General features: G+C 43.7%; 3 protein-coding genes across 3 annotated transcripts; 1 reads left to right on the forward strand and 2 right to left on the reverse strand.

Moving 5' to 3' along the window:
• Positions 1 to 41,708: 41,708 nt before the first annotated feature.
• On the forward strand, positions 41,709 to 147,294 carry RAB6B (RAB6B, member RAS oncogene family). The gene is made up of 8 exons (XM_077488657.1): positions 41,709 to 42,060; positions 84,778 to 84,836; positions 86,060 to 86,113; positions 103,061 to 103,166; positions 125,703 to 125,814; positions 138,157 to 138,250; positions 144,215 to 144,281; positions 146,498 to 147,294. Exons 1-8 carry the CDS (start codon positions 41,991 to 41,993, stop codon positions 146,560 to 146,562), a joined length of 627 nt encoding a protein of 208 aa, XP_077344783.1. The 5' UTR covers positions 41,709 to 41,990; the 3' UTR covers positions 146,563 to 147,294.
• A 9,708-nt stretch (positions 147,295 to 157,002) lies between these two features.
• On the reverse strand, positions 157,003 to 173,997 carry SRPRB (SRP receptor subunit beta). The gene is made up of 7 exons (XM_077488658.1): positions 173,831 to 173,997; positions 170,153 to 170,247; positions 166,372 to 166,449; positions 160,694 to 160,776; positions 158,792 to 158,928; positions 158,494 to 158,548; positions 157,003 to 157,664 (listed from the first exon to the last, which is right to left on the reverse strand). The coding sequence occupies exons 1-7, from the start codon at positions 173,961 to 173,963 to the stop codon at positions 157,448 to 157,450; spliced, it is 798 nt and encodes a 265-aa protein (XP_077344784.1). The 5' UTR covers positions 173,964 to 173,997; the 3' UTR covers positions 157,003 to 157,447.
• A 19,870-nt stretch (positions 173,998 to 193,867) lies between these two features.
• TF (transferrin) lies at positions 193,868 to 272,221 on the reverse strand. The gene is made up of 17 exons (XM_077488660.1): positions 272,066 to 272,221; positions 259,951 to 260,114; positions 248,703 to 248,811; positions 242,027 to 242,203; positions 238,060 to 238,198; positions 236,686 to 236,741; positions 223,340 to 223,503; positions 223,116 to 223,263; positions 222,872 to 223,020; positions 218,008 to 218,104; positions 215,562 to 215,603; positions 214,326 to 214,484; positions 212,521 to 212,671; positions 212,332 to 212,396; positions 208,718 to 208,902; positions 207,436 to 207,628; positions 193,868 to 194,000 (listed from the first exon to the last, which is right to left on the reverse strand). The coding sequence occupies exons 1-17, from the start codon at positions 272,106 to 272,108 to the stop codon at positions 193,966 to 193,968; spliced, it is 2,076 nt and encodes a 691-aa protein (XP_077344786.1). The 5' UTR covers positions 272,109 to 272,221; the 3' UTR covers positions 193,868 to 193,965.
• Positions 272,222 to 288,358: the final 16,137 nt, after the last annotated feature.

Here is a 288,358-nt window from a genome sequence, read left to right on the forward strand (position 1 = left end):
GTGACTGATTCTTAGGCATGGGTCATCTTAGTCTTTTAGTTTAACCACTTGCTTACTGGGCACTTAAACCTCCCTCCTGTCCAGAGAAATTTTCAGCTTTCAGCGCTGTCACACTTTGAATGACAATTGCGCGGTCATACAACACTGTACAATTTATATATTTTTTTCCCCACAAATAGAGCTTTCTTTTGGTGGTATCTGATCACCTCTGCAGTTTTTATTTTTTGTTAAAAAAAGTAAAAAGACCAAATTTAAAACATTTTTTTTTATATATATATATATTTTATATATTATAAAATTTTGTAAACAGGTCATTTTTCTCCTTCATTGATGTACGCTGATCAGGCGGCACTGATGGGCATTGATGGGTGGCAGTGATGGGCAATGATGGGTGGCAATAATGGGCACTGCTAGGTGGCACTGATTGGCACCACTGGTGGGCATTGATAGGTGGCACTGTGGACACTGGCAGGTAGCAATGGCAGGTGGCACTGGCAGGGTGTACTGGTAGCACAGATGAGGCAGAATTGCTCTTCCTCTTTGGGACCGATTTCCCTTGCACATAAGCCGGTGATTGTCTTTTTTTTTCTCCTCACGCTGTCAGCGTGAGGAGAAAAAAAAATTACCAAGCTTTTGTTTACAACATGTAATCAGCTGTCATTGGCTGACAGCTGATCACGTGGTAAGGGGCCAGGACTGGCCCCTTACTCAGATCTGTGATCACCCAAGTCTCAGTGATCACAACGAGCGCCATGAATGCCCTGCAGGGGGCGTGCGGGGCGCACGCTAAGGGGAGGCCGTCATATGACAGCCCCTCGGAAATTCAGGTCCACGCTGTGGCCATCATTCGGCTATAGCGTGGGCGCCAAGAGGTTAAAGCTTAGGTACAGCCAGCCAAACAGTGGCTTTGGCTCAGCAGTCAGGCTTTGCATTTCAGCACAGACTATTGACTTACTTCATTAAATTTACATACATATATATATATATATATATATATATATATATATATATATATATATACAGCTTTAATCACATTACCTACCAGTAATTAAAGTGTTACTGAACAAAGGACCCTGTATTCACTATATCTAGTCTCCCACAGTACATAGAACATGGAAATGCAATTATTTAAGTTAATATAAACTGCTACAGTAAATACCTTTTCTCATCAGCTGTACAGTATATAGCAGTCTTGTGACTTCGATCAGTGCCTGGTTAAAGCTTGTAGGAGTTTTGATACTGCATTCCGTCTGGACAGTGCTGATTGGCCCTGTGCTGATCACATGCACCCACCCAAGAAAAAAAAACTCTCTAGCAATACACACCAAACTGAGCATGTGCAGCCTGACTCCAGTAACTCTGCCTGATCTGGACATGTCATGGGGACAGTGGGAGGAGGGGAGGATCAAAGAAGACAAGATCAAACTTTTTTTTTTACACAGTGCAAATGATTAATCCCTTGGGTTCCACAGTGAGTATAACAAGCATGCTTTACTGCAAATACGGACTGATTTTACTGTTGTGGGTTTAGTAACACTGTAAGAATGCCCCATGTTGTGCAGACAGTTGGATCCTGGAGAAATCTTCACTGCAGGGGTGCCTGTCCTCTTCCTGTCTCTGAACTTTCAGCGCTGCAATGGGCAATAGCTTTGGTTCTTCAGGCAGAACAGCATTAAGAATGATCCGACGGGGACACCCCCCTTCAGTACATTTCCTGTAACACGATGTGTGAACGGGGAAAGAATCCTGTGACTGATCAGAAAATACAGTATGTTTGGTACCCCACTACAAACCAAGGATTGAGCCCTGAGAGGTGAATGCACTTGGGGATTTAAAGATAAACTTGGTCCACAAAAGACTTTCATTTAATAAATTCCACTACAGACACAAAGAACATAAACCCACTTTGTGTATCAAATGCATTTGCAAACCCATATATTATCTTATTAGTGTAGCAGTTACATCACCACTGTGTTGTCCATAGTCTGGGCAGAGAAAAGAGCTGCAGGAGGTCTCCAGCAGGCTCCACTAACTATAGGCTGCCTGTAGAAAACTACAGGAGGACCACAGTCACCCTGCAGAAGAAGAGAGAGCAGCAGTGACTGGTCTCTATAACAGGAAGCTATGCACATGCCTCTTGGATGTAGACAATATGTGCCTTTCAGGGGCGTAACTATAGGGGATGCAGCAGTCGCGACCGCAACCGGGCCCTGTGATGCAGGGGGCCCATGCAGCCCCCTCTATATATGGCCGGCAGCAGCATAGGCAGCTAGAAGTACCAGTGCACCATGCACACGGGTGGCTGGAGGTGGAGGGTGACTAGCAGAGCTCCATGCTCGACTATTGCACTGGCTGCTCTTCAGTTGTGCATTCCCCGCATGACCTGTGTCCTCAGCCGGTTCCTCAGAGTACCCCTCTCCTGCTCCATGCATTGCCGCTCAGTGCAATGTCTGTTCTCCCCAGCCAGAGTCCCGCGCCCCCCGAGTCCGGCCTGCACTGCATACTTCTCCCGGGTAAACAAACTTTAAGCACACCGATGCAGTTCAGCCCTATGAGAGCCGGCTCCCCGGAGGACACCATAGGCTTGTCTGCCAGCCCCCCTCCTCCCCCGTCATACACAGATGATGAAAGGTCTTTCTGGGAGATATGCTGAACGCCCGTCCAGCACACTGGATGGAGCCCAGGCCAACATGGATGAGTGCGCGGCCTACAGCTTGGTCATGGTGAGTGAGAGGACCCCATCCCCCACACACCATTACATACCCCCTCCATCTCCCCCTGAGGACAGGGACCCCTTCTCACGTGGGGACAGGGACCCCCTCCTCCCCTGGGGACAGGGACCCCTTCTCACCTGGGGGCAGTAACTTCATCTGCCCTGGAGAAAAGGACCTCATCTCTTCTGGGGACAGGGACCCCATCCTGCCTAGGGACAGTCCCCCAATGGGGCACCTAAAAAAAAATAAAAAAAAATAAACTACTGATACCAGTGGTGGAACTACAGGGCCCACAAAGGTCATACCTGTGACCACGCCCTGGCTCGGGTTCAGGGGGGCCCTTCATGGTTTCACGCATCGGGGCCCTGAAGGTTCTAGTTACACCACTGGTGCCTTTCCTTGAGTTCAGCTAAAGGAAAGAGCTTAAAGCAGAATTCTGGACAATTTTTTTTTCAATGTCCTTGTTGCTGATCTCCTACCTTCATCAACTTTGCCATCCATGTTTTTCTGAGCTCTGTAGTTCCTCTGTAATAGGCTGCTGAACTTGCTGAAAACCCGTTATTGCCTGCTGACATCCTATTTGTAAGACCGCTGGCTTCTATCCCTCTCCTCAGCTCAGCCCCCTTGTAGTCCTCTGAAAGCCGAGCAGGGAGGAAGCAGACATGTTGTTGTGGGCAGAAGGGGTCTGTGCCACCCATAGAGGAGGTGTCCTCTTCCTCTTCTCTCTTCCCTCCTCCCTCCTCCTCCTCTGCTCCTGCCAGCAATCCGCACCTCCATTCCCCCCGCCTGCTATCTCTGTGCAGAGTGGGGATTATCATCATTAACCACTAGAGATGCGCGCTATAGCCGAATGACGGCTACAGCGTGGACCTGGATTGCCGGGACTACGTCCCGACCCCTTATCACGTGATCAGCTGTCAGCCAATGACAGCTGATCATGTAATGTCAACACAGCCGGTAATCGGCTATTTTTTCTCCGCGCTTTGACAGCGCGAGGAGAAAAAAAAAAGCCGATCAACGGCGGCAGTGAGAAGGACATCAGTCCCAATCACTGCAAGCTGCCGCCAGCTCTCAGTGCCCACCTGTGCCCCCTACAATTGGCACCTACCAGTGCCCACAGTGCCGCCTACCAGTGCCCACAGTGCCGCCTGTCAGTGCCCACAATCAGTGCCTGAAGAACAGCTCTGCATATCAGTGCTGCCCATCGGTGTCACATATTAGTGCCACCTATCAGTGCCCATCAGTGCCATCTATCAGTGGTACCTATCAGTGCCCATCAGTGCCACCCATCAGTGCCATCTTATCTGTGCCCATCAGTACCGACTTATCTGTCCCCATCAGTGCCACCTTATCTGTGCCTATCAGTGCCCACCAGTGCCGCCTCATCAGCGCATATCAATGAAGCAGAAAAATTAGCTGTTTGCAAAATTTTATAACAAACTATTAAACATACTTTTTTTTTTCAAAAATTTTCCAATTATATTTTTAAAAAATGTGGTCTTTTTTCTTTTTTTAACAAAAAATAAAAACCGCAGAGGTGATCAAATACCACAAAAGAAAGCTCTATTTGTGGGGAAAAAAAATGATAAAAATTGTACAGTGTTGTATGACCGCGCAATTGCCATTGAAATTGTGCCAGCGCTGAAAGCTGAAAATTGGTCTGGGCAGGAGGGGGGTTTAAGTGCCCAGTAAGCAAGTGGTTAATTACTTGTATGACACAGCGGGGATCTCCTACTGTGTCAGGTATTGTTATATGAGAACACCGATCGCTGATCTCCTGCCCCCCCCCGCCATTATAGGAACAGTGCGCTGTCAATCATAATAATGGCTGGGGGGCATCAGCGATCTATGTTCTCACATACAATACCTGACACCGCAGGAGATCCCCACTGTGTCATACAAGTGATTTCTAAAAATAATTCCCGCTCTGCACAGGTGGTCTCTGACATGATGTCCCTGACAAGCGGCACTGGTGCCCTCTGACATGATGGTCCCTGACAAGCGGCACTGGTGGTCTCTGACATGGTGGTCCCTGACAAGCAGCACTGGTGGTCCCTGACATGGTGGTCCCTGACAGGCGGCACTGGTGGTCCCTGACAAGAGGCACTGGTGGACCCTGACATGGTGGTTCCTGACAAACAGCACTGGTGGTCCCTGTTATGGTAGTCCCTGGCATAGTGGTCCCTGACAAGCGGCACTGGTGGTCCCTGACATGGTGGTCCCTGACAAACGCCACTGGTGGTCCCTGATATGGTGGCTCCTGACATGGTGGTTCCTGACAAGTGGCACTGGTGGTCCCTGACATGGTTGTCCCTGACAAGCGGCACTGGTGGTCCCTGACAAGCGGCACTGGTGGTCCCTGACATTCGGCACTGGTGGTCCCTGACATTCGGCACTGGTGGTCCCTGACATGGTGGTCCCTAGCATGGTGGTCCCTGACAAGCGGCACTGGTGGTCCCTGACATGGTGGTCCCTGACATGGTGGTCCCTGACAAGTTGCTATGGTGGTCCCTGACATGGTGGTCCCTGACAAGCAGCACTGGTGATCCCTGACATGGTGGCCCCTGCCAAGCGGCACTGGTGATCCCTGACATGGTGGTCCCTGCCAAGTGGCACTGGTGGTCCCTGATAAGCGACACTGGTGGTCCCTGACATGGTGGTCCCTGACAAGCCGCACTGGTGGTCCCTGGCATGGTGGTCCCTGACATTTGGCACTGGTTATCCCTGACATTCGGAAATGGTGGTCCCTGACATGGTGGTCCCTGACAAGCGGCACTGGTGGTCCCTGACATGGTGGTCCCTGACAAGCGGCACTGGTGGTCCCTGACAAGCGGCACTGGTGGTCCCTGACATGGTGGTTCCTGACAAACAGCACTGTGGTCCCTGGCATGGTGGTCCCTGGCAAGTGGCACTGGTGGTCCCTGGCAAGTGGCACTGGTGGTCCCTGGCAAGTGGCACTGGTGGTCCCTGACATGGTTGTCCCTGATTGGTGGTCCCTGACAAGCTGCACTGGTGGCCCCTGACATTTGGCACTAGTGGTCCCTGAGATGGTGATCCCTGGCAATCAGCACTGGGGGTCCTTGACATGGTGGTCCCTGACAAGCGCCACTGGTGGTCCCTGACATGGTGGCTCCTGACATGGTGGTTCCTGACAAGTGGCACTGGTGGTCCCTGACATGGTGGTCCCTGACAAGCGGCACTGGTGGTCCCTGATATGGTGGTCGCTGACAAGCAGAACTGGTGGTCCCTGACAAGCGGCTCTGGTGATCCCTGACATGGTGGTCCTTGACTAGCAGGACTGGTGATCCCTGACATGGTGGTCCCTGACAAGCAGCACTGGGAGTCCCTGACATGGTGGTCCCTCACAAGCAGCACTGGGGGTCCCTGACATTCGGCAATGGTGGTCCCTGACTGGTGGTCCCTGACAAGCTGCACTGGTGGTTCCTGAGATGGTGGTCCCTGACAAGCAGCACTGGTGTTCCCTGACTTGTGTTCCCTGACTGGTGGTCTCTGACATGGTGGTCCCTGACATGATGGTCACACATTTGGGCACTGATAGGCTGAACTGGTTTGCATTTAAATTAAAAGCATTAAATGTATTAAATGCATTCAATTTATATTATTCTAATATGCAGTTATATGTATAGCGATACCCTCACTTAAGAGGGCCGCAAGTTTGGTTTGGGCCCTGAGCACAGCTCCGCCAACCCCCCCGGCAATCTGCTCTACCCACTCTGGCACAGTTAGTATCTAGCAATACACATTAAATCACTTATACTCGAAATATGTGTGTGCGTGGGTAACTCAAGCTCATAGACAATCTTTGAAAGTATATAACTGACTTTACTTGTTGTTTTATAAAAGGAATAACATGAATTGAACATTTGGTTTGCAACACATAAGCAGGTCCCTGCAGTAACCAGTAATAAAGATAAACAGAGTAATCAGCATAATAAAGTATTGCTATGCAACTCTAACGCTGCCCTTTTTCAGCTACTTCCCCACATGGGTAAACTAACACCCAGCACTGTCTACCTATGCAGTCAGGCCTGACTGATCTAGATGGAAGTCCAGTGAAACAATATTCGCTAGCAATCTTTCGGTGGTGCACTTGAAGAACAACTTTGTAATCCAAACGAATAATAAAGATAAAGCATCTGTCTTTAAACAGCTCTCACCACCCGGACAAGTCGAAGTCCGTTTTCTCTGCCTTTTCGTCTAGGAACAGGAATCCACCGACCTCCGAGTCTTCAATCCTTCTGGTGTACTGCAGCAAGAGAAAATGTCTCTCAGGTGCAACTAGGCTGGCAGAGAGCTCTTTGGAAAATGGCATAAGGCCCAGGCTTCAGGCCTTGTCCCTCCAGCAGCTCAGCACAGACCTCCTCTTGCTAGGAGAGAGGGGGGTGTCCAAAGAGAAAGAACTAGGCCTCTCCCCCTCCTTATATGCCCTCCCCCATAAGTCTCTGGGGCATAACTCAAAACATCCTGGGAACCAGCGGGGTTCTGGGAACAGTAGTTTTATAGTCCTTAAAGAGACCCCGCTACACACTCCCCCCACTTTTAACACATATCCTGTACCAATTTTGAAAGTGCTGGGTATGATGTTGGTACAGGGAATTTCCACCAGAACTCAGAGGTGGGATTCCCTGTCCCACAGGTCACACTGGCATGAGTGGCCTGCCTAACTGTGCCAGAGAGTGAGCTGGGGTTGCCCTCCACCAAATGGTCAGTGGAGGGATTAGAGCGTTCAGCACTTCTTCTAGCAGTCACAACAGAGTCCTCAGAGCTCTCCCCCATTTGAGAGTAGGTTAGCTTCTTGGGGGGTCTCACAACTCGGCGAGCTCTCTGTTCTCTTGGGACTTCAGGCTCTGGTGCCACAGGCTCTACTTCAGGAACACATTCTGACAGCATCACTGGTTCTGGAACATCGGTCCTTTCCTCTTCTGAGTAAATGCTAGGGATATCTTCCCAGCCTTCAGGCACACCACTAGATGGAATGAACTCTGTAGCTTCTGGGTTCAGTGTCCCATCCTGTGTATCCTCAGTAGGTGGGAGATCTATGGCAGAATTTCCTGGAGTTGATGAAGGCCACAGCCACTCAAGCTCTCCTCTTCCACCTTCACCTCGTTGGGAATCTTGTCCATCTCTAACCCGGGAGGTCTGAGACCGAGTGCTGGGTCCCGGGGTATCCAGAATGGAAACAGATTCAGGTGGATTTCTCACTGGAGGTATTCTGACTGCTTTAGTAAGCGGGAGCAAGTGATTTCTGTGCCAAGTCTTCAAGGGCCCCACTTTCCCCTCTGGTTTTAGCTTATACACAGGCAATCCAGGTAGCTTTCTGCAAATGACATAGGGCTCCGATCTCCATCTATCAGCAAGCTTGTGCTTCCCAGGGATCCCCAGATTGCGTAGCAGTACACGGTCCCCAGGCTGCAGGTCTTGCACTCGAACCTTCAGATCGAAGTTCCTCTTGTTGCAGGCTCCCCTTTGGTCCGAGGCCGCCTGAGCTCGTTCATGGGCCACTTTCAAATTGTGTCTAAGTCGGTCCACATATCCCTTGTGGGAGGTAGCAGAGGCATGGTCTAGGGAAATGCCAAAGGCCAGATCCACCGGCAATCTTGCTTCTCTCCCAAACATGAGCCAGTAGGGGGAGTAACCCGTCACATCACTTGTGGTGCAGTTGTAAGCGTGCACCAAAGCTGATATGTGTTGGCTCCAGTGTTGCTTCTTCTCTGTCTCTAGAGTTCCAAGCATGTTTAGTAAGGTCCGATTAAACCTCTCAGGTTGGGCATCTCCTTGTGGATGATAAGGTGTAGTCCTGGTCTTCTCTATTCCCAATGAGTCCAGTAGGTTCCGGATCAGATGACTCTCAAAGTCCCTTCCTTGGTCTGAGTGGATTCTCTGTGGTAATCCATAGTGGACAAAGTATTTTTCCATGAGCACCTTGGCCACAGTGGAGGCCTTTTGGTCTTTGGTGGGGAAAGCCTGGGCATAACGGGTGAAATGATCGGTTACCACCAGAACATTTCCCAATCCACTCAAATCGGGTTCGAGGCAGAGAAAGTCAATGCACACCAGATCCATTGGACCCTGACTCTGTAGGTGGCCCATTGGGGAAGCTTGATGGGGTAGAGTCTTCCTCTGGATGCATCGTGCACAAGAACGGCAATATTCCTCCACTTCTGCCCTCATACAGGGCCAATAGAACCGGCTTCTGACAAGCTGGAAAGTTCTCTCCGCCCCTAGATGGCCATGCTGGTCATGTAAGGCAATTAGTACCGTCTCTCGGTGCTTCTCTGGGAGAAACAACTGCCACTTATCTTCTGAGTTATCAGAGGGGCCCCTTCGGTAGACCACTCCCTGATGTACTTGTAGCTTATCCAACTCTTTCCTCAGCAGGCGAGCCTCCTTGGAAGGGTGATGTCGAAGTCCCTCTGGATTCTCGTTCTCCAAAGCTTCAAGGATCAATCTCCCCATGGGGTCTTCCAATTGGTCATAGCTCAGCTCCTTTCTGGACAGCTTTGGCAGGAGTTCCTCTGCTAGTTGAGTTACCCCACAGTAGGGTTGAGGGACTCCCACTGCGGTGACTCCTATCTCCTCTGCTCTGGGGCCCCCTCTTGCTTGAAACTCAGCACCCTGACAGAGTGCTCGCACTCCTTCCGGTGGTACCTGGGTCCAGTCTTCCCAGTCATTGACCATGACATGAGATCTTCGGGACAGGGCATCTGCATCCCTATTTCCAGCCCCTGGTCTGTACTTTAGACTGAAGTTGAATCCGGATAATGCAGCCAACCATCTGTGTCCGGTTGCATCTAACTTTGCAGTAGTGAAGAGGTTGGTTAGAGGATTGTTATCTGTCTTTACGGTAAACTCCGCCCCATAGAGATAGTCCTTCAGTTTGTCTACTACTGCCCATTTGAGGGCCAAGAACTCCAATTTATGAGTGGGGTAGTTCTTCTCCGAGGGAGTCAGGCTCCGGCTCACATAGGCCACTGGTCGTAGCTGCTCTTCATACTCTTGATAGAGCACTCCGCCTAGGCCCTCATGACTGGCATCGACATGTAGCTCATATGGTCTGGTGGGGTCGGCATAGGCCAGGACTGGGGCCGTGGTAAGGCTCCTCTTCAAGGTTCGGAAAGCCTCTTCACGCCTTGGGTTCCACTGATCTTGAACCGACTCACCGGCCCTCCTAGGTCCCAAGCCATCCTCTTCTCCTTCAGTCTTGAGCAATTCGTTTAGTGGCTTGGCAATCCGGGCAAACCCATCCACAAATCTTCTATAATAGGAGCAGAACCCCAAGAAAGATCTGAGCTCTGTGACTGTTGTCGGTCTTGGCCAAGAGGTAACTGCCTCCAACTTCTCAGGGTCTGTAGCCACTCCCTTTTCAGACACTATGTGTCCCAGATAGTTCACAGAGGATTGGTAAAACCGGCACTTCTCGGGAGAAAGCTTGAGTCCCTCTTCGCTGAGTCTTCTCAACACCTTCTCCAACCTGGCCTCATGTTCTTCCAAAGTCTTCCCGAAGACAATGACATCGTCCAAGTACACAAGGACTTCTATGAGGTTCATGTCTCCAACGGTCTTCTCCATGAGGCGTTGAAAGGTAGCAGGGGCTCCAGACAGGCCCTGAGGCATTCTGTTGAATTCAAAGAATCCCACTGGGGTTATGAAAGCTGTCTTCTCTCGGTCTTCCTGGTGCATGGGGATTTGGTAGTACCCACTCTTGAGGTCCATTACACTGAACCACTTGGCACCAGCCAAACTCTGTAGGGCATCCTCTATTCTCGGTGTGGTATACTGATCAGGAATGGTCCTCCTGTTGAGAGTCCTGTAGTCAATACAAAGCCTCAACGACCCATTCTTTTTCCTGACCACCACTATGCGGGAGGCATAGGGACTTCTAGACTCCCGAATCACACCAGTCTTCTTCAACTCCGCAAGCTGCTCCCTCAGATCCTCCAGGTCAGCTAGAGGGACCCGCCTAACCCTTTCCCTGAAGGGTTTGTCTTCTTGGAGGCGGATTCGGTGGGTGGCACTCCTGGCACATCCCACATCAAACTCATCCTTTGAGAAAATCCTCTCCCATCTAGTCAGCTGGGCCTTGGCTCTCTCCTTCCAGGCTCCAGGTAAGTCCGGGTTCTCCATGGAAAGTTTTTCCCAAACATCTCCTCCTTCACCCGTTCCTTTTACTTCTGACCAGCTGACTGGGGCCACAGGACTCATCTGCCCCAACAGCATCCTGGCAGGGATCTCTATGGGTCTCTCCGTAGGGTTTCTCACACTCACTGGGACTCTTCCTCGAGACTTCTTCAGGGCCTTGATTGAAATCACTTCCGGTATCACTTCCAGGCCTGAGTGGTCCTCCCTTGGATCGGATTCCAGCATGACAAAGGGGCCAGGCTGCTCCCAGGTAAGCTTCACCATGGCCCTGAGGCAGGCTACCTCTCCGGGCTGCAGCACCACTCCCTCTCTCCCAAGTCTCCACACCTTCCCTATCCCCTCTCCTGGGGTCTTCTGCTCTAGGACCAACCGTTGGTAGGCTGTCTTCAGCATGGGATGGATATTGGGATCTTGATGGTTACTCGTCTCCACTAGAGGGGTCAGAAGTCTTCGCACCAGATCCGTATTGGTCCCTATGATGAGGGACATCTTGCTGGCCCCGGGCGGTCTAGGACACACAACTGCCAGGGTGTCAAACACCTCTGTTTTCCCCGCCACAGAGGGATCGAAGGTCAGCTTTATGGGCAGGTAACCATCGTAGGGGAAACTCTGAGCTCCCAGGCCCCATATCTCCAGCTCTTCTATCTTCTGTATAGGCAAATGGCTCAAGTGCCTATCATAGAAGTCTCTGTACAACAAAGTCACTTGAGCTCCAGTGTCCAGGAGGGCCTTCGTGTAGACTCCTTCCACCTGGATGGAGACAGTGGGGGACGGGCCGACCAATTCTTCTGGGTAGGGCCGGGTTGAGGCCACCCTCTTCTGGGGACCCGTCTTCATCCAGTTGGTTTTTGACTTTACTCTTTTCCTTCTATTCAGTTTGGAGTTCACTGAAAGGCATGGGCACCCAGTTGACTCCCTCACCGGTGCCCTCTGAAGTTTCCCGCCGGCTGGCGGTTATCTATCTTCTTCTTCTTGGGACTGGAACATCTACTGGCGAAGTGGCCACTGCCCCCGCAGTTGTAGCATAGCATCTCTCCTCGGTCTCGAGTGGGGCTTGGTGTTGGTGTATCTGGAAACAACTCCCTCCTAGGACTTGGTTTCTCGGCTCCCCCTTGACCTTTTTGCCATCATAGCAGTCAACATCTCCATCACCTGGGACATCTGTAACTTCAAAGTGTCCACCTCCTTATCTCTAGCGGGAGTCATGGCCGGTGTAACTATTGCTACCGGTTGTTTAACGGGCTCGGTGAGATGTTCTTCCCTTTTTTCTTCCAGTAGGGCCTCTTCCTCTCTGATCATTCGGATGAGGTCAGTGTACTCCAGATTCTTCCCATCCAGTCGGGCACGCAGTGTCCATGCAATAGGATCCATGGGTTGAGCTCCCCTCAGTACCTGTTGAGCACTGGCCTCATCTACTTTTCCTGGGCTCTTTAGGATCATCCTATGCAGGATTTTATCTAAACGTCCCATGTAGTCTGATAGTTTTTCACCTTTCTTCTGGTAGCAATGCTCTAACTGATAAGCAAGCTCAGAGATTTTCTCTGTCCCACCAAACACATTCTGTAATACATCTAGGTACTCCTGCGCATTACAGTCTGTCCTGCTCATCTTCAGGTTGCGTACGGCCTCTAGAGCAGGCCCCTTTAGACTTTCCACAATCCTCTGCTTCTTTCTGCACTCTGGAACTTCCCATTCCTCTAGTGCCTGTGTTGCGCTATCTAACCACTCTTCAAATCCCTCTACCCTCTAATCCCTCTAGGTACAGGTTTCCTCCCTGAAAACATCCAGAGTTTTCTGTACCCCGACATCGGGTAATCTGTGGGATCCTTCTTGCACTGGGCCACAATCTCCCCCAGGACAGCACACAGTTCTGCGCTAAAGGTGGCCGGTGCTGGTCTGAGACTCTCGGGTGAGGTACGGGCCGCAGCCTGCGGTGATCCCGTTGGCGATGGCTCCTCCTTTATTGCGTGCGCCAACCTAAAGGATCTGTTGTCTTGTGTCCGTACACGGTTGCGCTTGCAAGCCTCCGGCATCCCATCCCAGTATTCCACTAGCGCGTACTGATATGAGATGTCTGGGTCTGATTTTATCTCCATCACCCATGGTTCATGGTCTGGGGACACTGACTTCATTAACTCCTCTACGGTCTCAGTCGACCATTTCTCCCCTGGGAGGCTAATGACCACTGACTGACTTGGGTCGGCCTTAGCCGCTTCACACCACGCTCTACCATGCCGGTACCTCTGGCGTGTTCACCGCTGTCTCAGAAATCCCGGATTTACGAGCCCCCACGTATAGCGATACCCTCACTTAAGAGGGCCGTAAGTTTGGTTTGGGCCCTGAGCACAGCTCCGCCAACCCCCCCGGCAATCTGCTCTACCCACTCTGGCACAGTTAGTATCTAGCAATACACATTAAATCACTTATACTCTAAATATGTGTGTGCGTGGGTAACTCAAGCTCATAGACAATCTTTGAAAGTATATAACTGACTTTACTTGTTGTTTTATAAAAGGAATAACATGAATTGAACATTTGGTTTGCAACACATAAGCAGGTCCCTGCAGTAACCAGTAATAAAGATAAACAGAGTAATCAGCATAATAAAGTATTGCTATGCAACTCTAACGCTGCCCTTTTTCAGCTACTTCCCCACATGGGTAAACTAACACCCAGCACTGTCTACCTATGCAGTCAGGCCTGACTGATCTAGATGGAAGTCCAGTGAAACAATATTCGCTAGCAATCTTTCGGTGGTGCACTTGAAGAACAACTTTGTAATCCAAACGAATAATAAAGATAAAGCATCTGTCTTTAAACAGCTCTCACCACCCGGACAAGTCCAAGTCCGTTTTCTCTGCCTTTTCGTCTAGGAACAGGAATCCACCGACCTCCGAGTCTTCAATCCTTCTGGTGTACTGCAGCAAGAGAAAATGTCTCTCAGGTGCAACTAGGCTGGCAGAGAGCTCTTTGGAAAATAGCATAAGGCCCAGGCTTCAGGCCTTGTCCCTCCAGCAGCTCAGCACAGACCTCCTCTTGCTAGGAGAGAGGGGGGTGTCCAAAGAGAAAGAACTAGGCCTCTCCCCCTCCTTATATGCCCTCCCCCATAAGTCTCTGGGGCATAACTCAAAACATCCTGGGAACCAGCGGGGTTCTGGGAACAGTAGTTTTATAGTCCTTAAAGAGACCCCGCTACATATGAAAATGCTTTGCATTTCTAAAGCTGTAACCTATCATACCGGGTGTTATGGCTTGCTGGCTGCAGAATGAGGGGTGTGATTTATGTTGAAGTGGGAGAGTTCACATTTACATGTACAAGCCTAGTGTACCTCCCACGTTCACCCCCATCCCAAGGATTCATGGGAAATGTAGTCTGACTACAGTTAGAGAGAGAAGAGGCTATGATGCCAGCGCTATTCTAAGAAATCCTCCCTGCCAGAAAAGATTAAGCATTTTTTGAATCACAAAACTGATTTCCTGAAAATTTAAACTGTCATCTCTCTTAAATGGTAAGAAATGTAATAAGTGTAGTGTGTGTGTGTGCGTGTGTGTGTGTTTTGGGGGGTGTACTAATGGAGGATTTTTTTGAAAATCCCGGAGTTCTGTTTTAATTGAATAATCTCCTTTTATGTTGTGAGTTCTGCCTGTCTACTAGCAGTCTCTTTCCACAACTTCCTGGATCCCTGCATGCTTTGCAGCTTCTCCTCTGCTGTTTACTTTCAATTTATAAGGACTACATATCCCATGGTACCTTGTTGCCTGCAAGCTGTGATTCTTACTGGTTCTGTCTCCTGAAACTCCTCCTCTCAGCAAGTCTGTAGATCAGAAGGCAGGCTCTGTGAAATGTGTGACACAGCGGTGCCTGTGTTTCGTCACATATGGCGACCCATCACATTTGGCTACCCACTGGAGTGTGTATGCGCCACGAGGAATTCCCAGACCCGTCAGAATGTGTAACCGTGACGTTCAGTCACCGCCATCATCTTGCTACACCCTGCACTTCTCTACAGTAAGCATACATTGAGAAGGGGAAAGCGGACATCTTGTTACACCCACCGGAGTTGTGCATTTTATACTTATGTTTAACAGTAAAGTGAGTTTATGTAGTGAAATACAGTACTTAGAACTCCGTCTGACTGGTTATATGTTGGATTTTAAAATCAGCGGTAAGCCTGCTCATCTCATAGGTTTGCTGATCTGACACAAGTTCGCTGCTTTTAAAATGTAACATCTAACCAGTCAGAGTTCTAAGTACTGTATTTCACTATATAAACGAACTTTACTGTTAAAAATACCGTATTTATCTGCGTATAACACGCACCCCAAGTTTAGGAGGGAATTTTAAGGAAAAAAACTTTTAGGAAGGAAGTTTAAGGAAAAAACTTACATTCCCATCAATGCAGCCTTATCAGTGTCTATCTGTAGCCTTGTCTATCATTGCAGCCTTATCAGTGTCCATCTGCAGCTTTGTGTCATTGCAGCATTGCCCAGTGTCCATCTGCAGCCTGGTGTCATTGCAGCCTTGCCCGGTGTCCATCTGCAGCCTTGTGTCATTGCAGCATTGTGCAGTGTCCATCAGCAGCTTTGTGTCATTGCAGCATTGCCCAGTGTCCATCTGCAGCTTTGTGTTATTGCAGCATTACCCAGTGTCCATCTGCAGCTTTGTGTCATTGCAGCCTTGCCCAGTGTCCATCTGCAGCCTTGCCAAGTGTCCATCTGCAGCCTTGCCCATTGCCTTTGCAGCCTTGCCCAGCTGCTGATTATTTAAAATTGGCGCCGATCTCTGCTAACTGTGAGCAAAGAGGAGTGAGCGCCGCCAACATACAGAAAGCTGAGTTAGACTTGGCTCCTCTCGCAGTCCCGCCCATCTCCACTGATTGCGAGAGGAGAGGAGCGAGCGGCACCGACATACAGAAAGCTGAGTTAGACTTGGCTCCTCTCGCAGTCCCGCCCATCTCCACTGATTGCGAGAGGAGAGGAGCGAGCGGCACCGACATACAGAAAGCTGAGTTAGACTTGGCTCCTCTCGCAGTCCCGCCCATCTCCACTGATTGCGAGAGGAGAGGAGCGAGCGGCGCCGACATACAGAAAGCTGTGTACTCGGCTAGACTCAGCTCTGTTCACAGTCAGGGGCGGGACTGCGAGAGGAGCCGAGTCTAGCCGAGTACACTTGGCTTTCTGTATGTCGCGGGCGCTCGCTCCTCTCCTCACATTCAGCGGCGTATAACATGCACCCGCAATTTTCCCCTGATTTTAAGGGGAAAAAAGTGTCTGTTATACACCGATAAATATGGTAAGTGTAAAATGGAAAACTCTAGTGGGTGTAACAAGATGTCCGCTTTCCCTTTTTTCAGTATATCCTTACTGTAGAGCAGTGCAGGGTTTAGCAAGATGGTGGCGACTAAAGGTCACTTCTGTTACATTCTGACGGGTCGGTTAATCTGATGAATCATATGGGCAAGTTACGCATGCACAGTGCGAAATTTCTCAGTGGAACGTCACTTCCGTAGCAAAATGTGATGGGTCGCCGAATGTGATGAAACACCTACTCACAGGGCATATTTACTATATTTTACAGAATTTAAGGAAGTAAATATGTGGGAATCTTCACAAAGTAAGTTTACAAACTTTAAGGTTACTCAGATTAATAGGAGTAGGCTAGAAATAATTGAAATACAATGTGGAAAAGAATATATAATTTTATAGTTTGACCATGGATATACTTTAAAGTAATTGGAATGTGGCATTCAACGTGTATATCTACCAGCAGGGCCATGGCTAGAATTTGTAAAAAAATCTGGGACCCCCTTGAGGGGCTTAAAGGAGCATGGTTAAACTATAGCTGAGCCTACTCGGCATATACACAGTACACAAATATCATAGTCCTTGTACCCACGTCTGGCCCCTTGTAGGGGCCAGAAGTGCATAACGCAGGGATGAAATCTTCCCCCAGTATACAAGTCTGTCCTTTCCAGTACACACCAACCCCTCCCCCCCCCTTCCAGGACACGTATCTCTCTCTACCATCCCCCGAGTACACATCTCTCCCCCCCTCCAACCCTGCAATACACATCTCTTTCCCCTCCATCCTCCCTGGTACACTTCTCTTCGACCCCCCCCCCCCCGGACAAATTTCTTTCTCCCTTCTCCTACCAATGCACACCCCACTCCGTCCTCAGTACACATCTCTTTCCTCTCCATCCCCCCTGGTACACATCTCTCACACCCTCCCCCAGGACATATTTCTTTCTCCCTTCTCCCACCATTGTACATCCCCCTCCCCCTCAGTACACATCTCCTTCCTGGTGAACCCCTCAGTACACATCTCTCCATCCTTCAACCCCCCTCATGCAAATCTCAGCCCCCAGTATACATCTTTCTCCAATCCCACTTCTCCAGTACATAACCATGCCCTCTCCAACCCCACCAATACAAATCTCAAACCCCCACACCTCTTACCAGTACACATCGTTCCACAATAAATTAGTGCATACCTGCATTACCCTATGCTCTCTGTTTTACAAACCAGATACTGCTGCAGTTCAGAGTGAGGAAATGTCCTTCCCTTGAATGTGTCATGTGACATATCAGAACCAAGGAAGAGTTTCCTTCAGTTCTGATCTGAAAGCCTGCTGCAGTATCTAAGGTCTGTCATCGGCTGCAGTGCTATTGGATCTGCACTACTGGAGGTGAAAAACTAAAAAAACATTACTGGTGCACATCTCTTCCTTCTTCCCCCAGTACACATCTCTCCCCCTTCCAACCCCCCAGTACACATCTCTCACCCCCTCCAACCCCACAGTACACACCATTCCCCCTCCAATTCCCCCAGTACACATCCCTCCTCCTCCCCTTCCACCCCACTAGTACACATCTCTGTCTACTCCAATTCCCCAGTATATATCCCCCTTCCAACCACCCTAGTACACATCTCTCTCCCCTCCAACCTCCCAGTACACATCTCCCCTCCTCCCCTTCCACACCACTAGTACACATCTCTGTCTACTCCAACCCCCCAGTACATATCCCCCCCTCCAACCACCCTAGTACACGTCTCTCTCCCCCTCCAACCTCCCAGTACACATTTTCCCTCCTCCCCTCCCACCTTACTAGTACACATCTCTGTCTACTCCAACCCCTCAGTACATATCAACCTCCAACCACTCTAGTACACATCTCTATTTCCCCCCAACCACCCTAGTACACACCTCTCTCCCCTCGAACCTCCCAGTACACATCTTCCCTCTTCCCCACCACCCCACTAGTATACATCTGTCTACTCCAACCCCCCAGTACATATCCTGTGCGAGGTCTACCGCAAGAAGAGTCATCTGGCGCAGATGCGCGATAGACGGTGCACAAATGCACGCACATTGTGACAATTCTTGGCGCCAGATGTGCTATTTAAAGGAGACTGATCCCCAGGCCTGTTGCTGTCCAATCTACAGCATTTTCTGGAAACCCCTGCTACCTGCTTGTTCCTGCATACCTGTTCTTGTTTGACTCGGCTTGTTCCTGATGATTCCTGCCTGCTGCCTGCCTTTGATCCCAGCTTGTCCTGACTACGCTTCTGCCTCTCCCTTGGTCTGCCTGCTTCCTGCCTGTTACTGACCCGGCCTGTACCATGACTCTGCTTCTGCCTCTGAACTTGTACCTGATCCGCCTGCCTGCTACCATCCCGGCCTGTTTTCACCTGCTAGTGCTCTGATCTACAGGACACCTCCCTCTCTGACTGCTGTGTCCGGCTTCCAGTTGTTCCTGTCTTCAGCCAGCAGCTCCAGCCATCTTCAGCTTCGCCAGTGTCTTCACATTGTCTTCGGAAACACAGCTCGGCTCCAGCACCTGGGTTCCTGCCAGGCACTTGTGCCACTCTGTACTCCTGAGCCTCCTGTCTGCCCTATCAGGGGTTCTCGAGTCAGAGTTGTAAGAGAGGCCTCTCCCTGCATATGGGACTCCACCACCAGGTACGTGACAGGAACCATGGCTAGGCACCCAAGACTGCAAGGTGGCCTGGAGAGCTATTGATTAGGAGCCCTCTGTAGGAGAAAGCTAGTAGTAGTTGTGTCTCTTCCTCAACAGGGATGAAGAAAATAACATTACTTAAATCAATAACTGAAAAACACACTGCCGAGGCAGGTATGAAGGCAATGAGAGATGGCACATCAGGTACAATAGGGGTGATTGAAATCACAAGGTTATTTATGGCTCAGAGATCCTGCACAAACCTGTATGATCCATCATTCTTTTTGACGGGGTTTATGGGGGTGTTATAAGATGATTTGGATGGGTCTTAAATTCCTTGTTTCGGGAATTGGTCAATAATGGGTCTGATACCTTCCCCCTTCTCTTTGGAAAGATGGTACTGCTTGTGGTAAATGGGGGATACTCCTTGTTTTAGTCTGGCCTTGTAAGGGCCGGTTCACACTGCGGGCGATGCGAGGCGACACGACTCGCCTCGCCGCTATCTTACAAGTCGCCCCCGTTCTGTACAATGGAACCGTTCTGAGAGGAGCGACTCGAGTTGCTCCGACTCAGAAAAAAGGTTCCTGTACTACTTTCGGGCGACCTCGGGGCGACTTGCATTGACTTCTATACAGAAGTCATCTGCAAGTTGCCGCTGAGGTCGCGGCAGGTCGCGGCGAGGCAAGTCGGTGTCGCCTCGCATCGCCTGCAGTGTGAACCGGCCCTAAGGGGTACATGAAATGTATCCTACATCAAGGCTTTTTTTAGCCTAGAAGAGGTGGCCAGATCGTCTATGAAAGGATTTATCAAAAAATAATCAGTTATACATACTCTGGCCACATAGTCTTTACATGTCTATCCGGGATTAGATGGGTGGTATTCTTTACTTCCTCCCTTACTCATTCTTAGTTTGGTTACAAACAACTTATACAAACTTACTGAGGATCATTGTCTCACCTTATAAGACCCTCTTGGAATGTAAAACAATAATATAAGCTCTAAACAATATTCTTATACACTATACAGTGATAGAAAGAGAAGCAAAAGGTTAGTAAAGTTCCCCTGATCGTCTGTCCGGCTCCTCCCTTTGGAGCCTCTACTTTTACTATCTTTAAATCAGTCTCCCAAAGACGATTAATTAATGTGCTTCCCAAAAGCACTGCAGTTTACAATTAACCTATCTACAATGTTACACTATACAAGGATTGTCAGAGCCAAGGCAAGAAGAACAGCATCTACAAAATAGACACGATTCACTTACCTCAGATGATCATCGCATTCCACCTGCTGCCACCAGCACTGTAAGGGTCAATTCAGCTTAGATGTCTGGATGATCAGTGGAACTTCTCAAGGCCCCTGGGAGCATTCAAATCAACACAAGAAAGTAGTTTCAAAGAATGCACAGTGGCAGTGTGAGCTGAGTTTTTATACAAGCTGGAACAAAAGGAATCATGTAACACACATGGGGTGGGGGGGTGTGTTAAGACATACAGCGTGACATCTTGTGTAGCCTCCCTGGCGGTATGATTATGTCAGATTTTTGCGTTTCAAAGCGGTACATTGTTTTGCATAGAAATTTGGCGTTTTATATTGTAGGCCTGTAATTCTTAGCAATAACACACTTAAATCTGTCCAAACAAGAGTCTAGTAGACATCCTGGGTATTATAAAGTTTGAAACACAAAATCATTAATTATAATAAATAACTATAAATATAAAAAATAATAATATAATAATAATAAAATAAATTTCCCCATGATTCACTATTGCACAATTCTGCAAGTGTTCTAATTTATTTATCTAATTTACTATTGCTGCTTTCTAGTTGGTCTAAAACCACTTTTGACGTAATGGGACACCTTTTGGTTGCTATGGACAATCTCAAGTTTCCAGGCAGAAAGAACAGTATTTGTAATATAAAACTGCATGCAGGGCATTGGACAAACCACTAGGGACAAAGTGGATGTGACATAATTTTATACAGTAATTTAATCTGTAAGATTACACTGTGCTATATGTGTTATGAATTTTTGAATTTGTGCCGGGCTCCGCTCCCGTGCGTCGCAACGCTCGCAGGGAACGGAGCCCGGCAAACACAGAAGCATTGGGCAGGGGACAGAGCCCGTGAACACAGCGGGGGGACATCGCAGGATCCTGGGGACAAGGTAAGTATACTGCACCAGGATCCTGCAATGCAATCACGAGTGTGGCTCAGGGTTACCGCTAGTGATACTGAAATTTAACCCCGGTCTTGTTAACCCCTTCTCACCCTTCAAAAATGCATGTGCAAAAACGCAAAATGCACCTCAAAAAGCACTGCAGAAACGGATCAAAAGCAAACTGCATAGGTGTGAACCAGGCCTAACATTTTGACAACCCATCTAACATTGTGTAGGTTCTCCTTTTGCCGCCAAAACAGCCCTCACCCATTGAGGCATGGATGCTGCTAGACCACTGAAGGTATGCTGTGGTATCTGGCACCAAGCCATTAGTAGCAGACCCTTTAAATCCTGTAAGTTGCAAGGTGAGGCCTCCATACATTGGACTTGTTTTTCTATCACAATCCACAGATGCTCCATTGGATTGAAATCTGCAGAATTTGGAGTGTAATACAACTCCTCAAACTCATAGTTGTGTCCCTCAAACCATTTTTGAACTATTTTTGCAGTGTGACAGGATACATTATCCTGATGAAAGAGGCCACTGCCATCAGGGTATACTGTTTCCATGAAGGGGCGTACTTGGGTGTTGTGGGGCCCAAAGCAGCTGCCTCATACTTGCCAACTATCCCAGTTTAAATTTCATTGTCCCTTGAAGTTTTAGCCCTGTGCTGTGTCCTGATATCTCAGTGTGAAATGCTGGTACTAATACTGCCCAGCTCTGTCCTATTGTTGTGTACAGATGACTCACCTGCAGACCCTGTGTTTACATGTAAATAACTGGCATTCATATGTAAATAGCAGCGGCATTACTAAGCAAATAGCTGTGGCCAGCGGCATTGATATGTAAATAAAGGTGGCATTCATATGTATATCATGCTTCCCTGCAGTGAGAAGATGATGTGCTGTAACCTCTAGCAATCAGTGAGAAGTCTTACTGTACAGTAATCTCTAACAACTAATTAACAAGCAGAAATCATTTTCTGTAACCTCTAGCAACTAATCAGTGAGCCATAATGTGTGCTGTAACTTCTAGCAACCAGTCAGTAAGCAGTAATGATGTGCTGTAACCTCTGACAACCAATCACAATTGCTGCCTGATCTGATACAGTAAACTGATTTTAAGTCCAGGTTCTATTTATTGTATGTCAGAGAGGGGGAAGAGTGAAATTGCATGGGAGGGGGCCCCCAAGAAATTTTTTGCCCGGGGTCCAACCAATATTAAAGATGGCTCTGGTGGTATGTGTTACGTAACATACACATGAATGGCAGGACCCAAGGCTTCCAAGCAGAATATTGCCCAACGCATCATACTATCTCCGCCGGTTTGCCTTATAACCATTTTGCATCTTGATACCATCTCTTCCCCAGGTAAGCTACACACACATACCAGGTCATCCACATGATGTAAAACAAAACATGACTTTTCAGACCAGGTCACCTCCTTCCTTTGCTCCCTGGTCCAGTTCTGATGCTCTTGTAGGCACCCTTACCAGTCTGTGGCTACACAGCCCCATACACAACAAACTTTGTTTCTGCTTTCAACACACCAACTTCAGGGACAACATGATTACTTGCTGCCTAATATATCTCACAGTTGCCCTTGAAACAAGATAATTATTGTGACCTATAAGTGGTCATAAAGTATGGCTAATTGGTGTAATGCAAAGTTCTTACATTACTATATGGTTATGATGTCATTTCTAAGATAAGAAATAAGGGCTCAGACATTATCTTGACTGACAGGGCCCCAAACATATTGGGTGTTTAGCCCTGGTGAATGAGACCATGGTGTTTAGATGCAGATGGAGGACAAAGGTGTACCATCCAGCCTCACTGGCAGCTTGTCAAACTCTATGAGAGGCTGGACAAGACTGGACATGCTTCTAGCGATGCAATACTAACTAGTGATGGCCGAACGGTTCGCCCGGCGGTCGTTTCGCGGCGAATTTCCGACTTTCGCCGTCCGCGGGTTCGAACGCCTTTTTCCGTCGTTCGCCCCGGCGGACTTACGTGTTTAATGTATACAAGAACTTTAACCTTTCGTGACACGTTTATCATGTGTTACAGGACAACCAATTGAGACATGACAGCTCATGGACACTTGGACATTCCCCCTAACCTATAAATACACCCGATCCGGTGGCCATTTTACATTCTTTCTTCTGTCACTGTAGGGAAAGGATCCTGTGTGGAGTAGGGACAGAGAAAACGCTAGCTATTTGGTACACAAAAGTTCTTTTCAGGACTGGTATAGGTGTTAGGTCAGCAGCCTGAGTTTCTTTTGTCAGTTTAGATAAAGGGACAGAGCGCTGTATGCTGCTATTTTAGGGACAGCTCAGCCAGATTAGTCTTTCTTCATCATCATCATCATCATCATCATTAGCTGTTACTATCAGGTCCACAAAAGAGCTGTTCCAGCTAATCGTTCCAGCCTACTCTTTTTTGCCAATTTGTATAGGGACAGGCAGGAAGCAGTGTGTCAGGCAGTGAGGATAATTTTAAAGACTTGCTGTTACTATTAGTTCCACAAAGGTTCTTTTCAGGACTGGTATCAGTGGTACGGTAATAGGCTTGTACACGTATAATATTCTTTCTTCCAAATATAGAAAGAATATTATACTTGACTGCTGCCCTTCTGCTGCAGTCTGCTAATCATTCACAACTCACTTGTTCCACAAAGCTCTTTATCAGGACTGGTAACTTGGTCTGTCTAGGGTGCTACGGTACATAGGCTTGGGTGCGGTACAGTCTGCTGTTCTGTAAGGACCGCTATCGGTCCACAATACATAGGGTTGCCGTGCACTACTGCTGACCGCTGCCCTATACTGCAGCAGTCCTTCATTGGTATAGGGACTGACGTACAGTCTGCTAATCACTAACACACAACCTGCTTGGTCCACAAAAGTTCTTATAAGGACTGGTAACTTGGTATAGGGTGCTACGGTACATAGGCCTGAGTGCGTTACAGTCTGCTGTTCTGTAAGGACCGCTATCGGTCCACAATACATAGGGTTGCCGTGCACTACTGCTGACCGCTGCCCTATACTGCAGCAGTCCTTCAGCGGTATAGGGACTGACGCACAGTCTGCTAAACACTAACACACAACCTGCTTGGTCCACAAAAGTTTTTATAAGGACTGGTAACTTGGTATAGGGTGCTACGGTACATAGGCCTGAGTGCAGTACAGTCTGCTGTTCTGTAAGGACCGCTATCGGTCCACAATACATAGGGTTGCCGTGCACTACTGCTGACCGCTGCCCTATACTGCAGCAGTCCTTCATTGGTATAGGGACTGACGTACAGTCTGCTAATCACTAACACACAACCTGCTTGGTCCACAAAAGTTCTTATAAGGACTGGTAACTTGGTATAGGGTGCTACGGTACATAGGCCTGAGTGCGTTACAGTCTGCTGTTCTGTAAGGACCGCTATCGGTCCACAATACATAGGGTTGACGTGCACCACTGCTGACCGCTGCCCTATACTGCAGCAGTCCTTCAGCGGTATAGGGACTGACGTACAGTCTGCTAAACACTAATACACAACCTGCTTGGTCCACAAAAGTTCTTATAAGGACTGGTAACTTGGTATAGGGTGCTACGGTACATAGGCTTGAGTGCGGTACAGTCTGCTGTTCTGTAAGGACCGCTATCGGTCCACAATAGATAGGGTTGACGTGCACCACTGCTGACCGCTGCCCTATACTGCAGCAGTCCTTCAGCGGTATAGGGACTGACGCACAGTCTGCTAAACACTAACACACAACCTGCTTGGTCCACAAAAGTTTTTATAAGGACTGGTAACTTGGTATAGGGTGCTACGGTACATAGGCCTGAGTGCGTTACAGTCTGCTGTTCTGTAAGGACCGCTATCGGTCCACAATACATAGGGTTGCCGTGCACTACTGCTGACCGCTGCCCTATACTGCAGCAGTCCTTCATTGGTATAGGGACTGACGTACAGTCTGCTAATCACTAACACACAACCTGCTTGGTCCACAAAAGTTCTTATAAGGACTGGTAACTTGGTATAGGGTGCTACGGTACATAGGCCTGAGTGCGTTACAGTCTGCTGTTCTGTAAGGACCGCTATCGGTCCACAATACATAGGGTTGACGTGCACCACTGCTGACCGCTGCCCTATACTGCAGCAGTCCTTCAGCGGTATAGGGACTGACGTACAGTCTGCTAAACACTAATACACAACCTGCTTGGTCCACAAAAGTTCTTATAAGGACTGGTAACTTGGTATAGGGTGCTACGGTACATAGGCTTGAGTGCGGTACAGTCTGCTGTTCTGTAAGGACCGCTATCGGTCCACAATACATAGGGTTGCCGTGCACTACTGCTGACCGCTGCCCTATACTGCAGCAGTCCTTCATTGGTATAGGGACTGACGTACAGTCTGCTAATCACTAACACACAACCTGCTTGTTCCACAAAAGTTCTTATAAGGACTGGTAACTTGGTATAGGGTGCTACGGTACATAGGCTTGAGTGCGGTACAGTCTGCTGTTCTGTAAGGACCGCTATCGGTCCACAATAGATAGGGTTGACGTGCACCACTGCTGACCGCTGCCCTATACTGCAGCAGTCCTTCAGCGGTATAGGGACTGACGTACAGTCTGCTAAACACTAATACACAACCTGCTTGGTCCACAAAAGTTCTTATAAGGACTGGTAACTTGGTATAGGGTGCTACGGTACATAGGCTTGAGTGCGGTACAGTCTGCTGTTCTGTAAGGACCGCTATCGGTCCACAATAGATAGGGTTGACGTGCACCACTGCTGACCGCTGCCCTATACTGCAGCAGTCCTTCAGCGGTATAGGGACTGACGTACAGTCTGCTAAACACTAATACACAACCTGCTTGGTCCACAAAAGTTCTTATAAGGACTGGTAACTTGGTATAGGGTGCTACGGTACATAGGCTTGAGTGCGGTACAGTCTGCTGTTCTGTAAGGACCGCTATCGGTCCACAATACATAGGGTTGCCGTGCACTACTGCTGACCGCTGCCCTATACTGCAGCAGTCCTTCATTGGTATAGGGACTGACGTACAGTCTGCTAATCACTAACACACAACCTGCTTGTTCCACAAAAGTTCTTATAAGGACTGGTAACTTGGTATAGGGTGCTACGGTACATAGGCTTGAGTGCGGTACAGTCTGCTGTTCTGTAAGGACCGCTATCGGTCCACAATAGATAGGGTTGACGTGCACCACTGCTGACCGCTGCCCTATACTGCAGCAGTCCTTCAGCGGTATAGGGACTGACGTACAGTCTGCTAAACACTAATACACAACCTGCTTGGTCCACAAAAGTTCTTATAAGGACTGGTAACTTGGTATAGGGTGCTACGGTACATAGGCTTGAGTGCGGTACAGTCTGCTGTTCTGTAAGGACCGCTATCGGTCCACAATAGATAGGGTTGACGTGCACCACTGCTGACCGCTGCCCTATACTGCAGCAGTCCTTCAGCGGTATAGGGACTGACGTACAGTCTGCTAAACACTAATACACAACCTGCTTGGTCCACAAAAGTTCTTATAAGGACTGGTAACTTGGTATAGGGTGCTACGGTACATAGGCTTGAGTGCGGTACAGTCTGCTGTTCTGTAAGGACCGCTATAGGTCCACAATAGATAGGGTTGACGTGCACCACTGCTGACCGCTCACCTATACTGCAGCAGTCCTTCAGCGGTATAGGGACTAAGAGTTTTGTCACAGGGTCATTTAAAAAATGACATGCAGAGGAAGAGGCAGGCCCTTCCGCAGGGGTGGTAGGGGTAGGGCAGGAGCAACAGGCTTGAGCCAAAGTGGGAAGTTGCAGAAGGTGCGTTCAATTACTTTAAAGGATGCACCAGACTTGGTTGAGTGGCTCGCTCAGCCTTACTCTTCTGCACCCTCCTCATCCTCTCGATCTGCACCCTCTTCTTCACTCTCTGCTATGTGCACCCCCAAAGACACTACCACCAACAACACGACCACCACCACCACCACCACATACCTTCCGCTTGAGTCACTGGAATTATTTTCCGATCCATATCAAGAGGACATTTCTGATGCGCAGCCACTCTTGGTATTGGATCAGGAAGAGGAGGTAGCAACAAGCGCTACTCAGCAGTCTGACGCCAGTACCCAGATCAGCCCAAGGAGGAGGTTGGTCCCCGGTGTTGCTGCCTACTCTACTTATAGCGGTGGGGAAGGTGACGTTGATGATGACGTGTCTAGTGATGTCACGTGGGTGCCCACAAGAGAGGAAGAGGAGGGGAGTTCAGAGGGAGATATGGACCAGCAGATAGGGAGGAGAAGCAGCAATGACTTACATTGCACAGCAGGGACAAAGCAGACTGCAAATGTATCAGGAGCGAGTCATCGACCATGTACGGTCACATCTGGCGCTCCCAGGACACCGGCACATGGCTCCGCAGTGTGGGCTTTTTTTAACGTGTCCGCTGCTGACAATAGCGTTGCCATCTGCAATCTTTGCAGTCAACGCGTTAGTCGCGGTAAGCCCAATACTCACCTAGGGACGACCGCCTTAAGAAGGCACATGAGCAGCCATCACCGAGCCCAGTGGGAGCAACGGAACACACAAAGCCACACTGCAGGCTCTCACCGTCCAGCCTCGTCTTCTACTTCTCCTTCTCCTCTCTCCTCACAATTGTCCTCCACTCCACCTTCCATCACGCCAAGCTCACATTTTTCTGCAAAAAGGCAGGCTTCCGTGGGCCTAATGTTTGAGCGTAAAAAAATGATGACGCCGGATAACCCTCTTGCCCAACGGTTGGCGGCTGGCTTGTCAGAACTCATAGCCCGCCAACTACTGCCATATAAACTGGTGGACTCGGAGGCCTTTCGCAAATTTGTGGCCATTGGAACACCACAATGGAAGGTCCCAGGAAGGAAGTATTTCTCAGAGAAGGGCATCCCAGAGCTATATGGCCATGTTCAGCGGCAAGTGAATGTATCTCTGGCACACAGTGTCGGTGCCAAGATACATCTGACCACAGACACGTGGTCTAGCAAACACGGGCAGGGAAGGTATATCAGTTTTACTGCCCACTGGGTGAACCTTCTGACGGCCGTCAAGCATGTAACCCGTGGCACCCGTGTAGATTTGGTTTTACCGCCACGGATTGCATGCAGGCCTGACTCTTCTTCTCCTCCTCCTACTCCATCCTCCTCCCTCTCCTCCTCAGCTGCCTCCTCCTTTTCCGCTGCTAGCGTCTCTTCCACTGCACCGCCCAAGCTCCCCAGAACCTATTCCACATGCCAGGTGAGACGTTGCCATGCCGTGCTGCGTCTGTTGTGCCTGGAAGCAAAGAGCCACACTGGCCCGGCACTCCTTTCAGCTTTGCGTTCACAGGCAGATGAGTGGCTAACACCGCTCAATTTGACAGTTGGTAAAGTGGTGTGTGACAACGGTGCCAATCTGCTTAGCGCATTGAAACAGGGCAAAATCACGCACGTGCCGTGCATGGCACACGTCTTAAACTTGGTCGTGCAGCGATTCCTTGTCAAATACCCTGGGGTCCAGGACATCTTGCGGCAGGCAAGGAAAATCTCGGCCCATTTCAGAAGATCTTACACGGCCATGGCTCGCCTTGCTGACATTCAGCGGCGACACCATCTGCCGGTCAGACGTCTTATTTGCGATTGCCCGACGCGATGGAACTCAACCTTCTATATGCTTGATAGGCTGCTCCAGCAGAAACGTGCAGTTAACGTCTACCTGTATGAACTCTGCGAAAGAAACGGTTCTGGGGAGCTGGGTTTTTTTTCACCGCGCCAGTGGCTGCTCATGCGCGACACATGCAGACTTCTGCGGCCATTTGAGGAGATCACCAAACTGGTCAGTCGCAGCCATGGCGCCATCAGTGACATGGTACCTTATGCCTTCTTTCTGGAGCGTGCATTGCGTCGTGTCATTGATCAGGCTGTGGAGGAGCAGGAGCGGGAAGATGAGGAAGTCGCAATGCTGGATGAATTCCCAGGGGGGGCTACTCTATCTGAGACAAGTCAACAACAGGAGTCTGATGAGGAGTCAGAGGAGGATGGTGCCGGGGCGGATGAGCAGGAGCAAGAAGAGCATGCTTTAAACCTTTCTGGGATCCCTGTTGTGCGAGGATGGGGAGAGGAGAATGAAGAGGACGACATTATCCTGGATGATGAGCAGGAGCCAGGCCACCACACCGCTTCCACTTTAGTGCAAATGGGGGCCTTCATGCTCCAGTGTTTTAATAGGGACCCCCGTATAAAAAGCATGAGGGTCAAGGACCAGTACTGGGTGGCAACGTACTTAGACCCCCGGTACAAACACAAAATGGCGGAAATGTTACCGCCGTCGCAGAGGGCTGTCAGAATGCAGCACTTCCAGGCCTTGCTTCGAGAAATGCTGCATTCTGCTTTTGCGTGCGCTGGCAGAGGAGCAATTCCCACTCCCAGAGAAGGATTTGCGGGTACCAATCCAACAGCGCCTGCAAGAAGAGGCCGGTTTGAAGATGTGTTGGTGACTTCGGATATGAGGTCATTCTTTCAGCCGACCCATCGACAGGTGTCATCCGGATCCAGCATCAGGGAACGCCTAGACCGTCAGGTGTCCGACTACATTGGGTTAACGGCCGATGTGGACGCTCTGAGGAGTGATGAACCCCTAGACTACTGGGTGGGCAGGCTTGACCTCTGGCCAGAGCTTGCCCAATTTGCAATCGAACTGTTGGCTTGCCCCTCATCCAGTGTCCTGTCCGAAAGGACGTTCAGCGCAGCAGGGGGGATTGTGACCGATAAGCGTACTCGCCTAGCTCACCACAGTGTTAACTACCTCACATTTCTAAAAATGAATGAGGCATGGATCTCGGAGGAATTCAACACATGTGATCAGTAGACCATGTATATGTCTATAAACAATTTTTGGAATCAAGCACACAGACCTTCTTAATTCATTTGGCTCACTTCCCTGACCCAAAAAAGCACACCGTACTATATGCCCCTACCCTCCTCTTTGAAGAGGTTGAGCGGTGTCATATTTCTACTGGGGCTGCTTATTATGAGGGGTTCCCACCATCCCTGTGCTGTGCTGACTTCCTCCTGGGTGTTCTTATTATGAGGGGCTCCCACCATCCCTGTGCTGTGCTGACTTCCTCCTGGGGGTTCTTATTATGAGGGGATCACACCATCCCTGTGCTGTGCTGACTTCCTCCTGGGGCTGCTTACGGTGCTGCTGTCAGCGCTGTATGTCACGGAGCTGCTGTCAGCGCTGTATGTCACGGAGCTGCTGTCAGCGCTGTATGTCACGGAGCTGCTGTCAGCGCTGTATGTCACGGAGCTGCTGTCAGCGCTGTATGTCACGGAGCTGCTGTCAGCGCTGTATGTCACGGAGCTGCTGTCAGCGCTGTATGTCACGGAGCTGCTGTCAGCGCTGTATGTCACGGAGCTGCTGTCAGCGCTGTATGTCACGGAGCTGCTGTCAGCGCTGTATGTCACGGAGCTGCTGTCAGCGCTGTATGTCACGGAGCTGCTGTCAGCGCTGTATGTCACGGAGCTGCTGTCAGCGCTGTATGTCACGGTGCTGCTGTCAGCGCTGTATGTCACGGAGCTGCTGTCAGCGCTGTATGTCACGGAGCTGCTGTCAGTGCTGTATGTCACGGAGCTGCTGTCAGCGCTGTATGTCACGGAGCTGCTGTCAGCGCTGTATGTCACGGAGCTGCTGTCAGCGCTGTATGTCACGGTGCTGCTGTCAGCGCTGTATGTCACGGAGCTGCTGTCAGCGCTGTATGTCACGGAGCTGCTGTCAGCGCTGTATGTCACGGAGCTGCTGTCAGCGCTGTATGTCACGGAGCTGCTGTCAGCGCTGTATGTCACGGAGCTGCTGTCAGCGCTGTATGTCACGGTGCTGCTGTCAGCGCTGTATGTCACGGAGCTGCTGTCAGCGCTGTATGTCACGGAGCTGCTGTCAGTGCTGTATGTCACGGAGCTGCTGTCAGCGCTGTATGTCACGGAGCTGCTGTCAGCGCTGTATGTCACGGAGCTGCTGTCAGCGCTGTATGTCACGGTGCTGCTGTCAGCGCTGTATGTCACGGAGCTGCTGTCAGCGCTGTATGTCACGGAGCTGCTGTCAGCGCTGTATGTCACGGAGCTGCTGTCAGCGCTGTATGTCACGGAGCTGCTGTCAGCGCTGTATGTCACGGAGCTGCTGTCAGCGCTGTATGTCACGGTGCTGATGTCAGTGCTCTGTATTACGGTGCTGCTGTCAGTGCTCTGTATCTCCTGCACCCTCTTGTTTGCCTACCCTGGTCCCTGACCTTCCCTCTCCTCCATTGCCTTCATTAGCTCCATAGTCCTGAATTGTCAGAACAATTTCCCAAATAAAAAAAAAATGCTTGTAGTTATCGATCCCAAATTCACCTCATACATGTATTATGCTATTGTCCAGGTGGTGGGACTACGTGCTACCCCCTAATAATTACCCCGTGGCCGCAAATTCGACCTAAAGGTTTGCGAAATTCGCCTCCCATTGAAGTCAATGGAGCCCGCGGCGAACGGTCGTTTTCGCGAACGTTTGTGTCCGTTCGCGTTTCGCGTTCGCGAAACGTCCCGTCGGAAGTTCGTCCATCACTAATACTAACATTTAGGGTAGTATGTGCCCAGGGATAAATACCCAGAAAGTAAGTCTTTCTGGGCATTTGCTCCTGGGAACATACTGTCCTAAATGTTAGAACCACTCAGAGCACCTTCCAACCATGTCCAGGCACAGCAGCTGTCAGAGTTTGAAGAGGCTGTTGGCAGCAGGGCTGGACAGTATACTTGTAGCTTCCACCAACACCTAAACATTGGGGCCTCCTGCCCCAGGGATAAACGCTCAGTGTGCATGGGGCCTAAGAGTCCTATCTGCAGCAGCTTTCCATCACGTTGTGTATTGAATGGTAATATTGTAAGGCCTATTTCTAATGGCACTGCCGAGCCTGCATTTACTTGCATTTAGATCCCTTTCACACTGCCAGCGTTTTTTCAGGCGCTACAGCTCTAAAAATAGCACCTGTATAGCGCCTGAAAATAGCGGCTCCATTCACTCCAGTGTGAAAGCTTGAGGGCTTTCACGCTGGAGCGGTGCACTGGAAGGGTGTCACAAAAAGTCCTGCCAGCAGCTTCTTTGGAGCGCTAAAAAGAGCGGTGAACTCACCGCTCCTCCCCATTGAAATCAATGGACGGATTAAGCCCCTTTTTGGCCGCTAGCGTGTGAGGGGGTTTAAAACCGCCCTGCTGTCGGTCGAATAGTGCTGCTAAAACAACAGTTAAGCGGGGATAAAAATTGCGCCACTTTACCGCCAACGCTTCCCCGCGGCTCGGTGTGAAAGCCTAGAGCACGGGGGAAGAACTCAGGCACCTTAAACTGCAGGTTAGCAAAGTCTCTATTTCCACCCAGAGAGTAGCCACTCGCAGTTGGGTACTTCAAGGCTGAACAGATCTCTAGCCAGAGATCATGGCAGTCAGCACGTTGACTCAAAACTTGAACTGAGGGTATACAGGAACCTTTTTCCGACCGTACCTGGAATGTTTCCCACTTCCTTTTATAGTACTGGAAAATTGTGAATTTGCCAATGTCCTACCCAACTCAGTAACCAGGCACTTCTCAGGATGCCACTTGCTGGCCCTCCTCCGAAGAGTCCTCCCCCGGTCACTTCCACGAGCTGTGGTGTCCCTCCAAGCCGAGAGCACACCCGGACACTTTGAATCCTCCCTCAGTTACTGTGCCTCAGACCATCCGGCTCCAAGACTCGGGAACAGACGGATCCCTACCCCAGACCAGGCAGGTCTATCAGGGGCCACTGACAGGAACATGTTGCGGGGTGTCGAACACCCCATGTCCGGGACCCCTCACGGGGCTACCCCGGTCCTGGAACCAGACCAGACCACACGGGTCTCACGAACAACTCCGGAACCTTGAACACATTACCCACACCCGTTTAAGTACCCCCTCCCAAACTCCTCAGCGGGCCTCTGCACTCCCGCTGATTGGCTCCGAGAGGGCCGTTACCAAAACATCCAACCAGACTTGGTTCTGGGCTGTCATGTGCACCTCATCGTTCACATGACTAGGCAGAACTTTTAAACACAGCCTGGCCAGACTAGTGTTAGGCTTACCTACAATAATTAACCCTCAGGACCTTTATTGTCCTGAGGCCAAAAACTACATTTACAATGCGTGTGACATTTGATCCCAAATGTCACTTACTACAGTAACATTCACACTTTACTTTTACCTGCCTTTAGGTGCAGTTAGTTTAACTACGGTTAAAAGAAAAAAGAATTCTGGTTATCCAGGATCTGAATAGAAACTCTAAATGCAGCGAAACACATGTAAAACACGCAAAATGCCTTTAAACCTGTTTTAAAGTAGGGATGTCATCAAAATAGTTTTCTATGTGCCCCAGAAGTCTGATCTGGGGAGGTTAATGCAGGTCACTGTACATGGTGTGAACAAGCCCTTAGGCCCCTTTCACATGTCAATTTTACAGGCGGATCTAAATGGGAGCTCCATGTTAGGGAAGGAGAAAGTGAGGCCCGAAACGGAAAAGACAGAAAAGAAAAAGTAGTGCAGGGCCGGGCATGGCCGGGCGTGTTTTTAGGGGAGACAATGCATGGGTTAATATGTAGAGATAAGAGGGGAGGGGACAGTGAGTAAAGTCCAAGGGGGAGTGGTAATATATAAGGAGGAGGTGGGACTGGGCTGGGGAACAGAAAGTTGTGGAGAAAGAAAGGAGGAGGCAGTTTTTTGCTCTGCTCCTCCAACAAGGCTGAGATGTCACTCGGATGAGGGTCTTTATGGATGACCAGGTGAGCTGATCGAGGCTGGGAGGTGAGGGTTGCTGGGCATGCAGAGTTTGTGGCCTCTGGCACTCTGTTTTCACCTGGGCCCTCATCTGAGGCCATGCGCCAGGTGAGGAGCCCCCTGGGGGGAATAATCTGGTCCCCCAGCAAAGAATAGCCAGCCGCCTGCCTGAACAGGGTCTGGGCGGACCCCACGCCGCCAACCCAGCTCGGTGGGTGGGGCCACGGGCCGTTATGGTGCCGCTTCCCCGCCTGTGAATCGCAGGACTACTACCTCCTCTGCCTTTAAAAAAAAAAAAAGGTGGAGCTCTGTGGGTGGGTGTGGCCTATATGGGCGGCGTGAGATGGCACAAGATGGCGGTGGAAGGACGAGGTTGACCTTCCAGGTCACAGTATGTGAGGGCATATGTGGAACAGTGGCAGTAGGCGGAGCTTCGGGGGTGAGACAGGCACTACAACGGAGGGACTCCATGGCCCCCCAGGACCTCTTTGCCTGGGGGGCTGATGACACCACCGGTTCTGGTCTGGGACGACAGGTATTTTTTCCACAGTTTTTATATTGGCTATTATAGTCCAACGTAACGCGTAGGAAACCCGAGCGACACGCTCGTTGGTCTGTTTTGCTGTGCGCTCTGTCCTTCTCTACCTTTGTGAGTAGTTTGATATTTGTTTAATAAAATCTATATTATTTTAATCTACTACACTATGGTGGACTCTATCTATTCCTTGAGTGTATATGCTGATAGTATCCACGGAGGAATTTGATGGATGACGGTGACGCTAGAGAAGTGTGAAGTCCCCCCCCCTGTCCATCTCCCGAATTCAAGTGTTCTTTATTAAAGGCTATTTCGCTGTATACCTTACAACAGTAAGGTAATTACCTGGTGTGGCCAGCACTAACACGTGAAAATCACCTGAACGGAGAGAGTTGGCTTGGCACTGTGAACACACAACTGCACTATTTTATTTGGTTGTGATATTTTACCTTATTATTCACGATTGGACTATCTATGGGTCACTCTGATTAAACCCAATCGGTTTTTGATGTTTTTTTGCTGTATGCACTTTACTACTTTATATTATATGTTTTATCACAGCACCACTGCTGCTGATATTTGAATTACTTGCATATTACCTTGAAGTCTTACTTTAATATTTTGATATGCTATGCACAGATGCACTTTGTTCTATTTTTTTTCTTGATATTATTATTTGTTAAGCACGTTTGCACTTTGTTTTTTAGTTTTTTACACTATTATTTACACTATTATATCTTTGACACCTTTTTAAGATATAGATTGAGTATTTAGTAGCTGCCGAGTTTTATTTAGGAGCGCAACACCATTTTTTATTCTATTCATATCTAAATGAGAGCCAACTCATAAAGTGTTTGCTGCACCTATTGGAATAGAACTGTGCCTTTCATCTTCTATATATAGCGCAGGAGCCCTCATATATACATTTAAGAGGAGGTACTGATTGATTTTGCGGAAGGCGGTCGCCATTATGCAATTGTCATGGGGGGGAAGAACTCGAACATGGTTCAGCGTTGTTCTGTTATATGTAGGCCATTGGTGGGTGCACATGTTAAAAAGGGGATCTGATTGGCTACGGGATGATGCGCAGGTTGGTATGGCCGTCTCTTAATGGGGATCAAAGGATGGCGGCTTCTGGATGTGGTTTCTGTAGTAGTAGAGGCCCCCGAAGCAGTTCCTTCGGGGGGGGTATACCCCCCTCTGGATGGTCGGCCAAAAAGAAAGGGGGGTGGGTTGGCAGTGCAATGTGAGCTCCTGTCAGTTCAGTGGTTTTTGATGGTAAACACGAGTGTTAAAAGGGTGGGGGGACCCATCCATTGTATTGTGGCTTCATGTGAGGACAATGTACCGGCGAGCCTAGTCACACAAGGGATGACTTTTGGAAGGGGATGAAAAGGTTGCAGCCTTTCATAAGTAGATAAGGAAATGGTGAGGCTGCTTGCCTCCGGGGTTTTTAATGGTGTCTACAGCGGGGGTGGTGCCTGAGAAGGAACCAAACAAGTTCCGCCTCATATCTGTCAAAAAATAAAAATAAAAAAAGATTTCTGTCATAATCCGATGCGGTGAACTGTGTCCGATACTTTCACGTACACAGCTATAAGGTGGGTTAGGTGTGACGGAAAAGGGGTGCCTATGGCAAACTAGGAATCCGTGTTCCACTTGCTTACAGTTTATTCAGCTTTGGCTGCTGGATAGATGCTGGCAAGAGGAGTTTTTTACTTGGAACGATACCTGCCCATGGGTTGTTAAATTTAGTGGGCCATGGTTAGATGTTTAGGTCTTTACCGGAGTGGGGGGGGGGGGGGGGTAGAGACGTGTCGGTTCCTGATTCAGTCATACATGGCTTGGACGTTTTTGTGTGTTGGGCCGCCTTCCTCTGATGTGTGTGCGATTATACATTGCAGGTAGGTTCATTGGCTGCAAAACACAGGGGGCCGACGAGGGATATTGTACTATTTTGTTCTGGCATTGTGATTGTTTCAGGGGTTATGGAGGGTTGTCTGCCAGTGACCAAGTTGGAGGTACTATAGAAGGGGGTTTGGGAGGCCCAGGGACGGCGTGAGGTACAGTTGAGGACTTTGCCTTCGTTGCTGGGTAAGTTCAATTTCACCTGCCGGTTTTATTCCAAAGAGTGGGTTTTGGCCGACGGCTGCCGTCTACTACAGTGGGGGTTTCAGCCCTGGCTAATTTAAACAGTTAAATGCGGAACATAGGGAGGGTTAGAAGGTTTGGTACGAGTTCTTGGCCACATATAACGGACGATAGGTGGATGCCAGGTCGATGGGAAAAGAGGTCACGGACACGGAGGGGTAAACAGATTTGGGGCAAATTTTTCTTTCAGGGGCAATAGAGTGAGGAAATTTGGCCCCAATTTTTTTGGGTGGAAGTGGGGTGTTCATTCGTAAACGTGTGCTATTGGAATTTTTCCAGTGGTTCTGGCTATGGAGCTGGAGTAAGGGTAATGCAGAAACCTGACACGGAGTTGAATTGTGATTATGTGGGTGTGGTTTACGGGGTCAACCACATGTCCAGGTTGTCACAACTGGTCATACGGTCGGCTACGCCATTTTGTGTTGCGTTAGGTGCAGTTGAACATTTTCTATATGCTATTCATCTTGCAGGCTTTGGAAACACGGGGGGCTTACTCTTTGCATCTATTTTCGGTGGGATAGGTTCAGAGAGTTAGCCGGCCACAGAGGGGGAGGAGTTCCCTACTTGGGCTGGATATGGGAGATGGCATTGGAGTCACCACGGGAGGTAACAGGGCGGTCAGCCAGTGAGTCCACATGGGTGGCTAACGTGAAGGTATGAAAAGAAGGGTGGGTTGTTCGGTGCAGGAGGTCAAACATGGCTATGTAGGGGGTAAGGTTGTTGGCGGTACTGTGGTTTCAGGAACTTGGTAAACGGGGGTCGGTATCTGCCATTGAGCAGAAACTGGTGGGTTTATGGCTTTTGTTTAACCTGCTGTGCAGGGTGGATTGAAAAAAGGAGTTTGGGTTGGACAATTAAACAAAAAAAAAAATGATAAAAAAATGATCAAAGGGTTAGAGGAGGGGTGGAGGTGCTGCTGTTTGTGTTACCAGGATTCAGGGTAATAAAAAAAAAGGGATAAAATGGTTAGGGAGTTTCTAGGGTTTGGAACAGATGGCATGGGGGGCAGTTCATGTGGCACAAGGCTGGAAAGTATTGGTCGAGGTTCCAGTTCGGGTGGGTGTTCTGAAAATGCCACTGGGACACAAGGTTGGATGGTGCAGAATACGCTTCACACTCCTTCCGCATCGTGCGGCTGTAGAAGCTGCCAGATGTGGGTTGGATGAGGCAGCGGTAAGGAGGAATGGTAGGTGGGAAGCAAAGCGATTACGCACTTACCTATGCCTTCATGTGGTGGTGGAGTAAATGATAATAAAAAAAAAAAACACGAGTGGGGGAGTAGTCTGTACATACAAGCTGTGTTGTTTGTGGTATGGGATACATTGGTTTACTTTAAAGTTGGTGCTGCCTTTGTTTGGCGTTTTTTTTCATCCAGATGGAGGACTTATACGCCATGTCTGGATTTTCTTTGTTATCTTTTTGTTGGGGGGCCAGGAGAGCAGTTGCGAGATCGGTTGGCAGACAGTTAAGTAGTTAGAGGAGGGAGGCATGTGTTCACTGGCTAGGTGTATGGGGGTTGAGGTGGAGCAAGGTGATATGGGAAGTGGAACGTTAGGAGCGGCGGGATAAACCGCCGGCCGTTTGGGTTATGCATGCAAGGGGGTAATGCTTTTGGGTTCGGATAATCAGGGAGCTGATCTCGGACGTTAAGTCAGATATTTTACGACTTCGTACGGTTGTCTAACACTCAGGTGGTGGGGAGGTTGTGGCTCTGAATGGGGGGCCTGGTGATCAGGCAAGTAGAGGTGGAAACTAATGTGGGCCTGTAATTGAGGGTGTTAGAATACACCTCTAGGTAGTGGGGATTGTTTTCTGGGCTCTGGGGCTGCAAGATGGGATCCAGCGAGCCCCGGGGGTGTGGGGGAGCCCTTAAGGGTAAGGTGTCATCCTTGCGGGCTGTGGCGGTGTTTTGTTGGTCTTTGACGGTGGCAGTAAACATATGTGATGGAAAGGGGTGGGGGGCTCATCGGTAGTATGTGCCCCTCCGGTGTATTCCAGCAAAAGGTTAGCTGGAATACTGTAATGGTTGCACTGCGGGAAGGGGGTTGTCTCTGAGATGATTATCCGCTGGAGGCCTATCGTGTGGAAAAAGGTCCCGCAGTGTATTGGTGGAATATGTGTTGGAGTTCAGGGGTGCCGTCAAAGACCAACAGACTGGAGTTAAACAAGTTGTTACGGAGGTGATATTTTGGTATATATTTGATATTGGAGTTATTTATATGGTGTGAATAATAAATAGGCTGCTATGGCCATTTATACTCCAAAATGAAGGTGTGGTCTCATCGTTTTAGAAGGGTAGGAAATGGGGATGTTGGAGTACAAGTGGTATAGCAGTAAGAGGCAGGTTAGGTACCTCTGAACTACACTGGTCATGTAAACATGCATCTGTTTACATCCAACTACCTCCAAATCCATCAAGGTCCAAAATACAAAGAAAAAGTCTGCATCCTTTTTTTTTTTTTTTTTAAACATGACTGATCAGATGTAGTTGGATGCATTGGATTGCCTGTTCGTTTACATCTGTCTACCTACGGGGGTTCGTTAAGCTCTGGGTGGGTAAAACTGAACAGACTCAAATATTAAAAAGTGACATCCATACTATTTGGCGTTGATTCTACAGCAAATATGTTAAGATAACCCCTGCTGAAATGGACACAGATGGTAAGAAAGAACACTGTGGGGTTGATTTACTAAAGGCAACTAGACTGTGCATTTTGCAAGTACAATTGCAATCTGAAAGTGCAGTTGCTACAGAGCTTAGTAAATGAGGCGAAGCTTCACTTTGCAAAGAAATACCCAATCACATGCAAGCAGCATTTTTTTTTTTTTTTTGCAAAATCTTTTTTTATTAAATCTTTCATTAGCATACAAAATTATCCCACACAGGAGCCAAACCTTTGCCCACACAGGGGCAGTTCTTCTGATGCGGCAACATACCACAGGAGGGCACAACATACAACATAAACTAACTTATACTAATGCAAACAGCATTTTTACTTGCATGTGATTGGATGGTGGAAGTCAGCAGAGCTTCCCCTCATTTACTAAGCTCTGGATTAACTGCACTTGCAAAGTCTTTTTGCTTTTAGTAAATCAACCCCTAAGGCCCCTTTCACACATGCGGACAGTATGTCCGTATTTCATCCATCTATTTGCGGATGAAATACGGACATACATGCATCCCTCTGCAGATTAACATCCGCTATAAGCCGATATTGTCCATCTCCGCTATGGTTCGATTCTGCAGACGGAGGAAAATCCTATTTTTCTATCCGTCTGCAGAGTGGATCAGATGAACACGGACAGACGGTCTGTGTTCATCCGATCTTCCCATAGAGGAGAGCGGAGATCTGACAGGGCGGTCTCTGCACAGTGCGCAGGGATCGCCCTGTCATCCGCCAGCTAAGCGGGGATAAACAGAGCGATCCCCGCTGAGCAAGCGGATCATCACAGGGCAGATCATTAGGGATCCGTCCCGTGTGAAAGGGGCCTAAAAGTGCAGACCGTTGTTACCCCGGATTGCCCAGTCATTATCAAACTGTGTAGCTCCCAACTGTCCTTGATTTCGAGGGACTGTCCCTGATTTGGAACAAAGTCCCTCTTTCCTCCTCATTTGTCCCTCATTTTGGTCTGATCTATATAGTTGTATATAAAATGCACTTTTTATCTTTCAAAAAGTGTTTCCCGGTGCTAAACCTTTCATCCAATTTCTAAATTGCTGCATTTGTAAATGTAGTGGTAAAAAAAAACACTTGTGGGTTTACCTAACCATTTTTTTAAAGTATTTCCCCTATAATGTCGTATGCCTTTATACTTTTGCCAATATGTGACCCTCATTCCCATCTCAAAAAGTTGGGAGGTATGCGCATGCACATTATCAGCCTGCAGCCTATTGCTTATAATGGGCATGTACACACATGCGTATAAATATCAGTAAACTAGCACCGTGTTTATATCAGTAAAAAAAAAAAACACAAAAAAAATGCATTATTGGTCAGTATTTTGTCAATATGAGCTCACGATATGGACCATACTTGTGTTTTTTCATTACCATGTGCTAGGATCGCTGATCCCCATACTGTCTAATTGTTTCTAACAATATTGGCAGCATAGTTTGTGAAAATCAGGAAAGTATAGTGTTCAATGTCAAAGCAGTTCCCCTTAGCCCTTGTACACACAGTCGGACATTCTGACAACCAAATCCGTTGGATTTTGTCTGATGGATTTTGTCTGACGGATTTTATCCGAAACTGTTGCATACACACGGTTGGAAAAATTTTGCATGTTGTCGGAAAATCCGATCGTTCAGAACGTGATGACATAATTTCGTTAGGACGGGACTACGTTCAGGCTAGTAGCCAATAGCTTTGGTCTAGGAATTTGATCTGAGCATGCGTGGCACTTTGTCCGATCGGAATTCTCTACACACAATCGGACAAAGTCTGATCGGATCATGTTGTCGGAAAATTTTATAGTCCAGCTGGAAAACTTGGTCCGTCGGATACTCAGACGGAAACAGTCCGATGGAGCCCACACACGGTCGGATTATCCGACAACACGGTCCTATCGGACATTGTCCATCGGAATATCCGACTGCGTGTACAAGGGCTTAGTAATTGTACTTCAGTTTATTTTATCTCAATTAAGATTTTTGTTTCTGCTTGCCATGAGCTGCTGTATTTACTATGCATTGATCTTTGTCCATTATGGTCAGCAACAGGAACGATCATAGATGGATCCCTGCTGAACTGTCTGAATTTCGATCCGTCTGTGGCCAGGAGTCTACATGTTTTCTGTGTTTTAGTAGGCTTGAGCCATCCAGTAAAATACATACTGATTTTACTTGCTTCTGCCCTAGCCAGCTATAGTTTATATAATGATAGAGACATTAGACTGTAACCTGCACAGTGGCAGGCGTTGATATGAACAGATCCAGGAGCTCTGTAGGGTGCTGCTGCATATGTCACATCTATATAGATGAATATAAAGGAACGATGAGCCCTGCATCATACAAATGAGTCTCCTACAGCTGCATGACAGTGCAGGTGTTTGTACAGGCAATTCTTCTGCTGGTCTGTGTTTCTTGCTCATTCAGTCTCTGAATCAGCTTGTGCACTGACATCAGCATAGCTTGAGCAGCAGTATGTGAGTGGCAGGGGGGAGAAGGAGGACGCAGGCGTATTGTGCATGGGTGGGGAGGGGAGAGATGTGGAGCAGAGCAGCCGAAAGCATCCTTATTCACCTACTGTAGTGCCTGCTCTGCCTCTCCTAGGGAAGAAATTAACCTATTCCTGTCTCACTGCAGACACCACCCAGTTAACCCTGCTCTCCTCCCTCTCCTCCAGCTTGCACTAAGCATCCTTCATCCAGAGCACACACACAGGACCAAGTCCAGAGGAGACCGGCTACACAGAGAGGGAATTTGGCTGCTCTTTTCCCTGGTCTTGTCTCCTGGTCCTTCCCCGAGCATCATGTCTGCAGGGGGAGATTTTGGAAACCCACTGAGGAAATTCAAGCTGGTCTTCCTAGGAGAACAGAGCGGTAAGTGTCAAGACCATCACAAGTATCGTTGATTTATTTTATAGGAAATGTTGTTTTCTTAATGTATTTACTGTATCGGAAATAGTCCGGCGTCTTCCAGCAGTCTTCCGTCATACCTCAATGTCAGCAGGTCCTCTGTCTGCAGGATCCACCATCACCATTCCAGTAACAATGTTCTCCTCCCCATCAGTGGAAAGACCCCATCTTCTCCAAGAGCCCCATCCCCATTTATAAGTAGCCAGGGGGGCTCAGGTGAGGTCTTTTTTTGTTTTTTTATTAACCCCTCCCACACTGACGCAGAAGCGTAACCCCCCGACAGATTATCTTTTCTTGTGTTCTTCAACGTTATGCTTAAATGTAGAATTTTTGAAAACTGCCCTTTTTAATGCAAGATGTGGTTTTTATTCTGGAGACTATATGATTTAATTGCATTATCGTTGGCCATGGGGCAAGGAGAATGAGGAGAAATGGTAAAATCGAGCGCTCATTGATTAATATGTGACCTTAGCAATAAATACTTTGTCTTCTAAGCTGAGGCCTCATGCTTGTCCACCATAAACTCCACCATAAACTGATTTTAGGGATGCTGCAGGAGTTAATGTATCCTGTAAGCTTTATCTACCATATAGAGGAACATATATTTCCTATAACATAGCAGGTTGCAGGCGTCCTATGGAGTAATATAAGGTTTGCTTCAGATGGACACACCCTTAATGACTCTGGGGATATGTGCAAGAGACACACACAGACGGCCTGCCTCTTATCTGTAGGGGAGGACAAGAAATTATGTTAGTCAAGGGTGGTATATGTTTATAGAAGCCGGCAGACTATCGCATACTGTCTGCTCACCCAGCTCAGATCAGAGGCAGTGGTGATACCTTACATATTTACTGATTCACTATGTCATTCCTGAAACCTTTATTAAAAAAAAAAAAAAATTAGGACACAAGAAAAATAAAATAATCTTTGCTTGATCTGGCCGGTACTGAATTTGCATCTTCAAGCTCTAAGCAAAAAAAAAAAGAAGACAATTCTGCAGTGGGGTCATGAGATCATTTCTAGGGTTTTTTACTGGCCTGGCTGCTAAAATTAGGACTTGTTGGCAATGCGATTACTAGGAAAGAGATCAGAGGGCTGGCAATCTTTTTCCTGTATGTTTGATCGCCATATTATGTTTAAGACAATATATACTTACTGCCATTTATTAGATCTGAGTATGGCTACTGCAAGGTGGTAGAAGAATTTAAGAAGGAATGCTGAATGCAGAGAACGTTGTAAGAATGAACATATACTTGAGGATCTCAATGTCTGCCACCATTCACAAATCAATGAGATATTAAAGGTAGGAAGTCGCAGCAGGATTGGCGGTGCCGCCGCTACACCCAACAGAATGCTTATGGGCCTGTGTGGCCACTTCTCCTCATCGGTGGCAGAAACACCACACAATGGTCATACCGGTCAAAAATGGTGGCCATGGATTGCTGGGTGGCCAGGTATGACATCACTGACTGCCAGAAGATTAACATACAGGAATTTTTTATTTTTTTTATAACGTGGAGAAAATATTACACATTAATAGCCCTAACACATCTGTGCACCACAGGAATGTGTTTACGCAGCACGCAATGTTTTATTGCAGGGACGCTGGGGTACCGTTTACTCCTAAGGGGCCTTTCACATAGAGCAGACTCCGTTAACAGATCCGCCGGCTCAGCTTGGAATCTTTCCGCTGATCACTGCTGAGCAGGAGGATGACAGGTCTGTGTCCGCTCCGGTATGCAGAGCGGATATACGGACACAGCTGAGTTTCCTCTATGGGGCAGTTGGATGTAAATGGACCGCCTGTCCATTTACATCCAACTGTCATTCAATCTAAAATCCACCAGACTGCTTTTAGCGGATAGGATGTCAGTGGGTGTAAACCGACACATGTCCTTTTATATGCGCCGCTTTATAGAGGCCACTGGATGGTCTGATCGGGTCCACCTAAAAAACTGACAGGCGGACCCAATCGATCCTGAAAGGGGCCTGACAGCATCTGAATGCACCATAATGACCACAACACATGGCAAATTATCATGCATTTTGATGCACTTCTTAAAGGCTCATTTACATGCGCAGAAACAAAGCTGCGTTTATATGCTGACAGGGTATCGTTTTGTGGCCATCTAAATGCAGCACTATAGTAATCAATAGGCCCATACACACACTTGGGTCTACATGCAAAAATGTGCGCTGCATTTAGCCACATACAAAAAAAAGTAGGACATAGCTGTGTCCATGGCTGCACACATCTGCAGATTGAGGCTGGGTTCATATATATATATATATATATATATATATATATATATATATATATATATATATATATATATATATATATATATATATATATGTCAATTAGATGCGTTTTTAACCGCATCCAATTTGCACAACATGTGAATGTGACAGCCTTTCAAGGGTCCTGTGCATTATTTGGGTCCGGTTCAGGTGCGAATTCAGGGAAAAATCTGTACCTGAATCGTACCTGTACTGGCAAACAGAAACACACCAGACTGCAAACCACAGCCGCATATATGTGAACCCAGCCTTAATGGGCATGAATGTGTACATATGTAGTCATTCATTGGAATGAAAGAAGAGTTGTATGCGGCTAAGCGCGCCTAAACATGAGCGCTTTTTCTACCAGCAGGAACCTGCACATTATGCCCATGTGACAAAGCCCTTAGGGAAATGTCTATGCTTTGGGCAACCTATTTCAAATCGTATAGGCTAGACTTAGGCTACTTTCACACTGAGGTGCTTTGCAGGCGTTATAGCTCTAAAAATAGCGCTCGCAAAGCACCCTGAAAGAGCCGCTCAATTCACTTGCTGCCTATTGGTTGTATGGTCAATTTTTTAACTTTTACCTACAGGAAAGCCTATAATAAGGCTTACCTGTAGGTAAAAAAAATATCTCCTAAACCGTACAGGTATTCCCCTCGGTATGCGCCGCTGACTGCAGCTGCGCATGCGCACAAGGGGGTTCTCGCCGTGAAAATCTGGCAGCGCTCGTCCGGCCGGACTGAAATCTCCCGCGCGCATGCGCGGGAGTGACGATATTGTGGCTCCGGCCACTCACAGCGCCGGAGCCGCGATACCCGGAAGAGACGCTGAGGGAGCATGTCAGCTCCCTCGGCGTGGATCGGGCCAGATGTCGGGGCCTCGTTCTAAGGTAAGTATTTCATAATGAGCTAGTATGCGGTGCATACTAGCTCATTATGCCTTTTGCTTTGCAGGTTTAAAAAAAAAAAAAAAAATTTGCGGGTTTACTACCGCTTTAATTTCAACGGGCAAGGGCGCCCTAGGAATGGTGTATACGCCGCTCCTACAGCGCCTCAAAGATGCAGCTAGCAGTTCATTTTTTACCGTCCTTCCAGCGCACCACTCCAATGTGAAATCCCTCAGGCTTTCACATTGGAGTGGTGCGCTGGAAGGACGGTAAAAAATGTCCTGCTAGCTGCATCTTTGAGGCGCTGTAGGAGCGGCGTATACACCATTCCTAGGGCGCCCTTGCCCGTTGAAATTAATAGGCAGCACTGCCGGCTGCCGTGGAGCTTTGCGGGCAGTTTTAACCCTTTTTTCGTCCGCTAGCAGGGGTTAAAAGCGCCCCACTATGGGGCTGAATAGTGCTGCAAAAATAAAGGTTAAAGCGCCTCTAAAAGTAGCGGCGCTTCACCGCCGCCGACGCCTCAGTGTGAAAGCAGCCTTAAGCTGTTCAAGCACCAGTAGAATGTGTTCAAACGTTCATGCAAGAATTCTCAAAATCATCCGCAAGAGCGTGCCATCTTACCATTGTTGAGTCAACTAATTTAATTAAAACGCCTGCCAAATTTTGTCCACAGCAGCTACTTGAGTCCCAGATGTATTAAATTAAAGTTTCATTACAATATGTACGTTATGTTGGAATTTCGTTCGCTTGAGAAAAAAAATTTCATCCTGCACCTTCAAATTTCAAAAATGTAAAAAATTATCAATTGATTTGACCCACCAACCAAATCGAACAAATGATTCTGAAAATGAGACGAAATTTTGGAAAAAAATGTTACTGGCACATGGCTGAGATTTTAGTGTGTGCTGCCCTCCATTAAACTGGTCACCTTGAGAGGAGATGGTGCGTTGTGCAGTTTTATAGACCAAAGATATTCCCAGCTTGGAATGTCACAAAGCACGCTGGGTCAAAGGTGACAGCTGAAGGCTAATATTTAGAGACTTTGTGACCTGAACAGAAAAGTCATTAATAACTGAAAGCCTTTATGAGCAGCTGCCGAGGAATGAGACATGAGCAATCTTAGATATTACATGGAGGGATGTAATAGCAGTGAATGGAGGGGAGGATGAGCTGCTCTTGGTGAGCACAGGAAGGATAAAAGATTGACTCCATAAGGCAAAGTGCATTGTGTAATGAGCAGATACCCATGATGGCCAATGAAATTCAAATGCTTGGTAAAGAGCATTTCACTAATACTGGGAGTAGGGATGGCAATAACCTGTCCTCTACTCTATACACAGAATTTACCCAAATTTTACATATTTGATGAATGATTCTAAAATGAAAAAAAAAAAAAAGACACAACTAATTAATATGATTCAGAGGTTAATGATAAGAAATGGAAATAACTTGCTTAGTAATTATATTACTATAAGGCAGTCTCTTGGATGCCAAAGGTTGCAGATCACAAATGCTTTGACTAACCTTTTATAACTACCATCAAGCTGTGCATGCTTAATCCCAGAGTGTACCAATTTCCTTCCGGGGTAATCAATACTTAATGAGGGCTTGGGTTTAATTCATATGGTTAATGGCTTCCAAATGATTCTTACTGATTTATGCTCATGCTTTGTTCTTCACGTTATCTATTCCTTAAAGTGTCATACCTGAAATTCCCGTATAAGTTTAACCACTTTGGCCCCCGAAAGGATTTACCCCCTTCCTGACCAAGCCCTTTTTTTGCAATACGGAACTGTGTTGCTTTAACTGACAATTGCACGTTCGTGGTGCGCTGTACCCAAGCACAATTGACGTCCTTTTTTTCCCCACAAATAGAGATCACCTCTGCAGTTTTTATTTTTTACGCTATAAACAAAAAAAGAGCGTCAATTTTGAAAAAGAAAAAGCAATATTTTTTACTTTTTGCTATAATAAATATCCCCCCCCCCCCCCCCCCCAAAAAAAAAAAAAAAAAAAAAAAAAATATATATATATATATATATAATGTATATACCATATATATATGTATATACCATATATATATGTATATACCATATATATATATATATATATATATATATATATATATATATATATATATATATATATATATATATATATATATATATGTGTGTGTGTATATACCATATATATATATGTATATACCATATATATATATGTATATATATAAAAATTTCTTCCAGTTTAGGCCAATATGTATAAAAATCGCAATAAGTGTATATTGATTTGTTTGCGCAAAAGTTATCGCGTCTACAAAATAGGGGATAGATTTATGGCATTTTTATTAATCCTTTTTTTTAATAATGACGGCGATCTGCAATTTTTATCCTGACTGCGACATTGTGGTAGACAGATCGGACAGTTTTGACACTATTTTGGGACCATTGGCATTTATACAGTGATCAGTGCTATAAAAATGCACTGATTACTGTGTAAATGTCACTGGCAAGGAAGGGGTTAAACACTAGGGGGCGATCAAGGGGTTAACTGTGTTCCCTCAGCGTGTTATAACTGTAGGGGGATGGGCTCACTAGAACATGACAGATATTACTGCTCCTGATCACTGGGAGCAGTAGATCCCTGTCATGTTGCTAGGCAGAACAGGGAAATGCCTTGTTTACATAGGCATCTCCATGTTCTGCCACTCCGTGCTACGATCGCAGGCCACCGGCTGACATCGAGTCCGCGTGACCCGCGGGCACGCTCCCGTGGAGTGGATGACGCAGCGACATATGGGTACATTGTTTTGTGCACCCGTGCCACTTTGCCAACGTATATCGGCGTGAGCTGGTTGGCAAGTGATCAGAATAATAAAAATAATATCATTTGTATGGCCTTAAAAAAAAACGTTGTTTTAATTTAAGTGTACCTTTCACCCTCCTGCTAAATGATAAAGGAGAGTTGTCAGTACAACAGTATAGGAGGATTGTCATTTATTAGAGGAGATGCCCTTTTTCTTAAAGTGATCCTAAACTTTGGTTTAAAAAAATGATATTCAAGAATGTATTCCTAAAGAATATGTCACCCCAACAGTTCATATCCCTGATATGTGCTTGTTGTACCATGTACTTGTGTTCCAATCATATTGCTTCCTTTGTGTGAAATTCCTGGTGATCCTGCTTTCCTATTGTAAACTGACCAAGCTAGGCATTTTAGCGTGATCAGTTTCTGGCTGTACTGGGAGCACAGCCTGACACCCACCTACCCCTGCACAGTCATTCACAGAGAAGATTGGTGCTCTGCTGTTTCTCCTCCCCCACCTCTCTAAGCCCTTAATGTAGTTGAGAACAGAGGTTATGTGATCACTTACAAAAAAGAAAAACTTCATTATAATTTGTGTTTTTATTACACGACTTCTTTGCCTTTCATTTCTATTGTAAACTGAATGAGTTGTTTTACAGGGTAAGGATTCACATTCCTGTATTTTGCTCCTATGTTCTGACTTCCTGTGAGAGACTGGCTATGTTGGTTCTCCATAGTCCCACTGTATGTAGGAATGTAGTCACCCTCTTTTACTTGTCTCTGATTTCTACATCTGATCATCCCCCACAGTAATTACCTTTTTGTTCCACTTGACCCTCCCTCCTAGATTGTAAGCTCTAAGGAGCAGGGCCCTCTGATCCTTCCTGTATTGATTTGTATTGTAACTCTACCTTCTGCCCTCTTGTTGTAAAGCGCTGTGCAAACTGTTGGCGCTATATAAATCCTGTATTATAATAATATAGACTATGAGATGTGTAGTGTGCACTGCTCATTACAAACAAATGGAAGTGAGGGGGAAATAGAGAGGTTTGGGAGGTCATGGATGATGTTACAAGGAGGAAGAGTAACAAATGACTTCATGAAAACTAGATTACAGGGCCATTAAGTAGTGGATGGATATTTTGTGAAGAGTAAGCATATCAATTAGTTTCACTTTAAATTAAAACCATACTGTATCATTTCCCCATTTTTTTCCCCCCATCTGGAAATCATCATCAGATCATAAAACATCAGCTGTGGACTTTGCGCAGACCTTTGATCCTATATACTAAAGCCCGTTTCACACTGATACGTTATTCCTGCGTTTTTACCTTGCAAGAAAAAGGCAAAAAAAAATGTTTTCCTTTAAACCCTATGGGACTGTTCACACCACTGCGCTGTGGGTGCAGTGCGTTTTGAAATGTCCTGCATGCTGCATCTTTGGTGCGGTTTTCAAAACTGCACCAAAAACGCAGCTTCCCATTGAGATAAATGGAACTCACGTTAAAATCACTGTAAAATCGCAGTAAAGTCGCATGCAACCCAAAAATCCCAATCTGAAACACAGCATATGCGCTTTTACCATGATTTTGCTACAGAACATTGTGAAAGGGCCCTAAGGGGGAAAGCTGATTTTCTATCAAGCAGCCATTTTGTAAGCAAAAATGAAATGCATGAAAATCTGACATACATTGTCAGCAATGATACATTGGGGATCTTTGGGGTACAGTGCAGGAAGGGATGCATTTGGTGCAGGGAGTCAAATGGCTCATGTGAGCAGCACCAGCCCTTTGCTTACAATGTTGTAATGCTGGTGAAATATATTGGCAGGTAGCCTTGATGGTTCAGCAGCTTCGTCTTCTTTCAAGATAACCCTGGCCATGGCAGTTTATTTTCTTGAGTGATAATAGTGTAATGACATTCAAAGGCTCTGTGACACCACTAGAACAGCCAAAGGGTACTTTAACCGCTTCAGCCCCGGAAGATTTTACCCTCTTCATGACCAGAGCACTTTTTTGCGATTCGGCACTGCGTCGATTCAACTGACAATTGTGTGGTCGTGCGACGTTACACCCAAACAAAATGGATGTCCTTTTTTTCCCACAAATAGAGCTTTCTTTTGGTGGTATTCGATCACCTCTGCGTTTTTTATTTTTTGGGCTATAAACCAAAAAAAAGTGTATATTTTGGAAAAAAAACGCATTATTTTTTACTTTTTGCTATAATAAATATCCCCCAAAAATATATATAAAAAAACTATTTTTTTCCTCAGTTTAGGCCGATGTGTATGCTTCTACGTATTTTTGGTTAAAAAAAATCGCAAAAAGCGTATATTGATTGGTTTGCGCAAAAGTTGTAGTGTCTACAAAATAGGGGATGATTTTATGGCATTTTTATTATTCATTTATTTTTTACTAGTAATGGCAGTGATCTGCGATTTTTATCGGGATTGCGACATTGCGGCGGACACATTGGACAATTTTGACACATTTTTGGACCACTGTCATTTATACAGCGATCGGTGCTATAAAAATGCATTGATTACTGTAAAAATGTCACTGGCAGGGAAGGGGTTAACACTAGGAGGCGATCAGGGGGTTAATTGTGTTCCCTGGGAGGTGATTCTAACTGAAGGGGGGAGGGGACTGAGTAGGGGAGATGACAGATCGCTATTCATACGCTGTGGGGAGAAGAGACAGATCATCTGTTCATACAGAGAACCGGAAGTTTACACACACAGCTCCTGGTTCTCCGTGTGACAGCTGCGATCGCCTAGTTGCCAAATGGGCGAAGCGTCGTGACATAACTTCACTACACCACAGCCGTGCCATTCTGCTGCAGTATAACTGTGGCAGCTAGTCGGCAAGTGGTTAAAACAGAAATGAAATGCCGTGAACGATAGCTGTCACAGTTGCTTGTGCTCTTAACCGAATTATAAAGACATGAAATGGTTGGTGTCCTAACTGATCACGTGCATCACAATGGCAGCTGGAGATCAGAGACTAAAATGGAAGCTTCCTTAACCACTTCCCGACCGGTCTATAGCAAAATGACGGCCGGGCGGTGGTTCAGTAATCCTGTCTGGACATCATATGATGTCTTTAAGGATAACTGTCGGTGCGTGCCTGCGGGGGGGGGGGGGGGGGGTGCACCATGGTGATCAGTGGTGCGGCGTGTCAGCCTCTGATGGAGGCTCTTTACCATGTGATCAGCTGTGTCCAATCACGGCTGATCACAGTGTAAACAGAAAAGGACACGTATCGGCTTTTCCTCACTCGCGTCTGACAGAAGCAAGTAGAGGAGACCCGATTGGCAGGTCTCCTAACAGGGGTATCTGACTGATTATCAACACAGCCCCCCCACGGATGCCCACACTGGACCACCAGGGATGCCACCAGGACCAGCACGGATGGACACCATGGATGGATGACTAGGTATGCCACCCATGGCCACCAGGGATGACAGTCAGTGCGAAAAATATGCCAATCAGTGCCCACAAAGGATGCTAGTCAGTGCCGATTACCAATGCCTGCCAGATGTCTCCCTATCAGTGATGTCCATCAGTGCCATCTATCAGTGTCCATCAGTGCCACCCATCAGTTCTCATCCGTGCCCATCAGTGCCCACCTGTCAGTGCCCATCCGTGCCACCTATCAGTTCCACCAATAAGTACCCATCAGTGCAGCCTTTCAGTGCCCATCAGTGCCGTCTACCAGTGTCCATCAGTGCCGCCTATCAATGCCCATCAGTGCTGCATAGCAGTGCCACCTATCAGTGCTGCCTATCCATTCCCCACATTAGTGACCATCAGTGCCACCTCATCAGTGCCCGTCAGTGCAGCCTCATTAGTGCTTGTCAGTGAAGGAGAAAACATAATAATTTTCAAAATTTTATAACAGAAACGAAGAAAAAAACGTTTTTTTCTTCAAAATTTTCGGTCTGTGCAAAAAATAAAAACCCCAGCAGTGATCAAAAATTGTCTGGGTACAGTGTAGCATGATTGTGCAATTGTTATTCAAAATGTGACAACGTTGAAAGCTAAAAATTGGCTTGGGAGGAAGGGGGTGTAAGTGCCTGGTATTGAAGTGGTTAAAAGTTTGGAGGGTTTTGTTCCGCTTTAAGTGTAAATGTGCCTGTGTACTGCGCCAACCCCCCCTCCCCCCCGAAAGGCCCCCCCAATTTCGCTGTGCTATTCGGCTGCTAGCAGGACATTTTGTACCATCCTGCCTGCACACTGCTCCAGTGTGAAAGTCCTCCGAGCTTTCACACTGGAGACACAGCAGCGGCTCTTTCAGGGCGCTTTGCAGGTGCTATTTGTAGCGCCTGCAAAGCGCCCCAGTGTGAAAGGGGTCTAAGACTTCTATTCACCTGTCTTTTATATAGTGAGATACGGTCCATAACGTTGCCGAACTTTTTGTCAAAGAATTCTGAGTCACGTCTGTGCATGGGCAGTAACTCTACATTCAATCCTATGGAGAATTTGTACTTTGCTGAAGTAAAACACTCTATGGAACCTAATGGAGAGGTGCAAGTAATAGGGTGTTAGGCACATAGTTCTTACTGTTTACCAGTAAGATGCTTTTTACCACTAGATGCCCCCACCTTTCCTCAGTACTTAATTTGAATAGTTTCACAGATAAAGTCCTATCTAGGTGGAGGGACTTAAGGGGGTTCTAACCCCTTGTGTTTTTCCCCTTAATGCATCCTATGGATTAAGGTGAAAAAACTTCTGAGACTGACCGGCCCCCCAGCCCCCCCATTTTACTCACCTGAGCCCGTTCCTTCCCTTGGCGGAGATGCACTGTTCCTCTCTGCCCAGGGTTCTCGGCTCTTGATTGGATAGATTGATAGCAGTGCAGCCATTGGCTCCCGCTGCTGTCAATCAAATCCAATGAAGCGGGCACTGGGGGCGGGGCCTGAGTCCGGCATTCTGTGTCTATAGACGCAAATGCTGGACTCGGGAGAGCGCCTGCAAGGTAACCCCCATGGAGAGTGATTCTCCCAGGGGGTTTATCAATGCCACGGAGGTGCCGCAAGAGCCGCCGGGGGACCCCAGAAATCGAGGAATCGGGGCCACACTGTGCAAAACAAACTGCACAGTGGAGGTAAGTATGATATGTTTGTTATTTTATTTTTTTTAAATGCGGGCTTACAGACCCTTTAAAGAGGAACTACAGTCTGCTCACATAATTTGCAATAAAAACATCTTTGCCATTCTAAAGCTTCTCTCCAACCACTTTGCATATTATTTTATATCTACTGTGATTCTGTACTTGCCAAATATGCTGTAGAAATCTCCTTCCATTGATTCTGGCTTCAGCCATATTAACTGTGGGCAGCTGAAGCTACTGCCTGTTCATTTCCTGGATTTACACAAACACACAGAGATGTTTCGTCAGATTAGGCGACCCATCAGATTTTGTAATGGAAGTGACTTTCCGGCACAGCCATCTTGGTACACTCGGCCGCAATAAGGATACAGTGAGAAGGCGGCAAGCAGACATAATTGTATACCCACCGAAGTCTGGCATTTCAGTTATTTTTAGCACTAAACTGAGTTTATATAGTGAAATACAGTATTTAGAAATCCGTCTGACCATTTTGATGTTGAATTGTAAAAGCTGCGGTAAGCCTACTAATCTCTCAGGTTTGCTAATCTGACAGAACACCGCTGCTTTTACAATTTAATATCAAAACAGTCAGGCGGATTGCTAAATACTGTATTTCACTATATAAGCTCACTCAGTTTACTGGTAAAACTAAGTGTGAAATACAAGACTCCTGTGGGTGTACAAAAATGTCCGCTTTCTGCCTTCTCACTGTTTCCTAACTGCGGCTGGCTGCGGGATGTACCAAAATCCGTTACAAAATCTGACGGGTCGCCTAATCTGATGAAACAGAGGCACAGGCCCTGCCGTGTAATTTTGCTGGAACCACAGTGTGAGAAATTTTAGGTAGGGACACACACCTGTTTATGAGAGTAGGGATAGTGTAGGGATGCTCCTGAACATCTGAGGAGTTGGTCTGGCATCTGAGACAGGACACTTACAGCATTTCCAGTCTTCTGGTCTGATTAATTTCCGCACACCACTCTACTAGGACAACATCCATTTGGTAAGGTCACCTCCAAGAAACCATTTTGCTGGCCAAAGACCAGAGCACTTTTTGCGATTCAGCACTGCGTCGTTTTAACTGACAATTGCGCGGTCATGCGACGTGGCTCCCAAACAAAATTGATGTCCTTTTTTCCCCACAAATAGAGCTTTCTTTTGGTTGTATTTGATCACCCCAGCGGGTTTTATTTTTTGCGCTATTAACAAACAAAGAGCGCCAATTTATTATTTTTTACTTTTTGCTATAATAAATATCCTCAAAAAATATATAAAACATTTTTTTTCTCAGTTTAGGCCGATACGTATTCTTCTACATATTTTTGGTAAAACAAAATCGCAATAAGCGTTTATTGATAGCGTCTACAAAATAGGGGATAGATTTATGGCATTTTTATTAGTAATCATCACTTTTTATCGTGACTGCGACATTATGGCGGACGCATCGGACAATTTTGACACATTTTTGGGACCATTGGCATTAATACAGCGATCAATGCTATAAAATTGCATTGATTACTGTAAAAATGTCACTGGCGGTGAAGGGGTTAAACACTAGGGGGCGCAGGAGGGGTTAAGTGTGTCCTGGGGAGTGATTCTAACTGTCTGGGGGATGGGCTAGCAGTGACACGACATTGATTGCTGCTCCTGATGACACCTCCCGGTTCTTCAGCTCCATAACATGATTGCGGGCACCAGGCGGAGCTCGCTGCAAATTCACTTTAGTTTACTTTGCTTAGCCGTGCCATTTTGCCAACGAATATCTACAGGAGACGGTTGGCATGTGATTAATCAGCCACAGAACCTGTGTAATTAATATGTGTTTGGGTTTAAAGGGATGAGGTGGCAACCATAGGCCCAGGTAACTATAACCGGGGGCAACACAAAAGATCTTTGTACCTTAAAGCGGGAGTCCGCCGGGACTCCGTGTTTTTTTTTTTTTAAAAGCCAGCAGCTACAAATACTGCAGCTGCTGACTTTTAAAATAGTGACACTTACCTGTCCAGCGCGCCCGCGATGTCGGCACCCGAAGCCGATCTCTAGATCGTCTCTCGGGTCCTGCCGCCGCCATCTTGGGTATGGGAATCAGGAAATGGAGCCTTTCGGCTTCATTTCCCGGTTCCCTACTGCGCATGTGCGAGTTGCGCTGCGCAATAAGGACGGTCCCCGCTGCCTCTGGGATCTGTGTGTTTCCCATCAGGCAGCGGGGCACCTGCGGAAAGGGGCGGGCACTTGCGGAAAGGGGCGTAATCTAAGCCCCTTTCCGCAGAGAGCTATCCCGGAAGTGGGTGCAGATACCTGTACTGTACAGGTATCTGCACCCCCCTCCCCCCTGAAAGGTGCCAATTGTGGCGCCGGAGGGGGGGAGGGTTCCGATGAGCGGAAGGTCCACTTTGGGGTGGACCTCTGCTTTAATGCATAGAAAGCATTAGGTAAAAAGAAACTTCTACCTTTGGAGCCACTTTAAAGGAGCCCTTTGTTTGTTTGTTCCTCATGGTTAGCCCCAGTAGATAGAACAAACTGTGAAACTTTGATCAGAGCTAATGCCCTTGTTATAGGTGTAGTCCATTTACATACCTCATGAAGCCTTACTGGAAAACTCCTAAGGATGTTAAGAGACACTTAGCTTTTACTGCTCACCTCCACCATCACAGGAGCGAGCTCTCCTAAGCTGAGCTCTGAGCTACTGCATCAGGGGAGAAAGAGTGCATGTGATTGTAAAGGTAAACTGCGACATCTAGGAGCTTCTTAGCAACATCCTTAGCTCAGAGTTCCACCCAAAAATGGAACTTCGGCCTTAAGGGAGGTGACCCCCTGAAATGCCACATTTGGCATGTAATTTTTTTTTTGGGGGGAGAGCCGGTACCCTCTTTTTAGAGTTCCAGCTCCCACTTCCTCCCGGGGCACCACGGCACCGGAAGGGTGATGACCTCTCCCCCCTCCCTCTTGGCAATCATCTGGGACACGTCACAGGTCCCAGATGATTGCCCGGCCAGTCACGGTGTGCCACGAGGTTTGCGCAGTGTGTGCACGGCTGTGAAGCCATAGCCTGGCGCCCACAATGACTATGCCGGTGCGGCAGAGAGGAGGGGGAGACAAGCGGGGCTTCGTTTCCCCCCGCATTGCTGGACCCTGGGACAGGTAAGTGTCCGATTAATAAAAGTCAGCAGCTGCAGTATTTGTAGCTGCTGACTTAAATTTTTTTTTTTTAAGCGGAAGTCCGCTTTAAGGTGAAATAGGCCTTTAAGCTGCAAATTCAGCTGGGGGGGGGGGGGTACATATGCTTGCAGCCACAATGCTTTTGCAGTGCTTATGATTGCAGCGTGTTGATGCAGGGTTTAAGGGGTTAAAACAGGTGGTGAGGAGGTAATATAACACCTCACCGCCTGTCAAATGCCATCTTTAGAGCGATCACATGTGGATTGCTTTTCAGTAGGTAACACAAGTGTAAAAGAGGCCTAAGTGACCATTGCCTCAGAACTTCAGTTCAGTGCAGTAATCAGAGCATGGCTGCTACCTTCTGGGGCTTCTCAAATAGGGGACCTTATCTCCTTAGGCTGGGTTCACACCGCTGCGGCAGCGAGAACCGGATGTGATTCGCACCGCACTGCAGTGCAAATCACATCCGATCTCTGTGCGATGCGAGTTCAGCCATACAGATAGTATGGCTGAATTTGCATCGCACCCGCCGCAAACTCGCATGGGACCCTTTTTTTGGTCCGCAGCAGAATCGGATCGCATGGGTGTTCACACCATGCGATCCGATTCCTGTCCGAGTTTGCAGATCGCACTGCGATATGCGAACTGATCTGGGGGTGTCATTAACATTTCACTGACACTCCCAGCAGTCCGCATAGGGCAGATCGCACTGCGATATGCGAACTGATCTGGGGGTGTCATTAACATTTCACTGACACTCCCAGCAGTCCGCATAACTGCCCTATGCGGACTGCTGGGAGTGTCAGTGAAATGTTAATGACACCCCCAGATCAGTTCGCATATCGCAGTGCGATCTGCAATCTCGGACAGGAATCGGCTCGCATGGTGTGAACACCCATGCGATCCGATTCTGCTGCGGACCAAAAAAAGGGTCCCGTGCGAGTTTGCGGCGGGTGCGATGCGAATTCAGCCATACTATCTGTATGGCTGAACTCGCATCGCACAGAGATCGGATGTGATTTGCACTGCAGTGCGGTGCGAATCACATCCGGTTCTCGCTGCCGCAGTGGTGTGAACCCAGCCTAAAAGTACCCCACCATGCATTTCCCTAGGGAGGTGTATTGTCTCAGGGGGTGAAGGTTGTTTTTCGGACGTTCTCTGCATTGGGATGCTTGGTGCAATCGTTCTTCTTGTGTGCTGTATAATGGAATAGCTCGATCTTCCATTCTTGGCCAGTCCACTTTATTAATTCTACATTAGCGGATTCATTTCACAGGAAAAGTTCTCCTCAGCTGTCAACACTGCATCCTAATAAAGTCAAACAGCGCTCAGCTCTCTGACAATGCGGGTGTTCCCGGAGACCGTGTTGGTGTTTGGCAATCAGAGGTGTCAATCACCCGGCCAGACACAAGGAAGGGTTTTGTGTATGCTCCGGCGGCTGCACAGCCATCACCTTTCTTTGGGATGAAGGCGGTTCAGGGAAGGACACGGCGTCTTTGAGAAGAATCCTAATGACCTGCTTCAGTCTGGGATTAATTGCTAGTAGGTACTTCAGCTCTCCAGGGAGGATGAGTCTCCCACAGCTGAAGCCAAAGGCGTGCATGCTGGGAAGTGCACTTTGCTGCATCACAGAACAATGACTAAGTGCAATGTGCAGTAAGCCATGACAGCCAATCAAATCTCATCCTTCACTGGTTTGAACAGCAGCTTATTAGGCCGGCATGGGCTCGGCATAGTGCTCATGTCCTGTCTTCTACATATGTTATATTAGCTCATCATGCTAATGCAATAAAGCCTCGTGCACACGGGTCTTTTGACCCGTGGGTGTCAAATCCTGGAGTTTTGGGTGCCCAGAAGGCGCAGCATCCAGCCCCACTGCCAGAAGATGGTAAAATCTATTGACAGGCTGAAAGACTCGGCTGGAGGACGTGTCAAATATTATTCATGTTTAGAGTCATATGTGTGCTGGGAATGTAGAATTCCTGCGTTCCAAAGCGCATATGTGAGTACAGCTTGGTACTGCCTCCAACTGTCGAGTATTTCAGCCTGTCATCGATTCTGTCTGGCTGCATGCTGCACCTTCACATCATGGGCACCCAAAACACCAGGGTTATGGGCCAAATGGCCAGTGAGCATGAGGCCTAAAAGATAAAGGTGTCTTTCCGTGATAATAATCCAAGTTTCCCTCTCCAATAGTATTTATGCGATTATAGGGGCCCCATGAAAATCTTGGGCCCTGGATATTTGTTATAATCCACGTCGCACGACCGTGCAATTGTCAGTTAAAATGACACAATGCCGAATCGCAAAAAACGCTGTGGTCTTTGGCCAGCCAAATGGTTAAATCTTAAGTGGTTAAATCTTCTGCCCTTGTTGTTTTAACTTTGGATAGTTCAACATTTTTTTCTACCAGTAAATACCTTATACAGCCCTCTCCCTGTTGTCTGATCATTAGCCTAGGAGTATTAAATGATGCACAGCTCTCTCTCTCACTCGGGTCAGAGTTTGCCAGGAAGGGGGAGGGGGGTGTGTGAATCATAAGAGGGCCAATGAGAGCTGCAGAGCTGGAGGTGTGTCTGTGTAAATCCAGGAAGTGAACTGTCAGCAGCTTCAGCTGCTCACAGATAAAATAGATGCAGCCAGACTCGGTGGAGGAAGATCTCTGCAGCATATTTGGCAAGTACAGTATCACAGTATATATCAAAAAAATATGCAAAGTGGTTGGAGGGAAGCTTCAGAATGGCAAAGATGTTTTTATTACAAATTATGGGAGCAGACCGTTTCTTTTTAAGTTTCTTTTTTTTCACAATACTGTGAAATTACACAATACCAGTGGTCGCTAACCTTTTGGACCTCATGGACCACTTAACTCACAATTTTGAATTCCATGGACCTCTAACATGAATTTTACATGCCTTATACACACAATGCTCTGGCTCTCTGCCCCCTCTGCCCCCAACAACCTCCCCCCACCCTGAACTCTGTATACTGCTCCCTTATACACACAATGTTCCAGCTTTCTGCCTACCTCCCCCCTCTCCCTCCCCTGCACTCTGCATCACACTGCTACCCTACACAGACTCATCATTGCATCTCACCTCTTTATCCAGCCATGTGCTCGAGCTTTGTGTTCCCTCCCAGAGTCTGTGATCAGCGTTGCCTTGGAAGTCCCCTCCTCCTTCACCTCCCACGCTCTGCACTACTCCCTGCGCCTCCCTCTGAGCTCACAGGAGCCGGAACCACAGAGGTGTTGGGTATCAATGCGCCATGACAGTAGTGACTGTCAGTGCGCATTGAGAGCAACATTAGAAACAACATTGGGCGGTATACATCTTCCACAATGTTTATTTGCTGCAGAACCCCCTGGGGATCACCAACATTTTCTCGTGGACCATCAGTAGTCCACGGATCACTGGTTAGTGACTGCTGCACTACACAATCTGATTGCACAATGTTATTTAGATCTGCCATCAACTATAAAGGACCTACCTGATTTGATACTAATTGAATGGATTGTTTAGGTTTGGTAACTCTGATGCTCCTTCGTGCATTAAAATATGACCATTTACACGTTTAGCTTTTTGCCAGCAGATGGCAGAAAAATCCAATATAAAAAATGCTCAATCAACTGCCTATTTACGCTTGCATGTATGTATGCACATTCATGTGTGTTTATGCGCATAAGTTGTATGCATGTCATTTCATTCAAATAGCCAGGACATTAATTTGTTCTAGTCATTAGCCTGCAATTAATTACGCACATATGGCGGCTTGGGATAATTTTATTTTTGCTCCTAATCGCTGTTCTAAATACGATTATAAACGCCACAGTGTGCATGGACACATTGGCTAATAATGAGCAAAAGAAAAACGCATCTAAAAGCGTCATTTTTTTTCTGCCCATGCGCATGTAGCCTTAAGAAATTGTACAATCAGATTGTATAGTGCATGGCCATCTTAACATAAATTGTTAAATCAGGGTCCAATACCCTGATTGACCTAAAGGCCTATTCATATCTATCCGTTTTGAGGAAGCAAATATTATGTATGTGTTTTTATTTGTTACATTTGATTTGGTATGTATTTTTAGATGTTGTTAAATGGTGTTTTGCATAAAAATTTTTTTTAAATAAGTCTTTCCTTCTTTTTAAAAATTTTTTTTTTATAACTCCTACTTGTCCGCAAAATAGTTCCAAACTTCAATATGATATGGACTGGTTTTTGGTTAGCTATAGATTACTGGTGTTAAAGTGGACCATGAACCTAATCATAAATAACTATGTGGTAGCCCCTTCCGCCATCTAAAATAGGAAGGTGTACATATATAAAAAAGCAAAAACAAAAAAGAATAGAAAAAACAAAAAAAATAAAAAAATAAACAGATACATAAGTTACTCCCCAGCATGACAGCACAAGCACCTAGGCCCCTGATGCCCAACCTGCATCCCTTCAGCACTTAGGCCCCTTTTAGATGGGCATTCCATAGGCATTCAGGTCTGTTTTTCAGTTGGACCTGATTGGATGGTTTATTCATCCCTATGGAAAGGCAGGGGTACACTGACTTGTGTCCATTTGCACCAGTACATGGACAGCATAGTCCGCTTACTCCTGGCCACCCATATAGCAGAGTGGACTGTGCCCGTGCCCACTCTGTAGAAACTAAGTGTCCTTCGCAAGGGATCTGGGAGCTGATGCCCTGCTGATCACAATAGAATCCATGAAGATGGTACTCAAGTCAATAAGGAAAAATATTTTTTTAGATTGGCTGCTAGTAGGTAGGTTTGGTGCTGTACACAGCACATGGGCTTCCATGGCATGAAAAGTGTGCATGAGGCTCTACACTGACCATACATGCCTCATTTTATCAAGTATTCGATTTGATTGTTGTAATCATTCGGGTATTTAAAATTTTTTTTTTTTTTGATGCAATGTATTCTTAAGTTTCATTCACACCTGTTAATGAGCCTGACACCAATTACATGTAAGAACTCTGGTGGGGGCATTCCACAACTAGCTGCGGGAGGCAACCCCTCATACATTGATCACCTACAAGTGATTTACCCTGGGCTGTCTGAGTCCAGGGCCCATCACTCGCAGGTGATTGCTGCATGAGCGATTACATGCAAGCGGGAGTGATTAGCTGCGGGAGCTTGCAGCCTCCCTTTGCTTTCAATGAGGCTGCCTCCTGTAGCTAATCACCAGGATCGCCCCCTGCTGGGGTTCTTGCATGTAAACAATGTTGGGCTCATTTGCAGTGGTGAATGTGGCATAAATGTCAAAATTGTATCAGAAAAAGTAGACAAAAAATGAAAGCCTTTGCTTTAGGCTGGGTTCACCCTAGTGCGATGTCTGAGCGTTGCAAATTCAGCCATACAAACTGTATGGCTGAAAGCGCAATGCATTTGCACCAAAATGGTGCAAGACCCTTTTTTTGGTCTGCACTGGAATCGGGTCGCATGGTTGTTCACATCTTTGCAATCCAATTCCTGCCCCATTTCACAGTTCACACTGCGATCTGCAAACCGATTTGGGGGTATCATTACCTTTACATTGAAACCCGCAGCGGTTTGCAGATGTCAGTGTAAACCGCCTGCGATTCAGGTGCGATGCGTGAACCCGCACTGGAACCACAGGGTTTCACCACATTGCACCAGTGTGAACCGGGTCTTATAATCAGACAATTATAGTATACACTGCACAGTCAGAATGAGAATGATCTGAGTTTTCAATTTAATCAATTTCACCTTCAATTGGATACTGCTAAATGGCTCATAATCAATGAATATTATATGGTAGCAGAAAATTGATTGATAATTGCTGGATTTGATCAGAATATTGAACCATTGTTTCATTAAACAATCTGATTGTTATGTGTATTGAGAACATTCTGGGAAAATTTTAGCATTCTTGCTGCAGACAGGAAGAAGCATTTTCCTGCGGCCACCAGTGTTTCTTCCACTCAGTGTAAAGTTTTTTCTTTCCTAAGGCTGGCCATACACTATACAAGTGTAGCACCCTGGAGTTTAGGCAGGGAGCTCCTCACAAATTTACTTGCCAGGAATTATTATCCTGGTTGATTGTTAGAGATCTATTGATTTCTCCCTAAGCTTGGCCTCGTTGCACTTTTCTCTTCTACCACTAGGTGGCCGAGTGCTTGGTGGTACTATATATGAGAAGGGCAACGCAAGGTCAGGTTATGGGTATATAGAGTATCTCAACCAAGGGGCAAGGGTTTTCTTGAATCCCTTGGCTTGCTGGGAGAGCCAATATATTCGGGTGGAGTCAGGTGATCCATGTTCTGTGCCACCTGGACAGCTGTCTGTGTGGACGTGTGTTGTATTGCCCGGGCTGCTAGGCCAGAGATGGGGCCTATCCTGGGCACACCTGACTGCTGGGCTGTCTGAGGGCCTATCCAGAAGCAAGAGTGCAGTGCAGGATTAGGACTGCAGCTTTCAGTCCAACCAAAAGGGACGGTTCTACCGGCCGGAGAACCTGTCATGGTCGGAGGTAGAGGGGAAGCTGCCTCCACTAATGGACTATCCGCCTGATTACCAGGGAACACAGTGAGTAACTGAAGCAAGTACCGGTGCAGCATTCTCATCAACCTGGGATAGGGAAGAATCCGGAAACCTCAGTGGGTATCAAGCCAGTGGAGGTGACGCTTGCAGAACAGCCTTGTGTTTCAAGCCAGGGGCCGAGCAGGCCAGTGGGGGTGAAGCTGGAGAGGTATCTAGAGTGCCAAGCTAGGGATCCAGCAGAGAAGCGGGGGTGACACTTGAGAAAGATACCACCTTGAGGATTGGAGGAGCTCAAGGGATTCAGTGGCAGTGAATCAGCGGGTCTAGTGAGAGACCAGGAGCTCAGTGGGCTGAAAAACTACAAGGAGTGATTGTAGTGGGATAGAAAGGAACTATTCAGCTTTGAGTTAGGAACAGTTAAAGACTGTTGCTATAGGAGACAGCATTCCTACACATGCAGATGTGGTGTCTTGCTGGATGCCTTTCCCTGCATGGCTGTCCTCCTATTGAAGTCTCGGAGTCTGACAATTAATCTTGCAACTACCTAAGGGTGTCCTGGCCCTAACCCTCTTGCATTCTTTTGCATTCAAGAAGTGTCTGGCGCCCAATAACTTCAACTACTCTGCACCCACCACCCTCACAACCCACTACATACAGAAGTATGTCAGCTATCCCTGGCCCTGGAGGTTCTCATTAGATCAATGGAGGCCTGGGACCTTGCTACACAAGTTTATTGTACAACTTCCTTTAGATTTACCAAAACCATATAATATGAGGCCAAACCTAAACACTTTCAATTTTTATGCAATCAGGCAGGCCCTTGCACTGCCGCTACGTAGTAGACGGTGAACAAGAAAATTGTATAATGGATAGCCAGCTTTAGGATCGGAATCACAGTTTTTCCCTAAATATTTGTACTGTTTAATTCTTAGCTCTTTGTGAGATTTTTATGGATTCCAGTTTTTCTTGAATAATAAATTTGGTTTTAATTGAAACTGCTGATGTAGTTACAAACGAAAAAAATAAATAAACAGTTCAGTGTTTTAGAAGTTTGCAAGATAAGAAGCAGCAGGGTGGTTAATCTGTGTCAGATTGAGATTGATTTTTTTTTTCTCTGGCAGCGGCAGGAAGGCTGAGCTTAGTGATTGTGATGAATTTTCACACTGGCAGGTCACAGGGTGCAAGGTAGCAGCAAGGGAGGCTGGGTTGTGTGAGTGTGATGGATGTTTACACTGGCAGGGCAGAGGGTGAGTGACCTGGGTGAGATGTATACACACATACTGCACAGGTAACGTGATTCACATAATTGTGTTATCTCTAGACTAGGGTGATGCCTGAACAATGATTGTCCTGACTCTCTGGTGTGGATGAAGGATGGAGGCACGTGCATTTTATATTTTGGCCTCATTCACATGGCCAAATTGGCTGTGACGTGGCAAGTAACTTACAGAAAGCTGCCTTGAAGCTGTTATCTGAAGTTAGGTACAGAGGATTGCCCCAGGATGCCATGCGGCTCCATCCATAAATAATCATCTGTCCCTAACCACATATAATGGCTCTTTGTGTGATTACATTCTCGGTGACTTCAACGTCCCTGTTAACGCTAATGCCGTGTACACACGACCAGACTTTACGTCGGAATGTACTCTGACAGACTTTTCCATGGACTTTTAGACGGAGGTCCGACGGAGTTCCGCTGAAACGGACTTGCCTACACACGATCACACCAAAGTCCGATCGTTTAACGTGATGACATAGGATGGGACTAGAAAAAGGAAGTTCAATAGCCAGTAGCCAATAGCTGCCTTTGCGTCGTTGTTGGTCCGTTGGACCTGCATACAGACAAGCGGTTTTCTCGATAGGAACTGGTTCTGGCGGAAAGATTTGAAACATGTCCTATTTCTAAAGTCTACGATTTTTCGACAGAAAGGGTCCGATGAAGTCCACACATGATCGAATTGTCTGACGGATTCGTTCCGTCTGAACATTGCTGTCGAAAAGTCCGGTCGTGTGTACACGTCATATCACTACTATTACGTCTAAACTTCTCAGTCTAACCTCATCTCTTGACCTGAAGCAATGGATACAGGCTCCTACTCACTCCAACGGCAACTCCCCTGACTTTGTCTTCTCCTATTTGTGCACTCCGTGCAACCTCTCCAACAATCCTCTGCCACCCTCTGATCACCACCTTATTAGTTTTGTTCTCTCCCTGTCTTCCTCCTCCTCTCTCTTCAACCACCTAACAGTTACCCCTAGAAACCTTCACCGCCTCAACCCTTCTCTTCTCTATTCTGCTACTTAGGGTTCTTAGGACATATGCAGTCCTGTCGACCAACCACTGCAGTGGGGGACCTATGCTGGGGATTGGGGACTAGCTCAGTGTATATACAGGTCTTTGGGAGGGTTTGATTAAAATGGCGGGGGTGGTGTACAGTGCCCCCCAGCACCCACTACTAGATCAGGCCCTTAGTTGCAGTCGCTGTCAGACTGTCATTGCTTTGTACAGGCTCACCTGGACTCGTGGCCCATTTTTCTGCAAGTTATTTAGCACACCATGGCTGGTTTGGCTGTGTGAGTAAGGCCTTACACTTTACTTAGAATGCATGCACTTAATGATCTATCTGACAATAGCTCAGCTTTATTAGTGTAGTAGCTTTTTAATAATGTACAGAAACATACAGCAAGACCACAACTCTCAGCAGTCACAGTAATGAAAGATGCCACGTGGTTGGTCTATATGCTCAGTACTGCTCTTTGTAATATGATATACTGTATAAAATATATAAATACCTAAGATGTAGTAGTATGTGCAGTACAGTTCATAGTGAGAGCCTAGTTCCTGTAACATAGCAGATAAATTACAAAAGGTGTTTCGATATTTTAGGGAGTTTATCTTGAAAGAACTTGTCCGGCATTATTGCATTTTCTTCCTAGGGATATTTACTTTGTGGATAATGGTTTGTTCTTCTGCAGGGTCTCTAGGGAGAATCTACAGAGAGGTTGAAAAGTCCCTTCTGTCTTTGTTGCTATGTTACGCTACATCAGTGCGGAGTGTCTGACAGACCCTTTCAGTCAGTTTCAGGTTGCACAATTTAGATTGTAGCAATATGCGGTTTCTCTGTTGATGAGGCGTTTTATCCTGAGATGTAAGGGTCCTGAACCCCTATTTACTACTAGTGATAAGGAATTCAGTTCATAAAAAATGGCAAATAGCTTTTGGTTCATTATACCTGGCTATCTACATGCAGATCTGTTAAATCTGCAGAAATGTACAATTCATGAGTCACGATTGGCTGGATTCACAGTTGCATGATGTCCAAAGACTTAATAGACAAACTTGCAAAAATGCAGGCAAAATGTGAGTATCCGAAATTAAATAAACACACAATGCAAAGAAAGATCAACCATTCTGCATGATTAGTAGTCTAATAGAAACACAGGATATTGCTTTCAAACAGCTGTTTCTTAATTTTGGGGATTCATACCTTTTGGGGTTATAGGAACCAAATGATGAGGATATAGAACTGGATTTCTAATTTCGAACATAGGGGTTCTCTGCATTACTGAACCTATAATAAAAGTGGAGGAGTTGACCTTATGTGTAAGATGGCAATCAAGTGTTGGTAATCTGGATTCCATTTTGTTTAATGCACAAAAACAACAGCAAAATTCCCACTGGTTGTAGCTAACTTCTATATTTGTGATTTTACTGATTTTTGTCATAAATAAATATGAAAACATCTTTATGATTTAATTCAGATGTTCTGTTCCTAGTTATCCATATGTAAAGTAAAACCAAGCTATTAACATATTTTGAAGTCATATTGGTACCTAATAGGCCTGGTGATTGTGATAGACAGTTTGGTAAAGGGGGTATGGGAATATACTAGGTAATCTGTTGGGGTCAGTAATCAAAAGAGAGTTAGAACCACTATTTTAGAACGAGGAGCAATGAAAATCAAATAAAACCTAGGATGTGGTAGTTTACGAAGGTCTGAGGTATTCGGTCCTAAAAGGCTGGGTGTGGTCTCTGATGCAACTCAGGGTAGTGGGAGACCACTTTATAGTGTAGTAAATTGCCTCAAAAAAAGGAAAAGAAAAAATAGGAAACTCACTTATATTTATTGAGGCTGCGGGCATCCTAGAAAGTGGAAACACTCAAGTTTACAAGTACGTAGGTGAAGAAAAACCTGTCTTTATGCAGGATGAGAGTGGTCGCGCCAATCGGCAGAGGTCCCCATTGTCATATGTCTAAGGCTAGGTTAGAGTCATCTGGTTTCATGAAAAATACATTTCTTTATTTCACCAATGAAAATCAAATACTATTTTGGAACCTTTTCTATACATAGCACAATGGAGCCTTCTTAGGAACCGTAGTTGTTTACATGTCTCAGTCCATCACATATCCCATAAAATAGGAAGCTTATTTCACATTTTAGGACAGTGGATGAGGCCATAAAAATCATTCCTTTAAGCCCCGATGGCATAATGCACATCCAGAACTGCTGGTATATAGTGCAAATATAGCTTAATATTATAGATCCGTTTATTCCAAACTGCACACAGCTGTTTCAGGCTTTTTGTCCAGTGTATGGAAACCATTGCTTACGATAAGTAAGGTCTTGGGACCCAATGAGCAATTATACCTACTAGGGTTATTGTCGGATGAGTGTTGTATAGGGTATATGTCTGACTACTACAGGCATGGGACTCCATAAAAGATACAGTGGTGATAAAAAGTTTGCATACCCTTGGAGAATGGATAACAGGGTATGTACTATTTTTAAAGAAAACATGACTGAGCAGACAAAACACATTTATTATATTTCTTCCATTTTAGGTCATAACATAATTGCACAATCATGAAACAAAACATGGAAACAAGCAAACAAATGAAATCACCCCTGTTCTAAAGTCTGCATACCCTTAGTCCCCCAGTTGCCCCCTTTAGCATCAATGACCGCATGCAATCTTTTGTAATAGTTGTCTATGAGGCCCCAAAATCTTCCAGGTTGTATAGCTGCCATTTTGTCTTGGCAAAATGCCTCCAGTTCATGAAAAATCTTTGGTCATATTGCATGAATTGCACATTTGAGATCTCCCCAAAGTGGTTCAATGATATTAAGGAGAGTAAACTGTGATGGCCACTACAGAACTTTCACCTTTTTCTGCTGTAACCACTGGAGAGTCAGCTTGGCCTTATGCTTAGGGCCATTGTCTTGCTGGAATGTCCAAAAGCAACCCATGCACAACTTTAGTGTAGAAGAATGCAAAAGTATTTTACATGCTGCATTCATTACATACATGCTGCATTCATCTTGCCATCAATTTTCATAAGATTCCCCATGCCTTTAGAGCTCACACCCCCCCATAACATCAGTGAGCCACCACCCTGCTTCACATTATTCTTATCACTATAGATCTTGTTGACCCCTATTCAAACATAGCGCTTATGGCTATGACCATTAAAGTGGTTCTAAATCCTTATGGTTTTTCACCTTAATACATTTGATGCATTAAGGTTAAAAACCTTCAGTGCTGCTGCTCCACCTTTTTCTTACCTGAGCTCCATCGGAAGCAGGAATGTGCATGAGAGCAGCATGAGTGATTGGCTCCCACTACTGTCAATCTAATGCCGTGAAAAGGGAGTGGAGGGCGGGCCGAGTCTCTCTGTCTCTGTCAATGGACAATTTTTAAAAGCTGTCTATACTTCTGAGCAGATTGATGCCTTGGCTTTCTCCCTGGGTCTAGCCTTGGCTTCCACGTATATTGCTAGGAATCTATAGGTTTGAATTCAGAGGCTGGATGGCTTATTTTCCTCCGACGTTCCTGTTGAGGTCAGGGAATCTTTCCCCCTGGTCGCCAAATCTGTAGCATTTCTGAGTCCTGGGAGGGGGACCTTGCTTCTAAAAATAATTTGTGCAGAATTCCTTTTTAGGGTAAGCTATTGTTCAGTTCTACCCCATGGGAAGTCCTGGCCCATTTCTGAGAGAAAAGTAAGTTTTTCCTTCCCAGAGGAAAAATCCTCAGAGTAAGAGCCCTCTTTTGTGGTTTCCAAAACAAATCCAATTTTAAATCAGATGTTCAACCAACCTAGAAAAAGTGGTCGTTCAATAAAGATAAATCAAAAAGGGGGCACCGTTTGCTCCTTAAGCCCCTAACAAAAGGTTGCAGTGATGGCAGACTAGGGGTGGGAGGAAGGTTGACCCGGTTTGCCAAACAATGAGCAGTGGTGACCCAAAATCCCTTTATCCTCCACATTATATAGATATGTGATTCTCACAGAGAACGGACCATGCCATTGGCAGTTCAGGGCCCTACCAATTGGTCTCAGCAGCCCCGAGAATTGTCACGAAAATCATAGCCAAGATCATGACCTATTTTTAAATGCCAAGATCTCAATCTATCTTGGCCATTTCTTGATCTCCGCAGCTGTTGCTGCAGACTTTTCAAGAGGTAGGTTGAAAGATTAATCTAGAAAAATCGTGTCTAGTTCCTTCCCAGAGTCTTTCCTTTTTGGGGTTGCCTGATAGACACAGTTAGCCAAAGGATCTTTCTTCCAGTACAAAAAGATTTTTAAAATCATTCTCTCTGGGGAATTTCAGGATGCTCCCACAAGCCTTTCTTCGCCAACTTATGCACTTATTAGGTTTAATGACCGCAGCAATCCTGGGGGTATCGTGGGCTCAATTACATTCCAGGCCCCTTCAATCCTTTCTTTTCAGTTATGGTGAATACAGGAAGAGCTCCTTGAATCAGATCATTCAACTTCCAGGCAGAGACTCTCTTGGCCTGTCCTGGTGGGAGCTTCCAGGCCATCTGCAGAGAGGGAAACCTTAGTCAGTGTTCCCTAGTAAAAGTTACCATCAACACCAGTCTGTGTGGTTGGGAAGCTCACATGGAGGACTGAAAGGCTCAGAGAGCCTGACAGCCAGAGAATGCAGCCCAGTCATCCAATTTCAGAGAGCTCCTTGGAGTAGGAAGGACATTCTTAGCTCGGGAGCCTAGGATCCAAGCAGGTGACTTATTGGTCTTTTCACACAATGCCACAGCCATAGCATACCTTAAAAACCATGGGGCACCTGCTCGAACATTCTTTTACCCCTAAGACAGCAGCCTCTAGGCTGGGCAGAAGACAGTATTGCTTAGATCAGGGTGGTTCAGATCAGTGACACTGCAAATGTTCTAGCAGACTATCTGAATCGAGTATCGGCAGCAGCAATTGGGAGCTGAACATAGAAATATTCCAAGAGATCACTCTAAGATGGGGTGTACCTGTAGTGGATCTTTTTGCACCCAGTCTAAGCAGGAAGCTTCCAGCCCTTTTTTCACTCTAGAAAGAGAGACGGAAGCTTTAGGGACAGATGCGCTGATTTTCCCATGGAAGTTCAGTCTTGCATATGCCTTCCCGCAGTTTGCACTGTTGCCTCTGGTAGTCCAGAGGCTTGTTCAAGCAGAAGTAATACTGATAGCTCCATGGAGGCCCAGGAGGAGTTGGTTCTCAACACTGAGAACACTTTCAGCAGCTCTCCCCTGGCCACTGCCAGATTTAAAGAACCCTCTCTGACAAGGGCCAGTATTCTACCCAAACCCTCAGATTTACTGTTTGATGGCTTGAAAGCTGAGTGGCGCATTTTACAAAGAAAAAAGTTTATTAGTACTAGTCAGCCATAAGTTTGTCGAAAGAGAAACTTACGGTAGATTTGGAAGACTTTTGTTTCCTGTTTTTTTTACAGGAAGGAGTAGGAAAGGGCCTTTTTTTGTTAGTACCTTTAAGATTCAGGTTGCCACCTTTTCACTTTTCTTGGATGGCAGGCTAGCTGAGGAGCTTTTGATGAAAAACTTTCTCTTAGCAAGACCTAGACGTAACCCCAGATTAATTAGGCAGATTATGCCCTTGGACCTGTCTTTGGTTTTGAACACTCTTACCAGAGCTCTCTTTGAACCCTTGAATAAGGCTTCCTTAGGATTGGTAACTATGTGGACTACCTTCCTTTAGCCATTTCTTTGGGAGAAGGATTTCTGACTTGAAATCCCTCTCTTGTAAAGACCCTTTCTTGAGAATTTGGAGGATAGGGTGGTTATTAAACCCAATCCTTTGTACTTACCTAAAGTCTCTTACAATTTCCACTGGTTAAAATAAGTAGTTCTTCCTAGCCTTTGTACCTCCCCCAGGAAGAAAGCCAAGAGGCCCATGGTAACTCCGTAGGAGCTACAGAGATCCACGGCTCAGGTGGGAGAATCTGTCCACAGGACAATTATGAGTCGTACACTCCATAAATCTGGCCTTTATGGAAGAGTGGCAAGAAGAAAGCCATTGGTGAAAGAAAGCCATAAGAAGTCCCATTTGCAGTTTGTGAGAAGGCATGTGGGTGACACAGCAAACATGTAGAAGAAGGTGCTCTGGTCATTTGATACCAAAATTGAACTTTTTGGCCTAAAAGCAAAACGCTATGTGTGGAGGAAAACTAACACTGCACATCACCCTGAACAGACCTAAATCCAATTGAGAATCTGTGGCAAGACTTGAGAATTGCAAATGGTCAAAAATGTCACTCTCTAGATTTGCACAGCTGGTAGAGACATCCCCAAAACGACTGGCAGCTGTAATTGCAGCAAAAGGTGGTTCTACAAAGTATTGACTCAGGGGGGCTTAAAACAAGTGTGCACGCCACACTTTTCAGATATTTACTTGTAACAAACGTTGAAAAACATTTTTCAGTTTCCTGCCACTTCACAATTATGTGTTTATTTTTTGTGTTTATCACAAAATCACAAAAATCCCAATAAAATACATTTATGTTTTTGGTTTAATAAATATAAAAAAATTAGAGGCTTGCCATGTAATCAATATGTACCTGAAAAGGTGATAATTGTGCTTCAACTCCCGAGAGAACTATTATAGAAAATATCCCAAACAGAGGAGGACAGAAAAAGATGGGGCTTACTGAAAGGCAATGCACATAGTGAATCTCTTATCAAAAAATTATGTTTAGTCGGTATATAAAATACTGAAAAACAATACTAGACTAACCCTGGTATAGATTGCCGACTAGCCCAGTTGGGCTGGTCAATAACAACCATAGAAAAGGGGGACAAGACAACATATAAAAAATAACAACAGTGTCCACCCACCAGTGTCGAATGTCCAATAATTGCTGAGTGTAATGCCGTGTAAACACGACCAGACTTTTCGATGGACTGAAGTCCGTTGGACTTTTTCGACAGAGTTTCGACTGACTTTCATCGAATCGGACTTGTCTATACACAATCACACCAAAGTCCAACGGATTCGACCATGATGATGTACGACCGGACTAGAAGAAGGAAGTTCATAGCCAGTAGCCAATAGCTGCCCTAGCGTCGGTTTTCGTCTGTTGGACTAGCATACAGAAGAACGTATTTTTCGACCGGACTCCAGTCTGTCGGAAAGATTTGAGACATGTTCTAAATCTAAAGTCTGTCTGATTTTTTGACAGCTAAGGTCAGATGAAGCCCACACACGGTCGAATTGTCCGTCGGATTAGTTCCGTCTGACCTTTGCTGTCGAAAAGTCCGGCCGTGTGTACACAGCATTACAGGTAGGCTAACATCAATTACCCCAGGGGCTCGAGCCAGCAAAGGGAAAGGAAAGGCAAAGAAGGGGATTAGTAAATCAATGTGTGTCCTGAATAGACTCAATATAGTGATAATCCCATATAATGTCCATCTACAGCAGTAAGCAGACTGGGGCAGCCAATAGAGTATAAGCAGCAGCAGAGTCCATTGGTACATGTGAGTCACTGTACATGGATGTAGCTATAGATTGCAAAGAATCCGGGATATCCTGCTATACGTGTGTCCCCAGTAGAAAAATAATAGTTGGTCAGCAGTGAGCACAGATAGCTATCATTCTGACATTATTCAAAATTGAAAGTGACCACAGTACATTACCACTCCCAGTGGCAGGTGAATGCCATCTGATACTTCAGAAGTGGTGCGTTACTTTTTATGTGCTCAGCTCCCACGGGATCCTCATGCCATCACGGAGGTAACACTTAGGGGAGCGCTGTGTTGTGGGACAAGCAGGGCTGCTGTGTGTAGAGGCTTATCACCAGAAAATCAGGCAGAGTCCTTGGACATGCACGTCAGGTTCCTTCCTTCTTATTGCCATGACCATACGGTCATAATCATTCCCTCAGTGTGCGGGCTCACAAGCACCTATGGGGGATTTTGCCATAGTGTATCATCCGAGCGGAACGGACGTCAAATGCGTTTCACATTTGGGGGGTGTGTAGCTTCATCTGGACGTTTTTGAATGTTTTTGGTTGTAACATGACAAAATGTGGAAAATGTCAAGGGGTGTGAATACTTTTTCAAGGCATTGTACATCTACATCAGCTGATTTTTTACTCCCACCCCATATATGCCTATTGACTCATTACTATGATGGGCTGTTGCACTGACCAGTAGTAATGTGTGGGAGGTGGGTAGGGAGAGGAAAACTCCATCATTACCAGGGCAAGCTGCATTAGGTCTATAAAGGCACCTATGGATGCCTTCAGTTAAGACCTGTTAAGATTTTTGTTTTTTAAAGCAGTTTGGTCAACTTCTATCAGTAAAAAAAAAAATATAAAGAAGTCTAGACATGGACACTGGGGAAAACGAAAGAAAAAAAAATAATTACCTTTTTTTCAAGATGTTGATGGATGTCAGTTGCGCCCTATAGTAGCCAGAAAGGTGGCTGTATTCTGGGATCTTAGAGGGAAATAGAGCGAGGTGAAGAATAATAATTAGAATGGTAACCGCTGTGTGAAGTAATCACAGTCTGCCACTGTGTAGATTAGCCTCAGGCTAATGTATGCAGGAAATTGAATTTTGATTGACGGGAATAAATAAGGAAAAACTCTGGATGCAAAGGAGAAAACATTGAGACCTTTATGGCAGATCTTTATTTTTTGACTTATCTGTATATACTGATTTTTTTTGTTTGAAATAAGTGATAAGAGATTCTACCTCTCCTATAATGGGTCTTACACGAATACATCACTGCTACGAATCTGATAAAATCATAACATTCCCAACACTAAACAAATTTCACAATATATCTAACAGTGAAACATTCAGATATTTACAAATTAAAAACTTTTTGTCCCAAAATGCCCCCACAACTCCAAACTATACTACCTTTGAACGAGCTTGTATATCAGATCCACACAGACAAGGACTTATCTCAGACCTATATGCCCAGCTGTTTTCACATACAACCTCCTCTCCCCCGTCTTAAACTTCTAAAGGGAGGCTGATTTAAGTCTTTCTCCAGACACATTGGATTGGGCACAATTCTGGCAAAATACAAAATCTGCCACACCAAACATAGTAGCCCTTGAAACAAATTATAAAGTTTTTACCAGGTGGTACCTAGTGCCAAGCACGAATACCAAATTACTTTCCAAATACCCCCCTCAATGTTTTCGAGGCTGTTGTGACCCAGGTACACATCTACACATTTGGTGGACTTGTCCCATAGCCCAGACCTTTTGGTCAAAATATTTAATATTCTCTCTACAATGTTTGATACTACTTTACAACTTGATCCATCGGTGGCTCTCCTAAATAATAAACCACGAAACATAACACAACGCCAATTTAAACTCCTACTCTATGTCACAACGGAAGCAAAACAATCTATAGCTAAAGCCTGGAATTCAAACAAGCTCTGTGAAGTATCGGTAAAACAACGTGTAACACAAGCTATGATCCATGCCAAAATGGAGGCAATCATACTTGATAAACTTGTTAAATTTGAAACACTATGGCTTCCATGGATAACACACATTCTACCGCCAGATTTTGACTTCTCACTTCTTTTACCCTGATGAGGCTCACCACCTTTACTGACACTAATGTTATATGATCCCTTGTATATTTGAACAATCGATTCCCTCTGGAGACCCCTCATTCCCTCCAACCTCCTTTTAGATCCCATCCCTTTTTTTCCTACTTATTAAACTTAATTTTTAGATATATATAATAGTGGGAATGTATTATTCCATTCTTATATTGAATTACTCTTTGGAAGAAAGTAAATGATCGGTTTAGAAACAATCTACCCAAAGGTATGTTGGGGGTGTTTTGGTGGGACGTCCATTCAAAAGCCAGGCCACATAGCTGGACCTTCGCCCTGGTTGGGTGGGTGTCTCTCTGGGACATCCCAATAGAGACCGATTTATCCAACATAGTTATATCTCTATGTCTAATTCTTTAATATATGACATATTATTATTAATTTTCCTTTATGCAAATTATACCAGGTTTATTAATTGTTATGATTATAATCTTCACATATATTTACTGATAAAAGATTCCCATATTACTCTCTATATGGTAACTGTACTATTGTTATTCCAGATTAATAACTGAGAAGTTCCTTTATTCAAGTTTGATAGCCCTATACAATGTTAAAACTTGTATTGTATTCATTCTCAATAAATTATTTTAAAAAGGAAATTTCTTTGGTTTTAATTTACATATACGTCACCCTTCCAGAGCTCCTTGCTGCAAAGACCAGTTATAGGTGGGGGCAGTATCCACTTGTTTGTAGGTGAAAATTATAGCTTGAAATGCTAGTATATTGACCTCAAGATCTATGAAGGATAATACAGCATTACCATATTAGGTCAATGATATGACAAACATTCCTGTCTCTTTGTTACATTCATTGGGCTGACAGGGATGGGATCATGTGACAGCTTCCCATGGGTTCCAGCAAATAAGGTTCGAATCTGAACCCAGCTCATCCCCAGTCTGCACACTAAGTACTGTTATCATTGGTTCTGGAGACAGAAGTTTAAATTTCACATCCTAGCCTTTAAAGAAAACTTGTTCCCTAGCACAGCCTTATCTTATTCTTGGTGTGACTAATTACTGTCTGTGCTGGCCCAAGATGTCTGTCCCTCCCTTCACCCCCTACATAACCTTTTGTGTGGCTGCTGGGGGAGACACAAGGGGGATAATATAGAGTATTGCTTCACAGCTGGTCATGCAAGCGTGAGATGCGCTGTGAATGGCCGGACAATCTTCTGGGACCTGTGACATGTCCCAGAAGTGTGCAGGGAGGGAGGGGGAGAGGTGATCTTCCTTCCAGTGCCCGGAGCCCCAGGAGGAAGTGGGAGTTGGATGCCTCTAAAAAAGAGGGTATCCGCTCTCCCCCCTCCCCCCCCAAGAAAATGGCATACCACATGTGGCATGTCAGGGGGTCACCTGCACTTAAAGCAGAAGTTCCATTTTTGGGTGGAACTTCGTTTTAATTATGTGGAGTAGCTACCACTTTTGCAGTTTTCATAAATAAGCTCCATAGCTGGAGTTCAAGACACTAGGTGATGCTGCTAACCGCCGGTCACCAGCATCAGCTCCCCCACAGTGCAGTGGTGTGCACACACCTGCTACCCTGCTTAAAGGAGCCGATGTACAGCTACGACGATTCGCGGTTGGACGGCAAATGGTTAAAAAAAAAAAAATAATTAGGCTGAAAAGGACTGTTGTTTTAGAGGCAAGAAAGGACAAGTGTGGAATTTTGTCAGGAAAAAAAGGGAGAGAAATACAAAAAAAACTAGTATATTTACTAATTTCATCACAAAAACAGCACTCACAACCCAAAACTTTTATTATAAACGGAAACACCTATGCTTTGGAGTTAGACCTTTTGAAGTACAGGACAGCAATTGAGATACATTTTGCTAAACGCCATTCAGGTTTTAAGTATGAAATAATTGTTAAAGGTAACATTTTGTTGCTCATACCAACCAGTCAGCAGGTTATAAAAATAAACTACAGTAGAACTATGGTCAAACTATAAAATCACATGTAGCTACCTTCTAGTTAGGCAGCTAGGCAAATTTTGTTTTTGGTTCTTGCTGTAACTAGAGGAGCAGAAATTGTTTGGTTTTGTCTGCTCAGAGCTTCACAGGCTGGGAGTTTGATTGCTTTGTTCTGCCTCTAGAAGAAGTTTCAAGAGCTTTAGGTCAGAGAATTCAAACGACCAGCCTGAATATTGAGCATGGCCTAGCCAATCCCTGGGGGTGTGTGCCCAGAAGGTAGCTGAGATACTGTTAAATGGTCTGGAGCTCTGAGGAGATTGTATTTTTCCCTCCTGAGGGAATGGATCAGTGAGCTGAAATGAAAGGGGTGGGGGGAGGGATGCTTGCCCCTGGTGCCCTTTGGACTGAATGATGGATTTCATCACAAGTGGCTGCACCGAAGTCAGAAGAAGACCCCCGGAGCTGCCTAACAAACTACTTTAAAAACCTGTGTAGTGTATTTTTTTATTGACAATTTTCCCCCCCAATTGAATTGGTAGGGGTACAATGTACCCCATACTTATACACATAGGGTGGTGGGCCGGGATCTGGGGGCCCCCTTATTAAAGGGTGCTCCCGGATTCTGATAAGCCCCCTGCCCGCAGACCCCAACAGCCAGGGTTGTCGGGAAGAGGCCCTTGTCCTCATCAACATGGGGACAAGGTGCTTTTGGGTGGAGGGGCCGCTTGCTCGTCCCAACTCCCTTTACTGACTGGCCGGGCTGCGTGCTCTGATAAGGGTCTGGTATGGACTTTGGGGGGGCCACACCGTTTTTTCAGCGTAGGGGTTCCCCTTAAAATCCATACCAGGAGACGGGGCTCGCAAGGTGTCAATCTCGCCGATGAAAGCTGCGAGATTGACTTTCCTTTCTAGTCCCGTCATACCTGGAGTCCGTTCAATTTGAAAGTCCATCGGGAAGTCCGTCAGACCTAGTCTGCCAGAAAGTCTGTTCGTGTGTACGCAAGTCAGCTCGTTAGGAAAGTCCGTCGGACCTTCCCTGAAAGTCCGTCGGGAAGACCGTCGGACCTAGTCCATTGAAAAGTCCGGTCGTGTGTACACGGCATAACAGCGGTGTGGAAAAATGCAAACATGCTTTCTCCAGCACATTGGATGGCACTTCATTTCACCACTCTGCTCTGCAAGTTATATGAATGAACTGTCACTATGTGAGACTTCAAAAAAACAAAAACAAAGAAAACAGTCATGCACTAAGGCACATTGCACTGCCCCTTGCTGGACCTCAGAGCAACACTATGAGTTTTCAGTGCTGTATGACCAAATCCACTAACGATCTTGGCATTTCATAAATTATATCTATAACCAAGAACCAATTTTTATTTTCATTTTAACAAATAAGAGGAAATGAGAAATGCCACCATAGATATTTGTCACCAGAAAAAGATTTCCTTATTGAAAAATTTCCCCTCTGTTGCTGTTCTGGTGATTCCTCAGAATGTTGGCTTTTTCCTCACTTTCTGTCCTAGCGATAATTGTTACTGACAGCAATTATGAGCTGACAGAGGGACTCTGAAGGACTATGTGGCCACCTTAAACTGTAGAGTAGCAATGAGAATGTATTCAATTCAAGAAGTGCCTTATGGTTTCATTAGAATAAACAATGGAAATTTCCCCTTCTATTGCTGTTACAGTATAGTGTCAACTCAACATATTGATTTTGCCTACATTTCTCTTCCAAAGACAATGGGACAACTACGGAGAGTGAATCTCCATAACGTAGACACTGATAACAATTAAAACATTATAGGGATTCTAATGCCGCGTACACACGAGCGGAATGTCCAACAGAAAAAGTCAGACGGAAGCTTTTCATCGTATATTCCAATCGTGTGTATGCCTCATCAGACTTTTTTTTTTTTTTTTACGAAAATTCTGACGGACCAAGAAATGGAACATGTTCTAAATATTTCCGAAGGAACCAATTCCTATCGGAAAGAACACTTGTCTGTATGCTGTTCCGACGGACCAAAAACAAGGCATGCTCTGAAGCAAGTACAAGACGGAAGCTATTGGCTATTGAACTTCCTTCTTCTAGTCCCATTATACGTGTTGTACGTCACCGTGTTCTTGACGGTCGGACTTTGGTGTGATTGTATAGACGCAAGACAGTTTCAGCGGAATTCCATCAGAAAAACCTTAAGAGTTTATTCCGACGAGAAAATCGGTCGTGTGTTCAGGGCATTACCCTTTACTATCCAATGCAAAGCGTAAAATATTTGGCCTGTGTTACGGTGATCCTTGTAAAGATCTAGAAAGTAAGGATCAGTATAAATGAATTGCTTGTTACAACAGTAAGTAAATTCTGACATGAAAAGCTAATTTGACCTTTCTTGCAATGTTTCATGTTACACAGCCCTCCACCTATCAGGTGCTTGTCCATAGTGCTGACCTTGGGGCTACTACAAGATCAATGTTTGGGAGTATTGATCCCCAGCCCCCCCCCCCTCATTTACAGAATCCAGGGGTTCTTCTCTCTGCCCTCTCCTGTAAATTTGGCTTGCCTCCACCCACACAGTCTCATCATTTATTCACCAAGAGTTGTGAAAGAAAAAAGCTAAACTGCCTCAGCTTCCACTGCAGTAGAGGGACTGTAGTTCTTAATGAAGCAATGGCAAAAACATCTGTTGCACCACACATTAGGTATCACCATGCACACCGGAGTGAGAGCATTAATTCCAGGATTATCATTCACTGTTAACACTAAATTGCTGAGCTGTAAAGGTTCAAAAGCCACCTATGAGCAATATTGGGCACCTACATCGGCTTGACATTTTTAGTATTTATGTGACACAACCACTTTTAAACAAATATTTTATATATTACCAAAAGTGGGTAATATATTGTGTTTGTGTGCACTAAAATGAATTTGAGTGTATTTTTTTTTACTGAAAATATGGATTTGATTAATTTGGATTTCTCCTTTCTTTTTTATATTACATGTTTTGAGAGATGCCTCTCCTGAATAAACAGAAAGAAGGAGCTACAGTTCAACATCAATATTAAAAGCAGTGGCAGCTGGTGTTTTTTTTTTCCCCACGGACAGCACCCCCACCCCAGGTCGTTCAGTCAGTAGGCGGGGCTCCACACTTACCCTATCTCACAGGCAGCTCTGCGGGCAGCGGGTAGCGTCAACTTCTCTCCTTGCTGTTCTCTCCGCCTGCTTCCTCACTGACCCTGCGTCTCCTTCCTCCTCCTCCTGGCGGCCAATCCGATCGGACCTCTTTTTGGCCAATTGGGCTATGGATCTCATGACCCACTTCCTGATTGGCTGGGAGGAGAATCAGTGTTACAATAGCGAATATTCATTCGCCATTGTCACACAATTGGGTGGGCTTCGGGAGCAATGCTCTCCTTTTTTGAAGTCTATTAGAGCCTCCGGCTCTAATAGACTTCAGAAGTAGTAGTAGACATCCCAGCATGCCAACTAGTATTCCCTCTGCATAAAGTTTTGGAGTGTTGAACGTGTATGACTATTACAACAATTTCTTGATTGTTCATACATGTAATATAAAAGGTTTCAATTTAATAAAGAATGATATATTTTGATATACGTACCCCGTTAATGCATGTTTCAAGGTGCTCTCTCTACATTAGAGTCTGATTATCTAAAATTAGGTCCTTTATAGAGGATAGTTGAGATGACGGCCTATGGACCATTATTTTTCTCCAGGCTAAAAAGAAGAGCTGTGTGGATCCAATGGATTGTACCTTTTTGAGTTTGTGGGGGAGGGGACCAGTAGCCAAACAGGCATATCTATGGGTCCTCATGTGATATGAAGAACCACATTAGGAAACGTAAATTTCCTAGAACTGCTTTGGTGGCAGTCCTACAAGACAAGCGTTAAGTTGGTGCCCTCTAATTTGCTGAAGTTGGGCTTTAATGGGTATGGATAAGTTTCATTGGACTTGCTCATTATGACATTGAAATTAGGTGACAAAGCACTACTGTCACATTTGGGTATGACACATTACATTCCTAGCATGTCACATCACATTGAAATCACGATTCAGCATATTTTTACTGTCAATTGAATCTTGGCAGCCTGATATGGCAAGAGTATGTAGCCAAACCCCGTAGAGTTTGCTGAATGTAGTGGTTCACCTGTCACCCTGCCCAGCCGGACATCCATCTTTCAGTCACTCAGAGACATAGAACAGTCCATAAGCTTTGTTTTTGTTTTTTTATTGAGGGGATTGAACTTGGATGGGAAATAGGGAATTATGGGATACCCATAAATATTCAGTTAAATTTTCTTGGGACTTCTAAATACACTCCAGTATATACACTCCAGTCTTTTCTCCAGGACAAACTCTTGCCTAAGACCTTATACTTCACTCCTCCAGCACTTTACTTGTTGTATAACGTTACTCCTCCAGCATTTCACTTGCTGCAGACTGTTACTCCTTCAGCAGTTCACTTGCTGCAGACTGTAATGCCTCCAGACTAGCTAGCACCACATGGTTAGGCCTGACACTAATTCAGCCAGGTCTCAATGAACTGCCTTTTGCGGGCAGGGACCTCGTGCCCCTGTCAACATCTCAAGGAAGAAGAAGAAGAGAAGGTGGCGGTGGCGACAAAAGACCAGGCCACTGCTAGTTAAAGAGCTAGAAAAAGAAAGCGGAGGCCCGGCAAGAAGAACTGAAGAGGGGGACAAGACCCCCGAAGTCGGAAGAAGAGGCGGTGGTGGCGACAGAAGACCGGACCACCACTAGAAAAAGAGCTGGAAGAAGAAAGCGGAGGCCCGGCAAGAAGACTCGAAGAGAAGGACAAGACCCCCGAAGTCGGAAGAAAACCCCCGGACAACGGCGGTGACGACGAAGAAGAAAGCCGGGCTCCTCCGCTAGTAAAAGAGCTAGCAGAAGATAGCGGAGTCCGGCGAGAAGACCCCCAAGACAGAAGACCACCGGAGCTGTGCAATAAATTATTTTAAAAACATGTGTTGTGTTTTTTTCTTTACACTTTTTTTCACCAGGTGAATGGGTACCCCAATACTCATTCACATAGGGTGGGGGGCAGGTATCTGGGGGCCCCCTTATTAAAGGGGGCTCCTGGGTTCCGATAAGCCCCCCGCCCGCAGACCCCGACAACCAACGGCCAGGGTTGTCTGGAAGAGGCCCTTGTCCTCATCAACATGGGGACAAGGTGCTTTGGGGTGGGGGGGCCGCAGGGCCCCCCTTCCCCAAAGCACCCCCCATGTTGAGGGCACACAGCCTGGTATGGCTCAGGAGGGGGGGTGCTCGCTCGTCCCCACCCTCTTTCCTGACTGGCTGGGCTGCGTGCTCGGATAAGGGTCTGATATGGACTTTCGGGGGACCCCCATGCCGTTTTTTCAGCGTAGGGCTTCCCCTTTAAGTCCAAAGCAGGTGACGGGGCCAGCGATGTGTCAATCTCGCCGATGGAGGCGGCGACATTGACCTCTTTCGCTAGCCCTGTCTACCTGGAGCTGCGTTCAAAATGAATGGACTTTTCTCCGTGTGTGGGGAAAGTCCGCTCATTCGGAAAGTCCGGCGGACCTCCGCTGCAAAGTCCGGTGGTTTGTCCGCCGGACTAAGTCCGCCGGATAGTCCGATCGTGTGTACGTGGCATAAGTGTCGGTTCGCACTGAGGCAGCACAACTTGCAGCGCGACTGCCTCAGGCAACCTGGACATGACAGCTGCGGCAACTTGCAAAACGACTTCTCCATAGAAGTCAATGCAAGTCGCCCCCAAAGTCATACAGGAACAAACTCGGAGCAACTTGTGTCGCTCGGATTAGAACGGTTCCATTGTACAGAACGGAACGTGACTTGTCAGGCGGCTAAGTCGTCTGACATGTCGTCCCAGTGTGAACCGTCACTAACACAAATTCAAAGTTGACAGGAGCCAGCGATGACAAGCAGTTGAAAAAACTCAAAATTATTATTATTGAACCAATATCAGGGTTTTCCCCAGGTACTGGTTCATACATTTAAATAGGGGATGTGGTGGTGCATTCTGATTTTTGCCTCTGACGTATGTTACTAAATATGGGTGTAACATGAAACATGGTCCAAAAAGTGGAGTTAGCTGCTTAAAGCGGAAGCAGAAATTTACTCAAAAGAGGAAGTTTTGCTTGTTTGCATCCTCCCCTCCACTGTCACATTTGGCACTTTTTTGGGGGGGGAGGGTGGAGCGGGTACCTGGTTTTGACAGGTACCCGCTCCCACATCCGGGTCAGATCGCGATCTGAGGATGTTCAGCCCCCCCCCCCCCCTCCTTCAACCCTCAGTGGGACCATTCCCAAAGCGCAGCTCAGCTGTAAAGCCGGAAGGCGGCTCAACTGCTGATTTCCCTTACCTAAGATGCTGGCGCCTGCACCCAAAGCTGTTTGAAGAATTAGCAACACTGGAACCCCGGACAGGTAAGTGTTCTTAAATTAAAACTGGGCAGCTATAATGTTTGTAGCTGCTGACTTTTAATTTTTTGGGGGGAGACTGGAGCTCCTCTTTATAGTAACAGTTTGGGAAAAAGATTCCCAATAAGTGATCTTGTAGTAAACCAAGGTCAGCACTATGGACAGCACATGGGATTCATCTTATCTTTTAGAAACATTTGCAGAGAGGAACATGTCAGAAGCCTTTCCTGACTTCTCACTAGTTTAATGGATGTCATGTTGTTCCATTGGCTTCAATGCAAACCTATAACAAGAATGATGAGTGTTGTCTTTCTTGATTTGTATACTTGTTTCTGGTCAGTAAACTATAAAGACTTGAGGCTAAATGATCAGCACAAGAACCAGACAGCTAGAGTATTTAGAAGAAGGTCAGCAATGGTAACTTTCATATTTTTTTCAAGAAAAATTGACTGTAAGCTGGTATTAAATAAAAATAATATTAGGGTTTGTGGGCAATTAAAATCAGCTTAAAGATGAGTTCCAGCTTGTTTTTTTTATTTAAAACACCCCAGTGATGGTCTCAACTAATCCTATGCTTAACATCTTTTTTTTAAATAAATGTAGGTTTTCTGATTCATTTTCTTTTTACAATACTCACTCTGCTCTCCTCAGCAAGCGTGTGCCCATCTTAAGTATGGGCAACTGAAGCTCACTCGTTGCTCCTTCCAGGATACGGTGCTGTTAGCTACCCAACAGCCACCTCCCAATCTCACGCATGTACATATCGTACAAAGTGCGACGCCTATCTCCACCTTGCATCACGTCATTACCTGTTAGGAAATAGCGCAATGCTGCATATCGTACAAAGTGCGACGCCTATCTCCACCTTGCATCACGTCATTACCTGCTGAAATAACGCAAAGATACCCACTGACTCCTGGGATTGATGACGCTCAAATCCCAGGAATCAATGGGCAGGCAGAAATGAAGTACCTCGCTACGGCGAGGTACAGCAGAAGCGGAGAGTTCCACTTCAAAATAAGGTACTTCGTTTACAGGAAAAAACAAAAAAAGCATCCAAGGAGAAATTGTACAGTGATCATGAACGCAGGGGTGCAAAGTTTAAAAAGTGGGTGAAAGTAAACCCCAAACATCTGTGTTTGCTAACCCTTGAAGTGTATGTACAGTCAAGCCTTTTTTTTAGTTTTAGATAGAATAAGAAAGGATTAAAACATCTGTTAAATATTTGCTGGCTGTGGCCCATCAGAGAAATTTTATTTCACATTCTGCCCCAGAGATGCAATGGGAATTGAGAAGAAATCTCTACAAAGTGAGAGGAATTCCCCTTTTAAACAATTGTCACCAGAACGGGTGTCCCAATTGGACGATGTGCCATCACCCCTGGCTCTGGTGACACCTCAAAATTTTGGATTTTCCATCACTTTCTTTTGCGGCAACAATCCCTCTCCACTTCATCAAAACCTAAAGAAGTTTTTGCATGCACTTTAATAATTTTTACAATCAATAAAGAAATCACATGGTAATAATAAATCACACAAAAAGTAAGAAATTGTATCCAATGTTTCATGTAGACTTGGTTTGTGTATCTATATTCGTGAATCCAGATGATGTGATATATACACAATATATGCAGGGTACAGATTCATTATACCTACAATAACATTCACCTTTCTTGTTTTACAGTCGGGAAGACGTCTCTTATCACGAGATTTATGTATGACAGTTTTGACAACACATATCAGGTAAACTATACATTTTGAGTCCCCGATTTTAACATCAATACACAGAATATTGTATAGTGCAAGATTTATAACCATTTATTGTACTGGACTATCAACCGTGAATGTGAATTTTACACAATGTCCTGATATAAGGTGAATAACAAGGGTGCTATTTTTAAAAATTTCTATGTGCAGATCCTTCCAGTTGGGTCAAATAAAAAATAAAAAATGAGCAGCAAGGGAAAGTCCTTTTGATAACTATATATATTTAGAAAAAAGTAGGAAGAAATCCTTGACAACATTTCTAACATTTTTGTAAAATAAATGATTGTTTGGAGGTGGTGTATACAGTAAGCGATAGGTTTCCTTGTATTTGCTATGGGTGATAAAATAAAGGGTGTATATTCTGAGTTAAAGAATAGAATTTGACCTTAAAAACCCAGATCCAGGCTTGATCTTCAAATCTTGACCTGTACCCTAAGCTATACTCTAAGGAAAATTCTCATACAGGAACAGGAAGAGGAACTTCATGATAACCCCCCTTTTTTAACCCCTACTTTCCTGATGTTGGGTTGTCCTCAATTCAAATACTTACTACCCCAGCCACTTCAGCATGTCCTTCTGCGATTCTCTTCTCCACAATGACTGTTCTGATCCCATGCCGCCACCTTCCTCTATTACATCAATGGGAGGAGATTGTCTTTTCTGGGTTTAAACAGCTGTCTCCTGATGACATGCTGCCAGGCCGGCCCCCTTAATGGATGGGAGCTGATGGCTCTTGAGATATGTGACGTGCATATCCCAGTAGGCTCAAGAACTGCACCACATAATTCTAGCCTAGGCCAGAATGGGGGGGGGGGGGCAGGTAGGGTTGGAGTTCCACTTTAAGGTGTACCTGTGGTCAGGCTATGGATATTAATGTGTACTTTAATGCTTTTCACACTAAAGGCAAGTGTACTTTAAAGTGATCCAGGTTATGCACATTCAGGGTGATAACTGAAAAAAAACCCTTGCACAATCACTAATACAGCAAAAATGCCTCTGCTTCCAATGTTAGGTGTTTCCACACAACACATAATATATAATCATAAATGCAGTGCAGCTTTTTTTTTTATTTATTTTTTTAAAGTAGATTTAGTTTGAGATATAGTTTGACCTTTTATATCCCCTACCTATCTATTTATGCATATATAAATAAACTGAAGCACTTTTATAGTTTAACCTTCTTTTTTGCTTTTGTATAGGCTACAATTGGAATAGACTTTCTGTCAAAGACAATGTACTTAGAAGACAGAACAGTGAGTATTTGATTTTTCAATCTATTACATATGTATGCACCCAAGAATAGGTATAGGGAGATAAAAGGGGTTTGCGAGAAGATTATGTGATGGGGAACAGTCCTTACAATGTTTCTTTTGCCGGATATCGTTGAGGCCTTTTTAGGATGTGTTGGTACACTTAACAACTGTCATGATGGCGAATACTATAGGAATGGTATAGACTTTGCACAGATGCAGCGTAGATGTGGGACAGGTACTCAGCAGGAGTGGGTCAGATGCAGTAACAGTTCAGTATAACAGTGGTGTAGAGACAGTAAGTGTGCAGTATAAACATTTGGTAGAGGAGCTGTGTAATGCCCTGTACACACGATCGGACTTTCCGACGGAAAATGTGCGATCACACTGTGTTGTCGGAAATTCCGATCGTGTGTGGGCTCCATCTGACTTTTTCCTTCGGAATTTCCGAAACACAAAGTTTGAGATCTGGATCTAAAATTTTCCCACAACAAAATCCGATCGTTTAATTCCGATCGTGTGTAGACAATTCCGATTCACAGAGGGCCATGCATGCTCAGAATAAATTACGAGACGAAAGCTATTGGCTACTGGCCTCTTTATAGTCCCGTTGTACGTGTTGTACGTCGCCTCTTCTGAACAACTGGATTTTCCAACAACTTTGTGTGACCGTGTGTATGCAAGAAAAGTTTGGGCCAAAATCCGTCTGAAAAAATACAAAGGATTTTGTTGTTGGAATGTCTGACCATGTGTACAGGGGGCATAAGGGTGATATAGACATGATGGGAGACCTGGGTACACTTGATGTCCTTTTCTCAGCAAATCGGCCTCTATTAACAATGTCAGTGCTGGGCAGATTGCTATCTCACCAGCTTTTCGTGTACGACTGCAGGCATCCACAATGCAAGGGGTCCCATCAGTCTCTTCCCGAACCCTCTGACAAACAGCGGTGAGAGCAGGCGGTAGATGAATGCTCCAGCCTCTCTGTATCAACTGTGCAGGTGCTGTTGGTGCAGCTGATGCCATGCTGCAACAGATGTCTTTACTCCCAGTCACCAGATTGGGTCTCCTCTGACCAGACCTCCAAAAGGCAGTGGACATACGGACAGTGGTCCCTCTCTATGTCCCCTTGGTGCCAACAACCTCGATCTTTCCCAAGTAGTTTCATAAAATTCCCTTCTAACCCCTCCTCCAGTCCCAGAGTATATTGGGATCTGTAGTTTCTGTAGCCATCCTGTGCAGTGCACAGGATGGCCACAAACTACCTGTCCCAGTCTACAGTGCGGCTGCTGTATTCTCCTCCTGCTGCCAATTGGCTCAAGCAGAATAGAGGGAGAGAGGAGTAGGAGCTAGGGAAAACAGAATGGGCAGACACCCTCACCCGCAGTTCCACTCAGGCTCAGATCTGCTCTGACATTGCCTGGGTAGGGGAGCAGGGACTATAGCAAGCGACACCAATGTACACATAGTAAAATAACATTTGCTTCCTCTACTAATTGATACGCTACTGTATATACCTTCCAATGAACAGTAGATATACCTCTTTTTTGGGGAGACAAAACAACTGCTCAGCAATTGCAGAGACCAGAACAGAAGCTGACTTCTTGCATCAAGACTCAGCAGTTTACCTACACCAGAAGGCCAAGGGACACATTTTTTGAGGAAAGTAAGGGCTTGTGTACTCAAGCGTTATCATCTGCCTCACATGCATTTAAAATCCCTGTCAAACGCAGGTCATTCTCATTTATTTCAATGGAGTAGTATAGATGACACCTCAGAGGCTGCTTTAGACTTCATTTGTATTGAGTTGCATTTCTTTGGATGCAGCGGGTCCTACTGAGGTGTGTTTAGAAAAGCAGATTAAACATAGTCCTTTTGTTGTCAAATGCTGTATTTTGCATGCAGTGCATTCATCGCCAGCACATACGACTGGAGAGAAGCCAACATGGTACCAATATTTAAGAAGGGGTCGAGATATATCCAGGGGAACTACAGGCCAGTTAGCCTAACATCAATAGTTTGCAAGCTATTGATGAGGATGATAAGGGACTATATCTATTATCATTCTATGAAGAAGTGAGCTGCCATCTAGATAAAGGAAGGCCTGTGGATGTAATGTCTCTGGATTTTGCAAAGGCATTTAAAACCATTCCCCACAAATGTTTACTATAGAAAATGAGGTCTGTCAGCATGAACAATAGGGTGAGTACCTGGGTTGAAAACTGTCTGCAGGGGCGGGTCCAAAGGGTGGTGTTAAATAGTGAGTACTGGGAATAGTTCGGTGTGGTAAGTGGGTTCCCCCAAGGATCTGTCCTGGGACCATTTCTGTTTAATTTATTCATAAGTGATATAGAGGATACGATAATCAGCGAAATCTCAGTATTTGCGTATGATACCAAGTTAAGCAGGCCAATAACTTCTGCACTGGATGTGGAAACCTTACAAGAAGACCTAAATAAATTAATAGGGTGGGCAACTACATGGCAAATGAGGTTTAATGTTGAAAAATGTAAAGTAATGCATTTGGGTGCTAAAAATACGAAAGCAAGTTACTTGCTATGGGGAGAACCTTTGGGGGAATCTAGGATGGAAAAGGACCTGAGGGTCTTAGTAGATGACAGGCTCAGCAATGGCATGCAATGCCAAGCTGCTGCAAGCAAAGCCAACAGAATATTGGCATGTATTAAAAAGAGTATTTACTTCAAAGATAAAACGACAATTCTCCCACTCTACAAGACTCTGGTACGGCCGCATCTTGAGTATGCCATCCAGTTCTGGGCACCAGTCTGGAAGGATGTGTTGGAACTGGAGAGAGTCCAGAGAAGGGCAACAAAGCTAAAACCTTCATACAGGGGCATGGCCTAGCAACGGAGGAAGATGGCAGCATAGACTGAGAGCTCCACCATCCAGAGCTTCTGTTTTGCCTTTAATCAGTGGGACAACCCACACATTAACGGGCAAAGATGACCGGGAGGAGCTCGTCAGCCACCTGGTCCCAGCAGGACTGATCCACACAACTTAACAGGAATATACCAACGATGTTCAGCACCCAGCACGCTGATCCACAGGCTGCGTCTCAGGCCTTGGACCGGAGTTACGGCAACACTGCTGACTCCCCTGGTGCCTCTGCTGCAGGTACGCCCACCTCTCACTCCTCTCCCCTACTGTGCTTAGCCGATCTCCAAAAAGTAGCCATGGATATCAAGAGCCCTCTGTCTGCAGCCATTTCTGACCTTAAAATGGACATTAGAGCAGTGGCTTCTCGGCTGGAACACATGGAGGCGGCGGCCATGACACATGAGGTAGCCATCCAGCAAGTCCAAAGAGTCTAAAACATTCATGCCCAGCACTTGATGGACATGCACAGGCACATGGAGGACCTAGACAACAGGGGCCACAGGCACAACCTGTGAATTAGAGGCATACTAGAGTCAGTAGAAGGATCCCAGATACAGTCTGCTGTCTGGGTCATCTTTAATACTCTGCTGGGTAGGCCGCCTGATGCACCTGTTGAAATGGAAAGGTGTCACAGGGCTCTCAGATTAAGAGACAGAGACACTGATCCCCCTAGAGATGCAGTTTGCTGTCTGGTTAATTTCACTCAAAAGGAAGAAATACTGCAATTAGCCCGCAACCATGATCATTTGGAACATGAGGGTGCACGCATTCAGCTATTTCAAGATCTCTCGGCCAATACCCTTCAACGCAGGAGAGATCTACATCCTCTGCTGCATGCTTTACATGACAGTCGCATTACTTATTGGTGGAAATTCCCCTTCTGCCTGCAAGCAACTACTGGTAATCGCACGGCACAGTTGAGAACACCAGCTGACCTGCAGCCTTTCTGTGACACCCTGGGCGTCCCGGTGGTGGATGTCCCGGACTGGTACAGTGCATTCCTGCAACCAGATCCCTGGATCCCCACACAGCCTGATGCCACTCCGAGATCACAAAGACACAGACAAATGCATCATAGACCCTCAACCGCCTCCCCATCGAGGATTTGTTTTGATATGGAAACGAATGAGAGCCCATGAGTTTCCCCGTCATCCATCTGACACAGAACTGGCATTGACTGTACAATCGCTCACTTCCAGATCTTGGATGCCAGATCGTGATGGCTATTTTGAAGGACTACCCTGCATGGCCTTGTGACTCGCATCCTCTCAGGCACGAGAAATCTGGTAATCCACCCAGGCCTGGGAGAAGGTTCTTGCTTCCCTTTTTCGTTTGGTTAACCTGAAATTGCATAGGAACCCGATGAGCGAACAGGTTTCCTGGATGCAGGGCTTTATACCAACAAAGAGCAGAGGCGCTGCATAATCGCTACGTGAGATTGGACTATATTTTTATACACCAGGCAAACCAGTCCTACCTTTTTAACGCTACCATTGAAAACATGGTGCTTTCTGACCATCACCTGATTACAGTGACCCTACGATTCCCGCAGAGAGAGGGGTCCACTAAGACGTGGAGGTTGGATGCTTCTATTCTAGCTGATGGTGGGGATGCAGAGACCATTAGACAGGCCCTTAGCAGCTATTTCCGCCATAATGACACGCCAGATGTGTTACGCATGACTCAATGGGAGGCACATAAATGTGTCATACGGGGACATCTTCTGGAGATTGCAGCTAGGAAAAAAAAGGAACATCAAGCTCTGATACTGATCTTTTCTGATAAGATAACTAAGCTAGAGGCTCAGCATAAATGCTCTCAGGCTATTCAGACTGCAAAAGAGTTAGCGGACACGCGATCACTGTTGGTAAAGGAACTTTTTAAAAGGGCACGAAGACGTCATATACTGTCACAAAAACTGTTTTATGAACAGGGCAACAAGCCAGGGAAGCTGTTAGCTAAGTTTACGCAAAAACTAACCCTTGCCTCCACAGTCCATCATGTGATTGACCAGTCTGGGACAATCTACTCCAAAAATGAGGACATTGCACAACGATTCCTTCACTTTTATAGCAAACTTTATAATCTTAACGAGACAAGCCATAGTCCTATAGCAGACAGGGCATGCTCGAAACTGCTACGGGACTTTCTTAGTAAGTATAGCTCTACCGCTTTATCTGAAAGCGACCAGACCCCTTTGGAAGCCCCTTTGTCCTCTGAGGAATGGGAAGAAGCCCTGAAGACCACAATGCCTGGCAAAAGCCTGGGGCCGATTCTTATTATAAATGCTACGCAGACCTTCTACCTCCACATTTCCTTAAAGCTTTTAACACTCTCTTCTACCCCTTGACCCTCAGGAACCCTACTAGAGGCTTACATTTCGGTGATCCCTAAGGAAAACAAAGATCCCACTGATGTGGCAAACTACCGGCCAGTTTCACTTCTGAATGTGGATGTAAAGCTTTTTTCTAAAATTCTGGTGACTCGCGTGTAGCACTAACCCCCGAAGGAGCTGCTGATTTAATTGGGCCTACCGTTACCTTCTTCACCTTGATTTGCGTGTCTAGGGATTCCCGTGGTAGATGGCCCAGAAACCTTAGAGACTGACGACAGAGGGATTTTTATTTGCAAAAACGTAGTTAACAAACAGTCTCTCAGTATAAAATCAGAGGGTTAGGAGAAAAGTCCAGGTACTCTTAGTGTCAAAGTCAATAATAAAGAACTTGCTTACTTTGACTAAATCCAGAGAATAGCCATTCAGAGTTCTCCCCTGGATAGCTACAAAGTTGCTGGGCCTCTCCACAACCGGAGATGGCACCGGACCACCTCCGATTCCTTTCCTTAGTTTCCTTGCCTCGGGCTAGCCAGCTCCGAGAAATAAAATTGGGTGGATCTGCACCCCAGGCCATAGCCTTCCTGGGAGCTGGTCAGGGGGACCAGAACCATGGAGTCAGAACATACTTCTGGACCGGAACCCCGAACCATGTGACATCCACATCTTAAGTACCCTCTCCCAGAAAGCACAGCAAGAGTGACACTCCCACTGGGCTGGCTCAGAGAGAAAAGTAACCTTAAAGCACCCAACCAGACTGTGTTTCCATGCCTGCCAGAAAAGACAGTGCCCCCTATGGCCAGGCTACCCCTATAGTCCAGTCAGACTGATGCTGAGGTCAAAATTTAGAATAATTATACCCAAACCAAACTACAGTTCAGGTGTAACATTAAATTTCAAAAACATAGTGCGTGCTCTTCAGGAGCCGGTGCTACACGAGTATCGTACCATGTGTCAGCCTTGGTAAGAATGGATCAGGTAGGCTTTGTCCCTCGCAGGGAAACCAGAGACAACGCCATTAAAGCCCTGAACTTGCATCACCTCTACTCAGCAGGAAGGGTTTTTCCTGGCAATGGATGCGGAGAATTGAGTGGCCTGGGACTATATGGATGCGGTGCTAGATGCTCTTGGATTGGGGAGCAGCATGCGTACCTTCATTGGATCCCTTTATGTGAATCCAAGGGCTAGAGTCAAAGTCAATGGCCACTTATTAGATGCCTTCTCCATCCATGACAGCTCTAGAGAAGGGTGTCCTCTTTCACCCCTACTCTATATCCTCACATTAGAACCCCTCTTACGTTGCATCTGGGCCAACCCGAATATAAAGGGTATGGAGGTCCATTACATGGAATACAAGATTGCGGATGACATCTAGCTTTTTCTATCAGCTCCGCTGATGTCCCTGCCCAAACTAGTACAGCAGTGCCAGACAAATTATTCTTTTGAATTAAAAGCAGATGCCATCACCTATCTGGGTATCCAAATCCCTGGCAAGCTAGATGTACTATAAGATGAAAACTTTGCCAGAACTGAAATGTTTACAACAAGATCTACAAAGGTGGGATGTGTCCACCCTCTCTTGGTTTGAACAGGCCTCTATCCTAAAGATGATAGTTCTTCCCCACCTGTTGTACAAAATGCAGACTATCCCCATCCGATTACCACCCTCCTTCTTTGTAGTCTACAGGAGGATGTGTAAGTCTTTCCTTTGGGTAACTAAATCGGCACGTGTGGGCGAAACTAGTACTACCAAAATCTAAGTGGAATATCATAAGAATGGCCATACGCAGAGATGCAAGCAAAATACTTCCACAGAGACAAGTTTGTTCGACAGAAAGACCTTGCAGCACTGTCTAACACTAAGGGCTGGTTCACACTGCAGGCGATGCGAGGCGACACCGACTTGCCTCGCCGCGACCTGCCGCGACCTCAGCGGCAACTTGCAGATGACTTCTGTATAGAAGTCAATGCAAGTCGCCCCGAGGTCGCCCGAAAGTAGTACAGGAACCTTTTTTCTGAGTCGGAGCGACTCGAGTCGCTCCTCTCAGAACGGTTCCATTGTACAGAACGGGGGCGACTTGTAAGATAGCGGCGAGGCGAGTCGTGTCGCCTCGCATCGCCCGCAGTGTGAACCGGCCCTTAAACTTACACCTTCTGCAAAGGTTTGTTTAAAAAACAAAACAAAAAAACAAACATGTCATACTTATCTGCTGTGTGCTCTGTGTGGGTTTTGCACAGAGTGGCCCCGATCCTCTTCTTCTGGGGTCCCTGAGTGGCACTCCTGGCTCCTCCTCTTCTCGAGTGCCCCATTGGAGAGCCTCTCTCCCTCCGGGTACTCATGCTTTTTGCATTTTGCAGATTTGCACTACAGTCCATTTAACATGGTTTCCTATGGAACACGTTCTGTAGTCCAAATCTGCAAAAAGCACTAAAAATGCATAGGTGTGAATCAGGCCCTGAAGGAGTTGTAAACCCTCAAGATTTTTCACCTTAATGCCTTCCATACATTAAGGTGAAAAACCTCTTGCGATGCAGCAAACCCCCAGAGCCCCCCTTTTACTTACCTGAACTCGGTCTTTCCAGCAACAGGGATGAGCACACCAGCTCCAGCCGGTGTCTCAGGTCCTGATTGGAAAGCTTAATAGCAGCGCAGCCATTGGCTCCTGCTGCTGTCAATCAAATCCAATGACACAGAAACCGAGGGGCGGGTCCGAATCCTGCTCTCTGTGTCAATGGACACAGCAGCAGGTCACGGGAACATGCCCGCACGAGTGCCCTGAGAGAGAAAGGCTCTCCAACGGGGCACTCGAGAAGAGCAGGAGCCAGGAGCGCAGCTGAAGAAGAGGAGGATCGGGGCCACTCTGAGCAGATAAGTATGAGGTTTGTTTTTTTTTGCTTGTGTTTTTAAGCAAACCTTTGCATATCCTTTAAGGCTGGGTTCACACTGTAATGTGGAGCGACTCACAGCAGGGGTCTGGTGCATCCCTGTTCAACATTTCAGGTCCAATTTCAGACCAGAAGATGCACAGGACTCCTGTTTGAACCTGCTCCATTGAGAACCGGTCACAGTCTCCTTAAATGCAAATTGGATGCAGGGAAATCCGCATCCAATTCGCAATAGTGGGAGCCCAGCCTAAAGGAAGTGCTTCTGATCTAAGCTTGTTACCTGTATAAAAGACAGCTGTCTACAGAAGCAATCAATCAATCAATCAGATTCCAATCTCTCCACCATGGCTAAGACCAAAGAGCTGTCCAATGACAGGGACAACATTGCAGACTTACACAAGGCTGAAATGGGCTACCATCACCAAGCAGCTTGATGAGAGGGTGACAACATTTGGGGTGATTATTCGCAAATGCAAGAAACACAAAATAACTGTCAATCTCCCTCGGTCTGGGGCTCCATGCAAGATCTCACCTTGTGGAGTTTCAATGATCATGAGATTGGTGAGAAATCATCCCAGAACTACACGGGAGAATCTTGTCAATAATCTCAAGGCAGCTGGGACCATAGTCAACAAGAAAACAATTGGTAACACACTACGCCATGAAGGACTGAAATCCTGCAGTGCCTGCAAGGCCCCCCTGCTCAAGAAAGGACATGTACAGGCCTGTCTAAAGTTTGCTAATGAACATCTGATTGATTCAGAGGAGAACTGGGTGGTCTCATCTGACCGCAGAGTGTTGTGGTCAGATGAGTCCAAAATCAAGCTATTTGGCATCAACTCAACTCACCATGTTTGAAGGAGGAGGAATGCTGCCTATGACCCCAAGAACACCATCCTTACCATCAAACATGGAGGTGGAACAATTTTGCTTTGAGGGTGTTTTTATTTCTAAGGGGACAGGACAACTTCACCGCATCAAAGGGACAATGGGCGGGCCATGTACCATCAAATCATGGGTGAAAACCTCCTTCCCTCAGCCAGGGCATTGAAAATGGGTCATGGATGGGTATTCCAGCTTGACAATGACCTAAAACACATGGTCAAGACAACAAAGGTGTGGCTCAAGAAGAAGCACATTAAGGTCCTGGAGTGGCCTAGCCAGTCTCCAGACCTTAATCCCATAGAAAATATGTGGAGGGAGCTGAAGGTTTGAGTTACCAAATGGCAACCTCGAAACCTTAATGACTTGGAGAGAATCTGCAAAGAGGAGTTGGAGAAAATCCCTCCAGAGATGTGTGCAAACCTGGTGGCCATTTACAAGAAACGTCTGACCTCTGTTATTGCCAACAATTTTTTTTGTTGTTATTCTGTCTCCAACTGTTAAAATAAACATACCATTAAAATTATAGACTGATCATTTCTTTGTCAGTGGGCAAACATACAAAATCAGCAGGGGATCAAATACTTTTTTCCCTCACTGTATAGGGTTAATGTGCATTAATAGGTGTGTTTGATAAGCGTTTAATGAGCATTAAAAACACTCCCCAAAATGCCCTGTGTGCATTTTTGGCACGTTAAAACCTCATCACAAACGCCTTTTATTAACTGTCCTACTTTGCCGGCATTACGATACCATAGACTTGAATGGAAGGAGTTGAAATGTTTGAAACTTGACATGAAGCCTCAATTTTGAAGCGAAGCAACACTAACAATTCATGTTTTGATAATGTGAACAGCAATGTGCGCTGTCCATATTATTAAGTGTATAGGCATTTGAGGAGAGTTAAAATCGCCCCCAAACCCCTGCTTTCAATTCCAGTGTAAACTGGGCCTAAAATTGGTGGGATAAGAGGATAGTTGGGGAGCTGTCTTGGTTGGAACCATCAAGGACAAAATATTAATTATATGATTTTCTACACACAACTGAATTAATAAATTTGCCATTTCTTTACCCAATATGGCCAACAGTTTGCAATAATGAAAAGCTTTTACTTACCCAACTTATTCCTGTTTAATGTATGTTGATTATCTTTACATTTATAAAGTAAATGGCTGAATACAATCTTAAACAGACATAAATATTTAATGTAAGTCTCTCTCTATGTAGCCAAGACAATGGAGTCTGTAAATTCATTTAATTTGTTTCAACAAATGAAATTAAGAATTTCCTGACACAAAGAGGAATTCTTGGCATGTGTAAAACCTCCATATGCTTTGGCTGGAACGATTGAATGCTTTGCTAAATTCAGGGTGCCAAATAACAAAAGGCCAGCCCTATCTGTACTGTAACTGGGAGGAAAAAATCATTGTAACAGACGGTCTACAGGGCTCAGCTACCACAAGCTGGAAATTAATAGTATAGGCCCAAAACAATTTGCCGTCTTGTTGGCCTTACTGATTTATGCAAGAATCTATATTAAATATATTGGTTAGAGTTTTGAAAAAATAAAAGTTGACTTATGCCTTGTTGTTATCGCTCACTGCACAAGTCACGTTTCATTTTTTAAATTGTTTTAATTTTTTTATTCCTTGCTAAATAAAATATTTAACAAGATGCTATCACTGACACAATGATCCCTACCTCATGAGGACTTAAAGTAGCATTAAACCCAAAGCAAACATTTATTAGATTGCAGCTTACCAACTTTCAGATGTGATGGCTGCATTTGTTTACTTTTTTAGGGTTTCTTATGTTTTCATCTGGAGATCCAGTCAGTAAGTATGTTGTTTTTCAAAAGAACAAGCTTTCCTGCAGATGTAGCAGTTAGCCCTTGTATACACGGTCGGACATTCCTACAGAAAATGTCCGATCGGACCGTGTTGTCGGATAATCAGACAATGTGTGGGCTCCATCGGACTGTTTCCGTCGGAATATCCGACGGACAAAGTTTGAGAGCTTGGCTATAAAATTTTCCGACAACATGATCCGATCGGACTTTGTCCGATCGTTTGTACAGAATTCCGATCGGACAAAGTGCCACGCTTGCTCAGATCAAATTCCGAGACCAAAGCTATTGGCTACTAGGCTGAACGTAGTCCCGTCGTAACTAAATGACGTCATCACGTTACGAACGATCGGATTTTCTGACAACTTTGTCCGACCGTGTGTATGCAACACCAGTTTCGGACAAAATCCGTCGGACAAAATCCAACGGATTTTGTTGTCGGAATGTCCGACCGTGTGTACAAGGGCTTAGAAGAGTAAGCCCTTGTACACACGGTCGGAGATTCTGACAACCAAATCCGTTGGATTTTGTCCGTTGGATTTTGTCCGACGGATCTTGTCCGAAACTGTTGCATACACACGGTCGGACAAAGTTGTCGGAAAATCCGATCTTTCAGAACGTGATGACGTAATTTCGTTACGATGGGACTACGTTTAGGCTAGTAGCCAATAACTTTGATGTAGGAATTTGATCTGAGCATGCGTGGCACTTTGTCCGATCGGAATTCTCTACACATGATCGGAGTATGTCAGATCGGAGCATTTTGTCGGAAAATATTAGAAAAAAATTTGGTCCGACGGAAACAGTCCGATGCAGACCACACACAGTCGGAATATCCGACAAAACGCTTCGAACGGACACATTCCGTCAGAATCTCCGATCGTGTGTACAAGGGCTTTGAAACACCATTTACCTCTGATAGAGGTTCTTACAATAGTCAGCATTTATTAATTTGCTGTATGTAAAACCTTTATCCCAAAAGGAAACAAAAGTTTGCTGTAACTCCTTTTATTAGCTGGGGTTCAGCTTCAATTTCTTAGCCCCTGTACACACGGTCGGAGATTTCGCCAACCAAATCCGTCGGATTTTGTCCGTCGAATCTCGTCCGAAACTGTTGCATACACACGGTCGGACTAAAGCCTCATACACACGATAGGACTTTGTACAAACTTTCCCTTGGATTTTTGTACAAAGGGCGTCGGCCCTGAACTTGTATTGCATACACACAGCAGGACTTTTTCAGCCAACTTTCACCAAATCACGTGGTTTTTCGGCTCTTTACCGCCACCTTTGGTCAACTTCTGTATTGTTGTCTGATCTTTTGCATTGGTTCTGAGCATGCCTGTTTGTACTTTGTACAAAAGTCCTATGGTTTTCTGTACACACAATCAGACTTTGCTCCATTGGACTTTTGTTGCCAGAAAGTTTGTCTGTTCGCACAGCCAACAAAAGTCTGATGAAAACCAAAAAAGTTTGTCCGATGGAGCGTACACACGGTCGGATGTTGCTCCAAAACAGCTAATTTGCATGTTTGTTGTCAAAAAGTCTGATCGTGTGTATGGGCCTTACGTTGTCGAAAAATCCAATCATTCAGAATGTGATAACGTAATTTCGTTATGATGGGACTACGTTCAGGCTAGTTGCCAATAGCTTTGATGTAGAAATTTGATCTGAGCATGCGTGGCACTTGGTCCAATCAAAATTCTCTACACATGATCGGATTAGGTCCAATCGAACCAGTTGGTCGGGAAATATTTCCAACAAGTTGGAAAATTGGGTCCGATGGATATTCCGACGGAATCAGTCCGATGCATACCACACACAGTCGGATTATCCGACAACACGGTCCGATAGGACACATTCCGACGGATTCTCCGACCGTGTGTACAAGGGCTTAGTGTTTCTAAATCTGCTAGTACAGCTTCCCCCAGACTGACAATGCTGCTGTCCAAAGTTGTCTCTGTTGCTCCTTCGTCCAGAATGGAGGCACTCTAAAGGCCCATACACACGATCAGACTTTTTGACAACAAACATGCAAATTAGCTGATTTAAGGCAACATCCAACCGTGTGTACGCTCCATAGGACAAACTTTTTCGGTTTTCATCTGACTTTTGTTGGCTGTGCGAACGGACAAACTTTCTGGCAACAAAAGTCTGATGGAGCAAAGTCTGATCATGTGTACACAAAAACATCAGACTTTTGTGCAAAGTACAAACACGCATGCGAACGATCAGACAACAATACAGAAGTTGACCAAAGGGTGGCACCGGAGTAATTGAACATCCTCTTTTGAAGTGTCGTCAGTACATTAAAACGTCACTACGTTCGTGTTTGTTGCATAAAAAGTCAGATCGTGTGTATGCAGTACAAATTTATGGCCAACGCCCTTTATACAAAAATCCACGGGAAGTTTGTACAAAGTCCTATCGTGTGTATGAGGCTTAATACTGGAGGTGTGTAATGCCGCGCACACACGGTCAGAATTTCAGCCAGCAAAAGACCGAAGAGAGCTTTTCATCGGAAAATGCTGTGTGTATGCTCAATCGGAATTTTGTTGGCTGAATTTCCGCCAGCAAAAGGTTGAGCGCAGGTTCTCAATTTTTCTGATGGAAATTCTGCATACTCAGATTCAACTACGAGATGGAAGCTATTGGCTACTGGTTATTGAACTTCCTTTTTCTAGTCCCATCGTATGTGTTGTACATCACCGCGTTCTTGGCGGTCGGAATTTGGTGTGACCATGTGTATGCAAGACAGCTTGAGCGAAATCCCGTCGGAATTCCATCGGTAAAACCATCAGAGCTTTTTTCAACCAAAATTCCGATCGTGTTTACGCAGCATTACTGGCCAGATCATCAGGGAAAAAGCCTCAAGAAAAATAAATGGATTGCAGCCACCACATCCAATGATTGGTAAGCTGCCATATGTTACATTGTTAGTTTTGGGTTTAATATAATTTTCAGTATTTAATTGTAAATTAGCCACATTTAACTCATGAGTCAGTTAGCATTAGGGGGGTAGGAATAGATCACCTTCTGAGACTGCTAGCAACTGCAATTCAAACATTGTAGGAACCATATTTTTTTTCTCAGCAGTGGCATGCTAAGGTGAAGAGTAGCCATCTGGGAGCATCTGAAAGGATATCAGGAGATTACTTTTTTGCAGATGCCCTTAAAGTGTTTCCCGGAGATTAAGAATTTGGAGATTTTCAAAAATATATGCCTCAGCAATCCTTAACCACTTCAGCCCCAGAAGGATTTACCCCCTTAAAGTGGGGTACCCCCTAAAAAAAAAATTAAAAGTCAGCAGCTACAAATACTGCAGCTGCTGACTTTTAATAATCGGACACTTACCTGCCCCAGGGTCCAGCGATGCGGGGGAGAGAAGCCCCCCCTCGTTTCCCACTCTGCTCGCGGCGCTGTCATGCGTACTGTGGGCACCCGGCTATGGCTTCACAGCCAGGCACCCACTGCGCTTGCACGAGCGGCGCAGGGCGCCGTGATACACTGTACAGTCACTTGAGACACGTGACAGGTCCCAGGTGAATGTGTGGCGCAAGGGGAAGTGATGTCACCAGCCCGGGCAAGGAAGAAGGCAGACTACGAGGGACCTCCTAGCAACAGGTATTTAGAGGTGAGTAAAATTTTTTATTTTTTTGCCAATTATTTATTTATTTATTTTTTAACAAATTTTAAGCAACTTTTTATTTTTTGGTGGCAACACTACTTTAATGACCAGGCTACATTTTGCGATAAGACCCCTGTGTCACTTTAACTGACAATTGCGCGGTCATGCAACGTTTTGCACAAACAAAATTGATGTCCATTTTTCCCCACAAATAGATCTTTCTTATGGTGGTATTTGATCACCTCTGCGGTTTCTCTTTTTTGCGCTCTAAACAAAAAAAGACCGCCAATTTAGAAAAAACACATTTTTACTTTTTGCTATAATAAATATCCCCCAAAAAAATGGCATTACTAGTAAAAAAAAATAATAATTATAATAATAAATGCCATAAATATATCCCCTATTTTGTAAACGTTTAACTTTTGCGAAAACCAATCAATATACGCTTATTGTGTTTTTTTTTAACAAAAATATGTAGTAGAATACATATTGGCCTAGACTGATCATCAGTCTAGGCCAATATGTATTCTACTACATATTTTTGTTAAAAAAAAACGCAATAAGCGTATATTGATTGGTTTTCTCAAAAGTTAAACGTTTACAAAATAGGGGATATATTTATGGCATTTATTATTATAATTTTTTTTTTTTTACTAGTAATGCCAGTGAACAGCAATTTTTAGTGGGGCTGTGACATTACGGCAGACAGTTCGGACACCCAACTGAAATTTTTTACTCTTCTTTTTTGGGGAACCAGTGACATTATTACAGTGATCAGTGCTAAAAATTTGCACTGACATTGTACTAATGACACTGGCAGGAAAAAGATTAACATCAGGAGCAATCAATGGGTTAAATGTGTTCCCTAGAGAGGTGTTTCTAACTGTGGGGGGAGTGTACTGACAGGGAGGAAAGAGATGTTGCTGTTTCTGATCAGTAGGAACAGACGATCTTTCTCTGCTCACCTGTCAGAATGGGGATCTGTTTGTTTACATTGACAGATACCCATTCTGGCTCTCTGTGGAATGATCGTGGGTGGCCGGTGGACATCGCGGCCGCCGGCCACATGCATCAGCTCCAGCTCCGGCGATGTGCTGTGGGCGCATGCCTGCTATAGCTGTTGAAGGAAGTGACATACAGCTATGGGGACTCATGCAGCCGAGCCAACCAGTATAACTGAGATGGCTGGTTGGAAAGAGGTTAAAGTATAGCTAAAGGGAAAACTTTTTTTTAGTTTTGGATAGAGTGGAGATGGATTAGAACACCTGTCCGTTTTTATTGTTGGGAACATTAGTTCTAATGGTCTGGGGAGTCCCCAAGGGATTCCCCTAATGTGCAGGGATTTCCTCTCACTTCCTGTTTTGGCTATGGAACAGGAAGTGAAGGTAAATCTACCCAACGGGGCTCAGATGGTAAAAAAATAAACCAACAGGGGTTATAACCCTCCCTCACGCTATCCAAAATGAAAAAATAAGTTTTGCCTATAGTTCTACTTTAAAGTGGTTGTAAACCGCTTTAGTATACAAAAAAAAAACTTTCTCCTACAAGACAATTCCAAAATGTGTTAGTATGCATCACTGTCAAAGCTGACAGGGCTTCCATCTTCACCCGGTCTTCCTTTCCAAGTTCACGGACTCTGGCTGTGTGAGTGGCCCCAATGACGTCACTCCTGCGCATGCGTGCTGGAGCCCTCGGTTCTCGCATCTTCAGAGTGCATGTGCTGGTGACGTCACCAGCTGCATCCAGTATGAATATCTCCTACCAGCGCCTGCTTAGGAGATATTAAATTAACCTACAGGTAAGCCTTATTATAGGCTTACCTGTAGGTAAAAATCACAAAGTAGATTTTACCAGTTTTTGGAGTTCGAAAGGGGCTACTCTTTTTGCACAGATTAAACAGTACACGTTTGTATTAGTCTGATCTAATGTCCAGCAGCCAACCTTGATCACTGGTAAAGTCATGTACAGTATTATGCATTTATTGGTGTTCATAATCTCCTTTGTGAGGTTGATCCAACTTTAGAGGGAGTTGGAGTGTGGCAACTAAAGCCCCATACACACTATCAGTTTTTCTGCTGAGTTTTTCCTTCAGATTTACCAAAACCATATAATATGAGGTCAAACCTTAGGAGTTTCCAATTGCATGCAATCAGGCAGGCCCTTGTACTACATGGTTTTGGTAAACCTGATGGAAAAACTCAGCAGAAAAACTGATAGTGTGTATGGGGCATTGACTTCTACACTGATGCTACAAGATAGCATGAGATATGTTTCCAGGTGCCATCCTACGATTCTATATTTGGGGTTTTATGGCCTCCCTTTACATTGGGCTTGTTTGAGTACACACACAGGACTCAAGCACTAAAGAAAATGCAGAAGTCTGATCATTATAATTTGTGGTAGTAAACTAACTGAAACAACACTACTTTCAACATCTGTAGTCTTTTCTGTGACTTGTTGCACATTATTTTGTCTCAGGTCAGACTGCAACTCTGGGACACCGCTGGTCAAGAGAGGTTCCGTAGCCTCATCCCAAGCTACATCCGAGACTCTACTGTGGCTGTGGTCGTTTATGACATCACAAGTGAGTACTTTTTTCTGTGCTTAAAGTTCCAATAAATGTAGAAAATTGGAAAGATAATTACTCATGGACTTAACAAAGTCAATCCTGTACCATATGCCACGTACGCAGCGCACAATTCTCTTCTTCTTCTTTAATGGGATAATAATGAAGCTGCTTTGCTGGTGATACTGATGGAGTTATTGCAAACAAATTTTCAAAGGCTTTTTTTTTTCAAGTGATATCAAGAATAATAATAGCGCAAAATAAAAAACGCAAAAAGAAAAGTGCAAATCAACACTCACCAAACTTCTACTAACACGAAATGAGCAGAAGGAGCCCAAAGGGTGGCACTAAAGAGCTGAAAAACACGTAGTACATCTAGTACGTCACTACGTTCGTAATTGTTGGCCAACATTTGTGTGACCGTGTGTATGCAAGACAAGTTGGAGCCAACAACCTTTGAACAAAATTCCACGGTTTTGTTGTCAGAAAGTCAGATCGTGTGTACGGGGAATTACAGTATATTGGAGAGAGTGGTTGAAAAGAACATTAGGAGTTTGGTGGCAAACTGCTGGAGCTAGTGGATTAATTCAGCAGACCACATTTATTTTTTATATATTTCCAGCCTAAAAAAGATCTGCCTGTAAATACAAGAAAATACTGCATATGAAGTACAGTTACCAGCATGTATCCTACTGCCAATACTGCTTGAATTATTGCTAGTCTGTGGGTCTTTACCATACCTCCCAATTTTCTACAATGAGAACGAGGGACACCTATTAGAAAAAGTATGTACATATAGGACACACCCCCTGTCATGCCCCCCTTAAAGGAGATTTGTACAAAAAAAAAAAGCTTGGTTAAACCAACAAGTGATTTTTCTACTACTACTTTTCCTTTATATTGGCTTATGAGATTTCCAAATGCAGCGATTTAGAAATTGGATGAAAGGTTTAGCACCGGGAAAATGGAAAATTGTATCAAATGCTTACCGTAATTTTCCTTTCCTGACACCAAATCATGGCAGCATATTAGTGATAGGCTCTGCCTCACTTCCACTCCCTCTGGATCAGTGAATAGTATAAATTAAAGGCCTAGTTAGGCCCCACACCATTCTTTGTAATTAGCTACATACTGAAACGTACAAGGGGTGGGTCCGTATGCAGCCATGGTTTAGCATCAGGAAAGGAAAATTACAGTAACTATTTGATACAATTTTCCATTTTCCTGATGCCACCATGGCAGCATACTAGTGATAAATAACTAGCTGACAGGGTGGGGTCTACTTGTTGAATCAGTTTTTAATTAGAATGGGACAGAAGACGGAACATTCCTTCCTCCATAGTCCACTAATGGCAAGACACCGGATCTACTCCGTACCGCTTAAAGATCTTGCGATAGATACTGCCTAGTAGGTAATGTCACAAATTGAACACTGTTCTGTTGTACAAATGGTCAAATCCAGCAACACGGATAGATTCCAATGGGAAAAATTCTCTTTCCTGGTGGTCGAAACCTCCTGCCTGTCTTCAAAATTTGTGCCAACGAAAGGATTTCTGGCACATTTAAGCCTAGTTATTGCCAACCTAGTCAACACTAGCAATCTCAAGTAATATAGGCTAATGCCCTGTACACACGTTACACAAAATCCATGTTTTTTTTTCCGACAGATTTTCCAAACGTCAAGAACGTGGTGACATACAACACGTATGAACGAGCAGAGAAAATTGAAGTTCAATAACCAGGGGACTCTTCTGCTTGATTCCGAGCATGCGTGAAACTTTGTGTGTCAGAATTGTGTACACACGATCGGAATTTCCGACAACGGATTTTGTTGTCGGAAAATGTGAGATCCAGATCTCAAATTTTGTGTGTTGGAAATTCCGGTGGAAAATGTCCGATGGAGGATAAAACACGGTCGGAATTTCCGACAACAAGCTCCCATCGAACATTTTCCGTCGGAAAATCCGACCGTGTGTACGAGGCATTAGGCTCATGTCTAATCTGGGCAACAAGAAGTCCATAACCGCTGTCACTGGAGGTGCAGTAGTATCAATATCTCATCCCACTGAGAAATAACGCAAACTTGTTCCAGATTTTGGCATAGATGTTGTTAGTAAAGTGCCTTCTCACACTCCACAAGGTAGAGATCGTTCTGGTGCAGGCTAGGTTCTCAAGCTTCCCCCTATCAGTTGTCCTGTTTGCAGCCACGGCCTGCATATGTGCAAAGGGGAATTGGCTTCTGTCTCATGAGATGAATGGCCACAAAAACTCAAGGCCCTCATTGTTGAAATGGAGGAATGTATAAGACTACCATGTTCACTATCGACAGCCTCAAGAAGAATCTTATTACGAGCAATGTTGTTGGAAAATATATAGGCTAGATTGCAGATCCATGGAGAAAATCAAGGCATTTGTCCCCTCATGATGATGAAGTTTGCATGATGGTCAGTCTGTCTGTGTGTTCAAGTCCCCTAGGAGGTAAACTGCTTTTGGAATTTGCAGGGGATTTCCTGACCCCAACAGCCTGACAGCGTAATGGCATATTGCCAAAAGTTCCTTCTTGGTGATGAATATAGTCAACTGCTGCCATGTTGTTCAACTGCAGAGAGACTGATCTTTCCTTGATTCTGTGTAGTAAGGCGAAAAGTGCTAAAGAAGCTACTTGGATTTCTAGGGTATTTAAGACTACCCCACTTGGCTGGGAATCTCCCATTGGACTGAACCAACGCTTTCTCTCAGTATGCCTTCCAGGCTATCTTTGCCAAGATTAATAGTAATTATGATCTAGTCTAATGGTTCTAACAGGGTGACTTCATCAGATTCCCCTTCTTTAGCCACCACCGCTTATACTGAGTGTCAGTTGATAACTGTTCCAGACTCTATTGTGCTAAGAATCCCAGCTTAAACTGTCAAAGTCAGAGCGCCCAATGGATTATTGGTATGATGACATTGTGCTCCAAAGATTGAAGCACTAAGAAATGGAAATTACTGTCTTCAGCATTCCTTCTTTGACTGCCACATTTTCTCTGGTGGAAGCAGAACAGTGGAGTTGGCAGAGTACCGCCTGGAATACTAACTGTTAAGTTAGAGAGAGTTAATAAACCAGCCATCTCCCCGCAGGGTGTTTATGAGAATCTCTTGATGTATCAGCAATTGTTTTACATCTCTCGATAGAAGAATAATGTTGTGCCTGTAGAGGTGCACCTGGAGAACTTTTTCTCTGAGTGGAGCTAACCCTTGTGAAGAGATTCAGAGACCTGCATAGGCCAAAAGGCAGACTATTAAACCATAAATGCCTCTAGCCGATCGCAAGCTTACCAATTATGAAAGAAATATATATTTTGGCATATTTAGATAGTCATCGTGAATATCCAAAAATAGCATTTTGCCATCTGGCTGTGCTGGTTTAATGGACTCCATTTTGAAGATCTCTAAGGGGATAAAAAAGTTTAACGTCTTCAGGTCTAGAACCGGACGTTAGCCACCATCCCTTGCAAACTACACACAGGGTTGAATTGAAGCCTGTATATTATTTTTGTGAATTGAATCAGGATGAAAACCCCCCTAGGTCTGTTATTTTTATAGGGAAAAAAACAGGACTTTACAATCCCTTAAAGAGACACCCTTTTTTCAGCATATCTATGACCTCCAGCCACCTGCAGATCCCTTAACATCCCGCAGTGCATGCCAACCTCCCATAGTGGCCCACAGTGTGTCCAGGTCCCCTGGGAGCCCTCATCCTCCACAGTGATACTCATTCTGCTGCAGAGCCTCCAGCCCACCATAGTGCCTTTAACTTCTAACAGTGCCCCCCAGCTTCCTCCAGAAGCCTCATCTCCTTCACGTCCACCAAGTATGCTGCAGAGTATGCTTACCCACTTCACAACCTCCATTACTTATCTTCCCCCACAGGGATACCCAGCCCCATCCAGAGCTTCCCAGCATTTCAATACGTGTTTTGCATTCACAGACCTTTTTCGAGTGATTATAAACTTTATTTTTTATTGGGCATGGAAGGCTTTAGAAGAATATACCAAGCCCTGATCTCAAAACGGGTTTAAAACCACTGCTCTAGGGTGCAGGATGCTTCCAGGGGCTAGGCCATGTGTTTTAAGGTTATTACCTCTTTTGTCAGTGTTCTGAAAAATACTAGATGCCCGATTGTCTTGCTGATTCAATAGTGTCAATATCTTTAATGTCACTGATTGGGTGTTCTGATTTTACTCTGACTTTTCTGATCTGCATGCTTGCTACATGTCTGTGATTTAAGTACTGAATCCAGCCAGCCAGTAGACATGTGCCCCATCAATAAATTTGTTTTGTTTCGTTACGTTACGTTTCGTATTAGCCGTTAATTCGTATTTCGGAATTTGTGTCCGAAATTTGGATTCATGCAGCATCAGTCTGATGCTGCATGCACCCAAGTTAAGTATGAATCTTTAATTTTAAAAAAAACAATAAAACATACTTCTCTTTTAAATATACAATAGTTGGCTCGGCTTTCTTGTCTTGCACCATTGTGCACACTGCTAATTATAAATATATTTCCAAAGTGTAAAAATAAAAAAGGAGCTACAATTTTGTACAAAATATAAACTGTAAACATTGATACTTTGAATAAAACAGAGGGGCATAATTGAATTTAGTGTGACAATCAGCTTTCTGCCTGTGACTGGAATAAACCTGGATAGAAATACATAGCAGGCAGCTGAGGATTTTATACTGGCTATAATTAGGAACAAATCCATTTTAATCTGTTGTGTGCACACAATAAATGTGCTGCCATCTAATGGAGTTTATAGATACTGCATTGTGCATGACTATCAGCTGGAGACCCCCCGCGGGGCAAACTCGTTTTACTAATCAGTAAAAACACTATTAGCCCATTAGATAATTAACAGTAGTAATTAACAGGTCTTTAACGTCTTGTTAGCAAGATGCGTTTCCTTATCACATTGGTAAGAATTGTGTTCACAGATCTGAGAATGTGTGAATGGGAGAAGAACATATAATACACTTTTGTTTAAAAAAGGGTTTGATTTCAAATTCATCCAACATTTTCCTATGCCTTTGCTGACACATCTACTTATTTATCTAGACTGGCATACAGTGCTGTCATTTGAATTTCTCAAATACATCTTGCTAATATCAGTCAGTTTCACCACTTTTCCCATCCCTTTAAATGATTTCATGGCATTTACCACAGTTCACATCCCTTTCTCTGATTTCATGGGATTCACCGATGCAGTGTTTTTCAACCTTTTTTCAGTAAAGACAGCCTTTAAAATTATGCACAATCTTGAGGCACCCCAATCTAAAATGTACAAACTAAACTAATAGTTTTACATAGCATGGCAACAGCTACACACATAGGACTAGGGATGGGGCAAACTGACCCCTGTTCGCTTTGCACCAAAACTTTACAACACCGCGAAAGTTTGGACCCGAATAACAAACTCCATTAAAGTTAATTAAATTTGATCAAAAATAAAAGTGCCCATTTGAAGGCTTATATGCAAGTAATTGGGAATACAATGGGTATAGGGGTCTGGGTCCTGCCCTGGGGGACATGTATCAATAAAAAAAAGTTTGTGAAAAATGTAATTTTTAAAATCCTTCCAATAAAGTGACAGGTCTGTACCATGTCTAGAATCTGCTGCAGCAATAATTGAATTTATAAAGCCAAAAAAAAGAAATTTTCCCTGCAAGCTGCCTTTATATTGCTCAACAACAGCTGGGGAGTCAGTGTAAATGATGAGGCCACAATGTAGTGCACTGGGAACAAGATTAGAGATTTTTTAGATACATTCTGGTGTCAATTTGACTTTCTCAATTTGACTTTGGATAGAAGTGTGTAAAAATTGGTCTTTGGGTGTCGGTGGTGCCTTCCCACCGTAACTCTATAGAGGTACTCTTGATAAAAGCAAGAACTGGCCTTGCTGTAAAAAATTGCAATAATATGCACCTGTCAAACAGGTGCAGAAAAATTGGTCTTTGGGTGTTAATTGTGCCCATGAAACCTATACCAAAAACATTCTTCCAGATGAAATGATTGAACATCCTCAAAGCTAGGCAGCCTCGAAGTCCTTCAGAGATTCCACATCCCAAAAAAACGTAATTCCTGATATTGGTATCAGGGGCTTCATAGCTGGTAATCCAGGACTGATTCATTTTTATAAAAGTCAAACGGTCCATGGAGTCTGTGGACAGACGCGTCATATGATCAGTTACAAAACCCATTCTGAAAGCACACTGGATGCAGGGCAGCCCAACAACTCAATAGAATACTGGGCAAGTTCTGGCCAGTGGTCAATTCTCATGACCCAGTAAGTCAATGGATTGTCAGCTGAAAAGCTCTCCATCTCTGTTTTGGCCTCGAGGTAATCGTCCACCATGTCATGCAGACGCTGCCAATGGGATGTGGAAGCTGACAGCCCTGGGTGGCAAGGACTAAAAAAATTCAGAAATGCTTCACTTAGGCGTACACGTTCTCCAATGCTCCTCTCTTGACCAACAGAAGACTCAAAACTACGTTTTCCACGACACTGTAACCTACTGGAGTCAGGAAAAATGTTCAACAAAATCCTCTTTAACGTATCCTCAAGAGATTTTATCTTCTGCACTCTCTGTGGGGACAGGATGAGTTCTGAGATCTTCCCCTTATAACGGTGGTCAAGGAGGGTTGCCAACCAGTAATCATCCTTCTCCTTTATGTCACGTATTTTTGGGTCCTTTTGCAGGCTTTTAAAGCATGAGGTTGCCCAATGCGCCTCAGATTTGCCAAGGCTTGAGAAGCAGACTCCTCTGGGTCACTCAGGATGACAGCATCTGGAAATTCCTCCTCCCAGCGACGTACTACTTCCAAGGGTCCTGGGGTTGGAAAGCCATCGCTTACAGATTGACGCATGTCTTCCTCTTCTTCTAAGCCTATGAAAGTGCCAGAATACTCCTGCACATCCTTCTCCCCTCTCTCCTCCTGTGTGTTTTGTGACATAGGAATGATGGTGTCTGGATAAAGTGGGTCTTGAGGGGAAAGGAAGTCCTCCTCTTCCTACTGCTGCTCTGCCTCCAGTGCCCTGTCCATAATGCCATGCACAATATGCTCCAGCAGGAACACAACAGGGATTGTTTCACTGATGCATGCACTGTCACTGCTCACCATCCTTGTGGCCTCCTCAAATGGTGACAATACAGTACATGCATCCTTAATGATCAGCCATTGGCATGGGGGAAAAAAGCAGAGGCGGCCTGAGCCTGTCGTTGTTCTGTACTGGCACAGGTACTCGTTGATGGCCCTCTGCTGCATGTATAGCTGCTGCAGTATTCCCAAAGTTGAGTTTCACCTTGTGGGCAAGTCACAAATCAGGCAGTTTATGGGCAGGTGGAATTCCCACTGAATTTCAGCCAACCAAGCACTGGCTGTGTATGACCACCTGAAATGGCTACAGACTCTTCTGGCCTGCTTTAGTACATCTTGCAACCCTGGGTACATACTTAGGAAATGCTGCACCACCAAATTGAGGAAATGTGCCAGGCATGGCACATGTGTCAACTTTCCCTGTCTAAGGGTGGACAGAGGGTTTGAGACATTATCAGACACCACCATTGCTGGCTCCAGCTGGGGTGGTGTGAACCACCTCTGGGCCTGTCTCTGCGGAGCTGAAAGAATCTCTGCTCCAGTGTGGTTCCTGTCCCCTAAACACACCAGCTGAAGCACCGCATGGAACCTTTTAACCTGTCTCTGGGAACAGCCCTTTGAACACTTAGGGGGTACCTGATGTTCATAGGACAATTCTGCAGAGGAAGGCATGGAGGTGGCGGAGGAGGAGGGGGATAGATCTCACAGGTCTAGCATAATCACCACCAGCTGTATGGAGACATAGGGGCACAACAAGCTGTAGCACCAAGCCCTGTTCTATATCCTTTTGAGTTGCAAGCAGCATTACCCAGTGTGCTGTGAACAAAATATATAGTCCCTGCACATGCTTCTGGACCATGTGTCAGCAGTAAGGTGAATTTAACGGATGACTGCCTTGCCCAATGATGCCAGAACATTCCCTTCAACGTGATGGTAGAGAGATGGAACAGACTTGCGTGCAAAAGTAGTAGCGACTGGGAACCTGCCATTGTGGTACAGCACATTGTGCGAATTCACGGAAGGCGGTCAGAATCCACCAGACTGAAAGGCAGAAGTTGGAGAGCCAACAGCTTTGAAAAGCTTGCATTCAGACGCTGGGCATGTGGGTGGCGGGGACTATTTATTTTTCTGCTGCAGTAGATGGGGCAGAGAAATTTGCTGGCTACGGTCTACAGCTGGGTGGTGTGCTGCTGGCAGATGTGCTGCTAGAACCTGGGACACCATGTGCTATACCATCATCCCTGTCAGTGGAGGTTGCTGAAAGGTAATGACTCGGTATTGAAGGGGCAGACTGAAGTGGGTAAGGAGGAGGAGGAGGAGGAGGAGGAGGAGAAGGAGGGACAGATTTGTACCCCTTTTTGTGTGGCTTTTAGGTGCTCTTGCTTATGGGTGGTTGGACGTTAAATGCCCAATTGGTTGGTGTTTTTGCCATGTTTGATGTGCCTGAGACACAGGGTGGTATCCAAATGGTTGGTATTTTTGTCATGTTTGATGTGCCTGAGACACAGTTTGCAGATAGCAACAGTACGATCTGCTGCATATGTGCTGAAAAAGGCCCAGACAGCTGAGCTTTGGGGAGTGAGTCAGAAGATAACAGCTGCAGAATCTGATGGAATAGGGTGGCTGCTCGCTACTCTTTCTTGATGTTGGCCTCCTTGGGGTTGTGCCGCCTCACCTTCAGTTTCCTCCTCTGCTCTATCTGGCACCCAAGTCGCATCAGTGACCTCATCATCATCATCATCATTTATTGTGTTAAGGGGAAGAGAAGGAGGAGGAAAGGGATTATCGCGGTGCCAATAACTACAGGGACACTATATATGTATAAAAAATATTTAACAATATAATTTTATTTTAATAACAAAAATACAAAAACACTGAACAAATACAGACAATATGACATAAACAAAAGTTGATACAATGGGTACTAAGCAATTGATTATTCAGCTATTAAGCAACCAAAAAGAATCCCACAGGCATAGATCTTGTGTTAGCCTGTGATTTGAGATATCAGCTCCTACATGTTTCGCCAAACCATTGGCTTCCTCAGGGAAATGATATCTGCTTGTACTAAAGTAAACAAAAAAGGACATAGTAAGAATAAATAACAGAACACTTTACTTCAAAAACATAATAGTGTCAATTCAGAATGCATGGCACGGTCACCCCCCCAGCCCCCCCCATAGAAGCCACTAAATCAGAAGAAGCACCAGCAGCAAATACCCCCAAATCACAGAGGCCACAAGAGTGGGGGACAGGGAACCCCCAAATACCGACATTCCTGACCAGGTGCCGCGTCTATTGCTGTAGAGGGCGAATAAAAACCTAACAATAAAATATAGTGTTCATTGATTATTAAATATTTTTTAGGATGGAAAAATCCCAAAATTAGAAGGGGCTAACATAGCCTCAATTACTTACAACTATATTAGAAAATCTATTTTGAAGCAGGGGCACTGAGAAACAGGTGTAAAATGAATAGAAGATCACTGAGAATAGGGATTGCAACCAATTGAATCTGGCAGAAAGGCTAAGAAAGAAAAGAAAAAGTCATACTAATGATTCTTCACAAACAGCAGTGTACTCGGGGCTGGATTTCCCACAAGGCCACGAAGGCCAGGCCTCGGGGCGGCAGCGATGCAGGGGCGGTGCCGCTCTTGTGGCGACTTCTCGGCCTCCCCTCGCACTATCAACATTCGGAGCTCTGTATGAGCAGGGCGGGGATGAGGATAAACAAGTGCCGGTGTTCTGCCATATAGTGTCCGGCCATGATATAGTGTCCGCCCCGTACTGCGCATGCGCAGTACGGAGCAGACGAAGCTTTGGAAAATCTCCGAAGCTGAACGGCGCCTGCGCCGTGAGTGGAGGTGGTAGCCCCACCATCCAAGCGGACATAGGGTTGTGAATATTAGAGGGCCCCTCGCGGGCGAGCATCGCTCGCCACGCTTCGGGCTCGGCCTCGCTGCTCTCGGCTCTTTTATATTCCTGCTCTATGTCCACTTGGATAGTGGGGATAGAACCTGGACTCACGGCGCATGCGCCGTTCATCCTCTGCACTTTTCGGAATCTGTGTTGCTGTGTACTGCGCATGTGCAGTACACCGCGGACACTATCGGTTGGGGGACATTATATGATAGGACACCGGTGTTCTGACTAGAAAGGAGAACAGGGGGTGGAGCCTATGTGGGCAGCTGCGAGAGGAGCGTCTTCTCCCCCAGTCAGCAAGACTTGTACAGTGGGGAGTGGAGATCAAGATCAGCTATTCCCCTCTAGCTCCGGCGCTCCACAGCCTCTGGCATCCTGTTACAGTGATACAGTGAGAACGTGGAAAGCCAGCTTGTGCAGGAGTCGGGCTGTGTTCTGTCTCCACTGTCCTCCTATCCCCTCCCTCACTGCACTGCTTGTCCAATCCAATACTCCACCTCCTATTTGTACCGGCTCACACTCCAGACACATGCATGCAATGTACTAAACTGTGCTGTGTGGGGAGTTCTGTTTTCAAACAATAGCTGCCATAGCCCTGGGGGAGACCAGCCTGAATGGGAGAGCATAATTGATGAGTGAGACCCCCAGAATAACTCCCCTCTCTGTTCCCACCCCTTTGTGCTATGCACCTTTTTCCTCCCCCCTCTCTTCCTCATGATCATCACCTTCTCTCTCTCTCTCTCCCCCCTAGGCTAGAGCCTAGCCTGCCTGTATACCGTCCTAGCCTGCCTGTATACCGTCCTAGCCTGCCTGTATACCGTCCTAGCCTGCCTGTATACCGTCCTAGCCTGCCTGTATACCGTCCTAGCCTGCCTGTATACCGTCCTAGCCTGTCTGTATACCATCCTAGACTGCCTGTATACCGTCCTAGCCTGCCTGTATACCGTCCTAGCCTGTCTGTATACCGTCCTAGCCTGTCTGTATACCGTCCTAGCCTGCCTGTATACCGTCCTAGCCTGTCTGTATACCGTCCTAGCCTGTCTGTATACCATCCTAGACTGCCTGTATACTGTCCTAGCCTGCCTGTATACCATCCTAGCCTGTTTGAATACTGTCCTAGCCTGCCTGTATACCGTCCTAGCCTGCCTGTATACCGTCCTAGCCTGCCTGTATACCTGTATATAGAGGGGGGTGTATATGGAGGTGATAGAGGGGTGTATACAGAGATGATAGAGGGATGTAGATAGAGGGGTTTATATAGAGATGATAGAGGGGTGTAGATAGAGGGGTGTATATGGAGATGATAGAGGGGGGAGTATATAGAGATTATAGAGGGGTGTATATAGAGATGATAGAGGGCGGAGTATATAGAGATTATAGAGGGGTATATATAGAGATGATAGAGAGGGGAGTATATAGAGAAGATAAAGGGGGGAGTATATAGTGGAGATATGTTTTTAATTGATCTATTGCAGCAGTCATTGATAAAGGACGAGTATGGTGGTGTGCGTGTGGGGGGGGGGCATCGAAGGACCCGTCCTTGGGGCGGCAAAGGGAGTAAATCCAGGCCTGAGTGTACTGTCATTAATACAGCACACTAGGGTGCAGCAAACAACAAGACAGAGATCTCACCTATATTTGCAATAAAAGCAAACTGCCAAACATGTTTGCCCAGTCAAGGGGCTGATGTAGGATTTACGTAACCGAAGAGACAATTGAGCTAACAATCAGCTAAAAAAGAAAAAAAAAAAAAGGAAAAATCATCATCATCATCATCTCCATCTCCTCCATCTTCATCATTACCACTGGAGACAACTTACGCTGCGGCTTGGGGAACATGAATGCCAATTTGGAAAAAATTATTTAAATAATGTGGCGCTTACTAAAAAATTACATAAAAACTAATTATACCCTAACTAGCAAAGCATAAATCCTTTGGAGATTCCAGAAGGATAAATCCAAGGAGATAAAGCATCCTTATGTTGATATCTTTGACACAATTGTATAGCCAAAGATTAGCCAACCAGTACTATAGCAATTAATTTGAATAATCGTCCTTCACATACTATGTATAGGATTCTTCAATAGTGATGGACGAACTTCCGACGGGACGTTTTGCGAACGCGAACCGCGAACGCGGGCAAAAGTTTGCAAACCGCAAAGTTTGCAGCGGACCCCATTGACTTTAATGGCAGACAAACCTTAAAAACCTCCAGGTCATATTTTCAGCAACAAAATACTTACTAGCTGTGCACACATAGTCCTACAACATGGACACTGACATATCAAAAGTATTAAGTGAATCTGGGATCGACAACGACAAGCATTCTTTTTTTTGTCTGTGAAATTTTGACAAATCAGGGCTCAGGGGCGCATGAAGGCCATGGAGGAGAGGCAAGGTCAGGGCAGGCTATGAAGGGGGTGCAGGAGATGATCAGTGCCACAGTCAGGGCAGCGCAGTCCTGTGCTAGTGTCCCAGTGTGCCAACCTGTGCTTGAGCCCCTCCCTCAGCCCAGTCCTTACCCCCACCTATGCAGGGCTCCACTGCGGTGGTCCGGAGGTGCCAGTCCAGTGCTGATCCTTAGCCATGGTGCTGGCACTGCCTACTAAATGGCTTCTCTGCTGCTATCTCCCTCACTGTGTGAAACCAGCACCGCAACAGAGACTGAGCACTGACACCAGCACCGTGATAGAGAACACTGACATCAGCACTGAGATAGAGAGCACTGACACCAGCACCGAGATAGAGAGCACTGACACCAGCACCGAGATAGAGAGCACTGACACCAGCACCGTGATAGAGAGGACTGACACCAGCACCGTGATAGAGAGGACTGACACCAGCAACGTGATAGAGAGCACTGGCACCAGCACTGAGATAGAGAGCACTGGCACCAGCACCGAGATAGAGAGCACTGACACCAGCACAGTGATAGAGAGCACTGACACCAGCACCAAGATAGAGAGCACTGACACCAGCACCGTGATAGAGATCACTGACACCAGCACCGTGATAGAGATCACTGACACCAGCACCGAGATAGAGAGCACTGACACCAGCACCGAGATAGAGAGCACTGACACCAGCACCGAGATAGAGAGCACTGACACCACACCAGCACCGTGATAGAGAGCACTGACACCAGCACCATGATATATAATATGCTTTCTATATTTGAAAGAAAGTATATTATACGTGTACAACCCTATATACTGTACACCTAGAAAAGGACCTTTGTGGACCTAGTAGCTAATGATTTGCAGACTGTCCCTGCTCCAAACACCAAACTGTCCCTCAGTCCCTACACTGATAAAAGACAGCTGCAGAATCGGTCAGCACTCAGCTCAGCAGCACAGCAGTCAAGTATAATATGCTTTCTATATTTGAAAGAAAGTATATTATACGTGTACAACCCTATATACTGTACACCTATACCAGTCCTTAAAAGGACCTTTGTGGACCTAGTAGCTAGTGATTTGCAGACTGTCCCTGCTCCAAACACCAAACTGTCCCTCCCTACACTGATAAAAGACAGCTGCAGAATCGGTCAGCAAGCACTCAGCAGCACAGCAGTCAGCAGTGCACCATAATATACTTGAAAGAAAGTATATTCTAAGTGTATTACAACCCTATAAACTGTACACCTATACCAGTCCTTAAAAGGACCATTGTGAACCTAATAGTAATAGCTAGTGATTAAACTGACTGTCCCTGCTCCACACAGCGTCCTGTCCCTACACTGACAAAAGACAGCTGCAGAATCGGTCAGCAGTGCACTCAGCAGCACAGTAGTGCACCAGAATATACTTTGTATCTTTGAAAGAAAGTATATTCTTAGCCCTTGTACACACGGTCGGCGATTCTGACAGAATGTGTCCTATCGGACCGCTTTGTCGGATATTCCAACTGTGTGTGGTCTCCATCAGACTGTTTCTGTCTGAATATCCGACGGACCAACTATTCAACTTGCCGGTAAAATTTTCAGACAAAATGCTCCAATCGGACATACTCCGATCATGTGTAGCCTACTCCGACGGACAAAGTGCCACTCATGCTCAGATCAAATTCCTAGACCAAAGCTATTGGCTACTAGCCTGAACGTAGTCCCGTCGTAATGAAATAACGTCATCACGTTATGTACAATCGGATTTTCCGAAAACTTTGTCCGACCGTGTGTATGCAACAGTTTCGGACAAAATCCATCGGACAAAATCCGTCTGACAAAATCCAACGGATTTGGTTGTCAGAATGTCCGACCGTGTGTACAAGGGCTAAGTGTATTACAACCCTATATACGGTACACCTATACCAGTCCTTAAAAGGACTTTTGTGGACCTAATAGTAATAGCTAGTGATTAAACTGACTGTCCCTGCTCCACACAGCATCCTGTCCCTACACTGACAAAAGACAGAATGTAAAATGGCGGCCAGATCAGGTCTATTTATAAGGTAAGGGGTATGTCCAATTGTCCATGTGCTGAAATGTCTCAATTGGTCATCCTGTACCCCATTATGGATGTGTCATCATGGGTCAAAGTTCTTCACAATGTAAACGCATATGTCCACCGCGCGAAACAGCGACAGAAGTCCGGTGGTTTGGCGAATCACGAACGAGCAAAATTTGCGGCGAACCAACCGCCAGGCGAACTGCAAGGCCATCTCTATTCTTCAATTATAATAAATCAATGTGCAAATAATCAACAAAAACCAATGAATCGCATGTGCAAAATATTCAGTGCAAATAAGCAAGCATAAAGTTCAAATTTCTGCAACCTGTGCAAAACATAACAATGTGTGCAAAATGGCAATTATGCAAATAATGCAAAACCAGCAATCTGTGCAAATAAACAGTAATAATGCATAAGTTTGCAAATTTGCAGCAATCAATAACAAAATATACTAGAAATTGCACCAAATAAGTGTTCAAAAATAAGCAATGGGTAAAACATTCTATGTGTCAATTGAGTCCAATCAAGTGCTAAATGATCAGTTCTTCAAATAAATATAAACATCCAGTGAGTGTAAAAAGAAAAAAGAAGGGAGGAGAGTTCCCATACACAGTACGATCCAATTGTGCAGTAAACTGACAGCTCTCTCCTTTCAAATTGAGTTTCAATTCATCCAATCTGTTCAGTGACTCATGCAGCCGATCCCCAGTGTGCGTGAAGAAGTGGTTTCCCCAGCCTCTCACCTTAAACAAAGGCAAAACAACCCTTAATACACCTTAATAGCAGGTCTGCACTGGGGGATCCGCTCCGAGTCTCCTTCAATAACACCGCTTCTAATGCTCTGCTTACTCCGCCTGATCAATCCTCAAATTTCCATGGATCCTCAATAAACAAGTTTTAAGAGGAGGAAAGGGAGGGCTCCATAGTGTAGTATTTAGATTAGAACAAGTTTAATAAAAGAAATACACTTACAGTTACAATGTTCATATATAGCGTTTCAATAAGATCATTCCCGATCTCAGCGCGATTGGAAAACACGAACGTCACGCGGCTCTCTTTCCCTGATGCGTTGCGTCACTGTCCACGTGACTTTATCAAAGGTAACGCATCAGGGAAAGAGAGTCGGGTGACGTTCGTGTTTTCCGATCCCGGCCGAGATCGGGAATGATCTTATTGAAACGCTATATATGAGCATTGGAACTGTAAGTGTATTTATTTTAAACTTGTTAAACTGGCAGTAATGCACACAAAACTATATGGCGTTAAACTGTCCATGGGACTTTGGACACTAAAGTCGCATGACAAGTTGCACCCCATTCAATGGCAACTGTTCAAATATGTGCGACTTAAAATCACAGCAACGTTAAAAAGTTTCCTGCGCTATCTTGGTTTGACTTTTATGCGATTTGAGTGCCATAGCCTGCAATGTAAACCCTCAAAAGTTGCATGATAATCGAACCTGAATGTTATACATGTGACAGTTGGACAACAGTTGTCCATTTTAATTGGTCAAAACCAAAGTTGCATCCAAGTCACACACATCCATAGTTGCATTAAAGTTGCATTCCAAAGTCACACAACTTTGAAGTCCTACAAGTGTAAATGGAGCCTCCATTTGAGCTTAAAGTGTTTGTTACCCCAACACTTCATGTTTCTGATATGTGCCTGCTGTACCATGTACTTGTATGAGAAAGTATCCTGTTCTCTTTGTATTGCTTCCTTAATGTGAAATCCCTGGTGTTTCTGGCAATCCCCTAGCTTTCTTATAAATAAAAAAAACTGACCACACTAAGCAAGAGATCACAACGTGGTCAGTTCTCTAGCTATGCTGGTAACTCAGTGTGCCCTCCTCCAATGATCAGACTTGTCCTAACATACCCCCCCCCCCCCCCCTTGCACAGCCATTCACTTAGAAGCTCAGTGTGCTGCTGCTTCTCCTCCCCCCAGCTTTTATGCAGCTGATAACAGAGGGAATGTGATCACTTATATAAAAGAGAATTTTTTTTATTTATAATGTTTTTTTATATCTATACACAAGTTTTTTGCCTTTCATTTCTATTTTAAACTGAATATGTTGTTTTACAGGGTCATTTGATTATTGGAAGTAAAGCTCAAATTTTCTTCCCAATATCAGGACATATGGCAACCCATAATTTGCAAATCTAGGGATGTTCTTTAGATGTTTGTGGATAGTGTCTTACGTGGTAGCAGACTGTCTTCTTTGCTGACCCATTAACCACTTATGGACCGATGTCGTCGTTATACGTCAGCTGTTTGAAGAGGGTTATCGTTGCTGCCATAACCCCGGTATCCTCTTCTTCAGTGGGCAATCCGCTTTCAGATAAAAGTAGTCTCTGCAGTAAATTTGCCGCAAGATCACTTTTATCTGTAGCAAGAGAGGGCCTCCGGCAGCGGCGGAGGCGATCGCGTCTGCTCCCATCTGTGGTAAGGAGATAAGTGAGAGGAAGGTGGCCCCCACCCATCTCCATACCATTGCAGGGCGGAAGCGATGTCAAAACGTCACTTCTGCCCATAGCTCTTAAAGAGACATTTTGTTTCTTTTGGATTTTTTTATTGCATTTTAGTGTAAATATGAGAACTGAGGTCTTTAAGAGGTCCTGTCATGCTTTTTTTTCTAGTAAAAGGGATGTTTACATTCCTTGTAATAGGAATAAAAGTGGGACTTTTTTTTGTAAAAGAACAGTGTAAAAATAAAAAATACAGGTAAAATAAACAAGAAAAAAAATGTTTTAAATGTGCCCTGTCCTGCCGAGCTCGCGTGCAGAAGCAAACGCATATATGAGTAGCGGCCGCATTTGAAAACGCTGTTCAAACCACACACGTGAGGTATCGCTGCGAACGTTGGAGCGAAAGCAATAATTCTAGCCCTAGTCCTCCTCTGTAACTCAAAACATGCAACCTGCAGAATTTTTTAAATGTCACATATGGGGATTTTTAAGGGTAAAAGTTTGTCACCATTCCAGGAGTGGGCGCAACTTTCAAGCATGACATGTTGGGTATCAGTTTATTCGACGTAACATCATCTTTCACAATATAAAAAAAATTGGGCTAACTTTACTGTTTTTGTCTTGTTTTTTAATTCAAAACACCATGGAAAAAATATACTATTTAAAAAAGATTCTCTAGACCTTTCCTAATGCCATTTACAACTGCCTGAAAGTTTTCAACCCATGTCATTTTAAATATAACGTTTCTAAAATACATCTACTATCCATCCTTGTATATTTAGACTAGACTGTATGTACGTATTTATGTAACACTTACACATTACACAGCACAGACCCATTCTTATCAGTTCCTTTTCCAAGGAGCTCAAAGTGTACTGACCCTACTACACTCAGAACAGTTAGGAAAGATCTCAGCTAACATACCATATGTTCTTGGACACCAGAGCAACAACTGGATATCCACAAAAACATAAAAACACATACCCTGTAGATACAGTAGTGTAACAAGTGGGAATTAAACCCAAGACTAAGGTATTCAAAGAAAGCACGTTAATCACTTAGAAACCATACTTGTGATTGTGTGCTAATTTATGACACCATGATACTGACTCCTAGGTTATCTCTTGCTCTTCCCTTTCCCCTTCACCAGAACCTTAAAACTTAAACGTAATTAAAACGTAAAGTGGTTGTAAACCCTTAAATACTGTATACCCTGTGAAGTGACTGGCCTCAGGTTATGCAAAAAGATTAAACTAATCAACCTACATACATTGTGCCTATTTATCTGCAGTCTTCTCTTCTCTACATTTGTTCACACAGCGCTGAATTATAAAGATTCAAACTTTTTATCATAGCGTATGTGAAAAACCAACAGAATATCATAAGCAAGGAGCAGTATAAAGATCTGTCAACTGTCCTTCGTATGAACATATCCAGTGTAGCGTATTAACCTGAAAAAGGAATATTCAAAAATTGTTTATATTTATTTAAAACATCAATCAACTCAAAATATGTCCACATAAAGAGATAAATGATAATCCAGTAGTGTAAGCAGGTACCTCATCCCCATTAGGTTTGCCCCTGCTCCAATCTGTGCCCAAATAGTGATATGTTTGTGAAAAAAAAAATATATAACCTCCACCAGCCACCTTTATGTTAACTGGCCAATAACCTTAAGGAATGACCAGATCGGTGAAACAGCAACTTTTTTGTTAATATAATGATGCTCAGTTCCTGTATATGTCCACCTGATATAATCCGTCTCGCCAACAATCTCCTGGTTGGGACTAGCTAGATGCACTCTTCTAGCTTCCCATTTACTCAGGATATATAAGAAAACATTTTCACTGCACAATATTGCTAAAAAAACTTTTATTTTAACATACAGTGGTGTGAAAAAGTGTTTGCCCCCTTCCTCATTTCCTGTTCCTTTGCATGTTTGTCACACTTAAGTGTTTCGGAACATCAAACCAATTTAAACAATAGTCAAGGACAACACAAGTAAACACAAAATGCAATTTGTAAATGAAGGTGTTTATTATTAAAGGTGAAAAAAAATCCAAACCATCATGGCCCTGTGTGAAAAAGTGATTGCCCCCCTTGTTAAAACATACTATAACTGTGGTTGTTCACACCTGAGTTCAATTTCTCTAGCCACACCCAGGCCTGATTATTGCCACACCTGTTCACAATCAAGGCATCACTTAAATAGGAGCTGCTTGACACAGTAAGGTCCAGAAGATCCTTAAAAGCTACACATCATGCCGAGACCCAAAGAAATTCAGGAACAATTGAGAAAGAAAGTAATTGAGATCTATCAGTCTGGAAAGGGTTATAAAGCCATTTCCAAAGCTTTGGGAATCCAGCGAACCACAGTGAGAGCCATTATCCACAAATGGCGAAGACATGGAACAGTGGTGGACCTTCCCAGGAGTGGCCGGCCGCCCAAAATTACCTCAAGAGCGCAGCGACGACTCATCCAAGAGGTCACAAAAGACCCCACAACAACGTCCAAGGAACTGCAGGCCTCACTTGCCTCAGTTAAGGTCAGCGTTCATGCCTCCACCATCAGGAAAAGACTGGGCAAAAATGGCCTGCATGGCAGAGTTCCAAGGAGAAAACCACTGCTGAGCAAAAAGAACATCAAAGCTCGTCTCAATTTCTCCACAACACATCTTGATGATCCCCAAGACTTTTGGGACAACATTCTGTGGACCGATGAGACAAAAGTGGAACTCTTTGGAAGGTGTGTGTCCAAGTATATCTGGCGTAGAAGGAACACTGCATTTCATAAAAAGAACATTATACCAACAGTAAAATATGGTGGTGGTAGTGTGATGGTCTGGGGCTGTTTTGCTGCTTCAGGACCTGGAAGACTTGCCGTGATAAAAGGAACTATGAATTCTGCTGTCTACCAAGAGATCCTGAAGGAGAATGTCCGACCATCTGTTCGTGTACTCAAGCTGAAACGAACTTGGGTTCTGCAGCAGGACAATGATCCTAAACACACCAGCAAGTCCACCACCGAATGGCTGAAGAAAAACAAAATGAAGACTTTGGAGTGGCCTAGCCAAAGTCCTGACCTGAATCCTATTGAGATGTTGTGGTATGACCTTAAAAAGGCCGTTCATGCACGTTATCGCAAACGCTTGGTTGCAGTTGTTGCTGCTAAGGGTGGCCCAACCAATTATTAGGTTTAGGGGGCAATCACTTTTTCACACAGGGCCATGATGGTTTGGATTTTTTTTTCACCTTTTAATAATAAACACCTTCATTTACAAATTGCATTTTGTGTTTACTTGTGTTGTCCTTGACTATTGTTTAAATTGGTTTGATGTTCCGAAACACTTAAGTGTGACAAACATGCAAAGGAACAGGAAATGAGGAGGGGGGCAAACACTTTTTCACACAACTGTATGTATTACAAATTCACATTTCACACATCTTTACACAGCACTTTCAGCAATTAAAATATCGGCTAATCACCTCCTCTCCGCTTTCCGGACATACAAGACACCGGAAGTAATGTCACTGGATATGGTCACATGTAAAAGTTTATAGGTGTATACAAAGGACAGTGGATGGATATTTCTACTGCTCACTTATGATATTCTGTTGGTTTTTCACATATGATAAAAGGTTTGAATGAGCCCACCATTTATTTACAAAAGTTATTTTATATCTTAATGTGAGGTCACTAAATAATGGTCGCAGCTGTTCACAATAAGGTATAGGTTGAAGTCTCTATTCACGCACATAGCAGCGCACAAGTACTTTAAACACAGCTGATTTCTAAAGCTTTTCTAAGAGTTCAGAAAAAAGGGGGTGGAGAGCTGAAGTTACAATCTGTAGAGCTCAGTGAGGAGAGCTCTGAGAGCTGATTGAAGGGACCCCCCCTTCACACAGCACACAGGAACAGAGCTGATGCTGTCAATTTGCTGGAACTCCTTCACTTGTCACCCTTTTTCTCTTGATGCCAGGAAAACTTTTTAGAAGTGATTTATGCTGATAGCAGAGGAACAAATCGGCAGACAAAATTGACACTTCGTACTTTTAATTGAGACAAGTACACACAATAGAGGAATATGCTTTGTTCAAATTTCATGTCTGATCTTTAACCTAACCCTTAAAATTAATCCTTAACATTTTATCTAGCCATAATCTAAAAATATGAATTTAACAAACATAATCCCGATATTAAACATTACTTCCAACCAAAACTTTTTTCTACTTTTGGATAGAGCATGGAAGAGATGGGCAGCAAAAAAGCTGTTCTGAGTCTCCAATAGGGGGAAATACCTTTGCTTCCTTGAACGGGGTGTCCCTGGGGCAGAAAGTGATGGGAAATATCTTGAGTGGGGGCAGACTGCAACTAAAACTGTTTTTATAGTATAATGGTGAAATATTACAACCTCAGGGTTTTTGTTTGAAGGTCTGTGTCTGCCCCTAGAAGCACTTGTTCTCCCTTATGCAGGCCATACATTATACAATTTTCTTTTTCAGTTTTCCTTTAGATTTACAAAACCCATATAATATGAGGTCAAACCTAAACACTTTCAATTTGTATTCAATCAGACAGGCCCTTGCATTACATAATTGAAGGTAAATCTAAAGGAAATGGAACAAGAAAACTGTAAATGTATGGCCAGCTTTAGTTCCACTAAAAACAAGAAGTGAGGGGAAATCTCCCGAATAGGGTCACAGAAAAAAACCCTGTTAAAAATTCTAATTCTCCCCTACTCTATCCAACACGACTAAATGTTAGGTGGAATCTGGTTTAACTTTAACTCTTGACCCTAACTATAAACGTATCCCTCTCAAATGCATACTTACTTTATCATCTCCAAAAGTATTTTGCACTGAAATTATCCAATTCTACTGCATAAAAAAGCAGCACTTCGGTCATGGATCCCAGGGCACCTCCTAAGGGGTACAGGGACTGGAAAGGATGGACAATTGGTAAGGCATCACCATTCATCGCTCTTATAAGGAAATTGACTAGCATGCTGGTCAATCATAGCAAACACTTCCAAAGTTCTACATTCTGAACATGTAAGGTTGTAACCAAAAAACAACACACACACATTGCAGTATTTAAGCTTTTAAGTATTTAAGTATTTAAGCTTCCACCACCAGCAAATCACAGGTCTGTGAAGAACCTTGCTCTTGAAACCTCGCTCTTGAAACCTCTAGTAAATACACTCTATGCTACAGCTTTCGTTTGCCTGCTCAGCCCAAGAATGCCCACTCTTCCAGACAGACATGTGTTCATCAGGGCATTTGAAAATGTTGATAATCCTCCAAAAAGCCCGTCCACTGCTTGCATCAGAGCTAAGGACTCTTGGGAGGTGTACTGCGGCAGGGTGCTGCGATGTTTTCAGGAGGTACCATCTATGATCTTCCTGCATTGCATAGAAAAGCACAAAGACTCAGTGATGACGTCACTAGTTCTAAAATAAGATGTGAAATTAAAAATAGAAAGCTTTAGTTAATGATTTCATTTTGATGAAGGAAAGGAACCAGAGAAGATTAAATATACAGTAAGCTGATTAAACTTCAGCTTTATTCATTTTACAGATCTGAATTCCTTCCATCAAACATCCAAATGGATTGACGATGTGAGAACAGAAAGAGGAAGTGATGTCATAATAATGCTTGTTGGAAACAAAACAGATCTGGCAGATAAAAGGTAAGAACAAACTGCTTGTTCGTTATTTTCTCTTATATCTCTTCTTTATATTATCAAAGGATTATGGGTAGAAGTAGCAGTATTTTCACCTTGTAGTCTGCACTCATTGTTGGAGTTTCCACCATATGATTACTTTATATATTTATCTTCCCACAGAAAATCTATAACCCCTAGTCAATGTTTATTTTTGTTTTTTTGTTTTTTTTTGGAATTGACAATTTTTATTGTCAATTTTCTTTTATAATCAAGAGGGGCTTGGTGTACTCCAGTCAAAACTGAAAGCTAAGCCATGACGTGATCTACTCTCCAGTATTCCTTTCTAGGTTCCTTATTGTTATGCTGACTTCTCTCATCAAACATCCCTGTGACTGCCTGATTCGATATGCAGTATATAATTTTCTATTTTTTCCTTCAGTAAGAAATGTACAAGGACATAAGGTAAATTTCAACCTGATGTTGTCACCCTAGAACCAGGCCTCTATAAGTTCAAAGCTTTCACAGTTTTGCAATATCATCACTTCACCATATCCTTTCATTGTATCTGAAAACTGCTGTCTAAGGCCAAAGTAATGATAGTTTGGTCTATTGACCCATGTAACGCAGCAAACATTAGAATACCTCATGGGTTCAGAAATCAAATGTAATAAATCAATAAATATTGATATTGAATGTCTCTGCTATGAAAGACAAATGATTGTTTCTCTGAAGGTGCTGATGGGAAGGTTTTATTTTCCTGGAAAGTATTTAAGCCAAAGGATGCATCTGCTGTATCTCCACTAGAGAGTGTCATCTGCGTGCCCCCTGCAAATCTTTATAACTGGCTTGTAGGAGGAATTGTCTATTTAGCTGTTTGTTCAGGACTGACTATTGACATGCTATAGCATTATGTACAGTATCTCACAAAAGTGAGTACACCCCTCACATTTTTGGAAATATTTTAATATATCTTTTCATGTGACAACAGTGAAGAAATGACACTTTACTACAATGTAAAGTAGTGAGTGTACAGCTTGTATAACAGTGTAAATTTGTTATCCCCTCAAAATAACTCAACACACAGCCATTAATGTCTAAATCGCTGGCAACGAAAGTGAGTACACCCCTAAGTGAAAATGTCCAAATTGGGCTCAATTAGCCATTTTCCTTTCCCGGTGTCACATGACTCGTTAGTGTTACAAGTTCTCAGGTGTGAATGGGGAGCAGGTGTGTTAAATTTGGTGTTATCACTCTAACTCTCTCATACTGGTCACTGGAAGTTCACCATGACACCTCATGGCAAAGAACTCTCTGAGGATCGGAAAAAAATAATTGTTGCTCTACATAAAGATGGACTAGGCTATAAGACCAGGGCTAAGACCCTGAAACTGAGCTGCAGCATGGTGGCCAAGACCATACAGTGGTTTAACAGGACAGGTTCAACTCAGAACAGGCCTCGCCATGGTCAACCAAAGAAGTTGAGTGCACGTGCTCGGCATCCTATCCAGAGGTTGTTTTTGGGAAATAGACATATGAGTGCTGCCAGAATTGCTCCAGAGGTTCAAGGGGTGGGGGTCAGCCTGTCAGTGCTCAGACCATACGCCGCACACCGCATCAAATTGGTCTGCATGGCTGTCATCCCAGAAGGATGCCTCTTCTAAAGATGATGAACAAGTAAACTTGCAAACAGTTTGCTGAAGACAAGCAGACTAAGGGCATGGATTACTGGAACCATGTCCTGTGGTCTGATGAGACCAAGATTAACTTATTTGGTTCAGATGATGTCAAGCAAGTTTGGTGGGAACCAGGTGAGGAGTACAAAGACAAGTGTGTCTTGCCTAAAGTCAAGCATGGTGCTGGGAGTGTCATGGTCTGGGGCTGCATGAGTGCTGCCAGCACGGGGGAGCTACAGTTCATTGTGGGAACCATGAATGCCAACATGTAATGTGACATACTGACGCAGAGCATGATCCCCTCCCTTCAGAGACTGGGCAGCAGGGCAGTATTCCAACATAACAACTCCAAACACTCCTCCAAGGTGACCACTACCTTGCTAAAGAGGCTAAAGGTAAAGGTGATGGACTGGCCAAGCATTTCTCCAGACCAAAGCCCTATTGTGCATCTGTGGGACATTCTCAAACAAAAGGGGGAGGAGCGCAAGGTGAAGCTCTGGTGAACTCCATGCCCAAGAGGGTTAAAGCATACATACCAATTGTGTATGTAACTATGTATAAGGCAGTGCTGGAAAATAATGGTGTCCACACAAAATATACAGTCACTAATTTACATTGTAGCAAAGTGTAATTTCTTCAGTGTTGTCACATGTATAGGTATAATAAAATATTTACAAAAATGTGAGGGGTGTACTCACTTTTGTGAGATACTGTATGTATTATGGTAAACTGGGGGGGGGGGACCATAAGCAATCTTAAGCTGGCCATAGATGGATCAAAATTAGACCAATCAAGCAGAGTGAAGCATGATGTAGGTTCCCCTCCTGTTAGGCAAACACTCGAATTTGCGGGTCGCTTGGCTGGATGTTCGCCCGCTGAGCGCCCCACAATGCACTGTGCACTTCACTCTGCATTCACACTCAGCCCCACTTATTCACGGTGCATTCTAGGGCCCTAATTGGATGAAGCCTTGCACCTGACCGCTGGTCAGGTGCATGGCTTTGCCAATTAGGGTTTCAGAGCGTTGTCAGAGCCCTGAGTAGACAAAGTGATGACTGTCTCCAATCACAGATCAGTGCTCATAGTCCCACCCCACACTATAAAAGGTTCCTTCCCACAGAAAGCTTTTGCATTGTGCTGGATAGGGATGAGTCGAACACCCCCCTGGTTCGGTTCGCACCAGAACTTTCGAACGGACCGAAAATTTGTGCGAACTTTAGAACCCCATTGAAGTCTATGGGACTCGAACGTTCAAAATAAAAAGTGCTAATTTTAATGGCTAATATACAAGATACTGTCCTAAAAAGGGTTTGGGGACCTGGCTCCTGCCACAGGGGGTCTTTGGGAGCACTGATTTTAATGACGATTAAAGTGAAAGGGGCTAAAAAATTGGGCCTTAGGCACTGGTGCTGGTGTCACGACACTGCAACCTCTCCTATATACTCTAGTTGTAGTGCAGGAATGAGCCCTGCTGCAAAGCGTTGCATCAAAAATTGTAATTAAACGCTCCTATTAAACAGGGGCTGAAAAATTGGGCCTTAGGCACTGGTGCTGGTGCCACGACACGGCAACCTCTCCCATAAACTCTAGTTGTAGTGCAGGAATGAGACCTGCTGCAAAGCATTGCATCAAAAATTTTAAATAAACGCCCCTGTTAAACAAGGGCTTAAAAATTGGGCTGGTGGCATAACCCAGAACCAAAAATGTTCTTCCAAGATATCAGCGGAGGAGGAAGAGGATAGACAATCAACACAACAGGACAGTCACTCAGCATCAGCATAGGCAGTCTTGAAGGGATGTGATATTTCAAAAAAATATTATTCGGGTACATCAGCTTCAGGTGCTTGGTAGCTGTGGGTGATCCAAAACTGATTCATCTTTATGAAGGTCAGTCGATCAACCGAGTCGGTGGAGAGGCGCACCCTGTGATTGGTAACAAAGCCACCAGCAGCACTGAAGGTGCGTTCCGAAAGAATGCTGGATGCAGGACAGGCCAGTAGCTCAATTGCATACTGTGCAAGCTCTGGCCAGTGATCCATCCTCAAGACCCAGTAAGCTAGAGGATTTTCGGTGGGAAAAGTGTCCAAGTCTGACGTTGCCCCTAGGTATTCCTGCACCATTTAAAAATCAGACGCTGGCGATGGTTGATGGAACCGATCATACCTTGGGGCTGCGGACTAAAAAATTGTCTGAACGCATCGGTCAGACGGCCACCTTCTCCACCACTCCTTCTGACCGATGCCTCGGCAACACGTTGTCCAGGACCAGGAGTTTGTAACCTCCCAGTCTCTGGGAAAGCGTTGCACAGACCTTTCTGCAAGGCCTCCCGGAGATGTCTCATCCTCTGCTCCCTCTGCGACGGTATGATAAGGTCGGCAACCTTACCCTTGTACCGTGGATCAAGGAGAGTGGCCAGCCAGTAATGGTCCCTCTCCTTGATCCAAAGAATAGGAGGATCCTTCCGCAGGCTTTGCAGGATCAGGGAGGCCATGCAGCATAGGTTAGCTGAGGCATTCTGTCCGGAGTCCTCTGGGTCACTAAGGACAACATGATCCGCAGCTACCTCCTCCCAGCCACATACAAGTCCATGGGTTTCTTGGGACTGTAAATCATCCCTACAAGACTGATGCTGCTGATGCTGAGTGCCAGCCTCCACCTCCATGCTGACACAATCATCCTCCTCCTCTTCCTGTGCGATGGGTGGGACAGCAGGAACACTGTCTGGATAAAGCGGCCCTTGAGAGGCAAGGAAGTCCTCCTCTTCCTGCCTCTGTTCTTCCTCAAGTGCCCTGTCCATTATTCCATGCAGCGCATGCTCCAACAGGTGGACAAGAGTTACAGTGTCACTGATGCATGCACTGTCACTGCTCACCATCCTTGTGGCCTCCTCAAACAGTGACAGGACAGTGCATGCATCCCTGATCATGCCCCACTGGCGCGGTGAGAAAAAACCAAGCTCCCCTGACCCTGTCCTGGTGCCGTAGTCGCACAGGTACTCATTGATGGCCCTCTGCTGCATGTGCAGCCGCTGCAGCATGACCAACGGTAAGTTCCACCTGGTGGGCATGTCACATATAAGGCGGTTCTTGGGCAGGTTCAACTCCTTTTGGAGCTCAGCCAGCTGAGCACAGGCATTAAATGATCGGCAGAAATGCACACAGACTTTCCTGGCCTGCTTCAGGACATCCTGTAAGCCCGGGTACCTACCCAAGAACCACTGCACCACCAGGTTAAGGACATGAGCCACACAGGGCACATGGGTCAGTTGTCCCTGTCAGAGGGCGGAGAGGAGGTTAGTGCCATTGTCACAAACCACCATTCCTGACTTAAGCTGGCGTGGCGTCAACCACTTCTCGGCCTGCCCCTGCAGAGCTGACAAAATATGTGCCCCAGTGTAGTTCCTGTCCCCCAAACAAACCAGTGCAAGCACGGCATGGCATCGTTTTGCCTGCGTACTTGCGTAGCCTTTTGAACGCCTAAGGAGCACCACTGGTTCTGAGGACAAAGCACTGGAAGAGGCCATGGAGGAAGAAGCAGAGGAGGGGGTGGAGGAGAGAGGTGTGTCACAACCAGTAGTAGCATTTTGGAGGTGTGGTGGCAGAACAACCTCCAACACTACTGCACCTTGTCCTGCATCCTTCCCAGCTGCCAGAAGAGTGACCCAATGGGCCGTAAAAGACAGGTAACGTCCCTGTCCATGCCTGCTGGACCATGAGTCAGCGGTAATATGCACCTTACCACTGACCGCCCCATCCAGCGAGGCAAGGACATTGCCTTCCACATGCCAGTAGAGAGCCGGAATCACCTTCCATGAGAAAAAGTGGCGTTTGGGGACCTGCCACTGAGGAAACGCACATTGTACAAACTCACGGAAGGGGGCCGAGTCTACCAACTGAAAAGGCAGCAGTTGAAGGGCTAGCAATTTAGCCAAGCTAGCATTCAACCGCTGGGCATGTGGATGACTGGGAGTGAACTTCTTCTTTCGACGGTCCAGCAGCTGGGGCAGGGAAATTTGCCTGCTATAATCGGACGTGGGTGTACTGCTAGCAGAGTGCCTGCAAGCACTTGGCTGTGACACACCTAATTCTACACCTTCATTCCTCTCAGAGCAGGTTTCAAAGAGGACTGAATGTCTAGTGGGGTTGGAGATCCCAGCTGATGAGGGGCAAGGAGAGGTCCGCTTTGTTCTTTGGTGTGGGTCTTTGAGGTACGCTTGCCAACGAGCTGCATGGCAGGTCAACATATGTCTGGTCAAGCATGTGGTGCCCAAGCGGCTGATGTTTTGGCCACACGAGATACGCTTGAGACATATGTTGCAAATACAGTAGCAGTGGTGCGATCTGATGCACTCGTCTCAAAAAAGGCCCACACCAAAGAACTTTTAGAATAACGGGCAGAGGCAGTGCCTGCACAGGCGGAGCTCTGCGGTGTGATTCAGTCGGTGTGCTGCCCGTAAGCTGGCCCCTGGAGGGCATCCTGCCTCATTGGACATGTGCCTCCTCTCCTCTCTCCTACCAGGCACCCATGTGGAGTTAGTGCCCTCATCATCCCCTCCCTCTTCATCGCTGGAGCAAACCTGGCAGTATGCTGCAGCTTGTGGAACATGACTGCCAGATTGCCCTCCTTCTTGAGCATCCCCTCTCTCTGCGCTAATGCTACTGCCTTCCTCTAGCTGAGTATCATCATCAGAGCCTATAAAACACTGGGCATCCTCCTGGAGCATGTACCCAACACTGTGCTCAAAGAGTTTAGGGGACTCCTCAGGAGGACGTGGTGGATCTAGGGAAGGAGTCACTGATGATGACATTGAGACGAGGGAAGACGAGGGAAGACGATGCGTTGGCAGCTGCTTTGCTAGTACCCTGAGCCTGGGTGAGAGAGGATGAGGAGGATGAAGAGGGCTTGGTCATCCACACACTAAGTCTTCGGCATGATGCGGCTCAACACGTCCAGCTGCCGAAAATAAGGACAAGCATGTCCCATGGCCATGTGCTGATGATGACGATGCACCGCGTCCACGACCAGCACTGTTGTCTCCAGACACAGAGCCTGCTTGCCCTCTTTTATCGGCTCGTGCCTGTCTGCCTCTCCTTGTTGGCCTTCCAGACATGGTAATGGCCTGAAGGGAGATGGGAAAACCAGCAATTGGGTAGTGTATATTGTGCTGGAGGCACACAACACCCACTAACTCCTGCAGATGCCTTTATTATAGAACAGGAATTAAAGGGTAGATACTGGTGTATACTGTGCTGTGCTGGAGGCACACAACACCAACTAACTCCTGCAGATGGCAGATGGCTCAATTAGAGAAGAGCTATATAGGTGGATAATGGTGTATACTGCGATCAGGGCACACAGACAACACCCACAATCTCCTACAGCTGACTGAAAGCTCAATTACAGAAGAGCAATATAGCTAGCTATATAGGTGGATATAATGGTGTATACTGTGGTCAGGGCATGCAGACAACACCCACAATCTCCTACAACTGACTGAAAGCTCTATTACAGAAGAGCAATATAGCTAGCTATATAGGTGGATAAAATGGTGTATACTGCGGTCAGGGCACGCAGACAACACCCACAAACTCCTGCAGATTGCTAAAAGCTCAATTACAGAAGAGCAAGAACGCTAAATCAGCCGATAACGAACAGTGTATACTGTGTTGAAGGTACATAGAGAACACCCACTAACTCCTACAGACGCCAACACACTACACAAGGCCGCCGCGCTGGCGGCCTTATATAGTGTGGGGCGTGTACTACACAACCTGAGCTATGATTGGCCACAGGCATCCTGCCTGTGGCCAATCATGGCTCTCCTCGCTGCCGGCGCTGTGATTGGCCAAGCATTCGGGGTCACAGTGCATGCTTGGCCAATCATGAGCCAGCAATGCACTGCGATGGCGCAGTGCATTGTGGGCCGTGAGCGCCACACGAATTTGGCGCGAACGCCCCATAAAGTTCGGTATTTGCCGAATGTGCGAACAGCCGATGTTCGAGTTGAACGTATGTTCGTCTCGAACATCAAGTTCATCCCTAGTGCTGGAGTGGAGATAGATAGTTCAGGGCTCAGTTTGCTACTAGCGAATGTGTTCACTTATTGTGACTCTGAGTGTAGAGTGTTATTGTAGTGTTAGTATAGTGTGTGAGTATAGTGTAGTGTGTTAGTGTAGTACAGTGTTTAACACAGCATTACATAACATTTAGTGCTGTATACCCCTTTTTTTTTTTTTGGTTGCTGTGTGTTTTTTTTTTTGTATCCTGCCTGCTTCCCTTTTTTAAATTGTCAGCCACGGCTTTTCTGACTGTGACGCTGGTGTTCCCCCTTTTTTATTTTTTAGAATTTTTACATTTCTGTCAGCTTCAGTCCTCAATTTAAATTTGGGTAATAAGCCCCCCCCCCCCCATCATTTCTAGAAGGCCAACAAGGAGAGGCAGACATTCCCATGGCACTGAGGGGGCCAGCAGTGCCTGTGTCCACAGGCAAAGGTGGATGTGTTACCTCCTCAGGCAGGGCACATTTCTCTCTGTTTATTGAAGTTGCCCATATTATCCAGCCACAGCATGCAGAGGAGGTGGTGGACTGGCTTACTAAATCATCCTCTATGACCTAAGCTGGCACTAGTGCACTACATTCCAGCTTGTCCAAATTCAGAAAGCTCGCAGGGAAAATCAATTTAAATGTATTTTTTCTTTATAAATGTCAGTTATGCTGCAGCAAATTCTATACATGGTATAGATGTGCCACTTTACATGCAGAATGGGGGACCACCCCAGGTACTATATTTAAAGGAATTTTTCTTTTTTTTTTTATTCCATCATTAAAATCACTGCTCCTTTAAAAACAATCTTTTGCATTGTTACTTGTCCCCTAAAACAGTAGGCGGGCCCCTATACCCCTTTTATGGGCAATACCTTGCATGTAAGCCTTCAAAATGGGGATTTTGATTTCTAAAGTTCGGTCCCTCAGACTTCAATTGGGTTTGTTGCCTGGGTTCGAACTTTTGCAATGTTCGAGAGTTCTGGTGCAAACCGAACCAGGGGGTGTCTCTAGTCAAGACCAATGATGTCCTCAATGCTGAGAAATACAGGCAGATACTTATCCATCATGCCATACCATCAGGGAGGCATGTGATTGGTCCCAAATGTATTTTAAACATACAACCAATATCATTAAGAACTATCTTCAGTGTAAAGAAGAACATGGAGTCATGGAAGTGATGGTTTGGCCTCTGCAGAGCCCTGACCTGAACATAATCAAATCTGTCTGGGATTACATGAAGAGATAGAAGGATTTGGGCAGTTTATATCCACAGAAGATCTGTGGTTGGTTCTCCAAGATGAACAACCTGCCTGTCGTCGAGGTCCTTCAAAAACAAAGTGCAAGTTTTCCATAGAAGAATTGATGCTGTTTTAAAGGCAAAGGGTGGTCACACCAAATATTGATTTTGATTTCTCTTCTGTCCTTTTACTTTTCATTTTGTTAATTGCTAAAAATAAACTATTAACACTTCTATTTCTGAAAGCATTCTTAATTTGTAGTATTTTACCTGCCTAAAACCTTTGCACAGTAGTGTTTGTGTGATGCGAAATCCCTTGAGACATACAATGGATTCAATTAGAGAATGGGATTTTAAGGCATGCCAACTGAGATACACCGTATTAGTTAGAAACCATATCAATTTTGTTGTTCACATTAAAAGATTTATAGGCATATAACAGTATAATACTATGGTCACTCAGCGGGTCCCCAGTGGATGGTGGTGTGTAGATGTTGACACGGGAGGAGAGGAACAACCGGCCGGACATCTGTCTCGTCGTCTTGGAACCATCATGGAATGCACTCGGAGTGACGTCAGAACATGGAGATAACGTTTCAGAGCATCCGCTTCTTCATCAGATCTAAATGGCTATTGATCTCTAGATGACGAGACGGCTATCCGGCCGGTTGTTCCTCCCCTCTCGTGTCAACATCTGCACACCACCTTCCACCGGAGAGCCGCTGAGTGACCACAGTATTATACTGTTATATGCCTATTGATCTTTATAAAAGTGTGAGTAGCCATTTAGCTGATTTTAATTAAATATACCATTTGTTGCATCTTCTGCTGCACTTAGTTTTTGGTGCACCTCGCTTTTCTTCTGTAGAAAAACTACAACCTATCCTGTGAAGGACACCTTTTTTATGGGCATCCATGTGCTGAATATTTGAGTAAACCAGAAAACAAAAGGGCCCATGATTCAGTGCAAGTTGTAAATCTTGTAGTTAGCAATATATAATGCTCACTTAGTAGCTGTTTTTCTAATGGTAGGTATAAAGGAAAATACTTTCATTTGTTGTGTTTCGGGACTTATCAGTAGCCATTAATTCAGGTAACAGAACTAGTGATGGACGAACTTCCGACGGGACGTTTCGCGAATGCGGCCAAAAGTTTGCGAACCTCAAAGTTCGGGGCAGACCCCATGGACTTTAATGGCAGGCGAACCTTAAAAACCTACAGGTCATATTTTCAGCCACAAAATACTTACTAGCTGTGCACACATAGTCCCACAACATGGACACTGACATAACAAAAGTATTAAGTGAATATGGGATCAACAACCACAAGCATTTTTTTTTTATCTGTGAAATTTTGACAATTCAGGAGCGAATGAAGGCTATGGAGGAGAGGCAAGGTCAGGGCAGGCTATGAAGGGGGTACAGGAGATGATCAGTGCCACAGTCAGGGCAGCGCAGTCCTGTGCCAGTTTCCCAGTGTGCCAACCTGTGCTTGAGCCCCTCCCTCTGTCCGGCCCTTACCTCCACCTATGCAGGGCTCCACTGCGGTGGCCCGGAGGTGCCAGTCCAGTGTTGATCCTCAGCCATGGTGCTGGCACTGCCTGCTGATTGGCTTCTCCGCTGCTATCTTCCTCACTGTCTGAAAACAGCACCGCAATAGAGACTGAGCACTGACATCAGCACTGAGATAGAGAGCACTGACACCAGCACCGAGATAGAGAGCACTGACACCAGCACCGAGATAGAAAGCACTGACACCAGCACTGTGATAGAAAGCACTGACACCAGCACCATGATAGAAAGCACTGACACCAGCACCGTGATAGAAAGCACTGACACCAGCGCCCTGATAGAGAGCACTGACACCAGCGCCGTGATAGAGAGCACTGACACCAGCGCCGTGATAGAGAGCACTGACACCAGCACCGTGATAGAGAGTACTGACACCAGCACCGTGATAGAGAACACTGACACCAGCACCGAGATAGAGAGCACTGACACCAGCACAGTGATAGAGAGCACTGATACCAGCACCGTGATATAGAGCACTGTTGATGGTAGTGTCTTAGGGGGTGCACACAGCAGAGAGTGAAGAGGGTGCAGATCGAGAGGATGAGGAGGGTGCAGAAGAGTAAGCCTGAGTGAGCCACTCAACCAAGTCTGGTGCGTCCTTTGACGTAATTGCACGCACCTCCTGGAATTTGCCACTTTGGCTCAAGTCTGTTGCTCCTGCCCTACCCCTACCACCCCTGCGGAAGGGCCTGCCTCTTCCTCTGCCTGTCATTTTTTAAATGACCCTGTAACAAAAGTCTCTAGAGAAGTGCAGTATGTATGTGGAAGAAGGTATATAACACCCCGCTGCAATCTGTCGTTTTTGGGGGCCACTTGTCTATCACACCAGTTATAATACTTTTTTTAAATTGCGTTTGTCACTCTTTGTAGTATCGCTGCAGAACCGCTCAGCAGTCACAATGCTGCACAGTGGAAATGCACTATACTATGCTTTCTATATGTGCAAGTATTTTATACGTGTATTACACCCCTATATACTGCACACCAAATAGTACACCTATACCAGTCCTTAAAAGGACCTTTGTAGACCTAGTAGCTAGTGATTTGCAGGCTGTCCCTCAGTCCCTACACTGATAAAAAACAGCTGCAGAATCGGTCAGCACTCAGCTCAGCAGTTAAGTATAATAGGCTTTCTATATTTGAAAGAAAGTTCATTATACATGTACAACCCTATATACTGTACACCTATACCAGTCCTTAAAAGGACCTTTGTGGACCTTATAGTAATAGCTAGTGATTAAACTGACTGTCCCTGCTCCACACAGCGTCCTGTCCCTACACTGACAAAAGACAGCTGCAGAATCGGTCAGAAGTGCACTCAGCACTCAGCAATCAGCAGCACAGCAGTCAGCAGCAGTGCACCAGAACCCTATATACGGTACACCTATACCAGTCCTTAAAAGGACTTTTGTGGACCTAACAGCTAGTGATTTGTGTCACTACAGTCTGTCCCTGCTCCACACAGCAACCTCTCCCTACACTGACAAAAGACAGAATGTAAAATGGCCGCCAGATCAGGTCTATTTATAAGGTAGGGGGAATGTCCAATTGTCCATGTGCTGAAATGTCTCAATTGGCTGTCCTGTACCCCATGATGGATGTGTCATCATGGGTCAAAGTTCTTTCACAATGTAAACGCATATTTTAGCCGCGCGAACGGTTTGGCGAATTTGCGAACACGCAAAATTCGCCGCGAACCGACCGCCGGGCAAACCGCAAGGCCATCCCTAAACAGAACTACTGTATAGCAAAAAAAAAGAAACCGTGGATAAATTCCTTTAGACTGCAGTTGTTAAACGTTTGTAACTTAAATAAAAATTCCATATTTTTACCTTTTAGGCAGATCACCATAGAAGAAGGGGAGCAACGGGCAAAGGAGCTCAATGTCATGTTTATTGAAACTAGTGCCAAAACAGGATACAATGTTAAACAGGTAAGAGGACATGTTTGTCAAAGCATCCACCCATCATTTAGAACCTACTTACTTTAGTAAATCAGTGTCACATGATATGACTATGTAAGAAGTGAAGGGACCAAGGTCAACTAATTATAAGTCTTAACTGAGCTCACTTCAGCAGTCTGAAATTTGATTGGTTGCTTTAGGCTATTGCACTTGGCACATCTTCACTGATCTGTAAACAAGGTCAGTGTTTCCTGAACCTGTCATCAAGTTCCATCTACATTGCATATTTTGCAAGTAATTTCCCATATGCACAGCTGGAGTAAATACAGTTTCAGGAAAGCTGTGAAGCTACCCATATAGATGTCTACAAATCATGAACTGCTAGTTGGATTTTAGAACAGATTTGGGAAACACTGCAAGTAATTATGCATGTTAGTGTTGGTGAGATTGAGTATAAAAACAGTAACAGGTTTAGATTTTTTGGTTTCGAACTGTTTGGTTTGGAACTTTGTAGAATGTGCTATCATACTATGAGTTAAAGTGTTTGTAAAGTCAGAAGGTTTTTTTATCTTAATGCATTCTATGCATTAAGATAAACCTTCTGTGTGCAGCAGCCCCCCTAATACTTACCTGTGCCCCATCTCTGTCCAGCGATATCCACGAGTGTGTCGGCCATCTGAGACTCTCCCTCCTGATTGGCTGAAACATAGCAGCTGCACCATTGGCTCCCGCTGCTGTCAATCAATGTCCGTCAGCCAATCAGGAGAGCCAGGGGGCAGGGCGGGGCCGCAGCTCTGTGCCTGACTGGACACAGGGAGCGGTGACTCGGCTCGGGTGCCCCCATAGCATGCTGCTTGCTGTGGGGGCACTCGACAGGAAGGAGGGGCCAGAAGCACAGAAGAGGGACCTGAGAAGGGGAGGTTTCGGAGGATTCAGGCTGCTCTGTGCAAAACCATTTTATAGAGCAGGTAAGTATGATATTTTAAAAGAAAAAAAAAACCAAAACTTTACAATCACTTTAAGTCCAATAAGGTGCATGCCACCGTGTGAACTTATCTCTTTCATTTATATCCAACAATTTTAAGGACCCCCAGGAGTGTAGCTATCACAAAACTCCTGGGGCTCTGACAGGAGAGGAGCTGTCTTCTCACACACAGCATCTATGCCCACCCTCCCCTCCACTGTTTATTTGCAGAATGAGTGAATGAGTTCACTTAACACAAAGCACTCCGTGATTGGGCAGGAGGAGGTTAGGGCAGGCACAGCAGCTGAAAGCGACTCTGCAGCTGAAGAAGCTGAGACCAGTAGGTCCAGATTAAGAGACCCAATAGTTATGCGACTGGAACTCAGGAAAAAATAAATGAAAACTGCAAACTAAAGAGATAAGCCCATGAGGTGCCAGGCACCCGATTGAACGTAACCTCTACTAATCCAGCACATTTTACAAAGAAGATGATTTCCTGGTGTTTAGCTTTAAATTCATCTTAAATCTGAACTCCAAGCAAATATAAAAGACACAAATACACCTCTGCATTTATTAATGTAGCCTTACATCGATTTTGTCTATTGAAAGCAGTACCTTAATTTGGGGGTGGGGGGAGAAAGGAAATTACATCTCTTGGGGGCATTCTTTGCACCAACTGTATACAGAATGCTTCCAGGTAGCCACATCACATTGCATTTTACAAAATTACTTTGCTGCAGACTGAAAATATTATTTCTAATAACAATAAATTACACAATGGCTTGTGCCACAATTGTATATGCTATATTATTTTTTTTGTTTGCAATATTTTTTCCCAAGAAAGTGAAATTATGCTTTAAATTTTATGAATATATTTTCTTGAATATCTCTTTTTGTTGTTGCTAGACCCAGTCAACTGAGCCCTCCACTAGCATTTTCCTTGCGGTCTTAGTATTACCTAGTCATTACCATCAGCCATTGCCTCACACTCTGCTTTCTCCATTGAAATAAAGGGAAAAATCTGAATGGGAGGCTAGAGAACTTACTAATGTATTCCATTACTGAGAGCTTTTTGGTAGATAGTACCAGAGGAATGCACAGTCTGGCACTGACTCTTATAGCCATAAGGTATTAATCAGCACCTTTCAGACTTTAGACTTCAGTTTTCTTGCTACAGGAATGTGTGGATTTGACACCCTATAAGTATGCACTGTTAAAGTGTTACCTTAGTAGGAAAGGTTAGCTTAAGGACCCTTTCACAAATTGACGGATGACAAACGGACATGAATGCCGTCTTATGAAAAAACGGATGACAACAGATGATCATTCATTTGCATCCGTTTTCATCCGCTTCCGTCAACATACATTTTTTTGAACGGATGAAAACCCTATTTTTCATCCGTCAAAAAAACGGAATGGACAAAAAACAGGTGTTAGCGGACGACATCCGGTTACACCCGATCTGAAACCCTTTTTTAGCTGGTTGCTAAAGGAGGGGGCCAGATCAGTCATCGGCTGTCAGCAGGGTTCCCCCCCAGGTCCATGCCAGGCCCTTCAGGTCTGGTATGGGTTCAGATGGGACCCCCCCACGCCAAAATAAAAAAAAGATGACATGGGGTCCCCCAAAATCCATACCAGACCCTGATCCAAGCATGCAGACCAGCAGTTAAAGAAAGGGAGGGACGAGCGAACACCAGGCCCCCCCTACTGAACCGTACCATGCCGCATGCCCTCAACATGGGCACCTTGCTCCTATGTTGATGGGGACAAGGGCCTCTTCCAGACAACCCTGGCTGGTGGTTGTCGGGGTCTGTGGGTGGGCGGCTTATCAGAATCTGGAAGCCCCCTGCAACAAGGGGGCCCCAGATCCCGCCCCCCACCCTATGTGAATGGGTATCGGGTACATCGTACCCCTACCCATTCACCCCAAAAAGCAGTAAAATGCAAAAAAGAAACAAGAGATGGTTTTTGACAAGTCTTTTTTTTAAAAAATCAGCTCTGAGCCGTCTTCTCCCAGAGCCATCTTCTCCCACCGCCGTCTCCTTCCTCGCCGCCACTATCTTCTTCCTCACCGCTAGTTACCCGCTGAAAACAAAAAGACGCTCTTCTCCTGAGGCTGTTTCCTCCGTTGTGTTGTCCCATGCTGTCTGACATCTCTTATCTAGCCATGGGGCGTGGCCATCTTATGATGTCACCCAGAGAGCCCGTCCCTTGTTATGTCATTGGATAGCCATGCCCCATGGCTATATAAGTCATATAGTGGCGGAAGAAGTTGGCACCAGGAGAGACAGCTGGAGAAGACGGCTCAAAACTATTTTTTTAATAGAGGACTTATCAAAAACTGGCTCTTGTTTTTTTTTTTTTTACATTTCACTGCTTGTTGGGATGAATGAGTAGGGGTAAAATGTACCCAATACCATTCACATAGGGAGGTGGGATCTAAGCCCCCCCACCTGCAGACCCCGACAACCACTAGCCAGGGCCCCCGAAAAGCACCCATCCCCCCATGTTGAGGGCAAGCGGCCTGGTATGGTTCAGGGGGAGGGGGCTCTCTCATCCGCACGCTTTCCTGACCTGCAGGGCTACATGCTTAGATAAGGGTCTGGTATGGATTTTGGGGGGACCCCATGCCATTTAAAAAAAAAAATTGGCATGGGGGGGGGTCTGAATCCATACCAGACCTGAAGGGCCTGGTGTATACCGGAGGGGGGGGGGGGCTGCACCCTGTTTTTTCTTTTTTTTTACATTCAGCTGTGGATGACTCATCGGTTGTTAAGGACACAGTGGCAGGCTTCCTGGGCCCCTCCTTAGCAACCAGCTATATACAGTGTTTGAAGTTCTGGCCAGTCACTTTAATTTTTCTAGAAAACTGATGAAAAATGGATGAAAAACTGATGAGCACGGATGAAAAATGGATGAATGCGTCATCCGTTTTGACATGACTGAACTGATGAATATGTGAAAGGTGCCTTAGGGTTACGTTAGAGATACAGTAGGGTTAACAGTTACAGATTTTGTAGTATTTTAATGTTAAGTGATAGATTTTTTTGTTGGGGTTAAGGGATCATTTTCAAGTGTTGGGATTAGGTAAAGGATTAGGGATACATTTTGGGGAAATATATGGGTTATTTCGAGGGACTCATGTAACTTTTTTAAGTTTAGGATTAGGTGTCAAGGTTAGGTCAAGGGTAGAAATAGAACAGAGGTCAGGGAAATTGTTGCAAATTGTTCAAATTTAATTTGTTTTCAACAATGAAAGCTTCTGTCTGAGAACTAACAGGTGCCAACTGCAACTGGTGCCCAAAACCAAGGTACCTAGAAAGGTAAGTCACAGGATGAACACAGCATGCAGTGCAATATGGTAATAAGTAGATGGGCAGGTTCACGATCCTGCAGTTATTTGATATTCTTAGACAACACTTACAAACTAACAGAAAAGAAGCCTCCTGCTTCATGCAGTAGTAGTATTGGTTGTTCTTATCAATACATAACAAGGCTTGTAACTGTATACAGTATGTATTTTAAATGTACACTATTCCAGTGGTCAGCATTGCATTTTGTATTCAACACAGTCCTTACTGTCAGCAATAAAAACTATCAAAAAGTATGGCCTTGAATTGCAGGGACGTCTGCGGTGGCACACAGCCATCACCATCAGCATGTGATGTTCAATGTCAGAAACATATTCCTGGGTATTATAAAAAAAAGCTGGGTTTCTGAACATTTTGTGCCTTTTCAGTTGTGTACCGTCCACTTACAGTTCCATTTTCTAGTTTCGTACACCTAGAAATTAACTGCCAGAGGACTGAGGCAGCGGTTTGCACTATTCTTCCAGTCTTCAGTTCTAGATGTACTGACACAGAGTGGGGAACCTCTGTCATTAAGCCACACTACCCCCAGCATTGGCTGTCTTCATCTTTACGATATCAGATCATGTTAGTGTGATACCAAGGCTAGCTAGTCAACTTGGGGTAGAAGGGACAGCACAATACAGTGGGCCTTGTGGGTAGAAAGTATAAATCCAGTCTTGATTATGAAAACCATAACATGATTTAGCCCTAATATTCAGTTCTTAACAGAGTAAAACATTGTACATCACCTGGCTATTACTGTTGATTAACCTACCAATGACCAGAGACTTTACAGATGTTCCTGCACATCCCGATGTTTACATCTGTACAGGAACGGATGCATAGCCTTGGATGCAATGTATCTGATAAGAGGGACTGTGCAATACTGTTAGGAATGGATCTGAGGGGAGTTGTGTACACTATCCTGCTAACCAAGTTACATTCTCCTTTTATAGCACCCAGCAGAGACTTACCAGAAACAGGATGTAGATTCACATGGTATCTATCCACTCCAATGAGAAAATGCAATTGCAATCTACTTTTATTAATATATAGGATAGACAGTAGGATATACTTGCAACTAAGGGTAAACAATATTTGAGGTGCATAGGGCATCCGGGGAGCTTTCCTTGCCAGAAATGTCACTTGTAATACCTATATTACAAACAGTGCTGCTATAATGCTGCTAAGGGCACTTTGTGATTGAAGGAGAGACTGGTAACATTACTTTGACAAGTCACATGATCGGGACCAACCACCCCCAACCAGGACTTTTTTACCCCATTCAGTTATTTACATGTTACTTCACTTACATCGGAATGTTGAAGCAAATGAAGTGCAATGTACACTTGTATAGCACTCTTTTGTGCTTTATAAATGAACAGTGTTTCCTTTTTTATAGTAGTATTGCCATGGTAAGGCCATGTTGCTGCTCTATAAATTTACCCCAAAATGTCTTAAACTGAGCTAGAAAATAGCTTGAATGTGATTGGTTGGTATTGGAAATACGGTCCCGTTTTATACATCAGGCCCACTAAGAGAAGACAGAGAGAATTTTAAGAGCTTTATTGGTTGACATATTACTTGTAGAGCATCTGAAATAGGACAACCACAAGGAATATCAAGACCATGATCCCAACTTTTATAGCACAAGATGACTTACTGTTGTTTCCTTTACAGCTATTTCGCCGAGTGGCTTCTGCCCTGCCTGGGATGGAGTGTACAGAGGAGAAAAGCAAGGATGGCAGTATCCTTTTTCATAGAGGCTTTGCAACCTCAGAACCTGTTGTTTTAACTTGACAGATAGTAACTGATGTTTAAAACGGTCTACTTTGCCATGTTTACAGGCTGCGCTTAGCCATGTTTGCATTTAGAACCATTTTTTTTTCAATAAATAGTAAAAAATGTATCGGCATTAAAAACGCCTGTAAACGAAACGCGGCTAAACGTGAGTTACTGCATTTACAAGCTGTTACAGGCATTTGGCGTTTCAAATGCCTCTGAACATCCCTCCTGAAAGCATTTTTTTGCTTTCCAAAAAATGCTTCTAAAATCAACTGCCTAGAAATCACTATAAAGGACCCTGTGTACATGTGATGATAAGATAACATGGAGGAGAGTTTAGGGGCAGCTGAAAAAAAACGCCAAACTGTTCCTAAACTTCTGTTTACTAGCAGCAGTGTACATTTCAAGATATTATATATATATATATATATATATATATATATATATATATATATATATATATATATATATATATATATATATATTTGCACATTGTTTTGCTTTGGCCACCTCCTTATTCTCTACAACTAGAATGAGATACAGCATAGAATTAAAAGGATGTTTTTTTTCTGAGTAGAGTCCATAAACTTTATGACAAAAAATTGCAAGTCTGCAATCTAATACCTTTATGGAGCAGAGCACAGTTGACTGGGCTATGTACTTGAATATCTGCATAATATTTATAGGATGTCAGCATGGTCTGGGAGGTATGCTGACATGATTGCAGGTGCCTACAGATATAAGAGAAGGTTTGCCTTATCTAGCTAGTTAGGGGATAATTTACTAACACTGGAGAGTGCAAAATCTGGTGCAACTATGCATAGAGACCAATCAGCTTCCTGGTTTTATTGCCAAAGCCTAATTGAAGAAGCTGACGTGAAGAAACTGATTGGCTACCATGCACAGCTGCACTCGATTCTGAGTGTTCCAGTTTTAGTAAATCCCCTCTTAGTGTCTACTCAGGCATCAATCTTATATAGTATACTCCTAATGACAAACTACTGCTTCCTGTATCCAGTTTTGTGTACAACATTCTTAAATATGTGCAGCTCAGAGCCTTAGGCCTGCAGTTTTTTCCATAATGACTGCCCCCTTGTAGTCCATCAAATTAGCTCTGATGTCCTTATGTCCTGTGTGAAGTGGGTGGATCCAGTCTGTCGATCACCCTGATCTTTACTCATCCATACACACCCTTTGGCTTTGATGAACAGGCCAAATACAAGGCACTTTCTGTCCACATAAGAATGAAAATGTCAGTGTTTTTTGGGTTTTTCCTTTAAGGCCACTTTAAGGTCTCATGCACACTTGAGTTCAAAAGTGCTGCTTTTACAGGCGTTTGAACTTTGTTTTTTTGCCTCTAAACAACCCTCCATGTTAATATATGTATCCAAGCAGACTAATGCCCTGTACACACGGTCGGAAATTCCGACCACAAAATCCATTGGATTTTTTCCAGACAGAAACTTGTGTTGCATACACACGTTTGGACAAAGTTGTCGGAAAATTAGATACAGCTCTCAAACATTTTCCATCTGAATTTCCAATGGAAAAAGTCCGATAGAGCCCACACACTATCGGATTTTACAACAACATAATCCGATTGGACCGCTTCCGTCAGAATTTCCAACAATGTGTACAGGGCATTAGGCGTACAGTAGGAGTTTAGAGGTGGGGCGTTTAGAGGCAGAAAAAAACCCCATCTCTTGTGTGTTCAAGAGAGGAGCTTTTGAGCATAAAAAACACTAAAAAGTGTCTAATTGCACTTAGAGGTGCATTAACAATATGCACATTCCTGCATTAAAGCATTCTAATGGCCAAACTTATGGCCATTAGAATGTATTAATGCCAGGTGTGGGAAGACACTTAAATGCACATGCACGCTCATGCAAAAACATGGCCTTTTATTGGGTTTTTGTTGCTGCTAAACTCCTGTAGGAGAAAAAAGTATCAAGAGCATGCAATGTGTATGAAGCCTTAAAATTAGGTCAATCTAATTTGTTGTCTAAAGTTAAGGGGAGGCAGATCTTTTGTAGATTTGGCCTTGCAAAGCTAAATGTGTGCAGCCTTCCCTTTTAACAGCCATTACTGATAATAAAGGTTCTTCATATCATCAGTTTTATTTTCACTGTAGGGTCCTCTGTATATATAAGTTCTTTAACTGCTAATCCTCTGCTATAGTGATTGACATTAAACTTGATAAACCTCAAGAACCGCAAGTAACTGATGCTGGGTGCTCCTGCTAATACGCAGCGCATGACAGGTGAGCTGCCAGAGGCCGTGTGCTTAGCCCCGAGATGCTTCCTATTGGTTAGCCTGGAAAAACAAACATTTGGAAACCACATCCAGAGAATGTCGAGATCCTCCACTGCTCCTGACTTCTCCCACCTCCCTGGAGACCTTGTTTGCTTTTTTGTCTTTTTTTTTGCCTTTTGGCTCTTGTGTTGGTCTTGAGTCTTCTACTCTCTCTTCTACCAGAGTCCTTCCATAATTGTTACTCATTGCACTTTTATTCCACATTGTCTCTTCTTTCTGTCCCTCTTGTGCTCACATCCCCAGGTCCTTATATATGCACCTTGTTATAAACAATTACTTGTACAGAATCACTCCCTTACTACCGAGTACCGAGTGTCTTGACGTAGATAGTACCAGTACACCGAGTGATTTATTCTATGCCAACTGGTGAAAGCCAAGAGTACTCCAAATGGATTTGATTTAAATATGCACATGTAAATCCCTTCATTCACGAAGCTCACTCTAACTTAATTTCTATGATTTTAGATCAAATATACTTTCTCTTCCCTGTGATAACAAATACCTCCCTACACATACAACCTAGCCCCCCAACACACCTCAGAAGAGAAAGGAAATCCTGACTCTAAATGCTGTTATTAACATTTTATTTTTATTTCCAGTTTTTGTTGTAATATATGTATAATTGTACTTTATTAAAATTGCCAAAAACGATGTGACACAAAGTTATTGTGGTGTTAATATATGTTTAAATGGTAGACATTTGAGATGTGCAGAATAGCTGCCTAGTGTGAATCTACATTTGGTCTGGATCTTCTAGATTCCATTTATCAGAGGGAAAAGGATCATATTGTTAAACTTCTTTTTTTTTATTATTATTCTTTATTTCTGCTGAAAACATAACAATCAAAAAGAAAGAACAGTATAACAGCAAATTACACATTACCATACAGAGGACATAACAGACATGTGTGCAGGTAAAGCAAGTCTCCGCCCATTAAAACCAACTGGAAACAGAATAACTATCCTCTGTCGGCCAAGACTTCCATATTCCCATCTGTAATCAGGGGCTCCAGAGTAAGCAGCGCTTTACGTCCCCTGTGGTAGCACTTTCAGAATAACCAGAGTAGGTGTGTTTTAGGGTTTGACCTAGTGGTCATAAGTTTTTAAGAGAAGGAAAGAGACGAGAAGATTTAGAGGGAGAGAAGAAGAAAGAAAAGTCCTAGTGGACGAAGGTACGGGAGAGGGGTAAAGGGGACGGTGCAAGGAATAAGGGGGAGGGGTGGAGCCCCCCCGGCCACTCCAGCTGTAACTCGGGCTCCCCAAGCCCCAGGCATCTATGCTGTCAGCCTTGCGTACTCCTCCGAGTAAAACAATTCGAGCCAATAATGCAATTTTTTTAGGTACTTTTCCCTGAGGCCATTATCAGTTGCTACCAGGTCTTCTAGTCTGTGAATTTCAGAGATCCGTCTCAACCAGGTCGCCACTCCCGGAGGCTCCGTCCGTTTCCAAAGGAGGGAAATGCAGCTTTTTGCCGCCAAGACCAGTGTGGGCATAATCAAATTTCTGTAAGTTCTGCTTGGTATATCATGGTGGTGCAGTAGAAAACATTCAGGGGTCATGGGCAATGTCCGATCTGTGAACGTTTGTGCGATGCGATGGACTTCGGACCAAAAAGAGGTCAGAAGTCGACATGACCAAAAGATGTGTAGAAGGCTGCCTGCCTCCACTCCACACCTCCAGCAATGGTAAGTGCACTGACATGTAAGGGGGTTTAAATTCACTTGGAGGGGCAATGAGAATTTGGTACAACAGCGAGATGGTATGCCGGATCGACTCCTGCTCAGAGCACAGCTGCTCAAAGGGTGTCAAATTTCTTAGGAATAGACTTGGGCGGGTTGTGCTCTAATAAAATTGGCCAGTTGAAGTTTTTTCCAAAAGGATAGGCTTGCCAGGGTGGGATCTCCCATTATGTTTTCTCTAGTTACCCACTGGCCGTTTCTAATGAAGTGCCACAGTAGATGTTTGTTACAGTCTTTAAGTGCTTGGAAACTGGCGTCCCTCAGACACGGTGGAAAATCTGGGTTTCCAATGACGGGGGTGAGCGGCGAAGGTGTGGATGCAGTCTGCCGTCCCGTAAAAGCTTTTTGGGTTAGTCGCATATTGTTAAACTTCTGATCACTGATATTAATATCTCCGAGAGAAGCAGAGGCTTCCATCAGCAAAAGATTCCACAGGAACATTGTAATAACATGGAATGTGGAGGGGGTATGATTTATTTGATTTATTCTGATCACATGATGTTTCACCACTCTTCCACTTAACCTCATTCACATGATATTTAGAATCTTGTCAGTTTTGTTGTATCGTTGAATGGATTTTCAGATTCAATCACTTCCTGTAGCTTGTATCAGCATTCACTTCCTGTTAGGTCATCTCTTCCTTGTTGCACCACAGAAGAGAGCGTGATGACCTGCCTGATTTGCTACAAATTGAATGGATTGTTCAGGTGTGCCTTTCTATTCCATAGTTCTTGTAAATCTAAAGGAAATTGTACAGAGATAGTAGAATGTTTGGCATCTTTATACAAGTACATAGGAGGGAGAGGACAGAGACACTCAGTCAATAAGGCCTCATACACATCTCCACCTAACAAAAACACACATTCCCGCATGCCTTTTCACCCGTCACACATAGGGCAGCATCACTTGAATAGACTGGCCTACGCACAATTGCCCCAGAACTATTTTTGGAGCGCGAATGGTGTGTTATTGCAGTTTTCAGTGTGTTGGGGGGCCTTTATGTGATGACAACAAACACTATGCACATTTGCAGCATTTATGAAACGTATGACAAAGCTCACATTTTCTGTGAAACTTGCCACGTGTTTGGAAACACAGATGTGAATACAGCCTCATTGTTCTTCTGTAAACGCACCAATTTCACTTTCAGGCCCATTCACACCCAGAGTTGTGGGAGTGCATGTTTTTTGCCTTGTTTTTCCAGTGACACACATAGGGAAGCCTGTCGATTTCAATGGGCTGTGCTCCACCTAGTAAAGTAGCTAATTTTTGTAAATTTGTGACTGCATTTGTCACCTGTTATTTCATGTGGCAAAATTAGTTTTTTCTTCTCTGTTTGGTGTGTTGTTAACAATTAATGGCACAAATCACAACTAGGTAATTTTAGGTGTATAAATGTGGCCACACACTATACAATCTCTTTACATTTATCACAACTATATAAGGAGGAGACACCATCTATCCAATCAGGTAGGCACTTGCTCAGGGATGTCCATAGGCTGCATGTGGCGCCAGGGAATTTAGCATGCAGCCTGAGCTTGTCCGAAGGGACATTGGGGAAGTCAGGCAAATTCGCACATGGGGGATGCCAGGGGTGCTGTGAAAACTTAGTTGATGGGTGAAGGTATGCTAATGAGGACAGCTGGTAAACTCCCTCAGGTGTCCTACTGGCTGGTCAGTCCTGTGTTTATACCAAGGTGTTTCTGAAATGATCTGCAAACTACAGCCATGGATGGAGGAGAGTCCTGGTCTTCAAAAACCACAGAAAACTTGTATTTTTGGGCAACAGAGTTACATTATTGGTGCATAGGGGAGCTGGATTTTAGGGGGGGGTACTCACTTTTATGAGAACACAAACACGCATATACACAAATGCCAGTGGTCCCAAAATGCTGTCAGAAGTATCTGACAATGTTGCAGTCCCGATAAAAATAAAATCGCAGATCGCCACCATTACTAGTAAAAAATAAATAATAATTTTGTATATATATATATAGAAAAAAATTATATATTAAAATGCTATAAATCTATTCCCTATTTTGTTGACGCTATAACTTTTGCGCAAACCAATATATTACGCCTACTGCAATTTTTACCAAAAATATGAAGAATACATATCTGCCTAAACTGAGAAAAATTTGTTTAAAAAAAAATAATAAAATAAAAAAAAAGGGGGATATTTATTATAAAAATTAATGACAAAATAGTGTTTTCTTTGTTTTGTTCTTTTTAACACAAACATTTTCGCTTTTTTTGTTTAAAGCACAAAAAAAAATAAAAAACAACCGCACAAGTAAACAAATACCACCAAAAGAAAGCTCTATTTGTGGGAGAAAAAAAAAAAAAAAAAAGAAGGTGGTCAGTTTTGTTTGGGTGCAGTGTCACACAACCGCACAATTGTCAGTTAAAGCGACAGTGCCGAATCGCAAAAAATGGCCCGGTCATTCTGTAGGTAAATCTTCCGGGGCTTAAGTGGTTAGAAACCCACCAAAAGAAAGCTATATTGGTCTCAAAAAATTTAATAAAAATTTTATTTGGGTACAGTGTTGCATGACTGAATAATTGTCAAATTGTAACAGCACTGGAAACATAAAATTAGCTTGGGCAGGAAGAAAGTAAAAGTGTTATGGGAAGTAGTTAGATCATCCATAGGCAAAGCTTTAATAGTCTTTACAGGATACCAGTTAAGAGTTAAACAGGAGGTCTGGTGCTAGGATTGTTACTGTAAGGGCTGGTTCACACAGGGGGCGACACGAGGCGACACTACTTGTGAAGCCAAGTCGGATACGACTTGTATCCGACTTAACAGCGCGACTTGGGGCGACTTACAAGTCGCCTCCAGGACAGGGAACTGTACAAGTGAGCTTTCACCCCTTGTGACATCATTCCTGTTCCTGTCTTCTTCCTTGTTCCTGTTTTTGCCAGTTGTTCTGTGTCCAAAATGCTCTCTGTGCGTTACCTTATGTCAGCTGTCCTAACAGCTGGTTTGGCAGTACTGATGGAAGAGGAAGAAGAAGAAATGAAGCGGAGGAGGAGGATGGGAAGAAGACGTCGCTACTGGATCCATCCAATCATTGCCAATCGACATAACAGAGGGCAGTTCTGGGCTATGTATGAGAACTTGCGTAGTTTTGATGACAAGTTTTTCAAGTATACACGGATGTCGATCACAAGGCAAGTACATATGCTGTATGTCATTGTCCACTTTCCACGTCACTTGCCATACAGTCTTGGCATACAGACACCTTCTCTCCCGAACAAAGCGTATGAGGGACTCATTGTCCACTGGTTCTCTCCTGTTCATAGCAGACATTTTGCAGGACTGAGCTCTTGGTCTGTGTGAGTTCAAGATAACCAGGAAAACGAAACTAATGTGTATGGAAAGGAGGGGCTGCCTGCAGTGGGGGCTGGGTGACTTCCTGTCAAGTAGCCTGCAAGTAGCCTACAGATGAACAGGAGAGGCGACTTACATTGACATGAATGGGTACAAGTCGCCTAGAAGTCGTTTCCAAGTAGTACAGGAACCTTTTTTAAAAGTCGGAGCTACTGCAGTAGTGTATATTAAGACAGCTCCATTGACTATCATTGTTTTTAATGCAGCGCGACCTGGAGGCGACTTGAGGCAACCTAGACCGACCTGAAGTCGGATCGCAGTTGCCCGCAGTGTGAACCGGCCCTAAACGTCATGTCCAGAAGTACTGCCAAAAAGATGTGGCTGCTAATTGTACCTTGGACATTGAAGATTCTTGGGTTTAGTGAAGAGCTCCCCTTGAAGGTGCTTAAAAGAGAAGTATGGGATTTCCCCCCCCCCCCTCAGTATCATACTTACCTAGGTGAACGCAACATTGGACCAATGCTGCATCTGTCCCCCGGCACCTTCTCACTGAGAACCGAACGATCGAATATGGCCGATGGCTTGGTTCTCACAGCTCCTAGAGCAGAGAGCTGGTGACTATTACTCAGCACCTCTCTGCTCTGCCCCCCACCCAACGCTCACTAGAGCGCTGAGCTGTGGAGCGGCCATCTCCATGGCTCACTGCGACGGGTATCGGTCCAGGCCGCTGGTGGATCCAGACTGTCGGGTTGATGCAGTGCCTGGACTGATTTCTGTGATGTCAGCAGAGAGCGGACTTCAGACCGGTCTCTGCTGAAAACAGGTCACAGGAGTGCAAAACAAATTGCACTCCTGTGACCCAGAGAAGCCCAGCCAAATGAGCTCAGGTTGGACTTCTCCTTCAAGCAACATCATGCAATAAAAACCTACATATTAACCACTTTCAGACCGGACCATTTTGCTGGTCAATGACCAGAGGTCTTTTTACAATTTGGCACTGCGCTGCTTTAACTGGTAATTGCGTGGTCATGCAATGTTGTACCTAAACAAAATTTGCGTCCTTTTCTTCCCACAAATAGAGCTTTCTTTTGATGGTATTTGATTGCCTCTGCGATTTTTATTTTTTGCGATATAAACGTAAAAAGACCGCAAATTTTGAAAAAAAATTATATTTTCTACTTTTTGTTATTAGAAAAATCCAATAAACTCAATTTTAGTCATACATTTAGGCCAAAATGTATTCAGCCACATGTCTTTGGTGAAAAAAAAAAGTCAATAACTGTATATTTATTGGTTTGCGCAAAAGTTGTCACATCTACAAACTAAGGTACGTTTTCTGGAATTTACGCAGCTTTTAGTTTACGACTGTCTCATTTCTTGAGGTTCTAAAATGGCAGGGCAGTACAAACCCCCCCCAAATGACCCCATTTTGGAAATTAGACCCCCTAAGGAAATTGATAAGTGGCATGTTGAGCCCATTGAATATTTTATTTTTTTGCCTCAAGCGATTGAATAATGACAAAAAAAAAAAATTTTTTTTTTTTTTTTACACAAAGTTGTCACTAAATGATATATTGCTCACACATGCTATGGGCATATGTGAAATGACACCCCAAAATAAATTCTGCTGCTTCTCCTGAGTACGGGGATACCACATGTGTGGGATTTTTTGGGAGCCTAGCCACGTACGGGGCCCCGAAAGCCAAGAACCGCCTTCAGGTTTTCTAAGGGCGTAAATATTTGACTTCACTCCTCACTACCTTCTACAGTTTTGAAGGCCATAAAATGCCAAGATGGCACAAAACCCCCACAAATGACCCCATTTTAGAAAGTAGACACCCCAAGCTATTTGCTGAGAGGCATGTTGAGTCCATGGAATATTTTATATTTTGCCACAAGTTGCGGGAAAATTACAAACTTTTTTATTTATTTATTTTTTTCACAAAGTTGTCACTAAATGATATATTGCTCACGCATGCCATGGGCATATGTGAAATGACACCCCAAAATAAATTCTGCTGCTTCTCCTGAGTACGGGGATACCACATATGTGGGACTTTTTGGGAGCCTAGCCGCGTACGGGGCCCAGAAAACCAAGCACCGCCTTCAGGCTTTCTAAGGGCGTTACAGTTTTGAAGGCCATAAAATGCCAAGATGGCACAAACCCCCCCCCCAAATGACCCCATTTTGGAAAGTAGACACCCCTAAATTTAGGGGTACACTAGTGAGACTAGGTAATAAATGGCGGGTGCCCTGAAACTATAAAAAAATAACTAACCAACCAGCGTCACCTGTAACAGTTATATGGTGATCACTGGTGAAAGGGTTAACTAGGGGGCAATCAGGGGGCTTTATGCGGTAGTATATGGGGGTCCCTGGCGCTATAAAAAGCTGCGGCGAACCTAAATACCTACCTGCCTAACTAGAGTCACCTGTGACACTAATACAGCGATCAGAAAAACGATCGCTTATTAGGCTGGGTTCACACTGGAGCGATGCGGGAACGCCACGAATCCGCGGCGGGTTCCCGCATCGCATGCCTCCCGGCGGCAGTTCACACTGCCCTATGCGAACTGCTGGGAGTGTCAGTGAAATGTTAATGACACCCCCAGATCAGTTCGCATATCGCAGTGCGATCTGCAAACTCGGATCGCATGGTGTGAACACCCATGCGATCCGATTCTGCTGCGGGCCAAAAAAAGGGTCCCGTGCGAATTTGCGGCGCAAATTCAGGCATACTATCTGTATGGCTGAACTCGAATCGCACAGAGATCGGATGTGATTTGCACTGCAGTGCGAATCACATTCGTTCTCATAAACCGCTGCAATGTGAACCCAGCCTTAGTGACACTGGCGACGGGGGGTGATCACGGGGTTAAACCTTTATTGGGGGGGTTAGGGGGGTACATTAGAACTAAAGGGGGCTAACCCTAACTGCCCTAACAGTTATTACAGTCACAAATGACACCAATGCAAAAAAAAAAAAATGCAATTGGTGTCACTGTGACTGGGGGGGGCAGGGGTAATTGGGGGGGTGATCAGGGGGTGAAGGGGGGGTGTGAGTGTGCCTGGCATGTTCTACTGTGTAGTGTCGTGTTGGTGCAACTCACCGATCCTCTCTCCTCGGTGCCGGAACGAAAACTACCGACACGGAGGAGAGATTACATCACTTTCTCTCCTGTGTTTACATTACAGGAGAGGAAGTGATGTCACGGAGCATTTCTATTAGTCGGGAGCGATCGCGAGGGGGTGGCCATGAATGAATGGCCGCCCCCTCATCCCGGATCGCTCCCGAACGAATACCGACCGCCGCAGGCACCGGGGGGGGGGCCCGATCGGGGCCCCCCACCCGCGGGAAGGCAGGGACGTATATATACGCCCATATGCCTGCCCGTGCCATTCTGTCGACGTATATCGCCGTGCGGCGGTCGGCAAGTGGTTAACAACCATTACTGTTTACGCAACTCACACATTTTTTTTATATATATATATATATATATATATATATATATATATATATATACACATACACACACACACACACACCAGGGCTAGTATCTTTATTCTACTTTTATGGCTTTGCGAGTTATTGATCAGGAACAAGTATGCAGGTACAGATTCCTGTCTGCACTGGTTGCCTGCTTGTTTTGGTTTATCGATTCATTAGGTAGTGAAGTGGTAAAACTTGCAACTTTTAAAGACAAGCCAGAATTGCTTTCTATTCTCATATTCCCTTAATATAGGAAAGGATAATGTGAGAACTGAAATTATGTGCAGAAAGCAATGCAGGCAGATCTTGGCTGCTGGATGGGGCCAGCTGTGTGCTGTACATCTCTTTCTTAATTAAAAAAAACCCCAACAGCACTGCCTCATAACTCCTCTCAAGAGCCCCTGCAAATGCCTTGTTGGATAATTTCAGTGTGGAGGAATGGGTTTTGCTAAGCAGGCTGTCCTGGGCAACGCCCATAGCTGATGCTATATAGTGTAGGGGTGTTCAACTCATGACCACAGATCAAGGAAGCGCATGCCCATGCTCTGGGATGGCGGGTTGGCAAGCCCATATTGTGATCAACAGGTTTGCTGACTCACCATCCAAGAGCATCAAAAATGCATGGAGCCAGCCGCACTGGGAGCAAGACCGATGCATCCGCTGTAATGCTGGTTCCCATCCCAGATGGAGCGATACTGGCGAGTGTTGCCAGCAGAAGCTGGAAGACGAGAAAGGTCAGGGTATTAACCACTTCAATACTGGGCACTTTCACCTGGCCAATTTTCAGTGCTGTCGCATTTTGGGTACAGCATTGCATGACCGTGCAATTGTCATTCAAACAAAATGTTGTAATTTTTTTTTGAGACAGATATGGCTTTCTTTTGGTAGTATTTAATCACCACTGTTGTGTCTGCACTGATTATCAGCATAGACCCCTGTCAGGAGAGCCACTTCTAGGAGAATAGAGGAATGCTGATAAGGGGCACACCCATTTACACTGTAATTGATCACGTGGTAAAGAGCCTATGCCATAGACTCTTTACCGTGATTGGAGATGCAGTGTATTCGGGTGACAGACCGCACCACCGCTCGGTGCGCACGATCAGCTTGTTCCGCAGGACATTATGTGAGGTCCATTCAGAAAAATTGAATCCCCGCTTGGCTGTCATTACACATCATACACACTGCACTTTTTTTTCTCAACGAAAAGAAGAGTCTTTGAAACACGTCCTGCGAACCTACGTTTACAGGTGACCATCACCAGGAATGTTAGCACATTCATATATATATTAAAAAAAAAAAAAAAGGGGGAGGGGGGTTGGGGGGTGGCTGGAGAAGGAGTAGTAGTATGCGGCCGCTTTCACACTAATCAGCAGCTGTGGGTTATCTGCACCAAGCCATAGACTTCTATCATATCCTGTGTGTTTAGTGCGCTTTCAGAAAGTGCATCACACCTGCAAGATGTAATAGAAGTCTGTGGCTTAGCACAGCTAACCTGCAGGTATGAAAGCAGCCTTATTGGGGGGGGGGGCTCTTGCTGCAGCTTCCGTGTCGTTGAAGAGGATCTCATACAACTGTGCAAGCCTAGGAAAAGGTGTTTTATCTGTGCTCTCCTTCACCATGACGTTGGTCCGGAGCAGGTGGTCTGCATAACATCAATTGCATATAAAAATTATCTCCCACTGCCATCTAATAGAAAACTCATGTGCCTTAGATTCAACAAGTGACTGCACTGGAACTAGCAAGTGGTGTATCTTTTAAAACACATAGCGGTAGAAGTTAGAGAAACAAGCTGATAGAACAGATAAACATGTGACCGATACATGTCTTTATGCAGTTGTTTGCCAAGGATAAGGGCATGTAGACACCTACCATACAATCAATTTCTTCTGATTGTGGCTTGTTGATATTACTAATAAAAAAGGTCACAAGTTGTGTGAACTCTCATACATGAACTGTCACACCTATAATTTCTGATAAATTAGACACATGAAGATCATTTGCTTAATACTTCTGCTTTGGAAAGTTTATTAAAGAACAAAAAAAAAAAAAAAAAAAAAAAAGCTGCTGACTGGTTTCAACAAAGAATACTCCATCCAGCAACTGGTAACATAAAATAGTCCAAAATAGGAAAAGCCAGCATACTGAACATGGTAGTTCGGTCCTCTTGACTGAGCATCTTTCTTTCATTGTTTTTTGATTCAGTCAGAGAAGGTGCCCAAATAATTGGCGTTCCACTGAATATCTGTACATCACACCAGTTTGGCCAGCCAGCCCTCCACATTGCTGAGGTTGGCATCACCCTCTTCCTCTTTGCTGTCCCGAGCGCTACATTCTAAGAATTCCACTTTCATAGGAACCTGGGAGAAGTCAAAGTCTTTGCCTTTTTTGCCAAGCTGTGTGTTAGATGGGGAGCTACTGCTTTCCAGGGTGCTGGGAGCAGCTGACTGTGTGATACGTAGTGTGTTCCTGGAGCAAAACAAAAGGCAACAATGTAACAGACATATGCGAGGGGTAGAAGCAATTTCACCTGTTACTCAAAAAAAAGTTTTTTTATAAATTAGAGAATATATATATTATACACACACACACACACACACTGTTGTAAACCGTTGCGTAAACTGTTGGCGCTATATAAATCCTGAATAATAATAAAATTAGAATATAAATTTTTATCTATCTATATCATGTATGCCCAGGTTATTCTTCAGTTCCCTGTCAGCTGACAATAGCTTCTTCTGCATTGTCTCTGCGACAAAAAGGTGGTTTGTTTTGTTAAATTTGTTATGGCAGTGTATATTATCAAAATTAGATGATCAGTGGTAAAAAAAAATAAAAAAAAAAAAACACAAGAGGGCAAAGAACTAGCAAAATCTTGCCTCATTACTAACTTACTATGCATGGTGTCTTTGTGTAGGAAGCCCATCTAGGTAGGGACAGGGAATTGATTCTCCAGCAAGGAGAACATTTTGCAAACACAGGGCTGGCATCAAGTCTTACCCCACATCTTCTGAGACTAGCAGTCAGGAGGCAGCAGTATCCCAGATCTCACACTAAAGATATACATTTATAAGGTTGGAAGCTCAGGAGCACACTCATACCAGGAAGTGCACTGCTATTTTTGCAGGATGAATTCAAGACTAGAGTACATCTCAGGGTACCGTTTAGGCACAATTACCATTTGTAAATGTTCCCTATAAACAAATCTCCACTTTTGATCCAACTAAACTTTGTCTATCACAATACTTATTTAAGTACAATCCCACCAGTTGCTCATTTAACGACTTGTGGTACTTACAGTTCCTTTTCCAGTTGCTGCTGAATCAGTTTGGCTGACTTGGCCATAGAGATATCTGTTGGAAGAAAATGAGCTATTAAAAAAAAAAAAAAAAAAAAAAAAAAAAACTCTCCAATTTGCAGAGAACAGTGCAATCAGGATTCAAGAATTTGATGGTTTTGTGTGGATCAGGAACACACACACACAAAAAAGAAATAGATACCCCTGAGTTGAGGATTGAATAATTTATCTTGCTATAAATGGCAGTACACTGCCTACATCATATTCCCGTGTATTTACAACTCAGACGGGGACATACCTTGCTTGTTGCAGGCTATTAGTATGGGTGGGACATTCTTCTGCAGGGTGACATCTGTTAGAATATGGTACAGGAACTCTGCCACATCTTTAACTTCACGCTGGAAAGCTGAACTGTCCACCACAAATACAATGGCCCTGCAAACAGGAGGAAAAGTAGAATCATTATCAATAACAGTAATACACATCACAGCAGTAAGAGCTTTAGGTCTTAAAAATGTATTTTATGAATTATAAGCACAGGTTTCTAAGTCAAACCATATCAATATTGTACAGTGTACACGCAAATTTTCTAACCATATTAAAATATCCCTATAATTCTCTGTTATTGATAAATGGAAATCTAACATATTGGAGAAGCAAACCTAGACCTAAAGAGCAGAAATTATGGGTAGAATATTCTACACTTAAATTTGTCCTAAAGTAGAAGTCAGGTCTAAATGGATATAATCTTAAAAACACACCCAGTGTAAGCCCTACACTAGTCTGTAGAGGAAAGAGGTCTATACTTGCCATTCTGGTCCGGTCACATGATCAGTTTCCAGTGCCAGCTTCAGGGTAGAGGAGGGACTGCCGACAACGGATGCCCAATTGAAAGCCTTAGGGTGACATCACCCCATAGACATCTTTCCTCTACAGGCTACTTAGTATAAAATTAGACCGGACATCTTCAATCCCAATTTTAAAAAAGTTGGGACTGTGTAAAGTCAACATAAAAAAAACAGAATGCAAATCATTTGAAAATCTCAAACCCATATTTTATTTACAATAGAAAAACATATCAAAAAAGTTTAAACTTTGAAAATGTACAAAAGGTTAAGACAGTGCCAGGTGGTGTAGCATTCCCAACAATTTGTAAATGTCTGGGAACTTAGACCAGTTGCTGGAGTTTTGGGAGAGGAATGAGATCACATGACCCAGAAGAATAATGCAGGCAGCCGAGGGGTGGATGTGAGAGCAAGTATTAGTGAGAAGCTGGGAGGACAACGGGGCAAAGGAGCAGACACGGCCCTGTAGAGAGCACTGTGGGATGCTGTGCTTTACCTAGAGAGGACTGTCAAGTAACATCCAGAGGAGTGACCCCCAGGGTGTGGAAAAAGGAACACATAGGATCTAGGACACAGCTGATGGTTTTTTCCAATTGGGATTATCCACGATTCATATATTCAAGGCATGTTTTGGGTCTTTGGCAGGCATTGCGCTTAGAGGTGGCGGTGGTAGTCTTTTGAATTACACACTATGAGGGCCGGTTCACACTGCGAGCCGCGGCGAGGCGTCTCCGACTTCCTCGCCGCGACTTGCAGGGGGGGTCAGGGGCGACTTGCAGAGGACTTCTGCATAGAAGTCAATGCAAGTCGCCCCCGAAGTCGCCCCGAAGTAGTACAGGAACCTTTTTTCTGAGTCGGAGCGACTCGAGTCGCTCCTCTCAGAACGGTTCCATTGTACTCAATGGGGACGACTTGCGGGAGCGAGGCGAGGCGAGCCGTGTCGCCTCGCCTCGCGCCGCAGTGTGAACCGGCCCTTACATCAATGTGTGGCACAGATTTGGAGTGAAATGCTATCACAGAAGTGATTGCACCTATATATTCTGAACTTTGTTTGGACTGCTATTTGCTTTGCACAATATATTTCATAACACTTTGCATCATAACATTTTGAGTATTATCATTTCATAGGTATACTATATAATGGATTAGCGCGCCATTATTTTATTTATTAACCAGGAAGTAAAGGGTCAGAATTTGGGCTCTGGGAAATTTAAAGACTTCTAAAAATAAAATAAAAAATATTGGGTTCATGCATTTTTATACCCAAGGAAAGTTCTTACTGTAACAAGTATACTTCCATTTTGCAAGTTTACAGAGATGCTGAGTAACTGGCAATACCAACAATGTTTCAGTACCTGGCTGCTGTCTTGTATTGCTCCAAGAACTGAAGTCTCAAGCTGTCATGGCCGGGAATATCAACTAATGTAAAACTGGAGCCCTGTATATGCAATAAAAGAAGTTGAGAAAAAAAAAAACAAGACTTCTGTCTTCTTGGTAGTCAAAAGGCAACAGATTCAGCATAACCAAACATACAGTTACTTGTGAAATTCTTGTAGATTCAATACCCAAGGCAAATTTCCAGTGCACTCAGCAATCTGTGCATCTTTTATATTGTTACAGAAAATAGATGAGAAATTGACCCTTGTGGAAAGTTCATAAAATAATGTCTATTGAGATGCTGAAGTACTATAAATGTATCTGTACATAGGTAACACAATATAGCCTTTAAAGCTGAGTTTCACCCAAAAATGGAACTTCTGCTTTAAGGGAAGGTGACCCCCTGAGGGTTCTAGCTCCCACTTCCTCCTGGGGCACCGCAGCGCCAGAAGTTCACCTCCCTCCTGCAATCATCTGGGACACATAGGTCCAAGATGAGTGCTCGGCCAGTCACTGCAAGCAGCACGGCTCACAAATGTGCAATGCGTGCCTGGCTGTGAAGCCACAGCAGGGCGCCCAGTGACAATGCTGGTGCCGCAGAGAGGAGGGAGAGACAAGCAGGGCTTCAATGCCCCACATCGCTTGATCCTGGGACAGGTAAGCATCCGATTATTAAAAGTCAGCAGTTGCATTTGTAGCTGCTGACTTTTATTTTTTTTGTCGGAACTGGGCTTTAATAAAACAATCATAAAAAGGCAATATAAAAGTACACCCATTTTTGCACAAAACCGCAAAGGAAGTCCTCAATCCATATTTCCAGATCAAAGAGACTGAACTGCAGCCATACATTTTTGATTACATAAGGCTAGAAACACAGCCCTGCAGAAATAGCAGACATGTTTCAGCCTAAACAGCTTTGGTCAAAGCATCAATTTTTAAGCCTAATATGGTAGCAGCTGTTCTGGCAAGTTTCAGCACCACAAATCAATCGACTGCTTCTGAATGCCTAATGCCAAATGACACAAATGGTAGTGCTGATATACCATGGAAATTCATTGCACCAAAATACCCCACCCCAAAAAAATAAAATTTAAATAAAAAACACACACCCTTTATTAACACTTTAACCTGAAGTGTTCTGTCACGTTGCGTGCTATAGATAAGTTAGCAGAAATAAAATGTCCGCGTATGTGTACACACTATACAATTTTCTTGTACAACTTTCTTTTAGATTTACCAAACCGTATGGGGTCAAACCTAAACACTTTCAAATTTTATGCAGTCAGGCAGACTCTTACACTTCATAGTTGAAGGTAAATCTAAGGCTGGGTTCACACTGCTGCGGGGGGAGATCCGGATGTGATTCGCACCGCAAATCACATCCGATCTCCGTAGCGATGCGAGTACAGCCATACAGATAGTATGGCTGAATTCGCATCGCTCCCGCAGCAAACTCGCACGGGACCCTTTTTTTTGGTCCGCAACAGAATCGGATCGCATGGGGGTTCACACCATGCGATCCGATTCCTGTGCGAGTCGGCAGATCGCACTGCGATATGCGGACGGATCTGGGGGTGTCATTAACATATCATTGACACTCCCAACCGTCCGCATAGGGCAGTGTGAACTGCCGGCGGGAGTAATGTGATGCGGGAAAACGCAGCGGATTCGCGGCGTTCCCGCATCGCAGCGGTGTGAACCCGGCCTAAAAGAAATTGAAAAATTCAAGTTAGATATACTGGTAACTTGTTTTCCAACAGTCTTTCAGGACAGCACCTGAGAGATCATGGCTCCTCCCACAACGGGAAACATCTTGTCAGCCGAAGCTTTAATAGGAGGCCTCCACCCAGCTTACCTTCAGTTGTTTGAAGAGACCTCCAGCCCCGGCTGAAACATAAGCAACAGTTATGTCATAGAATACAGCAAAAACAAAGGGCTATTGCTGTCCTGAAAGGACTATTGGAAAAACAAGTTACTGGTAAGTCTAACTTGAAATTTCCCCAAAACGTCTTTCAGGACAGAACCCGAAAAGATAATTGAGACTTTCCCCATTAGGGTGGGACAACAGCCTGTAAGACTTTCCTTCCAAAGCCTGACCCCCTGCTGTCAAGAGGTTTAACCTACAATGACGGGCAAAGGTCATCAGACTCGTCCACTAAGCTGCTTTACAGATCTGTTCGGGGGTGGCACCAGCTTTCTCTGTCCAACTCACCGCCAAAGCTCTTGTAGAATGAGCCCAAATACTAACTGGACTTTCTTGTCCTGAAAAGGGAATAGGCTTCAGTAACAGCTGGCAATAGTTCCCCTGGTAGCTTGTCTTCCTTTCCTACTACCAGCATATAAGACAAGTAATGCATCTGAGCGCCTAAATATCCTTAGTGGAAGTATAATCTCCCGAACTCGATTTTGGACCGAAGCGACCTTTGGTAAAAAAAAAAAAAAAAAAATTTAGGGTCCGTTTTCAAAATAATTCTGTCAGAAGAAATAGAAAAAAAATAAAAATGGTTCTCTCATTGACAAAGCTTGAAGCTCACTAATTCTTCGAGCTGTCAACATAGCCACTAAAAAAATAAAAAAAAATAAAAAATAAAAAATAAAAATAAAAAAAGTTTTTAATGCAATCAGTCTCAGGGAGGCTAAATCAAGAGGCTGAAAGGATTTCCTGGTCAAAACTTGTAGAACAGAAGACAAGTCCCACTTTGGGCAGCCTCTAATCACCACCAGTCTGGACCATGTAAGAGTCTTGAAGAATCGAATCACTAAGGGTTCTGATGAGATTTTTCACCAAAACACCCCTATCGTGGCAACGAGGACTTTAAGGGTACTGCCAAACCTTTATCAGCTCCATCCTTCAGGAATTCCAGGACAGAAGGAATATCCTCTAAGGGCCAGCTGGATGTAGTGCACCAGGAGTTGAAAAACTTTCCAGACCTTGGAATAAATTGCTCTGGTAACACTATTTGTACTGGATAGGCGGGTAGCAACTAATGTATCCGAAAATTCCTTTTTCCTCAAAAGCTGCTCTTCAGAAGCCAGGCTGTGAGTTTTAGCTTTGCTAAGTCCTGGTGGAATAGAGGGCCCTGTATCAGCAGGTCCTGCCTCAACAGAAGGTGCCAATACAGTTTGAGCTGCATCTGGACAAGGGATGTAAACCAAGCTCTCTTCAAGGTGGCATCATCTGAAATCTTCTGTAACCTACTGTGCGATTTTGCACTTGAGATTTAGGGTGAGAAGGCACATTCCTGAGGGTCTCTGAATAAGGAATACCTGCGAGTAGAAACCATGGAAAAACTCTTGTAGGGACCGGAACAATCACTCTCTGATCTCATTTCCTGAATTAGGGACTTCATAGCGAGAGCCCTGATTGGATCCCTTGGAGCGTTCGTCCCCAAAAATCTTCTTGGAAGTTCTTCTGTGATTTTGATCGCATAACCCTGGGAGAGCACGTTTAAAAAAAATATATATATAAAAAATACTGGCTTTGAGTAATTCTACTTTTTGCAGAAGAAAACTCCTGGAGCCTTCCCCCGACTGTGAGGAAGGGTCACTGCGATTTTTCAGAAGTCGCGGCAGGACTGAAGAGCACTCCACTCCTACCTTTGGGATTTTGGAAGGACCTTGGCTTCCCTTTCCCCTGCGTTTTATCTTCCCGCTGTCCTTTGAGGCCAAAAAAAACCAAAAAAAAACACTCAATTGCCTGCACCTTCTTTTTCTTGACCGGAAACAATCTTTATCGGCTGTGCGATCAAGAATGGATTCTAGTTCCGACACAAATAGCAAATTCCCTGCAAAGGGGATGCCGCACAACCTGCTCTTTTGATGCTGCGTCTTCCGGCCCAGGTTTTCAGCCATAAGGCCCTCCTAGCAGAGTTTGTTAACGCTGCGGACCTAGCCGACGTACGTATGGTTTTCGTATTTATGCCACTGCTGCAGACAGGGTTGCAAAGGAATCCAGAATGTCTTGTTTTGGGGAATCTGCTATAAAATATGGGATTTCATCCGATTAACCCAGTGCTCTAGATTCCTAGCAATGCTGTTGCCATTGATTGCCAGGCTTTAAGAAGTTTATCCATAGGCACCTTTAGTGTGCCCATATCTTCAAAAGCTTGTTCCAGATGGAGTCAGGGTCCTCCTCAAAAGGGAATCTTCTTTTGTGGACCCAAGAAAAGAATGGTTTCTTCTCTGGCTCTAGCCATTCTTTCTTAATCATGTCTGTGACTATCGAAAGAATGGGAAAAGCGTGGCTTTGGAAGTCCTAGACCTGCATACATACAGTCGTGCGGGGAGAGCTCCTTCTCCTCCCCTATCCCCAAGGAGCTCATCTTTAATAGCTGTAACCAGATTGACACAAATGGATGGAGACTCCACCTTGACTAAAACCGTACAATCCGCACAAAGGATCTTGGTCAAGAAATCGCTTAATTTTTCTTTGCAAACAGGACACCTGCTGTTTGAACTTTTAGCCTAGGCAAACAGAAGAAAATAAAACCACACTGAATTATTGCTGCACAGCAGACACACATCTAAAAACACCCAGGTGCACTAGGAAAGGACCTCTTATTTCCCTGCGCCCAAGCAAGCCCCTCCACCACAACCAATCCTAGTGGAGCCCCCTGTGGCTAGGCATAAGTGCTAACCATCTAGCCACTGTGCTACCAACAGGAAGATCTCCTTCTAAGGGTGGGGTGAAAACCCATAGAACAGCCCACAGTAAATAGGAAAAACCCCTTACCTTGACCTTGCTGGTGCCTTGGCTTGTCTCCTTATCCTCTGCATCCTCCATTGCAGAGCGCACTGCGGTTGCATGGCTGAACGAATAGCCGATTCTTGGGATTCAAAAACGCTCCCGCGCTGACCTGGAGCCTAAAGATTAAAAGGCACCAGGTGGCCCTGCTCTCTCCTGCTGCGCTTTGCGGCTGGAAATGGCGCCACGTGCCTGACCAAGAAGTGCCTCCCCTTCCTGTGCACTGCACAGGATGTGCCAGAGCTCTCCTCTGCTACCAGAATAATGGCTGCCGCTTCAGCTTTCACCGCCGCTGCCCCACACTGCAGGAGGCAAGCGGGGGGCTCCGCACACCACCCATCTGCCAAAAACACAGGGCAGCAATCCCAGGCAGTACAGGCTCTCCCCGAGCATTGAAGGGGAAGAGAGCGCCCACGGGAACCATCCAGCTAGAGGCAAGTGGGAGGATCACAGACTACTGGTAGAAAAAAAAAAAAAAAAGGATTTTTTCAGGTGAGAACCTCTCGTCTCCCAGGACAGACCTAAGAGATCATGGCTCCCACCAGAGGTGTTCCTACCAGCTGGAGGAAACAAAAAAAATGAAGGCAAGCTGGGTGGAGGCCTCCTATTAAAGCTTTGGATGATGAGGCGTTTCGTGTTGTGGGAGGAACCATGATCTCTCAGGTGCTGTCCTGAAAGACGTTTTGGGAAAATTGTATAATTGTATAATGTTTATCCAGTTTAAAACTGATGCAACTGCAGATCAGCAAGAACGCTGCCAGCTCAGGAGGAAGCGCAAGACTCACCTGTACTGTATACATGAGCAATTGAACAACAATGATTTCCCATTACTGATAACCCCTCCAAAATATACGTTTAGTAGTGCAATATTCCCTATGAGACATAATGGATCGATTTCAGTAAATGCTCTACCTTGTCACCTTTTCCTCTGTAAACAGCAGACGTGGCAGTAATAGAAGTCTGTGTTTTCCTGAATTTTCCAGTTAAAAACTGAAATAAAAAAAAAAAAAAAATTGTTAAGTTTTATAACATACACTCCACTTTCACTAAAAATCATGGTAGTTTACTTGTGTGACTCACCACTTTCCCCAGAAGTCTGCATAGAGCTCGAGAAAAAATGTCAGACCTCTCTAGAACTCATGCTAGATTTACGGCACTGGCTGTCTTCAGTTGAACAAAGTAGAGCAACCTTTACTAACAGTCCATCCCTAGTCACCAATTAGACTAAAAAAAATAGTAAAGGTCTTGTGAGCTACCAAATCAAAGTTCCCCTATCTTATAATAGTATAATGACAGCTGCTAGCACTGATCACGTCCCATACTAGAGAATCACAGATAAATAAATCAAATGTGCTGCGCTATGCCCTTAACGATCTGCTGAACCTGCAGCAAAGACCTAAAAAAATTAAATTGCTAATTAAAAGTGATGTGCCTATAAATCAATTACAAGAATATAATATAAGTGACTAAAGTCGTCATTCAGCTTACATCATATAACGTGAATATACACACACACGCACACACACACACACACATTTCATAGAATATAAAGATTGATACAAAAGTGATAAGTCCGTGATACTTTGACCACCCAGGATCAGTTTTCAGTGTCCATAATACAGCAATAATAAACATGGCCTGATGGGTGACTGTGAATATAGCGATCTGTAGCATTACACTCCGGTGCTTCCCCACACCCCAAGGTAATGGCTGCTCACCTCAGAGCTCATGACCTTGCAATTAAGTTTGGTCAATACATGCTTTTAAATCATCAAAATGGATTCAAGGTCAGGTTGCAAGGTCCAAACACTGCTCAGAGATGTAGCCTCCTCATATATAGATATCAAAAAGAAACTCCATTGCATGATACAGTTTTAAAAGATTTTATTTACTGCAAACAAAGCCCTATTATAAAAAGGTACACACATGGGTCTGGTGTGTTGGTGCACCGATCTACAGCATGCCCTTACTAGCGCCAAGCCGTGAATCAGATTGTGTGCTCCTACTCCATAAAAGGTAGACCAGCTGTCTCCTGCACCGTCCAGTACCCTCCTCTATGTGTGTCGATACAAGGGAAATGTTGTATCTTCATCAGGAGGACAAATTGTATCTTCACCCCCCTGATGAAGATACAATATATCGACACGCATAGGGGAGGGGACTGATCGGTGCAGGAGATACTTGGTCTTCCTTATGGAGTAGGAGCACACAATCTCATCTACCGCTTGGCGCTAGTAAGGCATGCTATAGAGCGGTGCACTAACGCACCAACCCATGTGTGTACCCTATAATAGGGCTTTGTTTGCAGTAAATAAAATCTTTTAAAACTGTATCATGCAATGGAGTTTTTTTGATATCTATATATGAGGAGGCTACATCTTTGAGCAGTGTTTGAACCTTGCAACCTGACCTGGAATCCGTTTTGATGACTTAAAAAAGTGTGTATTGACTAAACTAATTGCAAGGTCAAACGCTCTGGGGAGCACCTGAGTATAAGCACTGCTGCAGATCGCTATATTCACAGTCACGTTTAGGATTGCTGTATTAAGGACACTGAAAACTGATCCTGGGTGGTCAAGAGTATCATGGACTTCTATGCACTTGAGCACTTTATGGATCACTTCTGTATCAACATTTATATTCTATGAAATGTGTGTATATTCATGTTATGATAATGTAAGCTGAATAATGACTTTAGTCGCTTATATATTATCATTTATTTTATGGTATTTATAGGCACATCACATTAGCATTTTTTTTTTGTCTTTGCTGTAGGTTCAGCAGATCATTAAGGGGATAGCGCAGCACATGATTTATTTACCACCGATTAGACTGCTGTAAAAGGATTGACTGATTTCTATAGGTCACTGCACTGTTCAAAATGCCACCGATTTTTGTATTGTTTCAGCGAGTTAGGGTCACAGTTCTAATTTCCAATCTGCATAACAATTCAGTATGCTTCAGATAAAGAGTAGCACTTGAAATATTCCTGGGATGCGTCTAGCAGGTGGTCTTTGATAGCCTACTCTGTTTAAACCCAGCTGCCCTGTCACCACACTCTCCCTTAGTTCCCAGAATGGAGGGAATGTCCCAATGCCAAGTTGGACATTACCAAATGTGACAGGTGGGTGCACTGGTCAATCGGATGGAGAGGAAGCTGTGTGATCAAAAACTGCCTAACTAGGCCGGGTTCACCTATGTGTGGCCGTGGGTTTGTGCCCAGGGTCTAGAGCTCCACGATTCTGGCTAAAATCAGAATCACGATTTTTTTGCTTAGAAGATAGATCACGATTCTCTCACAATTCTTGCAGCGCAACATCATCTTTCACATTTAAAAAAAAATAAAAATAAAAATATTATGCTAACTTTACTGCATTTTTTCCCCCAAAAAAATTGCGTTTGAAAGACCGCTGGGCAAATACAGTGTGACATAAAATATTGCAGCAATTGACATTTTATGCCCTAGGGTCTCTGCTAAATAATATATATATATTTGGGGTTCCAAGTAATTTTCTAGAAAAAAATATTGATTTTAACTGAAGAAACAGGTGTCAGAAAAAGATTTAGAGACTTTAAGTGGTTAAACTTCCTGCATTTACACATCCTTTTAAAAACTTGGCAGACTGCCTGGCATTTTTATCCCTTTGATCCAAGACCCCTTTCACACCGAGGGTGTTTTGAAGGCGCTATAGCATTAAAAATATTGCCTGCAATCCAGCCTCAAACAGCTGCTCCATCGTCTCCAATATGAAAGCCCTCGGGTGCACTGGCAGGACGTCAGGAAAAGTCCTGCCAGTACCATCTTTGGAGCGGTGAAGGAGTGGAGTGCGTTTACCGCTCCTCCACTGCTGCTCCCCATTGAAATCAATGGGGCAGCGCGGCTATACCGCTGGCAAAACACCGCTATTGTGGTGGTTTTAACCCTAGCTCAGCCACTAGCGGGGGTTGAAAGCGCCCCGCTAGCGGCCGAAATGCACCGGAAATCTGACGGTAAAACACTGCTAAAAATAGCAGCGTTTTACCGCCGACACTATGGGTGGCACAGTGTAAAAGGGGTCTAAGAAGGAAAAGTTAGTTACAATGTTTCATGTTAAAGACTTGGCAGACTACCCAGATGTTTTCTTGTGAGCAGATAAGCCTCTCCACTTGTTATATGAAAGAATTGGCAAACTCTGCAATAGAGATCGTCAGGGAGGGTTGAATCGAGGTCACGATTTTTTAATGATTAATTGTGCAGCTCTACCGGGGTCCGGTGCCTGTTTGTTCACAAGTTCATCTGCGATTCAGGTCTGCATTTTTGCCTGACTTCACACGTGAAACAGACCCAAACACGCACAGGACCATTCTGCAAACCGGACCGTGGCCACCCCGGACCTGTATGAATTGGCTCCATTGAGAGTTGGTCACACTTGCCTGTCATGTAAATTGGATGCAGGGAAACCTGCAGTCAAATCGCATTTGATGTGTGAACCCAGCCTTAGAGAGTGCCGGGGGGGGGTTAGAAGAGACTGGACACAACCTCATTACCAGCTATATTATGCAAAAACATCAGTCAGATGATAAATGTGCAACTGACATGAGATATTCCTCCAGCACACAGGCCTAATGATCATGGCACAATCTGGCAAAGTTTTTCTAGTTCAGCTGATTAGATTTAATCTATAAATATCTTAATCATATAAAACTGCCATACCCGGATGAAGAGTAAAGTCTTCCCAGAGTCAGACAAGCCAACTAGTAAAATGGCTCTTCTGCTAGTTTGCCTCTGACGTAGAAACTTCCACAGCACTAAAAGAGAAAAAACACAGGGTTGTGAACAAATGTGCCTACAATGGAACGAAGACACTACTCAGCTACATGAACACTACTTGCCCCAAACAGTGGGGAGCCAATAAGCCAAGGTATGTAGTCCCAATGCTGCCCACTATGTGAAAAGCAATACTGATTTGTATAATGGAAGCAGACCCTGAGAATTTATGAAGAACAGTTGTGTGTGTCCTATAGGGCTGAAACAACTAATCGATTAATCGACAACTAATTGATTATGAAAATAGTAATCAATTAATTTCATAATTGATTAATCGGCCAGTAACAAAATGGGGTTAAAGTTAATGAGTCTGATGATATTTACCAGATTGACCCTTTAATAGTATATCTCTCCTCTAATAGTATATACCAGTGATGGCGAACCTTGGCACCCCAGATGTTTTGGAACTACATTTCCCATGATTCTCAACTACACTGCAGAGTGCAGGAGCATCATGGGAAATGTAGTTCCAAAACATCTGGGGTGCCGAGGTTCACCATCACTGCTATATACATTATATCTTTCCTCTAATAGTATCTCTCTTCTAATAGTATATACAGTGTCTCTCTCCTCTAATAGTATATACTATATAGCCTCTAATAGTACTGGTATATACAGTATATCTCTCCTCTAATAGTATATACAGTATATCTCTTCTGTGTTATTCTCAGAGTGGATTAGATATTTTGCTCCCTTACCATATAGTTGGTTATTTATATTTACCACTGAATAGAGATATTTAAGAATAAAATTGCCCTTTTTTTTAAAAAAACTTTACATATTAACTAAGCCCCCCCCCCGCCGGCACCTTTCACACTGGGGCATTTTTCCAAGCGCTCTTGTAAAGTGCCTGCAAAACGGCTCCCCTGCAGTCTGTGTGAAAGCCCAAGTGCTTTCACACTGAGGCAATGTGCTGGCAGGATGTTAAAAAAAGTCCTGCAAGCAGCACCTTTGGAGTGGTGTATACCGTTCCTAAACCACTCCTGCCCATTGATATGAATGGGCACCACTGCCGAAGTGCATGCAATGCAATTTGGCAGCGGTGCTTGACGGGCGCATTTAACCTCTTCCTTGGCCACTAGCTGGGTTATATGCTCCCCACTAGCAGCCGAATAGCACTGCTAAAATGACGGTAAAGCGCTGTTAAAACTAGCAACGTTTTACCATCAACGCCTGCCCGCTCCAATGTGAAAGCAGCCTTAATAAGTGATACAGAAAATTTCTTACATTTAAACATTAAACAAAAACCTCCAAATCAGTATACTTGTATGTATAATTTAGGAAAAAAAAAAAAACTATAAAATATTAAATAAAAACAGGTAGTCAACACTTTTGGACGAAAAAAAAAAAAAAAAAATGGGCTAACTTTACTGTTTTAGTTTTTTTTTAAATCATTAGTGTATTTTTTTTTCCCAAAAAATTACGTTTGAAAGACCTCTGCGCAAATGCCGTGTGACATAAAATATTGCAACAACCGCTATTTTATTCCCTAGGATCTCTGCTAAAAAAAATATATATATAATTTTTGGGGGTTTTAAGTGATTTTCTGGCAGAAAATACAGGATTTTTACTTTTACTACAAGTGTCAGAAAAGATTTAGTCTTTAAATGGTTAAACTGAGAACTCCTACACACTGAGTTGAATTCATTCATAAGTGGAAACATTGTATCTCTTTACTCTTTTCTTGGCAGACCACCTGCTTCACTGAAGACTCAGGCAACTTACATTGACTTCTATTACAGAAGTCATTTGCAAGTCGCACTGTAGTTCTAATCGGCCTTTTTATCAGCACCGATTGCCGATGCCAATTAAAAAACGGCAAATATCGGCCAATATATATTGGTCGACCTCTAGTAATAACAGCCAGGCTGTACTTCTTTTCAATAAAAGAATACTACCTCTTTGGAGGTCCTCCTGTGTGCCGTCCACCCCTTTTCCAATTTCTGCATCCCTCCCTGGAGGATGAGCTTATAGTAGGCGTGCAACGGATCAAAAAAAACTCACGGATCGGATCGTTCCTCGGATCAGCAAATAATAATTGAATTTCCAAAAACCTGTGAAAATGCCACCACCATATAGTCCCCACTGCAATATACATCTCCCCCACTGTAATATCCACGTCATCTCCTCCAATGTAATATTGGCTGAGCATGGATGAGTATGGCAGGGTACTGCAGAGTATTGCCGAGGTAAGTATTGCAGAGTATTGCTGGGATGGCTGTGGCTGCCATTCGATTTCTGTCTTCCACTGTACAGATCAGTACAGAGAGAGGAAGGAGGGGAGAGAGGAACCGGCGTCACCATGATGCCGGTTTGTTTACAGGTGATCGCTCCGTCCAAGATGGCCGCTGCTCCGGAACTAGGCCCGAAGCCGTGGCCTTTCCTAAAGCCGAGACCGCGGATCGTGGCGCGTGCCGATCCGAGCGGGGTGACCTGTTCGGATCGCGGATCGGTGCCAAGCCGTTGCACCCCTAGCTGATAGGGGCCATAATTGTTGATGTTTGATTTTAAAGTTCATATGTTCTATTTTCAGACAGTGAGATACGCTCTATTTGCTATCTGTAGAACCTTGACTGTATCCTGAAGAAGCCTAACAGTGAAACACGTTGATACACAAGGGCTCACTGTATATTAGTATACATGATTTTTAATCCTTTTTGAATGTTTCGTTCATGTTCTGTTATTTTTTTAATAAAATCGTTATTTTTTTCATCTGCCTGTTGTTTCCCATGCCTTTAAAGTCCGACCTAGGTTTACTCTTTATTACTCCTTCCCCTTTTGTATATTTCGACCATAACTGTAATGATCTCAACGATACGACTGTTAAGTGTATGAAGGATTTACTGATCTTCTCATTTATCTCCTGGACAGGGAATAGAGAGTACAGTCTCTAAAATGGTTCTGTGTATGCTAGACCAATGCAAGTTTAACTGCTTGCAGAAAGGAGATATATCAGGATCATAGCTGCAGCCATGATCCTAGAACCATTTACAGCCAATGGATTACTTTTGAAGCCCTTGTAAAAAGCCCACCTACAGCTGTTGCTGGCTCTCCCATTCCACTGTGGAGACTGGGCCCCCTGTAAGCAGTTGGGTCAGCTGCTTATAGAGGGGATGGAAGAACATTCATACCTTAATCTCCTCTGTGGTGAGCGAAGCTGGAAGTGATGAGGATTTCACCACTTCATGTATCATCATCATTCCCCGCCTGTTACAAACATGATCAGTGTTTGATCAGATGCTCTGAATTGCAGGGGAGACGTTAGGGGTCTGATCAACAGCTGATGTCTCAATAAAGAGTACCTGTCACTGCCAAACTATCCCTAGGGATGTGGTCCTTCCTATGTCACAGCAATACATTTAAATGAACAGTAAAAAAGTTAAAGTATGTCACAGAGTGAGTGTGTTCATTTATATATATATATATATATATATATACACACACACACACACATATACATACATACACACACACACACACAAAGTAATTCTATGGTCAAGTTGCCCCTGTGCCTGCCATGCTGCCCTCTCCTGAACAGAAGACTAAAGAAAATTGAGAACTCACCCAGGCTGACCAGCACAACCACAAGTGCTACGACCACAGAGATGACCGTGGGGTCTTGTCTCTGTATTTCCTGTCTGATGTATTCCACATCCAGGGACCACTGGGGACCGTCAGCATCATGAACCGCCGCCATAGCTGTCCACCAGCAAGCGCATGCGCAGTACAACAGAAATCGCAATACGCATGCCCCTCACCTCCCAGATACGTGTCACTTCACGCCAACCAGTGAGCCGAGATTCTTCCGGGGTTCGCACAGCACGCTAAAGCCCGGGCGCATCACGTGCTGTAATGGGAGGGCGGTGCTTGCTGTGATGTAGGTGATGTTTAGGAGGGACAAGTGACCGGTGTTCCGTCAGATTAGGCAACCCGTTAGAATTGGTAACGAAAGTGACGTTCCGTCGCCGCCTTCTTGCTACACCCCGCAATCTTCCATAGTAACCATACACTGAGAAGGGGGCAAGTGGACATCTTGTTACACCCACCGTAATTGGCCTCTTTCACACAAACGATCCGTTCAAGTCCTTTTTGTAGGCGGCCCTGAACGGATGCTCCATAGACCTCCCAAGCAGAGCCCTCCTTACATCCAGTGTCCCCAGCGGAGCCCCTCCTTACATCAGGTGTCCCCAGCGGAGCCCCTCCTTACATCCAGTGTCCCCAGCAGAGCTCTTCTTTTTATCAGGTATCCCCAGCGGAGCCCCTCCTTACATCCAGTGTCCCCAGCAGAGCTCTTCCTTACATTAGGTGTCCCCAGCGGAGCCTCTCCTTACATCCAATGTCCCCAGCAGAGCTCTTCCTTACATTAGGTGTCCCCAGCGGAGCCCCTCCTTACATCCAGTGTCCCCAGCGGAGCCCTTCCTTACATATATCAGGTATCCCAGAGCAGCGGTGTCTCCGCCGCAATTACAGAAGGGAGGCCGAGGGGGAACAAAATAGAGGCGGAGCCAGCCGCACGGTTACAATAGAAATTGAGCTGTGGCGCTACCCATCCCCCGCCCCTTTCCATAACAGGTCACAGAGACTGGGAGTTGGGCGGCCAGCCTGCTTCTTCTGGTCTTCTTGAAAATGGCGGCTGGTGGGGGCATTGTCTCTGCCAGCCACGGACCTCTAGCGGCATGGACCTCTGCTGCGAAAAATCGTGAAAAAAAAAAAAGAATTTCCTGGGACATTTCCCGGGAAACTATAAAATCGGGAAAAGGGTCTAAATCCCAGGAATGTGCTGGGAAATTCGAGACAGTTGGCAAGTATGGTGTAACAAGATGTCCGCTTGGCCCCTTCTTGGTGTATCATTACTATCTCCTTTAGATCTGTGCTATAGCCGAATGACAGCTACAGCGCAGGTCTACTTTGCCAGGAGTATGTCAATAGATGTCCTCCCCTTTGTTCGCTCCCCACGAGCCCCCTGCAGCTGTGATTACTGAGCCATTGACTCGGGTGATCACAGATTGGAGTAAGGGGCGATCCCGGTCCCTTACCACGTGATCAGCTGTCAGCCAATGACAGCTGATCATGTGATGTAAACAGAAGATCGGTAATCTTTTTTTTTCTCCTCAAAGAAAAAAGCCGATCACTGGCTTCAGTGCAAGGGACATCGGTCCTGAAGAGGAAACGGTAAAGCTGCCTCATCTGTGCCCACGGATACTGCCTTCCAGTGCCACCTGCCAGTGCCACAAATCTGCAAGCAATCAGTTCCACCTATCAATGCCCACGAGTGCCACTTATCAATGCTCACCAGTGGTGCCAATCAGTGCCTCATCAGTGCCGCCACCTAGCAGTGCTGCCTATCAGTGTCACCTACCAGTGGCGATCAGTGCCCATCACTTCCACCTATCAGTGCTCATCACTGCCATCTATCAGTGCCAGCTATCAGTGCCACCTATTAGTGCCCTTCAGTCCCACCTATCAATGCCATTCAGTGCCGCCCATCAGTGCCACCCATCAGTGCCTACCAATGACATCTATAAGGGCCCATCAGTGCAGCCACATCAATGAAGGAGAAAAATTACCTGTTTGCAAAATTTATTAACAACATATAAAAAAAGGTTTTGTATTTTTTTTATTTCGTGCTTTTTAAATTTTTTTAACATAATATAAATTACCCAGAGGTGATCAAATACTACCAAAACAGAGCTCTATTTGTGGGGAAAAAAATGATAAAAATGTTATTTGGGTACATTTTTCTGACCGTGCAATTGTCATTCAAAGAGTGACAGCGCTAAAAGCTGAAAATTGGAAGGGGCAGGAGGGGGGTTTAGGTTCCCAGTAAGCAAGTGGCCATGGAGGAGTGCGGAATGTAGCAAGATGGCGGCGATGGAACGTCACTTTCGTTACCAATTCTGACGGATCACCATATCTGACGGAACACCGGGCAGTGCTGTGCGCTGACACCATCACTTCACTTGGCAGATGTACTGATCACTGCTGCCTTCTCATTGGTCCTCTTCTACAGCCAAATCCTGTGTTATCCCCAGTCCCCTATCTTGTGTCATTGATGTGTAGAAATCAGTGTATATTTAATGAGTTTGTATGATAATAAATCTTCCATCAATCCATAGATGATCACGTGTTTCTGTAAAGCATATCCACCCCCAACAATTTCATATTGATGGGGGGGTGAGGGGAAGTGGTGTCAGGCTTCATTCATGGGAGGACCACAAACCGAAAACGCTATTTCATTCATTATTAACCACTTGACCTCCAGAAGGTTTACCCCCTTTCTGACTAGGCCATTTTTACGATACGGCACTGCGTTACTTTAACTGACAATTGCGCGGTCGTGCAGTGCTGTCCTCAAATAAAATTTGCGCCCTTTTTTCCCGCAAATAGAGCTTTCTTATGGTGGTATTTGATCACCTCTGTGGTTTTAAATTTTTTGCGCTATAAGTAAAAAAAATACCGACAATTTTGAGAAAAAACAATATTTTTTTCTTTCTGCTATAAAACACATCCAATAAAAATGTAAAAGAAACAAATTTCTTCATCAATTTGGGCCAATATGTATTCTGCTACATATTTTTGTTTAAAAAAAAAAAAATCACAATAAATGTATAGTATATGGTTTGCGCAAAATATATAGTGTCTACAAACTATGGGATATTTTTTTTTTTTTTACTATTAATGGCAGCAATCAGTCCAGCTTATGGCGGGACCGTAAAATTGCGCCCAACATTCTGACACTTATTACACTTTTTGGAGACCAGTGACACTAATACAGTGACCAGTGCTAAAAATATACACTGTCACTGTACTAATGACACTGGCAGGGAAGGGGTTAAACATCAGGGGCAATAAAAGAATTAAATGTGTTCCTAAGTGCTTATGTACTGTGGGTGAGGTGCTTTTACTAGAGGAAGACATGGATCGGTGTCTCTGCTTTGCAGGAACACAGGCTCCATGCCTTCCCTACTGACAGAACTGCCATCTGCCTTGTTTACATGTGAAGGTGATCTAGTGCAGAGCAGCCACCCTGCCGCAGTATATCTACGGTGGGCTGTCCGCCAGTGGTTAATACTCAAAGCAAACTCGTCCATCCATCCACGTTTTATTTTAATGAGAAATCACTTTGAAAACCACCTATGATTTCTGGTCATCTTGAGTAAGGGCAGATTATTCATGCAGCATTTCCTTCCTGGAAGAAGTGTGCGGCCAGCTGAGAAATCCCTTCCTTCCTGAAGACTCCTGGTATGTATGCCATCATTTTGGTCTAGGCCTGAAACCAAGAAGCACATGCAGAAATGTACTTTTTTTATATAAATATATATATATATATATATTGTAGACATGTCACTGGAGAAGTGATCGAGGGGGTGTACATCTCACCTAGGTTGCTACACAGTGTGAGATGTACACCCCCTCGATCACTTCTCCAGTGACATGTCTACATATCCCCCCCCTCTTTTTCAGACCGGAGGGCTGAGCCTTTTGTCCCCACAGACAACTTACCCTTGACAATGCGTCAGCATTTGCCTGTAATTTCCCTGGCCTGTGTTCCACAGTGAAATTAAAGTTTTGTAGGGAGAGAAACCATCTAGTCACTCTTGCATTTCTCTCCTTGTTTAACTTCATCCATGTTAGGGGGGCATGGTCTGTCACCAACTTGAATTTCCTGCCTAGCAAGTAATACTTTAAAGATTCTAGGGCCCACTTCACTGCCAAACATTCTCGCTCCACAATGGCATAATTTTTCTCGGCCGGGGTTAGTTTTCTACTCAAGTACGTCACCGGATGCTCCTCACCATTCACTACTTGTGAGAGTACTGCACCTAAGCCTGTGCTAGAGGCATCTGTCTGGACCAGAAATTCTCGCCTGAAATCGGGGGTGACTAACACAGGTGGTTGGCACAAGGCAGACTTAAGGCTTTGGAAAGCCTCCTCGGCCTCTGGGGTCCACGTGACCATTGCTGTCTTTCCGCCCTTTGTCAAGTCAGTTAGCGGAGCAGCAACTGAGGCAAAGTTCGGCACAAATCTACGGTAATAACCCGTAATACCCAGGAAAGCTCTAACCTGTTTCCTTGTCAGGGGTCTAGGCCAATTCTGTATTGCCTCAATTTTATTTAGCTGTGGCCTAACCAATCCTCTTCCAACAATGTAGCCCAGATATTTGGCCTCTTCTAGGGCTAGAGCACACTTCTCGGCATTTATGGTCAACCCTGCATCACTTATGGCATCCAACACGGCCTGTACCTTACAGAGGTGACTTTCCCAATCAGGGCTAAAAATGACCACATCATCGAGGTAGGCGGCTGAGTAATCACGATGTGGTCGCAGAATCAAGTCCATCAACCTCTGGAAAGTTGCAGGCGCTCCATGTAACCCGAACGGCATCACTACATACTGGAATAGCCCATCAGGGGTGGAGAAAGCAGTTTTCTCTTTAGCCTCGTCAGAAAGTGGAATCTGCCAATAGCCCTTTGTGAGATCGAGGGTGGTTATGTACCTGGCGTTACCCAACTTCTCAATCAACTCATCTACCCTGGGCATAGGATACGCATCGAACTTGGAGATCTCATTCAACTTTCTGAAATCGTTACAGAACCTCCAAGTTCCATTGGGCTTTGGGATTAGCACAATTGGGCTGGACCATTCACTCTGTGACACCTCAATTACCCCCAGAGCAAGCATACGTTTTACCTCGGCAGATACGGCTTCCCTACGTGCCTCGGGTATCCTATAGGGCTTAAGGTTTACTCTGCTTCTAGGCTCAGTTTCAATGTGATGATGGATGAGGTGTGTACGCCCTGGGAGGTCAGAGAACTTGTTTTTGTTTTTCTGTAAAAATTCCTGAGCCTCCTGTTTCTGTGACACTGATAGAGTATCACCTACCTTGACTGGAGGGATTGGTTGTGACAAATTATTAACAGTATTTGTCGCCCCCAAGGATTCCCTGTCTTTCCAGGGCTTGATCAAGTTTATGTTGGCTTTGGCGCAAAGCTTGCAACTCTTCCTTATGCATCCGCTGTTGTGCAGCCATCATCTGCTGTTGTGCAGCCATGGACTGTTCATGTCGTCTATTGGCCTCTGTCTGCGCCTGCTGTTGTGCAGCCATCATCTGCTGTTGTTCAGCCATGGACTGTTCATGTCGTCTATTGGCCTCTGTCTGAGCCTGCTGTTGTTGCAAACTCACTTGCATAAACTGCTTCAGCATCTCCTCCATGTTGCTGGACTGTTTTTGGAGTGTAGTTGCAGCTTTCACCCAGGACATCAGCAGCTGTAGCCAAGTCTGTCCACACCGTTGCCCCTAGCAACCGCGTTGCCCGCATTCTCCACCAATTGTAAGGGATCTTCCCGGGGTAGGGTGTGTTTGGACACAGTTCACAGCAGACTTGGAATTTGATAAAGCAGATCTTGGCGTTTATTCGTGGTACAAACAGTCCAGCAAACAAAATATACAGCAACACCGTGCTTTCTAAGTACAACAAAAATAAAAGTCCTAGCCCGGCTGGGCGCTTACTAACAGGTTCTGCTCACCTATCTGACACTTACAAACACAGCGTCTTTCGCCTGGATATCGCAGGGTGAGTTTTAGCTCCAGCAGTGGCTGTGCTTGCAGCTTCCTTCAACACACAGATTGTTCATTCCCTGGCTGAGAAGCAATCACCTGCAGACCCTACAGAGCCTTTAGCTTCCCAGGCTAATTAGGATCCAAGCTCACCTGATCCCAAACCCAGAACTGGATCGGGGGATGTGGAATGACAGGTCCCTCTACCAAACCTACCTGCCATTCCATATAAACCCAGGCCCGGCAAAATTAAATAACAACTCAGCAGCATATCGCTGCTGAGAAACTGATCCATCCTGGATTTACCATCTCACACTGTGTAGCAACCTAGGTGAGATGTACACCCCCTCGATCACTTCTCCAGTGACATGTCTACAATATATATATATATATATATATATATATATATATATATATATATGTATATGTATATATATATATATATATATATATGTATATATACTTTCCTATATATTTCCTAATACTAGCAGCATAAGGATTCAGAATAGTCAAAAATTTGTGTCGGTGAGATAAGCAGAGAGCTTGTCTATTCAGACTATGGCTCTGCATGTACCTTAGTTCCTCTGCCTACAATGCATCCAGAAAGTATTTACAGCTCTTCCCCTTTTCCATATTTTGTTATGTTACAGCCTTATTCCAAAATTGATTAAATGAATAATTTTACTCAAAATTCAACAAACAATACCCCATAATGACAACGTGAAAGAAGTATGTTTGAAATCTTTGCAAATTTATAAAAAAAAAAAATTCCCATGTACATAAGTATTCACAGCGTTTGCTCACTACTTTGTTGAAGCACCTTTGGTACCAATTACAGCCTCAAGTCTTTTTGAGTATGATGCTACAAGCTTGGAACACCTATTTTTGGGCAGGTTCTCCCATTCTTCTTTGCAGGACCTCTCAAGTTTCATTGGGTTGGATGGGGAGCGTCGGTGCACAGCCATTTTCAGATCTCTCCAGAGATGTTCAATTGGGTGTAAGGCCTGATTCCCACCTATGCATTTTTACTGCTTTTTGCATTTTTGCAGATTCACAATACAGTTCATTTAACATGGTTTCCTATGGAACACGTACTGTAGTGCAAATCTGCAAAAGGAAAAAGCACGAAAAATGCATAGGTGGGAATCAGACCTAAGTCGGGGCTCTGGGTGGGCCACTCAAGGACATTCACAGAGTTGTCCCATAGCCACTCATTTGTTATCTTGATTGCATGCTTAGGGTTATTGTCCTGTTGGATGATGAACCTTCGCCCCAGTCTGAGGTCCAGAGCGCTCTGGAGCAAGCTTTCATCAAGGATGTCTGCGTACATTGCTGCATTCATCTTTCCCTCAATCCTGACTAGTCTCCCAGTTCCTGCCACTAAAAAAACATCCCCACAGCATGATACTGCCACCACAATACTTCACTGTAGGGTAGGTATTGGTCAGGTGATGAGCAGTGCCTGGCTTCCTTCAGACATGATGCCTGCCATTTAGGCCAAAGAGTTCAATCTTTGTTTCATCAGACCAGAGAATTTTGTGTCATGTGCCTTTTACTGAGTAGTGGCTTCCTTCTGGCTACTTTACCATACAGGGTTGATCGGTGGAGTGCTGCAGAGTGCAGAGATGGTTGTTCTTCTGAAAGGTCCTCCTCTCTCCACAGAGAAATGCTCATTGGCACCTTCAATGTTGCAGAAATATTTGTGTACCCTTCCCCAGATCTGTGCCTCAATACAATCCTGTCTCAGAGGTCTACAGACAATTCCTTGGACTTCATGGCTTGGTTTGTGCTCTGACATGCACTGATAACCGTGGGATCTTATATAGACAGATGCGTGCCTATTCAAATATTGTCCAATCAACTAAATTTATCACAGGTGGACTCCAATCAAGTTGTAGAAACATCTCAAGAATGATCAGTGGAAGCAGGATGCACCTGAGCTTAATTTTGAGTGTCATGGCAAAGGGTATGAATACTTATGCACATGGGATTTTTTCATTTTTTTTAAAATAAATATTCATTTATTTTAAACAAACTTCTTTCCCATTGTCATTATGGGGTATCGTTTGTAGAATTTTTAGGAAAATAATGAATTTATTCCATTTTGGAATAAGGCTGTAACATAACAAAATGTAGAAAAAGTGAAACACTGTGAATACTTTCCGAATGCACTGTATTAGGAGGAGGGGGGGTGTGCCTTTCCTCCAATTGTCTCACACTCTGTGTAAGCTCAGACTCCATACCCATGGCTGAAAGAGGGGAAGTTATTTCTAACACGATCTGCACTGTCCAAAGTGTGTAGAAAGGGAAAGACAGCATATTTACAAATAAAACGTATGTAGGGAGATTTTTTTCATCCCCGTGTATCATCTGAGGCTGTTCACTTCGCTGGGCATACGTGAGGGTTTACATCCACTTTAAGTGTACACTAGGCTTGTGCAATTCGTTTCGTAACTAATCGAAATTCGGCCGAATTTTGCATCTTTCGGACATTCGGGTGCATACGAATGTCCGAATAAAAACATAACAAATTACAACGAATACGAAAGAAATATAACGAATTAATTCGACATGATTTGAAATTATTTCAACCGCATTCAAAATTATTTCAACATGATTGGACATTATTTCAACTGCATTCGAAATGATTTCAACATGATTCGACATTATTTCGACCGCATTCGAAAATATTTTGTGACCCGACTTTAGGGCCATGTATCTCGGGGTCACTTGGTGCTAGACACTTCAAATTTGGATATGTTGTAGTGCTAGTATTATTGTGTTTGCATACCAAATGGGGTTTCTAGCAATAAGTGACCCCGAGATATGTGGTCCCAAAATAGGGTCGCAAAATGTTATTAGTTATTAGAGCAGAGAATGACATTTTGCGACCCGATTTTGGGGCCACATATCTCGGGGTCACTTATAGCTAGAAACCCCAAATTTGGTATGCAAACACAATAGTACTAGCACTACAACATATCCGAATTTCTAGCACCAAGTGACCCCGAGATACATGGCCCTAAAGTCGAATCATGTTGAAATCATTTCGAATCCGGTAGAAATATTTTCAAATTTAGTTGAAATATTTTCGAATGTGGCCGATTTTTCGAATTCGGTAGAAAACTAAACGAAATCCGAAAACGAATTTAACCACTTTCAGACCGGACCATTTTGCTGGTCAATGACCAGAGGTCTTTTTACAATTTGGCACTGCGCTGCTTTAACTGGTAATTGCGTGGTCATGCAATGTTGTACCCAAACAAAATTTGCGTCCTTTTCTTCCCACAAATAGAGCTTTCTTTTGATGGTATTTGATTGCCTCTGCGATTTTTATTTTTTGCGATATAAACGTAAAAAGACCGCAAATTTTGAAAAAAAATGATATTTTCTACTTTTTGTTATTAGAAAAATCCAATAAACTCAATTTTAGTCATACATTTAGGCCAAAATGTATTCAGCCACATGTCTTTGGTAAAAAAAAAGTCAATAACTGTATATTTATTGGTTTGCGCAAAAGTTGTCACATCTACAAACTAAGGTACGTTTTCTGGAATTTACGCAGCTTTTAGTTTACGACTGCCTATCTCATTTCTTGAGGTGCTAAAATGGCAGGGCAGTACAAAACCCCCCCAAATGACCCCATTTTGGAAAGTAGATCCCCTAAGGAAATTGATAAGAGGCATGTTGAGCCCATTGAATATTTTATTTTTTTGCCTCAAGCGATTGAATAATGACATTTTTTTTTTTTACACAAAGTTGTCACTAAATGATATATTGCTCACACATGCTATGGGCATATGTGAAATGATGCCCCAAAATAAATTCTGCTGCTTCTCCTGAGTACGAGGATACCACATATGTGGGACTTTTTGGGAGCCTAGCCGCGTACGGGGCCCCGAAAACCAAGCACCGCCTTCAGGCTTTCTAAGGGCGTAAATTTTTGATTTCACTTCTCACTACCTATTACAGTTTTGAAGGCCATAAAATGCCAAGATGGCACAAAACCCCCACAAATGACCCCATTTTAGAAAGTAGACACCCCAAGCTATTTGCTGAGAGGCATGTTGAGTCCATGGAATATTTTATATTTTGCCACAAGTTGCGGGAAAATTACAAACTTTTATTTTTATTTTTATTTTTTCACAAAGTTGTCACTAAATTATATATTGCTCACACATGCTATGGGCATATGTGAAATGACACCCCAAAATAAATTCTGCTGCTTCTCCTGAGTACGGGGATACCACATATGTGGGACTTTTTGGGAGCCTAGCCGCGTACGGGGCCCCGAAAACCAAGCACCGCCTTCAGGCTTTCTAAGGGCGTAAATTTTTGATTCACTTCTCACTACCTATTACAGTTTTGAAGGCCATAAAATGCCAAGATGGCACAAAACCCCCACAAATGACCCCATTTTAGAAAGTAGACACCCCAAGCTATTTGCTGAGAGGCATGTTGAGTCCATGGAATATTTTATATTTTGCCACAAGTTGCGGGAAAATTACAAACTTTAATTTCTTTTTATTTTTTTTTCACAAAGTTGGCACTAAATGATATATTGCTCACACATGCCATGGGCATATGTGAAATGACACCCCAAAATAAATTCTGCTGCTTCTCCTGAGTACGGGGATACCACATGTGTGGGATTTTTTGGGAGCCTAGCCGCGTACGGGGCCCCGAAAGCCAAGAACCGCCTTCAGGTTTTCTAAGGGCCTAAATATTTGACTTCACTCCTCACTACCTATTACAGTTTTGAAGGCCATAAAATGCCAAGATGGCACAAAACCCCCACAAATGACCCAATTTTAGAAAGTAGACACCCCAAGCTATTTGCTGAGAGGCATGTTGAGTCCATGGAATATTTTATATTTGGCACAAGTTGCGGGAAAATTACAAACTTTTATTTTTTTTTATTTTTTTTCCACAAAGTTGTCACTAAATGATATATTGCTCACACATGCTATGGGCATATGTGAAATGACACCCCAAAATAAATTCTGCTGCTTCTCCTGAGTACGGGGATACCACATATGTGGGACTTTTTGGGAGCCTAGCCGCGTACGGGGCCCCGAAAACCAAGCCCCGCCTTCAGGCTTTCTAAGGGCGTAAATTTTTGACTTCACTCCTCACTACCTATTACAGTTTTGAAGGCCATAAAATGCCAAGATGGCACAAACCCCCCCACAATGACCCCATTTTGGAAAGTAGACACCCCTAAATTTAGGGGTACACTAGTGAGACTCACAGGTAAAAAAGCACCTAGGCTGTCAGCGACTGTATCAAAACGCTACAAGAAAAACTGTTAGCGATCGCAGGGATCAGGCCTGACTCTGCGAACGCTGCAGTTATGCGTGTTGTGTTTTGTAAGTGACAGTGATCGATCGATACTGCACTTGGGTGGGCTGGTCTGGGCTTGGCGGAGGGGCTAAACGCAGGTGCTAGCAGGTATCTGGGCTGATCCCGCTAATAACGCGTTTTTGGAAACCTAAACTGCTGGCGACGCTAATATAGATCTGATCAGATACTATATTACTAAGGGAGGTGTATGCTTTGTGCGTGGGTGTTAGCGGTACTGGCACTAACCTGACGCTGCCTGGGGCGACGCAGACCTTATCTGACCCTCAAACTTATATCACCCGCCGGGTGATCAGGGGGTTAAACCTTTATTAGGTAATAAATGGTGGGTGCCCTGAAACTATAAAAAAATAACTAACCAACCAGCATCACCTGTAACAGTTATATGGTGATCACTGGTGAAAGGGTTAACTAGGGGGCAATCAGGGGGCTTTATGCGGTAGTATATGGGGGTCCCTGGCGCTATAAAAAGCTGCGGCGAACCTAAATACCTACCTGCCTAACTAGCGTCACCTGTGACACTAATACAGTGATCAGAAAAACGATCGCTTATTAGGCTGGGTTCACACTGGAGCGATGCAGGAACGCCACCAATCCGCGGCGGGTTTCCGCATCGCATGCCTCCCGGCGGCAGTTCACACTGCCCTATGCGAACTGCTGGGAGTGTCAGTGAAATGTTAATGACACCCCCAGATCAGTTCGCATATCGCAGTGCGATCTGCAAACTCGGAACGCATGGTGTGAACACCCATGCGATCCGATTCTGCTGCGGACCAAAAAAAGGGTCCCGTGCGAGTTTGCGGCGGGTGCGACGCAAATTCAGCCATACTATCTGTATGGCTGAACTCGAATCGCACAGAGATCGGATGTGATTTGCACTGCAGTGCGGTGCGAATCACATCCGTTCTCATAAACCGCTGCAATGTGAACCCAGCCTTAGTGACACTGGCGACGGGGGGTGATCACGGGGTTAAACCTTTATTGGGGGGGTTAGGGGGGTACCTTAGAACTAAAGGGGGCTAACCCTAACTGCCCTAACAGTTATTACAGTCACAAATGACACCAATGCAAAAAAAATAAAATAAATGCAATTGGTGTCACTGTGACTGGGGGGGCAGGGGTAATTGGGGGGGGTGATCGGGAGGTGAAGGGGGGGTGTGAGTGTGCCTGGCATGTTCTACTGTGTAGTGTCGTGTTGGTGCAACTCACCGATCCTCTCTCCTCGGTGCCGGAACGAAAAATACCGACACGGAGGAGAGATTACATCACTTCCTCTGCCTGTGTTTACATTACAGGAGAGGAAGTGATGTCACGCCTCACTTCCATTCGTCAGGAGCGATCGCGAGGGGGTGGCCATGAACGAATGGCCGCCCCCTCATCCCAGATCGCTCCTGTACGGATACCGACCGCCGCTGGCACCGGGGGGGGGGGGGGGCCCGATCGGGCCCCCCCACCCGCGGGAAGGCAGGGACGTATATATACGCCCATATGCCTGCCCGTGCCATTCTGTCGACGTATATCGTCGTGCGGCGGTCGGCAAGTGGTTAAGGAAGTTAACGAATATATCTAAACAAAATTAATGAATTAACGAATTAAAACGAAACAAAACTAAACTAATTTTTTCCTTTTGCACATGTCTAGTGTACACCTGTGTGAGGGCCGTGTTTGCCCCCATGATGATGTACAGTGGTTCCATGCACCCCCAATGAGACAGTACCATCTTTTCATGTGACAACACTGAAGAAATGACACTTTGCTACAATGTAAAGTAGTGAGTGTACAGCTTGTATAACACTGTACATTTGCTGTCCCCTCAAAATAACTCAACACACAGCCATTAATGTCTAAACTGCTGGCAACAGCACACCCCTAAGTGAAAATTTCCAAATTGGGCCCAAGGTGTCAATATTTTGTGTGGCCGCCATTATTTTTCAGCACTGACTTACCCATCTTGGGCATGGCTTGGGTTCACTGGGTTGCCACTGGAGTCCTCTTCCACTCCTCCATGAGGACATCACGGAGCTGGTGGATGTTAGAGACCTTGCACTTCTCCACCATACATTTGAGGATGCCCCACAGACGTTCAATAGGGTTTAGGTCTTGAGACATGCTTGGCCAGTCCATCACTTTTACCCTCAGCTTCTTTAGCAAGGCAGTGGTCGTCTTGGAGGTGTGTTTGGGGTTGTTATCATGTTGGCCCAGTCTCTGAAGGGAGGGGATCATGCTCTGTTTTAGTATGTCACAGTACATGTTGGCATTCACGGTTCCCTCAATGAACTGTAGCTTCCCAGTGCCAGCAGCACTCATGCCGCCCTAGACCATGACTCTCCCATGACACTCCCACCACCATGCTTGACTGTAGGCAAGACACACTTGTCTTTGTATCCCTCACCTGGTTGCCGCCACACATGCTTGACACTATCTGAAATAAGTTTATCTTGGCCTCAGCAAACCACAGGACATGGTTCCAGTAATCCTTAACCTGCTTGTCTTCAGCAAACTGTGTGAGGGCTTTCTTGTGCATCATCTTTAGAAGAGACTTCCTTCTGGGATGACAGCCATGCAGACCAATTTGATGCAGTGTGTGGAGTATGGTCTGAGCACTGACAGGCTGACCCCCCACCCCTTCAAACTCTGTTCTGAGAGGAACATGTGCTGTTAAACCGCAGTATGGTCATGGCCACCATGCTGCAGCTCAGTTTCAGGGTCTTGGCGATCTTCTTATAGCCTAGGCCATCTTTATGTAGAGCGCCAAAATTTTTATTTCAGATACACAGTTCTTTGCCATGAGGTGCCATGTTTAACTTCAGTGACCAGTATAAGAGAGTGAGAGCAATAATGCCAAATTTAACACACCTGCTCCCCATTCACACCTGAGACCTTGTAATACTATTGAGTCACATGATACCATGGAGGGAAAATAGCTAATTGGGCCCAATTCGGACATTTTCACTTAGGGGTGTACTCACTTTTGTTGGCAGCGGTTTAGACATTAATGGCTTTGTGTTGAGTTATTTTGAGGGTACAGAAAATTTACACTGTTTTACACGCTGTACACTCACTACTTTACATTGTTGCAAAGTGTCATTTCTATAGTATCGTCATATGAAAAGATAAAATAAAATATTTACAAAAATGTGAGGGATGTACTCATTTTTATGAGATACTGTATGTCAATTTGGATGCAGCAGCTGCACGGACACAGTTGCTGCTCCCAATTTGTCAGCCCTGCGAGTGTGTGGTGCTAACTGCAGTGTACTAGAGATTGTAGTAAGAAGGCCCTGGAAACAGTTTGGGGAGTTGTGGGATACTGAAAAACATTGTTGATACTTTCCAGTGCTCTGTATTACAGTTCGGAGTATTTTGTGGCACTGAGGTGTAATGCACAAGTGCTATGGAACATGATGTTGTAGTACTGGAGCCTTCTAGGGATTGTGTTATAATTGCCTTGAAATAGACATGTGTGTTGAAATTCGGATACATTTTTTGTTATTCGGAAATTTGAATGCATTAAAAATTCAAAATTTCGGAATTACAATAGTAACAAATTTAAATGGATCTGAAAAAAATGAATCAAAATTTCAGACGAAATTCGAATTTGAATAGTTTTCTAATCAAATTTGAATAGTTTTCTAATCAAATTTGAATTTACAAAGAGAATAAAATAGAATAGAAAATAAAGGAATATAACAGAAAAGAATATAGTAGAATATGATAGAGAATAAAAGAATATAATATAATAGAGTAAAACTGAACAGAATACAAAATAAGAGATTAGAAACAAAATAGAATAGAAAAAAAGGGGCAGGAAATAAAATAAAATATTAGCATAAAACAGAACAAAATAGAATAGAAAAAGAACAGGGTAAAATAGAATAGAAAATAAAGGAATAGAATAGAATAAAAAATAGAATAGAACAAAAATAAAAAGAATATAAGCATCCTCTGAAAGTTGAATTTCGATTAGAAAAGAATAGATTAGAATAGAAAAAAACAAAAAATTAAATAATAGCATGCAAAAGAATAAAATAGAATAAACAAAAGGGAAAAAAAAGAATAAAATAGAAAGACTATAACAACATAACTATTTTCTGAAATTTGAATTTTGAATAGAATAAATTGGAATTTTGAAAAGCGTAAATCCAAATTTGAATGGAATAGAAAAGAATAGAATTTAATAGAAAGAAAGAAACCAGAATAGAAAAAAAAAATGATTAAAAGAAACAATAGAATAGAATGGATTAGAAATATAACCATCTTCCAAAATCTGAATTTCAAATAGAATAAATTTGATTCTAATGCAATTCGAATTATACTATTAACACTATTCCTTTGGGACCCAGTGATTTTCCTTCTCCCCTCTCTCCTGGGATTACTCTCATACATAGGGTACACTCCTGAGAGATAATGAGGTAATTACCCCTCTTTGTGCCTCAGAAGAGGGTTGAGTTTTGTGTCTGTAAATGTTTTTATTATTTCATTGTAAACTTGCTATGACTTATGTCATGTACATACGGTCGGACTTGCCGGCAGAAAAAGTCAGACGAAATCATTTCATTGGATATCCCGATCGTGTATGGGCTTCAGCGGGTGCCCCCTCACTCAGAGATAGGTTGGCACCAAATGTACACAATCCCCTCTCAGTATGGTTAAACGAGCATGATCTATATGACCTTGGCTTGGCATCAAGAGATCCCCAAGTTTTCCACTTTTTAACCACTTCAGCCCGGACCATTTTGCTGGTCAAAGACCAGATCACTGTTTGCGATTCGTACTGCGTCGCTTTAACTGACAATTGTGCGTTCATCCGACGTGGATTATAACAAATATCCAGGGCCCAAGATTTTGATGGGGCCCCTATAATCGCATAAATACTATTGGAGAGGGAAACTTGGAATATTTGCGGTTTTTATTTTTTGCGCTATAAACAAAAATAGAGCGACAATTTAAAAAAAAAACGCATTATTTTTTACTTTTTGTTATAATAAATATCCCCCAAAAATATATATAAAAAATGTTTTCCCTCTGTTTAGGCCAATACGTATTCTTCTACATATTTTTGGTAAAAAAAATCACAATAAGCGATTATTGATTGGTTTGTGCAAAAGTTATAGCGTTTACAAAATAGGGGATAGTTTTATGCCATTTTTATTAATAATTTTTTTTTTACTAGTAATAGTGGCGATCAGTGATTTATATTGTGACTGCGACATTATGGCGGACACATCAGACATTTTTGACACATTTTTGGGACCATTGTCATTTATACAGCAATCACTGCTATATAAATGCAGTGATTCCTGTGTAAATGACACTGGCAGTGAAGGGGTTAACCAGTGGGTGGCAGTGTAGGGGTTAAGTGTTCCTAGGGGTGTGTTACTAACTGTGGGGGGCTGGGCTTTCATTTAGTGAACACTGATCTCTGCTCCAATCACATGGAGCAGAGATCAGCGTCACTAGTTGCTAGGCAGAATGAGGAAATGCTGTTTGCCCGCTGCGATCGAGTCCGCAGGACCCGCGACCGCACTCACGGGGGTCCCGACCGGCACGGCGGCATTAAAGATTGGACGTACCTGTACGCCAATATGCCTGCCCATGCCATTCTGCAGACGTACATCGGCGTGCGCCAGTCAGAAACCGGTTAATAAGTGATTGAACAGTACTGACTGGCATATTTAAGGCTTTGGATATCTTTTATATGCTTTTCCATCTTTGTAAAGTTTCATTACCTTGTTACGCAGGTCTTTTGGCTGCTCTTTTTCTACTTCTTCATGGATCAGTGTCTAGCCTGCTTAGTGGATCCATGTGAGAGCTAACAAACTCATTGACTATTTATACACAGACACTAATTGTGATTTAAAAAGCCACAAATGTGGGAAATTGACCTTTAATTGCCATTTTAACCTGTGTGTGCCACCTTCTGTGTCTGTACCAAGGCCAAACATTCCACAGTATGTACATTTTTTATCAGGGCCATTTGGGTGATTTCTGTTATTATTATGATTTAAAAAGGATCCAAAAAACTATGTGATAATACATGGCTTCATGTGATTGCTATCCTTAAATAAAAGACAGTTTTTCAGCATGAGCCGTCATATTTTCAATATTAATGCCAAAATTTTACAATTTCTGCCAGGGTCTGCAAACTTTTGAGCATAACTCTGCTTATTGAATATATTGCTTAAGTTTGTCCAGTGGCCTTCTCTCCCCCCCCGGTCGATTGATCGGTCCACGCACTTACCCCATCTAGGTCATGGGCTTCCTGCGGGTGGCGGGCAGAGGGCCTCTGTGTCTTCTCCCTCCTCGGCTTCACGGCGGTGCAGCTTCCCCTGCATCTCCTCCCTCTTCCTCCTCGGCAGCCAATAGGATTACTTATCCTCTCTGCCAATCGGGTCTGAGGACCAGCTTCCTGAGCCGGGATTGGCCTGGAGGAGAAACAGGCTCTAATTGTCTCCCTTTTTTTGGAACCAATTAGAGCCACAGGCTCTAATCATGTGCTTCTAAAAAAAAAACTCCCATTAGAATCCATACATCCAGCACCCTGCATGCCCACAACATGTAGCATGGCTTTGTTTTTATACTATTTTCCAAAAACGGTTAAAGTAGACGTTAACCTATCAGTGAGAGGTAAGATTGGGGGGAAAAGGGATGCTAGAAGTTTGGAATGATATCTTGGTGTTTATGATGTGTAAATGTCAGCATTTTAATAAAGATGAAAAGATAAAACGGAACATTTAGACCTCCTGTACACTGAGCTTAAAAATGCCACTTTTACTGGGGTTTGGCATTTTTTTATTCAGCCTGTAAAAGCATCTCTATTTTAATCTTTGTGTCCAGTGTATTACAGGCTAAAAAACAATCCCATCAAAGGCAGGTTCAAGTGAGGAGCCGAAGAGAAGAAAAAATACTATACATGCCTAAACTCATCTAAATGCGTGTGGCGTTTGAGCGTCAATGTATTCCAACAAACAGAATAAGTTATTATTCTGGCCAATGGAATGCATCGAGGGCTAAACCTATGTACAATATGTTGCTTTATGTGCGTTTTTTAAGTAGCTTTTTTAGGTTATGAGTTCCGGCATTCAGGGGGGCTAAAACAGACGCGTAGTGTGCATGAGGCCTTAAAGTGTCTCAAAACCCAAAAGCAAATGTAATATATTGCAGCTATTTAACTGGTAATCGGGTCAGTACCACACTTCTTATCTTAGGGTGGATCCACTATCTAGGAGCAACAGAGACACCTATGGACAGCACTACTACAGTGGGTATAGAAAAGAATCACCCTCTTTAAAATAATCACATTTAGTTGCGTTGCAGCCTAAAATGAAGACAGACACAGTTTCTGTTTTATCCAGCTGTATTTACGAGTGCAACTTATAACATCCAAGTGAAAGATATAACACCAACATGTCAGAAAAAAATAAAAAACAGAATCACTGAGTTGGAAAAAGGATCACACCCCTTATGTCAGTATTTTGTTGGACCACCTCTTGCTTTAATTACAGCCTTAAGTCTGTTGGGATATGTCTCTACTAACTTTGCACATCTAGACTGCAATATTTGCCCACTCTTCTTTGCAGAACTGCTCAAGTTCAGTTACATTTAATGGTGACCGTTTGTGGACTGCAGTCTTCAAGTCATTCCACAGATTTTCAATGGACTTTAAGTCTGGGCTCTGACTAGGCCATGCAAAGGACTTTAGCATTTTCCTCCTTCAACCACTGTGTTATTATTTTTGCTGTGCGCTTTGGTTCATTGTCATGTTGGAAGGTAAACCTTCTTCACATTGACAACTTTCTGGCAGAGGGCAGCAGATTCTCCTCAAGACGGTATTTTAAGGAATTTTGCTCGATCCATTTTCCTTCTTACCTAACAAGTGCTCCAGTCCCTGTTGCAGAGAAACACCCCCATACCAGGATATTACCACCTCCATGCTTTACTGTAGAAATTTTGTTATTTGGGTGGTGAGCTGAATTGGATTTCCGCCACAAATATTGTTTGCTGTTGAGGCCAAATAATACAATTTTAGTCTCATCTGACCATAACACCTTTTTCCATGTGACCTCAAAATCTTCAAGGTGTGTTTAAGGTGGTCAGATGAGACTAAAATTGACCTCAGCACCAAATGATATGTCTGGCGAAAATCAAATACAGCTCACCATCCAAATAACACCATTAAATTCTTAAAGGAAAATCTGCTGCCCTCTGCCAGAAAGTTGTCAATGGGAAGAAGGTTTAATTTCCAACAAGATAATGACCCACAGCACACAGCAAAAATGACCACACAGTGTTTGAAGGAAAAAAAGGTGAATGTCTTTGTATGGCCTAATCAGAACCCAAACTTAAATTCCATTGAAAATCTGTGGAATGACTTGAAGACTGTAGTCCACAAATGGTCACCATCAAATTTAACTGAACTTCAGCAGTTCTGCAAAGAAGAGTGGGCAAATATTACAAAATTAGTAAATGTGCAAAGTTAGTAGAGACCTATCCCAACAGACTAAAGGATGTAATTAAAGCAAAAGGTGGTCAAACAAAATACTAACATAAGTGATTCTGTTTTAGATTTTTTAGATTTCTTTCTGACATGTTGGTGTTTGGTGTGCTGGTGTTGCTACTTTATTTTTCAAGTATTACAACCACTTTATTTTTGTAAGAAAGGTACAACTGACTATATGAGATACAGTTAATCCTTTTATTGAATAAAAGACTGTAGCTCTATGCAGGGTAGAGTTGTCCATGGACAGACGGGAGTAGGTCATTCTTTAGTGCCAGACTCTTAGCAGCTGTGGAAGGAGCAGGCAGAGAGCAGTTCTGCAGATAGAAAAATACAGGTAATAAGAAATCATTCTCTCTATACAAATATGACCACATTGACAAGTTCAAGAGCTTTGATGTTCTCTTCACCTTCCTGAGAGATCAGATCCTCTCTGGCAGAGTAATGACATAATCACCTAGGTGATCCAAACGGAAGTCCCCCGCACCCTCTTGGGACATGTCACAAGTCCCAGAGAGCGGCGGGACCATTCACAGGGTGTAGTGCGGCTCACACATGCTCAGTGCAGACCTGGTTTATAAGCTGCAAAAATTCACAGCTGGCTTCCCACATTTAGCATGGCAGCGCTGGGGACCAGAGAACCTGCGAAGAACCAGCCCAGATGAGGACAGCTAAAAAGAAGAGAAAGAAGCACCACTAAGTGTAGTATTTGGTACCATTTATTATAGCCCCCATATTGGGTTACTCACAGGCGGTAGATATAACACAGGCTCTTTGTCAATGTAATCACTAGGGGTCCGTCTATGTGCTCCTCGCGTGCAGAATGAACCGAATGTCTCACGCTGTGGAGAAGTGGGGCTTGTGGATGGAGGAAAACCTCTGAAGCCCTCTAGCTGTTCCGGGATCCTAGATGGACCGCACCATGGAACGCAGCATAGCGCAGAAGATAAGAGGGGTGCTGATGTCACAGGTCCCAGGATGCTTTGCGACGTGTTTTGGAGCATGCGCCATGCTGTATATGAGCATGCGCACTACTTTTTGAAGTTAGAGATAGGACAGCCTGATATTTATAGTTATGGAGCTGGAAATAACGGCCACATATAAGCAGGTTATGTCATTCAACTCAGATTAATTGCAGCACATCAGGAAACGGAGTAATAATAAATAAAATTAAATGAAATTTAAAGTTAAAAAACTAAAATTTTATATATATATATATATATATATATATATATATATATATATATACATTTATAGAAAAAAAACCTTAACCAAATATACAGTGCCTTGCAAAAGTATTCGGCCCCCTTGAACTTTTCAACCTTTTGCCACATTTCAGGCTTCAAACATAAAGATATAAAATTTTTATTTTTTGTGAAGAATCACCAACAAGTGGGACACAATTGTGAAGTGGAACGAAATCTATTGGATATTTTAAACTTATTAAATAAAAAACTGAAAAGTGGTGCGTGCAAAATTATTCGGCCCCTTTACTTTCAGTGCAGCAAACTCACTCCAGAAGTTCAGCGAGGATCTCTGAATGATCCAATGTTGTCCTAAATGACTGATGGTGATAAATAGAATCCACCTGTGTGTAATCAAGTCTCTGTATAAATGCACCTGCTCTGTGATAGTCTCAGGGTTCTGTTGAAAGCGCAGAGAGCATCATGAAGACCAAGGAACACACCAGGCAGGTCCGTAATACTGTTGTGGAGAAGTTTAAAGCCGGATTTGGATACAAAAAGATTTCCCAAGGTTTAAACATCCCAAGGAGCACTGTGCAAGCGATCATTTTGAAATGGAAGGAGTAAGCAGCCAAGAGGCCCATGATCACTCTGGATGAACTGCAGAGAACTACAGCTGAGGTGGGAGAGTCTTTCCATTGGACAACAATCAGTCGTACACTGCACAAATCTGGCCTTTATGGAAGAGTGGCAAGAAGAAAGCCATTTCTCAAAGATATCCATAAAAAGTCTCGTCTAAAGTTTGCCACAAGCCACCTGGGAGACACACCAAACATGTGGAAGAAGGTGCTCTGGTCAGATGAAACCAAAATCGAACTTTTTGCCCACAATGCAAAACGATATGTTTGGCGTAAAAGCAACACAGCTCATCACCCTCAACACACCATCCCCACTGTCAAACATGGTGGTGGCAGCATCATGGTTTGGGCCTGCTTTTCTTCAGCAGGGACAGGGAAGATGGTTAAAATTGAGGGGAAGATGGATGCAGCCAAATACAGGACCATTCTGGATGAAAACCTGTTGGAGTCTGCAAAAGACCTGAAACTGGAACGGAGATTTATCTTCCAACAAGACAATGATCCCAAACATACAGCAAAATCTACAAAGGAATGGTTCACAAATAAACGTATCCAGGTGTTAGAATGGCCAAGTCAAAGTCCAGACCTGAATCCAATCGAGAATCTGTGGAAAGAGCTGAAAACTGCTGTTCACAAACGCTCTCCATCCAACCTCACTGAGCTCAAGCTGTTTTGCAAGGAAGAATGGGCAAGAATTTCAGTCTCTCGATGTGCAAAACTGATAGAGACATACCCCAAGCGACTTGCAGCTGTAATCGCAGCAAAAGGTGGCTCTACAAAGTATTAACGCAAGGGGGCCGAATAATTTTGCACGCCCCACTTTTCATTTTTTTATTAGTTAAAAAAGTTTCAAAAATCCAATAGATTTCGTTCCACTTCACAATTGTGTCCCACTTGTTGGTGATTCTTCACAAAAAATAATTTTTTTTAATCTTTATGTTTGAAACCTGAAATGTGGCAAAAGATTGAAAAGTTCAAGGAGGCCGAATACTTTCGCAAGGCACTGTATGTAAAAGTTTATATACGCTGGATCTAATTATATATATATATATATATATATATATATATATATATATATATATATATATATATATCTTATATTCAGGTTTTAGTTGAGTATTTGGTTTTCTATATTCTTAATAATTAAAATATTTAAATATAACACTAATTGGTGCCCAATTATCAATATATTTTTCTTCAAAGGGTGTTTTATATCACCAAAATAATATCCATATGGTACTAAAAAGAGCCAAATATGTAGTGTTTGAGATGCTCCAACATATAGATATGTATTATTGTACACTTGACCCTATACAATTATCAGATAATATTAGGATGGCGTATAATATGATCCAATGTATATTAACTTTTACATATATTTGGTTAAGGGTTTTTTCTATACATTTTTTCTATATATGTATGTATATATATATATATATATATATATATATATATATATATATTTATATCTTTTCATTATTTATCATGTATTTTATATATATATATATATATATATATATATATATATACCTTGTTATATCCTTTATATTTCTATATATATTTTTTTATTTGTCAATTATTATATATATATATATATATATATATATATATATATATATATATATTTTTTTTTTTTTACTTTTTTTTTAATTCCCGCACACATTATATTATGTTATTTATTAATACTCTGTTTCCTGATGTGCTGCAATTAATCTGAGTTGAATGACATATCCTGCTTATATGTGGCCGCTATTTACAGCTCCATAACTATAAATATTAGGCTCCCCATCCTATCTCTAGCTTGAAAAAAGAGTGCGCATGCTCATACACACCACAGTGCATGCTCTGAAATGCGTCGCAAAGCTTTCTGGGACCTGTGACGTCAGCACCCCTCATACCATCTGCGCACCGCTGTGTTCCATGGTGAGGTTGAAAAAAGACACAAGTCCATCAAGTCCAACTTATGTGTGTGATTATATTTCAGTATTATATTGTATATCCCTGTATGTTGCGGTCACTCAGGTGCTTATCTAATTGTTTCTTGAAACTATCAATGCCGCCCACTGAGACCACCGCCTGTGAAAGGGAATTCCACATCCTTGCCGCTCTTACAGTAAAGAACCCTCTATGTAGTTTAAGGTTAAACCTCTTTTCTTCTAATTTTAATGAGTGGCCACAAGTCTTGTTAAACTCCCTTTTGCAAAAAAGTTTTATCGCTATTGTGGGGTCACCAGTGTGGTATTTGTGCAATTGAAATCATATCCCCTCTCAAACGTCTCTTCTCCAGAGAGAATAAGTTCAGTGCTTGCAACCTTTCCTCATAACTAATATATTCCAGACCCTTTATTAGCTTTGTTGCCCTTCTTTGTACTTGCTCCATTTCCAGTACATCCTTCCTGAGGACTGGTGCCCAGAACTGGACAGCATACTCTAGGTGCGGCCGGACCAGAGTCTTGTAGAGCGGGAGAATTATCGTTTTATCTCTGGAGTTGATCCCCTTTTTAATGCATGCCAATATTCTGTTTGCTTTGTTAGCAGCAGCTTGGCATTGCATGCCATTGCTGAGCCTATGATCTACTAGGACTCCCAGGTCCTTTTCCATCCTAGATTTCCCCAGAGGTTCTCCCCCAGTGTATAGATTGCATTCATATTGTTGCCACCCAAATGCATTATTTGACATTTTTGTACATTAAACTTCATTTGCTATGTAGTTGCCCACCCCATTAGTTTGTTCAGATCTTCTTTCAAGGTGTCCACATCCTGCAGAGAAGTTATTGCCCTGCTTAGCTTAGTATCGTCAGCAAATACAGAGATTGAACTGTTTACCCCATCCTGTAGGCCGTTTATGAACAAATTAAATAGGATTGCTCCCAGCACAGAACCCTGGGGGACTCCATTACCCACCCCTGACCATTCCAAGTACTCCCCATTTATCACCACCCTCTGAACTTGCCCTTGTAGCCAGTTTTCAATGCATGTACTCGCCCTATGGTCAATGCCAATGGACCTTATTTTGTACAGTAAACGTTAATGGGGAACTGTGTCAAATGCCTTTGCAAAATCCAGATACACCACGTCAACGGGCTTCCTTTATCTAGCTGACAACTCACCTCCTCATAGAAGGTTAGTAGATTGGTTTGGCAAGAACGATTCTTCATTAATCCATGCTGATTACTGCTAATGATACTGTTCACTTTACTAAAATCTTGTATTTAGTCCATTATCATCCCCTCCAAGAGTTTACATACTATTGATGTTCAGCTAACTGGTCTGTAGTTCCCAAGGATGTATTTAGGGCCCTTTTTAAATATTGGTGCTACATTGGCTTTTCTCCAATCAGCTGGTACCATTCCAATCAGTAGACTGTCAGTAAAAATTAGGAACAATGGTCTGGCAATTACTTGACTGAGTTCCCTAAGTACCCTCTGGTGCAAGCCATCTGGTCCAGGTGATTTATTAATAGTAAGTTTCCCAAGTCTAATTTTAATTCTGTCCTCTGTTAACCATGGAGGTGCTTCCTGTGATGTGTCATGAGGATAAACACTGCAGTTTTGGTTACTGAAGCCTCCCAATTCCCTCGTGAAGACTGAGAAGAAGAATAAATTCAATACCTTTGCCATCTCCCCATCCTTAGTAACCAGATGTACTTCCTCATTCTTTATTGGGCCAATATGGTCTGTCCTCCCCTTTTTACTATTTACATACTTTTACTGTTTACATACTTAAATGATTTCTTGGGATTTTTTTTTGCTCTCCTCCGCAGTGTGTCTTTCATGTTCTATCTTAGCCGTCCTTATTGCACCCTTATATTTCTTGTTGCATTCTTTATAAAGTCTGAATGCTGATGATGATCCCTCAACCTTGTATTTCTTTAAGGGCTTCTCCTTTGCTTTTATATGCATTTTTATATTGGAGTTAAGCCACCCAGGACTTTTGTTCACTGTTTTAAATTTATTAACCAATGGAATGCATTGGCTAATGCCCTTATTTAATATGCTCTTAAAGCAAACCCATCTCTCCTCCGCCTTCTTTGTTCCTAAGATTTTATCCCAATTTATGCCTTCTAGTAAAGTTCGTATATTAGGCAAGTTGGCTCTTTTCAAATTCAATGTCTTTGTATTCCGCTTATGTTTCCTATTTGTGTGATTTATACTGAATTGACCTGTGATCACTGTTCCTTAAATTGCCCCATATTTCCACATCCGTGATCAGGTCTGTATTGCTGGTAATCAGTAGATCCAGTAACGCTTTATTTCTAGTTTGTGCGTCTACCATCTGACCCATAAAATTGTCCTGCAAGACATTTAGGAACTGGCGAGCCTTAGATGAATGTGCGGTTCCCTCCGCCCCGTCTATGTCTGGATAGTTAAGATTCCCCATTATGATAACACTATCCATCCTTGTTGCTAATCCAAATTGTGATAGGAGATCTGTCTCCCCTACCTCCCTCAGGTTAGGGGGCCTATAGCATACTCCCAGTATTATTTCCCCCTTAGCTTCATCCTTTTGGAGCTCTATCCATAAGGGTTCCACCTCCTCCCTAGCTCCCTTAGTGATGTCATCTCTCACATTCACTTGCACATTATTCTTGATATATAGGCATATCCCCCCCTTTTTTACCCTCTCTATCCTTGCGATAAAGGGTATACCCCTGAATGTTTGCCAGCCAATCATGAGAGCTGTTGAACCAGGTCTCTGAAATTCAGACAAAATCCAAATCCTCCTCGTACAATAGTATCTAATCTTGTCCGCCAGGCTCCTGGTATTGGTGAACATGCCACGTAGCTTAGACCGGTCGCATATTATCCTCTTATTGGGTGTTCCGAGATTGCAACTAGGACTAGCTGCTATACTTACCTTGGGTTTATGTGCTTTGGTCAACCTACCACTACTGCCCCCAATACTACCCTCTGGAATATGTTCCACACTGACTATATCTACCTTTGGACCCTCCACCCATCGCCTAGTTTAAAAACCCCTCTAACTTTTTGGCCATCTTCATTCCCAGCTGATCTGCACCCTCCTCATTTAGGTGCAGCCTGTCCCTTCTATAGTACCGGTTATCAACTGAGAAGTTGGCCCAGTCCTCCAGGAACCCAAACCCCTCCTTACTACACCAGCTCTTCAGCCACTTGTTTACTTTCCTAATCTCCCTCTGCCTTTCTGGTGTGGCTCAATGTACTGGTAGTATTCCTGAGAATACTACCTTGGGGGTCCTTTTCCTCAATTTAGCTCCTAAGTCCCTAAAATCGTTCTTTAGGACCCTCCATCTGCCTCTGACTTTGTCATTGATGCCAACGTGCACCATGACAGCTGGGTCTTCCCTAGCCCCTCCCAGTAATCTGTCCACCACCAGATCCGTGATGTGCCAAACCCGAGCACCCGGTAGACAACATACTGTTCGCTGCTTCAGGTCTTTGTTACAGATTTGCCTCTCTGTCCAACTAAGAATTGAGTCCCCTACCACCAGAATCTGTCTTTCCTTTCCCTTCACTTCCACCACTCTCACTGGAGGAATTCTCCCCCCGGCAGCTAGGAGAGTCCCTCAGCTCCAGCAGTGCTAGTCCCTGACTGGTTTCACCAATGTCACTCAATGGAGCGTACTTATTGGGATGCTGCAGCCCTGGATCGGCCTCCCTGGCACTTCCCCCTCTACCCTTCCTGACTGTCACTCATCTACTCTTTGCTAGTGCCTGCACCTCTTTGTCTCCACCCGCCTCTGTGCTGGCCCCTGCCGACACCTGCTGTGTATGTTCCTGGCTCTCCTTTAGTATGGAGGGACTTCTCAGTGCTGACAGTTGCTTCCCCAGATTCAGAACCTGGGCTTCCAGGGAAACAATGTGCTTACATTTTGCACAGCAGTATTCACCCTCGATCGGATGAGCAAGGAACGCATACATGCTGCAAGATGTACAGCAAGTCGCCTCTCCACACCCGCCGGGCATCATACCTATTAAATTTAATGAGGATTGGCGATTATACCCTGTCCAAATTACCTAACAACTAGCTTCCTGACACTGATACTCAAGACAATACACAGGTACTCAACAAGACAATACACAGGTACTCGCAGACCACTTGCAGACCTACGTGCACTCATAGACCACTTGCAGACCTATGTGCACTCATAGACCACTTGCAGACCTATGTGCACTCATAGACCACTTGTAGAACTACGTGCACTCACAGACCACTCACAATACACAAGTACTAACAATCCACACACACTACTCAGACAACACTCAGGTACTCACACTACACAGTTACTATGACCCCTGTTATAACCTCCTCTTTTCAACTCTGGTTTTAACTCACCACTTAGAATAGTTCCACTTGGACAGATTGCCAGCAGACTCAAAGATGAGCAGGCTCACAATGAGTTCTACACAAGGCTATATAGGCCTCAAGCACCTGTGACCAATTAACCACTCCCCTTAATTAGTAGGCTGAAGGCAGCAAAGAAAAAAAAGCTGATTTAAAAAGTGTCAGAAAAGGGTGTTAAAAAGCTACAAGGAAGAGCCCCAAAAAGAACCTAAAAATGCAACCCAGCGATCACCAGCAGTCAAAAAGCAAGACTTGCTCACTCTCCACTCAAGGTCCCCACTGTTTAGCTTCCAACCAGCAGCAACCATCCAGGATCCTGGAACAGCTAGAGGGCTTCAGAGGATTTCCTCCATCCACAAGCCCCACTTCCCGACAGTGTGAGACATCCGGTTCATTCGGCACACGAGGAGCACACAAACGGAGCCCCAGCGATTACATTGACAAAGAGCCTGTATTATATCTACTTCCTGTGAGTAACCCAATATGGGGGCTATAATAAATGGTACCAAATACTACACTTAGTGACCCTTCTTTCTCTTCTTTTTAACTGTCCTCATCTGGGCTGGTTCTTTGCAGGTCCTCAGGTCCCCGGTGCTGCCATGCTAAATGTGGGAAGCCAGCTGTGACTCTTTGCAGCTTATAAACCAGGTCCCCACAACACCCTGTGAATGGTCCTGCAGCTCTCTGGGACTTGTGACATGTCCCAATAGGGTGCTTCTTTCTCTTTTTATCTGTTTACTACAGAGTGGGCTGTGCTCTGGATCAGTAGCTGACACAAGTGTATGGACTTCCTCCATGAGACTTTCTAAAACAAAAACTTGTAAACAAAAACCTTCCTTCTTTGATCTATGCTTGTGTTTTTTGCCCTTGCGCCTACTACCCAGTTTAATTGTCAGGTGAGAACAGCGCTGGACCCAAGAACAGGTAAGTGTACTTTTCATAAAAGTCAGCAGCTACAGTATTTGGGGGGACTGAAGAATCTCTTTAAACTAGGTAAACACTACGGTTTTTTTTCCCATTTAACCAGCAGGCTGAACGGAAACAAAACCTCACAGATTCCTGCATCCACACAAGTGAGGTGGGTGCAGGAATCTCCCCTACTGCGCTATTGTATTCTGACAGTGGGGACTCCTCCCCTGTTAGAATACACTGGTCAGGGGATCAAATGGGGGTTTTCCAGCAGGACTGTTTGGCAGAAGCCAATCTAATGATTGTTTTCTGTCAAACATATAGGGCTACAGGCAGATTAAAAGTCATCTGGTCTCTGTTGAGCTGGACGAATTTTGATCTGTATGTACCTGGCTTTAGAATTGGCTGTCTGGAACCTATCCGCTGCACCTGAGTCATCACAATGGCTTGGGATCACACTACTACTCACTGATTTTTTTCCCCCAGGAGAGGAGGTAGTGTTTTTTTTTCACATGGAATTCTACTTAATTATTGATAGCAAAGCAGATTTCCTAGAAAAAATAACAAAAATTGAATTGTTGCATTGATGCCCATGGGAACCAATCAAAATTCTTGTGCAACTTTTTCCATTAAATTAATTTGGGAAACAGAACTGGTTACTGTTGATAACAGCTACATTTTGTACAAATTTTCTTGCTTCTGGTTTTATTTTATTTAGCAACAATAGCTCTCAAAGAGGAAAACTCTGCATAGTCTCTTCATGTAATAGATTTCACCACCAGATGGTGCTGTAGGAAAATATATGCAGGTTGTGATCCTGGCATAATCTTCAATTATAACTATTTTATCCTGAGCTAGCAATAATTTCCAAGTACAACTAAAACACTTACATCTAAAGTTTAGTGATTTCTTTTTTATTTTAATTTAGCACTGAGGACATGAGTTATCACAATGGCCAGGGATCAGATGAATACACACTGATTTATTTTTTCCGGGAGAGAAGGTAGAGTGTTTAGAGTGTAATAATAATACTACTACTAATAATAATAATAATAATTATTATTATTATTATTGATAACAAGGCTGATGCCTTAAAACTAGAAAAAGCACAAAAATCGAGTTGTTGCATTCATGCCTATGGGAACCAATCAAAATTCTTGTGCAATTTTGCCATAAAATGAACCGGAAAACAAAATTGGTTACTCTTGATAAAAGCTCAATTTTGTACTAATTTTATTTCCAGTTTTATTTTATCAGCACCAACAGCTCTCAGAGGAAAACTCTGCATAGTCGCTTCACATAATGGATTTCACCACTAGATGGTGCTGTAGGAAAATATATGCAGGTTGCGATCCTAGAATAATCTTCAATTATAACTACAAATAATCAAAAAGTGTGCAGAGCTTCCTGTAAAAAGTGAATCAACATAAAACAGTCTTTTTAAAGTGAATAAAGTCCCATCATATGTATCCGTGACTTGACCAAATCTTCCATGAATAATTCCAGTGATAAACTTGATAAGTCTATACCCTTACCATTACATGGAAAAATTACAGCCAGATACAGTGCCTTGCGAAAGTATTCGGCCCCCTTGAACTTTTCAACCTTTTGCCACATTTCAGGCTTCAAACATAAAGATATACATTTTTTATTTTTTGTGAAGAATCACCAACAAGTGGGACACAATTGTAAAGTGGAACGAAATCTATTGGATAATTTAAACTTTTTTAGCAAATAAAAAACTGAAAAGTGGTGCGTGCTAAATTATTCGGCCCCTTTACTTTCAGTGCAGCAAACTCACTCCAGAAGTTCAGCGAGGATCTCTGAATGATCCAATGTTGTCCTAAATGACTGATGGTGATAAATAGAATCCACCTGTGTGTAATCAAGTCTCTGTATAAATGCACCTGCTCTGTGATAGTCTCAGGGTTCTGTTGAAAGCGCAGAGAGCATCATGAAGACCAAGGAACACACCAGGCAGGTCCGTAATACTGTTGTGGAGAAGTTTAAAGCCGGATTTGGATACAAAAAGATTTCCCAAGCTTTAAACATCCCAAGGAGCACTGTGCAAGCGATCATTTTAAAATGGAAGGAGTATCAGACCACTGCAAATCTACCAAGATCTGGCCGTCCCTCTAAACTTTCAGCTCAGACAAGGAGAAGACTGATCAGAGATGCAGCCAAGAGGCCCATGATCACTCTAGATGAACTGCAGAGAACTACAGCAGAGGTGGGAGAGTCTGTCCATAGGACAACAATCAGTCGTACACTGCACACATCTGGCCTTTATGGAAGAGTGGCAAGAAGAAAGCCATTTCTCAAAGATATCAATAAAAAGTCTCGTCTAAAGTTTGCCACAAGCCACCTGGGAGACACACCAAACATGTGGAAGAAGGTGCTCTGGTCAGATGAAACCAAAATCGAACTTTTTGCCCAGAATACAAAACGATATGTTTGGCGTAAAAGCAACACAGCTCATCATCCTCAACACACCATCCCCACTGTCAAACATGGTGGTGGCAGCATCATGGTTTGGGCCTGCTTTTCTTCAGCAGGGACAGGGAAGATGGTTAAAATTGAGGGGAAGATGGATGCAGTCAAATACAGGACCATTCTCGATGAAAACCTGTTGGAGTCTGCAAAAGACCTGAAACTGGGATGGAGATTTATCTTCCAACAAGACAATGATCCCAAACATACAGCAAAATCTACAAAGGAATGGTTCACAAATAAACGTATCCAGGTGTTAGAATGGCCAAGTCAAAGTCCAGACCTGAATCCAATCGAGAATCTGTGGAAAGAGCTGAAAACTGCTGTTCACAAACGCTCTCCATCCAACTTCACTGAGGTCGAGCTGTTTTGCAAGGAAGAATTGGAAAGAATTTCAGTCTCTCGATGTGCAAAACTAATAGAGACATACCCCAAGCGACTTGCAGCTGTAATCACAGCAAAAGGTGGCTCTACAAAGTATTAATGCAAGGGGGCCGAATAATTTTACAGGCCCCACTTTTCATTTTTTTTATTAGTTAAAAAAGTTTCAAAAATCCAATAGATTTCGTTCCACTTCACAATTGTGTCCCACTTGTTGGTGATTCTTCACAAAAAATAAAAATGTTATATCTTTATGTTTGAAGCCTGAAATGTGGCAAAAGGTTGAAAAGTTCAAGGGGGCCGAATACTTTCGCAAGGCACTGTATAAACAACACCCAATGGGGTTGATTTACTAAAGGCAAATCCACTTTGCACTAAAGTACACTTCAAGTGCACTTGAAGGTGCACTGAAAGTGCACTTGGAAGTGCAGTCGCTGTAGATCTGACGGGAAGCTCTGCTGATTTTATTATCCAATCATGTACAAGCTAAAATGCTGTTTTTTATTTTCCTTGCATGTCCCTCTCAGATATACAAAAAAGTTCACCCACTGGAGCCCAAAATGCCCATATAGTGTAGTAGTTTATTTAAAAACAGACATAAAAACAGCTGCAGGGTGATATAAAATAGGCCAAAAAACTTACATAATCTGCCACCGTTCCTACCACGAGGATGCAGTGGTGACAGCATCAGCAGGTAGGCCCCTCCCAACGGGTTTCGTGCCCCTGCACATTATCAAGGGATTCCGCTATCTATTTTATATCACCCTGCAGCTGTTTTTGTCTTTTTTTTAAATAAACAACTACACTGTATGAGCATTTTGGGCTCCCATGGGTGAACTTTTTTTTACTTAGTGCCTAATCCTACCATGGACCTCCATTCTACTAATACACCAGGATGGGATGTCTCGTCAGCATAACAACCCAAGGTGTAATATCACTGTCTATCTGGTGAGTGCATAGATTGGTGGAGGTGATCTTGTGTGTTGAATCATTTCTAGACATATTGGGTGTTGTTTATATCTAGCTGTCAATTCTCCATATTCTGGTAAGGGTATATATAGACTTATCAAGTTTATCACTGGAATTATTCATTGAAGATTTGGTCAAGTCACAGATACATATAATGGGACCTTATTCACTTTAAAAAGACTGTTTTATGTTGATTTACTTTTACTTTTGATTATTTGAGAATTTTTTTAGGTTGTATGTTCACTTTTATGTGCTAACTGCTAAATAACTACACACGCTCACTTTTTTTCCTTTTTGATTTTCAATTATAACTGATTTATCCTGAGCTATCAATAACTTCCAAGTACATCTAAAACACGTAAAGCTCAAGTTTAGTGATTTATTTTTTCTTTTATATTAGCTCTGAGCAGCTACATCTGTGACAGTTATTCATCAAAAGTGCCAACCATGCCTGTCCTCCCCCATTCCCTTCCACTTCCCCCATTTGAAGAAGCCCTACCATTGGTTCCCACAAGGAAAAGCACTCTGCTAATAGAGGGTGGGCAGATAGAGCACTTTTGATTGTGGAAATAGATAGTACAGCTTCTACAAATGGAGAAGGGGGGGCAGAAAGGCTGGACATAGTTGTCCCTTATGGTGCAGCTGCTCATATTAATCCCCGCTGCACCAGAAGCTGACAGCTACAGAGGAACCTGGGGGCAAGGGAATGAAGATTTCAAGGAATTCAGTAGCCACCAGCACGCACATACCATTCCTGGTGCTGATATAAAAAAAAAATCAATAAACAAGCCTAATGGGGATTATATAACTTATTTTATGGAAGATAAAATAACGAAAAGGCAAGGCAGTACCACTACCTGATGTAGGGGAACATTTATTTAGTGTGGACACAGCCGAGTGGTATGACTTCCCCAGGAAATCCTCTATTGTTGTTTTCTGGTCAACCTCAAGTAAGCATTGAGTGGAGTCTTTAAAGAGAAGGTCCTTTCCTTCCTTGGAGCCAAACATCTGAAAATTCTGTCTCTGGCTTCCATTCCGCCCAAATTGAGCCTGAAAATGTGCACATAAATGTTTAGTGATGCACGTGTTTTAGACAAAATAGAAGCTACTACATCAGGGGTCTCAAACTGGCAGCCCTCCAGCTGTTCCAAAACTACAAGTCCCATCATGCCTCTGCCTGTGGAAGACATAATTGTAACTGTCAGCCTTGCAATGCCTCATGGGACTTGTAGTTTTGCCACAGCTGGAGGGCCGCCAGTTTAAGACCCCTGCAAATTCTGGAATAATTTTACCAGAAAAAAAAATATATATATATTTATGAATTTATCAGTGACATTTTTAATCTATTAGTAATACATTTGTCCAATATTAGGCAGCTGGAAGAGCCATCATGGATTCATCCTGTTTTGAGAAAAACATGGAGGTCATTAAATGGTATTACTATCCGAAATTTGAATTTTGTAAAAATGCTACAGACTTAGTAACCCATTTACTACTCAAAAACGTTGTTTTTTTTATATGAGTTAATCACTGTATGTAAATGATATTATACATTTATTGTATGTGGTTTCATTTTTTTATATACTGTAAAATTTCACTATGTATACATATTTATAGGGGGAGGCGCAGCAATATTTATTTGTATTGTTTACATTTGGGATCGTGGGAACACAATTTTAATTGTCTGCAGCCCCTCTCCCCCTTTTTAAAGGTACACATTTTAGGTATTTAAGTAGGTAGCGTGGGATAATATACACCCACTCAATTTAATAACCATTGGGTTTTATTTTTTATGGAAAATGAAAGGCCTTTGGGTTTGCTTTTATCTACCTTTCATTATTTTACCTTAAAAACAAAACAAAAAAATTATAATTTTTTAAACAACCCCTGCCCCACAACACACCTTTATTACTTTATTATTAATTACATCATCATACGTAGTCATTAGCCAAATTACTGGCTACCCAAATGGGCTTTCTGACGTCCCATTTATAAACTGCACTCAACAAATACACATACATCTCCCTGCTATTTTTTTTCTTACAATACAGCAGCATGATTAAGTGGTTAATGAGAAATATGAATATAGTGGTATTTTGTTAATATAATAATGTTTTGCACATACTGCTTGTCATTTACCTGCTGTTTTTGAACAATTCTTAGAACACTGCTCCTTTTATCTGGTCGGGAAACAACAGCATGTGCTGGTACCTCTGCCAGGTGGCAAGTCTTGTAGTCTTTGACTGAGGCACGAGAACCATCAGGGCACAGCAACTCAAAATCATTTGGCTTAAGCTTTATTGCCCAATCTGCAGGATTCCTGCCTGAAAAAAGGAGATGTACAATATAAGAAGGGGAGGAGGTGGGGTAAGGTATATGGACAGACCTAAAAAAAAAGGCCAGGAACACGATTTCACAACTGGCCACAACTCATAGAATCACATTTCATATTTATATTACAGAGGAAACTCAATACGGGGGAGGGATAGGTATCTCCAAAGTATAGTGAATAGCGCCAGTAATCATGTGTAGGAAGTAGGTGGAGCTTCACATCAAAGAGAAGTCTTGGAAAGATAAAGCCTGTCGGCCAGGAGGAGCAGCCTTCTAATTTACTGATAAGGATGGTATTAGATTTGATGGGTAAATATTCTGAGTGTATTGTGAGGTACATAGTGCATTGATGTGAGTGCTTGGTTGGTGAATGCACATCTGCTTAGGTGTTTTCCAGGTATGGTGTTTCAAAAAGTCCTGCTTTCGTCATCTTTCTTGCAGTTATTAGCAATACATACCTTACGCAGGGGTGAGCAGTGATACAGTGAGTATTACAGTAATGTAAAAAGGCCTTTTCAACCTATTTTCTTTGGAGGAATTCTTGAAATATTTTTCTGGTCATGAGGAACCCCTGCTAAATATATTAAATAGGATGAGAGGGAAGAATGTTCCTTACATTGGTCATCAGTGGGAAAAAATACCTTTCCTACAGTGGTAATCAGAATGTCCCCCTAATGCTGGGTACACACGGGAAGTTTTTTTTATTCAACCCAGCAGGCTAATTGAAAAAACCTTACAGATCGCCATACTAACACATCTGATGTTAGTGTGATGATCTCCCCGCTGAGCTATTGTGTTTTGACAGGGAGACTGCCCCCCACTAGAACACAGTGATCAGCGCTCGCAGCCATTGGATGCTGGTCTTCCAGCATGCCCATTTGACAGATATCACTCATAAGATCGGCTTCTTACGGATGAGGAGCTGTACACACAGGTCAAAAAGTCAGCAGGTTCCTGCTCCAGGAACCCGTATCAACCTCTGAAGGAACCTGGTGTAGAATGGTTGTCCTAAAATACACAATGGACCAAAATATGTAGGTGTGAATAGAGCCTTAGTTGGAAAAATATTAACTGTATTTGCTCACTACTATCTACTACCAATTTTCACAAGAGTTAATATAACATCTGAACACTGTGCTATATGTCATATACTCCTTGCTGCTAGTTATCACAGTATTGTCATATTAATAGAATTCATTTATTTGTACACTTGGACTTCCACATTTTAACCCATTCAGTGAATAGGCACAACTTTATTACTAAATGTACAGAAAGAAAAAAATAAGGGAAGAAGAGCTTCACAGTTAGCTCCTTCCTTACATTTCCATGAATACGGATCCATCTGTTGGGTTTTGGCACAATATATTCTCTGATAGATTTTACAGGTGATCTTGTCTTGTAAAGACTTTTTGCCACAGATGGGGCATTTCTGGGAAGTTCTTCAAGAATACCCATATAGAATGCCTACCACACAAATGTTACACGGGTCTCTCATTAAGTGCCACCCATCCATACTCCTAAGTGACAGCATCAGAAAAATAGATCTTGTAATTCTCCATGATTGAGTTAACATCTTAAAGGTAGACACAAAATGTAGCTTAAAGAGTAACTCCACTTTTGTTGAGAAAAAAAACATTCCCCTCTGTGTGATATATGTACATTTCGATGATTGTAACAAACTTTGTTACAGATTCCTACCTTTTGTAATTCTGGAGAAATTCCTGTATGTTTATCTGAGTCTATGTGGTACGTGAATCTAATGAATGTGATTTTATAATTATCATTCAGCTGCTGTACCTGCAGGGCTCTAATGATACAGGACTGTATCCCTTTAGATGTGATTTCCTACTGAGAGTGTCTCACCAAAAATTTAATTTTTATTGCAGGGGGTGCATGAAATCTGGCTTGTATCTTAGTGCAGATTCTGGAAAAATCCTGTACAGAACTCCTCCAGGTTGCCATATTGCATTGCATTTACAGACAATTACAGAGCTGCAGATTGAAAAGCAAAGGTAATTAACTTTCAATTACAATATGACTTGTGTTGCAGTTGTATATGCTATGTATATTTTTTTAATTTGCTATTTTTTTTTTTCTCATGAAATTGGAGTTACCCTTTAAAGTTCTTATCTATCTAGGGCTGAAAACCTGAAGCTGGATGAGCCTATGAATTGGTCTGGAACTATATACAAATTAAGAATCTCACACATTAAAGTGTATATATACCCAAACCTGTTGTCACTTTTGTCGCTTTTTGGTATAAGAAAAGGTTAAAATTAGGTTTGCACCAATACCACAAGTTATAATCACTGATCTTCCTGTGTGGCTTTCAATAAAGCAGTTGAAAGCCACGGAGGGGAGAGGAGGAGAAGCGGCTGTCAGCTGCTTTATTGAAAGCCACACAGGGAGATCGGTAATTATAACTTCCCCTGCCACCGAACTGATCATCGCTGAGTGTCCAGGTATTCGGTGAAGCATTGGGAGCATTTGCACGAGAACAAGTACTTCTGCAAAATACTCAGTATCGGTACGATACCGATACTAGTAACGGTATCGGTGCAACCCTAGTTAAAATCTCTGTCAGTTCATTTTTTTGTTGTCTGTTCCCTTCACTTCCTATCATGGAGACAGAACAGAAAATGACAGCATATCTCTGGAAAGTGAGAAGAAGCCCCTCTAAGCCCTTGTACACACGGTCGGAGATTCCGACTACCAAATCCGTCGGAGTAATTCCGACAGATTAATTTCCGGAAGAGGTCCGGAAGTGATGTTGCATACACACGGTTGGACTAAGTTGTCGGAAAATCCGATTGTACATAACGTGATGGCGTTATTTCGTTAGACGGGACTACGTTCAGGCTAGTAGCCAATAACTTTGGTCTAGGAATTTGTGAGCATGCGTGGCACTTTGTCCGTCGGAGTAGGCTACACATGATCGGAGTATGTCTGATAGGAGCATTTTGTCGGAAAATTTTACGGGCAAGTTGGAAAACTTGGTCCGTCAGATATTCAGACGGAAACAGTCCGATGGAGACCACACACAGTCGCAATATCCGACAAAATGGTCCGATAGGACACATTCCGTCGGAATCTCCGACCGTGTGTACAAGGGCTTAGACTGCAGTCTCCAGAACAAGTGTCCCTCAATGAAAAATATCTCCTCTATTCCATGTCTGCTCCAACAGTCCAAAACATACCACTAGGTAATTGTGTATGTGTGCATGTGTGTAGTCTTCAAATGGTAATGATGAAGTAATGTGGATGGGTCAGTGTTCACTGTAGAGCACTTCAGAAAACATTGACTCTATGAATAGGCAAATAATATAATATAATATAATACATTATGTGTTAGTGTTGATTTATTTTTGCAGCTAGTTCTTTTTTATCACTGTATTATATATAGTTTGCATTGATTTCCTTACCCTCTGTATTTTCAAACACTGTGGTATGTTTGACAAAGGCCACATCTCCTTTCTCCTGCAGACACCTGAAATGAACAAAATGTTGGTTTCATTTAATGGGTCTATCCGTGTACTCAGTTAAAACCCCTTTATAAAGCAAACTGACTTATGTTAGGTTTAATGAATCTGTGTCATGATATTTCTTATTACCTTAGTGCTCCAGAGTATCCGTAATATAGCTCAGCATCACTGGGTGAGCATCTAGTGTTGAGCAGAGGTCTCTGGGGGTCTCCAATACACAGCTGACAGAGATTAGAATTCATATCAGAGCCAGGAGCACAGCTCTGACTGAAGAATGAACCTGATGGAAATACATTGAGCAAACATATAAAACATTTAAATAATAGTGTTAAAAATAAAAAATCATTTTAGAAGGTACTCAATGAAGAGACACAGAAATAAAAGAATGCATTGCAATATTTCCTGTAGTATTCTAAAGTAAATGTGCAATCTTTGGTTTCCATACACAAAAACATACTGGTGTGGTAATTTACTTCCTCCCAAATCTAAATGATATCAGGCTCAGTGAGGCAGTTGTCCCCTGCTTGCTCTAAGAGCAAGAATTGAGCGTCCACATGACCATTGATTGCTCAGTTCTTGGTCTACTTGGAGCAGTGAGCGCTGGCTGTTTTTTACATTTAAAGGATATATTCCAAACCCTTGTGATTTTCCTTATCTCTTACCCATAGCATGGTGGCTGGGAAAAGAAAAATGTAGCATCCATAAACAAATACCAGCCTTTGCATGTCCATACATTCTCGTTTATTAGCCCTGTTAGAGGCTATACAAAGGGCAGTTCACCAACCCAGCACGACCATCGCTGAGCCTGATATCACTGGAGAGGGATTTTTCCTTTATAGTAAAAGAAGTAAGCCAACACATTTTTAGCCATACTTCGCTTGTAGATCACAGGAGTTCACTTGTGTTCTCCTGTGACCCAGAATCAGCCAACAACGGGCTATAGCCTGTTATCAGCTGACATTACAGTCCTGTTGCAGGCTGTAGAAGGATCCTGACTATTTTGTCAGGATCTACCCAGCTGCCTGATTGATGACTTGCTCCAGCTTTCAGCATGCGGCTGTGAAGCCAGCTGCACCCACCCCTCCACTACCCAGGGCTCCAGTGAGCGCTGGAGGGCAGAGTGGAGAGTGGTGACAGGGTTTTTGTCAAAGCTTAATTGAACAAGCTTAAGTTGGAAGTTTATTGGCTACCATGAACAGCTGCACCAGATTTTGTACTCTCCAGTTTTAGTAAACCACATTGTACATAGGAGATAGGTAGCAGAAACCATGGAATAAATTTTGCTATGCCACATTTCATGCCAAGTTTTCAGACACAGTAGGTTTTGGAATCCCTAGATCAGCTTCTAGCTCTCGCACTGTCAGTCGCTGATCTTTGTTGATCGCAGCCTGTACACATGCAACATTCTTAGGTGTTCTGCTTGTTGCAGACCTTCCAGAATGTGGATTCTTGACCACCTTTGAAGAGTTTGTGCCACCCTTTTTTTGCACTCTACTCATTGCATCTTCCCGAAAAAGCCTTCTGAATCATCCGAATAATTCTGTAGAGAAATGTTTAAGCATAATGCAGATTTGTTGCTCTATTCATTTTGAATGTGATCGCCACACAGTACACATGCTCATTCAAGGACGTCTAACACCCCCACTGACTAGTACAGTGAAGTCACCATTGTTCACGCATGTGCATTCCAGTCCACTCTCTTTGGCTGCCTTGTTACACTCTTGTCACACAAACCATTCTCGTTACATTAACAAAGGCTGGATACTTTCCAAACAGACCTAGTATAAAAGTGCTGGAAAGTGGAAATGCTAACCACTAAGCCCTTTTGGACAGGTCATTCTTGACAAGTAAAATGCCTGTTTATATAAAATTTAAAACATGTTGCCTGCTTTTTTTATATAGTTCGATGGTGCTACACATGATACTACTCTTACCAATATCACAGTTGTTGTTTTTCTTGTTGATCAGACCAACAGGAATATTCCAACCAGCAGTGCGACCTACGGCTGTGTGACAGGACTTCTTGCCTTTAAGATTGTTCCATGTGATGTCTTTGTTCATTTTCTTTACAACAGCAACTGCATAGTACGTGCCTTTGTAGAATCAAAAGATGAAGAATTATTTCGCAATCCAATGTCGAGGAGACTCCAGTAGTCTCTCCCATGTTGCTTGATTATTTATTTAACAATATTTTTCTAATTGGAGAATGAAACAACAAGTGTGCAGATCTGAAATTTTGACTTCAATGGATACTGTCATGGGAAGTACAGCTGCAATTTCTGGCCTGATAAAAATGCTAGTTGCCTGGCTGTGTCCAACTTAAGGACTTTTGAGCAACAGACCCAGACCAATCATGCAGTAAAAAGCATTGAAGTAAAAGCATCAACATGACAGCCATGAAACAAACATTTATAAAAAGCGTTCAGCAATGGCAGCCTCCATGATTCTCACATGAGTACTCTTTCACTCTTGCATTATAAAATCACATGCTTGTTCTAAGTCAGTGACTCAAAGTAATGAAGCCCGAAACAGATTGACAACTAATGTTTTCAGAAGAAGGTCTGCAATGGTTTACAATCATTAATTTGGGCCAGCTTCCTGATAATGTCAATGGTTGACCATACCCATGCAATGTGCATTGGCACAGCTGCTTTTTGTCTCAATCTTGTGTGACATGTGACAGGATGGCAATGCAGGAGCACAACTGAGACAACTGTCACTCCATAACAGGACTTTCCTGAGCAAGGATCCTCATCGGAGGATTCCCAGGAATTATATTACTGAAAGCTGCAGATTTTAAAAGACAGATTTTTTAAGAAAATGCCTTAACATGTTAACGCTGATGTGACAATTGAGTGGTTGGGTTATCAGCTACTTTTAAGTTTAGGTCCTTTTTAATAGGTCAAGTCCTCTTTTCTGAAAATACTACTAGTACACTAGATTTATGATTTCTTTTCTATTAATAAAATTGGCAATAAGTGTCATTTTGTACCAGCCAGGCATGCCATCCTTATCTATGTTCCTTATGTTTAATTCAGCCACCAAGGTATTTTTCCCTTTACAATAGGCCCTCTGTGCTGACAGGCTTCATAGTAGTCCTACAGGCTTCTGTGGTTGTAGTTATACAACTGTTCTTTATTGAGTAAATAAGAGACAAAAAGAAAACTTACTTTGAATTTTTGACCCACCGGTCTTGCATGGCTTTAGATCATCTGCAAATCAAGAAAATAAATTCAATACCACAAATCATAAAACTTTGGATAGATAAAGCAGGTTACATTTTAAAATTAGCTCACTCTGGTTTAATGTGAATGTCAGGTCACCTGAGACCAGGTGACAGATGCACTCCGTAGGAGTCAGAAGTGCACCGCTAGGTAGTGGACCTTAGGACTGACTGCTGCGGATTGTACCCAGGGAGATTCAGGACACAGGTCTACAGGATCACTAACAGATCCCAATGGGAGCTGGAGCATAGATTCCCCAGGGTGCGGAGTCTAAGAGCCAGCGGGTGTTCGCCAGAGCCTCCAGTGGTGAGGATGGACTTCGCTGCAGTCTGTCTCCAGGTCACGGCCCCTAGGGTCTCACAGCTCACGCTCACAGTAGACTACAGGAGAAGGAAGCAGCAGGCTGGAATGACAAGGATAGTAAGGGGATACGGCAGAGGTCAGGGCAACTAGCAGACAGGAACAACAGAGTACACGCCAAAGGTTCAGGATCACAGACAGACAGGGATGGTCAGGGACATGCAAAAGGTCAAGGTCACAAGCAGACAGGAATCGTTGAGAACACGCCAAGGTCAGTAACAGAGTCAAACATAGAGCACACGGCAAGCAGGAACCAGAAAGCCAAACACACAATGAATACACAATGGTTGATCAGCACTATTGGCTTGCAGTGCACAGGTTAATATAGGGTTCCCTGATAGGGCCTGGGGTGGAGCCATGCTTAGAGGAGAGGTTATAAAAACCACCAGGTGGAAGTGGCTGGCCTCTTAGTCAGAACACATGAGGGGAGGTAAGCAACCAGAGGAAGATCACTGCATAACCATAACAGTGAGTCCGTTTTTTTTTTTTTATTTATCATCAGAAGATCGATGCATATTTGTTGTAAGCAACAGGCTAACCTAATGTCAAACATGCTGTCTAAGTAAAAACATGTATGCATGCACACACTACATTATTCAGCTACCTATTGTTTTCACCATTATGTTTTTTCAATTAGCAGCCAAACATGCCTACAAATTAGTTTTTATCATATTGAACAACAAAGAATATTATTATGTAACCTGGACTGTAGCTGATAACTGCTGTGAATTTTTTCCCTTGTTGCTGCTGTATTATTTTTCTGCAGTGTGGACAAGGTTAAACTGCATATCCATTAATGCAGAAGTACAGCAGCCATCTTAAAGGAGACCACTTTGCAATTTTCATCTATGGAGTGGCTCCAGTGCAGAGGGCAGACATTTTGGCTGGGTCCGGATTAATCCTGGAGAACTGTGATTGACTGATGCAACAAAGCAAGGGGAAATGGCCACAGGCTGCTGAGAGGAAAGGGGTGGAGTCAAAAGGGCTAGCAGAGATGTTAGGAAAAGGACTGTTGCTGACTAAATGGAAGATGATCACAATCGGGTGGGACCTGAGAGAAGCAAAGGGACTGCTCATCGCACAGGATTTTGCCTCAGAGACTGGAAACCTTTTCCTCAGGATAGCGTGAGGAGTGATTTAGATACCTCTTATGATCAGATTGTACTAGAGAGCAGTGCTACTGCTTATAAAGATGGAAAAGAGGTACTGTTTCAGCAGGATTGAAAGAGAGAAATCACAGCAACCTCTAACCTTGCCTAAGAATTTGAACTGAATCCAAACACATGTTTGGAGACCCAGAAGAGGGTGCCCTGACTCTGGTAAAAGACTAACATTTCACAAGTTAATCGGTTGTCTGCTGGGAACTGTGGTGCTTTCTTCAAGTTGTGCCATGTTTGTCAGATACATTTTTCTTTTTTTTTTCACCGTTCTCTAGTCAGAGTGATAAAATGGGGATGGTTATATATTTATATACTGTTGCTAGGTAAATGCAATTCAGTTCTGCTAATTACTGCTAGTCACAATACTGCAGGTGTTTAACCATGTCTCTCAGAATAAATGTATTGCCTTCTTTATTGTTTTTATATGTACACTTGCTAATCCTATCTTCTTTTTTGCTAGGCTTGGCCTAGTAAATTGGTTTAAATACGTCAAGGTGTATCGGTAAGTGCTGGGGGAGCGAGATGTGTCATCTTTAGGTGTACAGAGGAAGCATAAAACAATTACGAAGCTCCTCTGGGGGTAACGCTACAATTCCTTAAACTGTTCAAAGACACTGTTCTACTTAGAAATACCTCGGCACTAAGAAATGCTATAATTCCTCCATAACTAACAGACAGATACAATACTGTCCAGAAGGATGACAGCTGAAACTTAAAAGTTTGCTTATGTTTGATGACCCATTTAAAGTACAAATAATTTAGCACTAACAGGTTAATGCTTTAGATTTGTCATCACAATGTTTTTTAGTATTCAACTGTTCACATCAACACAACTTCTTTGTTAACAATTGTTTTTTGTAGTATAGGCTTACCTTGGTTATAGTACTCTCCAAGTACAGGTACCAGTCCGCATTGCCCAGCTGTATACATATATCCTCCATCGAGAGTAACAGCATCTGCTTCACCTTTCTACAAAACCAAGAATAAGGTAAATTTATCTGAACAGGCTTGGTTGTTAACTAGATTAAGTGAATATCCTAGAGGGTGTACGAGTTTGTTAAATACAGGCAGCTCTCTAATGTACCATGACCATAAACTACGTTTTTGGAATAATATATTAAAAATGAAAAAGAGAGCCAATAAATTCTTACAGTCTAGCCACTTCCGGACCAGCCACCGCTGTTCTGTCATAATTTCTATCCTATCAAAAACTTCAACTGCTTGCACTGCGCATGCGCAAGCACGTGCACGAGAAGGGCTTTCTTCTGCACATCGGATTGGGACGTGAAAGCCATCAACTACACCAACTCCTCTTGCCGCCGCACCACGCCTGCACAGTCTTCGTGTAACACACGAAAATCATTCCATCAAATTCTCCAACTGTTATGGCAGCAGTGCCCATGCGCAAGAACATTAATATCCCCTGTCACATCTTCCAACCGTCTCACACACATAAACCAAAGGAGATACATGAACAGTTAAGCAAAAATACAGAGTTTTATCATACAAGATTCAAAGCAATGAACATGATGAACTGGGAAGATAATGTACGGAACAATGTATTTGCAGAACTATGTTCACACTCGCATACATATCCACACATTGTTCTGCACATTATCTTGGCAGTTCAGGGAAAGTGAGTCTTCCCGTGAAATCTGAACGTAAGATTGTCACGTAAAAGGCATCAAATAGACTAACTGCTCTCACCGCCGCAGTGCGCCTGAGGGATTAAATAGACCAACTGCTCGCCGTCGCAGTGTGCCTATAGCAAAAAGTAAAAGATATTGTGTTTTTTTCAAAATTGTCGCTCTTCTTTTGTTTATAGCGTAAAAAATAGAAACCGCAGAGGTGATCAAATACCACCAAAAGAAATCTCTATTTGTGGGAAAAAAAGGACGTCAATTTTGTTTGGGTACAGCGTCGCACGACCGCGCAATTGTCAGTTAAAACGACGCAGTGCCGTATTGCAAAAAAATGGCCTGGCCATTCAGCAGCCAAATCTTCCGGGGCTGAAGTGGCTAGAGAATGTTTGAGTTGCAATAACATACCAATGTTCTTAAGATGTACAGATTTTAGGAATTTCGGGCACTATGCAGTTTATCAGATTTGGCAGGACTATATGAATTTAGTGATGCTCTCTTTTCTATTTTGAACTCTGACCAGAATTTAAGGGGATACATTGTATCCTGGTATATTCAGCACTCACATTTTACACTGTCTAGCATTGTCTTCATAAAGTTCTGTAACCCCTGCATACAGTGCCAACACAGTCCTGTGCACCCTGTAGTAAATAAAATCTTGTTTAAAAGATTGGGGTGGCCCTTCCTGTTCGCCACGTTACAGCACATGGGGATGAGGGGACCGTTCCTGCAGGCTATACGGCACCTTTACTCCAACCCGTCCTCCCAAGTTAAGACCCCCTTCGCTACCTCCTCAACATTTTCGGTCTCCAATGGCACGCGCCAGGGATGTCCCCTATCGCCCTTATTATTTGCTATTTGTGTAGAACCCCTGGCAGCGTCCATTCCAGCGGAATCCGGATTTCAGGGGCGTCCCAGTTCGGGACAGGGAATTTAAGGTATCATTGTTCGCGGACGATGTTATCCTCACCTTGACCCAACCCAGGATATCCCTGCCTAATTTACATAAAGAGTTGGATCGCTACAGCGCCCTATCGGGTTATAAAATTAATGCTTCCAAATCGGAAGCCCTCCCGGTAAATATGCCGCCCCTGGAGGTTGAACATCTCCAAGCCACTTTTCCATACCACTGGAAAACCACTTCCTTGAAATACTTGGGGATATATATCACCCCGACCTTCGACTCTCTGTATCAGGCAAACTTCCCGCCCCTGTATGGCGCTATTAGGCAATTACTCTCCCAGTGGCGGAAGCACCAGATCTCCCTCTTTGGTAGGATAGCTTCGGTGAAAATGACGATTCTCCCGAAACTCCTCTACCTTTTCCAGACCCTTCCTATTCCCGTACCATATCATCACCTGTGAAAATTACAAGCGGACCTGCTGGATTTCGCATGGAACTACAAACGTCACAGAATCCCCCACTCGGTAATGACAGCCTCTCGCTCAGACGGGGGTCTGGCGTTTCCAGACCTTGTAAAGTATCACCAGGCGGCCCAGCTCCGTGCAGTGACCTCCTGGTTCACCCAGAGGTCGTACAACAGATGGACGGAAATCGAGAAGCTTTGGTTGGCTCCAGTTCACCCTAATAGTATGCTATGGAGTGCTGCAGCACTGGTTCCCCGGACCCAATTGCTGGGATCTATGTCCCACTTACAGGGCCTATGGCGCAAGCTATCTAAGACATATGCCTTGTCTTCGGACAAATCGCTCCTGACGTCCTTTCTGTACCACCCTAAGATGCCAGATAGCCTGACATATGCGATGTCCCATCCATGGTCATCCCGGAATCTCTTTCATCTGGGGACCTTAGTGGACCCCAGATCGCGGAGAATGCTGTCCTATGCTGACCTTCAATCCAAATTCGACCTCCCGAGACAGAGCTTCTACAGCTATCTGCGGATACGACATTACGCCCAGACCATATCCTCTGACCTGCGCTTCTCCCCACCCTCCGCTTTTGAGACCATAATCCTAGAGGGCGCGGCCCAAAGGGGATTGATATCAGCTATATATAAAATACTTCATGCCCCCCCTTTAGCTCCAATAGGAAAACATACTTATATGCTCAAGTGGGCGGAACAGTTGGGTGAGGAGATTATGGAGGAGCAATGGCAGACGATATGGTCCCAGGCTTCAAAAAGCTCTCTATGCATGCTCTACAGGGAGAACGCGTACAAAATTTTATTTGTTTGGTACATGACCCCGGACGTTCTTCACACCATTTACCCCACCACCTCTGACAGATGCTGGCGGTGCATGACCCACAAGGGTACGCTGTTCTACATTTTCTGGCAGTGCCCCCTTATAGTTCCCTTCTGGGAGGGGGTCCGGCGCCTCATGTCTGATCTCTTGGATCGGCGAGTGGTCCTGGATCCTAAAACCTTCTTGTTGGGCATTCCTTTCCCTAAGCTGACGAAGTCCCGCAAGAAATTGTCACGACATATTCTGACAGCGGCGAGATGTCTTATTGCCCTACATTGGAAAAAGGTGCTGCCCCCCGCTATTGGAGCACTCCATGCTAGAATCAAGGACGTGGAGTTGATGGAGAGGATGACCGCCAGGATACAGGACCGGCTCAAGGCCCATGATGTGGTCTGGAGCCCATGGAACTCTTGGGAGGACCAGATGTGAAACGGCCGCAGGGACCACACACGGTGACTACCCCTACTTCCTTCCCCTACCCCTCCCCCCCACATCCTCCTCCCCCCCTTTTTTCTTTTCTTTTCCTCCTTTGCTAAACTTTCTCTCTTTTTCCTTACCTTTCCTATCTCCTATCCTCCCCGCCTCTGTTCTCGCTTTTCTTCTCTCCCTACCGCTTGGTTTTCCTATTTCTTTTTGTTTGCCTCTCTTTTCTCTACTCCGCCTGGCTTGTGCTTTCACGTGCCTTGTTGCTCATCTAGAATGCTACTTCGAGGAAGATGCTTGTAATGAGTGGTTAACATTGTTTATAGATGTTTATATCTAAGTATAGGGCTACCCTACTGGACCCTAGGGTGGGTAACGCCATTATTTAATCTTCAGGATCGGCCAGGATGTTCGCGGGGGGCCCCCCCTGGTCTGGTATGTGCCGGCCCCGGGGGGCCCCCTGGGAAGGGCCATTGGGTGGGAGGTCCCTAAAGCCTACTCATTTATTTTTATTTTTTTATTGTTTTACTATGACGTAGTAATGCATGACGTGTAATGCACTCTTTGAAAGAATAAAAAAGTTATTTGACAAAAAATAAATAAAAATCTTGTTTAAAAGTAAACAGGTACTAGGAGCTTAACCTCTTCATGACGGCGCTATACCACAATAACAGCTATGGCATGGTCACACCTTGCTGGGAGAGCATCATATGACGTCCTCCCCTTACCGTGCTTCCCGCGATCACCTTTGGACACAGCTCATAACAGATCACGGTAAATAGACAATCACAGTGGCTCTTTACAGTGTGATCAACTGTGTCCAATCACAACTGATCACAGTATAATCAGGATTTGGCGGTTATCTGTAATTCTCTCCTCACGCTGACAGCGTGTGAGGAGAGACGATAAGCGGCAATCCACACAGGGGGCATCTACAATGATAATCAGGGCACTGATCATCAGTGTCCTTATTATTAGTGCAGCCCCAACATTACCAACCAGTGCTGCCAATCAGTGCCCCCCAGTGCTGCCAATCAGTGCCCATCAGTGATGCCTGTCAGTGCCCATCAGTGATGCCTGTCAGTGCCGTCTATCATCGCCGCCTCTCAGTGCCCATCAATGCCGCCTATCAGTGCACATCAGTGAAGCCTCATCAGTGCCGCCTCATCAGTGCCGCCTCATAAGCGCACATCAGCGAAGGAGCAAAATCACTTATTTATAAAAATGTTATAACAGAAACTAAGAAAATAAAAATTATTTTTTCAAAATTTTCATTTATTTAGCAACAAATAAAAAACCCAGTGGCAACTGTCATTCAAAGTGCAACAGTGCTGAAACCTGAATATTGGCCTGGGCAGGAAGGGGGTGAAAGTGCCCAGTAGGCAAATGGTTAATGAGAAAATGTTGTTTACAGCAAACTCGAAAGACTCCTAATAAGTTTCTTAAGTTTATTAGCACATGCTGCTTACCATTACTTGTTGAATACATTCATCAGCAGAAGAGGCTGCTGTACATTCAATGCTTCCTCCACTTAAAGGTGTCCAGTTATCACACTTTATCTTCTCTTGTTTGCTTTGCGTACACCAAAGTATAGTTTCTCTGGATGGTTGGCTTATCTCTAAAGAATTTACAAATGACAGTTGTAAAGATCCTTTTTTCAGATGAACCTGAAATCTAGTATTGATAATAACTTCATCAATAAAAGCCCCTTACCAAATATTTCTTTGATAGAGTTGTAAAGACTTGACCCTAGATATAAGAAAGAATCCATGGAAGGTGGTAGAGGAACAATGTTCAGTGTAGAGTCTCTGAATAGAAGGTCTTTCCCATACTGGGAGCTGAACAAGTTGCATTCTTTTTTCTGGAATCCAGAAATGTTTAATGATTTTCGTACCCAAAAACTAAAAGCACTGAGAAATGTACATTATTTCAGTTACCTGAAAATACTCAAGGAAGTCAGCAATATTTTTAGTCTTGTCGCCTTCACTCCTAGTCACTACAGCATTTGCTGGAATTCTTGATAAGCTGCATTTTTGAAACTGAGAAACTGGTCTTCTGGTATTGTCTGGACACAGCAGCTGGAAATTCTTATGGAGCTCAGCTTAAAGACAGTTTAATACAGGTTTAGAGGAAAAGCTATAAGGTGTGACAAAAGCTAGACTGTAGAGGGTAAAGGAAAATGGATCATAGTGGGCAATAGAGGAATAACGATAGGTGGGGAAATATAGGTCACAGGTTAGTGATGAAGAACAGACGTTGATGGAGGATAGGATGGAAATGATGATTGAGGCTAGATACAGAGCACAGAGCACACCAATTTGTGCCTACTATATTTTGACATATCATAAGGGAGAGTTCAGTCAATGAACAATACCATTTCATTAAGATACCTACAGTACCTTATCTAAATCATAGCATCTTGTTTTTAATAAGGAAATAAAATCTTAATTTATGTAATCTAAGATACGTGTTAATCGGATAGTGTCCGCTGTATATAATGGGGCTATCTTGTACAAGAATCAGACTTGCTTTCTGATTGCTGTAAGAACACTTATCTCTCTGTATGATATCTAATGAAGTTGCCACATAATTATCTTTTCTCTCATTACACATGATGGATAGGTTCTAGGCGGTGATGGAGCACGCAGAAGGTAATAGAAGATAGGAAGATAGTTATAGCAGGTGATGGATGATAAAGTAAAATATACTGTGTTTAAAAAGATAGATGCCATATTTCACATGTTGCTCTGGAAAGATAACAATCCCAGAATAAGCTACCAATACTACAATTGTCCAAAATTGAGAGTGGCTTGGCTGTATTTCATTCCAAAATATATTTTTTGACGGCCTAATTACAGTACTTCGCTGGGTGGGACATGGCGAATCTGGACAATCCTATTCAAGCCATCTTATTGATGTGCCCTTCTAGGTATAATGAGGATATTTTTGCCAATACACCACAGATCATCAAGTAGAGTCCAAACATTTTTTATTTATTATTTATTTATTTTAGCATGATCACATGATCAATTGACCTTCAGGCAATTTGCCACTTGCCGGCCTTCCTGTGTTTCCTATATCGTCAATTGAGGCATGCACTGGCCACACAATCTCGGCAAATCATTCTAACAGTGCAATCTTTGCCTTTGATAACTTCCCTTGCAAGCATCTCTGATAAGAAGGACCTTTTATTCTCTTTATACAAACAGCTTTTAAGCAACTTCCTAGCACATTTAACTCGCCCGGGCCAAGGTGGGTGGATGAAGGATTTGGGAGCTATATCTGATCATTCCTGATAAAATATCTTATAACAAATGATTTTGGTGTCCTTATCTCCTTCCCAAAGGCTATCTCAGCTATTTACTATTCACAGAGTCTACCACACCCAGCTTAAATTGTTTCAGTGGGGTTGTAGTAACTCCCCATTGCTCTCATTGTTAAGAATCTCCAGCTGACCTCCTTCACATGCTGTGGAGGTGCCCTAAGTTGGTCCACTATTGATGGACGCTTGTAGCTACAATTAACAGTGCTTACCAGACACAATTAGACCTACTTCCTGCAATATGTCTCCTTGGTGACTTAGATGAAGAACAGTTCCTACCTGAAGTCAGAACACCACCTAAGACTACTGTTTATGGCTCGTGAAACAATTGCTATGCAATGGCTGTCTCCTAGTTCCCCCACATTTGATGATTGGCGAACACAAGTTAATACTACTCTACTAAAGGAGTGGCAAATCTATCAGCATAAGGGTAACCCAAATAAGTTGTTCAAATTGTTTGAACCTCGTTTAGTGGTATCAGGCTTAGCCCCGCTATCACTTGTCTCACTTAGGTTATTACAATGTTGATCTAGGGAATGCTGAAGAAGCTCTTGGGGTATACTCTGTTTTTTTCTACTACCATATAAACTGCACAGGACTATGTGAAGTGGTGTAGGCCAGCAATGAGGAATATAATAGATCGCTGGCTAGGTACCTTTGCAGATGGAGAATTGTATATTTGTTTTTCTCATGTTCAATTGATTGACTGCCTAAATGTCATAGGCCTTTACCTTGCTGAAGTCTTTCATACCTGTATATGAACCCAATGTGAACAGGTGTACTTTATGTCAGTTTTTTTGCTTCGTATGGATACCTTGCGATGTGAATATTCATAATGTTGCGATTGGAAGTCTTTATGTACCTGGATTTACATGTGCACTATTTTGTGTGTTTTTTTGTAAACTTTTAAAAATGTTTTCAGTAAATATGACTGTATTTGGAAAAAAAAAAACGTGTAGGTGGTGAGATAGGATTGTTAATGATGATGAAGCATAGATTTTAGTAGGAGATTAAGTAAAAAGGAACACAATTTTTATAAAACTTTTGTGTTAAAAGCATTTTGTGTAATTAACTCAATAGTTCAATGTGAAATCCAGTTTATTTGGATGTTTTAGTCAGACAGGGCCAGTCTAAACTCTGCTGTTTCCTTGGCTAACCTTGAGCCCTCTGTAAATACTTTGTCAAACATTAAATGTGTATTTGTAAAATACTAATGTACTGTATATATGAAATAAAAACAAAATACGTAAAATATAAGTTTAAAAAATAATAAACATATAACAATAAAATTGGTCCCAAAACCATTATAGTTAATGCTGCCAAAGAATTTGTAATTCTGTTAGGCCAGTTTTGTCATTAATGCAGGGCGTACATGGGTCGAACTCCAAAATAATTTTATTTAAAAAATCGTATCTAAGAATTTTCGTTTCAATTTCGTACCATTAGTGAGCCGCAGCAATGGGCAATTTTTGTGTACACATAAAATTTAAGTTATGAAAAAGAGGTTTGCCTCATCTAGATGACTATGTTGCCTGTGCGTCCCATCCCAAAAAGCATTGTTGAAAAACAGGTTCCACAAAGGGTGGGACTTTAAATGGACGTTAGACAGTGTTATAGTATAAAAGTAACAAAGTTTATTGTGCAATACATAAATGACATTATACAAAACATGAAACCAATGATAAAACCATGTGTATGGAAAAAGATGGAAAAAAATAGTTATAGGAGGATGGAGTGCTGGCAGCAAGATGTCCGACAAACGTTTCAAATGCGCAAATGGTTCAGATTTCCTCAGGGACCATGTAGCCTTAGCCACTCCAAAAACTGGGACTCTATGAGGATAATAAAATATGTACCATCAAAAGTCTATATTGAATAATATAAGTACATTCCACATATACATTACATATATATAGCAAAAAAAGAAAAAACCTTTTTACATAGCTGGAAATACTGATCCCAAACATAAAATGATTCCACCAGCAGCTGAAAAACACATTCAATTACTTGGATTGACGTATCAGTTTAGGCCACAAACATGAGCGCCACCCCCGGTATTCCGGACCAATCCATGCTTCCAAAGTTGCTCATAGATGCTAGAAAAAACTACAAAGAATGCTGTCCTGCTTTATACACAATATCTATATAAATACAAAATAACTTGCCTGTATGAGCGGAGCAAAAGTGTGCAGTCTGTCAGCTGTGAAGCCAGAGACTGAACCATAATGGAAAGGTTCCTTATATTGGTGCTGCTATTAGTGAGCAATCAGGAACAGCGGGTCTGTTTCCAAATGACCATCTGATCCTTAGGTGGAACCAAAAGCAAAGACTCATCAACCCAACATATGCAAGCATAGCGTGGGCCTTCCCCGTGGTTTGGTCTATATAAAAAGAATTCTGTCAGAGAAAAGTGATGGAGAAACTAGAGTAAATTACTTATAGCGATACCCTCACTTAAGAGGGCCGCAAGTTTGGTTTGGGCCCTGAGCACAGCTCCGCCAACCCCCCCGGCAATCTGCTCTACCCACTCTGGCACAGTTAGTATCTAGCAATACACATTAAATCGCTTATACTCTAAATATGTGTGTGCGTGGGTGGATAACTCAAGCTCATAGACAATCTTTGAAAGTATATAACTGACTTTACTTGTTGTTTTATAAAAGGAATAACATGAATCGAACATTTGGTTTGTAACACATAAGCAGGTCCCTGCAGTAACAAGTAATAAAGATAAACAGAGTAATCAGCATAATAAAGTATTGCTATGCAACTCTAGAGCTGCCCTTTTTCAGCTACTTCCCCGCATGGGTAAACTAACACCCAGCACTATCTACCTATGCAGTCAGGCCTGACTGATCTAGATGGAAGTCCAGTGAAACAATATTCGCTAGCAATCTTTCGGTGGTGCATTTGAAGAACAACTTTGTAATCCAAACGAATAATAAAGATAAAGTATCTGTCTTTAAACAGCTCTCACCACCCGGACAAGTCCAAGTCCGTTTCCTCCGCCGATTCGTCTAGGAACAGGAATCCACCGACCTCCGAATCTTCAATCCTTCTGGTGTACTGCAGCAAGGATGAGAAAATGTCTCTCAGGTGCAGCTAGGCTGGCAGAGGGCTCTTTGGAAAAGAGCACAAGGCCCAGGCTTCAGGCCTTGTGCCTCCAGCAGTTCAGCACAGACCTCCTCTTGCTAGGAGAGGGGGGGGTGTCCAAAAAAAAAAACTAGGCCTCTCCCCCTCCTTATATGCCCTCCCCCATGAGTCTCTGGGGCATAACTCCAAACATCCTGGGAACCAGCGGGGTTCTGGGAACAGTAGTTTTATAGTCCTTAAAGAGACCCCGCTACACACTCCCCCCACTTAAACTCTTTGGTCCCCAAAGATAAACTTTTAACACATATCCTGTACCAATTTTGAAAGTGCTGGGTATGATGTTGGTACAGGGAATTTCCACCAGAACTCAGAGGTGGGATTCCCTGTCCCACAGGTCACACTGGCATAAGTGGCCTGCCTAACTGTGCCAGAGTGTGAGCTGGGGTTGCCCTCCACCAAATGGTCAGTGGAGGGATTAGAGCGTTCAGCACTTCTTCTAGCAGTCACAACAGAGTCCTCAGAGCTCTCCCCCATTTGAGAGTAGGTTAGCTTCTTGGGGGGTCTCACAACTCGGCGAGCTCTCTGTTCTCTTGGGACTTCAGGCTCTGGTGCCACAGGCTCTACTTCAGGAACACACTCTGACAGCATCACTGGTTCTGGAACATCGGTCCTTTCCTCTTCTGAGTAAATGCTAGGGATATCTTCCCAGCCTTCAGGCACACCACTAGATGGAATGAACTCTGTAGCTTCTGGGTTCAGTGTCCCATCCTGTGTATCCTCAGTAGGTGGGAGATCTATGGCAGAATTTCCTGGAGTTGATGAAGGCCACAGCCACTCAAGCTCTCCTCTTCCACCTTCACCTCGTTGCGAATCTTGTCCATCTCTAACCCGGGAGGTCTGAGACCGAGTGCTAGGTCCCGGGGTATCCAGAATGGAAACAGATTCAGGTGGATTTCTCACTGGAGGTATTCTGACTGCTTCAGTAAGCGGGAGCAAATGATTCCTGTGCCAAGTCTTCAAGGGCCCCACTTTCCCCTCTGGTTTTAACTTATACACAGGCAATCCAGGTAGCTTTCTGCAAATGACATAGGGCTCCGATCTCCATCTATCAGCAAGCTTGTGCTTCCCAGGGATCCCCAGATTGCGTAGCAGTACACGGTCCCCAGGCTGCAGGTCTTGCACTCGAACTCGAAGTTCCTCTTGTTGCGGGCTCCCCTTTGGTCCGAGGCCGCCTGAGCTCGTTCATGGGCCACTTTCAAATTGTGTCTAAGTCGGTCCACATATCCCTTGTGGGAGGTAGCAGAGGCATGGTCTAGGGAAATGCCAAAGGCCAGATCCACCGGCAATCTTGCTTCTCAACCAAACATGAGCCGGTAGGGGGAGTAACCCGTCACATCACTTGTGGTGCAGTTGTAAGCGTGCACCAAAGCTGATATGTGTTGGCTCCAGTGTTGCTTCTTCTCTGTCTCTAGAGTTCCAAGCATGTTTTAGTAAGGTCCGATTAAACCTCTCAGGTTGGGCATCTCCTTGTGGATGATAAGGTGTAGTCCTGGTCTTCTCTACTCCCAATGAGTCCAGTAGGTTCCAGATCAGACGACTCTCAAAGTCCCTTCCTTGGTCTGAGTGGATTCTCTGTGGTAATCCATAGTGGACAAAGTATTTTTCCATGAGCACCTTGGCCACAGTAGAGGCCTTTGGGTCTTTGGTGGGGAAAGCCTGGGCATAACGGGTGAAATGATCGGTTACCACCAGAACATTTCCCAATCCACTCAAATCGGGTTCGAGGCAGAGAAAGTCAATGCACACCAGATCCATTGGACCCTGACTCTGTAGGTGGCCCATTGGGGCAGCTTGATGGGGTAGAGTCTTCCTCTGGATGCATCGTGCACAAGAATGGCAATATTCCTCCACTTCTGCCCTCATAAAGGGGCAATAGAACCGGATTCTGACAAGCTGGAAAGTTCCCTCCGCCCCTAGATGGCCATGCTGGTCATGTAAGGCAATTAGTACCGTCTCTCGGTGCTTCTCTGGGAGAAACAACTGCCACTTATCTTCTGAGTTATCAGAGGGGCCCCTTCGGTAGACCACTCCCTGATGTACTTGTAGCTTATCCAACTCTTTTCTCAGCAGGCGAGCCTCCTTGGAAGGGTGATGTCGAAGTCCCTCTGGATTCTCGTTCTCCAAAGCTTCAAGGACCAATCTCCCCATGGGGTCTTCCAATTGGTCATAGCTCAGCTCCTTTCTGGACAGCTTTGGCAGGAGTTCCTCTGCTAGTTGAGTCACCCCACAGTAGGGTTGAGGGACTCCCACTGCGGTGACTCCTATCTCCTCTGCTCTGGAGCCCCCTCTTGCTTGAAACTCAGCACCCTGACAGAGTGCTCGCACTCCTTCCGGTGCTACCTGGGTCCAGTCTTCCCAGTCATTGACCATGACATGAGATCTTCGGGACAGGGCATCTGCATCCCTATTTCCAGCCCCTGGTCTGTACTTTAGACTGAAGTTGAATCCGGATAATGCAGCCAACCATCTGTGTCCGGTTGCATCTAACTTTGCAGTAGTGAAGAGGTAGGTCAGAGAATTGTTATCTGTCTTTACGGTAAACTCCGCCCCATAGAGATAGTCCTTCAGTTTGTCTACTACTGCCCATTTGAGGGCCAAGAACTCCAATTTATGAGTGGGGTAGTTCTTCTCCGAGGGAGTCAGGCTCTGGCTCACATAGGCCACTGGTCGCAGCTGCTCTTCATACTCTTGATAGAGCACTCCGCCTAGGCCCTCATGACTGGCATCGACATGTAGCTCATATGGTCTGGTGGGGTCGGCATAGGCCAGGACTGAGGCCGTGGTAAGGCTCCTCTTCAAGGTTCGGAAAGCCTCTTCACACCTTGGGTTCCACTGATCTTGAACCGACTCACCGGCCCTCCTAGGTCCCAAGCCATCCTCTTCTCCTTCAGTCTTGAGCAATTCGTTTAGTGGCTTGGCAATCCGGGCAAACCCATCCACAAATCTTCTATAATAGGAGCAGAACCCCAGGAAAGATCTGAGCTCTGTGACTGTTGTCGGTCTTGGCCAAGAGGTAACTGCCTCCAACTTCTCAGGGTCTGTAGCCACTCCCTTTTCAGACACTATGTGTCCCAGATAGTTCACAGAGGATTCGTAAAACCGGCACTTCTCGGGAGAAAGCTTGAGTCCCTCTTCGCTGAGTCTTCTCAACACCTTCTCCAACCTGGACTCATGTTCTTCCAAAGTCTTCCCGAAGATAATGACATCGTCCAAGTACACAAGGACTTCTATGAGGTTCATGTCTCCAACGGTCTTCTCCATGAGGCGTTGAAAGGTAGCAGGGGCTCCAGACAGGCCCTGAGGCATTCTGTTGAATTCAAAGAATCCCACTGGGGTTATGAAAGCTGTCTTCTCTCGGTCTTCCTGGTGCATGGGGATTTGGTAGTACCCACTCTTGAGGTCCATTACACTGAACCACTTGGCACCAGACAAACTCTGTAGGGCATCCTCTATTCTCGGTGTGGTATACTGGTCAGGGATGGTCCTCCTGTTGAGAGTCCTGTAGTCGATACAAAGCCTCAACGACCCATTCTTTTTCCTGACCACCACTATGGGGGAAGTATAGGGACTTCTAGACTCCCGAATCACACCAGTCTTCTTCAACTCTGCAAGCTGCTCCCTCAGATCCTCCAGATCAGCTAGAGGTACCCGACCTAACCCTTTTCCTGAAGGGTTTGTCTTCTTGGAGGCGGATTCGGTGGGTGGCACTCCTGGCACATCCCACATCAAACTCATCCTTTGAGAAAATCCTCTCCCATCTAGTCAGCTGGGCCTTGGCTCTCTCCTTTCAGGCTCCAGGTAGGTCCGGGTTCTCCATGGAAAGTTTTTCCCAAACATCTCCTCCTTCACCCGTTCCTTTTACTTCTGACCAGCTGACTGGGGCCGCAGGACTCACCTGCCCCAACAGCATCCTGGCAGGGATCTCTATGGGTCTCTCCGTAGGGTTTCTCACACTCACTGGGACTCTTCCTCGAGCCTTCTTCAGGGCCTTGATTGGAATCACTTCCGGTATCACTTCCAGCCTGAGTGGTCCTCCCTTGGATCAGATTCCAGCATGACAAAGGGGCCAGGCTGCTCCCAGGTAAGCTTCACCGTGGCCCTGAGGCAGGCTACCTCTCCGGGCTGCAGCACCACTCCTTCTCTCCCAAGTCTCCACACCTTCCCTATCCCCTCTCCTGGGGTCTTCTGCTCTAGGACCAACCGTTGGTAGGCTGTCTTCAGCATGGGATGGATATTGGGATCTTGATGGTTTCTCACCTTCACTAGAGGGGTCAGAAGTCTTTGCACCAGATCCGTATTGGTCCTTATGATGAGGGACATCTTGCTGGCCCCGGGCGGTCTAGGACACACAACTGCCAGGGTGTCAAACACCTCTGTTTTCCCCGCCACAGATGGATCGAAGGTCAGCTTTATGGGCAGGTAACCATCGTAGAGGAAACTCTGGGCTCCCAGGCCCCATATCTCCAGCTCTTCTATCTTCTGTATAGGCAAATGGCTCAAGTGCCTATCATAGAAGTCTCTGTACAACAAAGTCACTTGAGCTCCAGTGTCCAGGAGGGCCTTCGTGTAGACTCCTTCCACCTGGATGGAGACAGTGGGGGACGGGCCGACCAATTCTTCTGGGTAGGGCCGGGTTGAGGCCACCCTCTTCTGGGGACCCGTCTTCATCCAGTTGGTTTTTGACTTTATTCTTTTTCGAGCCTGGTATGCATTGACCCTCCCCACAGTAATGGGAGTACAAACCCGCTGAGGGATGTTATTGTTTCTTATTTGTAGACATTCCTTCTGAGGGGTCTGGTTTTCTCTCTTTCTCTTCCTTCTATTCAGTTTGGAGTTCACTGAAAGGCATGGGCACCCGGTTGACTCCCTCACCGGGGCCCTCTGCAGTTTCCCGCCGGCTGGCGGTTATCTATCTTCTTCTTCTTGGGACTGGAACATCTACTGGCGAAGTGGCCACTGCCCCCGCAGTTGTAGCATAGCATCTCTTCTCGGTCTCGAGTGGGGCTTGGTGTTGGTGTATCTGGAAACAACTCCTTCCTAGGACTTGGTTTCTCGGCTCCCCCTTGATCTTTCGCCATCATAGCAGTCAACATCTCCATCACCTGGGACATCTGTAACTTCAAAGTGTCCACCTCCTTATCTCTAGCGGGAGTCATGGCCGGTGTAACTATTGCTACCGGTTGTTTGACAGGCTCGGTGAGATGTTCTTCCCTTTTCTCTTCCAGTAGGGCCTCTTCCTCTCTGATCATTCGGATGAGGTCAGTGTACTCCAGATTCTTCCCATCCTGTCGGGCACGCAGTGTCCATGCAATAGGATCCATGGGTTGAGCTCCCCTCAGTACCTGTTGAGCACGGGCCTCATCTACTTTCCCTGGGCTGATCCCCTTCCTTAGGATCATCCTATGCAGGATTTTATCTAAACGTCCCATGTAGTCTGATCGTTTTTCACCTTTCTTCTGGTAGCAATGCTCTAACTGATAAGCAAGCTCAGAGATTTTCTCTGTCCCACCAAACACATTCTGTAATACATCTAGGTACTCCTGCGCATTACAGTCTGTCCTGCTCATCTTCAGGTTGCATATGGCCTCTAGAGCAGGCCCCTTTAGACTTTCCACAATCCTCTGCTTCTTTCTGCGCTCTGGAACTTCCCATTCCTCTAGTGCCTGAGTTGCGCTATCTAACCACTCTTCAAATCCCTCTTCTTCCGAAGGTACAGGTTTCCTCCCTGAAAACATCCAGAGTTTTCTGTACCCCAACATCGGGTAATCTGTGGGATCCTTCTTGCTGTTTTTCCATGGGGATGGCCCACGCTATGCTTGCATATGTTGGATTGATGAGTCTTTGCTTTTGGCTCAACCTAAGGATCAGATGGTCATTTGGAAACAGACCAGCTGTTCCTGATTGCTCACTAATAGCAGCACCAATATAAGGAATATTTCCATTATCGTTCAGTCTCTGGCTTCACAGCTGACAGACTGCACACTTTTGCTCCGCTCATACAGGGAAGTTATTTTTGTATTTTTTTACCATTTTTTCCTTTAACCAGCACAGACATATCGTGTTGGCTGCAATCCCAGTAACATCTTATGATGGATTTTTGGGATTGATTTATCCACTTTTTTACTTTCTGTGGATGCCAATTAATATATAACCCCCTTTTTAGGCTATTGCCCACGAGACAAAAACATTAGGTGTTTTTTTCATCTGACGCTCCATGGACACTTTTCCATTATAGAAGATGGGCACCCAGTTTTGGTTGAATTTCTTCACCAGGTGTTAAATGATATACCCATTCTTTTATAAATAAGGTAGGATTTTTCTCATTAATATAAAATTAGTTTATCTGTTTGGACACTTTTATATTCCTTTTTTTTTTCTTTTTTTTGTCAACCCTTATAGGTATTTCTATATAAAGCAGGACAGCATTCTTTGTAGTTTTTTTCTATGTTTGTGGCCTAAACTGATACATCAATCCGAGTAATTGAGTGTGTTTTTCAGCTGCTGGTGGAATCCTTTTATGTTTGGGGTCAGTATTTCCAGCTATATAAAAAGTTTTTTTATTTTTTGCTATATATATGTAATATATGTGTGGAATGTACTTATATATTCAATATAGATTTTTGATGGTACATATTTTATTATCCTCATAGAGTCACAGCTTTTGGAGTGGCTAAGGCTGCATGGTCCTGAGGAAGATGCACCATTTGTGCATTTGAAACACGTCGGCCTTCTTGCTGCCAGCACTCCGTCCTCCTATAGCTGTTTTTTTCCATCTTTTTCCCTACACATGGTTTTATCATTGGTTTCATGTTTTGTATGACATGATTTATGTATTGTGCAATATAATCGAAAAAGAAATGTACATAAGCGCATAAGAAGGAATTCCTAGAAAGAGAAGAATATTTCCAGCCATGAAAATTATTTTCTATAGCGACATGAGGTGAAATTGAAGGCTTGGTTGGTCGAATTTTTAAATTAATGGTAAAACCATAAGATCACAAAATGCACGAAATTTCTGATTTTCAAAAGAAAATTCCTTCAGAATTCAACCCATGTATGGCCTACATTACTGGGCATCACAGACAGGTCCTCGACCTTCACTGTAGTATGGCTAGCCCCTCCAAAACACCCTCCAACCTGATTGTACAATGAAGGGCAGCTGAGTGTGTCAGAAGGGACTAATTAGCTTCTAGTGCTGAACCCTTCCTCTACTAATCTGTAGAAGTGATTGTGGCCGGGTTCACACTTGTACGTCAAATGCTCTGAGATTGGGAGTCCATGTCACATGACGTGTGAAAATCAACGCCTTAACTGGTCCAACACAAGTAAGTCCGACTTTGAAAATTCTCCCTGCACTACTTTGGTCCAACTTTGATCCTAATTCAGCCCATTGAATATCACTGAAGTCAGATCAAAGTCATATCGCCGTCTTAACTGATCCGACTTTGGAATACCACTTGTGCTCTGATGATCTTGAAGTGGAACTCCATGCAAATTTAAAAAAAAATGGCATGGGTCCTCCTCCAAGACCATACCAAGCCATTCGGTATGGGTGGGTCCCCCCAATGGGTGGGTCTCCCCCCCCCAAAATCAATACCAGACCCTCATCCGAGCACACAGCCCGGCAGGTCAAGAAACGGGGTGAAGATGAGTGAGTGGCCTCCTCCCTCCTGAACCCTACCAGGCTGCATGCCCTCAACATGGGGGGGGGGGGGGTGGGTGCTTTAAAAACTTAAACAAAAATTACATTAAAAACTACTTTAAAAACCTGTGTACAGTGTTTTATTTTTGACACTTTTTTTTTTAGATGAATGGATACACCCATTCTCATTCTCATGCTGAGATCTGGGACCCCCCTTGTTAAAGGCAGCTTCCAGATTTCAATAAACCCATTGCCTGCAGACCCGAGAACCAACGGCCAGGGTTGTCGGGAAGAGGCCCTTGTCCTCATCAATATGGGGACAAGGTGCTTTAGGGTGGGGGGGGGGCAAAGAGCCCCCTCTGCCCCTGCCCCAAAGAAACCACCATTTCCATGTTAAGGGCATGCAGCCTGGTATAGTTCAGGAGGGAGGGGCCGCTCCCTTGTCCCCACCCCCTTTCCTGACCTGCTGGGATGTGTGCCCTGATAAGGGTCTGGTATGGCGTTTGGGGGGGACCCTCACACAGTTTTTTTGGCATGAGAGGGGTTTCCCTTAAAATCTATACCAGACTGAAGGGCCTGGTATGCTCTTGGAGGGGGAACCAATACAGTTTTTTTTTTTGGGTTGGAGTTCCCCCTAAATATTCATAACATACGGCACCTGGTATTGTCAGGGATCAAAGTCGGATCCCCGTTCATTGAAGTCGGATGAATGTTGGATTTCAAGTCGCAGGGCAAAGCCAGATCCACAGTTATGGCTGTCGTGTCGTACCAGTGTGAACCCTACCTTAAGGCAATTAATCCTGCATGTACAGTAATGTACAATTTTAATGCTTCACATGTTTGGTATCTACTCAACACAACCTTCATCTTTATATTTTACAATGAAATTTGTATTGTATTGTGTTTATGTGCACTGAAAATAATTTGAGTGTATTTTTTATAGTATTAAACTTATAAACAGTAGCGCAAATATCTTTTGACATAAAAAAAAAAATGCAACTGCCATTATTTCATTTTACAGGTCTCTACTTTTAGTAAATATATATTGTTTTGGGAATGTAAAGTAATCTTAGGCCTGCATGTGCATTATTATGCTTAAACAGCCTTGTGTGACCCTCAACTCAGAGTCAATAATAGGAAGACCTTATATCATTAGTAGTTCTTACTTGGTACAGTCATATGTTTCACAAAAGCTACGTCACCCTGGTTATCTCTTAGACACCTGAAAATAGATATAGAGCAATTAAAAAGTTATATGCAATAAAATAAGGCCTAACATTTTGTCTCCATAATGGGCATGATATAGTGGGTTATTTTTTTTAAATTAGAGTTTGAAAAGTTGTAATTATTAAATATTCAATTCACACAAAACTGTTTACTTTGTTATGAGTGGATTCTGGTGTGCCAAACCACCTTCTGGCTTTAAACTATTGTGGGTAAATAAGGACCTAATTTAGCCAAAATGTTCTTGTTTGTTTTGGACAGAGCGGGGAAGGGTTAGAACGTCTGTCAAGGTTTTATTGCTGTCTGTTCCTATCGGGAGGATTTATTTCAGATCTGATTCTTGTGACATGAGGACAGGTAAGAAGAAGTATATGTGTCATAAGGACAGAAAGACAAAGATGGCATCATGTCCCACCAGTCATAGGTAAATCTCCCCAGTTGGGTTACAGGCTGCAGTAACAAAACACCATAGGTTCTTTCCCTTATCCACTCTAAATAGAAACACAAAAAATAAAGAAGAAAATGATTAGAGTAAATCTAACCAAGTATGGTATAATCTGATTGCACAATCTCCTTTACATCTACCATCAACTATGTAGTAGATGGGCTTGCTTAATTGGATACAAATTAGGTATTATATCATATTGCAGTTTGGGTAAATTAAAAGTTGATTGTGCTAAGATTGTACAGTCAGCTTGTAACATGTATGGTGACCCTTAAGGTAACCATACACTGATTGAAACTTGGCCGGTTGAGCACAGGGAAGCCAAATTTTGATCAGTGTCTGGCCATTCCCACTCACACTTTTTCCCACTCGACGTTTGTTGAAGGAACAAGTTGTAAAAATGTATGGCTACATCCAATCTGCTGACACTGCTGATCCGTGTATCCTGACAGCATTGGGTGCTGCTGTCAGAATACAATGTCCCAGTGGGTGTGGGATTGCTCCATCCACTTTGTTTCAATAAAAAAAAAACAGGTCAGCTTAAGCCTTTAACCCAGGGGTGGGCAAACTGGGACTCTCCAGCTGTTGCAGCTCTGCAAGTCCCATTATGCCACTGGGATTCATGCTTGTAACTGTCAGTCTTCCTCTGTCTCTGGGAGCCACGCTTGTAACTGTCAGTCTTGCAAGCCTGATAGGACAGGTAGGGCCCCAGTTTGCCCAGCCCTGATTTAACCCAAAGATTTTTTGATGAATTTCTATATTTGGTGGATTCAAGAAAGCAGTACTTGTGCAGTGTTTTCGGTTGTCGTTTAAGAACAGATACCCTGCACCTCTAGGTATGGAAGAGTTAAGCGATGAACTTTATACTCACTTGAATGCTCCATGATCGTTATAGTAAGGCTCGTCATTACTGAGTTTGCACTTCTTGCCTCCCCGTCCAGCACATTGTTTACACAAGTTTGGCTCCTGGGCTCCAGGAACACAGCTTGCTGAAAAGAACCTTGAAACGGCTGAAAGGTAAAAATTAAGTTTTAAAATAAACATGGTTTTGTGTATCTTTTTTATATTATGTGCCTAAATTACTCAATAAAATAATGTGCGCATACTCAATATACTATTAGTGTGAGTGAATAATGCTTTCACAACTGTGCCTCGGTAAAGTGGCTCACAGACATACAGCATATGACAGTCAACCTGTCTTTGCCATTTTTTTGTTGGATTAGGTGACAATCTTGTGCCTGTGTGTGGGCAGTGCCCATGCGGGGTTTGGGAGAATGCACTTGCTAATGCCCTCAGAGGTGGGCTGACACTTTTTCTTTAATGAAAGTGTGGCGTTTAAGGCAACACTACATCTTATAAGGACACTTCTCCAAACAGACATTAGTTAACGCCTTATACTCCATGGCTCAGCTTCTGTAACTATTTACATCATACACCACTGATGACAGTTCCTCAATACACTACATACTGTATTTATTGGTGTATAACACTCTCTTTTTCACCATGAAAATCGGGTGCAAATAGCATGTGTGTTATATGCCAATACTTAAATTTTAGCTGCCTCGGAGGGGACAGGGAGAGGGCGTGGCGAGCGCCATCAGATTACATACAGTGAGAATCTCCTGTTTATTAGGCGGCCTCTGTAATAGGAAGTCCCGTCTCCAGGGCCTTCATTGGACCACTGTTCTGTCTATCATAGGTGATTCTCACTGTATGTAATCTGTCGTTTCTCATCTTGCCCCCCTCCCTGTCCCCTCTAGGCTGCAGATGGGCATCGATCAGGGTGCACTGATGCCAATGGTGAGGCTGCAGATGGCCACTGACCCTTATTTTGCTTCAAAGTTCCTTATTTAAAATGTAATTTTTTTTCCCCTGAAAGTTCCCTCTTAAAATGAATGTGCGTGTTATACGCCTGTGCATGTTATATGCCGATAAATACGGTAACTCTTTTCTCTCTCTTTTGTACAGAATTTCTTCTGAGTCCATCTCCAGCAGCCAAGAGACCGTTCACCTCATCCCAGTGACATTGATTTGTATGGTACACCTGAATCCTAGGAAGCTCAACTTTTTACATAACTTGTGCTTTATTCTTCCCCCAAGGCCTTACTTATCTTTCATGATGTTCAGATTGGGTCCCTATGAAGCCCCGTGCCTCAGGTTGGACAAAGTATTGGAATACTGGTCGCCAGGGCTGGACTGGGACAAAAATTTGGCCCTGGACTTCATCCAGACCAGCCCACTTTAATTTTGCAAACAAGCACAAAAACAGTATATAAAACTATACGTAATTGTGCAAAAAAACATAAGTAGCATAACATAAGGAGTCCTCACTAACCTCCTTTTATTATTTCACTTATTCTCCTCTATTTTTCTCATCTTTCTCACATCACTGCGTGAAGTTGAGGGCAAGCCGGGCAGCCATTACTTTGTCACTGAAACTGGCCCACTGAGCCGTCGACCCACCGGGAAACTCCCTGTAGTCCCAATGGCCAGTACATGCCTGCTGGTCGCTAGGGTAGGAGCCTAAGCACACAAGCTCCTTCACTACCAGGGCCTTTGCCAAGTCCCACCATTTCCCAACCAGCTGGCTGCTTTTGCACTTGACACTAGTACGGAAGTCATTAGCAATTGTAATATGACTTCCTTCGAATAGCTTCACTTAGACCCTTGCACTGCATCTTCCCTATCTTGTCTAGTCTCTGGGTATAAACCCTGTTCTGTGATACAGGAAGAATGCATCTCTTTAAGATTGTCCTGAAGTGACTTTAGACCAGGTCAAGCTGTATGTAACACAGTTCTATTTAAATATAACGAATGTACAGGCAATTCTTAATACACATCCTTCCTAATACAGGAAGTGCTTCCTTTTCCCAATAAGGAAGATGTGCTTCCTTGTGACTATTAGATGTTTCCTGGTGCCCCTGCACAGTGAGATAGTAATACCTTAAGTAAGTGATAAAGTCCTTTTAAAGTCCCTTAATTTATTATACAGTGGCATATACCCATATCCCTGGAAACCCAGCTAGGTTCCCACATGTAGTGGTTTCAAGCAAGATAATCACATCCTGGCACAGCCTCTATTTCCCTCCCATTCATGGAGCACAATTTAACCCTTGCCCTAGAGGCAGTTCCACTTTTAACAATTTTCCCCTGAAGAGGGCAATATTTCCAAACAGCCCCGGAAAACCTGGCCAGCAGTGTTAACCCTTCTCAGGGCTTACCATCTCTGCAGGGCAACTAAACTATACAGTGTAATTAACACACATTGCAATACAAGAACTTAACCAATACATATTAACTTAGAAACAAAACACTTAAAATAACATGGTACTTTACAATCACTTGTTTACATCCTCATGCAGCAGCTAAAATAGGAAATATCACTTAAATGACAAAGAACCAGTCCTGATCACTACTGTTACCCCCAGGATAAGTGGTGCCTATGGCACTCCCCTATTCCAATGCCTTTCTACAGTAACAAAACATGAACATTTGGCTGAGCTGAACACTGGAGCTATGGCAGTTCTGGCTGCTGTTAGATGTGTTGGAAGGGGGTCAGATCATGCTGACTTGCTAGGCTGCTCTCCTATGGACATCTAAATCAGGGTCACTATTGTAGTGAAAAATACAATGATAGTGAGCTTCAGCATCTGGCTTGTCTCAGGACAATGATGCTGCTGGAATGAGATGATCACTTGTAGGCAGGTGTGGGCTGTAATATATCCATCAACCACAAGGTGACACTGTGCTATTTCTTCAGGCTGGCAGGAGAGTATTGAGGACTAATTATTCCCTGTTATGGACTCCAGGGAGCCATCTTGGCGAGGACGGCAATCTTCTTGCATACCAAAATCTTAAATCAGAATTCCATATGCAGCACCCCCTTATATAGGTGCTAGGATTAGTTACATTACATTTTTGTTTGGTAAATGTAGCTTGCCTCACCGAAACCAGTGTGATAGCATTTATTGTGTTAGGCAAATCTAGCTCAGTGTTCTCAGCTGCTGCTAGTCTGATAGCTCTCTCTGCCCTCCAGACAGTTGTAGACTTCTCTGGAACATAGGTTTGGAGCTATGCACAGGGCAGTATTAATATTTATCCAGCCCCGGCCAATCCCAGGGTGCAGGGCCCTAAAGGCTGCTGGGAGTCTGTGTAAATACTCTAGGCCACTGAGCTTTTGTGTTTTTCCCTGCAGCCTGGAGAGCTGCTGCCTTCCAGGGCAACACAGACATGTGCTTGTTGTTTGTGAGGCCTCAGGTGGGTGATCTGGATGCTGAAACTACAGAGATCTGACTGAGGGCCTGTCTACTGAAGTTCTAGTCTGGTATCACTGGAGAAAGGTGTTGCATGGAAGTTGGAAGGACACAACCAACTGTCCCTGGACATTTTGCATTTTGTGAGTATAGACTGCTGTGAGAGCTCTTAGAGACTTTTAGGCTGCTGCCACCCCTCTTGTACTAGAGTGTCTACTATTGTACTGGCTGGTGTACTGAAGAGCTTAGTCTATATGATTCCTTTTTAAGGGACTCTGCTTTTGTTGCTCAAAAGAAGGAGTATGCATTTAACTGTTTCCACTACAAAGCCAAGTCCACAGTTTGCTATAAGCAAGGGCTTCAGCTCTTCAGAAAGGAGTTCATTGTCTACAAGCTGTACATAGTTCTGTTTTTGGAGTATCTGACTCAATTCTCTCAACCCTATCCAAGTTCTCAAAAAATAAAAACACCCCTAGAGTGGTCATTGAGGAAAAGTGTGGCTGAGATTGTGCGGATTTTTTGCTTATGTATTTGAAAACTTCAATAAACATATTTAAAAAAAAAAAAGTTTTTTTCCACATTTACCTCTCTGAGCTTCATCTTCTGTCCAGTTCAGTAGCTTTTTCTCATGAAGAACACTCAGTGGTGCATACCAGCCTGCCATGTGTCCTATTCCGGTGTGACATGATCTCTTGTTCTTCAGTTCACTAAACTTAAAGGTGCTTGATCTTTTTACCAGTGCAACTGCATAATAACAGGTATCTGTAACCAACACATATAACCTAATTTAATGTCATCTTCTTCAAAGCTGCCATGACCATTTCATTTTCATAAACAATTCATACTTGATTGAGAGCAAAGATTGCCAAAGGACAGATCGCATCTGACTAATCCTATCACAAAACATTCATTGGTTATCTGGAATAGATTTGGTAGTTCATGTAAATTACAATCAGTACATAATCCACTTCTTTCCTTTCTAGGGAATGCAGCTTTTTATCCTGCATGGACATTTCCGAAATCTTTTTCAGCATGGTCTTCTACTAATCTGACTAGATTCTATAAGCTATTATCCTCAAATACTTTTCAAACTATCCCTATGCTATGTACGAACTACGGGCTCTCAAACAATGAGATATTTAGATATCTACAAATTAAGAATTTCTATATGCCTCTTATTGAGTCAGGCTTAGCACTTAGTCAGATGTCTAAATTTGAGCATATTTGTATAAGTGACCCACATGTTAAAGGTTTAATTTCATATGTGTACCAAACCCTTATTACTACCCCCAATGAGGTAAAATAGATAAATACTGTTGCGCACAAACCTCGCCAGATGAACTAGGTTTAACTATAGAAAGCTGCTCACATATAAAAGTGTTTTATGTGGCGCTAACTAAAATACATAAATACTACTAAATGTGAACTCTCCAAAAATATGTAAATATATTGTTATAAATAAATAACATCTATAAGTAAAAATTCATACAGTGCATCAAAAAAAATGTGCAAAAAGGTAAAAATAGTGCAAAAAGGTAAAGTGCATAGAAATATCAATATGACAAAGGAACAATAGTAAAGTGCATAAAAATATCAATATGACAAAGTAATAATAATTGCATCAATCAATCAATCCGTGCGAAAGTGCAATGGTGTAAATCGCATAACACACAGTCATGCCAAAAGGATAAACATATTAAAAATTAAGGTTACTCAAAACCAGATATCAAGTGCAAAGTGCAAATAAAACTGTCCACTCCAAAAAATGTGCAATCAGTCCAAAAGATGATGGTAATCATGCAATGTGAAAAACAAGTGCAGGTTACACCGTTCCTCCACACTTCAGTGCTTCAAGTGCACCCTTGTTTCCCCCAGCCTCTCACCTCTAATCAAAGTCCCTAAGGACCGGATCACGCTTGAGGGGTGGTAGGTAAGTAATCTTCCACCTCCTTAAAAATACAACCTCCGGATCACCAGCTTATTTCCTCCAAAATTCACAATCCGGGTTATATAGAAGAGAATAAGGGGGCCGCCAATGTGTAGTATGGTTAAATTCACTTTTTATTATTAAAAATGTCCACACTTACATGCCAATCCAGTAATTCGCAGATGTAAACAATGGCACTTCCGGTCTCGGCCGCGACCGGAAGTGACGATCGACACCTAACTCCTTCCTGACGCGTTGCGTCACATATCACGTTACTTTCTCAAAGGGTACAGGGGTCAGGTGTCACACTTCCTTATATATGGTCCGCTCAGCTGTCACATTAATCATACGGCAGCGGAGCAGGCCAATCTCATTTGTAATATAACTTTCAGCTTGTCAATTTATCTTAATATTTAAAATATCGATTTTACTTTAAAACAACATATAATCTTATTGCATTAATAATAAAAAAACATGATTAAAACTTTTAAAAACGTAACTATTGTAAATAAATACCCAATGTGGCCATCTTGTGGATGAAATATAGAATGCATCACAAACATATGTAATAACACTTAGCAGTCTAACTGAGTGCTCAATATAGCCATCTTGTGGGTAAAAGCTATAAAATAAGTTGAAATGGTCTATAGCCAGAAGCATAATACTAAGGCCATCTAGTGGACACTTAGTAAATAGGTCAATCCATCAATTTTATATACAAGAAAAATCCAATATAAAAATTTTTTTTTTTTTATTTTAAACGCAATAAGATTATATGTTGTTTTAAAGTAAAATCAATATTTTAAATATTAAGATAAATTGACAAGCTGAAAATTATATTACAAATGAGATCGGCCTGCTCCGCTGCCGTATGATTAATGTGACAGCTGAGCAGACCATATATAAGGAAGTGTGACACCTGACCCCTGTACCCTTTGAGAAAGTCACGTGATATGTGACGCAACGTTTAAGGGAGGAGTTAGGTGTCGATCGTCACTTCCGGTCGTGGCCGAGACCGGAAGTACAATTGTTTACATCTGCGAATTACTGGATTGGCATGTAAGTGTGGATATTTTTAATAATAAAGTGAATTTAACTATACTACACATTGGCGGCCCCCTTATTCTCTTCTATATAACCCGGATTGTGAATTTTGGAGGAAATAAGCTGGGGATCCGGAGGTTGTATTTTTAAGGAGGTGGAAGATTACTTACCTACCACCCCTCAAGCGTGATCCAGTCCTTACGGACTTTGATTAGAGGTGAGAGGCTGGGGGAAACAAGGGGTGCACTTGAAGCACTGAAGTGTGGAGGAACGGTGTAACCCGCACTTGTTTTTCACATTGCATGATTACCATCATCTTTTGGACTGATTGCACATTTTTGGAGTGGACAGTTTTATTTGCACTTTGCACTTGATATCTGGTTTTGAGTAACCTTAATTTTTAATATGTTTATCCTTTTGGCATGACTGTGTGTTATGCGATTTACACCATTGCACTTTCGCACGGATTGATTGATTGATGCAATTATTATTACTTTGTCATATTGATATTTTTATGCACTTTACTATTGTTCCTTTGTCATATTGATATTTCTATGCACTTTACCTTTTTGCACTATTTTTACCTTTTTGCACATTTTTTGATGCACTTTATGAATTTTTACTTATAGATGTTATTTATTTATTACAATATATTTACATATTTTTGGAGAGTTCACATTTAGTAGTATTTATGTATTTTAGTTAGCGCCACATAAAACACCCCCCGTACCCCCAATGAGGTACTTCCTTCATATTCTGTTAAATGGGCACAGGATTTGGGTCGAATATTTAACAACAATGACTGGTCCAATATTTGGTTAGCTACTAAATCATTATCTCCCAACTGTTATGCTTTGGAAACTAATCTCTCTTTTAGAGGATCTATTCTTCAAAACGTTCTTTAAATACTGGTTGTGCTGAGCTAAGGTTAACCAGGAAAATAGTTTTACTTTTTAATTATACCTGCCCCCACCTGTTCAGAGCTTGAACCCATTTGGGGTGGACAGGTGGTCTGGAGGCATATTTCATTAATTCTCTTATATAGTTTGTTCCTAATTTAGTTCAGTACTTATAATATTATAGTATACAATCTCTATGTTACTTATACTTTCACTTATAACATACCTAATCTATGTGATCAATACCTGATTATAACTATATTGTTCATTTACGATACTCATGATATGATGCTCGTTATGATCTGTAAACTTCCCTTTTTTTTTCTTGAAATTCAATAAAAAGATTTAACAAGGAGAGCAAAGATTGCCACTATGTCCCCCTAAAGAACATATTTTAAAAATGCTGGGTTAAAAAGTTCTAGTGTATTCAATGGTTAGGCTTTCATTATTTATCCCAATGCAAATATTACAATTATTATTTATATCAGCTTTATAAAGAAGGCATGGCGAAGAGGTAAAGTTTCTCTCAGATTTTTATTTCTGTTTATGGAGATTTTCCCTCACTTCCTGTCCCTGTAATACCTATACAAGGAATGCTGCTAAAGAGTCACTGGAACAGGAAAGCATGGTTATGTTACCACCATATGCAGAGGTGACTAGTGAATTTAGTTCTGTTGGGTAGTAATCTGCCCAGGCTAATATATAGCATTTGGCTTCATGCACACTGAAGCTCATAAGTTTGGAGTTTGGGTGTTTTTTTTAACAGTCCATAAACTCCCCTCTATGTTAGCCTATGTGTCCATGCACACATGGACATTTTTGGACGTTTATCAGCAGTGGAGTTTATGGGCTGTTGTCTGAATGCCATAAAATCGCATTCTGACCACAAAAAACAACAAACGCTCATAAACGCCGAAAAATGCTCAAAAACGTGGCTCACCACCGTTTTTTATGTTTTTGATCCATTGAAAAAAAACCTCTAAAAAACGATGACACGGAAAAACGCTAATAAACGCTATTGCAAAAACTTTAAAAAACATTAAAAGACTCACTGCAAAGCTACTGGCATTTTTATAACATTATTTTAACGTCCAGTGTGCACGGAGCCTTTCACTTGTCTTTCGCTTAAAGTGATTGTAAATGCTACATTTTTTTTAAAGTGGTAAACATGATATACCCACTTGCTTGCTGTGTGCAATGGTTTTGCAAAGAGCAGCCCAGATCCTTCTCTTCTGGGGTCCCCCGCTGGTGCTCTTGGCTCCTCACCCCTTTCCGAATGTCCCCATAACAAGCGAGTACTCGTGCGGGCTTGATTCTGAGACGAGTTGTGTGTGTCCAATAGACAAACACAGCGCTGCTTAGCCCTGGCCCCCGATCTCTCCTCGCATTCTGTATTTGACAGCAGCAAGAGCCAATGGTGCAGTGGTGGCTGGTGGTCAGAATTTTAGAGGGGGCCCTAAACAGACCTGGGTCCCTCATTTAATGTGAACTGTTAGACAGGGTCAATTTGGTGTGTTGCAGACTGGTGGGTAAGTGATCTGGGAGTTTTTGTTTGTTTTTCAATGTAGGAATCTATGTTTGATTATCTGGAGGGCCACTGGAGATGCTGAAAACCACTACAGTGGTCCACAATACATACAGCTAGATCACAGACAGCTGTGATCTTCTGGGTGCTGCTCCTGCAGCTTTCCCTCCACATACTCTGGACCACTGCCATTCAGAGAATGCCTTTTAATTCTTTCAATGAATACATATGTCTCTGACTGGACAAGCTATGGAGATGGGGCAGATGACATCACAATCTTCACATTGTCCACAGGATACCTTGTATTCATAGAAAAAAATCCAAGTAAATGACCACTTGTGTTCAGTGTCAGAGACAACTCTACAATTAGGCGGTCACCTAAGGCCTCGTGCTCACATGGGCCTTGCAGCTGCCTAATTTGCCTATTGCAGTGTTTCTCAACTAGGATTTCCCAGATGTTCTGCAGCAAAGTCCCCAGAAGGCTCGTGGTGATCTACCCGTCAATCAAAAACAGCTGACGCCTGACGGTTAGATCGAGAATCTGCCGACATGCAGAGTAGCATGGGAAGCAGCTGTAAAAAGTCCTCTCTCATAGCTGCTGCTTCCTGCCGGCCCCTCCTCTCTTTTCGTCCATCCCAGGCCACAAACAATTTGGGATGGAGAAGAAGAGAGAAAGGGCCGGCAGAAAACAGCGCGCTATGAGAGAGGACTTATTACAGCCTCTTCCCAGGCTACTCTGCATTTGAAGGAAACTGCTAGGAAAAAGTGTAACCTGCTGGGCCGTACCCTGATGTACCATGTACCCTGCTGTGCCCCATAGTGTGCCCTGCTGTCCCGCATGTAATGTGCCCTATTGTGCCCCATAATGTGCCCTGCCGTGCCCCCCTGTAATGTGCCCTGGTATGTCCCATGTGCCCTGCTGCCCTCCCCTGTATTGTGTCATGACCGCCTGTGCTCTGCCCTGCTGTCCCCTGTACACTGCTTATCTCAAGTTAAACCCAGAACTGAGCATTTGTGCAAAAAAAAACAGCACACGTTTTATATAAAATAGGTAAGTTCTAATATTTGTTTCTATTATTTAATGCTATTTCTTAAAATAATTGTTGTTATATTACAGCTTGCTGATCATGCAAATGTTCCGTGAGCTATAGATCTGAACGCTAGGGGTTACGGCACACTTAAATTGTTAGCCCCACTCCTGAACCCCCAATGGTTGACTTACCCATGCCCCAGTTAATTTTTATTGCTTGAATTATTTTTCCCATTATGGGAGTGGGGCCTCATGTCTAAGTTTTGCCTAAGGCCTCACAAAGCCTAGAGCTGCCTCTGTTCAGTGTGCAGTGTTGAATCTTCTGGAGCTGCCCCTGGAAGATCACAGCTATCACTGCATGTAATGTAGGTTACTACTGTGATTGGCAACTACCCCAGCTCCCCTCTGGATATCAGATATGGATACTTATATTGAGCCAAGCTGGAACAATGTATGTATGGAAAAAATATAATTCCTGGAGTTCAAAGAGAAGTTTTCCTAATTTAAAGAGAAGAGATCTGAAACAACCTTCAGCAATCACTTAAAGACCAGTACCTGATCAGGAGAATTGTTGATTCATCACAATAGATCCTCCTGAATATGTATGTGGAATTGGCTAGTTTGCTGATAATTGTACTCTTTGGGAATTCAGACAATCAAGACTAATATGGTTCTCTGCAGTTTTTTCAAATGTAACTGGTTTTCACACCGATTCAGTCATCACTAGAGACCATTTTGAAAAAGTTTTTGATGATTTCAGATTGGCTGGCATAGGTTTCTACATTCTGTTGTCTTTAGCTTCTTTTCATTCTATAAAACATAAAGTATATTGGTACCTTTTTGTGATCCATAGCTTTCTGCCATGATTGGCTTCAGATTGTAGGGGTTTAGGGAAGCTTTAAATACATTCCCGCTGTCCACAGAAATTGCATCTGCTATTCCATCCTACAAATGAACACATTGTTATTAAAAAATTGTTCCAGAAATGTAAATGTACCAACATGCCATGTTGGAACTGATATGATGTTGTGGAAATTAAGCTGTAAGAAGTTGAATTACACAACAAGAACCCTTTGTAGCCAAGGCCATAAAACAGGAATCGCAGCTCTAAATAGGCCCCTGTTCCACAGAGAACCAGTATTGCCCCCCCCCCCCCCCGTGCCATATGTTGGCCATTAGCATTAACAATAAAGTAGAGCATGGTGGGCAGAGCAGTGTTGTAACAAGATTTCCCACAGAACATGCATGTGGCATAGATCATAGTGAAATATATCCCTATGTCTCCTGCTTTTGGCTATGAGATCTTGATCTGTGATGTCCCATCAACAAAAGCAAGTGATTTATAGGAAATAGTCCATGTGTTGGTTATCAGCTATACAGCTGATTTGGGACATCCTGTAATAGTACCTCTCCACTTGGTGTGCTCTGTTCTATTTTGCATGTTATTAGTGGGCAGCAAGGGGAAGGGGCAACAGGGAAGGTATCCAACAAGGAATCCTTGTCCAATCTCATACCATGGCTTGTCTAACTATAACGACTGCTTTGTCTGTGTTGCTTTGTTGCTGCTCTGTCTTTGTCAAAAACAGTTGGTGTGTAGTGATGGACGAACATCTAACGGGATGGTTTGCGAATGCGAAGGCGCACAAATGTTCGCGAACCGCAGGTTCGCGGTGGGTCCCATTCATTTTAATGGCAGGCGAACATTAAAAACCTCCAGGTCATATTTGCAGCCACAAAATACTTACTAGCTGTGCACACATAGTCCCACAACATGGACACTGACATACCAGAAGTATTAAGCAAATCTGCGATTGACAACGACAAGCATTCTTTTTTTATCTGTGAAATTTCGTCAATTCAGGAGCGTATGAAGGCCATGGAGGAGAGGCAAGGCCAGGCCAGGCTATGAAGGGGGTGCAGGAGATGATCCTGCTATTGGAAAAGTTGCCATAATTTTTTTTTATAAGTTATTGTAGCGGGTATCCCAAATTTAGGGGTGACCTGAGCAATAGTTGGCTCGGGTCTTCTAATTGTTTGGACTCTGGCTTGCTGCTGTTTCACCTGGCGTGCAGTTCCCCTTAGGTGTATAGGTGGTGCTGACACTTGTACCCAGTGTTGAACCACAGGTGATGGAGTGACTATTGGGTGTCCTCTCTCGGCAGCCATGCAGTGGGCGTGGCCTAACCGCTGTGCATGCCGGAAGAGGGTACAAAAGGGGCAGACCAGTCCTTAAAAGGACTTTTGTGGACCTATATTCGTTATCAATTTGTGTCGCTACAGTCTATCCCTGCGACACACACCAACCTCTTCCTACACTGACAAAAGAGCTGCAGAACCGCTCAGCAGTCACAATGCTGCACAGTAGAAATGCACTATACTATGCTTTCTATATTTGAAAGTATTTTATATGTGTATTTCACCCCTATATACTGCACAGCAAATAGTACACCTATACCAGTCCTTAAAAGACTTTTGTGGACCTAATAGCTAATGATTACAGACTGTCCCTGCTCCACACAGCAACCTCTCCCTACACTGACAAAAGACAGAATGTAAAATGGCAGCCAGATCAGGTCTATTTACAAGGTAGGGGGTATGTCCATGTGGTGAAATGTCTCAATTGGCTGTCATGTACCACATGATGGATGTGTCATGGGTCAAAGTTCTTCACAATGTAAAAGAATATGGCGGCCGCAAACAGGTACATATGTCCGCCGGTTTGGCGAATAGTGAACGCGAACGTGAACGCGGGGCGAACCGCAAGGCCATCTCTATTGGTGTGAACTTATTTTTACTGTTTGGGAGCTATCACAGTCAGTGAGGTATTTTTGCTGGTCAAGTCTAAGATTGATGAAAATGGCTGCAACAGGGAAAATGATTTTCAGTCAGACCTTCTCTCTTTTTAGGTAGGCAGGTAGGCAAGAAGAAAGCCATTGTTAAAAAAAAAAGCCATAAGCCCTGTTTGCAGTTAATGAGAAGCCATGTGGGGGACACAGCAAACACATAGAAAAAGGTGCTCTGGTCAGATGAGGCCGAAATGTAACTTTTTGGCCTAAAAGCAACATTTTCTGCTTTTCTTCAGCAGGGACAGGGGAGCTGGTCAAAGTTGATGAGAAGATAGATGGAGCCAAATACAGGGCAATCTTAGAAGAAAATCTGTCTGCAAATGACTTGAGACTGGGGCAGAAGCTCACCTTCCAGCAGGGCAACAACCCTAAACATACAGCCAGAGATACAATGGAATGGTTTAGATCAAAGCATACGCATATAAAAAGGGAAGTTTGGGACTTTAAATGAAGCACTTGGATAGTAAACGACAAAATTATTTCATTGGACCATATTAATTTATTTAATTGAATGTTCAAAGGAACTACTCATTATAAATAAGTCCAATTGAAGATATATATAAATAATGATACAGAAGAAACATAGTATATGACATAATGTATAGTATCCACAAGTAATCATACATAACAGTAATAGATAAGTTGGTTAGGTAATATGGCAAAATGATGCCCATGACAGCATATCCGACATCAACACATGTATGCACATGATAGAAAAGCATCCCATAATTGTAAACAAAATTTGTAATAAATGGTCAAGGACTTCTAAATAAGTAATTCGAAACTTATAAATGTGGTTTCGTATACAGGTATAACCCGAGCATCAAAATACAAAGCTCGACGCGTTTCGTGGGTATCTCCCCACTCATCAGGAGCAGATGCTACCACAGAGTTTCTATAAAAAAATAAAAAATAAAAAAAATTATACAAATAATATACTGACCAATAAATTAAGATAGTAAGTACATAAAACTATGTTATGGATAGATATTTTGGTTAGGGCAGACTCACCAGTCCAGGCGTCAAATGCAACGCACAGCGATGGGCGCCAGGCGGGCCAGGGACAAAACCCACTATGCGGGCACTGAGGCGGCAAATAAATGGATACGATATCTGGCACAGAAGAAGTGTATCAGCATGAGAGAGTGTGCTAAATGGTGTTAATACTAAGAAAAGTAAAAGTGAAAAATAGAAAAATCAGTCCACAACAAACTTCGCAAGATGATGCACACAAAGCAGAGTGAAGATGAGTAGGGGTTATATAAAAAATAGCTGACATATTGAAAACAGAAAAAGTATGGAAGGGTTGAAAAGAATGAGTGTGTAGGAGTGTGTGGGAGTGTGAGTGCAGGGGATAAGATTAATGTGATAATGAAGAGTAAGGTAAGTGTAGGTAGTAATAACCAAAGAGGGATAATTGATAAACGATAAACACAGGATATGTCAGTAAGGATAAAAAGAAAGAAAAAAAAAAAAAAAAAAAAAACAGATGAAAAAGGTGGACAAGTATGTACCATGATAACGATCCTGGAACAACAGCCGGCTGACCAGCCAACTGATGTGTTCAAGCCCCATACAGAGAATGGCCAGACAAGCAGCCATCCCCGAGGGGGGTTTAAATATGCCGCCAACGCCATGTGCGTGAGACTGGGTGGGAGGGGCCGTGCCCAGCCCCGGTCATCAACCAGCGACAGGCACGTTAACCCCCTCCCTTCCCGGAAACACGGAGAATGGAAAGACCGAAAACGCCGGCGTGATGTCGTTCAAACGAACGTTACATGCACGGCGTAGATAACATGGCGTTGATGCGCAGAGTGGAGTCCGCCCGAACCTCCCAATCAAAACGAAAGGGGAGGAGGGGAGGACCCGCTGGCGCATCACAGTGCCCACAAGAAAGAAAAGACCAAGTACCGCCCAACCTCCCAATCGCCTCATGCGGAGCACAATAGGCCGGCCAGTGGGTATACGTCAAACCTTAATAACTGAATATCCATCTACGGCATATTAAACGGTGTCGGTAAATGCTGTCATTATACAGTATGTGCATGAATAGAAGAATATAATAAATATATGTAGATACAAACAATTCAGTATCAAGAAAAACACTATGTTGACAGTTTTGACACAGGGAAGGTAGGGGAACACTACCAAACCCTTTTTTATCCAAGTGCTTCCATCCCGGTATATATGAAATATAGACAACGGAGGGGGAGAGATTTGGGACTTTAAATGAAGTACAGTTAAGTACCTCCATCCCGGTAATTAATACGCATATAAAAAGGGAAGTTTGGGACTTTAAATGAAGCACTTGGATAGTAAACGACAAAATTATTTCATTGGACCATATTAATTTATTTAATTGAATGTTCAAAGGAACTACTCATTATAAATAAGTCCAATTGAAGATATATATAAATAATGATACAGCCTCAGTGCCCGCATAGTGGGTTTTGTCCCTGGCCCGCCTGGCGCCCATCGATGTGCGTTGCATTTGACGCCTGGACTGGTGAGTCTGCCCTAACCAAAATATCTATCCATAACATAGTTTTATGTACTTACTATCTTAATTTATTGGTCAGTATATTATTTGTATAATTTTTATTTTATTTTATTTTTTTATAGAAACTCTGTGGTAGCATCTGCTCCTGATGAGTGGGGAGATACCCACGAAACGCGTCGAGCTTTGTATTTTGATGCTCGGGTTATACCTGTATACGAAACCACATTTATAAGTTTCGAATTACTTATTTAGAAGTCCTTGACCATTTATTACAAATTTTGTTTACAATTATGGGATGCTTTTCTATCATGTGCATACATGTGTTGATGTCGGATATGCTGTCATGGGCATCATTTTGCCATATTACCTAACCAACTTATCTATTACTGTTATGTATGATTACTTGTGGATACTATACATTATGTCATATACTATGTTTCTTCTGTATCATTATTTATATATATATCTTCAATTGGACTTATTTATAATGAGTAGTTCCTTTGAACATTCAATTAAATAAATTAATATGGTCCAATGAAATAATTTTGTCGTTTACTATCCAAGTGCTTCATTTAAAGTCCCAAACTTCCCTTTTTATATGCGTATTAATTACCGGGATGGAGGTACTTAACTGTACTTCATTTAAAGTCCCAAATCTCTCCCCCTCCGTTGTCTATATTTCATATATACCGGGATGGAAGCACTTGGATAAAAAAGGGTTTGGTAGTGTTCCCCTACCTTCCCTGTGTCAAAACTGTCAACATAGTGTTTTTCTTGATACTGAATTGTTTGTATCTACATATATTTATTATATTCTTCTATTCATGCACATACTGTATAATGACAGCATTTACCGACACCGTTTAATATGCCGTAGATGGATATTCAGTTATTAAGGTTTGACGTATACCCACTGGCCGGCCTATTGTGCTCCGCATGAGGCGATTGGGAGGTTGGGCGGTACTTGGTCTTTTCTTTCTTGTGGGCACTGTGATGCGCCAGCGGGTCCTCCCCTCCTCCCCTTTCGTTTTGATTGGGAGGTTCGGGCGGACTCCACTCTGCGCATCAACGCCATGTTATCTACGCCGTGCATGTAACGTTCGTTTGAACGACATCACGCCGGCGTTTTCGGTCTTTCCATTCTCCGTGTTTCCGGGAAGGGAGGGGGTTAACGTGCCTGTCGCTGGTTGATGACCGGGGCTGGGCGCGGCCCCTCCCACCCAGTCTCACGCACATGGCGTTGGCGGCATATTTAAACCCCCCTCGGGGATGGCTGCTTGTCTGGCCATTCTCTGTATGGGGCTTGAACACATCAGTTGGCTGGTCAGCCGGCTGTTGTTCCAGGATCATTATCATGGTACATACTTGTCCACCCTTTTCATCTGTTTTTTTTTTTTTCTTTCTTTTTATCCTTACTGACACATCCTGTGTTTATCGTTTATCAATTATCCCTCTTTGGTTATTACTACCTACACTTACCTTACTCTTCATTATCACATTAATCTTATCCCCTGCACTCACACTCCCACACACTCCTACACACTCATTCTTTTCAACCCTTCCATACTTTTTCTGTTTTCAATATGTCAGCTATTTTTTATATAACCCCTACTCATCTTCACTCTGCTTTGTGTGCATCATCTTGCGAAGTTTGTTGTGGACTGATTTTTCTATTTTTCACTTTTACTTTTCTTAGTATTAACACCATTTAGCACACTCTCTCATGCTGATACACTTCTTCTGTGCCAGATATCGTATCCATTTATTTGCCGCCTCAGTGCCCGCATAGTGGGTTTTGTCCCTGGCCCGCCTGGCGCCCATCGCTGTGCGTTGCATTTGACGCCTGGACTGGTGAGTCTGCCCTAACCAAAATATCTATCCATAACATAGTTTTATGTACTTACTATCTTAATTTATTGGTCAGTATATTATTTGTATAATTTTTATTTTATTTTATTTTTTTATAGAAACTCTGTGGTAGCATCTGCTCCTGATGAGTGGGGAGATACCCACGAAACGCGTCGAGCTTTGTATTTTGATGCTCGGGTTATACCTGTATACGAAACCACATTTATAAGTTTCGAATTACTTATTTAGAAGTCCTTGACCATTTATTACAAATTTTGTTTACAATTATGGGATGCTTTTCTATCATGTGCATACATGTGTTGATGTCGGATATGCTGTCATGGGCATCATTTTGCCATATTACCTAACCAACTTATCTATTACTGTTATGTATGATTACTTGTGGATACTATACATTATGTCATATACTATGTTTCTTCTGTATCATTATTTATATATATCTTCAATTGGACTTATTTATAATGAGTAGTTCCTTTGAACATTCAATTAAATAAATTAATATGGTCCAATGAAATAATTTTGTCGTTTACTATCCAAGTGCTTCATTTAAAGTCCCAAACTTCCCTTTTTATATGCGTATTAATTACCGGGATGGAGGTACTTAACTGTACTTCATTTAAAGTCCCAAATCTCTCCCCCTCCGTTGTCTATATTTCATATATACCGGGATGGAAGCACTTGGATAAAAAAGGGTTTGGTAGTGTTCCCCTACCTTCCCTGTGTCAAAACTGTTAACATAGTGTTTTTCTTGATACTGAATTGTTTGTATCTACATATATTTATTATATTCTTCTATTCATGCACATACTGTATAATGACAGCATTTACCGACACCGTTTAATATGCCGTAGATGGATATTCAGTTATTAAGGTTTGACGTATACCCACTGGCCGGCCTATTGTGCTCCGCATGAGGCGATTGGGAGGTTGGGCGGTACTTGGTCTTTTCTTTCTTGTGGGCACTGTGATGCGCCAGCGGGTCCTCCCCTCCTCCCCTTTCGTTTTGATTGGGAGGTTCGGGCGGACTCCACTCTGCGCATCAACGCCATGTTATCTACGCCGTGCATGTAACGTTCGTTTGAACGACATCACGCCGGCGTTTTCGGTCTCTCCATTCTCCGTGTTTCCGGGAAGGGAGGGGGTTAATGTGCCTGTCGCTGGTTGATGACCGGGGCTGGGCGCGGCCCCTCCCACCCAGTCTCACGCACATGGCGTTGGCGGCATATTTAAACCCCCCTCGGGGATGGCTGCTTGTCTGGCCATTCTCTGTATGGGGCTTGAACACATCAGTTGGCTGGTCAGCCGGCTGTTGTTCCAGGATCGTTATCATGGTACATACTTGTCCACCTTTTTCATCTGTTTTTTTTATTTTTTTTTTTTTTTTTTTCTTTCTTTTTATCCTTACTGACACATCCTGTGTTTATCGTTTATCAATTATCCCTCTTTGGTTATTACTACCTACACTTACCTTACTCTTCATTATCACATTAATCTTATCCCCTGCACTCACACTCCCACACACTCCTACACACTCATTCTTTTCAACCCTTCCATACTTTTTCTGTTTTCAATATGTCAGCTATTTTTTATATAACCCCTACTCATCTTCACTCTGCCTTGTGTGCATCATCTTGCGAAGTTTGTTGTGGACTGATTTTTCTATTTTTCACTTTTACTTTTCTTAGTATTAACACCATTTAGCACACTCTCTCATGCTGATACACTTCTTCTGTGCCAGATATCGTATCCATTTATTTGCCGCCTCAGTGCCCGCATAGTGGGTTTTGTCCCTGGCCCGCCTGGCGCCCATCGCTGTGCGTTGCATTTGACGCCTGGACTGGTGAGTCTGCCCTAACCAAAATATCTATCCATAACATAGTTTTATGTACTTACTATCTTAATTTATTGGTCAGTATATTATTTGTATAATTTTTATTTTATTTTATTTTTTTATAGAAACTCTGTGGTAGCATCTGCTCCTGATGAGTGGGGAGATACCCACGAAACGCGTCGAGCTTTGTATTTTGATGCTCGGGTTATACCTGTATACGAAACCACATTTATAAGTTTCGAATTACTTATTTAGAAGTCCTTGACCATTTATTACAAATTTTGTTTACAATTATGGGATGCTTTTCTATCATGTGCATACATGTGTTGATGTCGGATATGCTGTCATGGGCATCATTTTGCCATATTACCTAACCAACTTATCTATTACTGTTATGTATGATTACTTGTGGATACTATACATTATGTCATATACTATGTTTCTTCTGTATCATTATTTATATATATCTTCAATTGGACTTATTTATAATGAGTAGTTCCTTTGAACATTCAATTAAATAAATTAATATGGTCCAATGAAATAATTTTGTCGTTTACTATCCAAGTGCTTCATTTAAAGTCCCAAACTTCCCTTTTTATATGCGTATTAATTACCGGGATGGAGGTACTTAACTGTACTTCATTTAAAGTCCCAAATCTCTCCCCCTCCGTTGTCCTTAGATCAAAGCATATTCACGTGTTAGAATGGCCCAGTCAAAGTCCAGACCTAAATCCAATTGAGAATCTGTGGCAAGTTTTGAAAGTTGCTGTTCACAGACGCTCGCTATCCAATCTGCCTGAACTTGAAATATTTTGCAAAGAATGGGCAAAAATATCACTCTCTAGATGTGCAAAGCTGGTAGAGACATCCCCAAAAAAACTTGCAGCTGTAATTTCAGTGAAAGGTGGTTCTACAAAGTATTGACTCAGGGGGGCTGAATACAAGTGTGCACGCCACACTTTTCACATATATATTTGTAAAACATTTGGAAAACTATATATAATTTTCCATTCACTTCACAATTATGTATAACTTTGTGTTGGTCTATCACAGTGATGGCGAACCTTGGCACCCCAGATGTTTTGGAACTACATTTCCCATGATGCTCATGCACTCTGCAGTGTAGTTGAGCATCATGGAAAATGTAGTTCCAAAACATCTGGGGTGCCAAGGTTCGCCATCACTGGTCTATCACATTAAATCCCAATAAAATACATTTATGTTGTTGACTGTAACTGTGGAAAATTTCAAGTGGTAGGAATACTTTTTCAAGGCACTGTATATATTCAGAGACTGTTCATTTCTGAAAGAACCTTGGTTAAGAAAGGCTGCTGTAAAGTACTGCATGATATAAGCATTTTACAAATAAAACAACACAGAGCTATTGATAGTTCACATAGCTGATTGAAGCTTTGTTAACTTTGAAAATGATGTGTAGGAGCAGGGGCGTACCTAGAGCATTTGGCACCTGGGGCAGATCCTATATCTGGCACCTAACCACCCCTCCACCCCCCCATAGACTGTGAAGAGATGGTCAGAGATTGCCGTTCTAGGGGGCCTCACACAAAAGATCACTCTAATCTTACACTGGATTATTAGGTTTCAACTCACAGGGAAGAGAACACGTATAGTTCAATTCTGATTTAGAAGATTTTTGTCTGCATATACATGTTATTTTCCTGCCCCCCGACCCAGTCCATGTCACAGATGTTGGTTTTCAAGGTCAGTGTGACAGGGCCCAGGGCAAAGCTGCTGAACACTCTGCTGTATCATTTGTGGCGTACCCAGTACTGTGTAGGAAGGTCAGTTAGCCCAATGGTAGAGCAGCCCGCGCTGTGACTCCTCAGTCCCGCCGCTCAGTGATGATCCACCCACCCAGCCCCCTCCAAGCCCTTGCTAAGCCTGCCCAACTCTTGAGTCTTTCCCAACGAGCCTGCCTGAGCCCAGCCTGCAGTTTCAAAGTAGGTGTGCGGCCATATTTTTTGCACTGCTCCACCTGCAGATACCAGACCAGGAGCCTGTAGTGGCCCGGCAACCCCGGCCCACCGGGCAAGTGCCTGGTGTGCCCTATAACTAATCTAGGCCTGCCTGCCACCCCTAAGTTTCACCAGACTGACAACCTCTTAATGTGTGGCACCCAGGGCTGACTATCCCCCCATTGGTACGCCACTGTGCAGGAGATTTTAATAAAGATTTTCTATTTGTTAAACCAAGCTCAAAGCAGTAGTAAACTGTTATTATAAACTTGTATGTGAATATCTTATAAACGTGTTCCATTTCAAAGATTAATTCACATTGGTAACAGCTGATGACATCACCCGTGCATGTGCAGTAGCCCCTGCTACAAATAGCTGGAGAGCAGGAACCCATTAGGGAACCAAGTGAAAATGGCAGTGGTGACAGCTCAGTGCTGGAGAGCTCTAACCAGTGGTGCCTGGTAGGTTCTCCTTTTCACCCCCCACTGAAATGCCCCCCCCCCCGCACAGGCGGTCCGGCACTTACCCACTCGTGTGGTGGGGCTGTGATGTCCTTTCCTCCTCTCTGGGAGTGCGGGCAGTGGCCGCAGCAGCTCAGGGGTCCGCTCCTCCAGCTTCCTCTGCTGTGTGTTTCCTCTTCTGCCAAAGCGCTAGGCATCCAATAGGCTTTGGCCAATCGGGAAACAGGTCTCACAGACCTGTCTCCTAATTGGTGAGACAACTGGGTGGGTTCAGAGATCAATGCTCTGCGCACAGAGGACACCCTTTTTTGAAGCCTATTAGAGCCTCTGACTCTAATCAGGTGCTTCAAAAAAACACCCCCCTATTGGAATCCATGGTCCAGCGCCACTGATATGTAGCTGAGGCTGGACGCATGGATGCACAGATAGGGGAGGCGGCACCCATGCCCCCTTATGGATGGGCCGCCACTGGCTTCAACTGAAAGGTAAGTCTGTACTCCATACCAGCAGAATATGACCTCAATCTGCAGGAGATCCATTAAAAAATATTTTTTAGCGTTTACTAAAACTTTAATTAATATAATTTCCCGAAAACACTTACTTTAATAGCAGTGAAGCACTCTTCCACAGTGGATTTCTTCACACAGATAAGCGTGAGGTCTGGAGCCTTACAAGATTTTGTCAGCTCTTTACACTTTTTATATTCACTTATTGATGTCACACACCAGCCAATGTGTCTTGCTTTGAGAGCAGCGAGGGACAACTCTTAAAGATAAGAGAAATACAATTACTTATGCTGTCAGGGATTATTTTTCACTTTCAAAAGGTTTAATTAAGAAAAATGAAGTACTGTTTTTCATCTGTTTTTGCATTTCTGTTGATCTCTTGCATCCTCTTCAAGCCACTTCCTGTGTACATGTTTTTATTCCATTATTGGCTGCACATAGTTACATAGTAGGTGAGGTTGAAAAATGACATAAATCTGTCAAATCCATCCCATGTGTGTGATTATATGTCAGTATTACATTGTATATCCATGTATGTTGAGGTTGTTCAGGTGATTATCTAATAGTTTCTTGAAACTATAAATTCCCCCCCCCCTGTTGAGACCACCACCTGTGGAAGGGAATTCCACATCCTTATAAAAAGAATAGTGGTGCGCTGAATTAAATATCCATGAAATCAATAATATCGAAGTGAATGTGCAAAATCAATCTGAAACGGAATTGTTGAATAACAGAATATAGTGTAGAACTTATAAAAGCAAATAAGGCACATATCAATACGTGAATAACCAATGTAAACTGGTTAATGAATAAATCAAGCAAGAAAAAATTCCAAAGGGAAAGAAAATTAATATGAGCCTGCGTGCTGGAAAATCTCTGATTATATAAAATGTGATCCCAAAGTGTCAACCGGTCGTACAAAAAACACAAGCGTATTTACGCGATACTAAACATGTCTTACAGTTATTAGAAGATATACCAACAGATAGAGAGCCTTGGTGGCTAGCAACAGCCGATGTTTCTTCACTATACACGATTATTTCACATCATCAAGCGTGCAAAGCAGTCAAGTGGGGACTTAGAAAATATACTCATATACCATGCACTCATGTACCATGAAAATATCTTGTAAAATGCCTCGATTTTTGTCTCAAAAATAGTTATTCTTGGTTTAATCGTACCTATTATCATCAAAAGACTGGAGTAGCCATGGGAGCCAAATTCACTCCCAGCATGGCTGTGCTCTTTATGGCCCAATGGGAAGAAGAACGAATTTATACTATGATGCCAGGCCAATTGTTCATTTATAAGAGATATATTGATGATATTATTATCCTATGGAAAGGCGAACAAACAAGACTCAACAGCTTTCTAGAAGAGCTTAATGAAAACGATAGAAACATCAAACTTTCAAGGGAAATCAGTGATAAAGCAATCATGTTCCTAGATTTGACAATTATGCAAGAAAACAGAAGACTCCTCTCTAAAACACACTTCAAAAAGTGTAGATCATAACAGCTATTTGCCTCTAGACAGTTGTCATCATAAAAATTGGCTGTATAATATACCTAAAGGCCAGATAATGCGGCTTAGATGCAATTGTACACAGAAAGAATCTTTTAACATACAAGCTAACATCATGAAACAAAAGTTCATAGAAAAAGATAAGTTGCATTGGAAGTTCAGATCGAGAGAAGAATTATAGAGGTTGCAAAAATGGATCGTAAAGACTTGCTTAAAGATAAATCAAACACTAAAATAATGCAAGATACAGTACCAATTATCCTTGACTATAGTGCACAATATAAACAAATTTAGAGGATTATCAAACGGAACTGGAACATACTGCATGCAGATGCACGCCTGCATGAAATCCTCCTTATTTGTCCAAAGTTCATGTATGGAAGAGCACCGACTATTAGGGATAAAATTGTAAAAAATATTCCCGACCCCCCCCAGGCAGAGGGCTAACATTCTTTACAAGAAAAGGTTTCTATCCCTGTAGCAAATACTATGCATGTATTAGAACTAAACATCCAAATGAAAGAAAGAAAGATTTCAGTTCAACAAGTACTGGAGAAACCTACGAGATCAAGGAATTTATTTGCTGCAATACCATTGGGGCAGTATATGCCCTAGAATGCAGTTGCAGACTCCAATATGTAGGCCGCACTAAGAGACCACTCAAGGTTCGGATTAAGGAACACGTACAAAATATAATGAATGGCTTCGATAAGCATAGTGTATCTAAACACTTTGCTACCCACCATAACAAAGACCCTAGACACCTGAAATTTTGGGGCATCGAACCATATGTGAAACACTGGCGGGGCAGGCACAAAGTGCGAACCCTAAGTCAGCTTGAATCAAAGTGGATCTTCATGTTAGACACTTTTGTACCACAAGGCCTGAATGTCGAATTTGACCTTAATTGTTTTATCAGTGATTTTTAAGAAAATATATATATATTTTCTTTCTAGTACCGTTTTTTACTAGCCCTCTGAAGAGCAACTTACCCCCCTCTCCTTTCTTTTTTCTATTCTCGTTGACAATCTTTTTTTTTGGGCCCTCTATTTTTATATATATATTTGAACGTGGTGCCTATATTTAAAAAGGGATCAAAGTCTTTACCAAGTAACTATAGACCTGTTAGCTTAACTTCTATAGCTGGGAAGATACTGGAGCGTTTAATAAAAGACCACATCGACGAGTTCTTGCTGAACAAGAACACTTTAAGCAACAGACAACATGGATTCATGAAAGACAGAAGTTGTCAGACAAATCTGATTTCTTTTTATGAGGAGGTAAGTAAAACTTTGGACAGAGGGGTGGCAGTGGACGTGGTATACTTGGATTTTGCAAAAGCATTCGATACAGTTCCACACACGGCTCATGTGTAAGGTAAAGTCTACAGGTTTACTAATTTCAAATGCACTTTGCACTTTTGAATATATTCCATGTAGTTTTTGGATATTGATTATTTTTTATGAATTTATTATATTATTGAGTATTTATTCTAATTATGGCACATTATTGAGTATTTATTATAATTATTGCACATTAATTTATTTAATGTATGCACTGTTGACACTTTGGGATCACATTTTATATAATCAGAGATTTTCCAGCACGCAGGCTCATATTAATTTTCTTTCCCTTTGGAATTTTTTCTTGCTTGATTTATTCATTAACCTGTTTACATTGGTTATTCATGTATTGATATTTGCCTTATTTGCTTTTATAAGTTCTACACTATATTCTGTTATTCAACAATTCCGTTTCAGATTGATTTTGCACATTCATTTAGATATTAATGATTTAATGGATATTTAATTCAGCGCACCACTATTCTTTTTATATTCTGTTTGTGTGGGTTCAGACATTTCCCTTCAGTGTGTGCAGCTGTACATTAGTTATGAATTCCTCCTTTTTGCGTAGGAATACCCTTTTCTATAATTCCACATCCTTGCCGCTCTTACAGTAAAGGACCCTCTACCCAGTTTAAGGTTAAACCTATTTTCTTCTAATTTTAATGAGTGGCCACGTGTCTTGTTAAACTCCCTTCCATGAAAAAGTCATCCCTATTGTGGGGTCAACAGTATGGTATTTGTAAATTAAAATCATATCCCCTCTCAAGCGTCTCTTCTCCAGAGAGAATAAGTTCAGTGCTCGCAACCTTTCCTCATAACTAATACTGTATCCTGCAGACCCTTTATTAGCTTTGTTGCCCTTCTTTGTACTCGTTCCTCTTGGGGGATCAGGAAGGAATTTTTTTCCCCTGCTGTAGCAAATTGGAGCAAGCTCTGCTGGGTTTTTTTTTCGCCTTCCTCTGGATCAATTGTGGGCATAAAATTGGGTATCTGGATTGTACGATTATTTTTTATTTTATTTATTTGTTTTTAAGGTTGAACTGGATGGACTTGTGTCTTTTTTCAACCTGACTAACTATGTAACTATGTAACTATTTCTTGTATTTATGGGTCCTTTAAAATAGAATTCTATTCCTCTTCATGTATTAAGTGGTTTTATGCATTATTAAATATTATTGATATATTCATCTTTTCCCATATATATATTTTTATCGCTGTAATCAAACGTCATTCCAGGTTGTTTCTTATATGAATATATTCATTAAAAAAAACTACTTTTTATCAATTATATATAAAAAAAATTACATTTTTTTTTGTTTCCTAATAACTGAATATAGGACTTTTTATATTGTCCACATTTTAATTTTTGTTTATTATTTTTTATCGCTGGTTATTTATCATTATGAATCAACTCTATATGAGCAAGTCAAAATAACCATTTTTATTTCCCCCTTTTTGGCCTTTTCGTGCTGCTGTGTTCGTTTTAATCTTATTTTTATATTTATTTTTGTCGTTCACCTCTACCAATATGGACTCGGGGCACTTCCGGTGATGTATCTCTCCGCTGTATGACTTCCACGAGTGTGCCACCGGATGTTTACATCCCTTCCACCATTAAGATGGCCGCCGGTCCATCTCCGGCGACCTGCGCCATTACAATATGGCCGTCGCGTCATTTCCGGTGATCGGGACTCTAGATATGGCCGCTAGATTACTATATAAAAGACACTATTCACTGGCATCAGTTATCCCCTGATGAAGTCACGTGACCCGGGACGAACACGCGTCGGGACTGCTGCCGGAAATGACGTTCCGATCGAGCTCGCTGCTCGTTTGTATACCATTTGCTTGTTTCTTTGTTTGTGAGTACTTACTTTTAAACCTTGTTTTAAACCAATAAATATATGTTTGAAATTACTACACTATGAGGTATTCCCCTTCTTTGCTTTTGCCATTCCATGCAATATTTTGGTGAAACCATTTCATCCTGCCCACCCCGAGCATCCCCAGGCCATCCTTAAAGGGACCTCACGCTGCCGAAAACAGGCAGGAAAACATATTCATCAGGATCTGAGGGGCCACCATAGGAAACCTAAAGGGGACCATAAAGATTATAAAGATATCCATATCCACGCTGTAACCTTACAGCAGTAAGGTAAGGGGACACCCATTTACCTACCATGCAGGATCGCACGGGACACCCATCACTTATAGCACCTTTTGCTGATTGATGTTTACAGGCACCGAAGCACTTTTGGATGTTGGACACTAATTTCAAATGCACTTTGCACTTTTGAATATATTCCATGTAGTTTTTGGATATTGATTATTTTTTATGAATTTATTATATTATTGAGTATTTATTCTAATTATGGCACATTATTGAGTATTTATTATAATTATTGCACATTAATTTATTTAATGTATGCACTGTTGACACTTTGGGATCACATTTTATATAATCAGAGATTTTCCAGCACGCAGGCTCATATTAATTTTCTTTCCCTTTGGAATTTTTTCTTGCTTGATTTATTCATTAACCTGTTTACATTGGTTATTCATGTATTGATATTTGCCTTATTTGCTTTTATAAGTTCTACACTATATTCTGTTATTCAACAATTCCGTTTCAGATTGATTTTGCACATTCATTTAGATATTAATGATTTAATGGATATTTAATTCAGCGCACCACTATTCTTTTTATATTCTGTTTGTGTGGGTTCAGACATTTCCCTTCAGTGTGTGCAGCTGTACATTAGTTATGAATTCCTCCTTTTTGCGTAGGAATACCCTTTTCTATAATTCCACATCCTTGCCGCTCTTACAGTAAAGGACCCTCTACCCAGTTTAAGGTTAAACCTATTTTCTTCTAATTTTAATGAGTGGCCACGTGTCTTGTTAAACTCCCTTCCATGAAAAAGTCATCCCTATTGTGGGGTCAACAGTATGGTATTTGTAAATTAAAATCATATCCCCTCTCAAGCGTCTCTTCTCCAGAGAGAATAAGTTCAGTGCTCGCAACCTTTCCTCATAACTAATACTGTATCCTGCAGACCCTTTATTAGCTTTGTTGCCCTTCTTTGTACTCGTTCCATTTCTAGTGCATTCTTCTTGAGGACTGGTGCCCAGAACAGCATACGCCAGTTGTGTTCGGACCAGAGTTTTGTAGAACAAGAGATTTATTAGACATGTGCAATTTGTTCGGAAATTGGAAAATTTCAGAAATTGGAAAATGCGGAAATTTGAAATTTCAGAAATTGGAAAATTTCAGAAATTGGAAAATTCAGAAATTTGAAATTTTGGAAATTCGGAAGTTCAGAAATTTGAAAATGTGAAATTCGGAAATTCTAAATTTGGAAATTCAAAATTTCAGAAATTCCAAAATTCGAAAATTTAGGAAATTCCAAAATTCGAAAATTTTGGAAATTGGAAAACTTCGGAAATTGGAAAACTTCGGAAATTCAAAAATTCAGAAATTCGACATTTCAAAAATTCAGAAATTTGAAAATCGGAAATTGGAAAATTTCCGAAATTCAAAAATTTCCGAAATTCAAAAATTTCCGAAATTCAAAAATTTCCGAAATTCAAAAATTTCAGAAATTCAAAAATTTCAGAAATTCAAAAATTTGTTCCATTCCATTTGTTTAGATGTGGCATTCGTTATTTCGGATAATTTGTAACCTCAGATAAATTTGTATTTGTTACATTCACAAACAGCCAAATTTGAATGGAAATTCCAATACCTATAATTTAATAGTTATTATTAGTTAGTTATTATTTCAAATTTTACTGACTTTCTTTTTTTCAGATTTTCAAATTTTCAGAAATTCGGAACTCGAACATTTGAAAATTCGGAAATTCAGAAGATCCAGAAATTCGGAAATTAGAAAATTCGGAAATTCAGGGAAATTGGAAATCCGAATTTTCGGATTTCCAAATCTACAAATTCTGAATTTCCAAAAAAAGAAAAAAATGAATGAAACGAAAAACAGAAGAGAGGGTATGACAGGGTCACGTGAATTTGTTGTGCCACATCCTAGAACATAACAAAAAAAGAAAAGTCCCCTGGGGGTGAATTTTTAAGGCACGTACGTGCCTTAAAAATCCACCCCCAGGGGACTTTTCTTTTTTTGTAATGAAACGAAAAAGAACAAATTTTTTGTCAGTGCACATGTCTAAGAATGATCACTTTATCCCTGGAGTCTGCAAATACAGAGACTGAGCTGTTTACCCCATCCTCCAGGTCGTTTATGAACAAAATAAATAAGATTGGTCCCAGCACAGAACCCTGGGGGACCCCACTACCCACCCCTGACCATTCCGAGTACTCCCCATTAGGGATGAACACACTCCTGTTTGGTTCACAACAGAACATGCAAACAGGCAAAACATTTGGCAGAACACACAAACCCCGTTAAACTCTATGGGACACGAACATGAATAATCAAAAGTGCTAAAAAAAATTGCATTGATGCATGTCCCCTGGGGCAGGACTCAGGTCCCCAAACACTTTTTATGACAATAACTTGCATATAAGCCTTTAAAATTAGCCTTTTTTATTTTTCATGCTAGTGTCCCATAGACTTTAACGGTGTTCCGACAGCTTTTGAATTTGCCACGAACACCGCATATTATTCAATGTTCGGCGAACAGGCGAACACCAGATGTTCGAGTTGAACTTACGTTCGTCACGAACATCAAGCTCATCACTACTCCCCATTTATCACCACCCTCTGAACTCGCCCTTCTAGCCAGTTTTCAATCCATGTACTCACCCTATGGTCTATGCCAACACACCTTATTTTGTACAGTAAACATTTATGAGGAACTGTGTCAAATGCTTTTGCAAAATCCAGATACACCACGTCTACAGGCCTTCCTTTATCTAGATGGCAACTCACCTCCTCATAGAAGGTTAGTATATCAAGAACGATTTTTCATGAATCCATGCTGATTACTGCTAATGATACAGTTTTCATTACTAAAATCTTGTATATAGTCCCTTATCATCCCCTCCAAGAGCTTGCCTACTATTAATGTTAGGCTAACTGGTCTGTAATTTCCAGGGATGTCTTTTGGGCCCTTTTTCAATATTGGTACTACATTGGCTTTTCTCCAATCCGCTGGTACCATTCCAGTCAGTAGACTGTCAGTAAAAATTAGGAACAATGGTCTGGCAATTACTTGACTGAGTTCCCTAAGTACCCTCGGATGCAAGCCATCTGGTCCTTGTGACTTATTAATGTTAAGTTTCCCAAGTCTAACTCTAATTCTGTCCTCTGTTCAGAGGCGGCTCTAGGCTTTGTGAGGCCTTAGGCAAACCTTAGACATGAGGCCCCACTAACTCCCATAATGGGAAAAATAATTCAAGCAATAAAAATTAATGGTATAAATTGCATATATAAAGAGCCTTAAATCCTATGAACTATGAATTTACAGTTTCTAGATCTTTCTCTATCCAATTCTTCCTTAATAAAATATATATACACTACATATATATACACGCACACAAATATAGATAAATTTGTGCGGATGCACTAGCAATATGTTTAAGGTATAACAAGAGTCAAAACGATATTTCTCCATTTACATGAAGGTCGGGTTAATATAATACATTACAGAGTTCCCCCTTACATCAGAGTTTCCCCCTCACAGTGCAAGGGAAAATTTGATGAAAGGGGGAATGTTGCAGACTTTGGTGTAAGGGGGACCTCTGATATAAGGAGGGGCTCTGGTAACGAGATCACCTTATATCAGAGTTCCCCTTTATGTCATTGCCCACAGTGTTCCAACTTGCATTTAAACTGGAAACTCTAATGTGGGGAGGACTCTGGTCACCATAGTGCACCATCCGCTGAGTGATTGCACTAAGGTAAAGGGGGGGGGGCTTACTGATGTAAATGGGAACCTTTATATCAGTGCCCCCTTACCTTACTGTATTCACTGCCCCCTACATCAGCAATTGCCCCTCAGACTGGCCTTGCTATGCCGTTACTGACCACCATACAAGAGACGGTCAGAGACTGCAGAGAAGATACAAGAGATGGTAAGAGACTGCAGACATGACACAGGAGATGGTCAGAGACTGCAGACATGATACAGGAGATGGTCAGAGATGTTCACAAACAGCCAAATTTGAATGGAAATTCCAATATCTATAATTTAATAGTTGCAGACTTTGGTGTAAGGGCGGCCTCTGATGTAAGGAGGGGCTCTGGTGATGAGATCACCTTAAATCAGAGATACCCTTTATGTCATTGTCCACAGAGATCCAACTTGCATTTAAAATGGAAACTCTAATGTGGGGAGGACTCTGGTCACCATAGAGCACTATCCGCAGAGTGATTGCACTAAGGTAAAGGGGTAGGCTTAGTGATATAACGGGGAACCTTTATATCAGTGCCCCCTTACCTTACTGTATTCACTGCACCCTACATCAGCAATCACCCCTTAGACTGGCCTTGCTACGCTGTTACTGACCACCATACAAGAGACTGTCAGAGACTGCAGACATGATACAAAAGATAATCAGAGACTGCATACATGATAAAAGAAATGGTCAGAGACTGCATACATGATACAAGAGATGGCCAGAGAGTGTGCGGATATGATACAAGAGATGGTCAGAGAGAGTGCGGACATGATACAGGAGATGCTCAGAGACTGCAGACATGATACGGGAGATGGTCAGAGACTGCAGACATGATACGGGAGATGGTCAGAGACTGCAGACATGATACAGGAGATGGTCAGAGACTGCAGACATGACACAGGAGATGGTCAGAGACTGCAGACATGATACAGGAGATGGTCAGAGACTGCAGACATGATACCGGAGATGGTCAGAGACTGCAGATATTATACTGGAGTTGGTTAGAGACTGCAGACATGATACCAGAGATGGTCATAGATGTCAGACATGATACCGGAGATGGTCAGAGACTACAGACATACTACAGGAGATGGTCAGTGACTGCAGACAATCTAAAATGGTCAGAGACTGCATACATGATACAAGAGATGGTCATAGACTGTAGACATACTACAGAAGATGGTCAGAGACTGCAGACATACTACAGGAGATGGTCAGAGACTGCAGACATACTACAGAAGATGGTCAGAGTCTGCGGCCATACTAAAGGACAGTGTCAGAGACTGCATACATGATACAAGAGATGGTCAGAGAGTGTGCACGCATGATACAGGAGATGGTCAGAGACTGCAGACATGATACTGGAGATGGTCAGAGACTGCAGACATACTACAGGAGATGGTCAGAGACTGCAGACATACTATAGAAGATGATCAGAGAGAGTGCAGACATAATTGAGCTGAAATTGCACCCGGGTCATACGTGCATTGCACACAACACACAGCGTGTTCCTGTGTTTTTCACTTTGCTGCACTAACATGCCTGGAAGGGGGGCACTAGTTTGGGCACCTGAAGCAATTGTGCGCATCAGTTGTGGGATGCCAAGGGCCACCCCCTCTGTGGCAGACAGCATCCCTTTGATTTCTGGGGAGGATATGTGCTAAGGGGGTGGCTTTCATATCCAAGCCCCCTTGTAGCGCAAGTCCTAAAGTGCCCCTTAAAACATATCCTCTCCCCCCCCCCAAATCATTCAAAGTGAACTGTAAGCTTGTTCCCCCCTCCTCTGGAAACTTACTTGTACTAGTTCAGGCAGGCTCAGATGAGCAGCTTTGTCTCAGCAGCGTGTTGAGCCTCCATTTCCCCCTCCTCCTCTGTGTACACAGGAAACATCACACAGCAGGAGAAGGAAGGGCGAGTTCAGTTCACTCCGCGGCACTTAGTAATGTGTGTGTCAGGCAGGCGGGGACTGTGGGGAGCGATGTTGGCTGACTCGGCTCTCTTTGCGGTAAAAACTGGAGCTTGCGGGCGGCGTGAAGGTACGAAAATAGCCCTCACACATGCCGGAAATGGTGAGGTAAAGGTAAATTAGGCAGCCGCGGGGCCCCTAGGATTTGCGAGGCATGAGGCGGTCGCCTAATTTGCCTAATTTGAGAGCCGCCTCTGCCTCTGTTAGCCATGAGGTTGCTTCCTGTGATGCTTCATGAGGATAAACACTGCAGTTTTGGTTACTGAAGCCCCCTGATTCCCTCATGAAGACAGAGGAGAAGAATAAATCCAATACCTTTGCCATCTCCCCATCCTTTGTAACCAGATGTCCTTCCTCATTCTTTATGGGGCTAATATGGTCTGTCCTCCCTTTTTTACTGTTTACATACTTATAGACCTTCTTGGGATTTTGTTTACTCTCCTCCGCTATGTTTCTTTTGTGTTCTATCTTAGCCGCCCTAATTGCACCCTTACATCTCTTCTTGTTGAATTCTTTATAAATTCTGAATGCTGGTGATGATCCCCCAAGCTTGTATTTTTTTTTTAATTAATACAACCTTGTATTAATTGCTCCTGACCAATTTCCTTATGGTGACAACAGTGGCACGTGCCTATGCAATATTTGCTGCTATTGGGACTTGTAGTCTCCATCAGGAGCTCATGTAACAGAGTAATATTCCGGGAGAATAACTGGGATACATTTGTCAGGTATCTTGTATTCTTGTAATAAAATTACTTGTTTAAAAAGATGATTTAAACAGTTGAATTTACCATGTTAATACTTTTATGAGATTTCAGCAATTGGGTTTACATCAACTTTAAGGGCATACAGAACAAGGACAACTGCTGACTGTCTACTATGTGCAGCTGCACAATTTTTAATTGCTGTTTGTCTCATTATTTTAGACTCTGGTCTGTAAGCCTGATATCCATAACCAAAAACATTAGATTCACATAGTCCAGAACCTTAAATTTTCACATGGTAGACATGAAATATCAATTGACTATGTAAAAATGATGACCCACAAAAAGTGTTGTTCCCAAACTTAAATTTCTAACTCACACAGATGCATACTACCTATGTGTTGGATGTCCATGTAGCTGATCAATGGAATTTAAGAAGGATCACTAATATGAATATGTCTAGATATTTAAAAAATGCTTTTCACATTGATTATATTATGTACCTTTATATTACAACAAATGTGTGCAAAGTATTCTCTAGTATGTGTTGTTTTATTTTAAACACAGAACATGTAAAATTTCTAAAATATTACCTGCTATTTTATTAGATCTATCTATAATTTCCAAGCAATCTGGTATGCTTCCAGATTTATACGTTTGAAATGTACGTATAAAGTTACAATTTATTAAACCTTCAAATTAGTTTACTGACATTATTTTACAGAAGTAGGGTAACCTTTGAAACTGTCGTTAAAAAATATTCTAGTAATAACATCAAAAGTGTTTTTTACCTACCTAGCATTCCAAGGCAAAAGATTACTGATAAGTAGGGTGCCATCGTCTTCTATCTCTGGGGACCAGAATTAGAGTGTTCTCATGTACTGTCAGATAGCCGTTGGTGTAGAGATGTTATTATTCAGACAAGAGTATTACTGTGTGCGATGTGGTGTCTCAGGAAGGCAATTATTTTTATATTTCCCCATATTACACTCCACCTTTTTTTCTTTTCATAATTTTCTCAATGCTCTCATTCATATTTGCTGGAAACTGCAATCATTGGCATAAAAGTTTGTTTTTCTTTGGTTGACTAGTTACGATGTAACCCTTTCTCAGTGCAGATGCTATAGAAACCTTAAATTTTCCTCTCCTTCGCCATAAAGCACATTTCATTTTGGTGTGAGGTCCTCTCCCAAATCCATCCAAAATCTGAAGGGCCAAGTATGGATTGGGGGTGGAGAACCTCGCATCATTTTTTTTTTATATATTTTAGCTCTTTTGTTAACATTATGCTGTCAGCAGGTAATTGCCCACTGATAGCAGTAATGACGTATCGTTGTTAGGAAGCCGATGAATGCCGCCTCCTTAACAACCACTGACTCATCCGTCACAGGTTGTTAGGTTGCCTGCAAGTGCTTGCTAACAACCAATGCAAAAACCAATGCAGAAACGGACCGTTTGTCCATTTACATCCATTTAGGTCCACTTCCTAAATGGACATGGATGTAAATGGGCATTTTTTTGCCCATTTTTCATCCATCAACGGATGGATTGCAAACAGACAGACGGAACACCTGTATGAAAGAACACTAATAGAGTCCTCCCCAGGATGTAAAAATACAGAGTATTTCCTCAGTAGGGATGAGCCGAACACCCCCCGGGTTCGGTTTGTACCAGAACCTTCGAATGGACCTAAAATTCGTACGAACTTTAGAACCCTATTCTATTTGACTCGAACGTTCAAAATCAAAAGTGCTAATTTTAAAGGCTAATATGCAAGCTATGCAACAGACAACACCAGCAATGAGGGGTAATTTCAGGTGTATACTGTACTGGAGGCACACAACACCCACTTTAACTCCTGCAGATGCCTGTATTAGAGAACACCAGCAATAAAGGGTAGATACAGGTGTATACTGCGCTGGAGGCACACAACACCCACTAACTCCTGCAGATGGCTGTATTAGAGAACAACAGCAATAAAGGGTAGATACAGGTGTATACTGCGCTGGATGCACACAACACCCACTAACTCCTGCAGATGGCTGAGAAAAGAACACACTGTCCCTGCCTATCTGGCTATCTGCCTGTGGCCAATTATGGCTCCTGGCCAAGCATGCGGGGTCACAGTGCATGCTTGGCCAATCATGAGCCAGCAATGCACTGCGGTGGCATAGTGCATTGTGGACCGTTCGTGCCACGAATTTTGTGCGAACGGTCCACAAAGTTCTGAATTCACTGAACAGACGAACGGCCGATGTTCGAGTCGAAAATGCGTTCAAATCGAACACCGAGCTCATCCCTAGTCCTCAGTAGGGATGAGCCAAACACCCCCCGGTTCGGTTCGCACCAGAACTTTCGAACGGACCAAAAATTCATGCAACCTTTAGAACCCCATTGAAGTCTATGGGACTCGAAAGTTCGAAATAAAAAGTGCTAATTTTAGTGGCTAATATGCAAGATATTGTCCTAAAAAGGGTTTGGGGACATGGGTCAATGCCAATTTTTTTTTAAAAAACTTTTTTTCGGGAGCACTGATTTTAATGCCGATTAAAGTGAAAAAAAAAGTGAAATATTGCTTTTAAATATCGTGCCTGGGGGATGTCTATAGTATGCCTGTGAAGTGGAATGTGTTTCCCGTGTTTAGAACCGTCCCTGCACAAAATGACATTTAACGGAAAAAAAGTCATTTAAAACTGCTTGCGGTTTTAATGTAATATCTGGTTCCGCAATATGGATGAAAATCATTGAGAAAAATAGCATGGGTAGACTCCCCTGCCCATTGCCAGCCCCTTTGGGTCTTGAACGGATATTAAGGGGAATCCCGTACCCATATTAAAAAAAGGAAAGGCGTGGGGCCCCCAGGCCCTATATACTCAGAACAGCAGTATACAGGCGGTGCAAACAAGACAGGGACTGTGTAGATTTGTTGTATTAAGTAGAATCTGTTTTTAATTTTGAACTGGTACATTTTTTAAAGTGTAGCTCCAGTCAAATAATCAATTTTTAAGCTTTTAGGAAAACATAGGGAAGGGTTATCACCCCTATATAATTTTTTTTGCCATCCGTCTTTTTTCATCTTACTTCCTCTTGTCTCCTTCCGTTTGCAAGTAGGAGACGTTTGTAAGTTGGATGTTTGAAAGTAGGGGCCTGCCCAATATGCTCTGCAGAAATGGCGGAACAAGGTGTTGCCACAACACTGTAAGCCTTCAAAGTGACTCTTGGTGGGCACTGGAGCGCCCTGCTGTGAACAATTATATCAAGAATTGTAATTACATGCCATTGTTGAACAGTGGTAGAAAAATTGGGCCTTTGGTGGTTGTGCTGGTGGTGCTGGTGCCACAACACTATAAGTCCTCACAGTTACTCTCAAATGGCACAGGAATGGGCCCTGCTGTGAAATATTATATCAAGAATTGTAATTACATGCCCCTGTTAAACAAACAGGGGCTGAAAAATTGGGCCTTAGGCACTGCTTGCTGGTGCCACAACACTGCAACCTCTCCCAGATACTCTAGTTGGAGTGCAGGAATGAGCCCTGCTGCAAAGCATTGCATCAAAAATTGTATTACATGCCCCTGTTAAACAGCGGCTTAAAAATTGGTCCTTAGGCACTGGTGCTTTTTTTGAATGGAAAAAACCTCCCCAGAGAATGGGGTTTTTAGGCAGCAAGACAAAAGGTAATACAATTGAATAGAGATGTAAAAAAGATTATATTTATTCAAAAAGGGGCAGAACAAAACCCCTTAGCATAACAGTAAAATCATGAGCTCCTATGGCAACAGAATATTAAAAACACAAAAAAAAAAAAAAAGGAGAAGCAGACATTTGGGTCTTCCTCAGAGGGACATGCTGTTAGGGAAATGTATAGCAATTATTTTCTACACACAATGTTTGGCATATTACCATCACATACATACATATATATATTTACCCCATAAATGTATCCAAGTAACGACACAATTTAATTCCACAAGTAATGCTTCTCACTTGGAAGAAAAGGGAAAAAAAAAAAAAATAATGATAATAAAAAAAAAAAAAAAAAAACAACAGCCAGGGCTCCGGGCTCCTCCACAGGCACCACAATCCAAGACAGGGCCACAAAATACGCCTTACGAGAGGTCACACTTGAGTCCGCATCCTCCCCCTAAGCTAAGAGGAAGGAGGGACAATCACCCGATGGTGTGGTGGTGGGCAGACAATACCTGTGGTAATAAAGTACAAAAAATAGTAAATTATATTTTATTGACTGCCAAATATGCAGTATCGGGAAACAGGCCCAATAGGACATATTGGCTTATCCAAAAAGTGTCGGGGGAAGTGGAAAAGGACATAGATGTATATATTATACCCTCCCACATCTCCAACAACTTATTGCATGCATTGGTGGTATATCCATACGTACCAATCCCCACCCAGAAGCAAACAGCCAGGGGCATCACAACCAAGACGCCCATAAAGTTTTTGTTGGATAACCCATTTGACGTAAGTGTGGATAAAAATAGGGGTGACACACAGCCCTATGTAAAGAGGTGAACAAATATATGTAATAAAACAAGAGTGACGCACTGCCCTGTGTGAGCAAAGTGAGCAAATGCAAAAAAAAATTAAAAATAAAAAAAATAAAAAAGGAAAGGAGAGGGGTTGTGTGTGTAAAGGCCTATGGTATGTGAACAATTCAATTGCCCAAGTGCCGCAGCCCAAAAACGGGCGTACCTTGGATATCAGTGAAAGTGACGGTGAAGTATAAGGAAAAAGGCACTGGTGCTGGTGCCATGACACTGCAACCTCTCCCATATACTCTATTTGGAGTGCAGGAATGAGCCCTGCTGCAAAGCATTGCATTAAAAATTGTAATTACACGCCCCTGTTAAACAGGGGCTGAAAAATTGGGCTGGTGGCATCACCCAGAACCAAAAATGTTCTTCCAAGATATCAGCGGGATCATTGAGGAGGAAGAGGATAGTCAGTCAACATAACAGGACAGTCACTCAGCATCAGTATAGGCAGTCTTGAAGGGATGTGACATTTCCAAAAAAATTATTCGGTTACATCAGCTTCAGGTGCTTGGTAGCTGTGGGTGATCCAAGACTGATTCATCTTGATGAAGGTCAGTCGATCAACTGATTCGGTGGACAGGCGCACCCTGTGATCGGTAACAAAGCCACCAGCAGCACTGAAGGTGCGTTCCGAAAGAACGCTGGATGCAGGACAGGCCAGTAGCTCAATTGCATACTGTGCAAGCTCTGGCCAGTGATTCATCCTCAAGACCAGAGGATTTTCGGTGGCAAAGGTATCCAAGTCTGACCTTGCCCCTAGGTATTCCTGCCCCATGTAAATCAGATGCTGGCAATGGTTGCTGGAACCAATCATACCTTGGGGCTGCAGACTAAAAAATTGTCTGAACGCATCGGTCAGACAGCCACCTTCTCCACCGCTCCTTCTGACCGAAGCCTCAGCAACATGTTGTCCAGGACCAGGAGTTTGTAACCTGACAGTCTCTGGGAATTCGTTGCACAGACCTTTCTGCAAGGCCTCTCGGAGAGCCAGTCCAGCCAGTAATGGTCCCTCTCCTGGATCCAAAGAATACGAGGATCCTTCCACAGGCTTTGCAGGATCAGGGAGGCCATGCAGTGTAGGTTAGCTGAGGCATTCGGTCCGGAGTCCTCTGTGTCACTAAGGACAACATGGTCCGCAGCCACCTCCTCCCAGCCACGTACAAGTCCACGGGTTTCTTGGGACTGTAAATCATCCCTACAAGACTGCTGCTGCTGATGCTGAGTGCCAGGCTCCACCTCCATGCTGACACAATCATCCTCCTCATCCCCCTCGTCCTCTTCCTGTGTGATGGGTGGGACAGCAGGAACACTGTCTGGATAAAGGGGTCCTTGAAATGCAAGGAAGTCCTCCTCTTCCTGCCTCTGTTCTGCCTCAAGTGCCCTGTCCATTATTCCACGCAGCATTTGCTCCAACAGGTGGACAAGAGGTACACTGTCACTGATGCATGCACTGTCATTGCTCACCATCCTTGTGGCCTCCTCAAACAGTGACAGGACAGTGCATGCATCCCTGATCATGCCCCACTGGCGTGGTGAGAAAAAACGGAGCTCCCCTGACCCTGTCCTGGTGCCTTGGTCGCACAGATACTCATTGATGGCCCTCTGCTGTGTGTGCGGCTGCTGCAGCATGTCTAACGTTGAGTTCCATATGGTGGGCATGTCACATATAAGGCGGTTCTTGGGCAGGTTCAACTCCTTTTGGAGCTCAGCCAGATGAGCACTGGCATTAAATGATCGGCGGAAATGCATACAGACTTTCCTGGACATCAGGACATCCTGTAAGCCCGGGTACCTGCCAAAGAACCGCTGCACCACCCGGTTAAGGACGTGAGCCACACAGGGCACATGGGTTAGTTGTCCCTGTCGGGGGGGCGGAGAGGAGGTTGGTGCCATTGTCGCAAACCACCATTCCTGGCTTAAGCTGGTGTGGCGTCAACCACCTCTCGGCCTGCCCCTGCAGAGCTGACAAAATATCTGCCCCAGTGTGGCTCCTGTCCCCCAAACAAACCAGCGCAAGCATGGCATGGCATCTTTTTGCCTGCGTACTTGCGTAGGCCCTTGAACGCCTATGGAGCACCGCTGGTTTCCGAGGACAGGGCACTGGAAGAGGCCATGGAGGAAGAAGAAGAGGAGGGGGTGGAGGAGAGAGGTGTGTCACAACCAGCAGTAGCATTTTGGAGGCGTGGTGGTGGAACAACCTCCAACACTACTGCACCTTGTCCTGCATCCTTCCCAGCTGCCAGAAGAGTGACCCAATGGGCCGTAAAAGACAGGTAACGTCCCTGTCCAAGCTTGCTGGACCATGAGTCAGCAGTAATATGCACCTTACCGCTGACCGCCCTGTCCAGCGAGGCAAGGACATTGCCTTCCACATGCCGGTAGAGAGCCGGAATCGCCTTCCGTGAGAAAAAGTGGCATTTGGGGACCTGCCACTGAGGAACTGCACATTGCACAAACTCACGAAAGGGGGCCGAGTCTACCAACTGAAAAGGCAGCAGTTGAAGTGATAGCAATTTAGCCAAGCTAGCATTCAAACGCTGGGCATGTGGATGGCTGGGAGAGAACTTCTTTCTATGGTCCAGCAGCTGGGGCAGGGAAATTTGCCTGCTACAATCGGACGTGGGTGTACTGCTAGCAGAGTGCCCACAAGCACTTGGCTGTGACACACCTAATTCTACACCTTCATTCCTCTCAGTGCAGGTTTCAGAGAGGACTTAAGGTCTAGTGGGGTTGGAGATCCCAGCTGATGAGGAGCAAGGGGATGTCTGCTTTGTTCTTTGGTGTGTGTCTTTGAGGTACACTTGCCAACGAGCTGCATGGCAGGTCAACATATGTCTGGTCAAGCATGTGGTGCCCAAGCGGCTGATGTTTTGGCCATGCGAGATACGCTTGGGACATATGTTGCAAATAGCAGCGGTGCGATCTGATGCACTCGTCTCAAAAAAGGCCCACACCAAAGAACTTTTGGAATAACGCGTAGAGGCAGCGCCCTGCACAGGCGGAGCTCTGCGGCGTGATTTAGCCAGTGTGCTGCCCCTAAGCTGGCCCCCGGAGGGCATCCTGCCTCGTTGAAGATGTGACTCTTCCTCCTCCTGCTCCTCCTCTCTCCTATCAGGCACCCACGTGGAGTCAGTGACCTCATCATCCCCTCGCTCTTCATCACTGGAGCAAACCTGGCAGTATGCTGCAGCTGGTGGAACATGACTGCCAGATTGCTGTCCTTCTTGAGCATCCCCTCTCTCTGCGCTCACGCTACTGCCTTCCTCTAGCTGAGTATCTGTCAGAGAAATTATACTTTTTATGTCATCTATGAACACTGTTATTTGATATTAACCCTTTCCCGCCGAGCGTACGCAGATGTGCGTACTCGGCTTCCGGGAGGTATACCGGGATGATGCCCGCACCTGCAGGCATCATCCCGGTACCGTTTTGTTCAGCGGGCGATTGGCTATCCAGGCATAACAACCGATGCGGCTAAAAGCCGCTCGGCTGTTATTCCGGAGGAGCGGGAGGGGACGTCCCCCCTCCCGCCGCCTCCCGCTGCTGTTACCGGTGCTCCCGCTCGATCGGGAGCACTGATTCACCATCCGATGCCTCCGGCCGCTTGGGAGGAACTGGAATGAAGCCGTAATCGGCTTCGTTCCAGTCTCCTCATTGTAAACACGGAAGCGACGTCATGACGTCACTTCCCGTTTACTCGGCTGCCAATGGCGCCGGTTTAAAAAAAATATCCGGTATTCAGAATCGCCGTTTTCGGCGATCTGAATACACTGAAGTCTAAAGGAGGGGTGGGGGGTCTTTTAGACCCCCGATCCCTCCATAAATAGTACCTGTCACCGCCTATTACTGTCACAAGGGATGTTTACATTCCTTGTGACAGCAATAAAAGTGATCAATTTATTTATTTTTTTTAAACAATTTAGTCGCGAAGCAAAGAAAACGCATACGGAAGTCGCGCCCGCGTATGTAAACAGTGTAAACAGTGTAAACAGTGTTCAAATCACACATGTGAGGTATCGCCGCGATCGTCAGAGTGAGAGAAATAATTCTAGCACTAGACCTCCTCTGTAACGCTAACCTGGTAACCGTAAAAAATGTTTAAAGCATCGCCTATTGAGATTTTTAGGTACCGTACTTTGTCGCCAATCCACAAGTGCGTGCAATTATAAAGTGTGACATGTTTGGTATCTATTTACTCGGCGTAACATTATCTTGGGCTAATTTTACTGTTTTTTTTTTTTTTAATTCATGAAAGTGTCCCTTTTCCCAAAAAGTTGCATTTAAAACACCGCTGCGCAAATACCGTGTGACATAAAATAATGCAACAATCGCCGTTTTATTCTCTAGAGTCTCTGTTAAAAAAATATATATAATGTTTGGGGGTTCCAAGTAATTTTCTAGTAGAAAATATGGATTTTAACTTGTAAACACCAAATTCCAAAAATAGGCTTAGTCATGAAAGGGTTAATATAGTTTTATTTGATATAGCTTAGTTATAACAAAATGCTTAGACTTGCATAATTTGGAAACTAATGATGTTTGCAAAAGGCCTAGGGAGTTTCTAATCAGTATCCTGTATAACAATTGTGAATGTGAAAATCTGTAATGGACATTTCCACCTTTCCTGCCATTGTTCAGAATAAAGTAGAAAAAACATATGACTGAACACTTCTGTAACAGGAAAGGGGGTGTCCGAGGCATATAAAAGATCTGAACATGTAATGCAACTCATTTCTCTTGCATATGCAATAAATGTTATCTTGCCTCGAGGACGGTCTTAGACGGTAATTTATTTCCGTAACAATTTGGTCCCTTCAATCCGGAAGTCCAAATTCCTGAGACGCACTGCATCAAATCAATGACTGATGACCATACGGTAAAAATTGTAAGTCCTCCGTCTCAAATTAGACGTTAAAGAGAGGCCGGTCCGCTGAACTAGTGCTTCCCAGGCAGTGACTTACCGAATCAGCACAAAAGACCGCTCTCGGGACAAGGTAAAATTTTATTTTTATTTTACTATTAAAGAGGAGCTGCACAAAAAAAAAAAAATATTAAAAGCCAGCAGCTACTAATATTGCAGCTGCTGACTTTTAATAATATCACACTTACCTGTCCCAGGTTCCAGCGATGTCGGCGGCAGATGACGAGCGATCGCTCGTCTCGCTGCAGCCACCGCCGCCATCCTCTGTCAGGGAATCGGGAAGTGAAGCAAGAGGGCTTCACTGCCCGGTTCCCTACTGCGCATGCGCGAGTCGCGCTGCGCTGGTTCCCCGCTGTGTCTCTGGGAACTGTGTGTTTCCCAGAACACAACGGGGGGGCGGAGCCATGCGGCGGTGGGCGGAGCCATGCGGCGGTCTGGCCGGAAGTGGGTGCAGTTACCTGGATTATCCAGGTAACTGCACCCCCCTCCCCCCCGAAAGGTGCCGATTGTGGCACCAGAGGGGGGGAGGGATAATACTAGCGGAACTTCCCCTTTAGGGTGAAGAACCGCTTTAACATTTTGTGTTAGACTTGATTAGGAATTTAATCACTAAGGGATCTGAATACATACATACAAAATAGAGATTGATTGAATATTTATCTGTTTCTGTTCTATCTGCTTTACCCTTGTTGAGAGAAAATAAGTGGTCACGTATTCCACGTATAGATCCGTCTGTGGCCATCCTGGATGGGCAGACTTAGTGACTAACCCGCGTTTTGGTAAGACGCGCACAGGGTCAAGCACTGCGGGTGTTCTCTCTTCTTTTTCTTGTTTGTTTCTCTAGTTTAATTACCTTTGATATAGGAGTATGGTCCCATACTAATATCCCGGTGCAGATAAAGGAAATTTGTCGATTGGATCTTAGATCCTGACAGCCTTGTAAGCTGCAGGAAAATTCCTGTGGGGATGCATAAATACTCCTAGATCAAAACCTAAAAGAATCCCCAGTTGATACAAAGGTGTGGCCTGATAGATTTCCAGGTAACAAAAATAAGTAGATACGTCCGTAGTTTAATTACTTTTGAAATAGGAATATGGTCCCATTCTAATACCTGGGTACAGATAAAGGAAATTTGTCGACAAAGGACTTAGATCCTGACAGCCTTGTAAACTGCAGAAATTCTCGTGGGGGACACATAAATATTCCTACATCAAAAAAACAAACCCCTTTTGATACAAAGGTATGGCCTGATAGATTTCCAGGTAACAAATAGAGGACATTTGACGAGCCCTGGTGCTGAATCAGCCTCATATGTTGTGTAAAACCCGGAGGGGCATATAAATACCCTTTTGTAGCCACAAATATTAATGTTTTGATAAAGTGTGGGAACAACAGTCAGGAGAAATAAAGTCTCTTTTGTAATTCTGTTCAGGCTCCCTACAGTTTACTGAAATATTAATGTTTTGATAAGGAGTGAAGTGAACAGTCAGGTGAAAATACGTTCGCTTGTAATTCTGTTCTGCTCCCTACAAATGAATGAAACATTAAGTAAGAAGACAAGACACCAGTATTTTAGCAGGACACAAGACCAATAATCTAGAAGTGATATCTCACGACTAGAAAGTTTGTGAGTAGCTGTAAAAGTGATAAGATACTGTGTGCATCTATTGTGTCAATGTGAGAAGACCTTACAAAAAAAACTCTGTGTACATGTTAAAATGGGTGTGATCCATGGAAAATCTGATGGTTTGAATGATGATGCAAAGTATATGTGTAGTCCAGACAAAGAGAATGTGAAACTCTTTAAGATATGGAAAACAAAGTATGATTGTGATGCATTTTTAAATAAGGATTGTTGTGTAATACTGTATAGTGTAGAAAGCTTACAAATTGTGCCAGCATATGCATGTGTGTATATGTGTATGTATGTGTGTATGTATATATATATATATATATATATATATATATATATATATATATATATATATATATATATGTGTGTGTGTATGTGTGTGTGTATGTATATAAAACAAAAAAATATAAAATAAAATAAGAAAACAGAAGAAATGAGGTCTTCCCCAGGCAAAGAAATGGCTTGAGGAGGCTAATCGTAGGTTAAAATCATAAAAAGACTATGTTTTTAGACAAAGAGGAGGACAATAATATGACCGTCCTCTGAAGTTTAGTTCAGCAAGTATTGACTAAACAAAAACTCAAAAAAAAAAAAAAAAAACACAACAAACCAAATGCACCCAACAGCCCCTACACACCCTTTAGAGGACTCCCCAACCCCTACGACAGTCGCTGCTCCCTCTCTGACTTCACCACCTGCTCCCAATTCCATATACCCTATTGCAGACCTGCAGTCCCCACTGCCGTATGGGACAGAGGTATGCAACAAGCCACCCAGCTGACCCCCCTTATGGCAGTACCAAGGCCAACATAGCTCAATTCAGGGATGGTATCATGGGAATGGTTGCTAGCTACTAGGGAAATAGAGCAGGTCACCAGACAGGTCTTGGAACCTGACTGGCATCATGTAGTGGGAGATTTGAGTGGATTAAACAACCAGGGAGGGGTATTGCCTCAGGATGATGCAGCACTTAAAAAATAAAAATAAAAAAAAAACATGAGAGATGCTCTTATAGCAAGGATAGGGAATAGATGGATACATTAAGCTGACTGGTCCATTATAAATCAGTGAATAATTTCATTGTTAGGATGAGGGAGATTTTCAATAATCACTCTGGAATAGAAGTCCCAGTAAATCAAGTGAATGATAACCCACATGAGCAACAGCTAAAGAATGCAATCTTGAAGAGGCTGCTTGCACCTATATCAAGTTTTGTTACCAAACACATGATTAACCATAGGATCTGCAGACCCTAGGAACTGATCCAGTATGCGAAGCATGCTGAGGGGCACTTCCAACCAAAAAAGAAAGTAAAAAAAGGGAAGGTGTTTATGATAGGTGAAGGTAATACTGTGTATGTGGTTGAGAATCAGAACAGAAGATTGGGAAACACATTCAAGATTATGAGGGGGAGTGTTTCCTGTATGGTAAAAGTGTGTCTGCAGTGAGAGAAGCAGCAGGAAAGGATGGGAAAGAATCAGAAATTTTGGATGTGTGTAATGTTGAAACTTGCTTGCATGCTGAAGCCAAGCCAGAAATAACCTTGGTTGCAAAGGGTAGTTGGGTAACATTTCTCTGTGACGCTGGGGCCTGTAGGACCCAGATACACCCACTGGATATGCCACCAGGGGTAAAGGAAAAAGGTTTAGTATATGTAAAATCTGCAAATGGGTTGGTGCACCAGGAGGTGGTGTCTGAAGGCCTTACTGTGGAAGATCCACAGACATGAAAAAAGGCTCAGTGTAAAATTGTAATTTCAACTAAATGTCCTGTTAATTTGTTGGGTAGAGACATGTTGCACACGCTTGATATTTCTGTCGTACCAGTGGAGGGGGGCCTCAAAGCCCATTGGCTGTGTGAAAAACAAATCACAGCCAATGGATAATGAGCCCCAGTACTGATACAGCTTGGATTTGCAAACTGAGGGATTAAAGATGCCCAAAACCCTCACAGAAATAATTGAAGAGCCTGTGAGGGAAGGTTACAAGGTTCAGACTAACCTTTATTGCACTATGTACTACAAAAAGACCTCTTGGCCGGATAAGTCCTATGAGAAACAGTTAATGAGTCTCACTAATACTGAAGTGCTTTTAAGATACCTGTGCTGTGATAAGAAAGGAAATAGTGTGGCTACTTTTCTCCTACTACAGCCTATTCTGCAAATATACAGGCAGGATACTGTACCTCATGTTTTGGTCACCCGGAACTCCGAGGTATCATGGCATGAGCTACGAGAACTTATCACAGACTGGGTCCAACTAACAGATGAGGAACTAAAATCCCGAGGGATTTGGAGGTACAGATTAGCAGGGTTTGTGGAATGTACAACCAGAACTTGCGTGATTACAGTTTTGACAAAAGACAGTGACTGACACCTTTTGACCGAAGGGGAAGGGGATGCCTTAAAAGATTTCTTGTGATCAAAAGGAAAGACAGACGTAGGACTAATTAAGACAGTCAGTTCTGCTTACTTACGTACAAGGGAAAACAAAAAAGGGTACACATACACCAGGTTACCCCAGAGATATTGTGAAAATATAACTATCCTCTCACAAGAAATGTTCAATACTTTGTCTCGAGTTGTACCTCCCAGTGGGAGTCAAATTCTCTTGTATGTGGATGACATTCTGGTAGCAGCTCCTTTGGAGCGACAATGTAAAATTGACACCTTGCCTCTGCTGCATTTCCTCACAGAACAAGGTCACAAGGTTAGCAAACTAAACTACAACTTTTGAAAAACAAGGTGAAATACCAGGGTTACATTATATCTCAAAAAGGCAGACTTCTGGATGAGATCCGAAAGGAGGCCATCATTCAAGCCCCCAAACCACGTAACAAAAAATGATGTTATTTCTTGGCATGGTAAATTTTTGTAGAGCATGGGTAGCTAATTATGCTACGGAGGTGGCGCCTCTTTCTGATCACATCTATGGTACACAAATGTCTGCAAAAGGTTCCATCTAGTGGAATGTGCAAGCGGAGGATGTATTTACAATAGGTAAAGCACCTCATTGTGGGTTCTACTGTGCTTAGCCTGCCTAATTACAGAAACCCTCTATCAGACTGTAGATTGTAAAGAGGGGTACATGACTTCTGTTCTCACTCAGGTTTATGGGAACAAACACAAACTAATTGCATTTTATGAGAAACATTAAATGTGACCTCTAATAATAGAAAATAAAAATAAAAGTATAGAATTTGTACCATCATCCAGAAATCAAATAGTGTAAGGATTGGTAGCCTGATCCCCAACCAGGTTACCAGAAATGGGGGCAGTTTGGACTATTGCGGTACAATAAGAACAATACAATGAATAATATAACAAGGTAATAATAATGAAAGATACAGATGATTTTATTGATGCCAGAAAACAAATCATCATTTACATATTAAAAACATAAGCGCAGTACATATGTATATCATCAGTGAGTAGTCACAATACAACTGTTGATCACAGATATCAGTTTCCTCGACTAGTTTCGCAGACTTATACTGCTTCATCGGGAGGTTATCTGTGATTAGATCAAAAAAGTGAAAAAATAATCAAAAAAGGGAAAAAAAAAAAAATATATATATAATAATAATAATGAAATTTTATGCAGCATCCCAATTAAGAAAATTGATTCAAAAAGGTTAAAAACGGGGAAAGAGCGACACAGCTTACCCATGCTCCAAACAGGCGTCAAGCTCACAGTGCTACCACCTGATAAATAGTCCCCTGCGGCAACTCGGGGAAGCTATATAGTGTGATGATTAGGGTCTAGGTAATGGAATAAAATAAATAAATAAATAAAATAAATCAGTATACTGTCAGCTTATCGGGGTAAGTCAAGTGAAGTGAGTAGATAATTGGATGATGGTGCGAATAATTGTGAAACCATATAAGTGAAACAAATGGAGGAAGGAACAATTGCGCGTGTATTGGAATGTGTGAAAAAAAAGAAACCCAACAAGTCAAAAAGTGGTGGTGAAACGGTGAGAATTAGTGAAATTGGTGAAGGTTAGGGAGAGCGACGTGTGGGAAAAAAAAGAAAAAGAAAAGGTGAAAAGGGGAAGGGAAGGGAGGGGAGGGGAGATGGGGACAGTGAGGACGTGGGTAAAGATAAAAGTGCATGAAAGAAAATGAGTAAGGCAAGTGTGGATAAGTATGAAATAAAGTGAATAAAGAGAAGCAGGGTATACCTGAGATTGTTGTTAATAAAGGTAGAAGGATCCCGGGAGGGGCACACCCAATAGGGGAAATGATGCCGGTGTATGACCCCAGTAGGTAGTGATAAAGACCACGGGTTCAGAGTGGAGGCATAGTAAAGCCTATCCACCCATGCCTAAGTCTCCTATAGAGGAAATAAATGGTAACACTTTTAAATTCGGTTCACAACGCCAGTAGTAATACCTGAAAATACAGGGTGTTATCTGGGGATTTGAGAGAGATATATAAGGTTGGAGAGAAACACTTACTGAGGGTTAGCTGGAACATACCATCCCGGGAACTCAAATCTAGATCCACACATCACAGGCAGACACCTGTTCTATATAGCTCCCAACCCTGTGACGTTTCAACAGCGCCATAAGGCGCCGGTGCATGACGTCACAAAGCCAGGCTAACGCACAGTGCGTGGGCAAGATAATAGCGCGCACGCATGCGCACCAGCCCCGCAAAGCCCCGCGCACAACGCCACAAGGTCAGAGCTCCCACATAGCGCATGCGTGAAATAGTCGCGCACATGCATGCGCATCGGCCACTAAGGCCAAAGGGACATAGTCCCTGCCAGTGCCAATGCAAGGGGAGGAGACCGACCCGTAAATGGGGTGGGCTCCACCACCCGGGGGCTCACCGGGCTGCCGCAAGGGGACGCAGATGGAACAATCCGAGCGAACGCCTGTCAAGGAGGGGGGTAAGGGAAAGCAGGGAGCTCATTTATAATAATACATAAAAGGGATGTATTAGCCATAAGGATTAATAGAAATATGTTTAGCACAGTAGTTAATTATATAACAAAAGGTACATATGAATAATATACATAGATAGGATGAAACATCCTATGAAGCCAATGCAAACTACAGATTCGAAAGAGGTCCAAGGTATCAAAAGGGCAAACGATTAGAGGCCATGATAGGGTATATCATGGTCAGGGGTGGCGGGTAGCCTATGGTTGGATCATAAAATATATCAAGCCCGACCTAATGGATGTCTAGAATGAATAGTTGCATGAAGGCTTACAGTAATAATAAATTAAATAGTAAGATAAGAGTAGTTAAATATAGAGAGAGGTCTTTGTAATGCTAGGAAAGGGGTTAGATAATGACGTCAAAAGTGGGGGGCAAAGGGGCAGCCCATCCCACCTAGATCATTCACCAACGAATCCAAGCCTAGCAACATGCCAGGTGTGTTATCCACCCAATAATTATGAGAAACATTAAATGTGACCTCTAATAATAGAAAATAAAAATAAAAGTATAGAATTTGTACCATCATCCAGAAATCAAATAGTGTAAGGATTGGTAGCCTGGTAGTGTAAGGATTGGTGGATAACACACCTGGCATGTTGCTAGGCTTGGATTCGTTGGTGAATTCGTTGGATTCGTTTCTTTTTCTTTTTTTTCCCACACGTCGCTCTCCCTAACCTTCACCAATTTCACTAATTCTCACCGTTTCACCACCACTTTTTGACTTGTTGGGTTTCTTTTTTTTCACACATTCCAATACACGCGCAATTGTTCCTTCCTCCATTTGTTTCACTTATATGGTTTCACAATTATTCGCACCATCATCCAATTATCTACTCACTTCACTTGACTTACCCCGATAAGCTGACAGTATACTGATTTATTTTATTTATTTATTTATTTTATTCCATTACCTAGACCCTAATCATCACACTATATAGCTTCCCCGAGTTGCCGCAGGGGACTATTTATCAGGTGGTAGCACTGTGAGCTTGACGCCTGTTTGGAGCATGGGTAAGCTGTGTCGCTC

The sequence above is a fragment of the Lithobates pipiens genome, unplaced genomic scaffold, assembly GCF_037356315.1.
Source record: "Lithobates pipiens isolate NorthernLeopardFrog02 unplaced genomic scaffold, aLitPip1_a1.2 Scaffold_18, whole genome shotgun sequence".
In the NCBI taxonomy this organism is placed as follows: domain Eukaryota; kingdom Metazoa; phylum Chordata; class Amphibia; order Anura; family Ranidae; genus Lithobates; species Lithobates pipiens.

Coding starts and splice junctions, on each gene's coding strand:
- RAB6B (XM_077488657.1), top strand. CDS start 41,991: ATGTCTGCAGGGGGAGATTTTGGAAACCCACTGAGGAAATTCAAGCTG. Junction 125,815..138,156: donor ACAGATCTGGCAGATAAAAG/GTAAGAACAAAC, acceptor TTTACCTTTTAG/GCAGATCACCATAGAAGAAG. Junction 144,282..146,497: donor GGAGAAAAGCAAGGATGGCA/GTATCCTTTTTC, acceptor CCTCTGCTATAG/TGATTGACATTAAACTTGAT.
- SRPRB (XM_077488658.1), bottom strand. CDS start 173,963: ATGGCGGCGGTTCATGATGCTGACGGTCCCCAGTGGTCCCTGGATGTG. Junction 170,248..173,830: donor GGTTGTGCTGGTCAGCCTGG/GTGAGTTCTCAA, acceptor TTTCTCTTTTAG/TGCTGTGGAAGTTTCTACGT. Junction 157,665..158,493: donor CAGCAACTGGAAAAGGAACT/GTAAGTACCACA, acceptor GTTTTGCTCCAG/GAACACACTACGTATCACAC.
- TF (XM_077488660.1), bottom strand. CDS start 272,108: ATGGCACCCTACTTATCAGTAATCTTTTGCCTTGGAATGCTAG. Junction 223,504..236,685: donor GAAACATATGACTGTACCAA/GTAAGAACTACT, acceptor ACTGTCTTTAAG/CTGAGCTCCATAAGAATTTC. Junction 218,105..222,871: donor AATGTATTCAACAAGTAATG/GTAAGCAGCATG, acceptor TTGGTTTTGTAG/AAAGGTGAAGCAGATGCTGT.